Genomic DNA, 266262 nt, shown 5'->3' with positions numbered 1-266262 from the left:
GCCCCCCTGAACGTGCCAGTCCTGGGAGAGTGAGTAGGGCCAGAGCTGGCGGCCGGGGCCCGAGGGAAACTTCCTCCACGTCGGCTCGCGGGACTGGGATCGGAGCGGACCGGCCCGGGGAGCAGCTGTCGGTACCCGAGAGCTACGGGCCATTTCATCGGGCCCGTGTACTGAGCACCAGCTGAGTGCTGGGCACTGTCTAAAACGCCTGGGAGAGTTTGGCAGACGTAAGATGCACTAGAGAAGCAGTGTGGCTCAGAGGGAGGAGCCTGGTCTGGGGAGTCAGAGGTCATGGGTTCAAATCCTGGCTCTGCCAATTAGCTGTGTGACAGGGCAAATCACTTTATTTCTCTGTGCCTCAGTTACCTCATCTGGAAAATGGGGATTAAGACGGTGAGCCCCAAGTGGGACAACCTGATCATCTTGTATAATAATAATAATGATAGGATTTAGTAAGCGCTTACTATGTGCAAAGCACTGTTCTAAGCGCTGGGGAGGTTGCAAGGTGATCAGGTTGTCCCACGGGGGGCTCACAGTCTTGATCCCCATTTTACAGGTATCCTCCCCAGCGCTTAGAACAGTGCTTGGCGTATAGTAAGCGCTTAACAAATGCCATCATTATCATTCTCCGCCCTTGAGGAGTTCACACTACACAGGGGAAGGCAGACCAATAGTTCGTTTCTGTTACCCCTTGTTCCTGCCCCACTGGAGCCAGGAATCTGGGCTGTTGGGATCTTGTGGCAGAGTCGGTTTGCCCCGGGAATCCAATTCTGGGAAGATTCTGCCTTTCAGCCCCAACGGCCGAGGCCAGTTCCCTTCTCTCAACTATTCTGGGAAGATTCTGCCTTTCAGCCCCAACGGCCGAGGCCAGTTCCCTTCTCTCAACTAAGGGGAGGGCGTGATCGGAGTTCTCTGGTTACCTTGGACTCAACCTGCAGCAGGAAAGGTTGAACTTGGCCGTGGGCTTGACCTGTGAGGCGCTCCTCGCTCAGTGGGGAGCTGATGGTCATTTTTTTTTTATGAAGTTCAACACATTTTACTGCATCAACAGGGCTGAGTTCAGCAAAGGCAGCAGGGCCTGGGCCGTGTGTCGTGCCGCGCGGTCCTTTTTCAGAAAAGAGAAGCACAGGGTAGGATCTCTAGCGGGTGTTGGCATTTCTTTTCGGACGGCTTCTCCCCACCCATGGGACTGTCCCTATATGTTGCCAACTTGTACTTCCCAAGCGCTTAGTACAGTGCTCTGCACACAGTAAGCGCTCAATAAATACTATTGGTTGATAATGGAGAGACCCCAGCTGTAGTCCACTTTCAGACTTGGGAGGGAGGTGGATTTGATTCAGTGCAGCACTGTGTAGTGAATAGAGCACAAACCTGTCGGAAGGTCGTGGGTTCTAATCCCGGCTCCGCCACTTGTCTGCTATGTGGCCTTGGGCAAGCCGTGTCACTTCTCTGGGCCTCCGTTACCTCATCAGTAAAATGGGGGTTGACTGAGCCTTGTGCGGGAGAGGGACTGTGTCCAACCCCATCGCTTGTCTCCACCCCAGCGCTTAGAACAGTGCCTGGTACAAAGTAAGTGCGTAAATACTATGATTATTATTCAGTGTCTCACGTCAGGTAAGGGGGTTGGATGTACAGTGTGGCCCCATCCACTTCCCTAGATTCTTTACATTTTTTCCAGGCTAAAACATTTCATTTCCTAGAATAGAACTCACCTCACACTCCAACACACTTTTCTGGGGTTGCTTAGCAATTAGTTTGCTGCTCCTTTTCCAACTGTTTACACTTATGTGCCTGAATCCGGCCCTGTCCAGAGCTTGGGTTCTGCGCTTTGAAATGGATGTGGAGAAACTGGAGACGGGCCAGAGAAGAGCAAGAAGGATGCCGAAAGGAAAGGACGATCATTCCGAAGAATCCCGGCTCTAGGAGTTGGAGTGTTTAGAGAAGAGGAGGCGGAGGAGAGTGTTGCCTGTTAGTCTGGGAGTGGGTTTACGGGGAGGTCACTGACCATCTGTCCTCCCATGTCCCTGCTGAGAAAACGGGAGAATCGGGTAAAAATCTCAGAGGAGAGATTATGGTGGGATGAATGGGGAATCGTGCAGAAATGACAGCAGCTTGAGTGGGGTTGGACTCAAGGAAGGGCTTCGCAGAGGACAGAAGAGCATGGGGCTAGAAACTGCTCCCGAGAAGGGGTGGTCTCCCTCCCCCACGATCTTTAAGGAAAGAGCAGTCAGTATGTGCCCTGGCTCCGTTAAACCACCCTTGTTCCCGTAAATGGGACTGGACTAGATGATCCCTCAGCCCCAGGGGGCAGATTCCTTATGTCCTGGTTCAGTTGGGGCCCTGGGTCTGTAATAATAATTGTGCTGTACTAGGTGATGGGATGGATACAAGCAAATTGGATCGGACACAATTTCCGTCCCACACGGGGCTCACGCTCTTAATCCCGATTTTATAGATGAGGTAAGTGAGACACAGAGAAGTGAAATGACGTGTCCAAGGTCACACGGGAGACAAGTGGATTAGAAGCCAGGTCCTTTCGACTCCCAGGCCAGTACTCTGCAGGGAAAAATAGGATTTCTTCTCCAGCTCTCTGGCCAGTTGTTTATCTCCTCTGCCCAATTGAGCATGGCTGTAGCACGGCACAGCCAAGGGCCTTGGGAGTGCGGGCAGACTGCCTTAAGCCCAGTGGGCAGAGTACCCCCTAACACACACACACAGGACGAGAGCCTGCCTCTGGCTGGGCCTGAGGCTGGTTTTCGAGGAATGGGAATAGGCAGCGGGAGAAATTGATGCTTGCCAAGTTTACGGTGGTGCAAGGCTCTCAGGGCACTTTAGGGACTTCAGAGCAAAAATAAACTTTGGGGAGCGGAGCCCGGCGGTGACGCGGGGGAGTGGGGAGGAGCCACGCCTCTGGTTCCAACCCCAGCCTGACCGGGCAGGTCACTAGTGGAGACCCCAGCCAGTCAGGAGATGCTTTTCTTAGTCTCCCTGGGGAAGGTTTTAAATTTAGTCTTGAAGTAGGGGCCTCGGTAGGGTTCTGCTGTGCCAGGCCCAGCTGTCGACCCCTCTGCCCGGCTGCCTTGGCGGAGGGCAGGGCCAAGGCGGAAGGAGGCGGGTGTTGGGCCTGTAATGGCAGGAGCCTAGAGAAGGGTGGACACTACAGCGTGGTGTGCCCGGTGAGGGATTAGTGGGAAAATTGGGGGTGTTCACAGGGTCACAGCACTAGGCCAAATCAGGGCCGGAGGGGGAGGATGGGGCAGTGATAGCCAACGTGTGGTTTGGGACTATCCATGCCCCCATCCTCACTCGAGGGACCCTGAATAATCGAGATTTCGCTTCCCTTCTCCATCTCCCTCCCCACCCCATCCGCGTGCTCTCCTGGAATTCCCTGTAGCCGCGGGATGGGAAGGCAGGGAGGGAAGAGGGGGGCGGAGCCGTGGCCAGAACACCACCCGGGAGTCATCCCAACGACAAGGGAGGTTCTCTAATAAACTAAAATAGGCTGCAGAGCTAGGGAAACATTCTCCCCCGTCCTCTTTCCCACAGAAGCAAACACTGCCGGATCCCAACCTTCCCAAAGCCGCAAGATTCCAGAGGCTTCCCGGGAAAGCGCTTCCGGCCGCCCACAGAGACGCGCCTGTTTCCCTTGTGTCCCATGTTCTGCCCAACCGGCTTCTCCCCTGGGGGACCCCCTCTCCCTAACTCTCGCCTCTCCCGGCCCCCTCCCCTACTCCCCCGTCCCTTCCTCCCATGGCCCCGCGCCGAGCACAGCGTCTACGTGTGTGTGTTGCCGAATTGTACTTTCCAAGAGCACAGTGCTCTGCACACAGTAAGCGCTCAATGCATATAATTGAATGAAAGAAAGAGAACTGTCTCATCAGATTGGCAGCCCCTCGAGGGCAGGGACCTTGTCTCCCCCTCCACCGCAATCCTCGTCCTCAGTGATTGTCGAGGGCACAATTTACTCTAAAAAAAAAGCCCCCTCCTTCAACAGTGGATGTTGTGTTCAGGAAACTCTGAAAACTGTTTGACCTCCCCGCAGGTTTCTCTCCATCCCTGTGATAAGGCTGGGGCCATTCCCTCCTCCTGAGAGGTAACCGTGACGACTGTGAGCCCACTGTTGGGTAGGGACCGTCTCTATATGTTGCCAACCTGTACTTCCCAAGCGCTTAGTATAGTGCTCTGCACACAGTAAGCGCTCAATAAATACGATTGATTGATTGATTGACGTGAACTGGGCTGCCTGATGCCTGGAGCCAGGTGGAGAAGGTTTTGGTTTCAAGGCAGCCTTTTTAGCCCTGGGACTCCCCCTTTGGCATCGCGCCGTCTGTCGCGCAGTTTCCTAAATTTGATTTACAAGTCGGGGCACCAAGTTTCTGAAAGGCTCACTTTTGTGTGGGTGCTGAGGTCCTGTGAGGTAATAATAATAACAATATTAGCATTTATTAAGCACTCACTATGTGCAAAGCACTGTTCTAAGCGCTGGGGAGGTTATAAGGTGATCAGGTTGTGCCATGGGGATCTCACAGTTTTCATCCCCATTTTACAGATGAGGGAACTGAGGCCCAGAGAAATGAAGAGACTTGCCCAAAGTCACACAGCTGACAAGTGGCGAAGCTGGGATTTGAATCCGTGACCTCTGACTCCAAAGCCCGTGCTCTTTCCACTGTGTACTGCTACTTCTGCTGCTGCTGATGCCCCTGATGTCTCCCCTCAGCAAGTAAGTCGCTTAGAACAGTGTTCAGCACTTAGAACAGTGCTGGCACATAGTAAGTGCTTAACAAATACCACTATTATTATTATTATTATTATTATTATTATTATTATTATTATTATCTCCGAGTTCTTCGTCTGGGCTCACTTGGTAACAATGTCAACTAGGTAACTTGGCTGGGGCACGTCCTGCTAGAGCTGCGCATCTTAAAGGCCAATGACTGTTTTGATCATTAGTTAATCAAAAACGAATAATAATGCTATTTATCGAGTGCTTACTATGCGCCGAGCACCGTACTAAGCTCTTGGAAGACTACAATAGAATTAGCAGACACTTTCCCTGCCCATAAACAGCTTATAGTCTAGAGGGGAAGACAGACGTTATTAATAATTTATCATATATAATTGCACGTAACGTCCTGATGTTCCAAGACGCGATGGTTATTTTCTTAGTGAAAGTTTTTTTTTTTTCCATTTGCCTTGGAAGTCCGGATGTACTGCTCGCCAGTTGTGGTTTGCTGAGAAGCTGAGGAGCGAAGGGAAGGCAATTTGGGGGGGCACCTTTTCTAGTTCCTTTCCCCATTCGGTGTGAGCAGGATGCCCCTAAAGAAGGCTGTTCAGCAAATCAAGGCTTTCGCTGAGCGACGCTGCTGCTTCTTCAGTCCCCGAGCGACCAATATCAGGGACCATCTACTTGCAGAGGCTTTTTTTGAGTTTAATAATAATAATAATAATGACGGCATTTGTTAAGCGCTTACTATGTGCAGAACACTGTTCTAAGCGCTGGGGGGGATGCAAGGTGATCAGGTTGTCCCATGGGGGGCTCACAGTCTTAATCCCCATTTTACAGATGAGGAAACTGAGGCTCAGAGAAGTTAAGTGACTTGCCCAAGGTCACTCAGATGACAATTGGCAGAGCCGGGATTTGAACCCATGACCTCTGACTCCCAAGCCCGGGCTCTTTCCATTGAGCCACGCTGCTTCTCCTGTTTAAGCACCCTGCCGTCAGAATTGAATTGTTTTTCATTAGTGACTGTGAGCCCACTGTTGGGTAGGGACTGTCTCTATATGTTGCCAACTTGTACTTCCCAAGCGCTTAGTACAGTGCTCTGCACAAAGTAAGCGCTCAGTAAATACGATTGATTGATTGATAGTGGTGATGGTTTGCACTTGGCCATCTAAACCCCCTCTTCCCTGGTGCCCCCAGAGAAGCAGCATGGCAGAGTGGCTAGATGCCGGGCCTGGGAGCCGGAAGGTCATGAGTTCTAATCCCGGCTCTGCCACTTGTCTGCTGCGTGACCTTGGGCAAGTCGCTTGACTTCTCTGGGCCTCAGTTCCCTCATCTGTAAAATGGGGATTGAGACTGAGAGCCCACTGTTGGGTAGGGACTGTCTCTATATGTTGCCAACTTGTACTTCCCAAGCGCTTAGTACAGTGCTCTGCACATAGTGAGCGCTCAATAAATACGATTGATGATGATGATGATGACAGGGACTGGGTCCAACTCGATTTGCTTGTATCCGCCCCGGCGCTTAGTACAATGCCTGGCACATGGTCAGCGCTTAACAAATACCATCATTACTGTCAGTATTAAGTCAACAGCGAGGCTTGGCGAGGGTGTGGTTGCGGGCTGCGGTGGTGGTGATGGCCAAACCCCTCCGATTCTCTCCGTTGCCCTCATCCCGTCCCCAGATCCCTCAGACCCAAGTTTGTGGCCCCAAACTTTCTCGACAGCTCCTCGAAGTCCCAAAGGAGGCCCGGCGAGAGCCACCGCAGCAGAAGCGCGTTAAGGGAGGCGGGGTCTCTCAAGGGCTGTTTGAGCATCCTCCCCTTCTCTCCTCTTCCCCCCCCCCCCAGCCCCCGATTCTTGTCCTCCTTTCCTCCGTCCCTCCAGCCTGAGCTGTGGGGGCTGGCTGGCTCCTCGCACCTGGCCCACCCACCGTGGCCTCCACCGCAGAGTTTGGGGTAAATGACCCGGGCGTCGAGGGCAAACCGGACCGAGGAGAGGCTTTCCGCCTTTCCCACGGGAAGCTGAGTAGCTGGGAACACCAGCAGGGCCCGAGGGGATCGGACAGATCCTTGGACCAAAGCCACGCTGGGTCCCTGAGGGAGGGTCCGGAGTGTGGGATGGTTTATGCTGGGTCACTGGGGGACAGTCAGGAGTATTTAGCACTGTACTGGGCGCTTGGGAAGTCCAAGTTGGCAACATCTAGAGACGGTCCCTGCCCAACAGTGGGCTCACAGTCTAGAAGGGATGTGACTCGTCCGTGTTCACGCGGCGGACGTCTGAGGGAGCCGGGATTGTCAGCTGTGTGACTTTGGGCGAGTCACTTCACTTCTCTGGGCCTCAGTTCCCTCATCTGTAAAATGGGGATGAAGACTGTGAGCCCCCCGTGGGACAACCTGATCACCTTGTAATCTCCCCAGCGCTTAGAACGGTGCTTTGCACATAGTAAGCGCTTAATAAATGCCATCATCATCATCATCATTATTATTATTATTGGATGGTCCGTACTGAGTCACTGGGGGAAGAGTCAGGGGTGTTGGATGGTCCGTGCTGGGTCACTGGGAGAGAGTCAGGAATGGAGAGAGGGGAGAGTCGGGAGTGTGGGATGGTCCACGCTGGGTCACTGGAGGAGAGTCAGGGGTGGGGAGAGTCAGGGGGATCGGATGGTCCATGCTCAGTCACCGGGGGAGAGTCAGGGGTGGAGAGAGGAGGGTCAGGGGGGTTGAATGGCCCGAACTGGGTCACTGGGGGGAGAGTCAGGAGGGTTGGATGGTCCATGCCGGTTCACTGGGGAAGAGTCAGGGATGGAGAGGCGAGGGTCAGGGGTGTTGGACGGTCCACCCCTCACCATGCGGGTGGGTGTCCAGCTCCCACTGCTGCCGTGTGCGACGGAGTGCTGGGCTGGACGGTCCTGGGACACCCCCCGCGCCCCCCCACGCCCCCACTTTCACCCGGCTGGCCAGCCCCACATTCCTGGCCTGAGGCGGGCTGTGGTGAGGTCGCTCCAGCTGCAGTCAATTCCCACACATCTGGCGGCGGAGGAGGGGGGCGGGGGCCGCAGTCCATCGCCAAGGCCACCCCAGGCGGCCTCTGCGGCCTCACGGGAGACTGGGGGTCGAGGAAGCCCGGGCGGGGTCTCCCCCACCCTCCGGCATCAGTCCTGACCAACCGCTTCGAGGGTCTCGACCCGTCCTGTCTCTCCCCCAGCGCCCACCCCTCGCTCCTACCGCTCTTAGGTCTCTCAGCCCCTCGCCTCTCCCACTCCCAGTCCCTCATTCCCAGCTCTACCGGCATTCCCTGCTCTCCAGACTCCTAGCACCCCCTCCTCAGCGCCCCCGGCCTGGAATTCTTTTCCTTTTTAGCTCCCAAACCTTCTCTCGGCCTCTTGAAAACCAGCTTCCCCCAGGAGGTCTTCCTTGCTCGACCCATCTTCCCATCGGGTCAACTCTCAGCCCCCTCGCCACCATTCTTGGCTTTATTTATTTGTTACGGATTTATGAATCCACCTCGGTTTACTTTTTCTATCGCCCTCTCACTTGTAAATATTTTGTATTCATACTTTAAGGCCCCGTTAGACCGTAAACTCGTTGAGACTGTGCTTGTCATCTGCCTGTCCCCAAGCCCAGTAGGTGCCCAGTACAGCTTTCTGCACACATTTTCTATGGCATTTATTAAGCGCTTTCTATATGCCAGGCACTTCTAGACTGTAAGCCCACTGTTGGGTAGGGACCGTCTCTATATGTTGCCAACTTGTACTACCCAAGCGCTTAGTACAGTGCTCTGCACACAGTAAGTGCTCAATAAATACGATTGAATGAATGAACTAAGCGCTGGGGTAGATACAAGCTAATCAGGTTGGACACAGTCCGTGTCCCACATAGGGCTCACAGTCTCAATCCCCATTTTACCAGATGAGGTAACTGAGGCACAGAGAAGTTAAGCATCTTAGGTAATAATAATAATAATAATGTTGGTGTTTGTTAAGCGCTTACTATGTGCAAAGCACTGTTCTAAGCGCTGGGGTAGATACAAGGTAATCAGGTTGTCCCACGTGGGGCTCACAGTCTTCATCCCCATTTTCCAGGTGAGGGAACTGAGGCCCAGAGAAGTGAAGTGACTTGCCCAAAGTCACACAGCTGACACGTGGCGGAGCCGGGATTTGAACCCACGATCTCTGACTCCAAAGCCCGGGCTCTTTCCACTGAGCCACGCTGGTGCTTGGAACAGGGCTTCGGACACACAACTCATCCACTTCGGTGCCCTGCATGCAGTGGACACCCAGTAAATACTGGTGAGTGAATCAATCGTATTTATTGAGCACTTACTGTGTGCAGAGCACTGCACTAAGCGCTTGGGAGAGTATAATACAAAAGAGTTAATAGACACATTCCCTGCCTACAGTGAGTGAATGAGTGAAAAGCCATGAAAATAATAATAATGATGCTGGCATTTATTAAGCGCTTACTATGTGCAAAGCACTGTTCTAAGCGCTGGGGAGGTTACAAGGTGATCAGGTGTCCCACGTGAGGCTCACAGTCTTCATCCCCATTTTCCAGATGAGGCAACTGAGGCCCAGAGAAGTGAAGTGACTTGCCCAAAGTCACACAGCTGAGCAGAGGACTGGGAGGATGAGTCTTGTTCTGGATACTGGGACCGCGGCCTCGGCCTCTGCCCTCGCCTCCCCCATCACTCAGCTCAGGACTGGTCCAGTCAGCTTCAATTTGAAGTGGGCACTCCCTCATAATAATAATAATAATAATAATAATGGCATTTGTTAAGCACTTACTAAGTGCAAAGCACTGTTCTAAGCGCTGAGGAGGATACAGGGTGATCAGGTTGTCCCACGTGGGGCTCACAGTCTCAATCCCCATTTTCCAGACGAGGTAACTGAGGCCCAGGGAAGTTAAGTGACTTGCCCAAAGTCACACAGTTGACAAGCGGCGGAGCCGGGATTTGAACCCAAGCCCGTTGACTCCCAAGCCCGGGCTCTTTCCACTGAGCCACGCTGCTTCTCATGTCCAGCACGGCCCAGGAGAAAGACCATGGGATAGGCCTGCTGGGTGTCCTCGGTCAAGTCAGGCAACCTCTCTGACCCCAGGGTCCTCCTCATCAGTCAGAAAGGGATAAGATTCCTGCTCGCCCTCCTTTTTAGATGGGGAGCCCCGAATAGGACCGGGGCTGCGTACAACCCGATTATTTCGGATCTATCCCGACGCTTAGCACACAGTCATTATCATCAGAGAAGCAGCGTGGCCAAAAGTTTAGAAAACGGCCTGGGAGTCTAATCCCGGCTCTGCCACTTGTCTTCTGTGTGACCTTGGGCAAGTCACTCGACCTCTCTGTGCCTCAGTTACCTCATCAGTAAAATGGAGATTAATAATAATAATAATAATAATAATGGCATTTATTAAGCGCTTACTATGTGCAAAGCACTGCTCTAAGCGCTGGGGAGGTTGCAAGGTGATCAGGTTGTTCCATGTGGGACACGGACCGTGTCCATGTGATTAGCTTGTACCTACCCCAGTGCTTAGTACAGTGCCTGGCACACAGTAAGCGCTTAACAACTGCCATTATTATTAATAATCATAATTATTATTATAATTCTAGCCCAGCAGATGCCCTTATAATAGTTTTGACTCCTTCAGTTAGGAAGGTGCACGCCGGCTGCTAGGCAACAGGGGCCACTGAAGATCCATTCTCAAGTCTTGCCCCGACGGGGAGGATGGAGGAGGGTGTTTTTTCCTCTAGAAATTATTCTCTGTAGCAGATCTCTTTGTGAGATGCCCCGGGTTTGCTGTTCTCTACTTTCGGGGCCCAACTCCCCCCGAGGGAACGCTGTTGCCAACTTGTACTTCCCAAGCGCTTAGTACAGTGCTCTGCACACAGTAAGCACTCAATAAATACGATTGATTGATTGATTGATTGACCCATTCCCAGAGCTTCCAGAAATGGTGTAGTGGATAAAGCACGGGCCTGGGTTCTAATCCCAGCTCTGCCACTGGTATGCTGTGTCACCCTGGACAAGTCACTTCAACTCTCTGGGCCTCAGTTCTCTCATCTGTAAAATGGGGGTGGAGACTGTGAGCCCCACGTGGGACAGGGACTGTGTCCAACTCGGTTTGCTTGTCTCCAGCGCTTAGTACAGAGCCTGGCACATAGTTAGGATTTAAATACCGTAATTATGAAGTGTAAGTCCCGGCAGGGTCTGGAGTTACAGACTGAAGTCCGCGTCCAGCCCGATTATTTTGTATCCACCCTCAGCGCTTAGAACGGTGCCTGGCACATAGTAAGCGCTGAACAAATACCAAAGTTATTATTGTTATTATTCCAAACTGGTCCTACAGACCTGCCCTTGGTTCTAATCCCAGCTCCGCCACTGGTATGCTGTGTCACCCTGGACAAGTCATTTCAACTCTCTGGGCCTCAGTTCTGTCATCTGTAAAATGGGGGTGGAGACCGTGAGCCCCACGTGGGACAGGGACTGTGTCCAACTCGGTTTGCTTGTCTCCACTCCAGCGCTTAGTACAGAGGCTGGCACATAGTTAGGACTTAAATACCGTAATTATTAAGTGTAAGTCCCGGCGGGGTCTGGAGCGACAGACTGAAGTCCGCGTCCAACCCGATTATCTTGTATCCACCCTCAGCGCTTAGAACCGTGCCTGGCACATAGTAAGCACTGAACAAATACCGCAGTTATTATTTTTATTATTCCAAACTGGTCCTCCAGACCTGCCCTTGCTCCCCAAGCAGGAGGCTTTTGGATGATTCGGGAGCTCGGGGGGCCGGGGAAGGGGGGATTTTCCTGTCTCCCGGCGTCAGGCCTCAGGCGTCAGGCCTCAACATCGGCTCTGAGTAGTCCAGCCGTGTCCGCTTTTCCCTCCAAGGCCCGCATCGCTCCGATAAGGGCGTCTGGTCTGGAGAGCGGCCCACGGGCATCGGCCTCTCGCTGGAGATAACGGGAAAGCCAGACAGACAGCAGGCCCGGGAGACGGGCTGGGTGGGAGGCGGGAAATCGGACTGCGCCAGGTACGGAGGCTCCTGCAGGGCCTGGGAATTGGAATCTGCCTGGATCCCATCTCCCTTCCCACGCCACCCAGACCGGCCCCCCCTCCTCACCGAAAAGGCCACCACCACCTCCTCCGGGAGGCCTTCGCCGATCGCCTGTATAGATGTATATATGTTTGTACATATTTATTACTCTATTTTACTTGTGCATATCTATTCCATTTATTTTATTTTGTTAGTATGTTTGGTTTTGTTCTCTGTCTCTCCCTTTTAGACTGTGAGCCCACTGTTGGGTAAGGACTGTCTCTATGTGTTGCCAACTTGTACTTCCCAAGGGCTTAGTTCAGTGCTCTGCACACAGTAAGCGCTCAATAAATATGATCGATTGATTGATTGATCGCCCCGCAGTCTTGCCATCCGGAGGACGCCTCAGCCCTGGGCACATTGCGGGGATTGATTGATTCATGGCTCTATTGTTTCGCCACCCCGACTTTGACCGTGTCTATCATCTTCCCTCCTACCCCTTTAACCAGGCCGGCTCCATCCGTTTGACCAGCTTGGCTGTCCCAGTGGACGGTCCGCTCCCCAATGGCAGGGATGCTGCCTTTTTGACTCCCTCTCCGTGTGTCTCCAGGCTCGGACAGCCGCTCCCCCCCCCCAAAACCCTTCCCCATCCTCACCCCCGAGTCACTCGTCGCCTTGGCGACCGGGTCTTCCCAAGCCCAGCTCGCCCAGGCTGCGGCCCGGGGTCCGTGCCGCCTCCAGACACCCATCGTACTCTCTGAATGCTGTGCGTCCATCACAGCGCTCATTAGTCATAACAACAACCGTGGTATTTGTGAAGCGCTTACTGTGTGCCGAGCACCGCTCTAAACGCTTGGGGTAGATACAAGACAGCCAGGATGTCCCGCGTGGGGCTCACAGTCTTCATCCCCATTTTCCAGAGGAGGGAACTGAGGCCTAGAGAATAATAATAATAATAATAGTTTTGGTATTTGCTAAGCGCTTACTACGTGCCAAGCGCTGTTCTAAGCGCTGGGGGAAATGCGAGGTCATGAGGTTGTCCTGCATGGGGCTCACAGTCGTCATGCCCGTCTTATTCATTCATTCGATCATATTTATTGAGCGCAAACTGTGTGCAGAGCACTGTACCAAGCGCCTGGGAAGTACAAGTTGGCAACATATAGAGACGGTCCCTGCCCACAGAGGAGGTCACCGAGGCCCAGAAATCGTGAGGTTGCCCTGCATGGGGCTCACAGTCGTCATGCCCGTTTTATTCACTCATTCATTCATTCGATCGTATGTATTGAGCGCTTACTGTGTGCAGAGCACTGTACTAAGCGCTTGGGAAGTACAAGTTGGCAACATATAGAGACGGTCCCTGCCCACAGAGGAGGTCACCGAGGCCCAGAAATCGTGAGGTTGCCCTGCATGGGACTCACGGTCGTCATGCCCGTTTTATTCATTCGATCGCATTTATTGAGCGCTTACTGTGTGCGGAGCACTGTACTGAGCGCTTGGGAAGTACGAGTTGGCAACACATAGAGACGGTCCCTGCCCACAGAGGAGGTCGCCGAGGCCCAGAGAGGCGAAGCGACTTGCGCCAAGCTGACGAGTGGCGGAGCCGGGATCAGAGCCCCCCGAGCCCGCGCTCTTTTTCCACCGAGCCCCGCTGCTTCTCTGGAAGTGGAGTCGCCCAAGGTCTCTCGGTGGGATTCGACGCCCCCCCACCACCCACCCACCCACCCTCTGACCTCCAAGCCCGGGCCCTCGCCACGTAGGCCGCGCCGCTCCTCCTTCAACCCCGTCGGCTGTTGGGCGAGGGTTGGAGGGAGCGGGCGAGGCGCCCGGACTCCCGGGGGTCCCGGAGAAGGGGCCGTCGGGGGTGGGATGGGGGGGTCCCTCAGGCTTTGAGCTGCCGCCGCCGGAGCCCGTAGCGCCGGGCGCAGGAGGAGGAGGCCGGTCCCGCCAGCAGTAGAAGCAGCAGCGCCAGGAGGAGCAGCGCCAGGAGCAGAGCCAGTGCCAGCAGGAGCTGCCAGGCGTCCGGGCCGTCCGGGCCGTCCTGGCAGTCGTCGGGGCGCAGCTGGCACACCCGCACCTCCTCCCGGCCGGCCGGGCCCCGCGGGAGGCGGCAGGTGAGGCTGGCGGGCTCCGGGAGCAGCGCGCTGCGGCCGCGCACCAGGGCGGCCAGCCAGGCGTTCCCGCAGCAGCTCAGCGGGTTCCCGGCCAGGTCGAGGGTCCGCAGGGTCCGGGCCAAGGCGGCCACGTCGGCGGCCCGCAGGTGGCTGAAGCTGTTGTTCCGCAGGTCGAGCACCCGCAGGGAGCCGCCGGCCGGCCAGCGGGGCAGCCGGCTCAGCCGGTTGGCGGCCAGGCTCAGGCGCTCCAGGTGCGGGAAGAGGGCCAGGGGCACGGCCAGGGCCGCCAGCGCGTTGCCCCGCAGGTGCAGGGCGCGCAGCCACGGCTCCAGCCCGTCCAAGGCCCGCGCCCCGAGCCGCAGCCCCGGGTTGCCGGACAGGTCGAGGGCGGCCAGCGGCGAGCCCCGGAAGGCGCCGTCGGGGAGGCGGCCCAGCCCGTTCTCCGCCAGGTCCAGGTGGCGGAGGGAGGCCAGGCCGGACAGGGCGGCGCAGCCCCCGCCCACGGGCCCCGGCCCCGGCCCCGGCCCCGGCCCGGGCTCGCACACGCTGACCCTGTTGCCCCTCAGGTCCAGCAGCCGCACGGCGGCCAGGCCGGCCCAGGTGGCCGGGGGCAGCGCCTCCAGCGCGTTGCGCTGCAGGAGCAGCTGGCGCAGGCGGGCCAGGCCGCGGGCCCCGGCGCTGAACCGGCGCAGGGCGTTGTGGCTGAGGTCCAGCACCTCCAGGGCGGCCAGCCCCGGGCCCCGCGCGGGGCCCGAGAAGGCCCGCAGGCAGTTGCGGCTCAGGTTCAGCACCCGCAGGGACGCCAGCGGCTCCAGGAACCCGGCGGGCACCGCCTCCACCTCGTTGGAGCTCAGGTCCAGGTGCTGCAGCCGGCCCAGGGCCCTCGACGGCCACTCGCCGCCCTCGGGGCCGTCGGCCGGGCCCAGGCGGATGAGGTTGTTGGCCAGGCTCAGGTAGGTCAGCTGGTTGGCCGGGGGCAGCCGCGGGAAGCGCAGCAGGCGGTTCTCCCGCAGGTCCAGCCAGCTGAGACGGAACTGGCCGGGCCCGGGACTGGGGTCGGGGTCCAGGTGGCCGGAGTCCGGGTCGTCGGGGGAGGCCAGGTGGCCGGAGTCCGGGCCGTCGGGGGAGTCCCGGTGGCCGGAGTCCGGGTCGTCGGGGGAGTCCAGGTGGCCGGAGTCCTGGCCGTCGGGGGAGTCCGGGCCGCCGGGGGAGTCCAGGTGGCCGGAGTCCGGGCCGCCGCGGGAGTCCAGGTGGCCGGAGTCCGGGCCGCCGGGGGAGTCCAGGTGGCCGGAGTCCGGGCCGTCGGGGGAGTCCCGGCCGCCGGGGGGGTCCGGGCCTTCGGCCACCTGGAAGCTCTCGATGCTGTTGCGGCTCAGGTCCAGCCGCCGCAGCGGGCGCAGGCTGAAGTCGGAGATGCAGGTGATGGAGTTGGTGGAGAGGTTGAGGACCGACAGGCGGCTCAGCCCGTCCAGCGCCCCGTCCTCGATGTCCAGGACCACGTTGCTGTGCAGGTCCAGCTCCTCCAGGGCCGGGCAGCCGCGGAACATGCGCGCCGACAGGCGGGTGAGGCTGTTCTCGGCCAGGGACAGGGAGCGCAGCGCCGGGGCGGCGCGCAGGAAGGCCTCGGCCAGGCCGTCGAACAGGCGGTTGGCCGACAGGTCCAGCCTGGCCACCCGCGGCAGGAGGCCCAGCCCGGAGGGGCCGGGCGGGGCCAGGAGGTCCAGCCGGTTGCGGGCCAGGTTCAGGTGGGTCAGCTGGGGCAGGCGGGCGAACAGCCCGGCCTCGATGGCGCTGATCCGGTTGGCGCTGGCGTCCAGGTGGCGCAGCGCCGCGTAGAAGGCCAGGGGCTGCTCCGTCAGCCTAAGGAGCCGGTTCCCCGACAGGTCGATCTTGCGCACGTCGGGGTGGAGGGTGGCGGGCACCTGCTCCAGACCCCGGGAGGGGCACAGGGCGTCCAGCTGGGCCTGCGGAGGGCCGAGACGGGGCCGGTCAGAGGGCCCGGGGACCCCCCCCTCCCTCGCGGTCCTGCCCGCAATTCACTCAATCAATCAATCAATCCATCAATCAGTCGTATTTATCGAGCGCTTACTATACTGTACTAAGCGCTTGGGAAGTACAAAAGTTGGCGACATATAGAGACGGTCCCTGCCCAGCAGTGGGCTCACAGTCTAAAAGGGGGAGACAGAGAACAAAACCAAACGTACTAACGAAATAAAATAAATAGCATAGATATGTACAAGGAAAATAGAGTAATAAATATGTACAAACTTATATACATCTATACAGGTGCTGTGGGGAAGGGAAGGAGGTAAGATGGGGGATGGAGAGGGGGCGAGGGGGAGAGGAAGGAGGGGGCTCAGTCTGGGAAGGCCTCCTGGAGGAGGTGAGCTCTCAGCAGGGCCTTGAAGGGAGGAAGGGAGCGAGCTTGGCTCAATCAATCAATCGTATGTATTGAGCGCTTACTATGTGCAGAGCACTGTACTAAGCGCTTGGGAAGTACAAAAGTTGGCGACATATAGAGACGGTCCCTACCCAACAGTGGGCTCACAGTTCCCCCACTTCCCGCTCCCGCCGGGCGCCCAGGCCGTCTCTTTTCATACCAATAATAACGACGGCATTTATTAAGCGCTCGCTGTGTGCCGAGCACTGTTCTAAGCGCCGGGTAGGTCACGCGGTGATCAGGTTGTCCCACGGGGGGCTCACAGCCTTCGTCCCCGTTTCCCAGAGGAGGGAGCTGAGGCCCAGAGACGTTAAGTGACTCGCCCCAAGTCCCGCAGCTGACAATGGGCGGAGTCGGGATTTGAACCCACGACCTCCGACTCCCAAGCCCGGGCTCCTTCCACCGAGCCGCGCTTTTCCGTTACTCCCGCCCGCCCGGGGAGGATTAGAGGATCCGCCGTGCAGGGTGGGGAGGGAGCGGGGGAGCTTCAGGGTGGCGCGGGGAAGGTCAGGTTTAAGAATCGGGTCCGCCTCTCCATCCCCCCCATCGTACCTCCTTCCCTTCCCCACAGCACCTGTATATATGTATATATGTTTGTACATATTTATTACTCTCTTTATTTATTTATTTTACTTGTACATATCTATTCTATTTATTTTATTTTGTTAGTACGTTTGGTTTTGTTCTCTGTCTCCCCCTTTTAGACTGCGAGCCCACTGTTGGGTAGGGACTGTCTCTATATGTTGCCAGCTTGTACTTCCCAAGCGCTTAGTCCAGTGCTCTGCACACAGTAAGCGCTCAATAAATACGATTGATTGATTGATTGATTGATGCAGGCCGGGACCTCGAGAGAGGTGGCGAGGGCGGGGGGAACCGCACAGGGATGGCGCATCTCCTCCAAGAAGCCTTCCCAGACTGAGCCCCACTTTTCCTCATCTCCCACTCCCTTCCGCCTCCCCCTGACTCTCTCCCTCTGCTCGTCCCCCCTCTCCCCGCCCCACGGTCCTCACGTATCTATCTGTCATTTTATTTATTTGCCTCGAGGCCTGTTTACTTGTATCGATATCTGTCTCCCCCACCTCTGGACTGTGAGCTCGTTGTGGGCAGGGACTGTCTCTCTTTTCTTCTGTAGTGTGCTATCCAAGGGCGCAGTCCGGTGCTCGGCGCACAGTAAGCGCTCAGTAAATACGACTGAAGGCATGAATGAATCGTGGGCCACACGGGCCGGGATCAGAGGACCGGGACACAGGGATCGGGCGGGATGGGGCTGGGCGGGTGTCCCGGGGCGGAAGGATGTGAGGAAGCCGGGGGAAGCGCGTGGTTGACATTGTTGCCGTCCCGGTTTCCTAAAGAAGCCGCAGCAGGAGAAGGGGGTGGTCACCCTGCTGGAGACCCCCGCCCTGGTTGCAGTAGAGGGAACTAGGGGTGGGGAGGGGGCGTCGCTGGGGTCTGAACTGCGCCAGCGGGACACACAGACACACAGACACACACACACACACACACACACATACACTCTTTGGGGGTGGGTGGGGGCAACCTAGGATCTCGGGCTGTCGACGTTTGGGCCAGGCCTGTGGAAGGAGTGGCCCGGAATGCCCTCCCTCCACCCATCCACCAAGCTAGCTCTCTTCCTCCCTTCAAAGCCCTACTGAGAGCTCACCTCCTCCAAGAGGCCTTCCCAGACTGAGCCCCCTTTTTCCTCTCCTCCTCCCCATCCCCCCACCCTACCTCCTTCCCCTCCCCACAGCACCTGTATGTATGGATGTACAGATTTATTACTCTATTTTACTTGTACACACTTACTATTCTATTTATTTTGTTAATAATGTGCATCTAGCTTTACTTCTATTTATTCTGATGACTTGACACCCGTCCTCTTGTTTTGTTTCGTTGTCTGTCTCCCCCTTCTAGACTGTGAGCCCACTGTTGGGTAGGGACCGTCTCTATATGTTGCCAACTTGTACTTCCCAAGCGCTTAGTACAGTGCTCTGCACACAGTAAGCGCTCAATAAATACGATTAAATGAATGAAATGAAAAGGAGTCCCAGGGCTGGAGTGGGTGGTGGGAGTAATAATAATAATAGTATTTGTTAAGCGCTTACTATGTGCCAAGCACTGTTCTGAGCGCTGGGGTAGATGCAAGGTCAACAGGTGGTCCGGACGTGGGGCTCACAGTTTAATCCCCATTTTACAGAGGAGGGAACTGGGGCACAGAGAAGTGAAGCGACTTGCCTAAGGTCACACAGCAGACACGCGGCCGAGTCGGCATTAGAACCCACGTCCTTTGACTCCCAAGCCCGTGCTTCTGCCTCTAAGCCACGCTGCTTCTCGTAGGGGAGGGGACAGAGCAAGACCCCCTCCCCCCTCGCGGGAAGACCCTTACCATGTCACAGGGAGACTCCTCCAGGGGCCGGAAGGTGCAGATTCCTCCCTCGGCCGCGAGCAGGACTAAAAGGAGGCAGAGGTTCATGGTTCTGGGAGGGACGAGGCAGTGAGATGGACGATTAGACTGGAGGAAGTCTCCTCCTGCCCCCCGCCCTCCGCCCCATCAACCACAGCTCGAGCCGCCTCCTCCAGGTAGCCCTTCTGGCTTGCCCCACTCTGCCCCTCCAAGCACATCGTTTTGGACAGCTCGATTTGGGCTGTCAGGGTGTCTGTCCGGACCGGGGCTTCTCCAGTTGGGTGGCTGTGTCCTCACACTGTAAGCGCTCAGTAAATACGATGAAATGAAAGGAATGAATGTCCCGCCTCCCCCCCCCCCACCCCCCAGACAGGGGGGTCCGAGTCTGTTGCTCATCACAGACCCCCCAAGGCTCGGCTCGGCCCCGTGGGACCACACAACAGACCTCGGCGCCATCACAAAGGTCATCAAATGCCAACCGCGTTCATCTCCCCCAAGAGACCTTCCCTGATTAATCCCCGCCTTCCCCGTCCCGCTAGCCCTCAGCATCTTCGGTATTTCCCGGATTTTTTTTTTAACGTCTATCTATTATTCATACCTACTCGTACACACTATAAAGTACTGTATTTTTTTCCCATTTGTGTCCGTTTGTCTCCCTCGTTGGATCGACAGCTCTTCCAGAGTAGAGGCCACACAGCTTCTGCCTGCCCCCAACAGACGCCCAGTCCAACACCCGGAATTCAGTGGGCATCCATTCCAGCACCCAGTTGGCACCAGTCTAGCACCCGGCATTCAGTCAGGGCCCGATCCCAAGCCCAGTACACGGTAGCCCTTGGCAGTCAATGGGTGCCAAGCATTCACCCATGTGCTCTGCACAGAGTAAGCGCTCAGTAAATACGATTGATGATTCAATAAGAGCCCAGCCCAGCACTTGGCAAAGAGTGGGCGTCCAGTCTAGCTCCGGGCACATAGTGGGCTCTGTCAGTGCCATGATACCGCACTGACCCTGGGGCTGATCCGGGCCCAGCAGGACCCCATCTGATCCCAGATGCCGGAGAGAGTCTTGATCCTGTAGTTGTTGCTCCTCAGGAAAGGAGGCCCTGAGGGAAGCCGTCCCCCGGATCCGGTTTTGGGGGTGCCCCGAGGCTCTGCCAGGGGCGGGCTACAGGCCGTGCCAATCCCGGTCCCCTGCCAGGAGCAGGCGGGACGCGGGGAGGGAAAGGCCGGGATGCGTCAGGCCCGGGAGGCCGGGAGAGGTTGTGGGGATGGGGCAAGGCCGAACTGTCTCTAAATGTTGCCAATTTGTACTTCCCAAGCGCTTAGTACAGTGCTCTGCGCATAGTAAGCGCTCAATAAATATGATTGATTGATTGAAGGGGCTCAGTCCCGAGCCCCGAGGAGCGGGACCCGGTTATTTATTGTCCTCCGGCCTCCCCATCCCATTGTTCGGCGGGATTCAGGAGGAGTGGACACTTCCTTTGGCAGAGTCCAGGCCGGCCGGACGGCCGGGGAGGGGGGACTTCCAGGAAACGGCCACGTCAGGCCCTCGGGGGGCACAACGCCTGCACCGGGGGGGGGGGGAGTCGGCACCCCGAGCTCCCCTCAGCCCCCCGACCCTCTCCTCCCTCCCTGCTCACAAGGAAAGGCCAGGAGCAGGGAAGATTGTCGAAAGAAAGCGCTTAGTACAGTGCTCTGCACACAGTAAGCGCTCAATAAATACGATTGAATGAATGAATGAAAGAGCCCGGCTTGGAGAAGCCTGAGTAATCCGTATTTATGGGTCAGTGAATGGGAACTTGGACGTGAGCGGGGATGAGTGTGCCTGCACACCACATGTGGGGGTCGGGGTATATCTGGGCGCACCAGCGTGTGGTGTGTGTGTGTGTGTGTGTGTGTGTGTGTGTGTGTGTGTGTGTGTGTCTGGATCGGCCTCTTTGGGAACAACTGGGTGTGTAGGGGAATGTGCGGGCTGGGAGGTGGGCGTCTCTGGGTGCGGGACACTAATTTGGGAGCAATTTGCTTTGGGAAACTGGCAGGTTTGGGACAACCCAGGGGTGAGGCTGTGACTTTGGCCTGTTCTGGAGAAGCAGCGTGGCTCAGTGGAAAGAGCCCGGGCTTTGGAGTCAGAGGTCGTGGGTTCAAATTCCGGCACCACCAACTGTCAGCTGTGTGACTTTGGGCAAGTCACTTCACTTCTGTGGGCCTCAGTTACCTCATCTTTAAAATGGGGATGAAGACTGTGAGCCCCCCCTGAGACAACCTGATCACCTTGTAACCTCCCCTGAGCTTAGAACAGTGCTTTGCACATAGTAAGCGCTTAATAAATGCTATTATCATTATTATTATTATTATTCTGCTGGGCAGGGATCAGCACCGGGCTCAAGGCTGGGTCACAGCCTTGACATGTTGGGCCCAAGAGTCGGGGCAGCCGGGAGTTCTGGACTGTGAGGCCCTCTTCCTCATCAGCGCTTAGAACGGTGTCTGGCACATAGTAAGAGCTTAGTAAATACCGTCATTATTATTATTATTATCCGGGTCGGGGGCCTGTGAGGACCCTCCCCACACAGCTGCTCCGAGGGTCCTCATTAGCAGCCTGGCCTATTGGATAAAGCCAGGGCCCGGCAGTCAGGTCATGGGTTCTAATCCCAACTCTGCCACTTGTTGGCTGTGTGACTTTGGGCAAGTCACTTCACTTCTCTGGGCCTGTTCCCTCATCTTTAAAGTGGGGATTGAGACTGTGAGCCCCCCCGTGGGACAACCTGATCACCTTGTAACTTCTCCAGCGCTTAGAACAGTGCTTTGCACATAGTAAGCGCTTAATAAATGCTATCGTCATTATTATTATCTGCTTGCATCCACCCCTGCGCTTAAGAACAGTGACTGGCACATAGCGTTTAACCAATACCACGACGGTGATTAAATACCGCACTTATTAGACCCCTGCGGTCTGACTGCCTGCGCGGGTCTGTCTGGGTGTCTGTGTATCTATCTCTGCCTGGTCTGCCGGTCTGTCTTGCTTTCGGCATGCTTGGGGGTCCGGCTGCCTCAGTGTTTCGGAGGTGCCAATGGGCAGGGTGCCTCTGCAGGTGGAGGGCTTGCCCTCTCTCCAGTCCAAGTCCGCGGAGGCCCCTCGGTTCCCCCGCCTCGAGGACCCCCTCCCCACCCCCCGGCCTCCTCGGTGGGCCTCTAGGGAAACGGCAGCAGAGGGGGAGTGTGCTGACCTCCCCACGGATCCCTCGGTGGGCCAGGGAAGCCACGGAGGAGTTGGCCTGTCTGCAGTCCGGCCCCTGTGGGGGTAGTTTCTGGGGTCCGGCTCCCGGGACTCCGAGCCCAGGTACATATTTATTACTCTATTTATTTATTTTGCTTGTACATATCTATTCTATTTATTTTATTTTGTTAGTCTGTTTGGTTTTGTTCTCTGTCTCCCCCTTTGAGACTGTGAGCCCGCTGTTGGGTAGGGACTGTCTCTATATGTTGCCAACTTGGACTTCCCAAGCGCTTAGTCCAGTGCTCTGCACACAGTAAGCGCTCAATAAATACGATTGATTGATTGATGATTGATTGATTGAGACCCCTGCTCCTTTGGCAGAGCCGAGATGGGGGTCGTGGGTGCCGGGGGAGGGCAGGGCGGGTGAACCCGCGCACGGACGGGGGTTGGAGCTTCCCTTTACCTTGTCCTTCTGGGGTCCGGTGCTGAGGGGTCATTTTCCCCGGCAGCCAGCCCGTCTGGCCTCTCCGTCCCTTCCCGTCCGTCCCGTCCGGGCAGTGGACTGGGAGGGGAAACCGGGACATGTGGAGAGAAATATCCCGCTCTCCTTATTTGGACCCGGCCGGCCTAAGGTTAAATTAGGCACTTTGCTGGGCTGCCCCCCCCTCCACCAACCTCTTCTCAATCAATCAATCAATCAATCAATCAATCAGTATTCTCCCCAGCGCTTAGAACAGTGCTTTGCACATAGTAAGCGCTTAAGAAATACCAAAATTATTATTATTATACAAGGTAATCAGGTTGTCCCACGTAGGGCTCAGTGTCTTAATCCCCATTTTACAGCTGAGGTGCCTGAGGCGCGGAGAATAATAATAATAATGATGGTATTTGTTAAGGGCTTACTATGTGCCAGGCACTGTACTAAGCGCTGGGGTGGATACAAGCAAATCAAGTTGGACACAGTCCCTGTCCCATCTGGGGCTCACAGTCTGAATCCCCATTTTACAGATGAGGTAACTGTTGTTGTCCGTCTCCCCCTTCTAGACTGTGAGCCCGTTGCTGGGTAGGGACCATCTCTGTATGTTGCTGACTTGGACTTCCCAAGCGCTTAGTCCAGTGCTCTGCACACAGTAAGCGCTCAATAAATACGATTGAATGAATGAATGAATGGTATTTATTGAGCGCTTACTGTGTGCAGAGCACTGGACTAAGCGCTTGGGAAGTACAAGTTGGCAACATCTTTTAGACTGTGAGCCCACTGTTGGGTAGGGCCTGTCTGTATATGTTGCCAATTTGTACTTCCCAAGCGCTTAGTACAGTGCTCTGCACATAGTAAGCGCTCAACAAATACGATTGATGAAATAGAGACGGTCCCTACCCAACAGTGGGCTCACAGTCTAAAAGGGGGAGACAGGGAACAAACCCAAACATGCTAACAAAATAAAATAAATAGAATAGATATGTGCAAGTAAAATAAATAAGTAAATAGAGTAATAAATATGTACAAACATATCTCACCCCCCCACCCCCCCACCCCCGCCCACCTCACCGGGCTTGGGGCCACGCGGGGTCCTAGCGCCTGCCTCGCTCCAAGAATCCGTGTCCGGCCGGACAGGGGGGAAGGGGAGGGAGACCCCCCAACTCCGGGCCGGGTTTTAAATAGCAAAACCCGGTCCTCCTCCTCGCCCCCCGCGGCCCCGGCCCGGGCCAGGAAAAAACAGGGCGAGGAGGGGGCGGCTCCGAGGAGGAAGCGTTTCCCGCCAGGGAAAGGGACTTGGGAAAATCCTGGGGACCGGGAGCCGTGGCCTGGGCGTGGGAGGGCCCAGCTGGGGGTGGACTGGGGGTGGGGAGCACATGCTCCCACATCCCCTCTACTCCCACCACCAAGAATCATAATAATAACGGCATTTATTAAGCGCTCACTATGTGCAAAGCACTGTTCTAAGGGCTGGGGAGGTTACAATCAATCAATCAATCAATCAATCGTATTTATTGAGCGCTTACTGTGTGCAGAGCACTGTACTCAGCGCTTGGGAAGTACAAGTTGGCAACATATAGAGACGGTCCCTACCCAACAGTGGGCTCACAGTCTAAAAGGTTATTACAAGATTATTAGGTTGTCCCACGGGGGGCTCACAGTCTTCATCCCCATTTTACGGATGAGGTCACCGAGGCCCGGAGAAGTCTTTCTACTTGTCCGTCCCCCGACACTCTGCACGCAGTAATCCAGCAGTGGTATTTATGGAGCGCTTACTGGGCACAGAGCGCTGTACTGGGCGCTTGGGAGAGGGCACTACCTAAGTCTACATGTTTTGTTTGGTTGTCTGTCTCCCCCTTCTAGACTGTGGGCCCGTTGTTGGGTAGGGACCGTCCCTACATATTGCCGACTTGGACTTCCCAAGCGCTTAGTACAGTGCTCTGCACACAGTAAGCGCTCAATAAATACGACTGAATGAATGAATGGAGTCTATATGTTTTGTTTGGTTGTCTGTCTCCCCCTTCTAGACTGTGGGCCCGTTGTTGGGTAGGGACCGTCTCTATATGTTACCGACTTGGACTTCCCAAGCGCTTAGTACAGCGCTCTGCACGCAGTAAGCGCTCAATAAATACGATTGAATGAATGAATGAACTGTTGGTAGGCCCTCCAGGGGTTTACAGGCTCGCGGTGAGCTCTCTGCCCACCGTAGGCACCCAGGACAGCGCTCTGCACCCCGTGGGCGTCCAGTACTGCGTTCTGCACATCCTAGGCCCTCGCTCCTCTTGAATCCTGACCTCCTCTATCCGGGAGACACCGACAAAGGTCTGGGTCCATCTCCCTGCCCCTGGGCCCAGTTTAAGGTGCCAATGCCTCAGCGCCCTCCCTCCTCCCCTTCCCCCTTCGCTGAACTCCTGGGAGGGGCCGTCCGGGGTCGGCTTCCCGGATCTGTGGAGGGGGTCTTCCCCCCACCCTCCCCCGACCCCACGGAAATAAGTGCGTGGGGCTCTGGGGGCGGGGTTGCCGGCTTCGGGATGAGAGAGGCTGCGGTTACACCGCACAGTTTCTTCTCAATCAACACCGTCTTGGGGCTCCCAGGCTGAGACTGAACAGCCAGCGAAGCGTGGCCGAGCCGGGAGGCAGCCGTCGGGGGTGAAGGGGCAGGGGCTGGATAAATGTTGGGGCCCCCCAGGAAGCGTTGAGGAGGGGACCACCCCTCACGCTACCTATTTCTGTGTGGGAGGAGGCCTGGAGGGGCACAGAACTCTTCACCCTAACCCCAGGCCACCACCCAACCGGGCAGAGGTGTGTGGATGTTGGGGGGGGGGGGGGTCTTCATGCCCCCAAAATTGTAAAAATAACAATAATGATGGTATTTGTTAGGCGCTTACTATGTGCCGAGCACTGCTCTAAGCGCTGGAGTAAATACAAGATAATCAGTTGTCCCACGTGGGGCTCACAGTCTTCATCCCCATTTTACCAGTGAGGTAACTGAGACCCAGAGAAGCGAAGTGGCTTGCCCAAGGTCACCAAACGGACAAGTGGCGGAGCCGGGATTAGAAACCACGTCCTCTGACCCCCAAGCCCGTGCTCTTTCCACTAAGCCACACCGCCCCTCCTAATTAATGAATTGCAATAACGAATAGATGATTATAGGATTTTACCCTGATGGCGCAGGGTTTATTGTTACCATTACTATTATTAATAATACTATCGGAGTTGGCAAAATAGTAATTGTGATGTTTGTCATTTCCTTCCTCCTGTTGCTTCCTACTCCCCGTTCCTCTTTTGGCCCGTGCCCCATGTAAGGATGGAGAGGGGGTCATCCTCAGTGAGGACCCCAGGACGGGCCCCGGCTGCTCTCGGACCCCAGGAAATGCAGGGCTTGAACATTACTCTATTTATTTATTTATTTTATTTGTACATATTTATTCTATTTTATTTTGTTAATATGTTTTGTTTTGTTGTCTGTTTCCCCCTTCTAGACTGTGAGCCCGCTGTCTGGTAGGGACTGTCTTTCTTTGTTGCCGACTTGGACTTCTCAAGCGCTTAGCACAGTGCTCTGCACACAGTAAGCGCTCAATAAATACAATTGAATGAATGAATGAATGAATCCCCGATCCCTGGTCCTCTCCCAAACCCTGACCCCCAACTTCTCTCCCCCACCGAGCGTCTCCCAAAGCCACCTATCACCCCTTTCCCGCCTATCACCCCTCTCCGATTTCTAGAGAATGAAAGGGAGGCCGGTAGAGAACTCTGGTTTGGTATAACTCTGCCCTTGGGGATCCCCAGTTCTCACTCCCACAACCTGAGACCCTCATGAACCCCCTGGGGGCCAGCAGAGAAAGCTGGGGACAGAGCTGGGATTTCCCAATGGTTGCGAGGGTCTAAATTTAGTCCTTCGGACAAAGTGGGGATTCCCCCCTTCATCCCCACCCTCTCCAGGCCAGCACCAGAGCAAGACTAGCTGGACTCCTCTGGCCCAACTCAGAGCCATCAGGATGGCAGGCCGGCCCCAGATAACCCCTGGTGATCCCTGCCTCCCTTGGTCGAACCTCCCGTGGCTCTACGGGGAGGGCCCGGGCCTGAGCCCCTTCCCTGAATCCTGTCCTATTAGACACGGTGGGTGGTCTCTGATCACCGAAACTACCCACTTAGGACCGACCCAAAGGGAATTGGCCCAGTGCTGCAGTAGGAGCGATTCAGGTTAGACTTAAATCCTTTCTGACCGGCAGAATCACCAGATCCTTAAACAGATCGTCTAAGGAAGGTTGTGGGACTGCCCTGCTTGGAGATAAAGTGCAATAAGGCCTAGTAGGAGTTACAAGACCCAGACTCTAATTTCAGCTCTGCCACTGGCCTGTGCAAGACCCTGGGCCAGTTCCTTAACTTCTCTGTGCTGTTTTCCTCATCTATCAAATGAAAACTCTGAAAAATCTGTTCTCTCGCCTACTTAGATTCCGTACCCCATGTTGGATAGGGACTTTTCTCTGGCCTTATTATCTTGACTCTACCCCAGTGTTTAGAAGAGGGGCATGTAAGGGCTTAATAAGAATAATGAAGGTATTTGTTAAGCACTTACTATGTGTCAAGCACTGTTCTAAGCGCTGGGGTAAATACAAGGTAATCAAGTTGTCCCACGTGGGGCATTCAGTCTTAATCCCCGTTTTACAGATGAGGTAGTTGAGGCACAGAGAAGCGAAGTGACTTGCCCCAGGTCACGCAGCAGACAAATGGAGGACCTGGTATTAGAACCCTCATCTTCGGATTCCCAAGCCCATGCTCTTCCCACTAGGCCATGCTGCTTAAAAAATACTATTATTATGATTATTATGAATACTAGTAGTAGCAAAGGATTGGACCAGATAATCTCTCCAGGTCTCCTCCTCCAGAGGCCGGACCCAAGCACGGGTCGATATGCCCAAGCATCAGGAAGCTGGCTGGGCAGGGTGACTTCCCATCCTTCCTCTCCATCCCAGCATCTCCAGGGGCCCTGCAACCCCTCCCAGCCCTCCCAGAACTGAACACGTTCAGACTGCAAACAGAAGGAGGAGGGGTCATCTTGTCCAGCCTCCTGCCTCCGAGCAAGGTCACGCCTCCACCAGGCCGGAAGCAGGAGTCACAGTGGTCAAGCAGGCGGGTGGACAGAGGGGTGGGGAAGGGTGGCAGTGAGTAGGATGAACTTTCTCCCAGGAGGTGAATTTGTCTGGGAAAAATGTTTCACGGATCGGTCTGGCTTTGGAATGGGATTTTTTTTTTTCATTTTGTTTGCTCTGACCTGGGCGGGCCCTGGGCAGCCTTGAAGACCACGTTGTCCCCACCCTCCTGGACCACCACCATTATTACCCACGGCCCCAGGAGGCCCGGGAGAGGCTGATTGACGGACTTGTGGATCCGGGCCTAGGAGCCAGGGTGTCCGGGTGCCCATTCCCAGTGCGGGCCTGGGAGAAGTACAAGTCCATGCAGGGGACGGGGAGCGGAGATCGGGAGGAAGGGAGAAGAAAATGGGGGAGTGGAGGCAACCCTACAGTGGCAGTGGGAGCCTCGGGAGCCCCCCACTCCACCCCGAGGAGTTGCTGAGGGCGACGGAGGGCGAAGTCCCGACTTGAAGAGGGAACTCCACGGAGACAGGGGGATGGCCTGTCTCACCTCTGTTAAGGATGTCTCTCCATCCCGCCCCAGACCCACGGACTCGGGCGCTTCGAGGATCCTCGGACACGAGGGTGCTGCACTGTGGCTCCGAGTATTTATGCCCAAAGACCCAACGGTGTGTCCTTAAAGGGCAGACCCCCGGTGGTCGCCGCCCTGAGGTTTGGCTTGGCCACGCCAAAGCTGGCGAGCAGCAGCCCGAAGGGAAATCGGATGAGCGTGGGAAGGGAGAAGCAGCGGCTCTGAGAAGCTAACGTTATCTCTCCCCGGCTTTTGTTCTGAACCATTTCTCGCACACCCGGTGACTCAGGCCGGCGAAGGCCCCACCCGTCCCACCCACCCGCAGACGCTCGCTCGTGGGCTGGGGTCGGGGCAGGGGGGCCTGGACCTTCCCCAGGCTTCCAGACGACTGTCTCTTCAATTGATCCGTGGCCCCAGCCAGGCACAGCAGGGGCCGAGGGTGGAGGGGCTCTGGGAAGGGACAGAGTGGGGAGGAGGAGGAGGAGGAGAAGGAGGAAGAGGAGAAGGAGGAGAAGGAGGAGGAGGAGGAGAAGACAAGGCCCCTACCCTCAAGAGGCTGCCAATCTGACGGGGAAGACGGAACCACACATGGACTGAATCCAGTCACACCCAGGCACTTAAACGGGAAAACGGCTCTCGTGACCCTTCAACCCCGAGAGAGATTCTGACGACCATTATGGCCTACTGGCTAAAGCGTGGGCCTGAGAGTCAGAAGGATCTGGGTTCTAATTCTCCCTCCACCACTGGTCAGCTGTATAACCTTGAGCAAGTCACTTCTCTGTGCCTCAGTTACCTCATCTGTAAAATGGGGATTAATAATAGTAATAACGGTAGTATTTGTTAAGCGCTGACTATGTGCCAAGCACTGTTCTAAGTGCTGTGTGAGCCACATATGGGACATGGATTGGGTTCAACCTAATTAGCTTTTACGTACCCCAGCGATTAGTATAATGACTAGCTCAACGTAAGCGCTTAACAAATGCCTTAAAAAACAAAAACACCGAAAAAAAAGGAGCAACCCCTTAACACTCAATAGCTCTGCCGGCACTAGCCATTAGGTTCAGGGCGGGAGGAATTCCCCACTATTACCTGGTGGCTTTTGGCATTTCTCAAAGCCGGGACCAGAGAGGGCAAACACTTGGCCTGAGATCACACAGCAGAGCCTGGGGAGCAGGGAAGGAAACTGAAGCAGAGATAAAAATGGGATCAGGGGCCGAGTCGGATGGCAACGTAGGACTTCCCCGCGCCCCAGCCCCAGTTCTCTCAGCTGAGCAACGACCTCGGGCGGGTCATAGTAAGCGGTCAGAGACGAGTCAACCATCTGTAGAGCACCGGTCCCGACAAAGGCCAAAGCGCTTTCTTTCCCAAAGGGGCAGCCGGAAATACAGAAGACTCCCCCAGGGCTCACGGTTGCGCCTGGACTGGGGGGTGACCCACCCCGGTCCCCCAGGGGAGCCGTGGGGATGGGGGAGCCCAGCTCTGCCCCAAGAACCCCTTCCCCCTACACCCAGCTGGCCCGGGAGACCCATCTCACGTTCGCCGTGTGGCCTCAGGGGCCACGCTCCCCCTCTCTGGTCCTGGGGATCCCCTCGACCCCCATCCATACTCCTCCTCCTCCTCCTCCTCCTTGAGAGCGGGTCGCTGAGTCCCGGAGGGGGCGTCCTCGGCCGGGGCGGGGGCGGTTAGCCGGTAGTGAGAGGGGGGCGAAGGGGGCTTCTAACACCTCTTCCTCACCCTGACCCTCAAGGTTGATCGAAAAGGCTCTGAAGCCCCGGGTGATGGGAACGTCCGAGGGTCCAGGCCGAGTGGGCTCCCTCCGTGCCCACCCCTTGCTCCTTCCATCCTACCCCCGCCGCCTCCCTCAGGGCCCAGGACCCACCTGACGGCCTACCGAGCCTCGGAGGACTCCCGCCTCCTGTTCTTCCTCCTCCTCCTTCTCCTTCTTCTCCTCCTTCTCCTTCTCCTTCTTCTCCTCTTCCTCCTCTTCCTCCTCCTGCTCCTGCTCCGGCCGGGTCCGGGAGGAGGGCGAGTCTGGGGCCGTGGGAGCCGAGATGCAGGCCTGCTGGCGAGGCGCGCTCAGCTCGGGAGAGGGAGAAGAGCCCAATCCGGGGGGAAGAGGAAAAACTTAATGAAAACCTCCCGACAGCCTCCCCCGGGCCCAGAGCAGACCAGAGCCCGGCCCCTCCCAGCGGCCCAGCCAGACTTCCAAACCGGGCTCTCCCCCGCCTCTTGTCTCCTCTGCCTGTCTCTGTCTCTCCCCGCCCCTCATCTCTGCCTATCTCTACCCCTGTGTCTCATCTCAGTCTCTGTCTGTCCCCGCCGCTCATCTCGGCCGGCCTGTCTTTCCCCCACCTCTCATCTGTCTGCCTCTGTCTCACCCAGGCTCTCTCGGTCTTTGTCTGTCTCTGTTTCTCTTACTCTTTTTTCTGAATCTGTCTCTTATCCTTTGTCTTTTTTGGTCTTTCCTTCTTCTCTTGGCTGCCTCTTAGTTTCTGTCTCTCTGCCTCTGTCAGTTTCTGTCTCTTTCTATGTCTCTCTCTGTTCACCTTTGCTTCTCGGACCCACCTCCTAACTCTGTCTCTGTTTCTGCCACTCCTTCTCTAACTCTGTCCGGTCCCCATCCATGTTGGACACCAGATTTGGCCTGGCTGGCTGGTCTTTCTCCTCCCTCTTTTCCCTTCTCCTCTCTACCCGTCGACCCATCGATTCTCTCTATGTGTTCCTCTGGGCGGTGACGAGGAGAGGAGAATGTGTGAGTGGGAATCTAGGGTTACAGAATGCTGGGGTGAAGTTCTGGGGGTGCTGAGAACTAGAGAGGGGAGAGCTCTAGAGAGGCTGAGAGCTGGGAGGCCCGAATGTTAGGGGCCAAAGGAGGAGAAGAGGAGCGTTGATCGCTGGGAGAGCTCTAGGGAAACTGAGGCCTGGGAAGCCTGAGCATTAGGGAGGCAGAGGGTTGGGGGCTAGGGGCAGGGGGGCCGGAATACTGCTAGGGAAAGTCCAGGGAGGCCGGTCGCTAGCGGGGCAGAGCGCAGCGGGGGAAAACTCTAGGGGGAAGCGCTGGGATGGGTGAGGGAAGTTGGGGAGTGCTGAGTATTGCTAGGTTAAGGTTATTATTCGCTGACTTCTGGGAACTGTGCTAGTCCAGGCTCCCTGGTTGCCGGTCATTGGGTGGGGGAGGGATGGGGGCTTCTGAGAGAGAACAGGATGATAATAATAATAGTATTTGTTCAGAATTTACTATGTGCCAGGCACTGTACTAAGCCCTGGAGTGGATACAAACAAATAGAGCTGGACACAATCCCTGTCCCATGTGGGGCTCACAGTCTCTCTCCCCATTTCACAGATGAGGTAACTGAGGCACAGAGAAGTGAAGTGACTTGCCCAGGGTCACACAGCAGACAAGTGGCCGAGCCAGTATTAACAGGGGTGAGGTCACAGGCCTTTCTCAAAGAACTGGCCTTCAGGCCCCAGCGACCCCAGGACACTTCACGCCTCCAGCTCCCAGGTTTCTTTTGGTTTATGCACTCCCTCCCTCCTGGGGCCTCCGGGCTGGGTCTAGGGTCTAGGTTTGACGGTTGGGTATCTCTCCCCCCTCCCCCATCTCCACCCGACTCCCGTCACTTCCTCAGAAGCAGGTTGGAGTTTTGGGAAAAAACCCAAGTCCATAACTTTCCCCGTTCCTGGAGGATTAATCCGTGGGCGGTGCAAAGGGGAAGGGCGGGAGGGGTGAGAAGGGGGGCCGGAGCATGGGCTGAGTCCGAGGGCCGGAGGCGGGACTCAAGCGATGGTCACGGTCCTGGCCACTAGATGATCTTCAGAGAAGCAGCGTGGCTTAGTGGAAAAGAGCCCGGGTTTGGGAGTCAGAGGTCGTGGGTTCTAATCCCGCCTCCGCCACTTGTCAGCTGTGTGACTTTGGGCAAGTCACTTAACTTCTCTGTACCTCAGTTACCTCATCTGTAAAATGGGGATTAAGACTGTGAGCCCCACGTGGGACAACCTGATTACCTTGTATCCACCTTGGCACCTGGAACAGTGCTTGGCACATAGTAAGCGCTTAGCAACAAACCCCCACCATCTTCCAGCTGTTTCCTCTAGGCCCGAATTAAGCAGGATCTTCCAGGTTCCCAACTCTGGAGGCCGGGGCAGGGGGGAGGCTGAGTGGGGGTGTGGATGGCCCTGGGGACTAGGAGGTGGGTGGGTGGGGGACATTTGGGGATACGTGGTACAGGGCGTGGGGGCAAGGGGAAAGGCACGCCATGTGGCCCTTTGGGACCCATCAGTATCAATTTAGGGGCAGAGTGACCAGGGTCATTTCAGCTTTCCCACCCTGCGCCCCACCGTCCGCCATGCTTCTTGGGTTATCAGGACCCTCTCCCACACCGCTCCCCTAGACCACCTCCTGCCCCTCCTTCAAAGCCCCCTAAAATGACCTCTTCTCCAGGAGGCCTTTCCTGATTGATCCCCACCTTCTTGGTTATGGAGTCCTTTCAGCATCCTGTTATAATTCGTGTCCATTAATTTATATTATTCTCTTAAACTGACGCACAGCTGTGGTCTGTTCACTGACTTACGCCTTCTGCCTCCCCGGCTGGACTGAACGTTCCTGGAGGGCAGGGCCCAGGCCTTTTATTTCTAGACTGTGAGCCCGTTGTTTGGTAGGGACCGTCTGTATATGTTGCCAAGCGCTTAGTACAGTGCTCTGCACACAGTAAGCGCTCACTAAATAGATTGAATGAATGAATGTATAGTCCCACCACACAGTAGACATCTGGTATGATTTAGTAGGGTGTCCAGTACAGCGCCCGGCCCACAGTGAACTCTGGCGACCCTGTTTCCGGGGCATGGGGCTTTCCTGGCTTCACGCTGGCAGGCCCCTCGGGGAGGGATGCCAAGGCTTCAGGGCCTGCCCGTCTCTTTTTGGCATGTCCCCGGTCTGGGCTCCTCGCTGTGTGTGTGGGAGGGATGCTCTGTTTGCTGTCTCCCACGCCACCCTCGTGCTGCGAACACGCCGGGTGGCTGCGGGCATGGAGTTTCGGAAGGGAGGGAAAAAGGGAGGGAAAAAAGGGAGGGAAAAGAGGGAGGGAAAAAAGGGTGGGAAAAAAGGGTGGGATGAGCCGGTGTTTGCCAGGCTCCTCAGGCATCCCCTGGTGGCCCCTCATCCTCGCTCAGCTGAGCCGTCGCAGTCCCCCCCTCTCCGCCCCCCGCAGCAGCTCTGTTGGGCTGCAGAAACCTTCGAAGCCACATTTATTTGCTTTCCCATTTCATCATCATCGAAGCAGCGTGGCCTAGTGGCAGGAGCACAGGCTTGGGAGTCAGAGGCCGTGGGTTCGAATCCCGGCTCTGCCGCGTGTCTGCTGGGTGACCATGAGCAAGTCATTTCACTTCTCTGGGCCTCAGTGGCCATATCTGTAAAATGGGGATGGAGACTGCGAGCCTCACGTGGGACAACCTGATGACCTTGTACCTACCCCAGCACTTAGAACAGTGCTCAGCCCGTAGTAAGCACTTAACAAATACCATCATTATTATTAGACCCCCGAGAGTCCCTGGCCCAGCTGGGTGAACCGATTTTCAATTTCTCCACGATCCTCTCCTCTCCTGTGGGGAGGGATCTGCACTTGGGGAGACGATCTGGAGGAAGACAAGAGACCCTGATTCAGGTCCCGGCTGTGCAGAGGGCCTTAGACAGAGAAATAATGTTAAATAATAATAATGATATGTGTTAAGCCACTGGCCTGTCGTGTGATGGTGGGCGAGTCTCTGGCCCTTCCTGGTGTCCTGAATCTCCCTCTGAAAAGAGGGCTCAGGGAATTTCCACCATGGGTGGGTTCCTGAAAGGCCACATCGGTTCTTCCCACTGCCCATCTGCCCACAGGCGTCCTACTCCCACGAGAGACCAAGTGTTGTGCTGGGTACCTATTATGTGCAGAGTGCTGAGCTGAGTGCCTAGTTCGTGCAAAGCGTTGGACCAGGAGCCTACTGTATGCAGAGTGCTGTGCTGCGTTCTTGGGAGAGGATGAGAAAATAAAGACCCAGGCCCTGCCCTTGAGAAGTCTACAATCTAATAGAGGGGTCGGGCAGATGACCGACTAACAGACATCATGGAGACGTGGCTACAACTGATACAGGAACAGCCAGGATGAGATGTGGCCTCAGTGGGAGTAAACGGACAGACACAGAAGGGCAGCGGGGGGAGGAGGGCTTGATGGGCAGGGGTCAGTCAGGCCTCTCAGGAGGTGGTGAAGGAGGAGGGAGGCATTCACGCCCTGGCTTTCTCAGATGGGACTGCTGTCAGAGATCCGCCTATTTCTCCAGCAGCCAAGTATGTAGCACAATACATGGCATCCAGGAGGCAGTCAGTCAGTGCCAATGCCCACCGCTTCACCTACTAGCTGGATGGTGTAGTACTGGACTCTCCTCCCCACCGGCTCCTCCCTCCTGGAATCTCTGGGGGAAAGGAGACTTAATGGAGGTGGGGGCAAACTGCCTTCTGGTGCCAACCCCTCCCCTCCCCGTGGAGAGCGAGGACCCCCCCAGAACCCCCCCGGGGTCCGCCTTCAGGGCCTGCCCGCCGTGCCCTCGAGGCTTCGGGGTCGTCCGGGGCACCCCCTCACAGTCTGGAAGGTGGATCGGATTTCCTTGTTCACCAGGTCCTGCCAGGGCTCTCTGCAAGGGAGGGGAGGCAGCATGGGAAGGGGGAACTGGAGAGGGGCGCGAGGGCGAGGGGGGCGCTGACCCACCCCCCGTGAACTGAGCCCTTAGCTCTCCAGCTGGCAAGCAGGCCGGATCTGCCCTCAGCCCACCCCTTGGTTCAGAATTCTGGTCCCGAGGGGCTCCAGGGCTAGGCCAGGCTGGGGCTATGGCTTTTCGGTCTCAATTAGGTTTCCGATGAGGGGAGCCTGGAATAGCCTCCCTGCTGGCCTCCCTGCCTCCAGCCTTCCCCCTAGGGTTGGCCTGGCACGCTGCTGCTGGATCCCTGAAACCTTTCAGAGCTCCCTCTCCCCGCAAATCCCAGGGGGCTTCCCATTGCATGTCACATCACCCAGAGACTCCAGTCTCTCCACTTCCAGGGACTCCCGACCAGCTTCCTCCTATCTGTCCACTCTCCCATCCTGCTCCTCCTTAGCTCACACTCTTCACTCCTCCCACATTAATGTCCTTGTGGTCCCTTTCTCTCGAGTCTTTGTCTCCATCCTCTCACTTCTGCGCTCCCCTCCTTCCCGGAATGCCCACATCCCATGTTTCACCAACCTGGGACCCTCCCTTTCTTCAAAGCTTCCTAAAAGCCTTCTCCTCCTTTCCTGGTCGATTCCCATCTTCTCATTCAGCTACCCCTCAGGTAGCATTTGAGAATGTATTTGTTTATTTATTTATGGATTCAAGTCTACTTATGTCCAACTATGCCTACTGTCTCTATTCTCTTCTTCTGAATCACAGTTTCTCTGTTCCTCCAGGAATGTCTGCTGTCTCCCCTACTAGATTGTACATCCTGCAGGACAAGGATGCTTTTTACTTCTGTCTATTCCCTCAGCACTCAGGATGGGATTCTGTACACAGTACGCTCCTAATACAGCACTTGGCCAGTCAGTCAGTCATATTTATTGAGCGCTTACTGTGGGCACAGCACTGTACTAAGCGATTGGGGGAGTACAACAGAACATTATGACAAACATTCCTTGTCCACCATAAGCCACAGTCTACTCTGCCCAGAAAAGGTGCCCAGTACGGCACTCTGCACAGAGTAGTCAATACAGCACCCTGCACAGTAGAGACCCAGAACAGCTCTCAGTGCACAATAAGCGTCCAGTGCAGTCTTTATACCCTGAACTAACCCAGGCAGGTCTTCTTGCTCCATGGAGGCACCCTGCCAACATGATGCCCGGGGCTGCTGTTTCAGTGGACCCAGAAAAACTCTGCTCCTGGATGGGCTTACGCTTAGTTCAACAAAGCCCAAATGTCCTTACACTACTGTGGTCTGGGTCCCCCCAGGGTGGGGGGTTGGGGGGACGGACTTACCCTGGTTTGATGTCCAGGGGAGGGGGCAGTGGCTTCTGGAAGCCTTTCTTCCCCACCAACCAGTAGGTCTCCTCCACTCCTTTGCCCTGAAAGAGACACAAATCCATCGCTGCCCATCCGTCCCAGCCGGAGCGAATGTGGTTTCGACGAGGTGAAGAGGCAGGGGAGGGAGACGGGCGGCTGGGTCAGAGCCAGGGAGCAATGTCTGAAGTCACAGACTGTGAGATCCTCCTGGCCAAGGGTCACATCTTTTACTGCTCTTGTTTGTTTGTCTTCAAGTGTTTCTACAAGGATCATATCAACAGTAGTAGTATTGGAATCCAGGTCTTTCTGACTCCCAAGCCCCTGCTCTAGCCACTAAGCCATGCTGCTTCTTCTGTCTGCACAAGTCCCAGAAATGGAGATGGCAGAGAGGAGCCTCAGTGAAGTGGGGCAAAGGGGGACAGGCCATCCCTGCCTGCTTTGACCCCTGGTTTGGCCCGGTCTGGTCCCTCTGGGTCGCCCAGGGATAAGAAGAAGGGCAGCCAGTAAGTTACCCTTGCTTGGCCATCCCGGCCTGGCTCACCTTGAGTTCGGTCTGGCCCCTGACGGCAATCTCGAAGCCTTCGCCCAGGCGGAGCAGGGTCCGCATGGTGCTTTGGTTGATGTGGATCCGGTAAGCTGGTTGGGCCGGCAGAGGAGTGAGGCCGGATGGTGGGCTCTCCTTCTCTTCCGCCCCCCGCCCCGGGCTGGGGTCACCGTGGGGTCCCCTGTGGCATGGTCAGCCACTGGGGATGTAGTGGGGAAAGGGGCAGCCCACTCACGCAGCCCCGTGGACTCCATGCGGGATGCGGTGTTCACGGTGTCCCCAAACAGGCAGTAGCGCGGCATGATAAGGCCCACGACGCCCGCGACACAGGGCCCTGGAACCCCAAATTTCTGCCCTGAGTCCAGCCCTCTCCCCCACCTACACCCCACCACCCCCACCATGGTGAGCAGGGCCTTGGAGCAGGGCCTCCATGCAGCTTCTTGCCCCTCTCCAGGCTGGTCTCCATGGGGCTGGGGAGGGCCAGAGGTCACTGGGGTCACTGTGACCAGGTAAGCCTCTCTCTCTCTCTCTCTTTCTCCCTGTCCCAGGCCTGACCAGCCTCCACCGGGCTTCCCGCCCTCTCCCCAGCCCCTCCACGCCCACCCGAGTGCAGGCCAGCCCGGATGCGAACAGGCACTCCGGGCATGTGACGCATCCTGAAGGAGCCCACGGAGCTGAGGATTTCCAGTGCCATGTTGGCGATCTCGGCCGCATGCCTCTCCCCGTTGCGCTGGGGCAGCCCCGAGACCACCATGTAGGCATCGCCAATGGTCTCCACCTGCAGCAAGAGCCAGGGGGTGGCAGAGAGGGCAGAGGGGCGGCTGAGAGGTGGGTGAGGAGAAGGGAGGGCAGGGGTCGGTCCCAGGCTGGAGCTAGGTGGAGACAGATGAAGTCCTGGGCTGGATGAGCCGGGGGATGATTGGGATGAGGTGGATGCCACTGAGGAATTAACAGATTTGGGCTGTAGTGACCCTCGGGGTCCCAAAACCCTCCATCTCTCTGTATCGAGTAGTCGGTGCAGGGGGTGGGGGGGTGCTCCTCACCTTGTAGACGTCGTGGCTGCCCAGGACGGCATCGAATAGCGTGTAGAGGTCATTGAGCAGGTTGACCACCTCGATGGGCGCGCTGAGGGCTGAGATGGTGGTGAAGCCCACTATGTCACTGAAGTAGATGGTCACGTGGTCAAAGTACTCGGGCTCGACCGCCACCCCGGCTTTCAGAGCATCTGCCACAGACCTAGAGCCACAGGCCAGGTTGAGGGCCTTCTGCTTCCCCGGCCGCTGTCTGACATCACGGGGGCTGCTGACACAGACTCTTGAGGTCACTGGGGTCACTGTGACCGGGGAAGCCTCTGTCTCTCTCTCTCTCTCTCTCTCTCTCCCCCTCTCCCTCTCTCCCCTCCTCTCCCCTCCTCAAAAGTACAGTGCTCTGCACATAGTAAGCGCTCAATAAATACGATTGATTGATTGATTGATTAAGGGCCCACCGCCCACCTTTGGGAAACCATTGCCTTACTTCGGGTGGTTACTGCCTGTCGACTGAGGGCTGCTGCATGCCTTTGGGGGCTACCAGCTAACTCTTGGGCGGCTGCCGCCCGACTTTGGGCAAGCACTGCCCGATTTGGGGAGGCCACTACCTAGCTTTGGGTGACCACTGCCTGATTTTGGGAGACTGCTGCCTGGCTTTGGGGTGGTCACTGTCCAGCTTGGGGGCACTGCCTGACTCCTGGGGAGCCGTCCTGTTTTCTTTTGGCCCTGCGGCCGGGGCTAGGCAGCAGGGATTTGGGGTGGGAGGGCTCACTGGGGCAGCATCTGGGCCAGAAGCTTCTCCATCTTCTGCTTCTCCCTCTCCAGCTCCTCCGTGCGCTCCCGCACTAGATCCTCCAGCTGGCCAGAATACCGCTCCAGCGTGCCCAGCACCGACTCCACGGACATCATCTTCCTCCCTCTCTGGATGCTTTTAAACTGCAAGAGTCAGGGAGAGGTAGAGCACTGTTCCCACATTGAGGGAGCGCCTCCCAAGAGCACTGTCCCCAGGGCGAGGCAGAGCACCATCCCCAGAGTGTTATCCCCCAGAACACTATCCCCAAAGGGAAGAACGATCCCTGCCCTCGAAGATTTTCCAGGTTTGAGAGAGATGGTCGACACGCATCAGTGAATTCTCATCATTTTGTGAGTGGAAATGAATGATAAGCCCTGGAGGAGAATGAATCCATTATAAATAAACACTTACAGCTGGATTCACGAACTGGAAGGGTCGGGGAAATCATTCCCGGAAGGCCTCCTGGACTTTCCAGGAGGGTTTGAAGGTGGGGAGGGGCTGGACTGGTCAAGCGGATGGGGAAGGCGCCCGCGGCATCAGTAACCCCAGATACCCTCGGTTAAATCATCCCTCCCCCTCCATCCTCTGGGCTCCTGCCCCATCGGCCTGGGCCTCAGGACCCCAGGGACCCCAGGACCTGGCTGAGGATCTCATCCAGGGCAGGTCTCTGCTCAGGTGCCTCCGCCCAACACTGCTGCATCAGCTGGATGCAATCCGGGGGCCCGAGTTCGGGGGGTACCGTGGGCCGGCACAGGGGAGGGGGCGCCTCCACTTTCTGGAGGATTTCTGTAGTGGAGAAATGGGACCCCCGGTAAGTTCAGCTCCTCAGTCTTTCCTGAGCCACCACCTGCCATGAAAACTGTTTCTGCTCCCCTCTCCTCCCCTGACTCTCTCCCAGTGACCCAGCACGGACCATCCAACACCCCCGACTCTCTCCCATCCATCCCTGACTCGCCCCCAGTGACCCAGCATGGACCACCTTGTTCGGTGCGTCCCTCCAGTAGCTGCCCGGGCTGACAGAGGAAGGAGGAGGGGAAGGGATGTTGTCTGCAATGCTGGGAGCAGGGGAAGGAGCTGGGGGGGACACCTCCTTACCTTCAGCCGACAGCCCCGAGCCACAGAAGGGTGGTCCCCGCACCAACACCTCCTGCATGATGATGGCTAAGCTGTACACGTCCCCCTTCAGGGTGGCACGCCTGGCCTGCTGGGCATCCCTCAGGAGCTCAGGGGCTGTCCACAGCAGCTCTGGGAAGAGAAGCCCTCTCCCTCAGCCTGGCCACCCCGGCTCAGGGCCTGCATCTCCCCTGTGCGGGCCAGGGTGGGCCTGGCAGGAGACTACCAGCGGCCTCTGCTCCCTCGCCAATTCTCAGGGAGGGTTTCTGGGGCTTGAAGTCCCAGCAGCTGCAGGACCTCTGGAGTCTGAGCCAGACAGTGGCAGTGGGAGTGAGGGGGAGAGGAACAGACGCTAGGTAACATCTTTGGGATAATAATAATAAAATAATGGTATTTGTTAAGTGTTTACTATGTACCAAGCACTGTTCTAAGCACTGAGATAGACACAAGATAATCAGGTTGTCCCACGAGGGGCTCACCGTCTTAATCCCCATTTTACAGATGAGGTAACTGAGGCACAGAGAAGTTAAATGACTTGCCCAAGGTCACACAGCAGACAAATGGCGGAGTTGTGATTAGAGCCCATGTCCTCTGACTCCCAAGCACGTGCTCTTTCCACTCAGGCACGCTCTGCCGGGAGACAGGGGGGTTGGGGGCTGCATCAGAGGGACCATGGCCAGGGTCAGGGTCTCCATGGCAACACCGCCCATCCTTCCGGAGTCCGTGGACCATATTTCTGACTGGAGTAGACTTTCAACCCCCTGATTCTTCCCTCTCCACCCCTGACTCTTCCCTAGTGACCCAGCATGGACCATCCAACCCCCTTGACTCTCCCCTCTCCATCCCTACCTCTCCCTCCACCTGCGACCCAGTATTGACACAGTCCACGATCTCTCTAGCCCCCTCAACCCTGTCTCCCACTTCCTGCACATACCCTCCGATGGGGGCGGGGGCCGGGAGGCTCTCTGAGTCTCCAGGAAGGCATCAAATCCGTAGTCGGTGACCTTGAGCACGAAGCGCCCGTCCAGCACGCAGTTCCGAGACTTGAGGCGTCCGTGGGGGAAGCCGCGGTGATGGAGGTAGCGGATGCCCTGTGTCGATCCGGAGGGAAAACATCGAGCCGTGCCAGGAATATGAGGTTACCCCGGCGAAGCCCCTCCCATAACATTCCTCTACCTTTCTCATCCGCGTCAGTACCATCTACCATGTGCAGAGCACTGTGCTGGGTGCCTACTCTGTGAAGGACGCCATACTGTGTGCTAACTATGTGCAGGGCGCTGTACTGGGTGCCAACTGTGTGCAGAGCACTGTACTGGTCACTAGCTGTGGGTAGGCCACCATACTGGGTGCCATCTGTATGCAGGGTGCTGTACTGGGTGTCAACTGTGACAGTCTTCTAGACTGCGAGCCCACTGTTGGGTAGGGACCGTCTCTATATGTTGCCAACTTGTACTTCCCAAGCGCTTAGTACAGTGCTCTGCACACAGTAAGCGCTCAATAAACACGATTGAATGAATGAATGAATGAACTGTGTGACTGTTTCGCATGCCTAGTATTGTGCCGTGCACAGGGTAGGCGTCCAACCTGTCCCATCTGCCTCACTGATCTTCAGTTATTTATTACCGGGCAGATCAGCACATGTTTGGGAGGGAGAATGGGCTTCTTGTTGCCCGTGGCCCAGAACCCCTCCTGGACCTCCCGGCCTGTCGGGCTTCTCCCAGGCCGCAGTACTCTAGGAACCCAGGCCGCCCCCATCCAGGTCTCCTGACCTGGATGAGATCCAGCAGGAGAGACGCTTTGAAGGCCCAGTCAAGCCGCACGTTGCGGTTCCGCAGCAGATCCTCCAAGCTACCGCGGGAGCCGAACCCCATCACGACGGCCGGGACCCCACAGCCCGAAAAGAAGCCCAGGCATCGGTTGACGTTCTCGTGGCGCAGCTTCAGCATCTGTCCGGGAGGGAGCCCGTGGTTTGCCCTGAGATCACTCCCCCGACCCCCAAATCCGCTCCCCCTAACCCCCGGTCCCCGGGCCTACCTCCCTCAGGAAGCTGGTGGACTCCGGGAGGAGCTCCAGGGAAGAGCCAGGCTCCAGTTTCTTCAGCCACACCCAGTCTCCCTGTCCACACAAGAGCGACATGGACACACACACACACACACACACACACACACACACACACACTTTCTCCATACGCAGAAGTCCCTGCCTCTTACATGGGCTCACATGAGCTAATAGAAACCAGATAACCACAATGCAAATCTGACTGAGAGTGAAAAATCCACATACATACACACATGCACAGTTTCTTAAAAATAATAATAATAATAGCATTTATTAAGCGCTTACTATGTGCAAAGCACTGTTCTAAGTGCTGGGGAGGTTACAAGGTGATCAGGTTGTCCCATGGGGGGCTCACAGTCTTCACCCCCATTTTACAGATGAACTGAGGCCCAGAGAAGTTAAGTGATTTGCCCAAAGTCACACAGCTGACAATTGGCAGAGCCGGGATTTGAACCCATCAACTGTGACTCCAAAGCCCGGGCTCTTTCCACTGAGCTACGCTGCTTCTTCTTCATACGCAGAAGTCCCTGCCTCTCACATGGGCTGATAGAAACCAGATAACCACAATGCAAATCCGATTGAGAGTGTAAAATTCCCCATGTGTGTCCTGTCTCCCTCATCAGACTACCAACATGTGAGTGTGTATAGGGGGGAGTCGGACGTTTGTGTCCTTTCTCCCCCATCAGAGCAGTAGCCCCTTGAAAGCTGGAACTGTGTCTTCCCCTCCCTGTTTCTTTCCTAGCACCCCAGTGTGTGTGTGTGTCTGTATGCCTGTGTGAGTGTGTGTCCAACTTGTACTTCCCAAGCGCTTAGTACAGTGCTCCGCACACAGTAAGCGCTCAATAAATACGATTGAATGAATGAATGAATGAATGTAAGAAGGGAAGTCACCCAGAAAAACATCTCCCTCACCCCCAGCCTGGTCCTGGGGCTCAGCATCTAACAACAATGGCAGCATCTCTTCTGTCCTACTGCCAATCAGTCTTCCCTGATATCCCGAATCCATCAGTAGCTGCCCAGCCGTTGTCTCAGGAGAGGCAGGCCAATAGGCTTTGTACCAGCCCATTCCACGGCCAGGAACTGGGCAGAGCAGGAGCAGACTCCAGCACTTCCTGCTACAATCCCCGTTACCCCACTGTCCTTTGCTACAAAGGCAGAGCAGGTACCGGTCACAACTAGCATCTGGGCCCTTCAGCTGCCCCCTCCGGGGTCTCGCTCTTTATCCCACAGTGGCTCGAGAGGCAAAAATCACCCCTGGCTTCCAAGTCAGGTGGCAGGTGGGACTTCTGTTTGGTCTGATGAGGATGAGCCCTAAACGTTTCAGGAGTCCCTGGCATTTCACTGGTTCTGTTTGCACCGTTGCCTCCTCTGAGAGGTGAGTACTTTATTCTCCTTCCACCCTGGAAAAGCGTGTTCACTCGACACCGATTCTGTCTTGGTCTGAAGGCAGATTCAGTGTACCGTGAGGGGCATCAGTGAGGGGTGTGTGGCGGTCAGTGGGATTCTGTGAAAATGGGACTATCGGGGATTATACTCAAGTGCTTTCCTGAACCCGGCACTCACAGCCCAAGGATCGGGTCCTGCCTGTCCCACCAGCCTCCCCCCCACCAGCCTACCCTGAACAACGCCGTATCGGGGGTCTCCGGGCCAGCCTGGACACTTCTCCCGGACAGTGACCACGCTCTAGACTTCAAGCTCTTCCCGTCCGAGACACTTCTGGTCTCACTTAGGCTGTCTGGGTTCAACCTCTGGGAGAACAACAGACCGGAGGAGCTCTCGCCTCCCAGGACCCTCCCGCATGATCTCAGACAGATTCAATATAAGGAGACCCTTCCCCTAGGCTGGGAATTGGGTAGGAAAGTAGGCCACCTCCTCCACCCCAGGAGTCTGGAAGATAAGTCCAGAGGGTCTAAATGGCAGGGTCGGAGCCCAAGGACATCCCCCAGCTCGTAGGTATCTCCCCTCCCCTTCACCTTCTCCCATCCCCTTCCCTCCTCCCACCCCTCCTTCCTGATCCCTTGGGGCTGTGCTCTCCCACCTCTCCCTTCTCCTGGGGAGACTAGGCCCCCACCCCTTTCTCTCCCCACCTTGACACTCCACCCTTACCCTTTGGCTCAGTTTGGGGTCGATAAATGTGAGATCGTCCAGGGTCAACACCATCTTGTTGGATCCACGTGCCAGCCGGACCCGCAGAACGCAGTGTCTGGGAGAGGAGCAGCGCCTCAGCAAGGGGGCTTGGGTTCCTTCCAGCCCCCTTCCTTGCCTTCCCACCCCAGATTCCAGGGAAATAGGGGGCACGGAGACAGTGCCCACTATGCCAGGAAGAGGGGTTACAGGCTGTTCTTGGCAGGCAGAAGGAGGGGTGTCTGGGTGTCAGCCAGGCTCCTGGACATTTATTGTTGAGAGTCTGCCTACCTCCGGGTGTCCAGAACTGGAAGTTTTCCTGGACTACTCACCCCCTGGGTAGGGGGATGGGGCAGGGGGCATGCAGAGCGCCAGCCTGAACCACAAAGGAGGAGGCAGTTGTACTCTCTCAAGTGCTTGTATTGTGCCCTCCCAAGTTCTTAATACAATGCTCTGTATACAGTGAGTGCTCAATAAATATTACTGATTGATCGAGGCAGTTAGGAAATCATTGCCATGGGGATCTATGGACCAAATCTGGGGTCAGTTCAGTGCTAACACCAGGGCCTGGAGGATGCTGGGCTGGGAAGCTTGGTGTGAGAGCTGATAATTCAAGTCGCTTCCCTCAAGCCTGCACTTGGGTCCTGTCCCCAGGTTGCCCCACCCACAGGTACCAACCTCTACACCCACTCCTGTTCCCGCCCCCAGCCCTCGCCCCATTGCTTCCAAGGACAGCCAAGACACCTAGCTTCAACCTGGCCCTATGGAACCAAGCATGGCTCACCTGACCAGGCACCCACCGGCCAATCCGCAGAGCCCCAGAAGGGCCAGGAGCCCCACGGCCAAGGTCACGGTCCATGGCTTCACACCTGGTGTGAAGATGAAAGCACAGTCATAAGAGGACCAGCAGCCCATCCCCGGCTACAAACCCCACTGTGCCAGCTGGCACCCTCCTCCACCTCTTGAAATCTCCAGACCTGAAATTGATAGGGCCACTCAATCCCTCTGCATGGACAGTTTCCTCTCCTGATTATTCATTTCCCACTTAGTAGTCATTATTCTCTTTACTGAGTTCCTTGTTAGATTAGAGCCGGGTTTCCGGCCACCACTTTGGCTATGGTTTTTGGGCCCTTCGCCAGTCCCCTTCCTGAGCACCGTAACTATACACCATTGCAAACGATCAACTATCGAACCATCACAGAGGCAACGAGGCCACTACCTGAGCCCTGTAACTACTTGAATTCTCTCACTATAAAAAAGCGTGCAGATATAGACAGATGTCCAGTTTGCATAAGGACTGGTGGAGGTCTAGGCTCATCGTAGTTTTATGGTCTCACCTTGGGTGCAGAGAGTGTTTGGATGAAACCAACATCTGGAGTCTGGGGTAGGCGGACCCCCTTTGGGAAAGTGGATGGTTCTGCCCAAGGCCTGCACAGATGGGCCTGACGGGTCCAGCACGTGGGTGGCGAAGAGCTGATCTCCCCGGCCATCTGTGTCCAGGACCACATAGGTAGCCCGGCCGACTCCCTTCTCGTCTGTGCGGATCCTCCGGCTGAAGCCAGCCACGTCCAGGGAGCCGAGGAGCTGGACCAGGCCGGGCCCGGCCAGGGGGACTCCCAGATGAGGGGCACGGTGCAGGGCGTAGGCCAGCAGGTAAACAGAGTCATAGATGGTGCCGAACAACGGGGAGACCTGGAAGCACAGCGGGAGGTGGGCGACCCCATATGCCACTATCTGTGGCCAGGTGGATGGGCTGAGGGTCAGGGGTCTCCCGAGGGTACTTGTAGTCCTGGCTCAATCCCAGAGCTCCTCATTGGTTTCCTGAAGGTTTCTCTCTCTCCTTTTTAATAGTATTTGCTACTACTCCTACTAATAGTAATAATAATAATAATGAACTGTGGTATTTGTTAAACTCTTAGTATGTGCCAGGCACTGTACTAAGTGTTGGGGTAGATACAAACTAATCAGATTGGATGCAGTCCCTGATCCACGTGGGGCTCGCAGTCTTAATCCCCATTTTACAGATGAGGGAACTGAGGCATAGAGAAGTTAAATGACTTACCCAAGGTCACACATCAGACAAGTGGCAGAGGCAGAATTAGAATCCACGTCCTCTGACTTCGAAGCCCCTGTTCTATCCACTAGGCCATGCTGCTTCTGTCCTTCAAACCTAACTTCCCTCTGCCTCCCACTTCAGCCTTCCCACCTCTCATTTCTTCACCCAGCCTCTTCACCCGAACTCCTCGCCCTTTGATTCCCCATCTGCGTTCCCACCTCCAGCCTTCCACTCAGCCTCTCCACCCCCGGCCCCCTCAGACTCTCGAAGCCAAGTAGCTGAGTCTCACTCTGACGACTGGACTGTGGAGACCACCTCACCTCCTCTCTGTGTCCCTGCTCCAGCTCTCAGTAGTGTGTGTGTGTACATATGTGCATGTATCCTGTCTCCCTATCAGACTGGCAGCTCCTAGAGGGCAGGGACCATGGCTTCTCTCGCCTCCACTGCTTCTCAACCATTTCATTGTATATTGACAGTGAGCTGGGGGCAGGGAAGTGTGGGGAATGGGGTCATCCATCACTGCTCCTCGAGATGTCTATAGTAAAGGTTTGGAGGCAGCCAAGATAATAATAATAATGAAGGTATTTGTTAAATGCTTACTATGTGCGAAGCACTGTTCTGCACTCGGGGGGACACAAGGTGATCAGGTTGTCCCACGTAGGGCTCACAGTCTTAATCTCCATTTTACAGATAGATAACTGAAGCACAGAGAAGTTAGGTGACTTGCCCAAAGTCACACAGCTGACAAATGGTGGAGCTGGGATTAGACCCCATAATAATAATTATAATAATGATGACATTTATTAAGCGCTTACTATGTGCAAAGCACTGTTCTAAGCGCTGGGGAGGTTACAAGGTGATCAGGTTGTCCCACGGGGGGCTCACAGTCTTAATCCTCATTTTCCAGATGAGGTCACTGAGGCACAGAGAAGTTAAGTGACTTGCCCAAAGTCACACAGCTGACAATTGGTGGAGCCGGGATTTGAACCCATGACCTCTGACTCCCAAGCCTGGGCTCTTTCCACTGAGCCATGCTGCTTCTCTATTGGACGCTATTGTTTTATATGAGGCTTTTGGATTATCCAAGGTTTCAATCATCCGTGCTCTCACTGGACAAGGAAGCGCAGACAATCGACTGTGAGCCCACTGTTGGGTAGGGACCGTCTCTATATGTTGCCAACTTGTACTTCCCAAGCGCTTAGTACAGTGCTCTGCACACAGTAAGAGCTCAATAAATATGATTGATTGAATGAATGAATGAATTGAGCATGGCTATTGGGCTCTCTGGAATCGGGTCTGCACCCTGTGAAGGCTGGACGAACCCCGAGCTAATTTCTCACCCTTCTCCTCTTTCTCTCCCTGCCCCTCCTATTCAACACAGCCCCCACGTCAACCCGTCCACCGGAACCAGACGGTCTTCACTAACTTGCTCGGGGTCCAAATCGGCAGTGATTTCCCCCCTTGCCCGGGAAGCCGCAAGGGCTTCATGGAAGGGTTCTTTTCCGGACTCCAGGCTGATGGTCAGCACCGCGTCGTACGCCCTCCGGAGCTGGGAATCCCGTCGCAGTGCAGGAAAGGAGCGGTTTTGGTAAGGGAGGCTGTAGAGCAGGGCGTCATAGGGCACGAAAACCAGCCTTCCGTCCGTCAGTCCTGCCGCGTGGGCCGCGGTCAGGAAGGAGGCCTGGTCTTCACCTCCGGCAGCCAGCGCTGAGTGCATGCACAGCACCACCACTGGAAGCAGAGTGGTGGAAGTGAGTCAGGCCTGGGGCAGAAAAAACCATTCCAGAGACTCTGTGGGTGGTCTCCTGGGGTACTGCGGAGGGTGTGGTGGGGAATCCCACGTGGAATCCCACGTCCTGTGGTGGAGGGGCAAGGCAGGGAATCTTGAGTGTTGCCAACTTGTACTTCCCAAGCGCTTAGTACAGTGCTCTGCACACAGTCAGTGTTCAATAAATACAATTGATGATGATTATGATGATGAGTGGGGTCCTGGTGAGACTCTCTGCTCTTCTGGCTGAGATGAGTTTCAACCTGGATCTTGATATTCCTTGGCCCACTGCCTTGGGCCCCTCCACCCTCAAGCCAGGTCATGGAGTCGGGGATGGAGAAGGGAGAGTCAGTGGGTGTTGGATGGTCCTTGCCGGGTGACTGGGTGAGAGTCAGAGATGGAGAGAGGAAAGTCGGAGGATTGGATGGTCCGTACGGATCACTAGGGAAGAATCAGGGATGGAGGGGGGAGAGTCAGAGGTGTGGAATGGTCCCTTCCACTAGCTCCTGGATCTGGACAACTCTCCTGAAGGACTGCCTAGGGTCGGACACAGATACACGCAGGGATGGACCGTCTTGCCTGGGCGTGGGGGAAGGTGGGCCACTCACCTTTCAGTCTGTCTGCTCCTTTGAGCCGCTGCACAGTCTTGCTGACTCCCTGCCCGTTGGGCCCCAGGGAGGCCTCCAAGACCCCTGGGATGCCCTGGGTCCTGAAGGCGGCGGCCAGCTGGCGGCCGGTGTCCACCCACATGTCATGGTGTGAGGAGACGATGGCAGCGTGAGCCCACCCGAAGTGCCCCATGAAGGTCAGCAGGACGGTCCCAGCCGGGGGCAGGGTTGGCACCAGGGCCCCGAGGCCCGAGGTCTGGGTGGAGTCCTCCAGGCTGCACGCCCAGGACAGGAGGGGCACGCCCCAGGTCTGCCCGAGCAACGCCGCTGCCTTGCAGTAACCGGGCACAGCTGGACCCACAAACGCGGCAACCTGGCTCCTGCGGGCAGCAAAGGTCGCCAGGGCCTGGGGCGTCTGGCAGGCCTCGGGGACAACCTCATAAGTCATCTGGAAGCCCCACCTCGGGGACAGGTCCTGGCTGACCCGCTCCAGAGCCAGCTGGGCTGCCACTCCAGGGAAGACCATGGCCAGGACAGGATCGCACTCCCACGGCCCCAGTATGCCCACCGTGAAGGGCGCGGCTGCCGTCGGGCAGAGGGATGGTCCTGGACTCCACAGGAGCCCCCACAGGAGCAGGGACATGGACAAGGCCCAAGGAGCAGTGGAAGGCCGGAGTGGAAACCATTGGTCAGGGCGGGGGGCCCCGGAACCCGTGCCAGCCTGGCCCGGAGCAGAGGGCACGACGGCCCGGCTCAGGGGGTTGCAGCGGTGTCGCCTCCTCTGCTCTCCTGGAGTCAAACAGAGACAGAATCAGGGCTGAAGGCGATCTTACTCCACCCTAACAATAATTGTGCTATTTGTTAAGCGTTTACTATGTGCCAGTTATCATACTAAGCACTGGGGTGGCTACAAGTAAATCAGGTTGTCCCACGTGGGACTCACAGTCTCAATCCCCACTTCACAGATGAGGTAATTGAGGCCCAGAGAAGTGACGTGGCTTGCCCAAGGTCACCCTGAAGATAAGTGGCAGAGCCAGGATTAGAACCCCAGCTGGACGGCTGGGGCGGGGTCGGACTCCCGGGGCACCGAGTTGCTAAGGAGCACAATTTGGATTTTCCGCCCCAGCTCCAGAGTCGTTCATGCCTGAGATTGAGTCCCTGGGGCCGCAGAAAGAGCAAATCTGGCCACCGTAGGGAGTCAGGGATAAACAGGAGGGGAAGAGGAAAGGGAGAGGGCAGAACTCCCAGACTATTTGGGCTCCCAGCCTGGTTCCTGGCCTCCCAGATCCTTGGCCTGAGGATGAGGAGGGGCAGTGTAGACGATGGCCTCTAAATGACGACCCCCAGGTCAGTCCAGCCTACCCAACAGCTGGGGACGCTGGCTCCCACTGCGGGGCTAGGACCTTGGAGGAACCTTGTGCTAGTCACCCCCTTGAACACCCGCCCTCAAGTTTAATAATAATAATCATGATGGCATTTATTAAGCGCTTACTCTGTGCAAAGCACTGTCCTAAGCGCTGGGGAGGTTACAAGGTGATCAGGTTGTCCCACGTGGGGCTCACGGTCTTAATCCCCATTTTACAGATGAGGTAACTGAGGCCCAGAGAAGTTAAGTGACTTGCCCAAAGTCACACAGGTGACAATTGGCGGAGCCGGCATTTGAACCCATGACCTCTGACTCCAAAGCCCGGGCTCTTTCCATTGAGCCATGCTGCTTCTTCTGTTTAGGGATTAGTTTAGGGACAAGTTTAGGGATGGACCATCCGACCCCCCGACTCTCCCCTTTCCATCCCAGGCTCTCTCCCAGTGACTCAACCCAGACCAACCAACACCTCTGATCCTCCTCCCTCCATCCTGGACTCTCCCCAAGTGACCCAGTACAAACCATCCAACACCCCTGACTCTCCTCCCTCCATCTCTCAATCAGCCCCAGTGACCCAGCTCGGACCCCTTCCTATGGATCTGCCCAAACCCCCCTGAACTTGCTGTGGCTTCCAGTTTCTCCAGGAGATGTGAACCAGGTCACGAAAGTCCCGCGGCTTTCCCACTGCTCATCCGGACCCCGGTGGTCAGCACCTGCTAACTTGTTAGCAACTAATATGTTGCTAACTTGTACTTCCCAAGCGCTTAGTACAGTGCTCTGCACACAGTAAGCATTCAATAAATACGATTGAATGAATGAATGGCCACAGCCAAACTACATCACCCCTCCATCATCCTGAAAACTACCCCCTGAGCCCCTTGAGTCTCCGCTGCGAGGCCCAGAGAGGTTAGGTAACCTACCTGCCTGGGCTCAGCATGGGGAGCCCCGGGTCTTCTGCCTCCCTGAGAGGGTCCTTTATTAATGGTAATAATTAATAATTATTACTAATTAATAATATCTGTGGTATTTGTTAAGTGCTTACTGTGTGCCGGGCACTGTACTAAGAGCAGGGGCGCATACAAACAAATTGGGGTGACACAGTCTCACACCCCATTTTACAGATGAGGGAAATGAGGCCCAGAGAAGTGAAATGACTTGTCCAAGGTCACCCAGCAGATGCGTGGCGGAGTCGGGGTTAGGACCCATGACCTTCTGGCTCTCAGGTCAGTGATCTATCCACTAGGCCAGCCTGGGACTCACCTTCCATGAGGGGCCGCCTCCGTGTTTCTACCTCTGTCCGCCTTCAAATTGCGGGTCGGCCGGTCCTGCCAGGGGTCACTCCTGGGTTTTGGGCCCCCAAGGTCCGGTGGTGATGGACTCCGGCAGCGCGCTGCCACGCAGCTTCCCGCTTCCTCCGAGCCCCGCTGTCCCCTCTGAGAAGGCCATCCAGCCAGCAGCACAGCAAAGCGCCCCCCACATCCCCTGGGAGCCCCCCACCCTCCTCCCCGCCCCGCCTCACCCACCCTACCCGCTCCCTTTCCTTCCCTCCTCCTTCAGTTCTCACCCCCACACACCTGGGGATCACCCACCTTTACGACGCCCCCCAGCCCCCTCCCCACGTTGGGAACTGAAAGGGAAGCCAGGTGGAAGGCAGGGGCAACTGGGAAATTGGGGTTTTCTTCCCAATAACAATAATAATATTTATTAAGCGCTTACTATGTGCAAAGCTCTGTTCTAAGCGCTGGAGAGCTTACAAGGCGATCAAGTTGTCCCACGCGGGGCTCACAGTCTTCATCCCCATTTTACAGATGAGGTAACTGAGGCCCAGAGAAGTGAAGTACCTTGTCCAAAGTCCCACAGCTGACAATTAGAGGAGTTGGGATTTGAACCCATGACCTCTGATTCCAAAGCCTGGGCTCTTTCCACTGAGCCATGCTGCTTCTCCAGTATGGCATAATGAATAGAGCATGAGCCATGGAGTCAGAGGGCGTGGGTTCTAATCCTCCCTCCGCCACTTGGTCTGCTGTGTAACCTTAAGTAAATTGCTTAACTTCTCTGTGCCTCAGTTCCCTCATCTGTAAAATGGGGATTAAGACTGTGAGCCCCTTGTGATTACCTTGTATCTACCCCAGCGCTTTGAACAGTCTATGTATGTTTGTATGTATTTATTACTCTATTTATTTATTTTATTTGTACATATTTATTCTATTTATTTTATTTTGTTAATATGTTTTGTTTTGTTCTCTGTCTCCCCCTTCTAGACTGTGAGCCTACTGTTGGGTAGGGACTGTCCCTATATGTTGCCAACTTGTACTTCCCAAGCGCTTAGTACAGTGCTCTGCACACAGTAAGCGCTCAATAAATACGATTGAATGAATGAATGAATGAACAGTGCTTGGCACATAGTAAGCGCTTAACAAATACCATAGTTCTTGTATATTGTTATTAGAAGGTCATGGGTATATCATCATCATCATCAATCGTATTTATTGAGTGCTTACTGTGTGCAGAGCACTGTACTAAGTGCTTGGGAAGTCCAAGTTGGCAACATATAGAGACAGTCCCTACCCAACAGTGGGCTCACAGTCTAAAAGGGGGAGGCAGAGAACAAAACCAAACATACTAACAAAATAAAATAAATAGAATAGATATGGCCAAGTAAAATAAATAAATAAAAAGAGTAATAACTATGTACAAACATATATACAGGTGCTGTGGGGAAGGGAAGGAGGTAAGATGGGGGATGGAGAGGGGGACGAGGGGGAGAGGAAGGAAGGGGCTTAGTCTGGGAAGGCCTCCTGGAGGAGGTGAGCTCTCAGTAGGGCCTTGAAGGGAGGAAGATTGATAGCTGTTTAACATTGATAGCTGTTTACTTGTACTGATGTCTGTCTCCCCCTGTTTAAATAGCGAGCCCATTGTGGGCAGGGATTGTCTCTCTTTATTGCTGTATTGTACTTTCCAGGCGCTTAGTCCAGTGCTCTGCACACAGTCAGCGCTCAATAAATACGATCGAATGAGTAAAACAGTGCTTTGCACGTAGTAAGCGCTTAATAAATGCCATTATTAAAAGCAGCCCGGCTGGAGGGTGCTGAGGGCGACGGGCAGGGTCAGCCAACAGATGGCGCGCTGGCCCCAGAAATCAGCAGGCTCATTCATAGGTTCGCGCTTTGCTATGTACTGAGCACCTCCTACATGCAGAGCGCCCTTCTGGCCGCTTGGGGGACGAACAAAAGAAGTAAAAAAAAAAAATGCGGTCCCACTGAGAGGTTGACAGTTTGAGTGGGTGTTGGCTGGTCCGTGCTGCGTCTCTGCAGTGTGGCTTAGTGGAAAGAGCACAGGCTCTGGAGTCAGAGGCCCTGGGTTCAAATCCCGCCTCCGCCAACTGTCAGCTGTGTGACTTTGGGCAAGTCTTCTCTGGGCCTCAGCTACCTCATCTGTAAAATGGGGGTGAAGACTGTGAGCCCCCCGTGGGACCGCTTGGTCACCTTGTAACCTCCCCAGCGCTTAGAACAGTGCTTTGCACGTAGTGAGTGCTTAATAAATGCCATCACTATTATCATCATCATCAATCGTATTTATTGAGCACTTACTATGTCCAGAGCACTGGACTAAGTGCTTGGGAAGTACAAATTGGCAACATATAGAGACAGTCCCTACCCAACAGTGGGCTCACAGTCTAAAAGGGGGAGACAGAGAACAAAACCAAACATACTAACAAAATAAAATAAATAGAATAGATATGTACAAATAAAATAAATAAACAGAGTAATAAATATGTGCAAACATATATACAGGTGCTGTGGGGAAGGGAAGGAGGTAAGACGGGGGGATGGAGAGGGGGACGAGGGGGAGAGGAAGGAAGGGGCTCAGTCTGGGAAGGCCTCCTGGAGGAGGTGAGCTCTCAGCAGGGCCTTGAAGGGAGGAAGAGAGCTAGCTTGGCGGATGGGCAGAGGGAGGGCATTCCAGGCCCAGGGGATGACGGGGGTAATTATTATTATTACTGGGGGAGAGTCAGAGATGGAGAGGGGAGAGTCAGGGGTGTTGGATGGTCCATCCCTGACCGTGAGGGTGGTGGTGTCCTGGAGAGACAGCTGTACACGGGAGACCCTTGGTGCTGACCTCGTAGCAATTAGCTCGGGGAGGGCATCATTAGAGAAGAGAGAACTAGAGAAGAACCTGTTGTGTTATCTGCCAGGAGCCGCAGTGCGACCTAAAGGGCCCTGAACTTTGGCGTCTCTTTCAGGACAAAGATCGATTGACGCCTCCCCCAGGTAAACGCCCCCACCCTCACGAAGTCCCTTCCAATCTGGCCTTCTCACCCTCTATCTCAACAGGCTCTGATGTACCGGATCATCGGGGTTTTTTTTAATGGTATTTATTAAGCGCTTACTGTGTGCCAAGCACCGTACTAAACTCCAGGGTAGGTGCAAGCTAATCAGGTTCCAGATGAGGCTCACGGTCCTAATCCCCATTGTACAGATGAGGTAAACGAGGCACAGAGAAGCGAAGTGGCTCGCCCTAGGTCACACAGCAGACAAGTGGCAGATGCAGGATTAGAACTCAGGTCCTTCTGATTTCCAACCTCAAGCTCTATCCATTCGGCCACACTGCTTCCCTAAGTGGGTTGACATCTGCTGCTCCCTCTGACAACTTTAAATCTGGTCAGGGGGTCCAGCTAGACCCCTGACCCCCATATCGCTGGCAGAGTGAATGGGTGGGATGGGCATGACCAGGGATCTCATTTGGAGACCTGGGTCTGCTCCTTGCCCGCTGTGCATCCTTGACAAGTCATTTACTCTCTCTGTGTCTCGGAGTTCAGGCCCATTCCCAAAACTCGGTTCCACTGGCCAGCTGCAGCTGGACGGCAGCTGAATGAATAGTCCAGTGGAGTGACTGTGGATGTGGATATCATCCCCCTGACCCCCAGCCCCCCACCCCTCGACCCCCCGGCCCCACCAGCTCCGAGTCTAATGATTCACTCTGCTCCTGCTGGCCTCTGGGCCCCGCGGGGCGGCCCGAGGAATCTCAGGGCGTTTCCACGCCAGAGCCGGGGACCAGGGGCTGGGATGGAAACTGAGTCGAGTTGAGATCACTGAACATTCAGTCCCCTGAGGCCTCCCGCCCAGTTCTGTTCCATAATCTGGATTTGGGGAAGGGACAAGTGGGAGGGAGGTTGGATCCCTTCTGACTGATTTTGGATCCTGTGGCTGCGGCCGAGTCGAGGGGACAGTTGGTTTGCTCCCTGCAGGGGGCTGATCTCCCCGGGGGAAGCGGGAAGATTGGGGGTGATAGAAGGTGGACTAACCTCTCTGGATCTCAGTTTTCTCCTCTGTAAAATGGGAATGATAGCCCCTACTTCTCCCCGCGTCGCAGGGAGGCAGTGAGGATAAAACGGGATAATTGACGTGAACACAAAACTGTATAAACTCAGATTTCTCAGAACTCACACCAGCCTAAGGCACACAAACACCCTCGAGTGGGGCGTGGGTCCCCGGCTGAGGGGTGGCTCTGTGTTCTGGGGAGCCCCTGAATACCTCTGTTCACAGAGCGAGCAGGAGACTCTTGATCTTAGGGTCAAGGGTTTGAGCCCCATGTTGGGCATGAATCTTTTTAGGTGCACATCTGTAATTTATTGATATTAATGTCTGCCTCACCCTCTAGCCTGTGAGCCTGTTGTGGGCAGGGAATATCTATGTTTGTTGTTATATTGTACTCTCCCAAGCACTTAGTACTGAGCTCTGCACCACAGTAAGTGCTCAATAAATACGACCGATTGGCTGACGGGTCTCCTGACAAAAGGGATTAGCACCCAGATCCCAGGCAGCCTAGATCCCTGGTCTGGCCCTCAGTGAAGCAGCCACCCTTGTCCTGGAAATGCTGCAACAACTTCTAGGTGATTGGCCCCTGCTCCATGCCCCCTCCCCTGTCCCTGCTCCCTGGAGCTGGGCAGGGGTGAATTTTCCGATTCCATCCCCCATGAGCCCATTCCTCCGGGCACTGACTCAGCAGGGTGAGTCGGGTTTGTGGACAATCCAGCTGGGAGATCCACCCGAGGTGGATGATTAACCAGTGACCCCAGCGCCCTCTCCATGGGGACATCCAGCAAGGTCGGCCTTGGCTGGGGCCCCATGCCCTTTCTGGGAGGGGTGTCTGTCCTCAGTGCCACTTCCCCGGTGTCAACCACTCCCTGGCCCAGTCCAGGACTCTGGCACAGAGAGGAGCAAGTCAGACCTTGAATCCATGATGCACATTCGTGTCCTGGGTGGTGGTGCGAACAGGTGAGTGATGGGTAGGTGATCTTGGGGTGGTCTCTGTGCTCTCCTCAGCAGCATCCTGCTGCCTTTCCTCTGACCGTCTCGCAGATTCTCAGGCCCCCGTCTACTGAACCCCTCCATACACCAACTTCTCCCCATGGGGCATCACATTTTCAGTATGTGGGGATGCAGAGGGTAAACTCTGCTCTGTCTGGAACCAGTCACCCCGGCCCATCCTCTCCGGCCCTGGTTATCTCCCTGGGAAGGAGAGAGTCAGGAAGGGAGGGAGGGACAGAGGGCATTAAGACAGACAGACAGGCAGGGGGTCCAGCCTCTGCTCAGACTCTGAAACCATTGTCACCCTGCCCGGCCCCGGCAGCCAACAGCCCCAACGTGGTGCCAGCTCCTGTACCCCGGGTCTTCGCTGGAATTAAGTGGCGGCAGGGAAATGTTTCTCTGTGCAGCCCGGTGGGCCAGCCAGGGCTCCTTCTGCCACCTGAGTCAAAGGTAAGATCGTTCCCAGGGCACAAGCCAAGGTCTGGACACAATGTGGAAGACACGCTTATAGCAGACAGGCAGTGGAGCTGGTGGGATGGGGGAAACAGAGGTTCCACACAGTGTCTGGAAGTGCTGCTCACCAGAGGGCTCAGCCTCAAGCCCCCCAAGAGACCCTTGCTGTAGCCTCTGCCCAGTAGCTTCTTCCTCTTTGTGCCACCCAAATAACCACTTCCGCACATATCTGCTGCAGCTGTCCCAATCGATCAATCGATCATATTTATTGAGCGTTTACTATGTACAGAGCACCATACTAAGCTCCTGGAAGAGTAGACTATAACCTAGTTGGTAGACATGCTCCCTTCTCCCTTCAAAGCCTTACTGAAGGCTCGACTCCTCCAAGAAACTTTCCCTGACTAAACCCCCTTTCCTCTTCTCCCACTCCCTTCTGTGTCACCCTGACTTGCTCCCTTTATTCATCTCCCTTCCTAGCCTCACAGCAGTTAGGTACCCATCTGTAATTTATTTATTTATATTGGTGTCTGTTTCCCCCTCTGGACTGTAAGCTCGTGGGCAGGAAATGCATCTGTTATATTGTTGGGTTGTCCTCTCCCAAGCACTTAGTACGGTGCTCTGCACACGGTAAGTGCTCAATAAATACAACTGACTGACTGACTGACTATCCACTATGAGCTGACAGTCTAGAGAGGGAGACAGATGTTAAGATTAAAAAAATGACTGATATGGACATAAGTACTGTGGGGCTGCGGGAGGGTTGAATAAAGAGTGCAAATCCAAGTGTAAGGGTTGTGACCCAGAAAGGAGTGTCTCCTCCCACCGTCGGTGACCAGGGAGGGGGTCTCTGCCCTAAGACTCCCCTGAGACTCCCTTTAAGGCCTGTCAGAAGCAGGCAGTGGCCAGGAGACCCAGCTCCAGGACTCTGTTTTGATCTCTTACGAGATATCCTTTGAGGGAGGGGGATGCAGGGGGGCAACAGGGTCCCTAGACAGGGAGAGGGAAGGTCCTCAGAGGACACAGAGAGCCCTTACAGTGGGATGGGGAGCTGCGGGAGTAGATGAAGGGGTGCACCGTGCCGAGTGAGGCAGAACGGAGCAGGAGTCAGTCTCCTTGGGAGGTAGTTTAATCCTCTAAGTAAAGGTAATGTGTTTCATAAAACCTGCAGTGACTGGTTTGCTTCTCAGGGAGGACAACAACACACACACACACACACATACACACTCACACCCCTCTCTCCCTCTGGCCCCGCCTCCTCCCTCCAGGGCCCTTGAAAGGGCGGTGAGAAAGGGGGTTTGGGGAGGGGCGAGGGTGAGAAGAGCTGGGAAATGGGATCTTCGTCAAACTCTAATAACGAACTTATCCAGCAAAGACGGGTGTGTAACAATGCACCTTCCGCTCTGGCCTCTGTGGTCCTGTTGAGCAATTTTGCTGCCGGTTCATGAAAGGATAACTTTTTCGGAAATAATTTGCCTACTCGGGAGAAAAATATGTTTAATTAGGAGACAGGGAAGCTCGTTGTCCTCAGCCCAGCGCCTAGACGACTCCTTCGGTTGTGGGGGGAATTTGAAGAGGAGTTAAACTTTTTTTAAAAAACCAAAGAGGAAGATAACGATAGCTCTTACTTTGTAGGTCACTTCATAAAATCATTTCCAGAGGTCTTTCACATCATTTGCCTCATTTTATCTTCGCACCACCCCTGGATGGTGGGGAGAGACAGGGAATATCATTCCCGTTTTACAGAGGAGGACACTGAAGCCCTGAGAGGCTAGTTGATTTGACCCAGGTCACAGAGCAAGGCAATCAATATGTTTGTTAAGCACCTGGGGGATGCAGGGCACTGTCTGCACGGTTGCAGGGGGGCGGGGGCAGAGATGGAACTGAAACCCAGGTCTCCAGTCTCTGGACTCCCAGCCTCGTGCTCCTTTCCAACAGACACTGCTGCTTGCCTTGTCCTGAAATTCGGGGGGCATTCGTTCGGTCAATCCTATTTATTGAGCGTTTATTGTGTGCAGAGCACTTTACTAGGCGCTTGGAAAGTACATTCATTCATTCATTCATTCAATCGTATTTATTGAGTGCTTACTGTGTGCAGAGCACTGTACTAAGCACTTGGGAAGTACAAGTTGGCAACATATAGAGACAGTCCTTAAGTTACAGATATGTACATAAGTGCTGTGGGGCTGGGAGGGGGGATGGATAAAGGGAGTAAGTCAGGGCAATACAGAAGGGAGTGGGAGAAGAGGAAAGGGGGGCTTAATCAGGGAAGGCCTCATGGAAGAGATGTGCCCTCACTAAGGCTTTGAAGGGGGGAGAGTAATTGTCCGTCAGATTTGAGGAGGGAGAGTATTCCAGGCCAGAGGCAGAGACCTGAGCGAAGGGCCGGGGGTGAGATGGATGAGCTCGAGACACAGTGAGAAGGTTGGAATTAGATGAGCGAACTGTGCAGGCTTGGTTGTAGTAGGAGAGTAGTGAGGTGATGTAGGAGGAGGCAAGGTGATTGAGAGCTTTAAAACCATCGGTGACGAGTTTTTGTTTGAGTGCCCCAGTGCCTGTGGTTGCAAATCCGAGACAGACCCAGGAAAGGATCTTCTGCTGCAGTGGGAAGGACTTGAGTGAGACCCAAGGAATTTCCCAGCAGCCAGAGACTCATGACTTCTGCCATGCTGCGGCCTCCCTCCAAACCCCCGGGATCAATTAATCAATCAATCGTATTTATTGAGCGCTTACTATGTGCAGGGCACTGTACTAGGGAGAGACAATATACCAGAGTTGGCAGACAAGTTCTCTGCCCACAGTGAGCTTACAGTATAGACAGGGAGACAGACAGTAATATAAATAAATAAATTATGGGTATGTACATAAGTGTCGTGGGGCCGAGGGAGGGGGGAATAAAAGGTGCAAATCTAAGAGCAAGGGCGACACAGAGGGAGTGGGAGAATCCTGATTGAGACCCAGGGCTCCCTGTGGACTGATGGGAAGGGGACCCCAAGGTCCTAGGCAGAGAAGGATCTTCAGTGTTCCCAGATCAGCTGCTGCCACTGGTACTCCTCACCCTGAAAATCAGTTCAAACCCCGGGACCTTCCTCTCTGTCCTGGAATTTCTGCTTGGCTCCGGGCGCCCTGCCCTGGCCCTCTGCCCTCCAGCCTCTGCCCTGTGCTGGCTCCAGACTCGAGGCCCCGGGGTTTGGCCTGCCTCAGTGACCTTCGGCTCCAGAGATGAGGAACAATGAGGTCCTCGAGTCCCTCTGGGCGGTGCTTCTGCTGGCTGGGGTGGGGTGGGGGTGACTGGGGAGGAGAGGCGAGGCCATGACCGGACAATCGTGTCTCTGCCACTGCTGTCTGGGGAAGGCATACCCTGACTTGTCTACTGCCTAAGCCTCCTTTAATAATAATAATGATGGTATTTGTTAAGTGCTTACTGTATGCGAAGCACTGTTCTAAGCGCTGAATAATGCTGACATTTGTTAAACACTTACTATGTGCCCAGCACTGTTGGAAGTGCTGGGGTAGATACAAGGTAATTAGGTTGTCCCATGTGGAGCTCACAGTCTCCTTTGCAGACCTCCCTGTCTCTAACCCCTTCCATCTCCAGTCCCCACTTCTCTCTGCTGCTTGGGCCATTGTTCTTAAACATCATTTTATGCCAGCCTCCCAACTCCTCAAAAACCTCCAACAGCCATCCATTCCTCTCTGCTTCAAGCAGAAACTCCTGATCATTGCTTTTTCAGGGATTCAATCAACTCTCTCCCCACTATCCTATACACACAGACATACATAAATTCATATGTACATATCCATACATACAGATGTAGTCATGCATTCATTCATTCAATCATATTTATTGAGCGCTTACTGTGTGCAGAGCACTGTATTAAGCGCTTAATGTGCACACACATATTCAGACACACATGAATATCCACTCAAACAGATTCACACCCATAGATAATGATATCCATACACTACACGCAGATAAACCAGGGTAGGAGAAAAATCTATATGAAGTTGTCTTTTGTATTAGAAGAAGACGGCACTGATGGGGAAGTTGAGCTTGCATGACTGAAAAGGTCAGTGTGGGCTCCACAGTCCTGGACATACTGGGCACACAAAAAGGTTTTTTATGGTACTTGTCAAGCACTTATTATGTGTCAAGCATGGTTCTAAGTGCTGGGGTGGATACAAGTTAATCAGATCAGACACAGTCTCTGTCCCACACTGGGGCTCACAGTCTAAATAGGAGGGAGAACGGGTCCCCATTTTGCAGTTGAGGAAAATGAGGCACAAAGATGTGAAATAATTTGCTCAAGGTCACCCAGCAGACAAGTGATGGAGCCAGGATTAGAACCCGGGTCCTCTGACTCTCAGGCCCGTGCTTTATTCACTAGGTCACGCTGCTTCCTGGTTGTCCCTTGTTGACCCTTGTTGTTGTTCTTAGTGTTTACAGACCCTGGTGCTGTTTCCTCTCCTGTCTCCTTATCTCTCTTTTCACAGGAAACCTTTGCTCAGGGAGAGCTATTCCCTTGTTACTAGCAGAAACCATGCAGGCCTGTCTTATTATTTTTATGGCATTCGTTAAGTATTATGTGCCAGACACTATACTAAGACTGGAGTAGATACAAGTTAATCAGGTTGGATATGGTCCCCATCCCACAAGGCGCTCGCAGTTGCAATCCCCATTTTACAGCTGAAGGAACTGAGGCACAGAGAAATGAAGTGACTTGCCCAAGGTCACACAGCAGAAAAGTGGAGGAGCCAGGATTAGAACCCAGGTCCTTCTGACTCCCAAGCCTGTGCTCTCTCCGCTAGGCCACGGCAGCAATTGACTCCCACTTTTCAGCTAGTGCGCAGCTTTGTCTGAGACTTTATTCGACCCTATCCTGTTCCTCTGTCCATCTTGCTTTTTGGTCTCCCAATTTTCAATTCTCCATCCAGCAGCTGTTTGGGTCTCTTGCCGCGGCTCATTCTCTTCACAAGCGCCTTTGGCATAGCTGTGTTAAGGGGAGCAGATCTTCAATGATAAAAAACTGACCATGATCCAGAACTTCAGGCACATCTCCTCCAAGAGGCCTTCCCTGACTAAGCCCTCATTTCCTCTTCTCCCACTCCCTTCTGCGTCATCCTGATTTGCTCACCCTCTCCTCAGCCCCAGGGGCTGAGATTATGTCCATGTCCATAATTTATTTATTTATATAAATGTCTGTCTCCCCCTCTAGACTGAAAGCTCGTTATGGGCAGGTAACATGTCGACCCACTCTGCTATGTCTCTCAAGCGCTTAGTACAGTCTTCTGCGTACTATGAGTGCTCAGTAAATACCATTGATTGACTGTTTGTGAGGTGGAAAATCTCTGGCTAAACATTAAAAAAAAAACCCAGGCACAAAGCTGAGGAATTCCCCGGCCTCCTGACCAGCCCTGAGCCCCCGAATCGCCCACTCTCGGAGGGGATCGGGAGGACCCTTCCCCCTCTCTCAGCATCCCTTCCACACTGTGCTTTGTCGGGACAATGGTCCTGTTTCCAATTGGGGAAAACTCTGCCTGCTTTTCCAGTCTGGGCCGTGCCCCCTCCCTCCCCCATCCTCTGCCGGTTGCCCCTTCCCTCTTCTGGCCCACCCTTGTGGGACCTTATCTGAGGCCCTGGGGACGGGTGAGGATGGAGGGTTGCCTCTGGGACCCCCGAAATGGGGACCTGGATCCTGGTACATCGGTGGGTTCTGCAGGTCACAGGGAGGTTGGCATTGGCTGGGATGTGTGCCCTTTCGGGTCGGTCCCTTTCCTTTTCCCGAATTTAGGCGGGGGGGGGGGAGGAGGAGGCGCCTACTAATTAACGATGCCACGACTCACCCCTTGATTCGTGGCTCAGTGGAAAGAGCCCGGGCTTGAGAGTCAGAGGTCATGAGTTCTAATTCTGGCTTGGTCACTTGTCAGCTTTGTGACTTTAGGTAAGTCACTTAACTTCTCTGTGCCTCGGTTCCCTCATCTGTCAAATGGGGATTCATTCATTCATTCAATCGTATTTATTAAGCGCTTACTGTATGCAGAGCACTGTACTAAGTGCTTGGGAAGTACAAGTTGGCAACATATAGAGACGGTCCCTACCCAACAGTGGGCTCACAGGGGATGAAGACTGTGAGCCCCACGTGGGACAACCTGATTACCTTGTATCTCCCCCAGCGCTTAGAACCGTGCTTGGCACATAGTAAGAGCTTAACTTGTTTTGTCTGTCTAGTTGTTTTGTTTTGCTGTCTGTCTCCCCCGTCTAGACTTTGGGCCCGTTATTGGTGGGGACCGTCTCTATAGGTTGCAGACTTGTACTTCCCAAGCGCTTAGTCCAGTGCTCTGCACACAGTAAGCGCTCAGTAAATACGATGGAATGAATGAATGAACAAATACCATCATCATCATTCCCCTCTCTCACTCCCTGCCACGTGTTCCCCACCCAGGGCGGGGACGAGGGTCGGGGGGCGCGGGGGGAGGGAACCGGTGCCTGGATGGGGGGGGGGGGGGGGGGGGGGGAGGACTTTGTAGACGCTCCCTAGGGCTCGCCCAGCGGGGAGGGGAGAGGGAATTAGGCACTTTTGAGACGCTTCCTGGAGGGGCTTGGAGCGGCCCCGCAGCAAATGCCTTGGCCGCGCCGCCCGGGGGAGGGCGGAGGCGGGAGGAGGAGGAGGGAAGGAGGGGGAGGAAGAGGAGGGAAGGAGGAGGACGAGGAGGAGGGCTGGAAGAGGAGAAGGGAAGGAGGAGGAGGAGAAGAAGGGAAGGAGGAGGAAGAGGAGGGCTGGAGGAGGAGGAGGGAAGGAGGAGGAAGGGAAGGAGGAGGACGAGGAGGAGGAGGGCTGGAGGAGGAGGAGAAAGGAAAGAGGAGACGGGTAGGAGGAGGAGGAGGAAGAGGAGGGCTGGTGGAGGAGGACGAGAAGGGGAGGAGGAGGAGGAGAAGGGAAGGAGGAGGAGCAGTAGGGGAAAAGAAGGAGGAGGAGGAGACGAGAAGGAGGAGGAGGAGAAGGGAAGAGGAAGAGGGCTGGAGGAGGAGGAGGAGGAGGAAGAGGAGGAGGAGAAGGGAAGGTGGAGGAGGAGGAGGGGAAAGGAAGGAGGAGTAGGAGACGGGAAGGAGGAGGAGGGGAAGAGGAGGAGGAGGAGGCCCAGCCTTCGTCTGCACCCCTTCCACTGTCGGCCGCCGCCGCCTCCGTGGTCAGCATCGGGCAGGGAGTGGGAGGGCCGGGAGCAGGACCATGCCCAGTGCCCTGCCCAGGACCGTGCCCAGGACCGTGCCCAGGACCGTGCCCAGGGCCGGCCGGGCAAGCCGGCCATCGGACTGAGCTGGAGCCCGAGGAGCAGCAGCAGATTAGAAGGCCGGGAGGAGGAAGGTTGGTGTGGGGGGGGCAGGGGGGACCGGGGGGCTTTCCCGCCAGGGGCCTTGCCCCCAGATGGAGGGCCTGGTGGGCAGGGGGGGGCCCTGGGCCCGCCCCTGGCAGGCCCCTCCGTGCTTGGCCTGGGGCAGCTGCCTGGCCTCCCCTGCCCCCCGGCCCCCGGGTCCGGCCGGGCCAACTTTCCTGCCCCCCTTCCCGCTCGGGGGGGCTGGGCAACCCGGCTGTCGGGGGGCGATCCTGCCCCCCGGCCTGGGCCGAGGGCGGGGCGGCTTCAACTTTTCCTCGCTCCGTGGCAGCGGTTTCCCTTCTGGAGGCCGGGGGGAGGGGGGGGCCGCACAGTTAGGGACAAAGGAGGGGGCTACTCTGGGTGTGTGTATGTGGGTTGGGAGTTTTGGAGAAACTGAGTAGAAGAGCCAACGTGCATGTGTTGAGGGTTCCTGTGGGCAAGCACGCGTGGGCCCACAATTGTGCGTGCCCACGTGTGTAGGTATGTGGCAGGAGTCCCCTCTCCCCTAGGGTGTCCCCAAACACATCTGCCATCCCACCTCTTGTGACCTCCCCCCCACCTTTAGTTCTCTCTTCCTTCCCCATTCCATCCCCCTCTCCCCCTCTCCCACCCTTTCACCCCCCAGCCAAGTGTAAGTAGAGGCGGGGGAGGGGAGTTAGCTGAGATGGCCCGGGGGGGCTTTTGAGGACTTGGAGGGGCGGAGGGGAGGGGTGTTGCAGTGGATAATAATAATAATAATGGCATTTATTAAGCGCTTATTATGTGCAAAGCACAGTTCTAAGCGCTGGGGAGGTTACAAGGTGATCAGGTTGTCCCACGGGGGGCTCACAGTCTTGATTCCCATTTTACTGATGAGGGAACTGAGGCACAGAGAAGTTAAGTGACTTGCCCACAGTCACACAGCTGACAATTGGCAGAGCCGGGACTTAATAATAATGGCGGCATTTATTAAGCACTTACTATGTGCAAAGCACTGTTCTAAGCGCTGGGGAGGTTACAAGGTGCTCAGGTTGTCCCACGGGGGGCTCACAGTCTTGATTCCCATTTTACTGATGAGGGAACTGAGGCACAGAGAAGTTAAGTGACTTGCCCACAGTCACACAGCTGACAACTGGCAGAGCCGGGACTTAATAATAATAATAATGGCGGCATTTATTAAGCACTTACTATGTGCAAAGCACTGTTCTAAGCGCCGGGGAGGTTACAAGGTGATCAGGTTGTCCCACGGGGGGCTCACAGTCTTGATTCCCATTTTACTGGTGAGGGAACTGAGGCCCAGAGAAGTTAAGTGACTTGCCCAAAGTCACACAGCTGACAATTGGCGGAGCCGGGATTTGAACCCATGACCTCTGACTCCAAAGCCCGTGCTCTTTCTACTGTGCCACGCTGCTTCTCTTTGGATGGATCCAACTTTGCTGATCCGCTTTTCTTGTTTTGGTGGGGGTGCGGGTTGCCACGGGCTATCTAATGATCGACCCCTCGAGGGTGTCTCAAACACCCTCCTTCCTCAGCACCTCCCTCGCGAATGTGGGGGTGAGATCTGGGTTGACCCCCCCATCGTTAGAAGAACCCTTACAATCTTACGATTGAATGAATGAATTAATCCGGGCTGTTTAACTTTTGATGTGTGTGTGTGTACACACTCACACGGTCACATTATCCGCAGGTCCGGAACAGAGAAGAGCTGTGATTGGAAAGGCTGAGGCCGTGGCCGTGACTGGCTTCGTGGCTAGGTCTGTGGCAAGCTTTGTGGCTTGAACGGGAGGCGGGCAGAGAGCAGGAGGTGCCGTGGGGATTTCCCGTCTGGAAACCGTCTGGCTGACACCGGATGGGGCGGCTGCATCTGGACTATCCCCCCGATAACTCCAGTGGGGGAAGGGCAGCTGGGTCTCCCGCCAGCCTCCAGCCAGCATCTGGTCCGCAGCCTGCCCGTCTACCTCCCGCCTCCCACTACGATAAACCCAAAGCTCCCCTAAATCCACACCGCCGGTGCCAACCCTAAGAGTTCGATGTCAAAGGGCGTCCACAGAGCCATCGCTGCAGGCGACGTTCCTCTTGCTTTGGGAAGAGATAGACAGGCCCATCACGGACTGATCCGCTGGACCGTACCAGGCCAAATTGAAGGTGGTCCAGGCTGGGTCACTGGGAGAGAGTCAGGGATGAAGAAGGGAGAGTTGAGGGTATTGGGTGCATTAAGACTGTGAGCCCCATGCGGGTCGGAGAGTGTGTCCAACCCAATTTGCTTGTATCCACTTAGTACAATGCCTGACACATAGTAAACACTAAACATACCACAATTATTATTCATTCTGAATCACTGGGGGATTCAGGGATGGAGAGGGGAGAGTCAGGAATGTTGGGTGGTCCGTGCTGGGTCACTGGGGGAGTCAGGGATGGAGAAGGGAGAGTTGGAGGAGTTGGGTGGTCCATGCTGGGTCACTGGGGGAGTCAGGGATGGAGAAGGGAGAATTGGAGGAGTTGGGTGGTCTATGCTGGGTCACTGGGAGAGTCAGGAATGTTGGATGGTCCATCCCTAGCCACCAGGGCAACCAGCATGTGGTTCTTTTCAGCCTCCTGGGCCCACTGCTGTAGACTGAATCTGGGGCTGGATAGGCCAGCAGGCTGACCCAGGGACTAACCCACTGATGAGACAGCGGGGTATCAATTCGTGTTTGGAAGCAGCACATCCGATCAACTTTACATAACTGGATGAAAGATTCGGGTTGGGGATAGAGAGGGTCTAACCTTTCACCTCCAAGCAAGCCAGCCCCCCGAACTCCTCAGACTCCCAAATCCCATATTCATCGATTATCCACCCATTTCCATCCTTGTTCTATCTGGAAACAGGCACTGACCATGCCTGAGGTCATCCCAGGCTCCCCGTCCCCCACCCCTCCGCTCCTCTTCCCCTCTGAGACCTTGTGTTCCCAGCATGGAGCTGTCACGTGCTGCCTGGTGTCTTCTGGGGGAAAACTCGCCCATCCCTGGGTTGGGATCGAGAGGAAGAGTACAAGAAGGTTAGAGAAGCAGCATGGCTCAGTGGAAAGAGCACGGGCTTTGGAGTCAGAGGTCATGGGTTCAAATCCCAGCTCCGCCAATTGTCAGCTGTGTGACTTTGGGCAAGTCACTTAACTTCGCTGTGCCTCAGTTACCTTATCTGGAAAATGGGGATGAAGACTGTGAGCCCCCCGTGGGACAACTTGATCACCTTGTAATCTTCCCAGCGCTTAGAACTGTGCTTTGCACATAGTAAGCGCTTAATAAATGCCATCATTTTTTTTTTTTTTTACAAGGGAACCTGCCTGCTGAGATAGGGGGAGGTAGCAGTGGGTGAGATACATGTCTGTGTGTTTGTGTATCCAATCTGGGCCGGTCACTGGCTGAAATCTGCCTTGAATCTACTTCTCCATCCCCTGGTGGCAGTCACCCTGTCCCCTCTCACTCGGCCGCTAGCAAGCTGGCCCTCCCCGTGAAGTTCTGACTAAGCCAGTGGCATCTTTCTAGGTACCCAGAACCCCCGGGGAAGGAAGACGGGGAATTCCAGACTGGTTTTGTCGCCCACCTCTGCCCTGTCAGCCCAGAAGGCCCAGATGGATGGTCCTGGCCCTCTCCCAGGCTTGCAACCACAGGGACACGCTGGCGTTTATGTCGGGAAGCTGATAGCCTCAGTTGCATAGCCACTAGGCTGACCAGCCGGGATCGAGGGTGACGCCTAACATTCTTTCCTGCTGCTTCTGCTTCCTGTCCCGCCAGACAGCCAAGGGCCAGACAGCCGAGGGCTGAGCCGAGCGTGCGAGCGGGGCCGTCTGCAGCCTCCCCAGGAATCCCCTGGACTTGGCCAGTGCACGGGACCCTGCTGGGGATTCTCCAGTGGGATACGCTGCCTGAGGCAGGTGCAAAGTGCAATCCTAAAAGGGGGTGGGGGGTGGAGGGGGAGGGAAGAGAAGAGAGAGAAAGAAAGAAAGAAAGAAAGAAAGAAAGAAAGAAAGGAAAGAAAGAGAAAGAAAAAGAAAGAAAGAAAAAGAAAGAAAGAAGGAAGGAAGAAAAGAAAAAGAAAGAAAGGAAAGGAAGGAAGGAAGAAAAAAGGAAAGAAAGGAAAGAAAGAAAAAAAAAGAAAGAAAGAAAAGAAAGAGTGAGTTTTCCTCTGGAGGTGACTGCTGAGTCTTACTTCTCCCCCCTTCTCCTTTCTTCTCCCTCCTTTCTCTCTCTCTCTCTCTCTCTCTCTCTTTTCTCTCTCTCTCTCTCTCTCTCTCTCTCTCTCTTTTTCCAGGTAATTGGAGGAAGTGGTAAGGCCCGTCCCAGTCCCATGGGGTTTAGATTTCACTGCCCTTGGCAGAGTCCTTGCCAGCAATGAGTTGGTGATGTAAGGCAAGGGGCCCAAGGGGCAGTTGGCCTTGCACTCTCTCTCTCTCTCTCTCCCTCCCCCCTCCAGGGCCACCCAGGCCCCCCTAACAGGGGGGCAGCTGGGGGACAGACCCCCAAAACGCATCTTGGGGACACAGGGCCCCCAGCCTTCCTCACCCTCTGACTCCACATAATAATAATAATGATGGTAATTATTAAGCGCTTACTATGTGCCAAGCACTGTTCTAAGCGCTGGGGTAAATGCAAGGTAATCAGGTTGTCCCGTGTAGGGCTCACAGTCTTACTCCCCATTTTACAGATGAGGGAACTGAGGCACAGAGAAGTGAAGTGACTTGCCGAAAGTCACACAGCTGTCAAGTGGCAGAGCCAGGATTAGAACCCACGACCTCTGACTCCCAAGCCCTTGCTCTTTCTACTAAGCCACGCTGCGTCTCCGTCCCTCCATCTCTCCCACCTCCTTCCTCCCCATCTCCTCTATTTCGCCTTCTCACTACTTCTTCCCCTGTGTTTTTACTCTCTCCTTATGGAAGGGCCCCTTTTCCAGCAGACCAGTTATTTATTCAGGGAAAGTCCAAGGATAATGATGGGGCCGGCTGAGGAGCCGGACACGATGAGGTGTTTTTTTCCACCTCTTCCTTCCCTGCTGTTGCTCCTCTAACTCTGAGGTGTGTGGTCATTGGTGGGTGGACAACATGGGGGCCGGTCTACCGTCCGTTGGCCCTGGACCCGGCTCCTCCAGGGCAGGGGTCCTTGCCTCTGTCATCTGTCTTTCCGCCAGGCATCCAACACAGAGGCTTATGGGCAGTGGATGCTTTGTACAGCAGGCTGCGGGCAGTGGACGCCCAGTACAGTGGCCTGCAGGCAGTGGGCACCCATTACAGTGGTCTGAGGCTGGTGAGTACCCAGTGCAGTGGCTTGCTGGCAATGGGCACCAGGTACAGAAGGAAACTCAGTCCCCCGGCCCTCCCATCACTGTAGGTGCGCGTGGGAGTGCTGGGTGTTGGAAGGTCTTGGGTTTCTGAGCCGGATTCAGCGCCGGGAAGGTGATATCCCGGATCCTCCTCCTCGGCCTGTGTATGTGATGAACTTTCCCACTCTGTTTCCAGCCTGGGAGCCCCAGGTGGGCGCTCCCACCCTTCCCCAGGGCCTCTCTTCTCTGGCTCCTGGCTCCCCACCAAGCTGCAGCTGCAGAGGGCTGCTGAGAGCCAGATGCAGACCAGGGGCATTTTGGTGGGATGGAGGGTGCGGGCCGGAACAGGAACCTGGGAAAGGCTTGAGGTTTCCCCTCTCGGAGTCTCTGCCCCCCTCGGCATGTCAAGCGGCTTGGCGTCCCACCCTCTGGAACTGCTGTTGGTGCCTGGAGATCCTGGGAGGGACGTGTCCCCCATGGGCTGGGGGCAGCAGTAGGGGAGGGGTGGGAGGAGGGCGGGATTCCCACCCCTTAACAACGTTCCTGAGGGTTTGGTAATGGGATATGGCTGAAGACAAGGGGAGAGGCAGCTTGCATAACCTGAAATTGAAACGGCCCCCCAGGGAGCCGGGCAGAGAGGATAGGGGTGGGGCCCGGGGGTGCTGATAAGTAGGCTGTCCAAGCGCTGAGCTCGTCAGCCTGCTGTGGCCATCCCGCCTGCTCGGACGGGCACAGAAGTAGGTGAGAGTCTCAAGAGAGCCCCTGTCCCCTTCCCATCTCCCGCCTTCCCCCTTCCTCATCCCTCCTTTCCTCCCTCTCTCCCCTCTTCCTCCACTTCCCCTCACCCCCAGGTCCCCAGAGCCCCGGTCAAAGTTCATTCAATCATATTTATTGAGCACTTACTGTGTGCAGAGCACTGTACTGAGCGCTTGGGAAGTACAAGTTGGCAACATAGAGAGACGGTCCCTACCCAACAACAGGCTCGCAGTCTAGAAGGGGGAACCTTGTCAGTCTGGGGACAGCAGCGTTGTGGGGTACCAGCCAGTTAGCAGAGTTGGTGGGGTTTCCCCAGTCGTGGGAGGGGTGGTTCCCAGCCGACTGTTGAGGAATGACCCGTCGACTGACTGATGTGGAAGTTAGGGTCCCAGTCGGCTGGCGACGGGTGGCGGCAGGAATTTCAACTGGTAGTTTTGGAACTGTGAGGGTCTTGGGTCTGAGCCGGTCCTTTTTGGGGCCGGGGAGGGGGGTCCAGTGAAGGTTTCTGGAGGGAAAGGAACAAGAGCGAGAGGAGCGGGGCGTCTAAGGAAATGGTCCCCGGGCAAGGCCTAGGTGTGGGTGTGGAATGGTTAGGGTGGTCAACAACACCAGCTAGAACCCTATGTTCTCTGTCCCCACTCTCTTATCCCCCGACCCCTGAGCTGGATCTTCTCCACCTAGCCGCCCCGCACCTATGACCCCTGGCTTCAATTTGGCCAGAATTGGTGAGAACCCAGTTCGACCTGGACCAAGGAAGGGGGGTGGGTGGGTGGAGAGAGAAGGAGGAGGGACCCAGCACGGGGGTCACAGTCACAGAACACGTTGAGCAATTAACACTACTGTGTGTTTGCTCATTGGAGGCATGGGAGAGTTAGGGGAAGATGCCCCTATGGACAAAGAACAACAGGGACACTTACCACTGAATGTTTGCCCTGATGAAACATGGGGCAAAGGCAGGATGAATGCAGACTGGGGTCTTTGAGGGTCGGAATGAGGGACCCCACCAGGGCGGTGACTGCCATACCTGGGCTTGCTAGGTGGGGGCTGATTGGCCAGAGAGTCAGTCAGTCGTATTTATTGAGCACTTGTGCGGAGCACTGTACTAAGCGTTTGGAAGAGTACAATATAACAGACATATTCTTTGCCCACAACGATCATACTGTCTAGAGGGGAAGAGAGAGAAGTCTCCAATCACTGGGCAGAACCCAAGTGCCCACACAGGGGAGTGGAATTGGGAGCGGGGGCTTGAGTCTGGGGACAGAGTGACCCTTGGGCTTTCTTGTTCACCCAGTGGCCCGCGGGGCCTCAGAAACGTTGCATCCACCCGGCTGCTGAGACCAAATCTGCCCCCTTTCCCCCCCCCCCTCCTCTTTCCTGCCTCCCGGCCCTCACACGGTTCCAAGATCCGTGCATCCTCCAGCCCATCCGGCCACGGGGCTCAGACTGATCCAAGGAAGCTGGTCGGGTCTAGTGGGCATGCCAGCCCCGGTGGGGCGAGGGTGGAGGGGTTGCGGGAACCTGGGCTCTGACCGGGTGCCGGAGAATGGGACTCTCCCTCCGTGCCCCCTCCTTCGGCCTGCTCAGGGGTGGGCAGGCTGAGCCCTTCCTACTCTCCTTGTCTTGCAGGTCCACGATGCCGTGGCCCATCTGGCTCGCTCTGCTGCCACTGCTGCTCTTGCTGCTGTCGCCGCCCGGGGTCGGGGCCGGGGCGGGAGCCGGGGCTGGGCGGTCCTGCTTCCCCAGGTGCCGGTGCCAAGTGGAGACTTTCGGCCTCTTCGACAGCTTCAGCCTGACCCAGGTGGACTGCAGTGGCGTGGGCGCCCACATCGTCCCCGTGCCCATCCCACTGGACACCACCTACCTGGACCTGTCCTCCAACCAGCTGCAGGCCATCAACCAGTCGGTGTTGGCCGGGCCCGGCTACACCACGCTGGTCAGCCTGGACCTGAGCCACAATCGGCTCACCCACCTGGCCCCGGCCACTTTTGCCCGCCTGCGCTACCTGGAGGCCCTGGACCTGAGTCATAACGCCCTGGAGGCTCTCCCGGACGAGGCCTTCGCCCGCTCCCCCCTGGGAGACCTGGACCTGAGCCACAATGCCCTGACCGAGGTGTCCGTGGGTGCCTTCTCCTCTCCCTGGGGCCAGGGTCGGCCGCTGCACGTCGACCTGTCCCATAACCGCATCTCTCATGTCTCCTGGCCCGCAGACCGGCCCGTCCCCAACCTCCGGGGCCTGAACCTTTCCGGAAACCTCTTGCATGTCGTTCCGGACCTGCGGGGCCTCCCGCTGCGCTTCCTGAGCCTGGATGGGAACCCGGTGGCCTCGGTCCCGGGTGGCGCCTTTGCAGGGCTGACGGACCTGGTCCACCTGTCTCTCGGCCGCCTGCGGGCCTCCACGGGGCTGACTACCCACGGCTTCGGGCCCCTGCCCAGCCTACAGGTCCTCGACCTATCCGGCAACCCTGGGCTCCGGGCACTCAGCGCCGAGGCCTTCCGAGGCCTGGACTCCCTGCAGGAGCTGGATCTGTCCGGGACGGGTGTGGCCACGCTGCCCGACGCCTTGTTGGACCGCCTGCCGGCCATCCGGAGCATCATGCTGGCCGCGGGGGTCCGCTGCCTCAAGGTGGTCCGCGAGAGCCAGTACCACCGGCAGCAGGAGGCAGCGGGGCTGATCAGAAAGGAGATCTTGTCCTGCCAAGAGAGGGCTGGGGACGCTGCCAATGCCCCCGTGCCCTATGCCTTGTGACCGTCCTTGGGGCGGTGAGGACAGCAGACACCTGCCCCACTGATGGGCTGCGCCCAAATCATGTTTCTCCCTGGCCAACCTGGGTGGGAGGTTGCTGCTTCTCCCCGGGGACAGTGGGGGTCTGTAAGCTGGTGGCTAAGGAAGTCACGCTCCCAACTACTCCCACAGATCCCTACATCCCCCCTTATCCCTGCAAGCTTAGGGGAGTTGCGGTAGGGCCCGGGTCCCGTGGCCATCTTTGAAACCAGCCCTGGAAAGTCCCCAGATCAGTTTGGGAACCGGGGACCAAAAGGACCGACACCTAGCCTCGACCCTGGCCCTTCTGGGGCTTCCTGTTCCTTCCCACCCATTCAGTATTTTCCCAGAAGTGCCTTCTGGATGTGGCCGGGGAGGAATCTGCTGCTCGAAGTTCTCACCTTTGTGGGAGGCTGGAGTGGGGTCCGTGGATCATGGTTGGGTCTCCCACTGGGAGAGTTGAAGGGGTCTCGGGCTTGACTCCCTAGAAGATGGGTGGATGAGGCTCAGTGCAGGCTGGAGAGGAACTATCCTTCTCTCACAGGATGCCAGAGCCTTTACCCCCACCTGATGCTGGGATCCGGTCCGCATGCTGTGGACTGAGCTCTGTCACTGGAGTGATTTTTTCCCCCCACAGCCCTGAACACGCCTGGTCAGAGCTGAGCAGGCTTGTTCCAAGCCTTAAAATGGCTTCGCACCAGTGTGGGGGGCTCCTGGGCACTGATGACATGTGAGGCAAAGTCTTGTTTCCTGGAAAACTCCAGAAGATGAGGCAAGGGCATCTAGACTGTAAGCTCCTCATGGGCAGGAACATGTCATGTCTCTCCACTCTGTTATACTCCCAAACAGTACAGTGCTCTGCCCACAGTATGTGCTCAATAAATACGATTGATATGAGTTAAAAGAAGATCTGTTCTCCGGAAAGCTTTAGAAACTGACGTCTCCAAAGAGCCCCTTACGTGGCTGGTCCTCTGGACAACTCTCTGGCCTCCTGCCCGCGTAGATTCTGCTCACCCAATGTAGCAAAACAGCTTCAGTTTTACTGGCCAGGGAGCCTCACTTCCCATACTAGGGGCTTCCTCCAGATCACTCAGCGTGTTTGAGCGACGTGCCCTAGTAGGCAACCAGCCCTGCCTCTTAACCTCTCCGGCACGCTCGACTAACCGGCAGCACCCCCCATTCCCCGCAGGTGCTGGATAACAGCTTTTGCTGGAATTGCTTCTTGCTCAGGAGCATTGGCGATCATCCCCAGCTCTCCCCTGCCCATGGTAGCCACCAGATCGGTGGGGCTGGCATGAGCGGATGCAGGCAAGGTGTGGCACAGACCCTTGCCAGCTTGCTGTCAGGGAAGGGGAAATGGAAATACCCAACATCACTTCCTGTGCCTCTGGAGAGAGCAGGGATGCCATCTTTCCTGAGACTAGGAGGCCACTGTTCAGCCAGAGAAGGGGCGGCCTTGAGGATCACGTTTCTTATGTCCAGGTCTAAGGTCTGTTTCTGGGCAGGGTGGGGGGTTCTCTGGAATGGATTGTCCTGCCCCTGTTCATCCCAAAGACAACAGGGTCACAGTGGGACATGGAAAGTGCCCATCTGGACCAAGAGGGTAGAGAGGAGAGAAAGTCTGGGTGGGTGGGGGCAGGACTGCATACCCCTCGAAGGGTCTTAGGGCAAGGATTGGGTTGGTTTATATTCCAGGACCCAGGCCTGAGAATAGGAGGAAAAGCAATCATGACTAAACTTGCAGATTTTCACTGAAACTTGTGCTCCACTGCCCCAGCCACCCTGGGCTTGCTGATGGTCAAGAGGGAAGCTAGAGAGCTGGGGTCCCCACAATGGCAGCAGCCACGCAGGATACCTCTGTCAGTCCCACTGTGAGCCCACTGTTGGGTAGGGACTGTCTCTATATGTTGCCAATTTGTACTTCCCAAGCGCTTAGTACAGTGCTCTGCACATAGTAAGCGCTCAATAAATACGATTGATGATGATGAGTCCCTTTCTGACCCCTCCGCTTGTGGCTGACTCAGTCCGGGCCCTGGTTGTTGTGGCCCGATGATCTCTAGCCCTTGTGTGCCATGTTGGCAGCAGATAAATGATCGGTCCAAGGTCACACAGCAGACTTGTGGCAGTGCTAGGACTAGAATCCTTGTCTTACCTCTAGGTCACGCTGCCTGTTTGCCCCATTTTACAGGTGGGAAATTGAGGCCTAGGGAGACTGTGACTTGCAGGAGGTCACACAGCAGACTTGTAGCAGAGCTAGGACTAGAATCCGGGTCTTACCTTTAGGCAACGCTGCCTGTTTGCCCCATTTTACAGGTGGGAAATTGAGGCCCAGGGAGATTGTGACTTGCTGGAGGTCACCCAGCAGGCCAGGGGCAGAGCCGGCACCCCCTGGCCACCCCCACAACCGCTTAACCGTGATATCCAGCAGCTCCAATCCTGCTCTTCGTGTGACTTGGTTGTCCGGGGCACCGGCTTCTCGGGGCACCTGCGGGGTGGGGTGCGGTTGTAGCCGACCCCGGGGTGGGATGGCTGGGGGAAACGGCTGGGGAAAGCGAGTGGGTCGCTAACTGGACACGTCCACTTTTTGACTCTCATCTGTAAAATGGGGATGAAGACTGTGAGCCCCATGTGGAAAAACCTCATCACCTTGTATCTCCCCAGTGCTTAGAACAGTGCTTTGTACATAGTAAGCGCTTAACAAATGCCATCATCATCATCATCATCATTATTATAAGGGCATAGTACAGTGCTCTGCACACAGTAAGCGCTCTTCTAGACTGTGAGCCCGTTGTTGGGTAGGGACCGTCTCTATATGTTGCCGACTTGTACTTCCCAAGTGCTTAGTACAGTGCTCTGCACACAGTAAGCGCTCAATAGAAGCAGCGTGGCTCAGTGGAAAGAGCCCGGGCTTTGGAGTCAGAGGTCATGGGTTCAAATCCCGACTCCGCCACATGTCTGCTGTGTGACCTTGGGCAAGTCACTTAACTCCTCTGAGCCTCAGTTACCTCATCTGTAAAATGGGGATTAAGACCGTGAGCCCCACGAGGGACAATTTGATCACCTTGTATTCCCCCCCAGAGCTCAGAACAGTGCTCTGCACATAGTAAGTGCCTAACAAATGCCGTTATTAAGCGTGGCTCAGTGGAAAGAGCACGGGCTTTGGAGTCAGAGGACATGGGTTCAAACCCCGGCTCTGCCAATTGTCAGCTGTGTGACTTTGGGCAAGTCACTCCACTTCTCTGGGCCTCAGTTACCCCCTCTGTAAAATGGGGATTAAGACTGTGCGCCTCACGTGGGACAACCTGATCAACTTGTATCTACCCCAGCGCTTAGAACAGTGCTTTGCGCATAGTGAGCGCTTAACAAATACCAACATTATTATTATTAATAAATACGACTGAATGAATGAATGAATGAATGAATGAATGAATGAATGAATGCTGGTCCAGGACTGCCCACCAGAGGGCGCTGGGCGCCTCGGCCGGCCGGGGCGCTCAGTTCAGTCCCAGGTGACTGTGCTGCCGCCCCCTTGTGGCCACGGGCGAGTTCTCCTCGGCCTTGCCGGTCACTCGGGACGCCACACTGGTTCTTTCCGTTCTCATCATCATCATCATCAATCGTATTTATTGAGCGCTTACTGTGTGCAGAGCACTGTACTAAGCGCTTGGGAAGTACAAGTTGGCAACATAGAGAGTATCAGATATCAGAGTTCTGATCCCAGCTCTGTCCCTGGCCTGCTAGCTGAGTGGAAAGTGGAGTCAGAGGTCCTAGAGAAGTAGCGGGGCTCAGTGGAAAGAGCCCGGGCTTTGGAGTCCGAGGTCATGGGTTCGAATCCCGACTCCGCGACTTGTCAGCTGGGTGACTATGGTTAAGTCACTTCACTTCTCTGGGCCTCAGTTCCCTCATCTGGAAAATGGGGGTTAAGACTGTGAGCCCCCCATGGGACAACCTGATCAGCTTGTAACCTCCCCAGCGCTTAGAACAGTGCTTTGCACATAGTAAGCGCTTAATAAATGCCGCCATTGTTATTATTATTAAGTCCTGGCTCCGCCAATTGTCAGCTGTGTGACTGTGGGCAGGTCACTTCACTTCTCTGGGCCTCAGTTCCCTCATCTGGAAAATGGGGATGAAGACTGTGAGCCCCCAGGGGACAACCTGATCACCTTGTAACCTCCCCAGTGCTTAGAACAGTGCTTTGCACATAGTAAGCGCTTAATAAATGCCACTATTATTATTATTGTTATTATTATCTCTGGGCCTCAGTTTCCTCATCTGTAAAATATCAATCAATCAATCGTATTTATTGAGCGCTTACTGTGTGCAGAGCACTGTACTAAGCGCTTGGGAAGTACAAGTTTGCAACATATAGAGACAGTCCCTACCCAACAGTGGGCTCACAGTCTAGAAGGGGGAGACAGAGAACAAAACCAAACATACTAACAAAATAAAATAAATAGAATAGTACAAGTAAAATAAATACATAAATAAATAGAGTAATAAACATGTACAAACATATGTAAAATAAGGATGACATATCTGCTCTCTAAGACTGTGAGCCCTAAATGGGGTAGGGACTATGGCTGTTCTGAAAACCATCTCAACCTTGGTGCTCAGCACATCAATCAATCACTCAATCAATCATATTTATTGAGTGCTTACTGTGTGCAGAGCACTGTACTAAGCGCTTGGGAACTACAAGTTGGCAACATATAGAGACGGTCCCTACCCAACAGTGGGCTCACATAGTAAGTGCTCAGTAAAAGCCAGCCTTATGATTATTATTGCTCTTCACGATTAGCAGCCGGGCATCCCCGAGTCCAGAACCCTAGAGAGCCTTGTGATCCTAGAGTCTAGAACCCCTAAAGGATTGCCCCAGAAGACGGAATCCTAGAGCTCACATGAATCCAGCTAATTTCCCACCTAAGCAGAATAGGTGACCGATGGAGAAACTGAGGAAAGGGCTTAGAAGCCGGGAGCCTCCCTTCATCATCATCATCATCAATCGTATTTATTGAGCGCTTACTATGTGCAGAGCACTGTACTAAACGCTTGGGAAGTACAAATTGGCAACATATAGAGACAGTCCCTACCCAACAGTGGGCTCACAGTCTAAAAGGGGGAGACAGAGAACAAAACCAAACACACTAACAAAATAAAATAAATAGAATAGATATGTACAAGTAAAATAAATAAATAAATAGAGTAATAAATATGTACAAACATATATACATATACACAGGTGCTGTGGGGAAGGGAAGGAGGTAAGATGGGGGGGATGGACAGGGGGACGAGGGGGAGAGGAAGGAAGGGGCTCAGTCTGGGAAGGCCTCCTGGAGGAGGTGAGCTCACAGTCGTCCCTTCTCTCCTTCTACAGCCCACCCCACACCCTCCGCTCCTCTGCCGCAAATCTCCTCACCGTTAGGCCTCGTTCTCGCCTGTCCTGCCATCGACCCCCGGCCCACGTCATCCCCCGGGCCCGGAATGCCCTCCCTCTGCCCATCCGCCAAACTAGCTCTCTTCCTCCCTTCAAGGCCCTACTGAGAGCTCACCTCCTCCAGGAGGCCTTCCCAGACTGAGCCTCTTCCTTCCTCTCCCCCTCCTCCCCCTCTCCACCCCCCCGTCTTACCTCCTTCCCTTCCCCACAGCACCTGTATATATGGATATATGTTTGTACATATTTATTACTCTATTTATTTATTTATTTATTTATTTATTTATTTATTTATTTATTTATTTATTTATTTTTCTTGTACATATCTATTCTATTTATTTTGTTAGTATGTTTGGTTTTGTTCTCTTTCTCCCCCTTTTAGACTGTGAGCCCACTGTTGGGTAGGGCCTGTCTCTATATGTTGCCAACTTGTGCTTCCCAAGCGCTTAGTGCAGTGCTCTGCACACAGTAAGCGCTCAATAAATACGATTGATTGATTGATTGAGCCCAGATTCTCGAGGCCGTTCTTCCTGATGGGTGTGCCTGGGAAGACTAGGGCATTCCCGGCCCATTCTTGTGTCATGGGCACTTCCTGGCCCCTGTGTGCCCCTTCCCTTCATCTGTGTCTGTACCAATCAATCAATCGTATTTATTGAGCGCTTACTGTGTGCAGAGCACTGGACTAAGCGCTTGGGAAGTACAAGTTGGCAATATAACATACCACCCTCGGGACCCCACCACCCCCACTTCTTATCTGGGTCTGCATTGGGTCTCCATCACCCCCCACCCCCTTACTCGACCGTCTCCATATCTGCACTGTACGGGGACCCTCCTCTCCCTCCCCGCTGCTTATCCCTGCCTGCACTATGCTGCCGGCGGGTACCAACCGCCCCCCCTGCCCACTTCCCCCGGGGGCCGGCGGTGCCAATCGCAGCCACATCTCGTCGGCCTCTCTGGGGACAGACCCCCTGTGCCAGGAGATACGGGCCCCGCCGCCGGTTTTGTGGCCGGTGCCAACAGTCAGCAACAGGAAAGCATGCAGCTTGGTGGGACTCGGCCGTGTGTACCCTGCTGACACTGCCCAAGCAGGTGGGAATTGGGGGCACCGGCCTATAGAAGCAGTGTGGCTCAGTGGAAGGAGCCTGGGCTTTGGAGTCAGAGGTCATGAGTTTGAATCCCGGCTCCGCCACATGTCTGCTGTGTGATCTTGGGCAAATCACCTAACTTCTCTGAGCCTCAGTTACCTCATCTGCAAAATGGTGATGAAGACTGTGAACCCCACGTGGGACAACTTGATCACCTTGTATCCCCCCTCAGCGCTTAGAACATTGCTCTGCACATAGTAAGCACTTCACAAATGCCATTATTATTATTATTATTATTATTATTATTATTATTATTATTATTATTATTATTATTATTATTCCACTGGCCAGCATTGTCGGGAGGAGGGCATCTCTCAGGAGCTGACGGTCCCTCCCGTTTTCATCCCTGTGACGTGGCCTAGGGGAGAGGGCATGGGGCTGGCAGACTTGGGTTTTAGCCCAAGGCTGTGCAGCTCAACTGCCGAGGGATCTTGTGCAAGTCACTGAACTTCTCTGAGCCTCAGTTTCCCCTTCTGTAAAGCGGGGATGCAATCTACTTCTTAGATTGTTAGCCCCTCCTGGGACAGAGACTGGTCCAGATCTGATTCCCATGAAACTAGTGGCCCTAAGTGTTGGCCCAGAGTAAGAACTTTAATAAAATCTGTCATTAATTAAGAGGAGCTGCAAAAGAGAAGCAGCGTGGCTCAGTGGAAAGAGCACGGGCTTTGGAGTCAGAGGTAATGGGTTCAAGGCCCGCCTCCGCCAATTGTCAGTTGTGTGACTTTGGGCAAGCCAATTCTCTGTGCTTCAGTTACCTCATCTGTAAAATGGGAATTAAGACTGTGAGCCCCCGTGGGACAACCTGATCACCTTGTATCCTCCCCAGTGCTTAGAACAGTGCTTTGCACATAGTAAGTGCTTATTAAATGCCATTATTATTATTATTATGGGTCTCTGAGGCCCAGGCTGAGACTGGATGGCCTCCAAATGCCACCCCCATTTGGGGTGAGGGTACCTGGTGAAGAGTATTTAGGACTTCCAGTGTTTCAGGAGGAGTCCTCCAATTTCCCAAGACGTCCCCATGCCCAGTGTTGTTTGACAGGGTCGGGGCAGGATTTCTTAGCCCTCCCAGTACACCCTCAGCTCCTGTAACCCAAATTGCACCTCTTAAAGGAGCCAACAACCCCTCACCCTGGCTCTCCAGGGTGACCTCTGGCTTGCTGTGTGATATTTGACAGGCCTCTCAACCCCTCTGTGCCAGCTGCTGAGCCAGTCTTGTGCGAGTTCGGCTGGAACTTCCCCCTCGGAGGCTCAGCGTGGCCAGTTGCATAAGCAGACGCTTCCCTGGGGTTTCCAGGTGGGGCTGTTGCCCAACGGCTACCACAGGCACGCTTCCTGGGCCAGTAAAGATTTTCCAGAAACCCAAACTGGCTGAAGGCCTCTAGGATGGCTTCCTGCGGGTGGTGAGTGGCCCTGGAGCCCCCGGCACCTCCAGGCATGGAAGGCACCAAAAGGGAGTCTCTATATGTTGCCGATTTGTACTTCCCAAGCGCTTAGTACAGTGCTCTGCACACAGTAAGCGCTTAATAAATATGATTGAATGAATGAATGAATGAATGAAAGGGAGGACGGCCAGAGCAGGGGCTCGGAAAGTACCCTGACTGACATAATAAACATCCATGGTAACCGACCGATTTAATGCCGGAATCCAGTGCCCCTGGATGCATCCGAGCTGGAGAGCGGCTGTCCCTGAAACCTGCAATTCACTGATTGATTGATTGAAAGCCTCCTATGCAAAACATAGCCTCGGGCTGAGATGATTCAATTAAAAACTGAGCAGGCCAGACCGGTTTGCAGGACACTGTTACACAGAACTCGGGGAAGAACAGAGAATGGCAATATCGTACCATCAGGCCCCTAAGCGGCACCGAATACTGGGCCTTGGCTCACAAAGGGTCAGCGGGGCCTAGTGGAAAAAGCGCAGGCCTGAGAGTCATAGGACCTGGATGCTAATCCTGACTCTGCCACTTCACTTCTCTGTGCCTCAGTTTCCTCATCTGTAAAATGGAAATTCAATACCTCTTCTGTCTCCTACGCGGACTGTGAGCCCCCTGTGGGACAGGGGCTGGGTCCAACCTGATTATCTTGTTTCTACTTCAGGGCTTAGTACAGTGCTTGACAAGTGGTAAAAGCCTAACAAATAGAAAAAAAATTAGAGGGAAAAATGAGGAATGTTGTATAAATCGATGTTGGGTCATTGGGGGGTGGGGGGAGGAGAAAGGGATAGAGAGGGGAGACTGGGAGGTTCTGGAAAATCATTACTGGGTCCCTGGGAGAGAGTCTGGGGTGTTGGTTGGTCTGTACTGGGTCACTGAGGGAAAATCAGAGATGGAGAGGGGAGACTCAGGGGTGCTGGAAAATCATTGCTGGGTCATGGGGGGAGAGTCAGGGATGAAGAGGATGGGTCAGTCAGGGAGGTTGGAGAGTCCAACCCTAACCATGAGTGTTCATCACAGTTTCTCCCAGCATCCTGGTGCCCCGTTGGAGACCAATTGATTTCTCGATTGATTCCATGATGGGCTGGGAAGGCTGTGGGTCTGACCCAGCAGTGACAGCCCTTATGATGAGATGTCTTTTTTACCCTACTGGCATTTATTAAATGCTTACTCTGTGCAAAGGACTGTGTTGAGCATTGGGGTAAATACAAGATGATCAAATTCAGACCTGGATCCACTAGGTTGTAAACTCCTTCAGGGCAGGTATTGTTCACTGACTCTATTGTACTCTCCCAAATGTTTAGTACAGTGCTCTGCACACAATAAGCGCTCAGTAAATACCACTGACTGATCACAAGGAACTCAAAATCTGTTGGAGGACTGCACCTATCCAAAGTATATTACATAAATACTATTAGAAGAACTTAGTTTATACCAATGTAAATGGTCAGTTCCCCTACAAGGCAGGGGTTTTGTTTTCAGAGAAACCTGTACTCCCTCTAGACTGCCAGCTCATTGTGGGCATTCATTCAGTTGTATCTAATGAGCGCTTACTGTGTGCACAGCACTGTACTAAGTGCTTGGGAAGTACAAGTTGGCGACATATAGAGACGGTCCCTACCCAACAACGGGCTCACAGTCTAGAAGGGGGAGGCAGACAACAAAACAAAACATGTGGACAGGTGTCAAGTCATCAGAATAAACAGAAATAAAGCTAGATGTACATTGTTAATAAAACAGAAGAGTAAATATGTACCAGTAAAATAGAGTAAGCATTCATTCATTCATTTGTATTTATTGAGCACTTACTGTGCAGAGCACTGTACTAAGTGCTTGGGAAGTACAAGTTGGCAACATATAGAGACGATCCCTACCCAACAGCGGGCTCACAGTCTAGAAGGGGGAGACAGACAACAAAATAAAATAAATAGAATAAATATGTACAAGTAAAATAGAGTAATAAATATGTACACAAACGTATATACATATATACAGGTGCTGTGGGGAGGGGAAGGAGGTAAGGCGGGGGGGATGGGGAGGGGGAGGAATCTCTTTACTGTTATATTGAACTCTCCTAAGCACTTAGTACAGTGCTTTGCACCCAGTAGATGCTCAATAAATATGATTGAATGAATGAAAGGAGAACTTGCTCCATGGTTTGCGTGCCTTGATCGACGCCTCAGGCCAGCACACAACCGATTCTTCCAAAACCACGTCACGAACTATTCATTCATTCATTCATTCAATCGTACTTATTGAGCGCTTACTGTGTGCAGAACACTGTACTAAGCGCTTGGGGAGTACAAGTTGGCAACATATAAAGATGGTCCCTACCCAACAGTGGGCTCACAGTCTAGAAGGGGGAGACAGACAACAAGACAAAACATATTTACAAAATAAAATAAATAGAATAAATATGTACAAACAAAATAAATCAATAGAGTAATAAATCCGTACAAACATATATATACAGGTGGTGTGGGGAGGGGAAGGAGGCAGACACATCCAGACACATGTGGTGGGAAAAACGTTCCCTGATCCCACCGTCACATCCTGGTCAAAATGTGTGGTGAAAATGCACGTTATGGGAAAACTGGCCACGCAGACAGCAATAAATCTGTCGACTCTTCGGGTGTGGGACCCCTCCCTGGGCCTGAGACCCCCCCCACCCCCTGACCAGGCCAATAGTGTTTGTTTCTCCCCTCTTGGCTAGGCCTGGTCACCCCAACATTCCCTTCTAGTAACAACGTGCCTCAGTGGAAAGAGCATGGGCTTTGGAGTCAGAGGTCACGGGTTCGAATCCCGACTCCGCCGCATGTTTGCTGTGTGACTTTGGGCAAGTCACTTCACTTCCCTGAGCCTCAGTTACCTCATCTGTAAAATGGGGATGAAGACTGTGAGCCCCACGTGGGACAACTTGATCACCTTGTATCCCCCCAGCCCTAGAACAGTGCTTTGCACATAGTAATTGCTTTCCCCTCCCCACAGCACTTGTATATACGTATATATGTTTGTACGTATTTATTACTCTATTTATTTTACTTGTACATATTTATTCTATTTATTTTATTTTGTGAATATGTTTTGTTTTGTTGTCCGTCTCCCCCTTCTAGACTGTGAGCCCGCTGTTGGGTAGGGACCGTCTCTATACATCGCCAACTTGTACTTCCCAAGCGTTTAGTACAGTGCTCTGCACACAGCAAGCGCTCAATAAATACGATTGAATGAATGAATGAATGAATGAATGAATGAATAACCCAACCGGACCCTTGTCGCCCCTCCCCAGTGCGCAGGTCCGGCCCCGCCCCCTTGTTCACCCCAGCGCGCATGTCAGGCCCCGCCCCCTGTTCTCCCCTCCCACTACGCAGGTCAGACCCCGCCCCTTTGTTCTCCATGCCCAGTGCGCATGTCCGGCCCCGCCTCTTTGTTCTCCACGCCCACTGCTCAGGTCAGGCCCCGCCCCCTGGCTCTCCCCCCCCCCATGCGCAGGTCCGGCCCCTCCCCTTCGTTCTCCCCTCCCAGTGCGCAGGTCCGGCCCCGCCCCTTTGCTCTTCCCTCCCAGTGCGCAGGTCAGGCCCCGCCCCTCTGCTCTGCCCGCCCAGTACGCAGGTCAGGCCCCGCCCCTCTGCTCTGCCCGCCCAGTACGCTGGCCCGGCCCCGCCCCTCTGCTCTCCCCGCCCGGTGCGCAGAACCGGCCCCGCCCCTTTGCTCTCCCCTCCAATGCGCAGGTCCGGCCCCGCCCCTTTACTCTCTCCTCCAATGCGCGGGTCCGGCCCCGCCCCTCTGTTCTCCCCTCCCAGTGCGCAGGCCCGGCCCCGCCCTTTTGTTCTCCCCTCCCAGTGCGCAGGTCCGGCCCCAACCCTTTGCTCTCCCCTCCAATGCGCGGGTCCGGCCCCGCCCCTTTACTCTCCCCCTCCAATGCGCGGGTCCGGCCCCGCCACTTTGTTCTCCTCTCCCAGTGCGCAGGCCCGGCCCCGCCCCTCTGCCATCCCGCCCAGTGCGCAGGCGTGACCCCGCCCCTTTGTTCTCCCCTCCCAGTGCGCAGGCCCGGCCCCGCCCCTCTGCCATCCCGCCCAGTGCGCAGGCGTGACCCCGCCCCTTTGTTCTCCCACCCAATGTGCAGACGCATCCCCGCCCCTTTGCCCTCCCACCCAATGTGCAGGCGCAGCCCCGCCCCTTTGTTCTCCCCTCCAATGCGCAGGCCCGGCCCCGCCCCTTTGTTCTCCCCTCCCAGTGCGCAGGCCCGGCCCCGCCCCTCTGCCATCCCGCCCAGTGCGCAGGCGTGACCCCGCCCCTTTACTCTCCCACCCAATGTGCAGGCGCATCCCCGCCCCTTTGCCCTCCCACCCAATGTGCAGGTGCAGCCCCGCCCCTTTGTTCTCCCCTCCAATGCGCAGGCCCGGCCCCGCCCCTTTGTTCTCCCCTCCCAGTGCGCAGGCCCGGCCCCGCCCCTCTGTTCTCCCCTCCCAGGGCGCAGGTCCGGCCCCGCCCCTTTGTTGTCCCCTCCCAGTGCGCAGGCCCGGCCCCGCCCCTCTGCCATCCCGCCCAGTGCGCAGGCGTGACCCCGCCCCTTTGCTCTCCCACCCAATGTGCAGGCGCAGCCCCGCCCCTTTGTTCTCCCCTCCAATGCGCAGGTCCGCCCCCCCCGTCGCCCCTCCCAGTGCGCAGGCCCGGCCCCGCCCCTCTGTTCTCCCCTCCCAGTGCGCAGGCCCGGCCCCGCCCCTCTGCCATCCCGCCCAGTGCGCAGGCGTGACCCCGCCCCTTTGCTCTCCCACCCAATGTGCAGGCGCAGCCCCGCCCCTTTGCTCTCCCCTCCAATGCGCAGGTCCGCCCCCCCGTCGCCCCTCCCAGTGCGCAGGCCCGGCCCCGCCCCTCTGTTCTCCCCTCCCAGTGCGCAGGCCCGGCCCCGCCCCTCTGCCATCCCGCCCAGTGCGCAGGCGTGACCCCGCCCCTTTGCTCGCCCACCCAATGTGCAGGCGCAGCCCCTCGCCTTTGCTCTCCCCTCCAATGCGCAGGTCCGCCCCCCCGTCGCCCCTCCCAGTGCGCAGGCCCGGCCCCGCCCCTCTGTTCTCCCCTCCCAGGGCGCAGGCCCGGCCCCGCCCCTCTGCCATCCCGCCCAGTGCGCAGGCGTGACCCCGCCCCTTTGCCCGCCCACCCAATGTGCAGGCGCAGCCCCGCCCCTTTGCTCTCCCCTCCAATGCGCAGGTCCGGCCCCCCCCTTGGTCGCCCCGCCCAGTGCGCAGGCCCGGCCCCGCCCCTCTGCTCTCCCCTTCCAATGCGCAGGTCCGGGCCCGCCCCTCTGCCCTCCCCGCCCAGTGCGCAGGCGCGGCCCCGCCCCTTGGCTCTCCCTCCTCCACCGCGCATGCTCGGCCCCGCCCCCGCCGCCCTCCCCCTGAGGGGAGGCCGGGCCCGGCCGGCCCGGCCCCGCCCCGCCCCGCCCCGCGCGGTTCCCTCCCTCAGTCCGTCAGTCGGTCCGTCCGGTCCCCGGGGCGTGAGGAGCGGCGTTGGCGGCCCATCGCGATGGCCCCGGCCGCGGACCGAGCCGGCTACTGGGGCCCCACCACGTCCACCCTGGACTGGTGTGAGGAGAACTACGCCGTGTCCTTCTACATCGCCGAGTTCTGTGAGTGTCGGAAGGGCCCGGGCCCTCGGGCCGAGCGGACACCCTTTCCCGGCATGCCCCGGGGCGGGAGGGGGGGTTGCCCCCCCCCTCCCCCCCAGTGGGCACCTCCTCCCGCCGGCCCTCCTGCTTTGCTTGCTTTTTGAAAATGGCATTTATAAGAATAAGGGTGATAGCATTTAGTAAGCGACTACTCTGTGCAGAGCACTGTTCTGATAATAATAATGGCATTTATTAAGCACTTAGTATGTGCAAAGCACTGTTGTGATAATAATAATAATGGTAATGATGATGGCATTTATTAAGCGCCTACTATGTGCAAAGCACTGTTGGGATAATAATAATAATGATGATAATGATGGCATTTATTAAGCGCCTACTATGTGCAAAGCACTGTTGTAATAATAATAATAATAATGGCATTTATTAAGCGCCTACTATGTGCAAAGCACTGTTCTAATAATAACAATAATGGTGGCATTTATTAAGCACCTAGTATGTGCAAAGCACTGTTGTGATAATAATAATAATGATAATGATGATGGCATTTATTAAGCGCCTACTATGTGCAAAGCACTGTTGTGATAATAATAATAATGATGATAATGATGGCATTTATTAAGCGCCTACTATGTGCAAAGCACTGTTGTAATAATAATAATAATAATGGCATTTATTAAGCGCCTACTATGTGCAAAGCACTGTTCTAATAATAACAATAATGGTGGCATTTATTAAGCACCTAGTATGTGCAAAGCACTGTTGTGATAATAATAATAATGATAATGATGATGGCATTTATTAAGCGCCTACTATGTGCAAAGCACTGTTGGGATAATAATAATAATGATAATAATGATGGCATTTATTAAGCGCCTACTATGTGCAAAGCACTGTTGTGATAATAATAATAATGATAATAATGATGGCATTTATTAAGCGCCTACTATGTGCAAAGCACTGTTCTAATAATAACAATAATGGTGGCATTTATTAAGCACCTAGTATGTGCAAAGCACTGTTGTGATAATAATAATAATGATAATGATGATGGCATTTATTAAGCGCCTACTATGTGCAAAGCACTGTTGTGATAATAATAATAATGATGATAATGATGGCATTTATTAAGCGCCTACTATGTGCAAAGCACTGTTGTAATAATAATAATAATAATGGCATTTATTAAGCGCCTACTATGTGCAAAGCACTGTTCTAATAATAACAATAATGGTGGCATTTATTAAGCACCTAGTATGTGCAAAGCACTGTTGTGATAATAATAATAATGATAATGATGATGGCATTTATTAAGCGCCTACTATGTGCAAAGCACTGTTGGGATAATAATAATAATGATAATAATGATGGCATTTATTAAGCGCCTACTATGTGCAAAGCACTGTTGTGATAATAATAATAATGATAATAATGATGGCATTTATTAAGCGCCTACTATGTGCAAAGCACTGTTGTAATAATAATAATAATAATGGCATTTATTAAGCGCCTACTATGTGCAAAGCACTGTTCTAATAATAACAATAATGGTGACATTTATTAAGCACCTAGTATGTGCAAAGCACTGTTCTAATAATAATAATAATAATAATGATGATGGCATTTATTAAGCACTTAGTATGTGCAAAGCACTGTTCTAATAATAATACTAATGTTATCTATTAAGCGCCTACTACGTGCAAAGCACTGTTCTAATAATAATAATAATGATGGCATTTATTAAGTGCCTACTGTGTGCAAAGCACTGTTCTAATAATAATAATAATAATAATGGCATTTATTAAGCGCCTACTATGTGCAAAGCACTGTTCTAATAATAATGATGATGGCATTTATTAAGCGCCTACTATGTGCAAAGCACTGTTCTAATAATAATAATAATAAGGTTGGCATTTATTAAACACCTATGTGCAAAGCACTGTTATAATAATAATAATAATTATGGCATTTATTAAGCACTTAGTATGTGCAAAGCACTGTTCTAATAATAATAATAATAATAATGAAGGCATTTCTTAAGCACTTACTATGTGCAAAGCACTGTTCTAATAATAATAATAATAATGATGGCATTTCTTAAGCACTTACTATGTGCAAAGCGCTGTTCTAAGCACCGGGGAGGTTGCAAGGTGATCAGGTTGTCCCACGGGGGGCTCACAGTCTTCATCCCCATTTGACAGATGAGGGAACTGAGGCATAGAGAAGTAAAGTGACTTGCCCAAAGTCACACAGCTAAGTGGCGGAGCTGGGATTTGAACCTGTGACCTCTGACTCCAAAGCCCGAGCTCTTTTCCACTGAGCCACGCTGCTTCTAAGCGCTGGGGAGGTTACAAGGTGATGAGGTTGTCCCACGGGGGGGCTCACAGTCTTCATCCCCGTTTCACAGATGAGGGAACTGAGGCCCAGAGAAGTGAAGTGACTTGCCCAAAGTCACCCAGCTGACAATTGGCGGAGCCGGGATTTGAACCCATGACCTCTGACTCCAAAGCCCGGGCTCTTTCCACTGAGCCAAATGCTGGGGAGGTTACGGGGTGACCACGTTCATTCATTCATTCATTCAGTCGTATTTAGTCCCCTTCTAGACTGTGAGCCCGCTGTTGGGTAGGGACTGTCTCTATATGTTGCCAACTTGGACTTCCCAAGCGCTTAGTACAGTGCTGTGCACACAGTAAGCGCTCAATAAATACGATTGATTGATTGATTGATTGAGTGCCTACTGTGTGCAGAGCACTGGACTAAGTGCTTGGGAAGTCCAAGTTGGCAACATAGAGAGACGGTCCCTACCCAACAGCGGGCTCACAGTCTAGAAGGGGGAGACAGACAACAAAACATATTAACAAAATAAAATAAATAGAATAAATATGTGCAAATAAAATAAATAGAGTAATAAATACGTACAAACATATATACAGGTGCTGTGGGGAGGGGAAGGAGGTAAGGTGGGGAGGGGGAGGAGGGGGAGAGGAAGGAGGGGGCTGAGTGTGGGAAGGCCTCCTGGAGGAGGTGAGCTCTCAGTACGGCTTTGAAGGGAGGAAGAGAGCTAGCTTGGCGGATGTGCGGAGGGAAAACAGTTTAATTGTCTCATATTAATTTTATTTGAGTGAATACAGTCATAAGAAGACCCTCACCCTGCTTCCCCCCTCCCGCCCCCTCCTCAGTGGGCACCTGCTTCTGCCGGCCCTCCTGCTTTCTTTGGTTTTTTAAAATGGCATTTATGAAGCGCTTACCATGTGCAAAGCACCGTTCCAAGCGCTGGGGAGGTTACAGGGTGACCAGGTTGTCCCATGGGGGGCTCACAAGTCTTCATCCCCATTTGACGGATGAGGGAACTGAGGCCCAGAGAAGTGACTTGCCCAAAGTCACCCAGCTGACAGTTGGCGGAACTGGGATTCGAACCCATGACCTCTGACTCCAAAGCCTGGGCTCTTTCCACTGAGCCACGTTGGGCCTGGCCCCTGCCCACCGCCTCCCAGATGCTGAGAGCCCCAGAAACAACCCCCTCGCCCCCCGGCCCTCCCCAGCTCAGTCATTCATTCATTCCATCGTATTTACTGAGCGCCTGATGTGTTCAGGGCACTGTACTAGGCGCTTATTCTGACGGATTTGACGCCTCTCTACCTGTTTTGTTGTCCGTCTCCCCCTTCTAGACCGTGAGCCTGTTGTTGGGTTGGGACCGTCTCTCTAAGTTGCCGACTTGTACTTCCTGAGTGCTTAGTAGTAATAATAATAGTGATGGCATTTATTAAGCGCTTACTATGTGCAAAGCGCTGTTCTAAGTGCTGGGGAGGTTGCAAGGTGATCAGGTTGTCCCACGGCGGGCTCACAGTCTTAATCCCCATTTTACAGATGAGGGAACTGAGGCCCAGAGAAGTTAAGTGACTTGCCCAAAGTCACACAGCTGCACCCAGTAAGGGCTCAGTAAATATGATTGAATGAATGAAAGGGGGGGAGTTGGAATTCGAACCCACGACCTCGGACTCCCAAGTCCGGGCTCTTCCCACTGAGCCACGCTGCTTCTCCTCCAGACTGTGAGCCCGTTGTTGGGTAGGGACGGTCTCTATATGTTGCCGACTTCCCAAGAGCTTAGTCCAGTGCTCTGCACGCTGTAAGCGCTCAATAAATACGATTGAATGAATATATGTTGCCGACTTGTACTTCCCAATGAGCTTAGTCCAGTGCTCTGCACACTGTAAGCACTCAATAAATGCGAATAAATGAATTGAATTCAGCAACAGAGACAATCCCTGCCCACAGTGGGCTCAGTCATGGGCACCAGGGATTCAGCCATCTGAGCCCTCCCACCGTGCCCCACCAGGGCACAGGTTAGGACTCCCCCCCCCCTCATTCATTGTTGTATTTATTGAACGCTTACTGTGTTCAGAGCACTGTACGAAGCGCTTGGGAAGTACAAATCGGCAACATATAGAGGCGGTCCCTGCAGCCTACCTTCACCGCTCACCCGGCCCCACTAATAATAATAATTGTTATGCGTCTGCTATGTGTGTAAGCGTTGGGGTGGCTACAGGTACAGGACACTACAGACTAGTTAAGGCCATCGGCCTCCAGCGACCAGCGCCTGTGAGCTGACGGGGGCCGGAGGGAGAGGCAGAGAGTCTCAAGCAGCGGAGTACGAGCGGTCAGCCTTGCCACGTGGGCTTGAAGTCAGCGGGCACATGGTGGGCAAGAGGGACGTGGAGCCAGACGGAGCGGTCGAGTCTGGCCAGTGGCAGCCCAGAAATGGGAAATGGCCTTTGTCTGCGGACTGTCTCAACGGGGAAGTGGGCGGAGGCCCCGGAGGATTTTGACCCCGGAGTCCGTGGGACTGAGATCGGAATGGAGACGGGAGGGGGCTGGTTCCCGGTTCGTGGTGGACGGAGGGGGTGTTAGCTGGACCAAGTGGCAGCTCCTACTTCAGTGCCAAGGGGTGAGCCCTGGGAACGACCACGGCCGGAGTTTCGGAGGTCCATCCTGCCCTCCTGTCCAGCGCGCCTGTCGGGGAGAGGTTCGGCAGAGATGAGCACCTGGGGACCACCCCAGCGTAAACCTTGAGTTCTGGATGTGGCCTGGGGCCGTACATGAATTTTAATGCCGTAGAAACAAACCCCTGCCGTGGTCCTCATTCTCACTCCTGGCAGCGCATGGGCTACGTTGGCTGGGTCTGGTTTCTGAAAAGGTCCGGGAGCTGTTGGGGGAGTGAGTTGGAGGTCTATTCTATTTATTTTGTTAATATGTTTTGCTTTGTTCCCTGTCTCCCCCTTCTAGACTGTGAGCCCACTGTTGGGTGGGACCGTCTCTTTATGTTGCCAACTTGTACTTCCCAAGCGCTTAGTACAGTGCTCTGCACTCAGTAAGCGCTCAATAAATGCAACTGATTGAGGTGGCTTGTGGGGTTTTGGAGGCTTACAGGGAATCTAGCCCTACAACCTTATGAACGTATTTTTATTCTGGTTGCTTCCCCTACCTGTAACTCAGTCCCACGCTTAGAGTGACAACTCCTTAATAGTAATAATAGGGCAGGGATCCTGTGTGCCAACTCTGTTGTATTACGCAAGCTCTTAGTTCGGTGCTCTGCACAGACCCATGCTGTCCCACTTCATGGCCCCCACAGTTCTCCCCTGCGAGGCCGTTTCACAAACAGGGCGGTCCAGCGGAAGGGCTGATATCTCTGTCCGGTGGGGCACAGAAACTGAGCTTGCGGAAAACCAGACAGCCGTGACCAGAGATAGATGGCTCGCCACCGCGGGTCCCCAGGCTCCCGAACTGGGGTGTGTGTGCGTTACCAGTCTAAGGCTGGGGAGTGGCTCCTCCTTCACTATTAAATGGTGTCTTATGTTGTGTTTGTCCAGGTCTGCAGGTGAATCGGGGGTCTGGGTAGCAGGGACCCCGCTCGCTCTCTTCTGCTCTCCTCTACTTCCCGTTTGCTCTCCTGTACTTCCCCCTTTTCCACCCTGCTCCTCCTCTCTCCCCTCTGCTCCCACTCCTCCTCCCCACGATTCCCCTCATTTCTCCCATGCGAGCCGGCCAGGACCCTCTGGACCCGTTGGGCCTCATTCATTCATTCATTCATTCAGTTGTATTTATTGAGTCCTTACAGTGTGCCGAGCAGTGTACTAAGCACTTGGGAAGTACAAGTCGGCAACATGCTCCCTGCCCTGCCCTTCTCTGTTGAAGCACAGTGGGGTGAGGGAAGGTCGAGGATATGGCGGGGTCGGTTTTCCTCATCGATCAATCAGCCGTATTTACTGAGCACTTGTGGTGTGCAGAACACTGTACTAAGCACTTGTGAGGGTACAATTTAGCAGAGTCACCTGTCTCTACAACTCAACCCGCTGTGAATGTTTTAGGACTGTATTTGAATCGTCTTGTCTGCTCTCAGTGGCCCAGTGCCTACGATGGCACCCTCCCATGCCACCGGTGGGCCAGATGCTCTACTGGGCACCTCCATCCTCCGGATGCCATATTGGGCGTCTTCCAGGTGCCTTACGGTTAAATAGGAAAGCAAGCCACGTGCAACAACCAGGTCTTGGCCTCATTGAGCCTACAACCCACCAGGGACACCGGGTGGATGTAAATTGTTTACATCAGGTGGAAGCGGGAGGAAATTGAGCAACCACTGGGAATATTTAGGAAAGGGAGGAAGTGGAGTAGGGCCCCGCGGTGCTGAGCGGGGACTTTTGGAGGAGACTAGGCGGAAGGAGACAGGGAAGGCCTCCTGGAGGAGGTGGGGTTTAAACGGTGGGGAAGTGGCCGCAGGTTTGGGGGATCCGGGCTGGGGGAAGGGTGTGGGCAGTTGGTCGGAGGCCGGGGCGAAGGGTTTGGTACGGTCTGCGGGGCTGCCTCTGGTCTAACTCCTAGTACAGGATCTCCCGGATGACCCCCAGAAATGTGGATGTGCAGGCCAAGTGTCCTGAACACTTTGTTCCTTCATGACCTCTTTTATTTGGAGGTTTCAAAGAGCTGTGTGAGCAGGAGTTGCCATTAAACCTGCCCATCTATCCTGCCTGAGGCTAAATGATAGCCTCAATAGATTGTCTCGGGAGAAAACCGTCCCCGCCAATATACACTATTTCCTGGGCCCCGACTCCACTCCCTGGACCAGGGGCAGTAAGCAGGGTGGCCTAGTGGATTGAGCACGGGCCTGAGAGGCAGCAGGACCTGGGTTCTAATCTCGCCACGTGTCTGCTGTGTGACCTTGAGCAAATCACTTAGCTTCTCTGTGCCTCAGTTCATGTTAACTCAGTTGTAAAATGGGGATTGCGACTGTGCGCTCCATGTGGGACATGGACTGCGTCCAACCTGACTAGCTTGTGTCTGCCCCAGTGCTCAGTACAGTGCCTGGCATATAGTAAGTGCTTAATATTCATTCATTCAATCGTATTTATTGAGTGCTTCCTGTGTGCAGAGCGCTGTACTAAGTGCTTAGGAAGTACAAGTTGCAACATATAGAGACAGTCCCTACCCAACAGCGGGCTCACAGTCTAGAAGGGGGAGGCAGATGACAAAACATATTAACAAAATAAAATAAATAGAATAGTAAATATTTACAAGTAAAATAAATACAGTAATAAATCTGTACAAACATATATACAGGTGCTATGGGGAGGGGAAGGAGGTAGGGTGGGGGGGATGGAGAGGGAGAGAGGAATACAGTCCTGTTACCCCCTGTAAAAAAAAAAAAAGTCCCCAATGATTCAGGACCCCCTTAACTTATATGCTTATGTGCTTAACTTGCTTAACTTGCCCAAGCCATACAGCAGACCAAAGGCAGAGCCGGGCCAGGAAACTGGCTCCCTTGACTCCCTCTGGATCACGCCACTGCCTTGCACAGGAGTGAGCGTCATTAGCTTTTATGCCAGCCCGTGGTTCCGGGACATTTCCTCCTCCTGTAACTGGAAATTGTGTGTGTGTGTGTGTGTCTGGCTCTTGCTAAATTATCAGCTCCCCGAGAGCAGGAATCCTTTCCCCTGTCTAGCACACTCTCCTCAGCACCCTGCACCCCTCGGCACCCAGGCAGTGCTCTTGATGGAGGAGGTAGTAACTGTTGCGTTCGCCTTCCCCTCTCTCCCCAACCCTGAGGTTGTGTTCCGTGCTCCCCTCCCCATAACCGGGGGCTTTGCGGGACTCCCCACTCCCCAGGGTGATCCCTGAGGGCAGATAGGACGCGCCCACGGCCACAGACGGGTCCCAGGGCCACTGATGCCACTTCCCGGCGTTCCAGCCTCTCCCCCGTCTCCTCAGCTCCACTCGGAAGCCGCCAACGGGCTCCCCCCTCCTCACCCCCTGGACCTGACAGTTCGCTGAGACGATTGCAGTCAGTGCTTTTCCTCCTCCCCAGTGGACTTTCTGACAACTCCTTCCTGTCGATACCCTGCCATGGTGGGCTTCCCGTTCAGTCTTCAGAACATTGACTTGTGGCCTTCACGCCCATCTCCCTCCGGAGGCAGAGAGAGCCCCCTTTCTCCCTCCAGGCCCCGCTCCCGAATCCCGATCTGAAACTATGCACTGGATCAGCTCTTGGGATCCCCCGGCACGAAGCCAACCTACCCTGGAGCGGTGGGATTGCAGGGGGCTTTGAAGATCGTCAGTGGAAATTCTCGTGCTCCGGCTGGCAAGCACTATCTGCTTAATCCTGCCCACCTCCTGTCGTCGGTCCCTGCGGCCTCCTATGCCTCTCGGCCGCTGTCATTCACTGGTTGCCTTTTTCATGGGTGTCGTGTCCCCGGGGTGAGGCTCCAGACCAAACCGCAGCGCTCTCCACCCTGCTCCATGGCTGCGACACCCGCCCATTCATTCATTCATTCAATCATATTTGTTGAGCACTTGCTGTGCGCAAAACACTGTACTAAGCGCTTGGGTGAGTACAGTATAACAATGGACAAATTCCCCGCTCACAATGAGGTTACAGTCCAGAGGTGGGGGAGACAGACATTAGTGTGAATCAATCGATAAATAAATTACAGATACGAACATAAGTGCTGCGGGGCTGGGAGGGGGGATGAATAAAGGGGAGCAAGTCAGGGTGATGTAGAAGGGAGTGGGAGAAGAGGACAGGAGGGTGCAGGGAAGGCCTCTTGGGAGAAATGTGCCTTCATTAAGGCTTTGAAGGTCGGGAGAGTCATTGTTGGATATGGGGGGTGGGCGTTCCAGGCCAGAGGCAGGACTTGGGCCAGTGGTTGGTGTTGAGATAGATGAAATCGAGGTGCAGTGAGTAGATTGGCGTTAGAGGAGCAAAGTGCACAGGCTGGGCTGTAGTAGGAGAGCAGCAAAGTGAGATGGGACTGGGCAAGGTGATTGAGTGCTTTAAAACCTACGGGAAGAAGTTCTGTGTGATAATAATAATAATGATGGCATTTATTAAGCGCTTACTATGTGCAAAGTACCGTTCTAAGCGCTGGGGAGGTTACAAAGTGATCCGGAGGGGCTCACAGTCTTAATCCCCATTTTCCAGATGAGGGAACTGAGGCCCAGAGAAGTGAAGTGACTTGCCCACAGTCACACAGCTGACAACTGGCGGAGCCGGGATTTGAACCCCTGACCTCTGACTCCAAAGCCCGCGCTCTTTCCACTGAACCACGGTGCTTCTCATGCTGCAGAGGTGGATGGGCAACCACTGGAAGTTCTTGAGGAGGGGGGAAGCCTGGCCTGAATGTTTTTGTAGGAAAATGTTCCAGGCAGGAGACTGAAGTCTGGACTGGAGTGGAGAGAGACAAGAGACAGGAGACAGGGAGGTCAGCAAGGAGGCTTATACAGGTGGGATAAGATAAGTGGTTGGCCCATTGTGGATCCCAGATAAGCACCCAATAGTGAGGGCATATCTACAGCCTCAGCAGGAAGAGTCATCCACACCTTGTTGCCAAAGCCTGGGTGGCCCTGCCCCTTGAGACCTGTAGAGTTGCCCTGAGGGTCCCCAAGATCTCTGCTGCTCTCCTCCTCCTCCCTGCATGGCGAGCACTGCCACCTTTTAGACTGTGAGCCCACTGTTGGGTAGGGACTGTCTCTATATGTTGCCAATTTGTACTTCCCAAGCGCTTAGTACAGTGCTGTGCACATAGTAAGCGCTCAATAAATACGATTGATTGATTGATTAGGTGCCTCTTGCAAGCACAGCGTTGGTGCTAGGTGCTCAGGAACATATAGCAGATGTCCAAGTTGCAGAGCTCGGCCTCAGTAATAATAATTGTGGCATTTTTAAAGGACTTACCAGGTGTCAAGCACTGTACTAAGCGCTGGGGGTAGCTACAAGGTAATCAGGTCCCACATAGGGCAAACAGCCGGAGTATTGAATCCCCATTTTGCAGATGAGTGAACCGAGGCACAGAGAAGGGAAGTGACTTGCCCAAGGTCACCCAGCTGCCGAGTGGCAGAGCTGGGATTGGAAGAGAGGTCCTTCCGACTCCTAGGTCTGGGCTCTTTCCACTAAGCCACGCTGCTTCTCAGGTGCTCACAGTCTAATGGGGGAGACCAGAGGTACGAATAGAGCAGTACGGAAGAGTTAAGAGAGAGGGAATAAATAAAAATGGCTCCGTTGATCACTAGCAGATGATCTGGAGGGCTCAGGCAGGTAGTGGGCGGCTCCACTGCCGAAACGCTTTCATCTGCTCCCGTCCACTCCGCTCGGGGTGAAGTCAGGTGATGGCCTCTTTGACGCTCAGCTGTGTGGCCTCCGCTGGGCGCGACTGAGACGGATCAGTGTAGAAAGTCTGCGTGTCGCCCGGGCGCGGGATTCCCAATCCGGGTTCCCTGTGGCAGTGGGCACCGGAGCCCCAGTGTCACAATGTTCTCATGCAGCCGTCGCCTGGGGCGGGAATACGCGTGCAGCCAAGGAGCAGGCGGTGATGCTGACCTCTGGAGCGCAGCAGTTTAGGGGAAAGGTTGCAGATTGGCACAATTTGGCGGGGGCTGATTCACAGCCCCAGGAGACGAGAAAGCCAGCCAAACGGTGAGGAATCGGCAGTGGGCCGCTGGTCTGATCAGCCCAGAATCGCCCAACGACTTTCTTTATATGAGAAAAGAAAGAGCGTTTTCTTCCAGCAGAACAAAACAGAGCAGCTTGTCACTGGACTGGGCAGGGGTGGGCTTACCTCCTCTCATGCCCCCTCTCCCACCCCCCTCTCCCGCTGTCCCATCCCTCGCTCTTCCCCGAGAGCCCCCGACCCACCACTTGAACCTCCTCCTCCTCATCATCAATCGTATTTATTGAGCGCTTACTGTGTGCAGAGCACTGTACTAAGCGCTTGGGAAGTCCAAGTTGGCAACATATAGAGACGGTCCCCACCCAACAGCCGGCTCACAGTCTAGAAGGGGGAGACAGACAACAAAACAAAACATATTAACAAAATAACAGGGAAGGAGTACTGGGAACAGCAGCTGAGAAACTCGCCTCTAAGCTAGTTTGTGGTGTAAAGAGTGCCACAAAAATAAACGCATAGATCAATACATAAACATCTGAAGAAATCAAGCAAAGAGTAGTGGAGTGATGAATAAATATCCAGGTAGATTCATTCATTCAATCGTATTTATTGAGCACTTACTGTGTGCAGAGCACTGTACTAAGTGCTTGGCAAGTACAAGTCGGCAACATATGGAGACGGGCCCTACACAACAATGGGCTCACGGTCTAGAAGGGGGAGACAGGTAACAAAACAGACTATGTAGACAGGTGTCAAAATGGTCAGAACAAATAGAATCAAAGCTATATGCACATATGTAGATAGATTAAAAAAAAGCACCCAGTTCTGCTGACTGTTTGCTGCGTGATCTTGGGCAAGTCACTTCTTGTATTTCAGTTCTCCTGTACTCCCTCCTGCTTAGACTGTGAGCCCCAGGCGGGACAGGCACTGTGTCCAACCTGACTGACTTGTATCTACCCCGACGCTTAGATTGGTGCTTTGATGCTTAGTAAGCTCTTAACAAAATACCATAAAACAAAGAAACCTCCCCCTGTCACGGGGGTTGTCCGATGGGGCTTTTCCCCGTGATCCTGGCAGCCTCTTTCCAGCTGAGGATCTAGCCCTCTCCTCGTGAATTATAAACCCAGTTCGTGGTGAGTTGTCTAAACTCCGACAACACCGGGCGGTGGCACCTCACGGACCAGCCTCTCGGCCCGCGGAGATCTGGCTACCGGAGCGAAGCGTCCAGCGGCGATCAGCCCCCTCCCACTTCCGACCGGATCCCCCGAAGCGGTTTAGGACCGGTGAACTGGCCCCCTTCGCGGCGGACGTTCTAGTCCCTGGGGAGTGTTTGAGCCGAGGGACCCGCACGGAGGACGGAAACTAGAGTGACTCATCAGGAACCGAGCGAGTGCTTCCTTCGATAGTACCGGCCACAGCAAAGGCCTCAGCCGGAGCCACGGGTCGCCGGCTCCCCGTGGTCGGGCCGAGCAAGGGAGAAGGAGGGAGCCAGGGGGCCTGGACAGGATGCCAAGAGGGGCAGGCGTGTGGCCCCTGTTAATGGCCTGGCTGCTGACCGCTCACCATTAGGAGCTGGCAAAGGGCCTTCCTTTCCAATTCACCCAGACTGATTCGTTCTCAGGCTGCTCCCCAGGCCCCCGACTATCTAAATGCCAAAGGACCCAGGCCGCTTGGCCTCTAAAGGCCTTGGCTTGCCCGAATCTGAATTGGCATCATTGTCCATCAGAGTGACCCAGGGTGGGCTACTGGACTGCGGAGGGGAGGGGCGATGACAGTCAAGACGGTGTGGATGGCTCAATGCAGGCCGTCCCCATTGCTGCCAACCCAACTGTGGTACACTGTGGTGGTCGGGCTGACCTTTCCCCTCCTCGCCACCCGTCTCTGAGCAGTGCAGGTCACCCATCTGTCCGGGACCGGGAGAGGTGCCCAGCTATATTTCACGGGCGCAAGTTTGTGAAATGCTCTCTCGATGGCGCGCCCGCTCACGATGCCACTCTGCTAGCATCCAGGAAGACTTCATGGTAGCCACATGCCTATGCTAGAGTGGAAGCTCCTTGCGGGTGGCAGACATGGCCTTCTGTACTTTCCAAGGTCTTACAGTCATGCATTCAGTAGGCACTCAGTGACATCACCCTGAACCACTGTCAGGGCATTTGAGAGGTGCTCAGTAAGTACCACGATCACGGTGTTCAGAAGGCGCTGAAGTAGCAAGGTGAGACTTCTGTCCTGGAGATCAGTTTTATGTCTTCAAGTTTAGCAGGTCTCATAGAAAAAAACCAGCCTCTAGGTGCCCTTTTTGGTGCCCAACCTAGGGCCCTTTTTGGTGCCCACCCCAGGGCCCATCGTGGGCCCACTGGTTCAGCCCTGAATTTCGTCCCCTTCCACACCTGCAGCCGCCTCCACCCTTGCAGCCTCCGACTCCTCTCCCTGTAGTTGGTTCCCGCGCACAAACTGAGGTTACGGTTGGTCTTACCTTGGGGCTGACCAACCAGGGCCGGAGGGTGATTGGGACGGTGCCTAACTCCCTCTTAGTCCAGCCCTGGGCCCCAGGAGGTTCAATTGGCAGAGTCTTCTTCAATGGGAGCTACTTAGAAATGAGGAAAGAGGGGGAGGGGATGGACTCAACATGTAAGTTTCCACTGGTAACTTCCCTCCCCAGCCACCCCACCAGAAATCCTCTCCTTCCCCCACCTTCCTGACCTCTTCCTTAGGAAGGCTCTCAAACAAAAGGGAAATGAAAATACCAGCCCCTTGCCTGGGGCCTGAGACCTAGAGCAATCCAAGAGCTGGGAGGCCCCTCCGGTTGCTGGAGTGGGCATGTTGGCTCTCTTCGCCCCTTTCATTCCCAGGACAACTCAGACCAAGCCAGCCAAGGAAACCACTGTGGAGCTGGCACAATATCCAGCTCCCAAAAGCTCACAGTCTGAGTCGGAGGGAGTAGGATTTAATCCCCATTTTGCAGATGAGGAAACTGAAGCACAGAGAAGTTCGGTGACTTTCCCAAGGTCACACGGCAGACATGCGGCAGAGCCAGGATTAGGACCCAGGTCTTCTGACTCCTAGGCCTGTGCTTTTTCTATTTGGCCCCACTGCACACAGGTGGCTAGTACAGTGCTCCGCAGGCAGGTGGCATTTAGGACAGTGGTTTACCTGAGGGCTGGTCAGCTGGGAGTTCGTATGCCAGGCCGTCTGAAGTGTTTTCTGTAAGGTAGAGTGTCAGCGTTGGGGACTGAGAGTAAAGTGTGGCCCCATGGTCTCTCAGGAAGTCCTCCCTGCCACGCCCGGAGATGGCATCTCTTGGAATTGAGCCATTGCATCCTCCCCCTAATGGGCCCTGGCTGCTGCTTTGTGGATGCTGTCTGCCCGGGGTGGGGGTGGGCACGGAGGTGAGGGCTACCGTGGGCAGGCGGGCAGGCCCCTGGGTGCCCTTTTTCTGGAAGGAAATTGGCCACTCCTAAGTAACCGGCTGCCAAAGGGCCTGGACAAGCCCTAGAGCGGTAATGCCGAATTAAAGCCCTGGAGGGAATTCTGGGATTTGGGAAGGGGAAGCTGGAGGGGAATCGGGGGACAACGGCTTTTATGGGAGCAGAGGAGCAGGAGTGGAGCCGGCAGGTCCCGTGGGAATGGTGGGGTGAGGGGGGAGCCTGGCTCAGAGGCATCTTCCTGCTGCCCCTCCCCTCCTCCCACCTCACCCCTCTTCTCTGTAAGCAGCTCTCTCCCAGTTTGGTCCAGTCAGATCACAGGGATGCCTTCCACCTTCCCTGGGGTCTTACCGGAAGGCCCGGCCCCTGAAATTGTCACCTGGGAGTTCGGGCTCAGTCTCTCTGTCTGGAGGCAGGATTGAGCTGGAATTTGGACAAGTGAAAGTGACGTTCAGTTACGGCTCTGAATTCCCAGGGGCTTATCAGCAGCGGTCGAGGAGCCATGGATAGAGGATAGTTGGCTCGGATATAATAGGCTTGGATGGAATTGACTCGGCCGTGGTCCCTGCCCTACCCAGGGCTCCCCGTCCAAGAGGGAGAGAGAGCCGGGATCCTATCCCCATTTAACAGTTGAGGAAATCGAGGCCCAATAGGTTGTGACCTGTCCAGGGTCACATAAGAAAGCTAGAATTTGAACCCAGGCCTCCTGTCCTGCCCCACTATGGTCCTCGAGCTACACTGTGAGCTCATTGTGGACAGGGATTGTCTCTCTCTATTGCTGTATTGTACTTCCCCAAGTGCTTAGTACAGTGCTCTGCACACAGTAAGAGCTCAGTAAATACGGGTGACTGAATGAGAATGGTAATTGCGGCGACGTAGTCTTGGTCCTGCTCATTGGCGTCTTGGATGAGACGTGTTGGATGGTCTGTGCTGGGTCACTCCGGGAGAGTCAGGGAATTGCATGGTCCCTGCTGGGTCACTGGGGGAGAGTCGGGGATGGGAAGGGGAGAGTCAGGGGAGTGGAATGGTTGGACCGTGCCGGAGAGTCAGGGATGGAGAGGGGTTAGTCTAAGTGTTGGATGGTCTATGCCGGTCTCTGAGGGAGAGTTGGGAGATGGAGAGGGGAAAATCTGGGATGCTGCCGGGTCCATGCTGGATCACTTGGGGATAGTTAGGGGGATGGAGAGGGGAGAGTCAGGGGTGTGGGATGCTTCGTGCTGGGACACGGTGGGGAACGGCAGGCTTGGAGAGGGCAGAGTCAGGGATGTTGGACAGTCCGTCCCCAACCACAAAGGCAATTTTGGTACTTGTCATTTTGGTAACTGTTAAGCATTTACTTAGTGCCTAGCACTGGGGTAGATAAAAGTTAATCATATTGAACACAATTCCTGTCCCACACAGTCTAAGTCGGAGGGAGTGGGATTTAATCCCCCTTTTAAAGATGGGGTAACTGAGGTACAGAGAAGTTAAATGACTTGCCTGCAGTGAACAAGTGGTGGACCCTAGATGAGAACCCGGGTCCTGTGTCTCTCAGGCCCGGTCTCTTTTCACCCAGCCCTGCTGCCTCCCGGGCGATCCGGACCTTCAGTCTGTCTCCCCAGCGAGGGTTGGAAGTGGGTGGACAGAGAGCAGAGTTTCGACCCCGCCTGGGTGTCTCCTCCCAACTGCAGTGTTGATGCCTCGATGGAGGCCCTGGGCGGGGTTGACCCAGCTGGGCTGGCTCTGGTCTAAACTTGTCTTTGGTTTCTCCCCCAGGGAACACTGTGAGCAACTTAATCATGATCCTCCCGCCCCTGTACGGAGTCGTCCAGACCTTCAACGATGGCCTCGAGAAGCGCTACTTAGCAGCCTACTTAGGTGTCACAGGTACGTGGAGGTGGGTGGCCACCGGGCTGTTGGTGGTGTTTATCATTTGTAATACCCTGTGCTGGGAAAAACTGCACAATTCGATGTGGTCTTTGGCCCTCAAGTGGTTTGGTCAATCAGTCCATTGAATTTATTGAGCACTTACTGTGTGCAGAGCACTGTACTAAGCGCTTGGGAGAATACGGTATGGCAATAAAGTTATATTCCCTGCCCACAGTGAGCGTACGGTCTAGAGGGGGAGATAGACATTAAGGTAAATAAATAAATTACAGATATGTACATAAGTGCTGTGGCTGGAAGTGGGGGATAAATAAAGGGAGCAAGTCAGGATAACACAGAAGGGAGTAGGGAGGGGGTCTGGTGGAAAAAGATACTTTTGGAAGGCTGAAATCCTCTAAGTAAAAAAAGAACACGAGATAAAGCTTTCGGTCCAGTGGCGGAGGTGACCCGGAAAGGCCGCGGAGGCCCAGAGCCCAGGCCATCCGGAGTCTTTGGTCATCTGTGGTCTTTGGTCATTTTTAGACTGTGAGCCCACTGTTGGGTAGGGACTGTCTCTATGTGATGCCAATTTGTACTTCCCAAGCGCTTAGTACAGTGCTCTGCACATAGTAAGCGCTCAATAAATACGATTGATTGATTGATTGATTGATCTGTGGGGTTCGGGATACCCAAGGGGAGGCCACAGCAAAGATGGGTGGGGGCCACAGGGAGGGAAGAGGGGTGCTTCCTCCTCACAGGCGGCTGTTCTGCCAGGGGCGCGGGCCCAGGGGTGGTCTCTGCACAGTTGGACTGGACGGTCAGGGCCTGGGGTGGTCTTTTCAAAGACGGGTTGGGCGATCAGGGCCTGGGGTGGTCCTCTCCCCCTCTCCCTCATCTCTCCTGTCTCTGACTGGTCTTGTCTCTATTTCAGTGGTGGGCCTGGGATCCTGGTGCTTCCACATGACTCTGCAGTACGAGATGCAGGTCAGTACCCTCTGTTGCCCCGGAGATGCATTGGTGCCCGGGTGATGAGAAGAAGTGGCCTGGGAGTTAGAAGGACCTGTGTTCTAATCCTGGCTCCCCCACTTTGCTGTGTGATCTTGGCAGGTCATTTCACTTCTTTTTGCCTTAGTTATCTCATATGTAAAGTAGCTGTTACGTTACTTTATAAGTTCATGAGCCCTATGTGGGACAGGGGCTATGTTCACCCCAGTGATCTTGTATCTACCCCAGCGCTTAGAACAGTGTCTGGCACATAGTAAGCGTTTAACAAATACCATTATTATTATTGTTGTTATTAGACCATCCTGACCCAGGAGAGGTCACTCTTAGAGGGGAGCTTGCTGGTCAGCCCTGGGCAGCTGTGGGAGTTGGCATCCAGCTGGTTTAGGAGAAGTGAGCAGCGGGTTAGCAAATGGGGGAGTGGGTGAGGGTCATCCAGTGCTCGGAGACAAAGCCGGTCATTCTGTCATCCTGTGTCCTAGGCAATCCCGTGACCCTCGTTTGCTCCTCTTTCTACCTCATTTGTCTACGTCCCCGAGGGCCTGTGACCTGCTCCCACCTGAGGGGCAGCCCCAGCATTGCACCAGGGCCTCATTAGCAGCAGCATGACTGAGTGGAAAGAGCATGGGCCTGGGCGCTAGAGACTTGGGTTCCAATCTTGGCTTGCCACTTGCTTGCACCCGCACCCTCCGGTCCTCTGCCGCCGCTAACCTCCTCAATGTACCTTGTTCTCGCCCGTCCCGCCGTCGACCCCAGGCCCACGTCATCCCCCTGGCCTGGAATGCTCTCCCTCCGCACATCCACCAAACTAGCTCTCTTCCTCCCTTCAAAGCCCTACTGAGAGCTCGCCTCCTCCAGGAGCCCTTCCCAGACTGAGCCCCCTTTTTCCTCTCCTCCTCCCCTTCCCCTCAGGCTTACCTCCTTCTCCTCCCCACAACACCTGTATATATGTTTGTACAGATTTATCACTCTATTTATTTTACTTGTACATATTTACTCTTCTATTTATTTTGTTAATGATGTGCATTTAGCTTTAATTCTATTTGTTCTGACGACTTGACACCTGTTTTGTTTTGTTGTCTGTCTCCCCCTTCTAGACTGTGAGCCCATTGTTGGGTAGGGACCGTCTGTATATGTTGCCAACTTGTACTTCCCAAGCACTTAGTCCAGTGCTCTGCACACAGTAAGCGCTCAATAAATATGATTGAATGAATGAATGAATGCCTGCTGTATAGCCTGGGGCAAGTTACTTCACTCCTCTGGGCCTCATTCATTCAATCGTATTTATTGAGCGCTTACTGTGTGCAGAGCACTGTACTAAGCGCTTGGGAAGTACAAGTTGGCAACATATAGAGACGGTCCCTACCCAACAGCGGGCTCACAGTCTAGAAGACCTCAGTTTCCTCAACAGCAAAATAAGAATTCAATACCTCCTACATAGACTGGGAGCCCCAAGTAGGTCAGAGACTGTGTCCCACCTGATTAACTTGTATTTACCCTAGCACTTCAAACAATACTTGACAAGTAGTAAATTGTCAACAAATACCATAAACAAATATATACGTCTGCTGCCAAGTTGCCTGATTCATCCTGTTTTGCCCCCACAACAGCCCCGGAAGGCCAGAGGCAGCTAATTGTTCTCCCCATTTTGCAGAGGGGGAAACTGAGACTCAGAGAGGTTCAGTGACTTGCCCGAAGATGCACACCTGAGTTCTCCTAATTTCCATTCTCAGGCTGCCGCCTTTCAGTGACCCAACGTGAGCCATCCAACCCCCCTGACTCTCCCCTCTTCATCCCTGACTCTCCCCCAGTGACCCAACAAAGACCATCCCACACCCCTGACTCTCCCCTCTCCGTTCCTGACTCTCCCCCAGTGACCCATCCTACTTGTCTTCTGCTTGTCTATGGGTCTGTGTAAACCCCTCATAAATCTATACCCATTTCCCCCTGCACATCTTCCTGCGGGAACACATTTCCCTGCGCCCCCCGAGCCCCCAAAGAGAAGAAATGCTCATTCGTTTGGGAGGCTGAGGTTTCCAGGTGCGGGGCTCGGAGGAGGGAACATTTTTGAACCACACAGCAGTTGCTTTGCAATTGTTCAAGAAGATGTTTGGTCAATTTTGGGGGAGAGGGTGATGCTTCCAGCTACTGGCCCTGCCGCCTGAACAGTCGGAAACAAGTTGGACTATTTGAGCAATTGGTTTTTTGCAAGCGCGTTAGTTTCCCTTTCGTTAATTGGGCACCGGCCCCCGTCTACCCCCGGTTTCCCCTGGCCCTGCGAGGTTGATGCTTCACCTCCTCCAGGGCTGCCCACTGCCAATCTATCCCGTGGATCAGCTGCCCCCGGCCTCCCTCCCCTCAAGGATCGAGAATCGTTTTCAGTGGGGAGCCTGAAGCCAGAGCCCATGGGCAGCTTGGGTGCATAGGGCCGGCCGGGAATTCCGGCCACCCTGTACTGGCACTGCCACGCAGAATGTCTCCCACCCGCTCCCTCTTGCTCACCGTGACTACAGAGTAATGGGAAGCAGTGTGGTGTAGTGGAAAGGACATGGACCTGTAGAGTCAGAGGACCTGCATTCTAATGCCGGCTCCACCACTTTTGCTTCCTGTGTGCCCTTGGGCAAGTCACTTAACTTCTCTCTGCCTCAGTTTCCTCATCTGTCAAATAGGGATTAAATATCCGTTCTCCCGCCTACTTAAACCGTGAACCCCATCTGGGACAGGGAATGTGTCTGACCTGAGTAATATGCATCTGCCCCAGAGCTTAGTACAGTGCTTGGCACATAGTAAGTGCTTAACAAATGCCACTAAATTAAAAAAAAGCTATTCGAGGTCAGGAAGCAGGTCTAACTCACTTGGTTCTACGTGTGTGTGTGTGTGTGTTTTTCTTTTAATGGTATTTGTTAAGCACTTATTCTTAATGATTAATGGGGATTAAGACTGTGAGCCCCCCGTGGGACAACCTGATCACCTTGTAACCTCCCCAGCGCTTAGAACAGTGCTTTGCACGTAGTAAACGCTTAATAAATGCCATTATAATTATAATTCTTATTATTATTGAGCTAGGCACTACACTAAGTGTTGGGGTAGGTAAGAGATAATCAGGTTGGGCACAGTCCACGTCCAACGTGGAGCTCACAGTCTTCCTCCCGATTTTACAGATGAGGTAACTGAGACAGAGAAGCGAAGCGACTTGCCCAGGATCACACAGCAGACAAGTGGCAGAGCTGGGATCAGAATCCAGGTGGTTCCAGGCTCCTGCTCCATCCACTAGGCCGCTTTCCTTTGCGGCCCCGGGCACCTAGTCTTGTGCCCTGCTCACAGCAGGCACTCGATAAGTGTTCTCGCCCAGTGGATCAGTCCCATGGAGTTCACCACGGCCGAATGGCTCAGGCCTCCAGGCCCTCTCCCAGCTGACTCTCGCCAGCTCCCGGCGGACCCTGGGCTCTTGGCGGAAATCATTCTGACCCCCAAACCACCCTGAATCCCAAGGGCGGGCAGGGAGCGGAGACCTGGAAACTGTCAGAGGCTGGTGGAGCCTCACTGGGTGACAGCGGACTGGCACCCTTCCCTTTGGCCGGGGAGGGATAAGCGGAGAGCCCGGCTCTGGTTGGAGACCCTCTCTCCCCCCCCGCCATGCACCCAGTTCTTTCTCCCTCCCCTCTTCAAGCTTTTCCCTGAGCTGGGGATGTTGAGACTTTTAACGTTTAAAATTTACTCCAGTGCTTAGCATGGTGGTTGACACAGATTAAGCACTGAATAAATACCGTTTGGTTTTTATTATGAACTCGGTCAATTCCATTCTGGGAACGGCTTAGTGGATATCACGGAGGACTGACGGTCGGCCCTGGAGTTTTAATAATAGTAATTTTGGTGGTAGTTAAGCAGTCACTAAGTGCCAAGTACTGTACTGAGCGGTGGGGTCAGACACAGTCCTGTCCCAAATGGGGCTTGCATCTAAGAAGGTGGGAGAACGGGTATCGAATCTCCATTTTTTCGTACGAGGAAACTAAGGAAAGTTAAATGACTTGCTCAGGTTCATTCATTCATTCAGTCGTATTTATTGAGCACTTACTGTGTGCAGAGCACCGTACTAAGCGCTTGGGAAGTACAAGTTGGCAACATATAGAGACAGTCCCTACCCAACAACGGGCTCACAGCCTAGAAGGAGGAGACAGACAACAAAACAAAACATGTGGACAGGTGTCAAAGTCGTCAGAACAAATAGAATTAAAGCTATATGCACAGAATAAATAGAATAGTAAATATGTACAAGTAAAATAGAGTAATAAGTCTGTACAAATATCTATACAAGTGCTGTGGAAAGGGGAAGGAGGGGTGGGGGGAATGGGGAGGAGGAGAGGCAAAAGGGGGCTCAGTCTGGGAAGGCCTCTTGGAGGAGGCGAGCTCTCAGTAGGGCTTTGAAGGGAGGAAGAGAGCTAGCTTGGTGGCTGTGCAGAGGGAGGGCATTCCAGGCCAGGGGGAGGACGTGGGCCGGGGGTCGACGGCGGGACGGGCGAGAACGAGGTACAGTGAGGAGGTTAGCGACAGAGGAGTGGAGGGTGCGGGCTGGGCTGGAGAAGGAGAGAAGGGAGGTGAGGTAGGAGGGGGTGAGGTGATGGACAGCCTTGAAGCCCAGGGTGAGGAGTTTCTGCCTGATACGTAGGTTGACTGGTAGCCAAGGGAGATTTTTGAGGAGGGGAGTAACATGCCCAGAGCGTTTCTGCACAAAGATGATCTGGGCAGCAGCGTGAAGTATAGACTGAAGTGGGGAGAGACAGGAGGATGGGAGATCAGAGAGGAGGCTGATGCAGCAATACAGTTGGGATAGGATGAGAGATTGAACCAGCGAGGTAGCGGTTTGGATGGAGAGGAAAGGGCGGATCTTGGCGATGTTGCGGAGGTGAGACCGGCAGGATTTGGTGACGGATTGGATGTGAGGGGTGAGTGAGAGAGCAGAGTCGAGGATCACACCAAGGTTACAGGCTTGTGAGAGAGGAAGGATGGTAGTGCCGTCCACAGTGACAGGGAGGGCAGGGTTTGGGAGGGAAGATAGGAGTTCAGTCTTGGACATATTGAGTTCACCCAGCAGACAAGTGGTGGAGCTGGGATTAGAACCCAGATCCCCCGACTCCTAATCCAGTGCTCTTTCCACTGGGCCTCGCCACTTCACAATTGTTTTGGCAGTTGTGGGGCTAATCAGCAGCTGGACACCTACTCTCACTGGGACCAACCTACTGGGCTGATTCTGAATCCAGGTTCGAAGTCAACTCAGCCCAGGCTTGGAGTCGGAGGATCTGGGTTCTAATCCCAGCTCTGTCAGTTACCTGTTGTGTCACCTGGGGCAAGTCACTTTGCTTCTCTGTGCCTCAGTTTCATCATTTGTAAGACGGAGATGCAGTCCCCGTTCTCCCTCTTACTTAGAATGTGAGCCCCATGTAGGACAGGGACTGTGTCTGATCTGACTTAATTTACATTTACCCGGTGCTTGGAACATTGCTCGACACTTAAGCGCTTAACAAATGTAATAGTAGTAGTAATAACAAGGTTAAAGAGCTTGGGGGGTTGTGGCTTAGAGCCCCTAATGTGCCCCTTCTCCCGGCCCCACCTGTCACCTGCCAATCTAGGGTTGGGCGGGGAGATGGGATTTTCCTCGACCACAGGCATGGGCCCTTGGAGTCTTGCGTTCAAAGTTTGCCACCATCCTCTGCCTTTTTAGCTCTTGGACGAACTGCCCATGATCTACAGCTGCTGCGTCTTCGTCTACTGCATGTGAGTACCGCTCCCTTCCCACCGGCCTACCTGATTAGCCACTGATTCCTGCCTCAAAGAGTCCATAGCTACAGCGGATTCGCCCATTCATTCATTCATTCATCCATCCATTCATTCAATCGTATTTATTGAGCGCTTTCTGTGTGCAGAGCACTGGACTAAGAGCTTGGGAAGTACAAGTTGGCAACGTATAGAGACGGTCCCTACCCAACAGTGGGCTCACAGTCTACAAGGGGGAGACAGAGAACAAAACAGCATATTAGCAAAATAAAATAATTTGAATAAATCTGTACAAGTAAAATAGAGTAATAAATACGTACAAACATATATACATATATACAGGTGCTGTGGGGAGGGGAAGGAGGTAAGCAGCGTGGCTCAGTGAAAAGAGCACGGGCTTTGGAGTCAGAGGTCATGGGTTCAAATTCCAGCTCCACCAGTTGTCAGCTGTGTGACTTTGGGCAAGTCACTCCACTTGTCTGTGCCTCAGTGACCTCATCTGTAAAATGGGGATTAAGACTGTGAGCCCCCCGTGGGGCAACCTGATCACCTTGTAACCTCCCCAGCGCTTAGAACAGTGCTTTGCACATAGTAAGCGCTTAATAAATGCCATTATTATTATTATTAAGGTGGGGGGGATGGGGAGAGGAAGGAGGGGGCTCAGTGTGGGAAGGCCTCCTGGAGGAGGTGAGCTCTCAGTAGGGCTTTGAAGGGAGGAAGAGAGCGAGCTTGGCGGATGGGCAGAGGGAGGGCATTCCAGGCTAGGGGGATGACGTGGGCTGGGGGTCGACGGCGGGACGGGTGAGAACGAGGCCTAACGGTGAGGAGGTTAGTGGCAGAGGAGCGGAGGGTGCGGGCTGGGCTGGAGAAGGAGAGAAGGGAGGTGAGGTAGGAGGGGGCGAGGGGATGGATGGACAGCCTTGAAGCCCAGGGTGAGGAGTCTTTGCCTGATGCGTCGGTTGATTGGTAGCCACTGGCGACTTTTGAGGAGATGCAATAGAGCAGGCCAGGGAGAGGGCCGTGCGGCCTGGCTCTGCCTCCCTGGGAGCTGGTTGGCTGGTTTTCAAACCCGTCCCCAGCCGGAAGAGGGCGTTGTGGGCCAAGGTAATCTTTTAATGGTATTTGTTAAGCGCTTACTACGTCCCAGGCACCGTACTAAGCGCTAGGGTTGATACAAGCCGGTCAGGTTGGACGCGGTCCCTGTCCCATATGGGGCTCACAGTCTTAATCCCCATTTTACAGATGAGGCACAGAGAGTGCTTTGCACACAGGAAGTGCTCAATAATTATGGTATTTGGTAAGTGCTTACTATGTGCCAAGCACTGTTCTAAGCGCTGGGGTAGCTATAAGGTGATCAAGCGCTTAGTACAGTGCTCTGCACATAGTAAGCGCTCAATAAATACGATTGATTGGTCCCCCTCCTTCCTCTAAAACCCCCTCCTCTCCGTCCCTCCTACCTCTCCCCCTCCTCTCCCTGCCCACCCCACCGCCTTACCTCCTTCCCCTCCCCACAGCACCTGTATATATCTATATATGTTTGTACATATTTATTACTCTATTTTATTTGTACAGATTTATTCTATTTATTTTATTTTGTTAATATGTTTTGTTTTGTTGTTTGTCTCCCCCTTTTAGACTGTGAGCCCGCTGTTGGGTAGGGACCGTCTCTGTATGTTGCCAACTTGGACTTCCCAAGCGCTTAGTCCAGTGCTCTGCACATAGTAAGCGCTCAATAAATACGATTGAATGAATGAATCCCCCTCCTTCCTCTAAAACTCCCTCCTCCCCCTCCTTCCTCTAAAACTCCCTCCTCCCCCTCCCTCCCTCCTCTCCCCCTCCTCCCCCTTCCCATCCCTCCACCTTACCTTCTTCCCCTCCCCACAGCACCTGTATATATGGATATATGTTTGTACGTATTTATTACTCCATTTATTTATTTTATTTGTACAGATTTATTCTATTTATTTTATTTTGTTAATATGTTTTGTTTTTGTCGCCTGTCTCCCCCTTCTAGACTGTGAGCCCGCTGTTGGGTAGGGACCATCTCTATATGTTGCCAACTTGTACTTCCCAAGCGCTTAGTCCAGTGCTCTGCACACAGTAAGCGCTCAATAAATACGATTGAATGAATGAATGAATGAATGAATGAATCAGGTTGTCCCACATGAGGCTCACCGTCTCAACCCCCATTTTACAGATGAGGTCACTGAGGCCCAGAGAAGTGAAGTGACTTGCCCAGGGTCACACAGCAGACAAGTGGCAGAGGCGGGATTAGAACCCACGACCTCTGACTCCCAAGCCCGTTCTTCTCCACGAGGCCTTGCTGCTTCTGCTGAATACGATTGAATGAATGAATGCTACGACTTAACCAAGGTCACACAGCAGACAAGTGACGGAGCTTGGATTAGAACCCAGATCCTTCTGGCTCCAGGCCTGGGCTCTATCCACAAGGCCCTGCCGCTTCTCTAAACGTCGGTATTTGCTGAAGTTCTGGCCACTCTTGGCTTTTGGCTCCAGAGACGGCGAGCCTGCTCTGTCCACTCCCATTCATTCATTCATTCAGTCGTATTTATTGAGCTCTTAACTGTGTGCAGAGCACTGTACTGAGCGCTTGGGAAGTACAAGTTGGCTCCCAATTCTCCACCCAGTCCCCCGGAGAGATTTCTCTCCGCGTATTCTGACAGCAGGGAGCTGGGGCCAGGAAACTGGCTCCCCCGGGCACCTTGGGGGTTTGGGGAAGCTGAGTCTCAGAGTCTCCATATTATTCAGAGTTTTCTAGACTGTGAGCCCACTGTTGGGTAGGGACTGTCTCTATATGTTGCCAGCTTGTACTTCCCAAGCGCTTAGTACAGTGCTCTGCACACAGTAAGCGCTCAATAAATACGATTGATTGATTGATTGATTTTAAGGATTCTGCTTTGTTAGAAGCCCAAGTTCCAAGAAACTGGAATCTGGTTTCAAATTGAAGCAAAAAACCCCTGACCCGCCCACTAGCACAGCTCCTTCTAGGAATGGGTCAGATGTTGTGGCGTCCTTGGGAATTGTCAGTCTTATTTATAGTACCTGGGAGAGAACAATATAACATCACAGACGCATTCCCTGCTCATGACGGGCTTATAGTCTAGAGGGGGAGACAGACATTAATATAAGTAAATGAAATTATGGATATGTACATAAGTGCTGTGGGGCTGGGAGGGAGGATGAATAAAGGGAGCAAGTCAGGGTGATGCAGAGGGAGTGGGAAAAGAGGAAAGGAGGGCTTAGTCAGGGAAGGTCCCTTAGAGGAGAAGTTGGAACTCCAGGGCCTGGTGGTCTTGGCCACAAGCGAGGGGGGCTGATGGAAGGGACCCTTCCCCAGCTGTTAGACTGTGAGCCCACTGTTGGGTAGGGACTGTCTGTATGTGTTGCCAATTTGTACTTCCCAAGCGCTTAGTACAGTGCTCTGCACATAGTAAGCGCTCAATTAATACGATTGATTGATTGATTGGGCAGAAACCTCCCGAAATCCTGAGCTGGCGAGAACCCCAGGGCTCCCCATCCCCAGCTCCAAACGGTTTCAGGGCCAGCCGGCCGGCATCAACCTCCTTCAGATTTCAGCCCCGGGGGAGGTGGGCAGCAGTCCCAAAGCTGCCATCACCGACCTCCTTCAAGCCACTGTCCTCCCCTTGTCTCCAGGTACGAGTGTTTCAAGGTCAAGAATTCAGTCAATTACCCGCTGATCTTCCTGCTGGTCCTGTTCAGCTTGATAGTGACCGTGGTAAGTGCCGCTCCGGGCCGGAGCTGGAGATGGAGAGACGAGGCCGCGGCCTTGCTCCGGAGGATATCTGAGGGGGCGGATCTGGAACCCTCCGTCCAAGGCCCGACCTTTAGCTGGAATGTGAGGGAATGGGCGCCGGAGCCGGGGGCAGGGGAACAGGGAAGCTTTTTCCTCTGGACGTCATCCCGTGTCCTGTGGCCCCCAGCAGAGCTGTGGCAACTGTACGGCCCAGAGGGGCGGTGGAACCAAAGGGGCGTCTCAACCAGAGTTGGGGAAAGGGAGGAGGTTGGCTGGAGTCTTGGGAACTGGACTGGACTAACCTCTGTTCTTTTCACCTCTTTACAGGTCTACCTGAGATGGAAAGAGCCTGTATTTCACCAGGTAAGCCCCGGTCCCCCCTGGGAGATTAGACTCCCCCGTTGGTTGCCCCGATTTTCGCCGGTTCCCGGTGCTCTTGCGGTGTCTACACTGGCCGAGGGGCTAGGGAAGGGGAATAATAATAATAATGACGGAATTTGTTAAGTTTTTAGACTGTGAGCCCACTGTTGGGTAGGGACTGTCTCTATATGTTGCCAACTTGTACTTCCCAAGTGCTTAGTACAGTGCTCTGCACACAGTAAGCGCTCAATAAATACGATTGATTGATTAAGCGCTTACTATGTGCCAAGCACTGTTCTAAGCACTGGGGGGATACAAGGCAATCAAGGTTGTCCCACGTGGGGCTCACCATCTTCATCCCCGTTTTACAGATGAGGGAACTGAGGCACAGAGAAGTGAAGTGACTTGCCCAAAGTCACACGGCTGAGAAGTGGCAGAGTCGGGATTAGAACCCATGACCCCTGACTCCCAAGCCCGGGCTCTTTCCACTGAGCCACGCGAAAAGATCTGGGGTTTGACCATGTGGAAGGTGGGCCTCGGGGCGGGTGGGAAGAGCCCCGTTTTCCATGCGCTAGGATCCATGAAGGTGGCGGGCTCAGGAAGGGCCAACAAGGATAAGAGCTGGTGGCACAGGGCCAGGTGGAGATCCCCTTGCCTGGGGTCAGGACTGGACACATAATAATAATAATAATAAGAATAATAATAATAATAATAATAATAATAATAATATTAATAATAATAATGGCATTTATTAAGCGCTTACTATGTGCAAAGCACTGTTCTAAGCGCTGGCACATGCATTTGTAGATTGATAGAACCCTCTTGGGGCAGTGCACTGTAATAATAATAATGATGGCGTTTATTAAGCGCTTACTATGTGCAAAGCACTGTTCTAAGCGCTGGGGCGGTTACAAGGTGATCAGGTTGTCCCACGGGGGGCTCACAGTCTTCCACCCCATTTTACAGATGAGGTAACTGAGGCCCAGAGAAGTTATGTGATTTGCCCAAAGTCACACAGCTGGCAATTGGCGGAGCCGGGATTTGAACCCATGACCTCTGACTCCAAAGCCCGGGCTCTTTTCCACTGGGCCACGCTGCTCCTCTACTGCTTCTGGACTGGGAAGCAACGTGGCGTAGTGGAAAGAGCACAAGCCTGGGTTCTAATTCCGGCTCCACCACTTGCTGCAAGTGTCTTAACTTCTCTGTGCTTCAGTGCCCTCATTTGTAAAATGGGGATTAAATACTAGTCCTTCCTACCTTGACTGTGAGCCCCATGTGGGACAGGAACTGTGTCCAACCTGATTATCTTGTATTAGTTCAGTTCTTGGCACGTAGTAGGCGCTTAACAAATACCATCATCACTGTCAGTATTATTATTATTATTATTTTGCACTTGGAAAGTTCAGGTAAGCAAGCATTCCCTGCTCAGAAAGAACTGACTTTTAGACTGTGAGCCCACTCTTTTAGACTGTGAGCCCACTGTTGGGTAGGGACTGTCTCTATATGTTGCCAACTTGTACTTCCCAAGCGCTTAGTACAGTGCTCTGCACACAGTAAGCGCTCAATAAATACGATTGATTGATTGATTGAGACAGTAATGGGCGAGAAGGACCAACATTTTTACAAAGGATAATCAAAAGGAATAATTGAATGTACAACTGGAAAAATTCTGAGGATGGGCCCTCCCAAGCGCTGAGTACAGTGTTCTGCACACAGTGAGCGCTCAATAAAGTCCTTTGATTGATTGATTGATGGGCACGAGGAAGCAATGGGATGGGGATCAGAGCCAGTCTCCCCATTTCCCCTTCTCAGCTGCGGTCTGGGCTTTTGCTGCTTTGTCATCATCAGTCGTATTTATTGAGCGCTTACTGCGTGCAGAGCACTGTGCTAAGCGCGACTCCCGTCCACACCCCGGCCCTGGCTCCTCCCCAAAGTGCTCGGAGGACCGGGGCCTCGGAGGCCTATCAGACGCTTGGGTGAGGCGGAACTTGGGCCCTTCCCGGGAAACTGGAAAGAGCAAGTCTGACAGGAAAATGCCAGGTGGGGAGGGGAGGAGAAGAGTGAAGCCCGTCGAGGGTGCCAATGCTGTCCCTTCTCCCCTCTCCTGCAGGTCATGTACGGCGTGCTGGTCGCCAGCTTAGTGCTGCGCTCCGTCTACATCGTCACCTGGTAAGAACCGGCCGACTGGCGGGGCCTCACGGCCAGATGTGGAGAGCCTGATCCCACCGAGAGCCCGGCAGGCCGGTAGCCCGGCCGTCGGGCCGTAGGGCACTCTTCGGAAAACTTCCATCAATCAGTCAATCAATCAATCGTATTTATTGAGCGCTTACTGTGTGCAGAGCACTGTACTAAGCACTTGGGAAGTCCAAGTTGGCAACACGTAGAGACGGTCCCTACCCCACAGCGAGCTCACAGTCTAAAAGTCAGTTCTTTCTGAGCAGGGAATGCTTGCTTATCTGAACTTTCCAAGTGCAAAATAATAATAATAATACTGACAGTGATGATGGTATTTGTTAAGTGCCTACTATGTGCCAAGAACGGAACTAAGCAATACAAGATAATCAGGTTGGACACAGTTCCTGTCTAGGAGGGGGTGACAGAGAACAAAACCAAGCATATTAACAAAATAAAATAAATAGAATAGATATGGACAAATTAAATAGAGCAGTAAATACGTACAAACATATATACAGGTGCTGTGGGGAAGGGAAGGGGGTAAGGCGGGAGGGATGGAGGGGGGAGGAGGGAAGGCCTCCTGGAGGAGGTGAGCTCTCAGTAGGGCCTTGAAGGGAGGAAGAGAGCGAGCTTGGCGGATGTGGGGAGGTGGGGGCATTCCAGGCCAGGGGGTGTATGGCGGATGTGTAGCGGGTCAAAAGCGAGTAAAATGGAGGAGCTGGATGTTCCCCAATACTGCAGGTGCGAGATCCAATTTTTCTTCACAAAACCGAGTAACTAAGCAGAAGCCGTCATGAGGGAAAAATGAAAGGGTTCTGCTGAAGCGGTAGCAAGCCGAGACTAGATGGCTCCATCTTCACGCCTCCTAAAGATGACTTCTTCCCTTGTCATCGGCAGTCAGTGCCTGCCGATGACAAAGGAATTCCATCGACAGAGCAGTGCCCGGATCACTGTCTGACTTGGGAAGATTCAGGATGGGACCGGGCAGAAGGGATCTGCCTGGCTTGGTGGAGCAAAATTCGGGGCGGCGAGCCAACGGGCTTCGGGGAGGGCGTTCAGCAGGAGGGGCAGCAGTCTCCGCACCAACTAGTCCAGGCCCCGGCATCCAGCGCGTTGGCAAATGGGTGTTTTGGCCGGTGCTGCTACACATGCAGGCCCACACTCCTCTTAGCTCCCCAACAGCCCTCTCCTTCCCCACCGCCCAACTCATCGGCCGTGTCTCCTGTGCCTGCTTTTGCCGAGCTTGGGAGCAAGGGGACCCCCAGTCTGAGTGATCGATCTCCCCACCAGTGCCCCGCGGCAGCCCGTCTGATGTCGCCACTGCCGGGGCACTAGAGGAGCATCCGCTTCTCCTTCCGTCAGTACCTGGAGGTGGAGGAATTATTTTTCGGTTTCCTTCCCTCCCACAGGGTGTACCCTTGGCTCCGGGGGCTAGGCTACACGTCCTTGGGAATCTTCTTACTGGGTTTCCTCCTCTGGAACATAGACAACATCTTCTGTGAATTCCTGAGGTGAGAACCCACCCGCTGCCGCCAGATGCCCCATCCGCTCGGTGTTGACTGAGTGCCCCCTTTGGATGGAGCACCAGGGAGAGGGCGGTGGAATTAGGAGACGTGATTCCAGCCCTTCGTTGAGTTTACGGTCCGACAACCTGGACTCTCCGAGGCCCCCGCGCCCTGCTAGGACTCACCACCAAACTCTGACTTCTGGCCTGTCATTCATTCATTCGCTCAGTTGTATTTATTGAGCGCTTACCGTGTACTTAGTACTCTGTTTCGCAAGTACTGAGTGCTTGGGAAAGTACAGTACAACAATTAACAGTCACAGTCCCTGCCCACAACGAGCTCACGGTCCAGAGGGGAGACAGACATCAGTACGGAGCTGAGATGGGTGCGTGAGAAGGATGAGCGCTTCTAATCCCGGCTCCGCCGTTTGTCTTCTGTGTGACTTTGTGCAAGTCACTTCACTCCTCTGTGCCTCATTGTTCCCTCATCTGGAAAACGGAGGTGATAATAACAATAATAATGACATTTGTTAAGCGCTTACTATGTGCAGAGCACTGTTCTAAGCGCTGTGGGGGGATACAAGGTGATCAGGTTGTCCTATGTGGGGCTCACAGTCTTAATCCCCATTTTACAGATGAGGTAACCGAGGCTCAGAGAAGTCAAGTGACTTGTCCAAGGTCACACAGCAGACATGTGGCGGAGTAGGGATTCGAACCCATGACCTCTGACTCCAAAGCCCGGGCTCTTTCCACTGAGCCATGCTGCTGTGAGCCCTTTGTGGGCAGGGACCATGTCCAAACATGATTAATGTGTATCAACTCCAGCGCTTAGGACAGTGCCTGGCACCTAGTAAGCGCTTAACTAAATTCCATAATTATGAGGGTGTATGAAGTGGGGGCAAGCAGGACAGAACTCCAAGTGGCTTGCTGTGACCCTGGACTTCGCTTTGAGCTGGGGAAGCCGTGAGGCCTGGTGGAAAGGTCCTGGATCTGCCCCGGATTCAAATCCTGGCTCTGCCTCAGGCCTGCTGTGTGGCCTGGGTGGGTCACTGAGCCTCTCTGGGCCTGTTTCCTCCCATGTTAAATGGGGAGAATAATCCCAGCCTCTCCCTTCCTCTTGGAATGGTGTGAGGCCAGAATGAGATTCCCGGTGAGAAATCGACATAGGATAATAAAAAGCCCCCAACAAAATTAGGGTGTTAGCACTGGATGAATCACATATCCTTTCTTCAGTTTCCACTTTCTCGTCTGGGAGATGCTGTTTGCAGAAAGAGAGAGAGAGAGAGAGAGAGAGAGAGAGAGAGATATGCACCTGGGGCATCTGAGGCAGGAGTATTTTTTCTTTTTTTATGGTATTTGTTAAGCGCTTACTATGTGCCAGTCACTGTATTATGTGCTGGACGAGATACAAGGTAATTACGTTGGACATAGTCCATAATGTTGGTATTTTTGAAGCGCTTACTGTGTGCCAAGCACAGTTCTAAGCGCCCGGGGGGATACAAGGTAATCACAGTTGTCCCACGTGGGGCTCACAATCTTAATCCCCATTTTACAGGTGAGGGAACTGAGGTCCAGAGAAGTTAAGTGGCTTGCCCAAAGTCACACAGCTGACAAGTGGCGGAGCCGGGATTAGAACCCGCGATCTCTGACTCCCAAGCCTGGGCTCTTTCCACTGAGCCACGCCGCTTCTCCATGTCCCACGTGGGGCTCCCGGTCTTAATCCCCATTTTATAGATGGGGCAACTGAGGAACAGAGAAGCGAAGTGACTTGCCCAGGGTCACACAGCTGACAAGTGGCGGAGCTGGGATTAGAACGCAGGTCCTTCTGACTCCGAGGCCCGTGCTCTATCCACGGGGCGACACCGCTTCTCTCTCACCAGGAAATCCCAATTCCCATCAGATCAGGCCCCCTCCATCTGCCCGATAGGTCCCCTCCTTGGCCAGCGGAGAAGGTCGAAGCGGTCAGTCCATTAATCAGTGATATTTATTGAGTGCTTACCGTGTGCAGAGCACTGTGCTAAGCCTTAGAGAAATCCACTTCTCTGGAAGCTGTCCAGTACAGTGCCTCCCCTTTCCACATCCCTGAGGGTAGGGAAAGGGCGGGCAGGGAGCCAGACCTGAAAAGGTGGGCCGGGGTAGTCGCTGGGTGCCTAGGGACAAGGGCCGGCGTGCCCAGCAAACGGTGGGCACCCAGGGCACCACCGCACCTCCCCCTCCTCCGGGGTTGGCGGAGGTGGGCGCGGGGTCCCGCCCCCCGGGTTGACGGGCCGTCTCCTTTCTCGACAGGACCCTGCGGGCGTCCATGCCGCCGGTGGTGGGGGCTGTGACCCAGCTGCACGCCTGGTGGCATATCCTCACTGGCCTCGGCTCCTACCTGCACATCCTATTCAGGTACCGCGCGTGAGCCCCCCAAGGGCGGTGCTGGGGACGGGACGGGAGGGTGTGGGAAACCCGGGCTTCCTGAGGGTGCTGCTCCGGGCGGGACTCGACAGCCCGTTTTCCTTCCATTTCAGTTTATACACAAGGACTCTTTACCTGAGATACAGGCCTAAAGTCAAGGTGAGTGAAGACCCGATCCGACCCGGCCGCACCTTCCTGCCGCGTTGGCCATCCGTTCGTTCATTCGATCGTGTTTATTGAGCGCTTACTGTGTGCAGAGCACTGTACAAATGGCTTGGCAAGTTGGCAACATATAGAGACGGTCCCTGCCCAACAACGGGCTCCCGGTCTAGGGCTCTGACCCCAGTGGGAGAGCAGGGAGGGGAAAGACACAAACCAGTCACCGCCGCCCCAGCCTCTGGGCACCTGGAGACCAAGTGGCAGCCGGTCCTCATGTGTAGATGCTGCCAGGGTGAGGGCCGGGCACTGGTGGGCAGAGAGGGTCCCCAGTCCTGGCGATCCTGATTAGAAACCTGCCTTGGGAGGGGTAGTCATCCATTTGCTTGGAGGCAGGGGTCTGGACCTGATGACCCCATGACCTTTGGGGCTCTGGACCCAGGGTTTCTTGGTTCCTGAGAGCTAGGGTCAGGTTTCCTCTTCCGGCTGCTGAGGGGGAACTCTCTCTCTTCTTTCTTCTCCGTTGCTGCCCCCAGTTTATTTTGGGGATCTGGCCTGTGATCCTGGTTGAGTCTCCCAAGAAACACTGACGGTGGGCGGCCCAGCGGAGAAGATGGGGGACCCCCTGCCGTCAGCCCGGACGCTGAGGGGGGACCTCCGCTCTTCCAGCCAGTGAGATCACGGCGCTGTCTGGGGCGGCCAGAGGACGGGCCCGGGACCTCCATCGCGCTGCCCCCGGGCCGGTCCTGAGGGATGGGCAGCCCCTACGGCAGGGAGGGGCTGGGGGCTGCCCCTATATACCTGTGGGATCCTTTGCCCCTTTTAGAGGCAGAAGGTCCAGTGTCCTAGTATCCGCTGGCACGTGGGAGACTGAGGTGGCCAAAATTGGGGGTGGGGGTGGGGGGGGAAGGGCGCCGGGGACGGCCCCTGCGGCTTGACTCTGCTCGGCCATCTTCAGAGGTGGGAGGCCCTGGGTGTGTGGAGCGTGGTCTCTGACTGAAATGGATATTCGATTGGGTGGTCGGTGCTACTGGCTGGGGCGGGGATGAGCTATTGTTAGGGGGTTGACCCCGAAGCAGGGACGCAGGGGCGTGGGTCCCACCCGCCAACTCGATACTACCACTACTCCCCGGGACCCGTCGAACTGCGGGATGTACTGTGTGGTCCCGTGGGCTCTGTGCCCCCTAGTTCCAGAGGCTCCACGCTGGGGACTGTGTGCCGCCTGGTACCGTGGGCTCTCTATCACTGGCTCTGCTGAGGGCTCCGTGCCACCTGGTGCTGGGGACTTTGTGCTGCCAGCTCCGTGATGGTAAACAATGTGGCTTTGCCTGGCGCATCCTTTCCCTGGAAAGTTGGGCGGAGGCCACCGAGTGACATTCTTCCCGGTTCTTGTGCCCACATTCATCACACAGGGCCTTGCCAGCTGCCGTGCCCTGTGACCCTGGCCCACCGCGCTCAGCCTCGAGCTCACCCAGCTCGAGCCTGCCCCGCGCCCCTCCCTCCCGTTGGTCTGTCTTCCTGTAGCTTCCTCAAGTTCCCCTGCATGGCATCACACTGCTGTGGAATTGTGCCATACCTGCAACCCCCAGGGTGTGATGGGGATGTCAGGAGAACTTCCGGGTGAGGCGGAGGGTGCGGCGGACCCTGGCACCGTGGCACTGAAGGAAGTTGAGCACTGCTCTGGGGAACCCTTGAAGCAGGCCGACCAAACCACTTCAGGTGATTCTCAGGTCATCACCCCAAGTTCGCGCCCCTCCCCTTCTCCCATTGTGACTTAAGGAATGGGATCCCCCGGCCTTGCAGGGCATCTACACTACAAGGTCCGGACTGCCAAGGGACCTAAACTGAGAACAGACCGAGCGAGCCCCGGCCAGTCGCGGGCAGTCAGAGTAGTAGCGACGAAGAGAGTAGCTGGGGATCGTGCCGGCTCAGTGCCAATCCTGGATGGCCGTTTCCTAAAATGGCCCCTGGTAATCCAAGACTCCTCAGGCCACCCCAAGGACTTGAAGTCGACCCGCCTGGGGCACTCAGCTGGGTCGTGGGTTTGAGAGTCCCAACCAGTGCTCCTTCTCTGCATCGCCTCCGCAGGCCACGGTTGCCCCGGCCACCTCGGATGGGCCCCTGTGCTCCCCAAATAAAACTTTTGGAAATTGGGTAAACCAGCCGGTTGATTGATTGACCAACAGATCGATTGATTTTGGTGCTAGCCGTCCATTCCTGGGCCGGGTGGCACGTGTGTCTGTAGACAGCCTGCGACGTTGGGATCTGGATTCCTCCTCATCCGTTTTGGCCTTTTCCACGGCCCCGGTTTCCACACGGGGGTCAGGCTCCATTTCCCCCGTGTCCATCTGTCCGTGGTCCTGCCCCCACTCCTCACCCTCCGTAATCCGTCACTCCTGAAGCTCCCAGAAAGGGCATGGTGTGGGGGCGTTTGTGTGTGTGTGTGTCTGTTAGGGCTCCTCCCTGGCCATCCCCTGGGAGAAGCAGGAGATTTGATGGGCAGGTTGGAGATTTGTGAGATTTGTGGCCACGAGGCACCATCCAACCACGTTTGGCCACATCCAGGTGCCATTCAGCAGTGTTACTGGCCCTGCACGCGCCCTGACCTCAGGCTTCTAGACTCCCTGGGCTCTCCCAGGGAAGCTGCTTCCCAATGGGGTACGACAAGAGGGAGGAAGCCCACCTCCCCCCTTCTCTCCTCCCCTTGACCCCCATCCCACCTCCACCAGGCTGCAGCAGCTAAAGGTGGACAGGACAGAGAAGGGGGGCCTGGTCACCATCAGCCTCCCGGCTCTCCCCCCGTCTCAACACGGTAGAGAGATGCTACGTGGCGGAAGATCTAACTTGCGCCTGCAAAACCTTGATTAGCCCAGACTTCCAGAAGGCCCTGGAGTCCAGACATTCGCTCATTCATTCAATCATATTTATTGAGCGCTCACCGTGTGCAGAGCACTGTACCAAGCGCTTGGGAAGTACAAGTCGGCAACATTTAGAGACGGTCCCTACCAACAGCGGGCTCACGGTCTAGAAGGGGGAGACAGACAACAAAACAAAACGTGGACAGGTGTCTAGTCGTCAGAACAAGTAGAATTAAAGCTAAATGCACATCATTAACAAAATCAATAGAATAGTAAATATGTACAAGTAAAATAGTCATAATTCTGTACTAACATATATACAGGTGCTGTGGGGTATCACAAGTGTTTGCGGTGACCATGAGGTGCAGGATCAAACCCACTGCTGAAAAGTCCTGACCTGAACTGTGAATAATGTTTGTGATTGTGTGCTATTGCTTTGTGACAGAGCCCGACAACTCTTGCTTAGGGGACAGGCAGTTGGCGGGGGGTGTTGGGAAGGGGGAGTGTGAACTGTTGGAAAGAGAGAGGGGCTCGGCCAAGGGATGTTTGTGTGGCCAGTGATGTTTTGGGGAGTGAGGGGTTCATCTCTGCCTCCTGACGCCGACCGGGCCTCCTTGTGGGCTGAGAATGTGTCCATTATATTGTTCTATTGCACGTTCCCCAGTGCTTATTACAGTGCTCTGCACGCAGTAAGAGATCGTAAATACATTCGACTGACCGACTCCCTTTTTTTTTTTAATGGCATTTATTAAGCGCTTACTATGTGCAAGGCACTGTTCTAAGCGCTGGGGGGACACAAGGTGATCAGGTTGTCCCGCAGGGGGCTCACAGTCTTCATCCCCATTTTACAGATGAGGTTAACTGAGGCCCAGAGAAGTGAAGTGACTTGCCCAAAGGCACCCAGCTGACAAGTGGCAGAGCCAGGATTCGAACCCCTGACCTCTGACTCCAAAGTCTGTGCTCAGGGTGAGCCCAGGCAAGGTGATGGGGCAGGCCGGTGGACTTTCCACCTAATTCGGTTCGTGGCACTCAGTAAATTTCACGATGGTTACTAGGCAGGAGAATCGATTAATCAGGAGTATTTAGTAAGCACTTACTGTGTACCGAGCACTCTGTTAGGCATTGGGGAGACTATACTAGAATAAGTGAACACCATCGCTGTCCTCAGGGAGCTTACGAGGGAACGGGGCAGCCACTGCGGGTGTTGGAGGAGTGGGGAGACATAGAGTGGTATTTTTGCTTTGTTCGCTGCTTCTGGACGTATCCTTACTGTCATCCCTAACAGAGTACCGGGCATCTGTTGAATGCAAAGCACTGCCCTGGACATCTACTGGGTGCAGAGAGCTGTCCTGCCCCCCCCCCCCCCCCCCCCCCCCCCGTGTAAAGGTGCTGTCCTAGAGGCTTAACTTGGCGTGGAGTGCTGTCCTGGGTGTCCAACACCACAAAGCTGGTTACTATTTTGGTCTGGCTCCTCGCCTCCAGGGAGGCAGGGTCCATTGCTCTGGTACAGGAGGCCGCATTGTTGGGGCTGGCGACCTGTCCTGCTGTCTCTGCCACCTGGGACTGGCTGGGCAATATTTTTCACAGGCAGATCCTCCTGCCCTGCCCACCTGCCCCTCCTTCCCTCCGTCCCTCCTACCCTCCCTCCCTTTCCCCCCTCTCCTTCCTCCTTCCTTCTACTGCTCGCTCCCTCCCTCGCTGTCCTGCGTCCCTTTTCCTTTTTCCTAGTCTCGGGTGCCATGCAGAGAGCCAGCCCGGGGACGCAGACAGAGCTGCAGCTTCCGGCAAGGTGTCCGACGGCTCCGTGAGTAAAATCCTTGGCCACGGTGGAAGGCCGCTCACCCTGCAGCTCAGAAGTCAAGGAGGCGCCGGCGTCCCCCACCCCGAGGGCTCCCCCACGTCAGGGTAGGGGGCCAAAATCGGGTCCGGTAGGGGTGGAGGCTGTGGATTGGAAGGTTTTGGGGAGGGGCTCCCCAGCTTTCTGCACCTCAAGAAGGTCTAGGGTCCTGGTTCTTGGGTAATGAGCCCAGAAATCCCTGGAGTGGGGTGGTGGAAGGGGTAGGATGGCGGGGAGGGGAGGAAGAGACCAGGTCTTTAGACCACACGGTCTCTAGATTCAAGCTCGTGCTCTATCTCGCTATGGGGAGGGAGAAAGAGAAGATTCCTTTTGGGACGGCCAGGCTGATGAGCTCTAACTTGCTCGCTCCCTGCCTTCTCTGCCTTTTCCTCTCTCCCCCTTGTCCTGCCCCACTCTCTCTTCACACCCGGGCCGGCAGACAGACGAGTGAACGGTTGTGATGTGTGAAGGGGATGCCTTGCGAGGAAGTGATCCCTGCACATGGATCAGAGGCCCCCCTGGTCTCCCCTCTCGCCCCTTCCCCAAATCCGGAGAAGTGGGGCAAAGAGGCGCCGCTCGCCTCCTCCTTGAGGGCGATTTTACAGGAGTGGGTCCGGGCCTGCCCCCTCCCCGTCGACGGGCAGGGCTGTGTTTTCGGGTCTGTCGGGAGGTGGCCGCCGCCGACCCAGAGGGCAAAAACCGAGTGGGTTCTGGGGCCGCCACCCACCGTATCCCCAGCCTCACATCAGTGGCCCGGTCTGTGGGCGAGGGGTGAAGGAGGGCCGCCCCCCCAGGGTGGGGGGCTCTGACTTGCCCCCGGCCTGGCTCGACCGCTCCCCGAGCCCCATGTCTCTCTTGCAGCGGCCGATGGCCCGGTGCAGGATCCCGAGGCGGCAGGGTCGCCCTCTCCTGCTCTTGCCCGCGACGCTGATCGTCCTGGGGCTGCGTCTGTGGCTCCCGGCGGGCCCCACGGGGCCACCGCCTCCCTCCGCGCCCGGCCCGCCCTCGACGGCGGCCGCAGCCCCGCCGTCCCCGTCCCCGGTGCCCCCGTGCCTGCCCAACGCCTCGGCCGCCGGGCTCCCCGGCTTCTCCGCCCTGCCGGCGCGGATGCGGGACTTCCTGCTCTTCCAGCACTGCCGCCGCTTCCCGCTGCTTCACGACGCCCCCGCTGCCTGCCGCGGCCCGGCCGGCGTGTTCCTGCTGCTGGCCGTCAAGTCTTGGCCCGCGCACTACGAGCGGCGCCAGCTGGTCCGGCGCACGTGGGGGCAGCGCCGCCGCCACGCAGGGGCCCCCGTGGCGCGGCTCTTCCTGCTGGGCACCCCGCCGCCCTCCGAAGAGGCGGCCAACCTGGAGCGGCTGGTGGCCCTGGAGGCGCGCGACCACGGCGACGTCCTGCAGTGGGGCTTCCAAGATACCTTCGTCAACCTGAGCCTCAAGCACACGCTGTTCCTCGACTGGCAGGCGGCCCGCTGCCCCGGGGCCCGCTTCGTGCTCAGCGCCGACGACGACATCTTCGTGCACACGGCCAACGTGGTGCGCTACCTGCGGGACCAACCGTCCGACCGCCACCTGTTCGTGGGGCAGCCCATGGTGGGCTCGCCGCCCGTGCGAGAGCCGGCCAGCAAGTACTTCGTGCCCGAGATCCTGTTCCCCGGGGACTCCTACCCGCCGTACTGCAGCGGCGGCGGCTTCCTGCTGAGCGCCTTCACCGTCCGCGCCTTCCGCCGGGCCGCCCGCTCCGTGCTGCCCTTCCCCATCGACGACGCCTTCGTGGGCATGTGCCTGGAGCGGGCCGGGCTGGCGCCCAGCGGCCACGAGGGCATCCGCCCGTACGGCCTGGACCAGCTGGGGGCCCCGGGGCGGCGCTCCTTCGACCCTTGCCTGTATCGCGAGGTACTCCTGGTGCACCGCTTCCGGCCCTACGAGATGCTCCTCATGTGGGAGGCGCTGCACGACCCGCACCTCCGCTGCTACAAGAAGCAACAGGTCCGCCCGACGGGCGGCGGGGGCGGGCCCCGGTGACGCGGCCCCTGCCGTCGCCCGCTCCACCAGTCCACCCCATTGCCCCTCTACCGGGAGCGGTGGCCCCTGGGGACACGGTGACACCCCTTCCCCTTAAAGAGGCTTCTTGGGGGCTGGGGGCAAGTGACCCCACCCTCCCCGGGTCCATTTCCCACCTCTCCCTGGCAGTAGTGGGAGACCGTGACCGTTGTAGGGCTGGGTGGTGGTGGGAGGGAGCCTGTAGGATGCGGGGAGAGAGGGAGACCTCTCCCAGCTCTGCCCTTAAATCTCAGGGTCGAGGGGGCATCTGGGGTTGAATAATTCAACTCTGCCTCCAAGCCTGTGTCAAGCGGTCCCAGTGTCCCGATCGTAGGTCCCCGATCCCTCCTCCATCCCTCTCCCCGATCCCTCCAGCTCCCCCGCCACACCCTCCATAGTCATCTTTCACATTAGGACACACTTGCCGCCTCGTTTTTTGGTGCTGGATGGGCCCGTCTTTCCCTTTCTGCCTCTGGTTTTCCCCCCCGATGGTCACGGAGCCTCGTCTGGAGGAGAGGAAGCCGTCTCCTGGCGGGCCCGTCCACGACAGTGGGAGCCCCCCCACCCCACTGCTACATCACATTGTTTGAAACCGGGGTCCACCTTTATCTGTTCACCACCCTCCCAGTTTCCCGCATCCCGTCCGGCGGAGCGGTGTGTCTCCGACCGTTGCCTCGGACTTGCTGAGCCGATTGCTTCAGGCCTCATCGGCCATCTCAGCCTACCGTCTGTTAGCCAGTGCGGTCTGTAAACTCCTGTAGGTCCGGGACGTGCCTTCCGTGGTAAATCCAGTTATCTCAGCCACACGGCAGCCCGGCAGGCTTTCGACTTGGGGTGGGGTTTGACACTTTATCGGTGCCCCACACCATTTCGCCATCTGCTCACTGCTACGCTGGCCCTTTTTATTGTTTCCTCCTACTGTACTTAGTCCATCAGGGCTCTGTTGGCTAGCGTGCCACCTGGGTAGCAGAACTCAGGGATTGCTGTAAAATCCGTGTATCCAATGAAAATCTAGGGTTGGGTTTCCCGTGGGGGCTGGTTGAAGACCTCATTTTTTTTTCTTCAGATTTACCGTCAGTCCATCGTGCTGTGCCAGATTTACAGAACCATCAGTCAATATTGAATCGTATGTATTGAGTGCTTACTGTGTGCAGAGCACTATACTACGTCCTTGGGAGACTGCTGCACACATTCCCTCCCCACAGCGAGTTTACAGGCTGGGGCGGCGGGGGCAGGCGTTAATATAAATAAATTACGGATATATGCCGTGGCGCTGAGGGAGGGCTGAATATAGGGAGCAAATCCAAGCTCAAGGGCTGTGCGGAAGGGAGTGGGAGAGGAAGAAATGAGGGCTTAGCGAAAGCCTCTTGGAGGCAATATGGCTTTGAAGGTGAGGAGAGTAATTGTCGGTCGGATATGAAGAGGAAGGCGTTCCAGGGCAGAGGCGGAACGTGGGTGAGAGGTTGACAGTGAGATAGACGAGACGGAGGTACAGTGAGTAGGTCGGCAATAGGGGAGCGCGAAGTATATGGGTTGGATTGTAGTAGCAGAGCAGCAAGGTGATTGAGTACTTTAAATTGGTCATTCTGGGGCTGCCTTGTTGAGTGTGTTCCCCCAGGATACAGTCATCCATGGGGAAAAAGTCCCGGACCCCCCAGTACTGACGATAATACTTCTGGTTGTGGTATTAAATGGCTACTGTGGTCCGAGCACTGTGCTGAGTGCCGGGGCAGATGCGGGCTAATCAGATCAGACGTCGGCCCTACCCCACGTGGGGCTCTCAGCCTCATGGGCGGGGAAGACAGGTATCGAATCCCCATTTGACAGATGAGGAAATTGAGGCGCAGAGAAGTCCGGCGACTCGTCCAATAGGCAAGTGAGCGCGGAGAAGTGAAGTGACTTGTCCGGGGTCACCCCTCAGGGACGTGATGGTGTTGGGATTAGAACCCAGGTCGACTGACTGTCAGCCCCGTGCTCCGTCACATTGGTTCCCGAAGGCTTCCTCGAAGGCTACAGTGATAGTTGAAGCATTTGAATTGGTCAGACCCTTCCCCGGGCTTGCCCTAACCACTCTCCATCTTCCCACAGCTCCCTGAGCTCAGAGAAGGCCGCCGGGGAGTGACGCACACACACACACAAACATACACAAACCCACCCCACAACCCAGAGGGCCCATTCTGATCCTAACCTTAACCCATCTTTTGACCGTAGCCCTGACCCCGATCCTCTTCAAATGAGAAACAGTATGCCTTAGTGGATAGAGTACGGGCCTGGGTTCTAAACCTGGCTTCGCTGTTTGTCCGCTGCGTGACTTAGGGCAAGTCACGTAACTTCTCTGTGCCTCAGTGCCCTCATCAGTACAGTGGGGATTTAGACTGTCGGCCCCATGTGGGATAGGGACTGTATCCAACCTGATTATCTTGCATCTATCCTAGCATTTAGGACAGTGCCGGACACGTAGTAAGCACGTAACAAATGTTATTATTAGCATTATCTCACAACACCCCGAGGATCCGGTCTGGCTCCAGGAATGAGAGAGGGGACAGTCATAACCGCCCTGACTGGTCAGACCCTGGATGTTTTCCCGGGTTTGTTGATTTCTCCACACTTCCCCATCTTGGAGTGGTGGGAAATCCCTGCCACACCACCCATCCAGGCCAGGCTGTCGGATGCATCGGGGCAGGGCGTGGATTGAGCGTGTACAAGCGCTTAGTACAGTGCTCTGCACACTGTAAGCGCTCAATAAATGCGATTGAATGAATGAATGAATTGAGGGACGGTGTCACTGAGCCCTTCGCTCCCACTCCCTCCGGCCACCGTCCATCCCCCCTTCACCTGCTTATCAAGATGGGGAACGGGAGGCGTCGTAGAGAAGCAGCGTGGCTCAGTGGAAAGAGCGCGGGCTTGGGAGTCAGAGGTCATGGGTTCGAATCCTTCCTCCCCCACATGTCTGCTGGGTGACCTTGGGCAAGTCACTTCACTTCTCTGGGCCTCAGTTCCCTCATCTGGAAAATGGGGATTAAGACTGTGAGGCCCCCCATGGGACAACCTCATCTCCCTGTGTTCCCCCCCAGCACTTAGAACAGTGCTTTGCACATAGTAAGCGCTTAACAAATACCAACATTATTATTAGTATTATTAGTGGCTGGAGCCCGGGTTTTGGAGTCAGAGGTCATGGGTTCAAGTCCTGGCTCCACCAATTGTCAGCTGGGTGACTTTGGACAAGTCACTTAACTTCTCTGGGCCTCAGTTCCCTCATCTGTCAAATGGGGATGAAGACTGTGAGCCCCCCGTGGGACAACCCAATCACCTTGTCACCTCCCCAGCGCTTAGAACAGTGCTTTGCACATAGTAAGCACTTAATAAATGCTATCCAAAAAAAAAAAGGACCTGGGTTCTAATCCCAGCTCTGCCACATGTCTGCTGTGTGACCTTGCGCAAGTCACCTCACTTCTCGGGGCCTCAGTGACCTCATCTGTAAAATGGGGATTAAGATTGTGAGCCCCGTAGGGGATAGGGACTATGTCCAACCCGATTAGCTTGTATCTACCACAGTGCTTGGCACATAGTAAGCACTTAACAAGTACCATAATAATTATTATTATCTGAGGCTCTGTGGGTGGAGGTGAGCACGAGGGGCTGGAGTCCACAACTCAGGTCAGAAGGGGAAACAAATGTAAAACACTGGGCAAGTCATTGACCCTATAGATTCCTGCAAACTTGTTTTGTTGTCTGTCACCCGCTTTTAGACTGTGAGCCTTTTGTTGGGTAGGGATTGTCTCTATCTGTTCCCGAATTGTACTTTTCAAGCGCTTAGTACAGCGCTCTGCACACAGTAAGCGCTCAATAAATACGATTGAATGAATGAATGAATGAAGGGTCGCAAAACACCAGTCCTAATAATAATTGTGGTATTTGTTAAGCACTTTCAGCGCTTAAAACAGTGCTTGGCACGTAGTAAGCGCTTAATAAATGCCATTATTATTATTATTACGCCCCAGGCACTGTACAAAGTGCAGGGCTGGAGAGAGAAATACTAGCAAATCGGGTTGGACACAGTCCCTGTCCCACAACGGGCTCGCAGTCTTGATCTCTGTTTTACAGATGAGGTGACTGAGGCTTAGAGAAGTGAAGTGACTTGCACACACTCACACAGCAGACAAGTAGCAGCAGAATTAGAACCCACGACCTTCTGTGCTCTATCCCTTGGCCATGCTGCTACTGCCCCAGGGCTCCAACCACGAGGGCACTGCTGTGGGTGGGGGAGATGCCGGACTCCTCCCTTGGAGGCAGAGGGTGAGCTCTGCTAACGTTATCGTATTCTCCCAAGTGTTTAGCACAGCGCACTGCTCATAGTAAGCGCTCAAGAAATAACCACGGATTATTTGATTGACCAGGGAGTTGGAGAATCTCTGCCCTGAAGGAGAGATGGGTTGGATTTGGACTCCATACGTGTCTGTCCAGGGGCAGGGGAGTGGGTGAGATGACCTTTCGCCGGCACTTGCGGTCCAGGAGGCGGGAACGTTGTGGAAAGAATAAAGAGAGTCAGGGCAGTTTTCCAGACTATGGAGTGGCCTCCTCTTCCTTCCCTTCGGGCTCCACCGCAGCTGCCCGGGATCTCAGCTGCTGATGAAGGTGAAACCCTGTGGCTGGAGGGTGGGGAATGCCAGGTGGGAACGTAGCCTGAACCTTCTGGATGAATCACCTGGGGTGGGCCTGTTGGGGAAAACCAGGATAACGGGGCGGCCGGGGGTGAATTGGGCTTGGATTCGCAGGCTGGATTTCCGGGGATTTGGAGCGTGGAGGTGTCCGGCCACCGTCCCACACGTGGCCGCCCACCCACCCGGGACCACGTCGACGAAGTACGGCCCTTCTGAAATCCTTGAGGGGGAAGGCCGCCCAACCGGGGCCCGGGTTGCGGGAAAGGGAAGGAAGGGCCGGAGAAGAGGCGCTGCGATGGACAGCGCAGCCCCCCTTCCCGCCTGGCCCAGACGACACCAGACGTAGAGACAGTGGGGTTCAGATGTCGGGAGACCCTCAGACTGGATGCACCCTGAGGACAGGAGCCTGGGCTAAGGGGTCGTTGCATCCCTGACCCTGAGCAAGCTCTTCCCGGGCCCCAGACAGCTAGGTGAGGTGGGAGGAGAATGGATGGTGGCAGAGGCCCCCAACGGGGGCTATTTGGGGAGCAGGAAGGAGATCATCATCAATCGTATTTATTGAGCGCTTACTGTGTGCAGAGCTCTGTACTAAGCGCTTGGGAAGTCCAAGTTGGCAACATATAGGGACAGTCCCTACCCAACAGCGGGCTCACAGTCGAAAAGGAGATGAGCAAAGGCTGGGGGACAGAGGCGATGCCGTAAGGTTGCCGTGAAGCGAAGGCCCCGGCCAAGTGCTGCCGCCCGATCCGGGCCGGGCGTCCGGAGGCAGGAGACAGATATTAATATATATAAATTACAGATATGGACGTGACTGGAGAGAGATGGGCTGCCACTGGAGGTGTCTGAGGAGAGGGGAGCCGTGGACTGAACCGTTTTTAGAAAAGTGAGCTGGACAGGAGGGAGAAGCGTGGGCTGTGGAAGAGAGAGACAGGAGGCAGGGAGGCCAGTCAAGGTGGGATGTGATAAGACCACGGATCAGCGAGGTGGCGGTTCGGATGGAGAGGAAGGTATGGATTCTACAGGTGGTGTGAAAGTAGAACGGATGGAATTTGGGAATAGACCGTGGGTCGAATGAGAGGTGAGTCAAGGATAATGCCAAAGTTACAGGCTTGGGAGACAGAGAGGATAGTGGCGGTGTTTGCAGTTATGGGGCAGTCAGCAAGAGAACAATCGATCAGTCAATCAATCGTATTTATTGAGCGCTTACTGTGTGCAGAGCACTGTACTAAGCGCTTGGGAAGTCCAAGTTGGCAACCTATAGAGACGGTCCCTACCCAACAGCGGGCTCACAGTCTAGAAGAGTAGACAGGGTCTAGTGTGGGAAGATGAGGAGTTCTGTTTGGGACGTGTTAAGTTTGAGGTGTCAGGGAGCCATCCAAGTAGGGATGTCCTGAAGGCAGGAAGAAATGCAAGACTGCAGGGAAGGAGACAGATTGGATCTGGGAGAAGTAGATTTGGGAATCCATGGGAGAGAATAATAATAATAATGGTGTTTAAGTAAGCGCTATGTGTCAAGCACTGTTCTAAGTGCTGGGGTAGATACAAGGTGATCAGTTTGTCCCACATGGGGCTCACAGTCTTACTCCCCATTTTACAGATGAGGTAACTGAGGCACAGAGAAGTGAAGTGGCAGACAAGCAGTGGAGCCGGGATTAGAACCCACGTCCTCCTACTCGAGGCCTGGACTCTTTCCACTAAGCCACGCTGCTTCTCTAGTGACTTCTCGACTTCAATCAATACGATTGATTGATTGATTCTCCAAGGGAGTGCAAGTAGATGGAGAATAGGAGGGGGGACCCAAAACTGAGCCCTGAGGGACTCCCACAGTTAATCAATCGTATTTTTTGAGCGCTTACTGTGTGCAGGGCACTGTACTAAGCGCTTGGGAAGTCCAAGTTGGCAACATATAGAGACGGTCCCTGCCCAACAGTGGGCTCACAGTCTAGAAGAGTAGACAGGGTCTAGTGTGGGAAGATGAGGAGTTCTGTTTGGGACGTGTTAAGTTTGAGGTGTCAGGGAGCCATCCAAGTAGGGATGTCCTGAAGGCAGGAAGAAATGCAAGACTGCAGGGAAGGAGACAGAATGGATCTGGGAGAAGTAGATTTGGGAATCAGCCGCAAAGAGTTGGTAGTTAAATCCATGGGAGAGAATAATAATAATAATGGTGTTTAAGTAAGTGCTTACTATGTGTCAAGCACTGTTCTAAGTGCTGGGGTAGATACAAGGTGATCAGGTTGTCCCACATGGGGCTCACAGTCTTACTCCCCATTTTACAGATGAAGTAACTGAGGCACAGAGAAGTGAAGTGGCAGACAATAATAATAATAATAATGGCATTTATTAAGTGCTTACTATGTGCAAAGCACTGTTCTAAGCGCTGGGGAGGTCACAAGGTGATCAGGTTGTCCCACGGGGGGCTCACAGTCTTAATCCCCATTTTACAGATGAGGTAACTGAGGCACAGAGAAGTGAGGTGACTTGCCCAAAGTCACACAGCTGACAATTGGCGGAGCCGGGATTTGAACCCATGACCTCTGACTCCAAAGCCCATGCTCTACAATAATAATAATAATAATAATGATGATGGTATTTGTTAAGCGCTTACTATGTGCAAAGCACTGTTCTAAGCGCTGGGGGGATACAAAGAGATCAGGTTGTCCCACATGGGGCTCACAATCTTAATCCCCATTTTACAGATGAGGGAACTGAGGCACAGAGGCGTGAAGTGACTTGCCCAAAGTCACCCAGCTGACAAGTGGTGGAGCCGGGATTTGAACCCATGACCTCTGACTCCAAAGCCCGGGCTCATTCCACTGAGCCATGCCGCTTCTACAAGCGGTGGAGCCAGGATTAGAACCCACGTCCTCCGACTCGAAGCCTGGACGCTTTCCGCTCAGCCACGCTGCTTCTCTTAGTGACTTCTCCAAGGGAGTGCATGTAGATGGAGAATAGAAGGGGGGACCCAAAACGGAGCCCTGAGGGACTCGCACAGTTAATCAATCAATCAGTCGTATTTATTGAGCGCTTACTGTGTGCAGAGCACTGTACTAAGCGCTTGGGAAGTACAAGTTGGCAACATCTAGAGACGGTCCCTGCCCAACAGTGGGCTCACAGAAGATGAAAGGCAGGGGGGAGCCCGTGAAAGAGACTGAGGAAGAGCAGGAGAGAACCCCGACAGTGAAGCCGAGGTTAGAGAGTGTTTCCAGAGAGGATTAGGATGCAGTAGAATCAATCAATCAATCGTATTTATTGAGCGCTTACTGTGTGCAGAGCACTGTACTAAGCGCTTGGGAAGTACAAGTTGGCAACGTAGAAGCCGTTGGTTTGGGTAAAAAGGGGATCATAAGCGCTTAGTACAGTGCTCTGCACATAGTAAGCGCTCAATAAATACGATTGATGATGATTCGTGACCTTAGAGAAGCAGCGTGGCTCAGTGGGAAAGAGCCCGGGCTTTAGGGTCATGGGTTCAAATCCTGCCACCACCACTTAGCTATGTGACTTCGGGCAAATAAATCACTTCTCTGTGCCCCAGTGACCGCCTCTGTAAAATGGGGATTAAAACCGTGAGCCCCCCGTGGGGCAACCTGATTCATTCAATCGTGTTTATGGAGCGCTCACTGTGTGCAGAGCACTGGACTAAGCGCTTGGGAAGGCCAAGTTGGCAACCTATAGAGACGGTCCCTGCCCAACAGCGGGCTCACAGTCTAGAAGGGGGAGGCAAAGAACAAAACAGCGTGGCTCAGTGAAAAGAACACTGGCTCTGGAGTCAGAGGTCATGGGTTCAAATCCCAGGTCTGCAAATTGTCAGCTGTGTGACTTTGGGCAAGTCACTTCTCTGAGCCTCAGTTCCCTTGTCTGCAAAATGGGGATTAAGACTGTGAGCCCCACAGGGGACAACCTGATCACCTTGTAACCTCCCCAGCGCTTAGAACAGTGCTTGGCACATAGCGCTTAGTAAATGCCATCATCATTACCTTAGTAATAATAATAATAGTAATAATAATAATGGCATTTATTAAGCGCTTAATAAATGCCATCATCATTACCTTAGTCATAATAATAATAGTAATAATAATAATGGCATTTATTAAGCGCTTACTTAATAAATGCCATCATCATTACCTTAGTAATAATAATAACAGTAATAATAATAATGGCATTTATTAAGCGCTTACTTAATAAATGCCATCATCATTACCTTAGTAATAATAATAATAGTAATAATAATAATGGCATTTATTAAGCGCTTACTATGTGCAAAGCACTATTCTAAGCGCTGGGGAGGTTACAAGGTGATCAGGTTGTCCCACGGGGGGCTCACGGTCTCAGTCCCCATTTTACAGAGGAGGGAACTGAGGCCCAGAGAAGTCAAGTGGCTTGCCCCAGGTCACACACAGCAGACAGGTGGAGGAGCCGGGAGCCAGGATTAGAACCCACGACCTTCTGACTCCCAGGCCTGAGCTTTATAATAATAATAATGGCATTTATTAAGCGCTTACTATGTGCAAAGCACTGTTCTAAGCGCTGGGGAGGTTACAAGGTGATCAGGTGGAGTGCAGGGAGTCATGGAGGTAAGTCTTGCCGGCCCCAAGATCCCAGGGCTAATCATTCCCAAGCGCTTAGTACAGTGCTCTGCACATAGTAAGCACTCAATAAATATGATTGAATGAATGAATGTACTGAGCACACAGCACTGTACTGAGTGCTTGGAGGACTACAATGGAAGGAAGGTACTCATTTTTGGCTCTTAAGAAGCTCATCATCATCATCATCAATTGTATTTATTGAGCGCTTACTATGTGCAGAGCACTGTACTAAGCGCTTGGGAAGTACAAATTGGCAACATATAGAGACAGTCCCTACCCAACAGTGGGCTCACAGTCTAAAAGGGGAAGACAGAGAACAAAACCAAACATACTAACAAAATAAAATAAATAGAATAGATATGTACAAGTAAAATAAATAAATAGAGTAATAAATATGTACAAACATATATACAGGAAGACTTAAATTATTTACAGAATGGGAACAGGAGCAAGAACGGGGGCAGACCAGGCCGTAGAGACAATAAATCAGGGCGGAAGAGCTAGAGCCCGGGCTTTGGAGTCAGAGGTCATGGGTTCGAGTCCCGGCTCCTCCACATGTCTGCTGCGTGACCGTGGGCAAGTCACTTAACTTCTCGGAGCCTCAGTTACCTCATCTGTAAACTGGGGATGATGACTGTAAGCCCCACGTGGGACAACCTGATCACCTTGTGTGTCCCCCCCAGCGCTTAGAATAGTGCTTTGCACATAGTAAGCGCTTACCAAATGCCATTATTATTATTATTATTATTATTATTATTATTATTATTATTAAATATCTAGATACACTCTGTCGGTGTTCTGTCCGCAGAGTTGTTCAGAGGCATTGGAGCCTGCTGCCAAGCACTTTATGAAGAGAAGCAGGCGGTTAATAATGGGATTTATTAAGCACTTACTATGTGCAAAGCGCTGTTCTAGGCGCTGGGGAGGTTACAAGGTGATCAGGTTGTCCCACGGGGGGCTCACAGTCTTCACCCCCATTTTACAGATGAGGGAACTGAGGCCCAGAGAAGTGACATCTTACATAAGTTCTTCACGGAAGTAGAAAGCCTGCCACCCTTCAGCAGAACAAGCTTCCGCAGAGAGTCAGAATCATACTCTAATTTCTTTTCTTTTAATGGTATTTGTTAAACATTTACTAAACATTTACTATGTGCCCAGTATGTAGGAAGCTGGGGGAAGGTTCAAGATAATTGGGTTGGGCGCAGTTCTTGTCGCCCCACAGGGCTCAGAGATAAGGAAACAGGCGCAGAAGTCCAAAACCCAACACGCACAGGCCTGGAAATCAGAAGGACCCCACAGCACCTGTATATATGTATATATGTTTGTACATATTTGTTACTCTATTTATTTTACTTGTACATATCTATTCTATTTATTTCATTTTGTTAGGATGTTCGGTTTCGTTCTCTGTCTCCCCCTTTTCGACTGGGAGCCCACGGTTGGGTAGGGACTGTCTCTGTATGTTGCCAATTTGGACTTCCCAAGCACTTAGTACAGTGCTCTGCACATAGTAAGCGCTCAATAAATACGACTGATGATGATGATGATGGTAATTGGGTTGGGCACAGTTCCTGTCCCCCACAGGGCTCAGAGATAAGGAAACAGGCGCAGAAGTCCAAAACCCAACACGCACAGGCCTGGAAATCAGAAGGACCCCACAGCACCTGTATATATGTATATATGTTTGTACATATTTGTTACTCTATTTATTTTACTTGTACATATCTATTCTATTTATTTTATTTTGTTAGGATGTTTGGTTTTGTTCTCTGTCTCCCCCTTTTCGACTGGGAGCCCACTGTTGGGTAGGGACTGTCTCTATATGTTGCCAATTTGGACTTCCCAAGCACTTAGTACAGTGCTCTGCGCATAGTAAAAGCTCAATAAATACGATTGATGATGATGATGATGATGGTAATTGGGTTGGGCGCAGTTCCTGTCCCCCACAGGGCTCACAGATAAGGAAACAGGTGCAGAAGTCCAAAACCCAACACGCACAGGCCTGGAAATCAGAAGGACCCCACAGCACCTGTATATATGTATATATGTTTGTACATATTTGTTACTCTATCTATTTATTTTACTTGTACATATCTATTCGATTTATTTTATTTTGTTAGGATGTTTGGTTTTGTTCTCTGTCTCCCCCTTTTCGACTGTGAGCCCACTGTTGGGTAGGGACTGTCTGTATATAATGATGGCATTTATTAAGCGCTTACTATGTGCAAAGCACTGTTCTAAGCGCCGGGGAGGTTACAAGGTGATCAGGTTGTCCCACGTGGGGCTCACAGTCTCAATCCCCATTTTACAGATGAGGTAACTAGGCACAGAGAAGTTAAGTGACTTGCCCAAAGTCATGCAGTTGACATTGGCGGAGCTGGGGTTTGAACCCATGACCTCTGACTCCAAAGCCCGGGCTCTTCTCCACTGAGCCACGCTACTTCTATATGTTGCCAACTTGTACTTCCCAAGCGCTTAGTACAGTGCTCTGCACACAGTAAGCGCTCAATAAATACGATTGATGATGATGATGACTTGTTTTGTTTTCAATCAATCGTATTTATTGAGCGCTTACTGTGTGCAGTGCACTGGGCTAGGTATACTGATACTGATGAAGACTGAGCCCCTCCCCGGTGGGACAACCTGATCACCTTGTAATAATAATAATAATAATAATAATAATAATAATAATAATAATAATGATGATGTTGGTATTTGTGAAGTGCTTACTATGTGCCAAGCATTGTTCTAAGCGCTGGGGTAGATACAAGGTCATCAGGTTGTCCCACGTGGGGCTCACAGTCTTCATCCTCATTTTCCAGATGAGGGAACTGAGGCCCAGAGAAGTGAAGTGACATGCCCAAGGTCACACAGCCGACAAGTGGCGGAGCCGGGATTTGAACCCACGACCTCTGACTCCAAAGCCCGGGCTCTTTCCACTGAGCCACGCTGCTCTCCAGCGTGGCTCTCCATCATCACCATCATCATCATCAATCGTATTTATTGAGCGCTTACTGTGTGCAGAGCACTGTACTAAGCGCTTGGGAAGTACAAGTTGGCAACGTATAGAGACGGTCCCTACCCAACAGTGGGCTCACAGTCTAAAAGGGGGAGACAGAGAACAAAACCAAATATACTAACAAAATAAAATAAATAGAATAGAGATGTACAAGCAAAATAAATAAATAAATAGAGTAATAAGCCTCTCCAGCGCTTAGAACAGTGCTTTGCATATAGCAAGTGCTAATAAATGCCGTTATTATTATTATTAATAATAATGATGGCATTTGTTAAGCGCTTACTATGTGCAAAGCACTGTTCTAAGCACTGGGGGGGATACAAGGTGATCAGGTTGTCCCGCGTGGGGCTCACAGTCATCATCCCCATTTTACAGATGAGGTAACTGAGGCTCCGAGAAGTTAAGTGACTTGCCCAAGGTCACATAGCAGACATGTGGTGGAGTCGGGATTCGAACCCATGACCTCTGACTCCAGAGCCCGTGCTCTTTCCACTGAGCCACGCTGCTTCTCTAATAGAAGCATATATTATTATAATCTCATATATTATTATTATTTATCATTATTATTATTTCCCCTCCTCGCCCCCGCCTCTCTCCGCCCTCGAGACCCACCCTGGGCATCCTAAAGGCCGAGTGCGCATGCGCAGAGCTCCAACCGCCCCCCCCCTTCCCTCCCTCCGAAGCCAAGCCGGAGGCGGCGCCCTGATTGGTCGGCGGGTCCGCCCTGATTGGCCGGCGGGCCGCGGAGGGGCGGGGCCTGCGGGGCGGGAGCGGCCGGAGCGCTGCGCCCAGCGCCAGTCTCTCCTGGCCGCAGCGGCCGGCGCAGCGCCAGCCCCCCCTGGCGGCCGCCCGCCCGCCCGTCTGCCGCCCCCCGGCGGGGACAGCGAGCGCCCCCTGAGCCCGGAGCAGGTAAGGGCCCGCCCTGCCCGGCTCCTCCTCGGTAGCCCTAGGTGGGCGTTTGGTGGCCAGGAAAGGCCCCCCCACCTCGCGGTCGGCGGGAGGAGCAGCGGGGGGCCGCAGTGGGAATCTGGGAGCTGTTCTGCTGGGGGCTGGCTAGGCCCATCCTACAACCCTCACTCTCTCCCACTGACCCAATACAGACCATCCCACACCCCTGGCTCTCCCCCAGTGATCCAGCAGGGACCGTCCCACACCCCGACTCTCCCCTCTCCGTTCCTCACTCGCCCCCAGTGACCCAGCAAAGACCATCCCACCCCCCTGATTCTCCCCTCTCCGTCCCTGACTCTCCCCCAGTGACCCAACAAAGACCATCCAACCCCCCCTGACTCTCCCCTCTCCGTTCCTCACTCGCCCCCAGTGACCCAGCAAAGACCATCCACCCCCCCGACTCTCCCCTCTCCGTTCCTGACTCTCCCCCAGTGACCCAGCAAAGACCATCCCACCCCCCTGACTCTCCCTTCTCCGTCCCTGACTCTCCCCCAGTGACCCAGCAAAGACCATCCCACCCCCTGACTCTCCCCTCTCCGTTCCTCACTTGCCCCCAGTGACCCAGCAAAGACCATCCCACCCCCGACTCTCCCCTCTCCATTCCTCACTCGCCCCCAGTGACCCATCAAAGACCATCCCACCCCCTTGACTCTCCCCTCTCCGTCCCTGACTCTCCCCCAGTGACCCAGCAAAGACCATCCAACCCCCCTGACTCTCCCCTCTCTGTTCCTCACTCTCCCCCAGTGACCCAGCAAAGACCATCCCACCCCCCGACTCTCCCCTCTGAGTTCCTGACTCTCCCCCAGTGACCCAGCAAAGACCATCCACCCCCCCCCGACTCTCCCCTCTCCATCCCTGACTCTCCCCCAGTGACCCAGCAGGGACCATCCCACACCCCGACTCTCCCCTCTCTGTTCCTCACTCTCCCCCAGTGACCCAGCAAAGACCATCCAACCCCCCGACTCTCCCCTCACCGTTCCTCACTCGCCCCCAGTGACCCAGCAAAGACCATCCAACCCCCCTGACCCTCCCCTCTCCGTCCCTGACTCTCCCCCAGTGATCCAGCAAAGACCATCCCACCCCCTGACTCTCCCCTCTCCATCCCTGACTCTCCCCCAGTGACCCAGCAAAGACCATCCAACCCGCCTGACTCTCCCCTCTCTGTTCCTCACTCTCCCCCAGTGACCCAGCAAAGACCATCCCACCCCCTGACTCTCCCCCAGTGACCCAGTAAAGACCCATCCCACCACCCTGACTCTCCCTTCTCCATTCCTGACTCTCCCCCAGTGACCCAGCAAAGACCATACCACCCCCCTGACTCTCCCCTCTCCGTTCCTGACTCTCCCCATGACCGAAAGACCACCCACCCCCCTGACTCTCCCCTCTCTGTCCCTGACTCTCCCCCAGTGACCCAGCAAAGACCATACAACCCCCCGACTCTCCCCTCTCCGTGCCTCACTCGCCCCCAATAACCCAGCAAAGGCCGCCTAATTCCCCCCCAATGCCCCTGTCTGACCATCCAACACCCTGACTCTCCCTTCTTCAACCCTGACTGTCTCCGAGTGACCCAGCCCGGATTCTCATCCATGAATATGGCCCAACCCTTCTGGACCTGCTGGTGTTTTCAGCTGCCTTTCAGGATAGGATTCTCTCGTGCTTATCCTGCGCCGGGGGAAGAAAGGTTTCCTTTTTGGTTTGGGTCTGCCGCCTTCAGCCCGCAATGGGGGCTCCTTGCCCGGAAAGGAGTGGGATTCGGGAACAGCGATTCCATGTTCCCCCTGCCCACCCTAAATTAGTCAGTCAGTGGTTGAAACCACCAGGTGAGAACATGAACAGGGCATGGAAGCCAAATTTCTAATGTTCCAAACTTCACCTGACAAAAGCCCAAGTGTCTGGGGAACTGTATAGCTCCAAAGGGAAGCCTCCTTCCAGTCCCCATTTTCTCCTAGCTGTTGATAATAATAACAAAGAGGCTGCTGTGTGGCGTAGTGGAAAGATTCCGGGCTTGGGAGCCAGAGGTCGTGGGTTCTAGTCCCGGCTCCGCCACTGATCAGCTGTGTGACTTTAGGCAGGTCACTTGACTTCTCTGGGCCTCAGTTACCTCATCTGTAAAATGGGGATGAAGACTGTGAGCCCCACGTGGGACAACCTGATCACCTTGTAACCTCCCCAGCGCTTAGAACAGTGCTTTGCACATAGTAAGCGCTTAATAAATGCCATTATTTATTCTCTGTGCCTCAGTTACCTCATCTGTAAAACGGGGATTAAGAATGTGAGCCCCACGTGACCCAACCTGATGACCTTGTATCTACCTTGGTGCTTAGAACAGTGCTTGGCACATAGTAAGCACTTAAAATGCCAACATTATTATTATTATTACTATGTGCCGAGCACCGTCCCGACCACTGAGTAGATACAGTTGAAATAGAGCGGACACAATCCCTGCCCCACACAGGGCTTACAGTCTTAAGCGTGAGAGACAACAGAGAAGCTAAGTACTTGCCCAAGGTCACACATCAGGCAGGTGGCAGATGAGAACCCTGGTCCTATTATTTATTTATTTTACTTGTACATATCTATTCTATTTATTTTATTTTGTTAGTATGTTTGGTTTTGTTCTCTGTCTCCCCCTTTTAGACTGTGAGCCCACTGTTGGGTAGGGACTGTATATGTTGCCAACTTGGACTTCCCAAGCGCTTAGTACAGTGCTCTGCACACTGTAAGCGCTCAATAAATACGATTGATTGATTGATTGATTGGTCCTCTGATTCCCAGGCCCGTGCCCTTTCCACTAGGCCCTGCTGCTTCTCCCAAACTTCCTTCCTTCAGGAGCTTCTCAGACTGTGAGCCCACTGTTGGGTAGGGACCGTCTCTATATGTTGCCAGCTTGTACTTCCCAAGCGCTTAGTACAGTGCTCTGCACACAGTAAGCGCTCAATAAATACGATTGATTGATTCTCAGGGCGGGCAGGAATCTCTCTCAGGTCCATCTCATTTCTTCCCTGGCCCCCTGACCAGCCGGCAGACGTTTGGACAGACAGGCCAATTTGTACTTCCCAAGCGCTTAGTACAGTGCTCTGCACATAGTAAGTGCTCAATAAATACGATTGATGATTGATGATGATGATGACAGGCAGTCTCAGTGAAGTGCATCTAGCTTTATTTCTATTTATTCTGATGACTTGACACCTGTCCACCTGTTTTGTTTTGTTGTCCGTCTCCCCCTTCTCGACTGTGAGCCCGTTGTTGGGTAGGGACCGTCTCTATATGTTGCCGACTTGGACTTCCCAAGTGCTTAGTACAGTGCTCTGCACACAGTAAGCGCCCAGTAAATACAATTGATTGATTGATTGATTAGTACAGTGCTCAGCACGCAGTAAGCGCTCAATAAACACGAATGAATGAATGAATAGGGATCAATCCCCCCTCCTCCTTCTTAAAGAGCCCGGGCTTTGGAGGCAGAGGTCATGGGTTCGAACCCCGACTCCACCAATTGTCAGCTGGGTGACTTTGGGCAAGTCGCTTCACTTCTCTGGGCCCCAGTTACCTCATCTGTAAAATGGGGATTCGGACTGTGAGCCCCCCTAGGGACAACCTGATCACCTTGTAACCTCCCCAGCGCTTAGAACAGCGCTTTGCACGTAGTAAGCGCTTCATAAATGCCATCATTATTATTGGCTCAGTGGAAAAGAGCACAGGCTTTGGTGTCAGAGGTCGTGGGTTCAAATCCCGGCTCCGCCACTTAGCTGTGTGACTTTGGGCAAGTCGCTTCACTTCTCTGGGCCTCAGTTACCTCATCTGTGAAACGGGGATTAAGATTGTGAGCCCCCCTAGGGACAGCCTGATCACCTTGTAACCTCCCCAGCACTTAGAACAGCGCTTTGCACATAGTAAGCGCTTAACAAATGCTATTATTATTATTATTATTATTATTATTATTATTATTATTATTATTATTATTATTATTATTATTCCCTCCCCCCTCGGAGCAACCTGTAGCAGTAATGGAAGCCCCTTACTGGATCTAGCCTGCAGTCCTCCTACTACTGCGAGTTTCCCATCTGAAGGAAAGAAATGAAGATTGTTCCGCACCAGGAAGTAGATTCTGTTGGACTGAATCCTTGGGTGGGGCACACAAGGGGTTATAAAGTTTAAATTTAGACTGATCTCCCCCAAAGTCAATAACACACCCTCTTCCCTGCCTGGGAGCTTTAGAGTTAGGGGAGGGGAGACCAGGCCTACCTTTGAGCAAGTCACTTCACTTCCCCAGGCCTCAGTTACCTCATCTGTAAAACGGGTGAAGACTGTGAGCCCCTTGGGGGACGGGGATTGGGTCCAACCCGCTTTGCTTGTATCCACCCCAGCGCTTAGTACAGTGCCTGGCACATAGTAAGTGCTTAACAAATACCATCATTATTATTAGTAGTAGTACTCATCCAGGGGCCCAGTAGGTAGATGCCCATAGAGGCCGAGGGCACCCTCTCCCTAAGTGGGAAGGTGGGTGGGTGGGGGGGTCAATTAATCAATCAATCAATCAATCATATTTATTGAGCGCTTACTGTGTGCAGAGCACTGTACTAAGCGCTTGGGAAGTACACATATCTATTCTATTTATTTTATTTTGTTAATATGTTTGGTTTTTATTTTTTATTTTATTTTATTTTATTTTATTTTTATTTTTTGGTTAATATGGTTATATTGGTTATATTTGGTTAATATGTTTGTCTCCCCCTTTTAGACTGTGAGCCCAATGTTGGGTAGGGACTGTCTCTATATGTTGCCAATTTGTACTTCCCAAGCGCTTAGTACAGTGCTCTGCACATAGTAAGCACTCAATAAATATGATTGATTGATTGATTGGTTTTTTTCTCTGTCTCCCCCTTTTAGACTGTGAGCCCACTGTTGGGTAGGGACTGTCTCTATATGTTACTTGTACATATCTATTCTATGTATTTTATTTTGTTAATATGTTTGGTTTTGTTCTCTGTCTCCCCCCTTTTAGACTGTGAGCCCACTGTTGGGTAGGGACTGTCTCTATATGTTGCCAATTTGTACTTCCCAAGCGCTTAGTCCAGTGCTCTGCACACAGTAAGCGCTCAATAAATACGATTGATGATGATGATAGAGACAGGCCCTACCCAACAGCGGGCTCACAGTCTAAAAGGGGGAGACAGAGAACAAAACCAAATCTACTAACAAAATAAAATAAATAGAATGGATATGTACAAGTAAAATAAATAGAGTAATAAATATGTACAAACATATATACATATATATAGGTGCTGTGGGGAAGGGAAGGAGGTAAGATGGGGGGATGGAGAGGGGGAGGAGGGGGAGAGGGTCAATCAGGGAAAGCCCCTGGAGGAAGGGAGGAATGCGGATTGGCAGGTTGGAGGTGGGAAGATTGGGAAGAAAGGCCAACGGAAGGATTGCCCACTCTTCTAGTAATAATGGCGGGATTTGTTAAGCGCTTACTATGTGCCAAGCACTGTTCTAAGCGCTGGGGTAGACACAAGGTAATCAGGTGGTCCACATGGGGCTCACGGTCTTAATCCCCATTTTCCAGATGAGGTAACGGAGACACAGAGAAGTTAAGGGGCCTGCCCAAAGTCACACAGCTGTCAAGTGGCGGAGTCTTCCCCGCCCCCTCCCCTCCCTAAACGGCTCCTCCGTGAGTTCAGCTCTGAGCTCAGGGTGGCAGTGGGATCAATCGTATTTATTGAGCACTTACTGTGTGCAGAGCACTGTACTAAGCGCTTGGGAAGTACAAGTTGGCAACATAGACGGTCCCTACCCAACAGTGGGCTCACAGTCTAAAAGTGGGATGGGGGAAGCCCAGTCCATTCATGCTTGGGAAGCAGCATGGTTTAGTGGAAGGAGCCTGGGCTTGGGAGTCCGAGGTCATGGGTTCAAATTCCGCCTCTGCCATTTGTCAGCTGTGTGACTTTGGGCAAATCACTTCACTTCTCTGGGCCTCAGTTCCCTCATCCGTAAAATGGGGATGAAGACTGTGAGCTCCCCTATGGGAGAACCTGATCACCTTGTAACCTCCCCAGCGCTTAGAACAGTGCTTTGCACATAGTAAGCGCTTAATAAATGCCATTAAAAAAAAAACAAAACTTCTCTGTGCTTCAGTTACCCTATCTGTAAAATAGGGATTGAGACTCTGAGCCCCATTCGGGACAGGGACTGTGTCCAACCCGATTTGCTCGTCTCCACCCCAACGCTTAGTACAGTGCCTGGCACATAGTAAACGCTTAACTAATACTACGGGTATTCTTAATAATAATGATGGCATTTGATAAGCGCTTACTAAGTGCCAAGCACTGTTCTAAGCACTGGGGGTATCCAAAGTAATCAGATTGCCCACATGGGGCTCACAGTCTTCATCCCTATTTTACAGGTGATGTAACCGAGGCCCAGAGAAGTGAAGTGACTTGCCCAAAGTCACCCAGCTAAGTGGCGGAGGCGGGATTAGAACCCACGACCTCTGACTTCCAAGCCCGGGCTCTTTCCCCTGAGCTCCGCTGCTTCTCCAAGCATGATTATCCAGCCCCCTGCTCCGGGGCAGAGAGGACGGTGAACTTCTCCCAAGTTCCCCTACTGTGATGGGAATTTGGCTCCTGCCTTAATGTCCAGGGGCATCCTTCCAAGTGCCACTGATCTTTGGGAAGGAAATTCCTGTCTCCCCGGGGCTGGACGGTTGAAAGCAAGGGTCCGTGGGGAATGAGACACCCAGATGGTTAAGGGTATATATACACACACACACACACACATATATATATATACATATGTATACATATGTATATATGTGTATATGTATATATATATATGCATATATGCATATATATGTATATATACATGTGTATATGTGTGTGTATATATGCGTGTGTGTGTGTGTGTGTGTGTATATATATATATATATATATATATATATATATATATAGGTACACATACCTGTATATATATGTATGTGTGTATATACACACACATATACATATATATATACACATATGTACATATGTATATATATATATATATGTATATATACATATGTATATATGTGTGTATATATGTGTGTGTGTATATATATATATATATAGATAGATAGATAGGTATATATATATATATATAGGTATACATACCTGTATGTGTGTGTGTGTGTGTGTGTGTGTGTGTGTGTGTATCACAGTCTTTTAGACTGTGAGCCCCTTTTAGACTGTGAGCCCACTGTTGGGTAGGGACTGTCTCTATATGTTGCCAATTTGTACTTCCCAAGCGCTTAGTACAGTGCTCTGCACATAGTAAGCGCTCAATAAATACGATTGATGATGATATATATACGTACATACATATATACAGGTATATATACCGGTATATATACCTGTATATATGTATATATGTTTGTACATATTTATTACTCTATTTATCTTACATGTACATATCTATTCTATTTATTTTATTTTGCTAGTATGTTTGGTTTCGTTCTCTGTCTCCCCCTTCTAGACCGTGAGCCCGCTGTTGGGTAGGGACCGTCTCTATGTGTTGCCGACTTGTACTTCCCAAGCACTTAGTCCAGCACTCTGCACACAGTAAGCGCTCAATAAATACGATTGATTGATTGATTGATTGATTAAGGAATGGTGATTGGGCTGGCTTGGGGCCGAGGGGCTGTGTTTGCAAACAGTATTAGTGTGACCACCTTCCCTCCCACTGCATCTCCACTGGGCAGAACCTGGGGCAGTGGCCACTACAGCCTTGGCGGGACTGCTCCCTCCGCCCCACTAACCTCCCGACAGGCTGGGAAGGAACCCGTGCCCCCACTTCACAGACTGGCCATGAAGTCGGGCAGAGGCCCGGCTTTGATAAGTCTTCCCAGCCCCCATCCCTTCCCCGGCGGGCTGGGAGCGGCAGGACCGGGATGTCGGCCCGCTTCCGCTTGACCGTCACCATCAGTGAGTGGGTGAGGGGTTGAATTAGGCCCTTGTGCCTGGGCCCTGGGGGCGTCTCCCCCATGGGACGTGGTTATGAGGAAGGGTTTTGGCGGGAGGGTGCATCCCCTTCTTTGGCTGCCATTCAGGCGCTTAGTACAGTGCTCTGCACACAGTAAGCGCTCAATAAATACGATTGAGTGAAACCCTCCGGATCCTAATCCCTGCTCTGGCCCTACGACTAGGGTGGCGGGAGTCTGGGGCGTGGGGAGAGGGGGTGGGGGAGACATGGGGGCCGTGGGGGAGGTGGTGAGCTGTGGAAGCGTCTCTCCCACCTCCTAGGAAGTCTCCAAGTAACCCTGTAATTCATCATCAATCGTATTTATTGAGGAGGAGGATTGTCAATCAATCAATCAATCATATTTATTGAGCACTTACTCTGTGCAGAGCACTGTACTAAGCGCTTGGGAAGTCCAAATTGGCAACATATAGAGACAGTCCCTACCCAACAGTGGGCTCACAGTCTAAAAGGGGGAGACAGAGAACAAAACCAAACATACTAACAAAATAAAATAAATAGAATAGATATGTACAAGTAAAATAAATAAATAAATAAATAGAGTAACAAATATGTACAAACATATATACAGGTAATTGCAGTTCATGTCACCCCCTCGGTGTCCCTTGTTTCTTCCGGGTTTTTTGGGGCCCCTGGGCTTGCCCTTCCCTATTTGCTCTTACTTGAAACCAGTCTTTTTGTTCATTTTTTGCCGTCCAGGTTCCCCAGGGGACTGTCCATTCCCCGGTGGAAGGGGGGAGGAGAGAGGGGCAGGGACAGGGAAGGATGATGAAGAAATTGATCCCTCTCCTCTCTATCCTTGCTCGGCCTGGGAATTTCAGGGCTTTTGAGGTAAAGAGGGCAGAGCCTGGAGACTGGGGAGCGGAGGAGGCTGTAGGGGTGATGAACTGGGCGGGGGCTCTGGGCACTCCCCTCTCCCGCCAGTTCTGTGTCTGATGGGCTGTGTGCCCGCGGATGGGTGACTCTCCCTTTCTGGACTGTGTGCTTTTCCCACTAGGCCACACTGCTCCTATTCCTCGTCCAATAGCAACTCACCAGAATCTCAAAGTTGTGGACCCATGTCAAAAAAAATTATAAAAAGATCATTTTTGTTGAATTTGCAAAGTCCACTTCTGAAGTAGGAATGTGAAAAACACCTCTTGCTTCTGGTCACCCCATAGGGAAAGTATCTATCAGGTACTTCAGTGTGACTTTAAGCAAGAGCATGGGCCTGGGATTCAGAGGACCTGGGTTCTAAGCACTTAACAAATACCATCTTTATTATTAATCCTAACTCTGCCGCGTGCCTGCTGTGTGACCTTGGGCAAGTCACTTAACTTCTCTGTGTCTCAGTTTCTTCAATTGTATTCTTCTCACGGAGCCTCCATCCTGCCTATCTCAATGCTGACCCCTAAGCCGTATCCTACCTCAGGCCTGGAACAGACAGTTACCCTGAACAACGGAGGCTCTGAGGGTCAGGGCTCCGAGGTGCTGGAGGAGGGGCTGCTCCCCATCAGTCAATCAATCGATCAATCGTATTTATTGAGCGCTTACTGTGTACTCCTGAGGCTACTGGGTGGCTAGTCTCCCCACCCTGTTTGGAAAGTGGTGGGCAGTGTGGCTGGGCTGATTGCACGGTAGCCGTGGTCAGGGGAGGAAAATGCTGCAACACTGGGGGAGCTCGGAGTCGATCTCAGACCCAAGTGCGGCCTGGGGGCCGTTTCACTGAACATCCTGAACTGTTCAGTGAGGGGGGCCCCGGGGGCAGGCCGAAACAACAACGATAGAATTTATTAATAATAATAATCATGGCATTTGTTAAGCGCTTACTACGTGCAAAGCACTGTTCTAAGCGCTGGGGGGGATACAGTGTGATCAAGTTGTCCACGTAGGGCTCACGGTCTTAATCCCCATTTTTACAGATGGGGTAACTGAGGCTCAGAGAAGTTAAGTGACTTGCCCAAGGTCACACAGCAGACTTGTGGTGGAGTCGGGATTCGAACCCACGACCTCTGACTCCAAAGCCCGGGCTCTTCCCACTGAGCCACGCTGCTTCTCTATTAAGCGGTTACTATGTGCAAAGCACCGTTCTAAGCACTGGGGAGGTTAACAAGGTGATGAGGTTGTCCCACGGGGGGGCTCACAGTCTTCATCCCCAGTTTACAGATGAGGGAACTGAGGCCCAGAGAAGTGAAGTGACTCGCCTGAAGTTGCACAGCTGATAAGCGCTTAGAACAGTGCTTTGCACATAGTAAGCACTCAATAAATACGAATGAATGAATGAATGAATGATAAGTGGCGGAGCCAGGATGCGAACCCCTGACCTCCGACTCCAAAGCCCGGGCTGTTTCCACTGAGCCACGCTGCTTCTCCAAGGGTCCTGTCATCATCATCAGTCGTATTTACTGAGCGCTTACTGTGTGCAGAGCACTGTACTAAGCGCTGTCCAAGGCCGAAAGGTTGTGGAGGTCCCGGGATGAGCGGCTCAGCGTTACTCCCATCACTAGGGACAGAGTCCGGGGCTGGGGGAGCAATGGGGTTGGCCGTGGGGGATTACCTTGGGGGCAACTCTGGGGGTGACCATGGGGTTGTCGCTCAGAGGACTGACCGTGGAGGATGCTGACCGCCGAGCCGTGGCTTGGAGTAGATGGTCCATGTTCTCTGGCAGTCAGAATGTCCCCCTCCCCCAGTGAAGTGGGGAGGAAGCTGCCCGGCGAGGTGGACGGGCGGTGGTTGTAGGTGTGACCCATCCGTCTGGGTTTGTGGCTTTGGCAACCGACTAAGGGCCCCGGGGCCGATTGCCCATCTGTGACTCAGGAATCAGGTGGATGCAGGCCACTGCTGCTCGGCCGCTCCTTCCCCTTGCCCCGGGGTGAAGGTTGTTGACTCTTCCCACGCAGGCACGGAGATGGGGGGTGGACACTGCCTACTTTCTCGGTTTGGAGGGAAAATTTCTCCCCGTCACCCCGTCACAGCCTCAGCTTTTTATCTATAGCTCCAGCAAGGGTCCCGCTGTCCCGGTTCCCTTTTCTCTCTGCCTCCTGGTCTCAGCTACACTTTGGACACCTAGTCCAGTCGGCTCCCGGGCCGCCGCCCTGCCCCCAGTTGACACCCAGTCGGCTGCCTTGCTGAAGAAGAAGATGGGGACAGGGATGATGGTGATGAGGTCTTGACCGGACTGGATCCCTGAGTTGCCCGTATCTTTTTTTTTATATATAGCATTTTATTAAGCGCTTACTATGTGCAAAGCACTGTTCTAAGCGCAGGGGAGGTTGCAAGGTGATCAGGTTGTCCTGCGGGGGGCTCACAGTCTTCATCCCCATTTTCCAGATGAGGGAACTGAGGCCCAGAGAAGTGAAGTGACTTGCCCGAAGTCACCCAGCTGACAATTGGCGGAGCCGGGGTTTTAACCCATTACCTCTGACTCCAAAGCCCGGGCTCTTTCCACTGAGCCACGCTGCTTCTCTTGGCCCTTTCTACATCGATCAATCAATCGTATTTATTGAGCGCTTACTGTGTGCAGAGCATCATCGTCATCAATCGTACTTATTGAGCGCTTACTATGTGCAGAGCACTGTACTAAGCGCTTGGGAAGTACAAATTGGCAACATATAGAGACAGTCCCTACCCAACAGTGGGCTCACAGTCTAAAAGGGGGAGACAGAGAACAAGACCAAACATACTAACAAAATAAAATAAATAGGATAGATATGTACAAGTAAAATAAATAAATAAATAGAGTAGTAAATATGTACAAACATATATACATATATACAGGTGCTGTGGGGAAGGGAAGGAGGTAAGATGGGGGGATGGAGAGGGGGACGAGGGGGAGAGGAAGGAAGGGGCTCAGTCTGGGAAGGCCTCCTGGAAGTGCTCCTACAGAGCACTGTAGTAAGCGCTTGGGAAGTCCAAGTTGGCAACATATAGAGACAGTCCCTACCCAACAGTGGGCTCACAGTCGAGCAGCGGGACATTTGCCCGACTACGGGTCTTTCCCCAGTCTAAAATAGCCTCCTCCCTGAACCTCTCCAGAGGCTGGGAGGTCTTCTGATTTTGTGTTCCCAAGTGCCCAGTACAGTGCCCAGCCCACAGTAGATGCCCAGTGAGGTTCCGGACGGACTGATAGGTCCCCAGATCGGCGTTCCATGAATCCTGACGAGGAGGAGCCCAGGTTCTGGCTCAGCAGCTCTCCGGGTGACCCCGAGGGCTCAGAGGAAGCAGAGGCTCTGGAGTCCGAACGAGGTCCCCGCGTGGAGCCTCGTCGAGCCCGGCCCGTCTCCGTGTTTCAGCCGTCCCGGGCTCGCGGAGGGCGATGTTCTCCGCCGTGAAGCCGTACGAGGGCCAGCGGTACGCCCCGCTCAAGAGGGACTGTCTGCGGAAGAAGGTGCTGTTTGAGGACCCCCAGTTCCCGGCCAGCGATGAGTCCCTCTACTACAAGGCGTCCCGGATGCAGGGCATCAAGTGGAAACGCCCCAAGGTACACTGGGGACCCTCGCTCGCTCCCTCCCTGCGCTGGGGGTGGTGGGGGGGTCTCTACCCCACTCTGTTCTTCCTGGTCCTCTGTCTCCCAAAAGACGGTCCGAGCGGCGTCCACTGTCCCTTCTGGGTTCAGCCCCGGCCTCAGTGGCCGCAGGACACTGGGACGAACTATGCGCTGGTTACCATTATGGTTATGGACGGACTATTCAACACCCCCTCCTCTCCTTTTCTCCATCCCTACTCGCCAGTGGTCCAGCGTGAACCTCCCCGCACCCCCCGACTCTCCCCTCTCCATGGCTCTCCCCTAGTGACCCAGCTCAGAGGCCCTTACTACAGTGCTTTGCGCAGAGTGCTGGGGACGTTACAAGGTGATGAGGTTGTCCCACACGGGCTCGCATTCTTCATCCCCATTTTACAGATGAGGTAACTGAGGATCAGAGAAGCGAAATGACTTGCCCAAGGTCGCACAGCAGGCATGTGGCTCCCAGACTGAGCCCCTTCCTTCCTCTCCCCCTCGTCCCCGTCTCCATCCCCCCATCTTACCTCCTTCCCTTCCCCACAGCACCTGTATATATGTATATATGTTTGTACATATTTATTACTCTATTTATTTTACTTGTACAAATCTATTCTATTTATTTTATTTTGTTAGTATGTTTGGTTTTGTTCTCTGTCTCCCCCTTTTAGACTGTGAGCCCACTGTTGGGTAGGGGCTGTCTCTATAGGTTGCCAATTTGTACTTCCGAAGTGCTTAGTACAGTGCTCTGCACATAGTAAGCACTCAATAAATACAATTGATGATGATGATGATACCTATTGTATTTATTTTATTTTGTTAGTATGTTTGGTTTTGTTCTCTGTCTCCCCCCTTTTAGACTGTGAGCCCACTGTTGGGTAGGGACTGTCTCTAGATGTTGCCAATTTGTACTTCCCAAGCTCTTAGTACAGTGCTCTGCACATAGTAAGCGCTCAATAAATACGATTGATGATGATGATGTGGCGGAGCCGGGATTCAAACCCACGACCTCTGATTTTACTTGTACATATTTATTCTATTTATTTTATTTTGTCAATATGTTTTGTTTTGTTGGCAGTCTCCCCCTTCTAGACTGTGAGCCCGCTGTTGGGTAGGGACCGTCTCTATATGTTGCCAACTTGGACTTCCCAAGCGCTTAATACAGTGCTCTGCACACAGTAAGCACTCAATAAATACACAGTAAGCGCTCAATAAATACGATTGATGATGATGATGATGAATAAATACGATTGAATGAATGAATGCGCAGAGTAAGTGCTCAGTAAATACAATTGAATGAATGGGTCTGTCCAAACCCTTGTGGACACTTAGTCACGCAGTACACACTGTGGACCTTAGTAAGCGCTTACTACAGTGCTCTGCACACAGTAAGCGCTCAATAAATACGATTGAATGACTGAATGGACCTGCCTGTTTTTCCACCTTCACGGCTCCCTGTCGGAAGAGATTCCAGCACTCACCTCCTTTGGGGGAAGATCGTATTTATTGAGCACTTATTGTGTGCAGCGTTCACAGTGCAGAGTGGCTCAGTGGAAAGAGCCCGGGCTTTGGAGACAGAGGTCTTGGGTTCAAATCCAGGCTCCACCACTTGTCAGCTGGGTGACTTTGGACAAGTCACTTAACTTCTCTGCGCCTCAGTTCCCTCATCTGTAAAATGGGGATTAAGACCGTGAGCCCCCCGGGGGACAACCTGATCACCTTGTAACCCCCCCCAGCACTTAGAACAGCGCTTTGCACATAGTAAGTGCTTAATAAACGCTATTATTATTATTATTAGTTGCTTGAATTCACCCCAGCGCTTAGTACAGTGCCTGGCGCATAGTAAGCGCTTAATAAATGCTATTATTATTATTATTATTATTTGCTTGAATTCACCCCAGCGCTTAGTACAGTGCCTGGCACATAGTAAGCGCTTAATAAATACCATCATTATTGTTATTACAACTGCTAAGTGCTTGGGAGAGTACAATGAAACAATAGAATAGAGTTGGTAGACCCCCTTCCCTACCCACAAGGAACTTATAGTCAGTCAATCAATCAATCGTATTTATTGAGCGCTTACTGTGTGCAAAGCACTGTACTAAGCGCTTGGGAAGTACAAGTTGGCAACATCTAGAGACAGTCCCTACCCAACAGTGGGCTCACAGTCTAAAAGGGGGAGACAGAGAACAAAGCCAAACATACTAACAAAATAAAATAAATAGAATAGATATGTACAAGTAAAATAAATAAATAGAGTAATAAATATGTACAAACATATATCCATATATACAGGTGCTGTGGGGAAGGGAAGGAGGTAAGATGGGGGGATGGAGAGGGGGACAAGGGGGAGAGGAAGGAAGGGGCTCAGTCTGGGAAGGCCTCCTGGAGGAGGTGAGCTCTCAGCAGGGCCTTGAAGGGAGGAAGAGAGCGAGCTTGGCGGATGGGCAGAGGGATTGGGGGCATTCCAGGCCCGGGGGAGGACGTCGGCCGGGGGTCGATGGTGGAACAGGCGAGAATGAGGTACGGGGAGGAGATTAGCGGCGGAGGAGTGGAGGGTGCGGGCTGGGCTGGAGAAGGACAGAAGGGAGGTGAGGTAGGAGGGGGCCAGGGGATGGATGGACAGCCTTGAAGCCCAGGGTGAGGAGTTTCTGCCTGATGCACAGATTGATTGGTAGCCACTGGAGATTTTTGAGGAGGGGAGTAACATGCCCAGAGCGTTTCTGGACAAAGACAATCCGGGCAGCAGCATGAAGTATGGATTGAAGTGGAGAGAGACGCGAGGATGGGAGATCAGAGAGAAGGCTGATGCAGTAGTCCAGACGGGATAGGATGAGAGCTTGAACGAGCAGGGTAGCGGTATGGATGGAAAGGAAAGGGCGGATCTTGGCAATGTTGCGGAGCTGAGACCGGCAGGTTTTGGTGACGGCTTGGATGTGAGGGGTGAATGAGAGAGCGGAGTCGAGGATGACACCAAGGTTGCGGGCTTGTGAGACGGGAAGGATGGTAGTGTCGTCAACAGAGATGGGAAAGTCAGGGAGAGGGCAGGGTTTGGGAGGGAAGACAAGGAGTTCAGTCTTGGACATGTTGAGCTTTAGGTGGCGGGCAGACATCCAGATGGAGATGTCCTGAAGGCAGGAGGAGATGCGAGCCTGAAGAGAGGGGGAGAGAGCAGGGGCAGAGATGGAGATCTGGGCGTCATCTGCGTAGAGATGATAGTTGAAGCCGTGGGAGTGAATGAGGTCACCAAGGGAGTGCGTGTAGATCGAGAACAGAAGGGGACCAAGCACTGAATCTTGGGGAACCCCCACAGCAAGGGGATGGGAGGGGGAGGAGGAGCCAGTCTAGAGGTGTTTTGTTGTTAGTTTTGAACCTGTCGCCTTTCTGATTTGGGGACCTCTGACCCCTTTTGTAGCCAGCCCTCTGACATCAGCCCAGTCCCTTCCCCCTCTCCGGGCCCTCCGAGCTTGGAGTGGGGGCCGGCTGGGATGAAAGGGGGCTTTTGTAATCACTGGCCGATCCTCCCCATCCTTGGGACGGGCTGGGGGTGGGGCCGTGGATGGTTCGGGGGCTGGTCCAGAACCGGCTGGGGCAGGGTGATGCCCGCAGGCCTGGGTGGAGAGCGGGCTGCTCCGGAGTCAGTGGAGAGATCCGTCTGACTTGGTCCCCTCTGGGCTCCCTCTTTCCCCCTCCCAGGGTCCCTCCTCCCCAGAAGGACCGTCCCATTCCCGTCGTCCCCACGGGCACCATTCCCCCGGTGCCCCTGGCTCCCCCCCCTTTTTTTTTTATAATCGCATTTATTAAGCACTTACTATGTGCAAAGCCCTGTTCTAAGCGCTGGGGAGGTTACAAGGTGATCAGGTTGTCCCACGGGGGGCTCACAGTCTCCATCCCCATTTTACGGATGAGGGAACTGAGGCCCGGAGAAGTCAGGCGACTTGCCCGAAGTCACCCAGCTGACAAGTGGCGGAGCTGGGATTTGAACCCATGACCTCTGACTCCAAAGCCCGGCCCCTTTCCACTGAGCCATGATGCTGCTTCCCTTCTGCCCCACACTCGCTGGGCCCCTGTTTTCCCTGTGTCCCCACCTGCCCCGTTCCCTCCGTTGTGCCCGCTGTGCCCTCTCCTGCCCCACAGTTGCTGTTCCTTTGGCTTCCCTGTACCCCCCTGCCCCACATCTTCACCTATTCATTCACTCATTCATTCAATCATATTTATTGAGCGCTTACTGTGTGCAGAGCACTGGACTAAGCGCTTGGGAAGTACAAGTTACACCGACCCAGCACTCGCTGTGCCCTGTGACTGCGATGCCAACAGTGTCTTCCGTCTCCACCCAAGGCACAGGGTTCTGGGACATAGACTTTTAGACTGTGAGCCCACTGTTGGGTAGGGACTGTCTCTATATGTTGCCATCTTGTACTTCCCAAGCACTTAGTACAGTGCTGTGCACACAGTAAGCGCTCAATAAATACGATTGATTGATTGATTGGGAGGGGGACCTATGGGTGAATTGTCTGCCTTCCTTTAATAATAATAATGATGGTATTTGTTAAGCGCTTACTATGTGCAAAGCACTGTTCTAAGCGCTGGGGGGATACAAGGTGATCAGGTTGTCCCACATGGGGCTCACGGCCTTAATCCCCATTTTCCAGATGAGGGAACTGAGGCCCAGAGAAGTGAAGTGAGAAGCAGCGTGGCTCAGTGGAAAGAGCCCGGGCTTTGGAATCAGAGGTGGTGGGTTCAAATCCCGGCTCCGCCACTTATCAGCTGTGTGACTTTGGGCAAGTCACTGCACTTCTCTGGGCCTCAGTTCCCTCATCTGGAAAATGGGGATAAAGACTGTGAGCCCCACGTGGGACAACCGGATCACCTTGTGACCTCCCCAGCGCTTAGAACAGTGCTTTGCACATAGTAAGCGCTTAATAAATGCCACCATCATCATCATTCTCTGGGCCTCAGTTCCCTCATCTGGAAAATGAGGATAAAGACTGTGAGCCCCATGTGGGACAACCTGATCACCTTGTGACCTCCCCAGCACTTAGAACAGTGCTTTGCACGTAGTAGGCACTTAATAAATGCCATTATTATTATTATTATTATAGACGAAATAGAAATAAAGCTAGGTGCATATCATTGACAAAATAGAATAGTAAATATGTACAAAAATAAATAGAGTAATAAATCTGTCCAGACATATATACAGGTGCTGTGGGGAGGGGAAGGAGGTAGGGCGGGGGGGATGGGGAGGGGGAGAGGAAAGAGGGGGCTCAGTGTGGGAAGGCCTCCTGGAGGAGGTGTGAGCTCAGTAGGGCTTTGAGGCAGGATTTGGCCATTTGAGGCCATTCCAGGCCACCTTGCCCCCTGCCCCTTCTAGACTGTGAGCCCACTGTTGGGCAGGGACTGTCTCTATATGTTGCCGACTTGTACTTCCCAAGCGCTTAGTACTGTGCTCTGCACACAGTAAGCGCTCAATAAATACGATTGATTGATTGATTGCCCCTTCCCCCCTTTTCCCCGACAGACCCGGCTTCCAGAACTTCCACGAGAGGCCGGAAACCGCCCCCCCACCCCTAAAAACACTGGTGTATCTGATATGTTCACCCATCCTCCTCAACTCCCTACAGCTCCCCTAAACCTTTCTCATTCATTCATTCATTCAGTCATATGTATTGAGCACTTACTGGGTGCAGAGCACTGTACTAAACGCTTGGGAAGTCCAAATTGGCAACATCTAGAGACAGTCCCTACCCAACAGCGGGCTCACCGTCTAGAAGGGGGAGACGGACAACAAAACAAAACATATTCACCAAATAAAATAAATAGAATCAATATGTACGAATAAAATGAATAAATAAGTAGAGTAATAAATACGTACAAAACAAAACATATTCACAAAATAAAATAAATAGAATCAATATGTACGAATAAAATGAATAAATAGAGTAATAAATACGTACACCTCCCTGCTCAGAATACAAGGGAAGCAGCTTAGCCTAGTGGGTAGGACATGGACTTGAGAGTCAGGAGGACTTGGGTTCTAGTCCTGGCTCTGCCACTTGTCTGCTGTGTGACCTTGGGCAAGTCACTGAACTTCTCTGTGCCCGCGTTCCCTCATCTGTATGCATATATCCCTTGTATGTATATATGTTTGTACATATTTATTACTCTATTTATTTTACTTGTACATATCTATTCTATTTATTTTATTTTGTTAGTATGTTTGGTTTTGTTCTCTGTCTCCCCCTTTTAGACTGTGAGCCCACTGTTGGGTAGGGACTGTCTCTATATGTTGCCAATTTGTACTTCCCAAGCGCTTAGTACAGTGCTCTGCACACAGTAAGCGCTCAATAAATACGATTGATGATGATGATGATCTGTAAAATATGGGGATTAAGACTGTGAACCCCCTATGGGACATGGACTGTGTCCAACCTGATTACCTAGGAGAAGCAGCGTGGCTCAGTGGAAAGAGCCCGGGCTTTGGAGTCAGAGGTTGTGGGTTCAAATCGCGGCTCTGCCAACTGTCAGCTTAAGAAGTCACTTAACGTCTCTGGGCCTCAGTTCCCTCATCTTTCAAATGGGGATTAAAACTGTGAGCCCCCCGTGGGACAACCTGATCGCCTTGTAACCTCCCCAGCGCCTAGAACAGTGCTTTGCACATAGTAAGCGCTTAACAATACCATCATCATTACTATTAGTAGTAGTAGTAGTAGTACGTAACCCCGCGCTTAGAATAGTGCCTGTCACATAATAACCTGATCACCTTGTGACCTCCCCAGCGCTTGGAACAGTGCTTTTCACAAAGTAAGCGCTTAATAAATGTCATTATTATTATAAGCGCTTAACAAATGCCATAAAAAAATTTAAAAGGTGGGGGCTTCCCAGTAGTTTTGGGGGCCTCCTTGGTTGTGGGCCCTGGGACCCTTCTATTCATTCATTCATTCATTCATTCATTCAATCGTACTTATTGAGCGCTTACTGCGTGCTAAGCGCTTGGGAAGTCCAAGTTGGCAACATATAGAGATGGTCCCTACCCAACAGTGGGCTCACAGGCTAGAAGGGGGGGACAGACAACAAAACAAAACATATTTTATTCCACCTGCCCCTCTGCTCCTCCACTCCTCACTGTCACCTAGGCACCTTGAGACTAGGAATGGGTTGAAACTACTTCCATGTGGGACTGTGGGGTTCCCCTTCCACAGCCCCCCGCATCTCCCGCCAAGGATGGGGGAACCCCCGGGCCTCTGTAGTGCCCGCCATTGGGGAGGGCTGCTCATGCAATCAGTCAATCAATCGTATTTACGGAGCGCTTACGGTGTGCAGAGCACTGTACAAAGCGCTTGGGAAGTACACGCTCCGCCCAATTCCCAGCACAAGTCCCAGCTCCGCCAATTGTCAGCTGTGTGACTTTGGACAAGTCACTTCTCTTCTCTGTGCCTCAGTTACCTCATCTGTAAAATGGGGATTAAGATTGTGAGCCCTCCGGGGGACAACCTGATCACCTTGTAACCTCCTCAGCGCTTAGAACAGTGCTTTGCACATAGTAAGCGCTTAATAAATGCCATCATCATCATTATTATTATTATTACAAGTACATGCAGGGCCCCAAGACTGACCCGGCTGTTTTGGACGTCCCATAGGTTCCACCGATCTCCACCGTCAGTCAATCATATTTATTGAGCACATACTGTGTGCGGAGCACCGCAGTAAGCGTTTGGGAGAGTAAAATGTGGTTAACAGACACATGCCCTGCCCACATTGAGCTTACAGTCCAGAAGGGAAGATAGGCATTAATGCAAGTAAATAAAATACAGATATGGACGTAAGCGTTGTGGGTCTGCAGATGATGGGGAGTTGGTGAGGCTCTTCCCACTCCCCCGTTTTCCGGTCTTGCCTTCAGTCAAGACAAAGACACCTCTGCCATGGCTTCCACCCCCTCCCCTGGCCCAAGGCTCAAGCGAATAGAGGCAGGCAGCTTCTTCGTCTTCTAATCAGCTTCCTTAACCCCATCCACAGGCTCGCTGCCGCTAAGTGAATCCTGAATCTCCCATCTGCTAGGAAAGAAGTGGTTCTCAGAATGGAGGAGTGGAGGATGAGGGAGGGAGGGGAAGGAGGGACAGGAGAGGTGGAGGGGAGGAGGACAGGAGGGAGAAGGATGGGGAGAACTGAGGAGAGATGGCGAGGAAGGTGGAGGGAGGAGCTGGGAGAAGGACTGGGAAAACAGGGGAAGGATGAGGGGGAGGACGGAGGAAGGAGCTGGAAAAAGGGGAAGGATGGAAAAAACGGGAGAGATGGGATGAGAGGTGGAGGGAGGAGTCGGGGAAAAGGGAGGTGGGGAGTGGGGTGGAAGGAGAAGGATGGAGAGAATGGGGATGTGAGGAAGGATGAAGAATTATTTATTTCTAGACTGTGAGCCGGCTGTTGGGTAGGGACCGTCTCTATATGTTTTACTTGTACATATCTATTCTATTTATTTTATTTTGTTAATATGTTTGGTTTTGTTCCCTGTCTCCCCCTTCTAGACTGTGAGCCCAGTGTTGGGTAGGGACTGTCTCTATATGTTGCCAACTTGGACTTCCCAAGCGCTTAGTACAGTGCTCTGCACACAGGAAGCGCTCAGTAAATATGATTGATTGACGATGGCGAGAATGGGGATGTGAGGATGGACGATGGAGAGAAGAGAGGAGTAGGGGGAGATGGAGAGGAGGAGGGAAGAGGAAGGGAGAAGGGAGGCGGAGGGCCCGGATTCTGATCCGTTGGGTAGGGACCGTCTCTAGATGTTGCCAAATTGTACTTCCCAAGCGCTTAGTACAGTGCTCTGCACACAGTAAGCGCTCAATAAATACGAATGAATGAATGAATGAGTGGAAAGGAGAGAGAGGAGCTGCTCCCTCTGAGGAGGGGGCGATGGAAGGAGCGGTCTCTTCTCTCTCGGTCGGCCAGGGACCAGGGTTTGGGCAGCTGGTTTCCAGCGGAACGAGCCCGCAGCTCAGGTTCGTTCCCCGGCCCGGCCTCCACTTGCAGGCCCAAGGCGGCCCAGCGCTGATCGTGTACACATCCCCCGGGTCTCGGCAGAGACGGTCCGGTCAGCCGGCCGGTGGCAGTGCCAGGGCCGAGCCGCCGGGTCCGGCCTGAGGAAGTCAGGACCGGGTTTGGAAGATCTGGAGAAAATCAGAAAAGCTCCGCATCCTCACCGGAATGGAGTGGACCTCCCCCTGTGTGCAGGGAGCTGTGCTGGACTCCCATACCGGCTACATGCAGTGGTGTCTTTCACTACGATGGACAGTGTACATGTGCCAAAGCCCAAGTTTCCAGCCTTTTCCGGGCCCAGCAGAGGGACAGCCCCGTCACTGAAATGAAACGTTGGCGTCGCAAACCCAAGGCAGGCCGACCCACTCTTCCCTTTCTTTGCTCACAATCGGAGCGGGAGACGCTCCTGCCAGGCGCCCGGAATGAGTCTGCTGAGAGCGTGTGAGGAGGCGATGCCCAGGGATCTGAAGGGAACGGCTCCATATTCCCATTTGCCAAGTTCTTCGTGCCCGCCCCCACCACGCTCCCAGCCGCCCACCACCCCCAGGCTGCCGGTATGACACCGCCTCAGGAGCGGTCTGTTATATAGAGAAGCAGCATGGCTCAGTGGAGAGAGCCTGGGCTTTGGAGTCCGAGGTCATGGGTTCAAATCCCGGCTCCGCCAGTTGTCAGCTGTGTGACTTTGGGCAAGTCACTTCACTTCTCTGGGACTCAGTTCCCTCATCTGGAAAATGGGGATTGACTGTGAGGCCCACGTGGGACAACCTGATCACCTTGTATCCCCCCAGTGCTTAGAACAGTGCTTTGCGCATAGTAAGCACTTAACAAATACCATCATTATTATTAGATTGTACTCTCAATCAATCAATCAATCAATTGTATTTATTGAGCGCTTACTGTGTGCCGAGCACTGTACTAAGCGCTTGGGAAGTCCAAGTTGGCAACATATAGAGACAGTCCCTACTCAACAGTGGGCTCACAATCAATCAATCAATCGTATTTATTGAGCGCTTACTGTGTGCAGAGCACTGTACTAAGCGCTTGGGAAGTACAAGTTGGCAACATATAAAGACGGTCCCTACCCAACAGTGGGCTCCCAGTCTAGAAGGGGGAGACAGAGAACAAAACCAAACATATTAACAAAATAAAATAAATAGAATAGATATGTACAAGTAAAATAAATAGAGTAATAAATATGTACAAACATATATACATATCATCATCATCAATCGTATTTATTGAGCGCTTACTGTGTGCAGAGCACTGTACTAAGTGCTTGGGAAGTACAAGTTGGCAACATATAGAGACAGTCCCTACCCAACAGTGGGCTCACAGTCTAAAAGGGGGAGGCAGAGAACAAAACCAAACATACTAACAAAATAAAATAAATAGAATAGATATGTACAAGTAAAATAGAGTAATAAATATGTACAAACATATATACATATCATCATCATCATCATCAATCATATTTGAGTGCTTACTGTGTGCAGAGCACTGTACTAAGCGCTTGGGAAGTACAAGTTGGCAACATATAGAGACAGTCCCTACCCAACAGTGGGCTCACAGTCTGGAAGGGGGAGACAGAGAACAAAACCAAACATATTAACAAAATAAAATAAATAGAATAGATATGTACAAGTAAAATAAATAGAGTAATAAATATGTACAAACATATATACATATCATCATCATCATCAATCGTATTTATTGAGCGCTTACTGTGTGCCGAGCACTGTACTAAGCACTTGGGAAGTACAAGTGGGCAACACATGGAGACGGGCCCTACCCAACAGCGGGCTCACAGTCTAAAAGGGGGAGACAGAGAACAAAACCAAACATACTAACAAAATAAAATAAATAGAATAGATATGTACAAGTAAAATAAATAAATTTATAAAGGAGTAAATAAATAAGGGGGAGACAGAGAACAAAACCAAACATATTAACAAAATAAAATAAATAGACTAGATATGTACAAGTAAAATAAATAAATTTATAAAAGAGTAAATAAATAAGGGGGAGCCAGAGAACAAAACCAAACATATTAACAAAATAAAATAAATAGAATAGATATGTACAAGTTAAATAAATAAATTTATAAAAGAGTAAATAAATAAGGGGGAGACAGAGAACAAAACCAAACATATTAATAAAATAAATAGAATAGATATGTACAAGTTAAATAAATAAATTTATAAAAGAGTAAATAAATAAGGGGGAGACAGAGAACAAAACCAAACATATTAACAAAATAAAATAGACTAGATATGTACAAGTAAAATAAATAAATTTATAAAAGAGTAAATAAATAAGGGGGAGACAGAGAACAAAACCAAACATATTAATAAAATCAATAGAATAGATATGTACAAGTAAAATAAATAAATTTATAAAAGAGGAAATAAATAAGGGGGAGACAAAGAACAAAACCAAACATATTAATAAAATAAATAGAATAGATATGTACAAGTTAAATAAATAAATAAATAAAAGAGTAAATAAATAAGGGGGAGACAGAGAACAAAACCGAACATATTAATAAAATAAATAGAATAGATATGTACAAGTAAAATAAATAAATTTATAAAATATTAAATAAATAAGGGGGAGACAGAGAACAAAACCAAACATATTAACAAAATCAATAGAATAGATATGTACAAGTAAAATAAATAATTAAATAAATAAAAGAGTAAGAAATATGTACATATATACATATATACAGGAGGACGAAGGAAGGTGCTCTCCCAAGTGCTTAGTGCAGTGCCCTGCACACAGTAAGCACTCGATCAATCCAGTTGACCGCCTGGCTGCGAGCCCACCGTTGGGTAGGGACCGTCTCTAGATGTTGCCAGCTTGGACTTCCCAAGCGCTTAGTACACAGTAATCGCTCAATAAATGCGACTGATTGATTGACACGATGACCAGCGAATGTAGGATCAACAGAGGGTGGGTGGCCCTTGTCTAGACGGGGCCCGCTTAACCCCGTCCATCTCTTCGGCGCAGGAGATCTGTGACGACCCCCATCTCTTCGTGGACGGCATCAGCTCCCACGACCTGCACCAGGGGCAGGTGGGCAACTGCTGGTTCGTGGCCGCCTGCTCCTCCCTGGCCTCCCGGGAGACCCTCTGGCAGAAGGTAAGGCCGCGGTTCCGGGCCGAGCTTACGACGACCTCGCATCCTTCCCCGACTAAGCCCTCGTTTTCCCAGTCCCGTCACCATTCCGCGTTGTCCTTCCCTTAGATCAATCAATCAATCAATCAGTGGTATTTACTGTCTCCCCCTTCCAGACTGTGAGCCCACTGTTGGGTAGGGACCGTCTCTATATGATGTCAACTTGGACTTCCCAAGCGCTCTGCGCACAGTAAGCGCTCAATAAATACGATTGATTGATTGATTGATTGATTTACTGAACACTTACGATGTGCAGAGTGCTATTCTGAGCACTTGGGCGAGTCCAGTACAACAGAATTTAGACTGTGAGCCCACTCTTTTAGACTGGGAGCCCACTGTTGGGTAGGGACTGTCTCTATGTGTTGCCAATTTGTACTTCCCAAGCGCTTAGTACAGTGCTCTGCACATAGTAAGCGCTCAATAAATACGATTGATTGATTGAATTAGAAGAAACATTCCCTGCCCCTCCCCATCCCCCCCACCCTACCTCCTTCCCCTCCCCACAGCACCTGTATCTATGTTTGTACAGATTTATTACTCTATTTATTTTACTTTTACATATTTGCTATTCTATTTCTTTTATTTTGTTAATATGTTTTGTTTTGTTGTCTGTCTCCCCCTTTTAGACTGTGAGCCCACTGTTGGGTAGGGACCGTCTCTATATGTTGCCAACTTGTACTTCCCAAGTGCTTAGTACTGTGCTCTGCACACAGTAAGCGCTCAATAAATACGATTGAATGAATGAATGCAGAGCACTGCACTAAGCGCTTGGGAAGTAAAATGGGGATTAAGATTGTGAGCCCCACCGTGGGACAATGATAATAATAATAATAATAATAATAATGGCATTTATTAAGCGCTTACTATGTGCAAAGCACTGTTCTAAGCACTGGGGAGGTTACGAGGTGATCAGGTTGTCCCACGGGGGGCTCACAGTTTTTATCCCCATTTTCCAGATGAGGGAACTGAGGCCCAGAGAAGTGAAGTGACTCGCCCAAAGTCACCCAGCTGACAGTTGGTGGAGCCGGGGCTTGAACCCATGACCTCCGACTCCAAAGCCCGGGCTCTTTCCCCCTTTTAGACTGTGAGCCCACTGTTGGGTAGGGACTGTCTCTAGATGTTGCCAACTTGTACTTCCCAAGCGCTTAGTACAGTGCTCTGCACACGGTAAACGCTCAATAAATGCGATTGATTGATTTCCACTGAGCCACGCTGCTTCTCTGATCACCTCATAACCTCCTCAGCGCTTAGAACAGTGCTTTGCACGGAGTAAGCGCTTAATAAATGCCATTATTATTATGTAAGCACTTAATAAATACCATTATTATTATTATTATTATTAATATTAACAAATTTCATTAAAAACAAAAGTGGAAGGTGGAGGATTGTCGCTAATTCTCCGTGCTCCTGGAGCCCTCTCGGGGCAGAATTTGGAAATGCTGCAGAAGGAGGTGGAGAGATTGTGTCATTGTGTTGGCTGTGTTTGTGTGTCCGTCTCTTCCTTGGGGGTACTGGGGTCCCTCCCCGGTGCGGGCGCCAGGCTGGAGGGGGCGGAGGGGTGGGGGGGGGGGTGTCTTCCTACCTTCTTTCCTTTCTTCCTTCCCTTCCTTCCCTTCCTTCCTTCCTTCCCTTCCCTTTCCTCCCTTCCCTTTCCTCCCTTCCCTTTCCTCCCTTTCCTTCCTTCCCTTTCCTTCCTTCCCTTTTCTTCCTTCCTTCCCTTTCCTTCCTTCCTTCCTTCCTTCCTTCCTTCCTTCCTTCCTTCCTTCCTTCCTTCCTTCCTTCCTTCCCTCCCCCTCCTTCCTCTCCCCCTCCTCCCCCCTCCATCCCCCCGCCTTGCCTCCTTCCCTTCCCCACAGCACCTGTATATATGTTTGTACAGATTTATTACTCTATTTATTCATTTTACTTGTACACTTCTATTTATTTTGTTTTGTTGGTGTGTTTGGTTTTGTTCTCTGTCTCCCCCTTCTAGACTGTGAGCCCACTGTTGGGTAGAGACTGTCTCTATATGTTGCCAACTTGTACTTCCCAAGCGCTTAGTCCAGTGCTCTGCACACAGTAAGCGCTCAATAAATACAATTGATTGATTGATTGATTGCACTGTCCTGCCTGCCTGCCGTGAGCAGAACTCTGTTCTAGACGCTTGCTTAGGAACACTTGTTCCTCACTCTGTCCTAGAACACTCTGTTCTAGGACACTTGCTTCCCCCTTTTAGACTGTGAGCCCACTGTTGGCTAGGGACTGTCTCTATATGTTGCCAACTTGGACTTCCCAAGCGCTTAGTACAGTGCTCTGCACACAGTAAGCGCTCAATAAATACGATTGATTGATTGATTGATTGGGAACATACGACAGACATAAAAGGTTGCAGCCGAGGCGCTCCCGTGTAATGGGAAGACAGACACAAATTGCCAAACGGGCATCAGGTCAAAGAGCAAGTTCATAGATATTAGAAACTAAAGGAAGCAGCTAAATTAATCAGTCATCAACCAGTCGGTGCCCACCTGAGCGCCGAAGGTTGGCCTGACATAGATCTCCGTCTCCATTCCCAAGCGCTTAGTACAGTGCTGTGCACACAGTAAGCGCTCAATAAATACGATTGAATTGAATGAATGAATGAATCTCCATAGATCCCCTCTCCATCCCCCGTCTTACCTCCTTCCCTTCCCCACAGCACCTGTATATATGTATATATGTCTGTACATATTTATTACTCTATATATTTATTTATTTTACTTGTACATATCTATTCTATTTATTTTATTTGGTTGATATGTTTGTTTTTGTTCTCTGTCTCCCCCTTCTAGACTGTGAGCCCGCTGTTGGGTAGGGACCGTCTCTATATGTTGTCGACTTGGACTTCCCAAGCGCTTAGTACAGTGCTCTGCACACAGTAAGCGCTCAGTAAATACGACTGAATTGAATGAATGACTGAATCTCCATAGATCCCCTCTCCATCCCCCCGTCTTACCTCCTTCCCTTCCCCACAGCACCAGTATATATGAATATATGTCTGTACATATTTATTACTCTATTTATTTTTTTTACTTGGACATATCTATTGTATTTATTTTGTTAATATGTTTGGTTTTGTTCTCTGCCTCCCCCTTCTAGACTGTGAGCCCACTGTTGGGTAGGGACTGTCTCTATATGTTGCCAACTTGGACTTCCCAAGCGCTTAGTACAGTGCTCTGCACACAGTGAGCGCTGAATAAATACAATTGATTGATAGAGATTAGTGACAGAAACTAAAGTAAGCAGCTAAATTAATCAGTCATCAACCAGTCGATGCCCACCTGAGCGCTGAAGGTTGGCCTGAGTAGGCGGGTGGGGAGGTTAATCAAACCAGGCTTACTGGAGGAGGGGGCTTCTTAGGGGTCTCTAAAACATGGGAAGGAAGTGGTTGGTCAGATTTTTAGACTGTGAGCCCACTGTTGGGTAGGGACTGTCTCTATGTGTTGCCAATTTGTACTTCCCAAGCGCTTAGTACAGTGCTCTGCACACAGTAAGCGCTCAATAAATACGATTGATGATGACGATGATGATTTGATGGGGAGGGGTCCAGGCAGGTGGAGGGGCGTGAGCATAAAGGAGGAGTGAGGGATGGAGAGATCAGGCGGGGAGGAACAAGGAGCAAACTTGGTTCCTGGTTTGAATCTTGGAGGGTGGAGGAGGATGAGTCTGAGGGGACTGCCATGGGAATTGAGGCCTTGGGGGTCTCTAAGTAATAATAATAATAATAACGATGGCATTTGTTCATTTATTCATTCATTCAATCGTATTTATTGAGCGCTTACTGTGTGCAGAGCACTGTACTAAGCGCTTGGGAGGTACAAGTTGGCAACATATAGAGATGGTCCCTACACAACAGTGGGCTCACAGTCTAGAAGGGCAGGGGGGGGTTAAGTGCTTACTATGTGCAAAGCACTGTTCTAAGCGCCGGGGGTGGGGGGGGGGGATACAAGGTGATCACATTGTCCCACATGGGGCTCACAGTCTTAATCCCCATTTTGCAGATGGGGTAACTGAGGCCCAGAGAAGTGAAGTGACTTGCCCAAGGTCACACAGCAGACATGTGGGGGAGCCATGACCTCTGACTCCCAAGCTCGGGCTCTTTCCACTGAGCCATGCTGCAGGCTCTGTGGTCGTAGAGGTCAATCAGTCCTACTTATTGAGCGCTTACTGTCTCCTAGACTGTGAGCCCACTGTTGGGTAGGGACTGTCTCTGTATGTTGCCGACTTGTACTTCCCAAGCGCTTAGTACAGTGCTCTGCACACAGTAAGCGCTCAATAAATACGATTGATTGATTACGGTATGCAGAGCACTGTAGTTAGCACTTGGGAGAGGACTATGCAACAATAAAACAGACACATTATTTGCCCACGACGAGCTTACGGTCTAGAGGGGGAGACCGATGTTAATATAAATATATAAATTACAGATATGTCCATAAGTCCTGGGGGGCTGGGTAGGGGTGAGTAAAGGGAGCGAGTCAGGATGATGCAGAAGGGAATTGGAGGGAAAAAATGAGGGCTTAGTCGGGTTACTTGTACATATCTATTCTATTTATTTTATTTTGTTAGTATGTTTGGTTTTGTTCTTTGTCTCCCCCTTTTAGACTGTGAGCCCACTGTTGGGTAGGGACTGTCTCTATGTGTTGCCAACTTGTACTTCCCAAGCGCTTAGTCCAGTGCTCTGCACACAGTAAGCGCTCAAGAAATACGACTGATGATGGTGATGATATCTATTCTATTTATTTTATTTTGTTAGTATGTTTGGTTTTGTTCTCTGTCTCCTCCTTTTAGACTGTGAGCCCACTGTTGTCTCTATATGTTGCCAACTTGGACTTCCCAAGCGCTTAGTCCAGTACTCTGCACACAGTAAGCGCTCAATAAATACGATTGATTGATTGATTGATTGAGAGTCCCCTTGAGGGGCGGAGGGACTCTCAGCTCTGAGCCGTTGGCCTGTTGTCTTGCCGTGGGAGCAGCCCAAAGCCCCGGGTTTGGCCTCGAGTGGGGCCTCGGTGGAGTGGGGCCCCCGCGGGAGACCTGCCGCTTCCCGGAATATCAGTGAGCACTTTGGCCGAGGTGTCCGGAGCGGTCAGCGTCCCTGCGGGGCTGCACGGGAAGCTGTTTCCCTGCCCCTACCAGATGCGGCTGGGCTGGCTGACTAATGGCCCGTCCGGGGAGCGCTGGAGACCTCCAGGGAGCCCGCGGGGAGCACTGGGGAGGGGAGGAGAGCCATTAGAGAGAAACTCATTATGGCAGCCCCCTCCCGCTCAGCTTCTGCTGTTTGTTGTCTCTCCAAGCAGCGGGCCTCTGGGGCCCCTCACACCCACATCTCCCTTCTCCCCCTCTGCCACTCAGCTCCCCCCTCCTCTCACCGAAAAATCCCATTCCTCCCACCCTCCCCAGCTCAGCTTTCCCCCTCCCCTCCCCGTGTCCCCCCTACTTCCACACTCCCTAGCTCAGATCAATCAATCAATCAATCGTATTTATTGAGCGCTTACTGTGTGCAGAGCACTGTACTAAGCACTTGGGAAGTGGGCTCACAGTCACCCTCCTGCTGCTCTCCACTCTGGCCCAGAAATCCTCCACCCTCTCTTACGGTAATAATAATAATGGTATTAAGCGCTTACTATGTGCAAAGCCCTGTTCTAAGCGCTGGGGAGGTTACAAGGTGATCAGGTTGTCCCACGGGGGGCTCAGAGTTTTAATCCCCGTTTTACAGATGAGGTCACTAAGGCACAGAGAAGTGAAGTGACTTGCCCAAAGTCACACAGCTGACAGGTGGCGGAGGGGGAATTTGAACCCATGACTTCTGACTCCAAAGCCCGGGCTCTTTCCACTGAGCCACACTGCTTCTCTTATCCTCCCCAGCTCTGTTCATCCCTTCCTCCCACCAAAAGTTCCCATTCCTACCACTCTTTCCTCTTCCAGCTGACCCTCTTCTCCCGCCCAACTCCATCTTGCCCTCTCCCGTGCAGATCTTCTTGATCTCAGCTCTCCTGTCTCCAACCCCTCACTCATATCCTTCCCCTGGAACTGTCTCCCCATAAAACGTGCCAAGCCACCACCCGTCCCACCTTCTCAGCTTCCTAAAAAGCCATTTCTTCAACTCAGCTTCTTCCCTCCCCACCCGGGATCTAGTCCCGGCTCTGCGCTGGCCTGCTGTGCAACCTTGGGCAAGTGACTTAATCTCTCTGGGCCTCAGTATCCTTCTCCGGAAAATGGGGGTTAAGATCCCCGTTCTCCATTCCTATGAGACTCACGTGGGACAGGGACCGTGTCCGATCTGATTGTCTTGGATTCACTCCAGTGACTGGCACATGGTAAGTGCTGGATAAATACAGCACTTGGGGGTGTGAAGTAATGTGTGAGTGAAGAGTGAAAGATTTCCACGGAGGGTTTGGTCGTGTTGCAAGTGTATCAACGGGGTCAGGACTGGCATTCCGTAGAGTTTTGCTTCGAACCGGCTTTTACCGGAAGACTTTTTGGAGGACGGGGAAATGCTTGGGGTGTAGGGTGGTCCGTGCTGGGGCACGGAAGGGAAAGTCAGGAGTGGAGAGAGGAGAGTCGGGGGAGTTAGGTGGTCTGTGCTGGGTCACTGGGGGAGAAGTCAGGGATGGAGAGGGAAGAGTCGGGGTGTGGGATGGTCTGCTCTGGGTCACTGGGGGAGAGCTAGTGATGGAGAGGGGGGAATCGGGGGTTTTGTACAGTCAGTACTGGATCACCGGGGGACAGTCAGGGATGGAGAGGGGAGAGTCAGGGGTGTTAGATGGTCTGTCCCTAACCCTGAGGGTGGGGTCCACGAGGGCCACCGCTGACCCAAGAGCCACAGTTGCAGGGTGGTCCCGGGTGAACACCCCGAGTTTCCATCCAAACAAACCCGTTGCCCGTGTGTTTCCACGACGACCTGACATCAGCAGTCTCCTCCCTCGGGTTCCCCAGCTTTGCCGCTCAGCCCTGGGCTCACCGCAAATGAGGCACGAGGGACCCCCCTCCCCCCCACTCCCCCCGCAACGTTTTGCATCAGTGACTCCTTCTCTGGCCGCGCTGGAGAGAGGCGGGGAGGAGGGGCCCCTTTTAACGGAGCGGCGGCCCGCCCCGTCCCCAGAACCGCTCCAGCGGCCGCGAGGTGAGGCGGCGGAGGGCGAGGGTGAGTCGGAGACTACCGATGGCCGGTCAGGGCCCTGCCCAGCTGGAGCTGACGCTCACCCCGGACCCCGACCTGACCACCGTCATGCGCCTGCGTGCGGAGGGCCTGCGCCAGCGGAACGAGAAACGGCAGGACGGAGAACGCCTCCTGCGACCGGCCGAGTCCGTCTACCGGCTGGACTTCAGGCGTCAGCAGGGCCTGCAGTTCGCGCGCTGGCACGTGCGGCTGGGCCAGCCGGGCCAGGTGACCATCACGGGCACCTCGCAGAACTGGACCCCTGACCTCACCCACCTCATGACCCGCCAGCTGCTGGAGCCGGCCGCCATCTTCTGGAGGCAGGACGGCTCCGACCAGCTGGAGTGGAACGAGGCGGACGCCCAGGAGTTCGGCGAGCGGTTGTCCGAGCTGGCCCGGGTCCGCAGGGTCATGTATTTCCTCGTCACGTTCGCCGACGGCCTAGAGCCGGCCCAGTTCAACGCCTCCGTGTTCTTCGACCTGATCTGAGCCCCCTGGCCCCTCGTCCCCGCAACGGCCCTCGGCTCCCCTGGCCTGAGCCCCCGGCTGGTCCTGGCCCTCAGTTGGGGGCTTCGGGGTTGGGTGGGTCTCTCGGGGGCTCAGCCGATCACGGCTAACTGGCTAGCACCCTCCCTCTCCCCTCCCTGCCTCTGCCTTGGCCGTGGGGAGCCCTGGGCGGGACGCCCAGTGCACAGCGAGAGTTGGTTGTCAGCAGGATCCGCCGTAGTGGGGAGTGGGCATCTAGGGATCGGTCGGACACCCCTTTTCCCCCCAACAGCGGACTATTCGCCCGCAGCCCTTCTTGTGGTTCCGTGCGGAAGCGACAGAGCTGGCCGGTGTCCTCAGGATGAGCGCTCCCGAAATGGGGCCCAGGGTGGGCTCACTTTCCTTCCAGGGGCCCCAAGACCCTGCACACTGGGGTTGGAGAGGCAGGGAAGAGTCCCCGGAGCTTGCCGTGCCCCCACCCCGTAGGTATCAGAAGATGCGTCCGGATCGGGGGAGGCCGGACGGGGGTACAGCTGCGTCGATAACCTTTCGTCCTCCGACTCTAGTTCGCCTTAAACTGACACGTGTATATGCATATTTATATTCATAAAGATATACTCTAGAGATGTGTACTCCGCCTTGCGTTCATGTGGGTATGTGTGTATCCTGCGCTTACAGTAAACAGAGAGTGTGGGTTCAGGCCTTCCTAGAGACAGGGGGCTGGACTAGTTGGAGAATGGTTATCAGGTTTATAGAAATTCATCTCAGCTCAGGGGACAGGGAAGCAAAGCAATCTCTCTTCAGGTCGAGAATCTCGGCCTCTGAGAGTCGCTCCCCGTGTCCGCCCTGCAGCGCATCCCCATAGCTGCCCCGGGACACAGACATTAAAATAAATTATGGATGGATACGTACGTAAGTGAGCTCCACGTGGGACAACCTGATTACCTTGTATCTCCCCCCAGCACTGTTCTAATAGCACATAGTAATGGCACATAGTAATAGTATAGTAATAGTATAACACATAGTAATGGCGCATGTGTTCTAATGGCACATAGTAAGCGCTTAACAAACACAATCATTAATTAATTAATAAGTAATGTGGGGCTGAGGGACCATCCAACACCCCTGACTCTCCCCCTCCTTTCCTTACTCTCTTCCAGTGACTCAGCTCAGACCATCCAACACCCCTGACTTTCTCCTCTCCATCCCGGACTCTCCTTTAGTGTTGCCACCCTGACTCTCTCCTCTCAATCCCCGATTCTCCCCCAGTGCTCCGGCACAGACCATCCATCACCCCTGGTTCAGCCTTCCCCATCCCTGCTGTCCCTTAGTGGTCCAGCACGGACCATCCAAACTCCCTGATTCCCCTCAGTGACTCCGCCGGACGCCCGTCCATCGATCTGTCCAAATCCATCCGGTCTGATCGGTGTTTCCAGTCGCAGGGTCCCTGTGGAGACGAATTCCCAGTGGTTGCCCCACTCTGGGAAGAAGTGCTTCCTGCTGTTTGTTCTGAGCCCTCCCCTTCTCCCGTTCCCGAGTTCTCCCTGTTCCTCCCGGCCTGTAGGATCCCGAGCCTCCCTCCACGGAAGCCGCCCCAGCCCGGGGCCTGGATTGTAGCTGCCACAGAGCTGCGTTTTCCATGACGTAGCCACAGCCCGGAGTCTCCCGGGCCCCTCCCTCTCCCCCCTCTACCCTCCTCCTCCTCCAGGCCCATTACCCTGGCTCACATTCCCAGGGAATTGCACTGCATGTGAGGACCAGTCTCGCTCTCCTCCGATGGCCCCGCACTTCCCCTTACCACGTGCAGGTCCCTTCGCGACTCCTCCAGAAAGCCTTCCCTGACTTGTCCCCAGTGAATCCCCCTGCAGCTGGACACCGCTGTCCCCAAGCAGACAAACCTGGGGCCCCTGAAGGGGCCGGTGTCCAGATAATAATAATAATAATGATGGCATTTATTAAGCACTTACTATGTGCAAAGCACTGTTCTAAGCGCTGGGGAAGTTACAAGGTGATCAGGTTGTCCCACGGGGGGCTCACGGTCTTCATCCCCATTTTACGGATGAGGGAACTGAGGCCCAGAGAAGTGAAGTGACTTGCCCAAAGTCACCCAGCTGACAAGTGGCGGAGTCGGGATTTGAACCCGTGACCTCTGACTCCAAAGCCCGGGCTCTTTCCACTGAGCCACGCTGCTTCTCTGTCCAAAACCAGATGTGAGGGCATTGGGGCCTGGGCAAAGGATTCCAGCTGTGGGGGGAGTGGGGGCCAATGGCAGAGCTAGGATCAGAACCCAGGCTTCCTAATACTATTAAAACGAATAATAATAATAATAATAACAATAATTGTGTCATTAAGCACTGACCATGGGCCAGGCGCTCTTCTAAGAGGTAGGGTAGATACAAGGTAATCAGGTTAGATACAATCCCTGTCCCGCATGGGGCTTGCAGCCTTAATCCCCATTTTACAGACAAGGGAACTGAGGCACAGAGAAGTTGAGTGACTTGCCTGAGGTCACACAGCAGACCGCTGACGGAGCTGGGATTAGAATCCAGGTCTTTCTGATTCCCAGGCCCATTCTCTATTGCAAGCTCATTGTGGGCAAGGAATGCGTCTGTTTATTTTTCTGTTCTACTCTCCCAAGCTCGTAATATGGAGCTCTGCACACAGTAAACGCTCAATAGATATGATTGAATGAGTAAGTAGGCCACCGTGCTGATTTATCTATTAGGATCCTTTCTGCTGTGGATAATAATAATAATAATGATGGCGTTTATTAAGCGCTTACTATGTGCAAAGCACTGTTCTAAGCGCTGGATTAAAATCTCATGTATATGATGGTTGTGCCACTGCTGCTGTCACTGAAATCATTAAGTCGGTGCCTCCCCATCTCCGCCCTCCCATCCCATTGCTCCCGCGCCCCTCCCCTCAAGGTGATTCCGGACTGGAAGGAGCAGGAGTGGAGCCCCGAGAAGCCGGAAAACTACGCGGGCATCTTCCACTTCCACTTCTGGCGATTCGGCGACTGGGTGGACGTGGTGATTGACGACCGGCTGCCCACCGTCCACAACCAGCTCATCTACTGCCACTCCAACTCGACCAACGAGTTCTGGTGTGCCCTGGTGGAAAAGGCTTATGCCAAGTAAGTGCCCGGGTGGGCTCTGGGGATGGGAGGGGCATGGTGGGGGCAGGAGCGGGTCAGGGGTCCGACTTCGAGCTGTTCATTCATTCATTCAGTCGTATTTATTGAGCGCTTACTATGTGCAGAGCACTGTACTAAGCGCTTGGGAAGTACAAGTTGGCAACATATAGAGATGGTCCCTACCCAACAGCGGGCTCACAGTCTAGAAGGGGGAGACAGACAACAAAAACGAAGCGTATTAACAAAATAAAATAAATAGAATAGCAAGTGCTTAGCAAATACCGTACAAAAACAGACTTTCTCTCCTCCTCCTTCAGGAGAAATGTGGTTCTGTGGCATGAGACGGTGGAGGTCAGAAATCCATGGTATAATTTCAAAGCAAACGCAGACTATAGGCTCGGATCATTTTCCTAGCAGTTATTTGTCACGGTCACACATCTGTGGCTGCGTCAGAACTTGTGAGAACAAAACTTTCTGCTTGTGTCTGCTGCTTTCCTCCAGTAGCCTTGGGAAACCAATGAAGATCTGTAGGATAGATATCATCTGGAAGCCTGACTATTAGAACGGTCTCATTAGTTAACGAGTTCCATTTCACTATCTGATGATCATCATGTGCAGAAGCAGCTAGCTGTTGCACCTAGGGCGGCGGGGCCACTCTCGAAAGTATTCCGGGGGACGGTGCCTGCGACGTTGAAGATACTGTCAGCATTGGTATTTTATTTACCTAGAGCCTGCTGCGTGAAGATCGTTGTATTGGACACCTACTGTGTGCAGGCGGCTGTGCCGAACGCTGCCGTGGGCAGAGTGCTCTACTGGACAGCTGCTCCTGGACCCCCACCCTAGGCAGAACTCTGTCCTGAGTGCTTGGAGATAATAATAATAACTGTGGTATTTGTTACATGTTAACTACGTGTCAGGGACTGTGGTGGATACCCTATGCTAGAGGTTGACTACTGTCCCTGCCCTTGGGGAACTTACAGTGTAGCGAGGATGCAGGCGTTCAGAGTGAGTACAGCGTGTCTAGGTCGGGATTAACAGATTTCTCAGCAGCAGCGGACGCAAGCGAGAAAGGGAGAAGGGGTGGGGAGGCCAGCCGAAGCCCCCGGGAGCTCCCAGACGCTGGCCAAACACCCCCCGACCCCCCTCCTCCGCAGGCTGGCGGGCTGCTACGAGGCCCTGGACGGGGGCAACACCGCGGACGCGCTGGTGGACTTCACGGGTGGCGTGTCTGAACCCATCGACCTGACCGAGGGCGACTTTGCCCGCGACGAAGCCAAGAGGAACTTGCTGTTCGAGCGCGTCCTGAAAGTCCACCAACGGGGGGGGCCTCATCAGCGCATCCATCAAGGTGAGGAAACGAGCTCTGCTCCCTGTCCCTACCCGTCCGGAGTCCAGGGGTGGGCCTGGGGGAGGAGACCCAGGGTCAGCACCGTCGGGCGCTCCCGCACCCCGAGGCCACTTAGATCACCTTGTGGACAGGAAATTTGTCGGTTGCATTGTTGAATCCTACTCTCCTGAGTGCTTAGTAGAGTGCTCTGCTCACAATAAGTGCTCAATAAATGCGATTGACTGACTTTGGAATCGAGCCACGCCTGTTCCCAGGCCCTGCTGGAGATAGGAACGGGGAAGAATGGCAGCTCCCCATTCTACTATGTCAGTTAGTCAGTCAGTCGTGTTTACTGCATGCTCACAGCGTGCAGAGCACTGGACTAAGTGCTTGGGAAGGTACAATGTAACATTAAATAGACATATTTCCTGCCCATATCAGCTTTCAGTCTAGAGAGAGAGACAGTCTTTTGGACTGTGAGCCCACTGTTGGGTAGGGACTGTCTCTATATGTTGCCAATTTGTACTTCCCAAGCACTTAGTACAGTGCTCTGCACATAGTAAGCGCTCAATAAATACGATTGATGATGATGATGACAGTGTTATAAATAAAAATTACAGATGTGTACATAAGTGCTGAGGGGCTGGGAGGAGGAATGAATAAAGGGAGCAAGTCAGGGTGACATAGAGGGGAGTGGGAGAAGAGGAAAGGAGGGCTTAGGGAAGGCTTCTTGGAGGCGATGTGCCTTCAGTAAGGGTTTGAAGATGGGGAGAGTAATTGTCGGATATGTGGAGGGCGTTCCAGGCCAGAGGCAGGACATGGGTGAGAGGTTTGCGGTGAGACAGATGCGATTGGGGTACAGCGAGAAGGTTATTTGCCCGGACTGAGTCCCATTATCATGGGACCCCACCCCTGACCCCGGACGCTGGTTTTGTGCCCCAGGCTGTGACCGCAGAGGACATGGAGGCCCGGCTGGCCTGCGGACTGGTGAAGGGCCACGCCTATGCCATCACCGACGTGCGGAAAGTCCGGCTGGGCCACGGCCTGCTGTCCTTCTTCAAGTCGGAGAAGCTGGACATGATCCGGCTGCGCAATCCTTGGGGGGAGAGGGAGTGGAACGGTCCCTGGAGCGACACGTGAGCCCGCGGGGGGTTGGATACAGGGGGATGGATGCAGGGGTTGGACCCAGGGCGGGGTGGATATCAGGGGGTGGATACAGGGTCCTGCAGCGGGGTTAAGCTGGGGGATGGGATGGAGATGAGGGGATGAGGGGGAGAGAATGAAAACGGCCCTTGGGTGGAGCTGGGCAGACCTGCATGCTGACTGATTGATTCTCTCACATTTTGAGCAGAAACACACAAATGCCTATACGTACAGAAATGCACAAACACATTCGAAAAAACCCCACGCAGACAGATACCCACAAAAGCAGTTATACAGTGCTCAAATGCACACCACTAAGAACTCCTATTTGTATTGTCCTGCCTTGCAAATAAACCCATCAGGCTTCCAGCCCGCTCCCTGTGGCGAGGGATACGGCGGAGCCCCGACGAAGGATCAGGATCGGCAGGTTTTCCGTGGAGCACTCCTCCCCCCACAAACCCCGCTCCCGCTCCCCTGCCCCTCCACCTGATAGAGTTAGTAAAGGGCCTGTGAGCCCCCCACCTGCCCTTCTCCCGGCTTCACCTTGCGTGCTTCCCTTCCCGCCTTTTCCCGCCCAGCTCCGAGGAGTGGCAGAAAGTGAGCAAGAGTGAGAGGGAGAAGCTGGGAGTGACGGTGCAGGACGATGGGGAATTCTGGTGAGTTTAGGATCTGGTCAAGATCCCATAGGAGGTGGGGGGAGCCCGGCGGGAGCAGGAGGGAGTCTGGTGGGACACGGGGAGGGGAGAGGAGGCGGAAGTGCGAGATAGGGTGGCAATGCCACGAGAGCCCTGACCCTCCTCTCTTCTTGGAAGTGACTCCATAAACGGGCAACAGTTCCTGTCCCTCAGGGTGCCGGAGGTTCCTTCGTGACCCCAGGGCGATCTCAGCGTCCCTTTCCCCCGTCCTCTCCCAGTGTCCCTGGGCATTTGCTCTCCTAGCTCTGACTGGGCCTAGAGAAGTCACACAGCCTGTCTGGGCCACAGCATTAATTGTGATAATTACCCCCCGGCATCTTGGCCCCCGGCAACCATCCTGGGCTAGTCCCAAGCGTGTCTCGAGGCAGGGCGTTGGCCTGAAAGACCCCCCAGGTGTCACTGACCCCCTCCGCTCCCCAGGATGACGTTCGAAGACGTCTGCAGATACTTCACCGACATCATCAAGTGTCGCCTCATCAACACATCCTACCTGAGCATCCACAAGACGTGGGAGGAGGCGAAGCTGAGGGGGGCCTGGACCCGCAGCGATGACCCCCTGAAGAACCGCAGCGGTGGTTGCATCAACCACAAGGGCACCTTCCTCCAGAACCCTCAGGTCAGTCCGACCCCCGCCCTCGCTGATCAGTGGGAAGGGGCTGCTGGAACTGCCCAGAGAGGTCAGGTTCCCTGCCTAGGGCCCTACAGCAGGCCGGACCTGTTCCTATGTGTCTCCTCCCCATCCCTTCAGGCCCTGCCTGACTTCCCCCTCTCCCCTAGTTGCAGCTCTCACCCTGCTCTACATTCATTCATTCATTCAGTCATATTTATTGAGCGCTTACTGTGCGCAGAGCACTGGACTAAGCGCCTGGGAAGTACAAGTCGGCAGCATAAAGAGACGGTCCCTACCCAACAACGGGCTCACAGTCTAGAAGGGGGAGACGGACAACAAAACAGAACATGGAGACAGGTGTCAAAACCGTGAGAATAAATAGGATTATAGCTATATGCGCATCATTAATAAAATAGAGTAGTAAATATGTACAGGTAAGATAAATAGAGTAATAAATATGTGCAAATCTATACAAGTGCTGTGGGGAGGGGAGGGAGGTAGGGTGGGGGGGGCGATGGGGAGGAGGAGAGGAAAAGGGGGGCTCTATCTGGGAAGGCCTCCTGAAGGAGGTGAGCTCTCAGTAGGGCTAATTCTCACTTCTGCCCAGCACTTAGTTCAGTGCTTTGAATACAGTAAGCACCTCTACACTACTACAATCAATCAATCAATCAATCAATCAATCATATTTATTGAGCGCTTACTGTGTGCAGAGCACTGTACTAAGCGCTTGGGAAGTCCAAGTTGGCAACATATAGAGACAGTCCCTACCCAACAATGGGCTCACAGTCTAGAAGGGGGAGACAGAGAACAAAACAAAACATATTAACAAAATAAAATAAATAGAATAGATATGTACAAGTAAAATAAATAAATGAATAGAGTAATAAATATGTACAAACATATATACATATATACAGGTGCTGTGGGGAAGGGAAGGAGGTAAGACGGGGGGATGGAGAGGGGGACAACACTCCCCACCTCTCGTACCACTTCAACACTTCCCCTGTGCTGTGGCAACATTCATTCAGTTATATTTATTGAGCACTTACTGTGTGCAGAGCACCGTACTAAGTGCTTGGGGGAGAGTACAATGCAACAATAAACAGACTTTCCCTGCCCACAACGAGCTTACAGTCTCCCACATGCTGCAACGCTCCCCCTGCACTGTGGCAGTACCCTCCCTGTGCCCTGCAGCGTTCCCTGAAACCCCCCCACGACCACTGCAACACCCCCCTAACACCACTGCAACCTTCCTCGTCCCCACAGTACGTGTTCGACGTGAAGAAGAAGCCGGAAGACGAGGTGCTCATCTGCATCCAGCAGAAGCCCAAGCGGACGAGTCGTCGGGAGGGCAGGGGCGAGAACCTGGCCATCGGCTTCGACATCTTCAAGGTGAGAGGGCCGGGGACTCCGCCTGCCGGTGGTGGTGGCGGCGGAGGTCCCTTCCCCCTGGGAAGACCCGGCTTCAAGGTCCAGATGCCCACGCGTGGGGTTTGGATTCATACCAGGGGGTACAGGGCAGGGATGAGTAGGAGAAGGATCCAGGAGGGTCTGGAAAGATCCATGAGGGAACAGTCTGGGCTGGGTCACTGGGGAGAGGCAGGGATGAAGAAGGAAGAGTCGAGTGTTGGATGATCCATGCTGGGTCACTGGGGGGGAGAGTCAGGGATGGAGAGGGAAGAGTGAGGGGTGTTGGATGGCCACGAGAAGCAGCGTGGCTCAGTGGGAAGAGCCCAGGCTTTGGAGCCAGAGGTCATGGGTTCAAATCCTGCCTCTGTGTGACTTTGGGCAAGTCACTTCACTTCTCTGGGCCTCCATTACCTCATCTGTAAAATGGGGATTAAGACTGGGAGCCCCACGAGGGACAACCTGATCACCTTGTACCCTCCCCAGTGCTTTGCACATAATAATAATAATGGCATTTATTAAGCGCTTACTATGTACAGGGCACTGTTTTAAGCGCTGGGGAGATTACAAGGTGATCAAGGTGTCCCACGGGGGGCTCACAGTCTTAATCCCCATTTTACAGATGAGGGAACTGAGGCACAGAGAAGCTAAGTGACTTGCCCAAAGTCACACAGCTAACAGTTGGCAGAGCCGGGGTTTGAACCCATGACCTCTGACTCCAAAGCCGGGGTTCTTTCCATTGAGCCACGCTGCTTCTCCAAGCGCTTAACAAATGCCATTATTATTATTATTATTATTATTATTTTGGGTCGCTAGGGGAGAGTCAGTGGTGTCGGTTGATCCATCTGTAATCATCTAGGAGGGCAACTAGTACCCAATTCCGCTGGGAGTCCTGGCCTGGGCAGGCCCTGGGGCTTGCCCCTAGTCGGGGGTTTGCTGGGGGCGTCCCACGAGCATCCCGCCGCCTCCGCCCCCGCCCAGGTGGAGCTGAACCGGCAGTACCGCATGCACTCGCTGCAGCAGAAGGTGTCCAGCTCCATCTACATCAACTCCCGCAGCGTCTTCCTGAGGACGGACCAGAGGGAGGGCCGCTACGTCATCATCCCCACCACCTTCGAGCCCGGCCACACCGGGGACTTCCTGCTCCGCGTGTTCACAGACGTGCCGGCCGACTGCAGGTACTGGGTCCCGGGCCGGCCCCCAGGCCCACGGTACCGGACCATCTCCAGAACGGTCATCCAGCTGGGGGGGGGTCATCATCATCATCAATCGTATTTATTGAGCGCTTACTGTGTGCAGAGCACTGTACTAAGCGCTTGGGAAGTACAAGTTGGCAACATATAGAGACAGTCCCTACCCAACAGTGGGCTCACAGTCTAAAAGAATCCAATCCCCGCTGCCTGTGAGGGGCTGGGCCATAGGGGAGAATTTGAGCCACTTTTGGCTCCCTTAGTTATTTCACTACGTAGTCATCCTCGGCCAAGTGCCAAGCACCGCACCAAGGACCGTGAGGAGCCAAGGTGATCAGATCGGACACGGTCCTCATCCCACAAGGGGCTCACTGTCTTGTGGGGAAGGGCAGAAACCGAACAGGAAAAATCAATTCTGAATGTCAGGAGTGCTGTGGAAACGTTTTAACTCATTCCTAATCCCTGTCCCCCTTCCCACCCACTAATCTGCAAATGTGGGATGGTTCATGCTGGATCCCTGGGGAAGAGTCAGGGATGGAGGGGTGAGAGCCTTGGGGGTGTAGACTAGTCTGTGTTGGGTCACTGGGGGAGAGTCAGGGGGTTGGATGGTCAGTTCTGGGTCACTGGGGGAGAGTTAGCTATGGAGAGGGGAGAGTCAGGGGTGTTGGAGAGTTAGGGTCATTGGAAGAGAGTTAGGGTCCAATGCTGGGTCATTGGAAGAGAGTCGGAGATGGAGAAGGGATAGTCAAGGGGTTAATAATTAATGATAATTATCATCATCATCATCATCATCATCAATCGTATTTATTGAGTGCTTACTATGTGCAGAGCACTGTACTAAGCGCTTGGGAAGTACAAATTGGCAACATTTAGAGACAGTCCCTACCCAACAGTGGGCTCACAGTCTAAAAGGGGGAAACAGAGAACAAAACCAAACATACTAACAAAATAAAATAAATAGGATAGATATGTACAAGTAAAATAAATAGAGTAATAAATATGTACAAACATATATACATATATACAGGTGTTGTGGGGAAGGGAAGGAGGTAAGATGGGGGGATGGAGGGGGGACAAGGGGGAGAGGAAGGAAGGGGCTCAGTCTGGGAAGGCCTCCTGGAGGAGGTGAGCTCTCAGCAGGGCCTTGAAGGGAGGAAGAGAGTTACTCGTTAAGTGCTTACTGTGTGCCAAGCACTCTTCTAAGTGCTGGGGTTGAAAGAAGTTAGGCAGGTCTGTGCTGGGTTACTTGGGGAGAGTCAGAGATGGAGAGGAGAGAGTCGGGGGGTTGGATGGTCTGTGCCGGGTTGGAGAAGGGAGAGTCAGGGGGGTTGGATGGTCCATGCTGGGTCACTGGGGGAGAGTTACGGGCGTGGGCTGGTCCACCTTGTAATCGTGGAGGTGGGTGTCTAGGAGAACAACCAGCACGGGGCTCATCCAAGCACCCCAGAGGTCCCAGTGGTTGGAGAAGTGTCAGGGCCGGGTCAGGCTGCAGCGCTGATCAGGCTGGGGGCAGCGGAGGGCGTCTCTCACATCCTCCCTCTCCCCTGGCTGCAGAGAGCTGACGCTGGACGAGCCCCCGCGCAGCTGCTGGAGTGGGATGTGTGGCTACCCCCAGCTGGTCACCCAGGTCCACGTCATCTCTGCCGACGGCTTGAAGGACGCCGTGAACGGTAGGTCTGGCCCCCGGGGAGGCGCGGCGGCCCTGAGCGGGCCCCAGGGCCCCGTGCTTTGGGAGTGCTGGCCGGCCCCCGATCACCTCAGCCCAGGCCCCTTTACGTGGGCCAGATCACTAAGGGTGCACTCTGTTCGCGCCCCCAGGCGCAAATATCGGGGCCCCTTCCTCTCCGGGGGTTGTGGTGTTGCCAATTTGTACTTCCCAAGCGCTTAGTACAGTGCTCTGCACATAGGAAGCGCTCAATAAATACGATTGATTGTGGTGGACAGAGTTTTTGTGGGCTGTGGAAGTGATGCTTTAGTTCTCCGTGAGAGAAGCAGCGTGGCTCAGTGGAAAGAGCCCGGGCTTTGGAGTCAGAGGTCATGGGTTCGAATCCCGGCTCCACCAACTGTCAGCTGTGTGACTTTGGGCAAGTCACTTCACTTCTCTGCGCCTCAGTTACCTCTTCTGTAAAATGGGGATTAAGACTTTGAGCCCCACGTGGGACAACCTGATCACCTTGTAACCTCCCCAGCGCTTAGAACGGTGCTTTGCACATAGTAAGTGCTTAATAAATGCCATTATTATTATATTATTATTATGTGGGACCCGCCTCTGGACCTTGCCTGGCCTGGAAGTCCTGATTTAAGGGCCCTCGGCTGCTCACTGGGCCCTTTGGCGTTTCAAGCTGGCACCGCCTTCCCCGCTGCCGCCCTCCCTGCACCGTACCCGGGAGCCCCTCTGAGCCCCCAATTCCTCCTCCCACCCCGCCCCCTCTTCAGGTGCCGACTCGTACGTGATCATCAAGTGTGAAGGCAGCAAGGTTCGTTCCGCTGTGCAGAAAGGAACCTCGAAACCAGAGTTTGACATGAAAGGAGTCTTCTACCGCAAGAAGCCGGGGCAGCCCATCTTGGTGCAGGTGAGCGGCGGAACACCTCTGCACACCCGTACGAGAACACACACCCCCTTAATGTGTGCTTACAACCGTGCCTATACACTCACGCCTTCACACAAACACACTCATGCACGCACACCTACTTATCAATCAATCAATCGTATTTATTGAGCGCTTACTGTGTGCAGAGCACTGTACTAAGCACTTGGGAAGTACAAGTTGGCAACATATAGAGACAGTCCCTACCCAGCAGTGGGCTCACAGTCTAAATACCGTAAACATTGTACAACTGCTCTGTGGAGTGAGCAGTCAACAAAGCTTGTTGAAAAAATAATCAAATTAATTGACATCTAGGGGATGACAGATGTACTCCCACACTGACCCATGCCTATATACACACTTGCTACGCAGCAGCGTGGCTCAGTGGAAAGAGCCCGGGCTTGGGAGTCAGAGGTCACCGGTTCAAATCCCAGCTCTGCCAATTGTCAGCTGTGTGACTTTGGGCAAGTCACTTCACTTCTCTGGGCCTCAGTTCCCTCATCTGTAAAATGGGGATTAAGACTGTGAGCCCCCCGTGGGACAACCTGACCACCTTGTGTCCTCCCCAGTGCTTAGAACAGTGCTTTGCACATAGGAAGCACTGAACAAATACCAAAATTATTATTATTACGTGCATATACATGCCTGTTTGCTCACACGCATGCCTTCGTCCACAAACCCATACACCCCTGCTCGCACTCTTGGCGAGTGGCAGTTTAGGGGATAATAGGGGAGAGTGTGTGTCCACGTCCACCCCATCCCTTGGGGTTTGCCGGGGTGAATCAGGGAAGGTTTCCCGAAGTAGGCGGCTGCTCTCTTGGTGCGGTGGGCCCTGGCGGGCAGAGCGGGGCCCAAGTAGCCGATTCCCTCGCTCGTTCGCCTTGCAGATCTGGAACCACAATGTCTTGAGTGATGAGTTCCTGGGCCAGGTGGCCCTGACTGGGGACCCTGGGGGACCCCGGTCCCTGCACACCCTCCACCTCCAGGACCGGAGCAGCAAACCTGCCAGTGAACGCCCAGGCACCGTCACCCTGGGACTGCAGACCAGTGCCACCCTGACGGACATCTAGCGCCTCTCCCCTGTCCAGCCTCCTCTGGTCCCCCGGTCCCTGCCCCGTGACTCCCGACCCCCATGATTCCCTGCCCAGGGTACCACAGGGCGGGAGGGGGACAGTTCCCAGTGGAATTTGTGCATAAGAGGACCTTCCCCCAAATCCAGTGACCACATTTGCCCTCTAGCTTCCAGGGGATTTGAACCCCAGGATGGTTCCCGGAAGAAAAAGGGATAGGCCAGGGGGTGGGCAGGGTTTCCTTATGCTCACAGCCTCATTCTGAGCTTTTACGCTGTCCCTCACGCTGCCTGGCTCCTTCTGGGTGTGCCAAGGGGGTGGCGAGCGAGCATCTGGGGGGTCACCGTTGTCTCGGCGGGCTGTGACTTTGCCGGCGAGCTGGTTTCGGTTGGACCGGCGCTGCTGTGGTTTCATCTGCGATTCATCCCCGGCCCAAATGGGTTCGGTGGGGTGGGTTGACTGCACCTCTCAGACCACCGGCCGGCCCTGACGGCCCACTGCCCGCTCCCTCTCTCACCCACTCCTGGCCCCTGCCGGCGGGCATCCCAACGGATGCCGGAGTTCAGGGCCACATCTTGGGTCGTCAGGCAACCACCGCCTAGGGATGGATGGGACCGCTGCCCTGACTTGAACCGAAGCCAGGGTTCCCTCGCAGCCCTGGGCCCCTTCCTACAGATCAGTAAACCAACAGTATTTACTGGGCCCTGGAGTATGGGACACAGGAGGACCTCGGGCAAGACAGTTAACCTCTCTGTGCCTCAGTGTCTTCACCTGTAAAATGGGACCAATGACCTGATTTATCAAGTGCCGCATAAGGGCACAAATCTAGAATTCTATCCATCATTAAGCGCGTACATGTACACCCGGATCCGCCTCGCTTTCTACTTTCCTCCCCTGCTTGGCCAGGCCCTCCGGGTCCCATCACCTGCACTTAGCGCTGCGACTGAATATTTGTAGTCCTGGCTGGGAAGACTCCACCCCAGGGCTGAGCTTGGCCATACTGGGGTTCTGGGACACCAGGAGGTGCGTCTCCACCCCTCTATTTCGGCACCTAGTCCTTCGTTGCAGCCAATCCAGAGACCTGGTCCCAGCCCCCCTCCCTGTAGTCCTCTTTCCCCACCCCCAGGTTGGGATCCGGGGTGGGGAGGGGTGGCATCCAGAGTCCAGGATGTGCCCCTGCCCCGCCTCCACTGGAGAAGCAGCCAGAATCCTGCAGCCTCTGCCCCCTTCCCAGTTGTACAGCTGAGAAACCGAGGCCCAGAGAGGTTTAGCGACTTGCTCAAGATCGCACAGTGGGCCGATTGGCTGGGGTCTGGGAGAAGTCCCCTTGTCTTGATGTTCAGTTCATTAGGTGGCCTAGCTCAAATCGAAAACTTCTAGGGGTCCCCCTCAGTGTTTGGAGCGGGGCTGAGGGGGAGTGGATTGAGGGTCTGGCGGGGAGCTTGAGTTCCCAGGGAATGAGGCGGTAAGGCAGGAATGCGTCATGGGCACAGGGTGGTGTTGTTGGGTTATGTTTTCCATTGGGAACCGGCATATCCCCGGATGGCGGGCACTGCCGGATTAGCAAGGCGCGTGCTAGGACAGGGAGGGAAGATTGGGGTCCCTTCCCGCCTATTCGGGATGGTCTACGTGGAGGCGGGAAGCTGGATGTTATGACCTCTCCAGGGCTGCTTTCAGGCCCTGGGAGCCCCGACTCAGGACTACTACGAGCCGCATCAGCCTCCCTGGGTCTCTGTTTCCCCAACTGTTAACGGGAGGGAGCCCAATCTCCCCGCGGCCCTTTGGGCCGGACAAAGGGCAGTTACATCGGCGCTGACCATCTCCAAGTCAGCTATGGGGTGATCACAATCTTCCGACCCTAGCGCTGGGTGGGACGCAGAGAGGTCAGCCAGTCCAGCCCCCTGCCTCCAGACACGCTCAGGCTTTCGGTGTCTACCCTATGTTGTATCTACCCCAGTTCTTTGTACAGTGTTGGACACCTATTAAGTGCTTAACAAATATTACAATAATGCTACTACTAATTATTACTGTTACTGTTATTATTGTTATCCCCCGCAAGGCAGGCCCATTGTGTTCATTCTTTCTTGAGTGACCCTCGGACCGGTCGTTTCCATCCCGCCCTGGGCCTGGGGTCCATGTGAAGGAGAAGACCCTCCTCGCCGTCACAGGAGCTTTTAGGCTGGGGCTTTAGGAGTCGGTGATGTGAAGGGAGGGTGTGAGAAGGGTCCGTCCTGCTCACGTGGGATCAGGGCAGCAACCAAGTCGGGTGGAAAGCGGGACGGACAGAGAGCGGGACAGGGCCGGGCTGGGTCAGAAACCCCTAACTTGGGGTCTTTCCTGTTCCTCCCTGAAGCTCTTGGGTCTGGTCGGAGATTTGGGGCAGCGAGGTCGGAGTCCAGCCCCGACAGCTAGTAGTGGTTCAGGGTGGGGGAAATGGCTTCAGCCTCACACCTGGGTGCGGGGATATTGTCCCCCTGCCCGTTGACCCGATGTCCCCGGTGGGGTAGTGAAGCAGGAGCTTCTGGCCTTCCCCTAGTCAAGTTCACCCTCCTCATCCTCCCTCCTCCCTGCACCTGACGCCGGAGTAGATCTGACCCTCTGACGACCTACAGGCTCCTCCCTCCTCTCCCCCCCACCCTGCTAAGAAGGATCAGGGAGGAGGAAGATCCTGGTGCAGAGAGAGAGCAGAGGGGAGAGAGCTTGGCTAGAGGCAGCTGGAAATCCAGCCCTCATGCCCTCCGACCCCTCCCTGGGGACAGCTGAGGGGGACAGCTGGGTGTCTGGCCCATCAAGGTAAGAGGCTGGGGCTCTGGACTCTGGATTCTAGGCTTCTGGAACTCTTGGGTTGGGATTTTGGATTCTAGGCTCTGGGCTTTGGCTTCTGGACCCTGGAGCTGTGGGATTGGGATTTTTGGATTGCGAGCCCACTGTTGGGTAGGGACTGTCTCTATATGTTGCCAACTTGTACTTCCCAAGCGCTTAGTACAGTGCTCTGCACACAGTAAGCGCTCAATAAATACGATTGATTGATTGATTGGATTGTAGACTCTGAGGATCTGGGCTCTGGGACTGAGAGTCTGGGTTCTAGGCCCTGAGGCTTTGGATTCTGGCCTCTGAGCTCTGGGCCTGTACCCTCAGACTGCATGGAGCCGTGATTAAACGTCCGCTCCAAAGCCTCTTAGCGGGGCTTGTCCTAGAGGGGGTCCAGGAAGGGGGAAATCAGAGAAGTCCCTACAGGGGGTGGGAAAAGGATGGAAAAGGATGGTTTTCCCCAGGACCCACGGTGCTGCTGTACCAACATCCTACTTCAGCAAGGGACTTTGGGGTATCCAAAATCACCCTTCCCTCCCTTGGGCTGACCAGACTCCCTCCACCACCCTTTCTTCAGTAAACGAGGCAGAAAGGGACCAGGCCCCAGGGGCAGGGGGGAGGCATGTATGAGCAAGCCCTCAGTTACACCCCAGAAATGGCCAGAGCACTGCTTCTCACATCTGGGATCTCATTCCTCCCCGGAGTCAGGGGATGATCTGAAGAGGACTGTTCAGAAGAAAAACTGAGAGTCAGAGAGGTTAAACAGTTGGACCGAGGTCACACAGCAGGTTGGGGGATGGAGTCAGGACTCTCTTTTTTTTTTCAATGATTGATTAATAGTATTTATTAAGCGCTTACTGTGTGCACAGCACTGTACCAAGCGCTTGGGAAAGTACAACCATCAAAAGTGGCATTTCCTGCCCACAACGAGCTTGCAGTCTAGAGAGTGGATGTCCGTCCGATCGGAAACCGTCAGTTCCAGTCAGAGTCACGGGATGACTGAGACAAGAAGTCCAGCCCAAATGGCTTCGGGGGCTTTCGGCCCCTTGCAATGGGCTTCTTCACAGCTTAGGGTCCCCACCACCTCACCGAAAACCAACCGCGCAAAAGACTTAAACTCTAAAAGGATATATTGGTATTCAGTGGTATTTGCTAAGCACTTACTATGTGCTACACTTTGTACTAATCTCTGGAGTAGATACAAGATAATCAGGTTGGAGAAAGTTCCTGTCCCACATTGGGCTCTCAGTCTTAATCCCATTCACAGATAATAATAATAATAATAATGGCATTTATTAAGCCATTATTCTATTCTACTCTATTTATTTATTTATTTTACTTGTACATAGCTATTCTATTTATTTTATTTTGTTAGTATATTTGGTTTTGTTCTCTGTCTCCCCCTTTTAGACTGTGAGCCCACTGTTGGGCAGGGACTGTCTCTATATGTTGCCAATTTGTACTTCCCAAGCGTTTAGTACAGTGCTCTGCACATAGTAAGCGCTCAATAAATACGATTGATGATGATGATGATGATTAAGCGCTTACTATGTGCGAAGCACTGTTCTAAGCGCTGGGGAAGTTACAAGGTGATCAGATTGCCCCACAGGGGGCTCACAGACTTAATCCCCATTTTGCAGATGAGGTAACTGAGGCCCAGAGAAGTGAAGTGACTTGCCCAAAGTCGCACAGCTGACAGTTGGCGGAGCTGGGATTTGAACCCATGACCTCGGACTCCAAAGCCCGGGCTCTTTCCACTGAGCCAGATGAGGTCACCGAGGCATGGAGAAGTGAAGTGACTTGCCCAGGGTCACTCAGCAGGCAAGCATTGGAGCCAGAATTAGAATCCAGGTCCTCTGACACCCAGGACAGAGCTTATTGTACTAGGCCACGCTGCTTCTCTCGCCCTGGGCTCCTGATGGCCGAGCTTCTTCAACTAAATTGGCTTAGCGGCAGAACTCCTGCTGAGGGGGAAATCAAGTCAGTAATTCGGTCAGTCAGTCGTATTTATCGAGTGCTTACTGTGTGCAGAGCACTGTACTCGGCGCTTGGGGGAATACAGTGTGACAGGCACATCCCCTGCCCAGGTCCAGCTAAGGGGGCAGGCCCCGGGTGGGGGCCCTGCCTGTGCCTTTGTGCCGTCTGAATTTAGGGACTGTCTCTATATGTTGCCGACTTGTACTTCCCAAGCGCTTAGTACAGTGCTCTGCACACAGTAAGCGCTCAATAAACACAATTGATTGATTGATTGATCTTCCTGGAGGAGGAGACTGGGGAAGAAACCCTGGAGATTTAGCTGGAGACAGAGATCAGCTCTCTTTCTCCCTTCAAGGCCCTACTGAGAGCTCACCTCCTCCAGGAGGCCTTCCCAGACTGAGCCCCTTCCTTCCTCTCCCCCTCATCCCCCTCTCCATCCCTCCCATCTTACCTCCTTCCCTTCCCCACAGCACCTGTATATATGTTTGTACATATTTGTTACTCATTTATTTATTTTACTTGTACATATCTATTCTATTTATTTTATTTTGTTAGTATGTTAGGTTTTGTTCTCTGTCTCCCCCTTTTAGACTGTGAGCCTGCTGTTGGGTAGGGACCGTCTCTAGATGTTGCCAACTTGGACTTCCCAAGCGCTTAGTACAGCGCTCTGCACACAGTAAGCGCTCAATAAATACGATTGATGATGATGATGATGATGATGATCCCTCCCTTTGCAGGTGGTTCCCTGCCCCGCACCAATGGGTGGTGGGCCGGTTGGAGAGAAAATCGGGCCCTCCCCAATTCAGTGGGCGGCCATGGCTAGGGAGTAGGGAGGGGATGGAAGCGGCCTGGCCTAGTGGGAAGAACCAGGGCCTAAGAGTCAGGGGACCTGGGTTCTAATTCTGACCCATTCAGTCATTCATTTATTGAGCGCTTACCGTGTGCAGGGCACTGTACTAAGCGCTTGGGAAGTCCAAGTTGGTAACGTCTAGAGACGGTCCCTACCCAACAGTGGGCTCATGGTCTAGAAGGGGGAGACAGAGAACAAAACCAAACAGACTAACAAAATAAAATAAATAGAATAAATATGTACAAATAAATAGAGTAATAAATACATACAAACATATATACAGGTGCTGTGGGGAGGGGAAGGAGGTAAGACAGGGCGGATGGAGAGGGGGAGGAGGGGGAGAGGAAGGAGGGGGCTCAGGCGTTGCCTGCTGTTTATTTTGGGCAAAGCACTTAACTTCTCTATGCCTCAGTTCCCTCATCTGCGGAATGGGGATTCAATACTCTCCCTCCTATTTAGACTCTGAGTCCCGTTGGGACCTGATTATCTTGTAGCTACCCCAGCACCTAGTATAATGTGTGGTACTCAGTAAGGACTTAACAGTATGACAATTATCATTAATTATTATTCTGGGCAAGATGGTGCTGGCTTAATAATAGTAATAATAATGATGGTATTTGTTAAGCGCTTACTACGTGCAAAGCACTGTTCTAAGCGCTGGGGAGGTACATGAGAAGCGGCGTGGCTCAGTGGAAAGAGCACGGGCTTGGGAGTCAGAGGTCATGGATTCGAATCCCGCCTCCCCCACGTCTGCTGTGTGACCTTGGGCAAGTCACTTAACTTCTCTGTGCCTCAATTCCCTCATCTGTAAAATGGGGATTAAGCCTGTGAGCCCCACATGGGACAACCTCATCTCCTTGTATTCCCCCCGGCGCTTAGAACAGTGCTTTGCACATCGTAAGCGCTTAACAAATACCAACATTATTAAGGGTGATCAGGTTGTCCCACGGGGGGCTCACAGTCTTAATCCCCAGTTTACAGATGAGGTAACTGAGGCCCAGAGAAGTTAAGTGACTTGCCCAAAGTCACACAGAGGCATTGCCCTTCTCCCCTACACCCTCTCCCCCATCCTTTTTCCTATTTTCCTCTGCCAGCCTGTTGCCACCCCCCTCCCGACACCCTCTCGCGCGTGTGACCCAGGCCAAAGCCACCATGAATGGGGCCATTATTCCCAGGCGCAGGGTCTTAGACGAGAGGGGATCGGTTTCTTCCCCAGCCTAGGTTGGATCCTACCAACCCCGGGGCCCCGGGGTTCAGGGACACCGGGAAGCGGGCCCCATGGAAACCAGGCCACGGGCCGAAATGAGGAAATGTAATAGTCCGCCCTTTTGTCTTCCCTTTGTGTTCGGTTTCTCATGGGAATCAGCACGGGGCCCAGGCGGGAACTGGTCAGGGGGAGACAGGCAAGCAGGAGAGGGGGTTCGGAGAGAGGGGGGATGGTTTGGGATGACCCTGGGAAGGCCAAATGGGGCACTGATAACCAATCCAGTTAGATTGGAGGTGGGATGGGAGTGCGGCGGGGAGGAGAGGCGGCATGGAGCTCTGGAGGGTTTTCTCCAGGCCAGCGGTCCGAACGCGGGCCAGGAATGGCGGGGATGACAGGTGAGTGTGAACACACCGGGGGAGGGACAGAGGGAGGGGAAGACGTGGTTCCTGAACTCAAGGGGCTACCAGATTGAAAGGGAGTGGGGGGTGGAGGGGGTCAGGAAAAACACGCACACATGCACGCTCACATACACACTATGCGGGCTGCTGGGAAAAAGACGGGAGAAAAGACGTGGTCCCTGTCCTCCACAGCTGCCGATCTGGTTGGGACACAGTATGGACAGGCACGCACGCACACAAATATACACACACACACGCCCACCCCTCTCTCAGAGCAATCCTCAAAGCCAGAGATGTTCCTGACCAGGGTGGGAGGCCAGGGGCTAGCTGGGAAAGCTTCCCGGTAGAGGGGGCAGAGATGTGATGCCCGATTCCCTGTCCACAGCAGGACCGGTGGGAGCTGTCGGCTGCTGATGTGTGGAGCGGGGAAAGATGGTCATCCTCCAGCAGGTCAGTGTCCTGGGGATTCCCAGCCTGGGGCAGCAGGGAGTAGCAGCCCTCAGCTAGGACTACCAGTGGGACTATCATCATCATCATCGATTGTATTTATTGAGCGCTTACTATGTGCAGAGCACTGTACTAAGCGCTTGGGAAGTACAAATTGGCAACATATAGAGACAGTCCCTACCCAACAGTGGGCTCACAGTCTAAAATGACTATCAGTGGTGTGTGGATATTCCCAAAGCTCCTCCACCTCAGTGACTTCAGTTTACCTCCACAATGACCTTGGGAGGTAGGGAGGGACATGGATCACGTGGATCCACCGTGGTTCAGTGGAAAGAGCACGGGCTTTGGAGTCAGAGGTCATGGGTTCAAATCCCAGCTCTGCCAATTATCAACTGTGTGTGGGCAAGTCACTTCTCTGGGCCTCAGTTCCCTCATCTGTAAGTGGGGATTAAGACTGTGAGCCCCCTGTGGGACAACCTGATCACCTTGTATCCCCCCAGTGCTTAGAACAGTGCTTTGCACGTAGTAAGTGCTTAACAAATACCATTATTATTATTATATCACTCTCCCCACTTTTCAGAAAAAGTCACTTAACTTCTCTGGGCCTCAGTTTCCTGAACTGTAAAATAGGGATTCAGTACCTGCTCTCCTTCCTACTTCATCATCATCATCATCAATCGTATTTATTGAGCGCTTACTGTGTGCAGAGCACTGTACTGAGCACTTGGGAAGTACAAGTTGGCAACATATAGAGATAGTCCCTACCCAACAGTGGGCTCACAGTCTAAAAAATTATGAGTCCCACGTGAGACAGGAAGTGTGTCCGACCTGATGATGATGATCATCATCATCATCAATCGTATTTATTGAGCGCTTACTATGTGCAGAGCACTGTACTAAGCGCTTGGGAAGTACAAATTGGCAACATATAAAGACAGTCCCTACCCAACAGTGGGCTCACAGTCTAAAAGGGGAAGACGGAGAACAAAACCAAACATACTAACAAAATAAAATAAATAGAATAGCTATGTACAAGTAAAATAAATAAATAAATAGAGTAATAAATATGTAAAAACATATATACATATATACAGGAGGGTTTATATGATCTTTATCTACCCCAGTGCCTAGTACCCTGCTTGTGACATAATAAGAGCTTAACCAACACCAAAATTATTATTAAGGTCCAGAGAGGTTATGCGATTAACCCAAGGTTACACAGCAGGCCAGGGGCAAACCCGGGACTCAAACCCAGGTTCCCTGATGCTGAGTCCTGTATTCTTTCTACTAAGCCATGCTGCTTCTCTTACTGCACACCATAAGCACCCAGTAGAGTGTTCTGCATGCAGTAGGCATCCAATACAGGACTCTGTATGGCCCAAAATAGGTGCTCAGTACAGCACTATTTCCACAGTCGACAATCAGTACAGTGCTGGTGCCCAGACCAAACTGGGGATGGAGCAAGGCATTTTGTTTTTGAGGGAAGGCTGGAAGTGGGCAGGGTTGGCATGGGAGGAGGTGGAGGCTTGGAGGGTTAGCGCTTAGTCCGGTGCTCTGCACACAGTAGGTGCTCAATAAATACGATTGAATGAATGAATGAAGGGCGATGAGGCAAAGGCAGGAATGGACACCCCCAGTGCTGAAGCTCTTTGGGGTGGGGGGCTGCCTGGGACAACACAGTGGAGACCTCCAACCAGCGAACCTTTCAGGAGGAGGGGAGGAGATGGGATCCCAGGGCATCGGTGCTCTCCCTTTCCCGGGGCCCCGGAGGCTGGCTGGGATGACCGATGGGGTTGAACTTTCCCAGTGGCACGTTCCGGCCGAAGGAGCCGACCAGCCCATCCTAACGATGGCAGGCGGCAGCGCCGGGGTCAGCCGAGCGTGAATGGCGGCTGGCGAAAGGCGAAAGCGATGAGTCGGCTCCCCCCCGCACCCCATTCCTTCCAGTTCATTTAACTGGGATGTGACCCTCGCCAGCCCTGTGCCTGGATGTGGGATGTGGGATGTGGGAGTGAGCAAAACCCCCCTGCTCTTCAGGAAGTGACCAGCCTGGTTGTTATAAGATCACCGTGGCCTAGGGTAGACCTTCCCAGACGCCTTAGCGAGCCGACCGGCCGGGTCTCGGGAAGTTGCGTGAGTCTCGGGGTCTGCGTTCGGCAGAGCAGCGAGCTACTCCGAACCGTCAAGAGGACGGGCTTGGGAGTCAGAGGACGTGGGTTCTAATCCCACTGCTCCACTTGTCCGCTGTGTGACCTTGGGCAAGTCACTTAACTTCTCTGGGCCTCAGTTACCTCATCTGTAAAGTGGGGATTCAGACTGTGAGCCCCACGTGAAACGACCTGCTTACCTTGTTTCTACCCCAGTACTTAGAACAGTTCTTGGCACACAGCAAGAGCTTAACAAATACCATTATTATTATTATTTATTATTATTATTATTTCCTTGTCCAAGGCCCTCCGCGCCGTTGCGCGCCGATGACCAGCAGGGGGCGCTCGGCGGCGGCCATCGGAGGCCTTTGGGCCCTGCTCAACCCTGGCACCTATTCATTCATTCATTCATTCATTCATTCATTCATTCATTCATTCAATCGTATTTATTGAGCGCTTACTGTGTGCAGAGCACTGTACTAAGCGCTCGGGAAGCACAAGTTGGCAACATATAGAGACGGTCCCTACCCAACAGCGGGCTCAGCCCCAGCAGACCTAAAAAGAGGGAAATCAGACAGGGAGCTGGGGGGAAAATCAGGCTGCGGGCCTCGGGGACGCAAACCTAGCCCTCAGGGAGTTTGCAGTCCAGTCGGGAGCGAGACAGAAAAAAAGGGATGCAAGGTGGAAAAGAGCCCGCAACTCTAGACTCCAGGGGAAAAAGGAATCGGTAACATGGAGACAGGGCAGACTGCCAGCAAGGCTAGGCCCGCAGATCCCCAGACAAGCCGTCCTGATCGAGGGCCTCCGTGTCGGAGGATTAAAAGCCTGGGGAGACGTGGGTGCTAGCGGATTTCCGTGGGACGGGAATTCCAGGCTGGGGGGGAAGCGTGTGGGCAGTGGGTGGGAGTCGGGAGCTCCCGGAGAAGCAGACAGTTTCTTGTCCCAGGCCCTGGTTGGTATCTGTGTTCCCGGGGAGCCTGGGTTTCACTGGAGCTGAATTATTTAATGATTGTGGCGGGGCCCTGCCCTGGTAGGGGCAGCTAGGGAGAAAGAGAGCTTCTTCCCTGGCCTTACTGGGGCGGATAGGCTCAAAAAGGAGGCGGTGGATGCATTGTCCGAGTGATGGAAATCCAGCCCAAAGGTCCTGGAAAAGAGGCAGTCGTCTAAGTTTGGTTTAAGGTCCACTGGCTGATTTGCTTGAGTCAGCCAGCGGTGTTCCCGAACTCCTGTCGTGGCCCAGGCACTGTGCCACGGGCTGAGGAGGAAGACACGATCCCAGCCCTCCGGGAATTTATGCTCTCCCGGAATTGCTTTAGTCCCCCGACGGTTTTGCGAACATAAGACCCTGCGCAATGCTAGGGAAGCAGCGTGGCTCAGTGGAAAGACCCCTGGCTTTGGAGTCAGAGGTCGTGGGTTCAAATCCCAGCTCTGCCAATTGTCAGCTGTGTGACTATGGGCAAGTCACTTCACTTCTCTGTGCCTCAGTTACCTCATCTGGAAAATGGGGATGAAGACTGTGAGCCCTCCGTGGGACAAACTGACCACCTTGTAACCTCCCCAGTGCTTAGAACAGTGCTTTGCACATAGTAAGCTCTTAATAAATGCCATTATTATTATTATTATTATTATTATTATTATTATTATTATTATTATCCGTTCCTCGAGCCAGAAACAGTTCAGAGAATAAGGGGATCCATGCTGGATCACTCGGGGAAGAGTCAGGGAAGTTAGATGGTCCTTGCTTGGCCACTGTTGGGGGATCAGGGGGTTGAATGGTCCCTAAACATAAAGGGGACCATTACAGGGCTCCTCCCAGCCCCTTGGTGGTCCTGTCAGAGGCAGAGCCCCGGGATGGACCCCAGGGGATGGCACTTGGGTCCTGAGGGTCTGCTGAGGCCTCAAAAATCACATCTGCTTGCTTCTCCATGCTGGGCAGTAGGTAGATTGTGCTGCAGAAGCAGCGTGACTTAGTGGAAAGAGCCCGGGTTTGGGAGTCAGAGGTCGTGGGTTCTAATCCCGCCAACGCCACTTGTCTGCTGTATGACCTTGGGCAAGTCACTTCACTTCTCTGGGCCTCAGTTCCCTTAGCTGTAAAATGGGGATAGAGACTGTGAGCCCCACGTGGGACAACCTGATTACTTAGAAGCGCTTAGAACGGGTGCTTGGCACAGAGTAAGTGCTTCACAAATACCGTCATTATTATTGTTAGTAGTAGTAGTAACAATAAGGAGGAGACCGAGGCTCCGAGTGGTCGGGCCCACGTGTGACCTCGGGTGTCACGTGCCCCCCGGGGGCTACCGGCTCCACATGGGGAAGCGGATGGGTTTCCCGGGCTCGGTCGGGATGGGGGCAGCATGTGCGGGTCCATGAGGGGCTCCCTCAGCCTGGAGCGGGATCACAAGGGCCCCCGGCCCTGCGGCCGGGGTTAATCCCATTACCGCTGGATGGTGAGGGCGATGAACCCTCTTAAACGTTAACCAAGGGGCGGTTCTCAGACCTCGGGCCAGGCCGTGGACGCCCCGGGCATTTAAAATTCAGTTGCTATGGGTGTCCGCGGCCCGGAGCGAGCAGGCAGATGGCGCCCGGGGCCGAACTGGACTGGGCGGCGAAGGCATTAGGTTAATTACGGGCCCGGGGGTGGGCCCGGGGGATGGTCCTCGAGGGTGTCAGCCTGGTGCCGAGACACGAGTGACCAGCCTCTCGCCCGTGGCGTCCGGCTCGGAGCCCCTGGTCAGAGAGGGTCGCTCTGGGGCACTCGCCTTTCGAGGAAGAGCTGCCCAGGAGCACTCGCCCGCGGAGCGGGAAGCTGCAGGAAGGCCTTCGTCCAAGGAGGGAAGCTGCCCAGGGGCACTTGCCCGCAGAAGAGGGGCTGCCTTTGCTGCCCAGGTGAGGTCTGCGGGGCCGCCTCCGTCATGCACCAGCTCCGGCCCGTTGGAGTTCAGGGCCGGAGGGCCCCGCCTCCGCCCCCCGAGAAAGATCCCGGAAAGTGGGCCTTGGTCCGGAACGTCAACCAGGCCCTGAAGCCTCACACCATCATGCCGGTGAGGGGGAGAGGGTCAGAAGGGTCAGACCGGGGGGATGGGGGAAGTGCAGCGGAAGGGTCTGAGGGTTGACAGAAGTGAGGACTTTTGGATTTGGACAACAGTAAGGGGGCTTTGCTGGTGGCCTCCCCTAGCTGGATAGCCTGCCTGCCCCCCGACTTTGAAGTTTCACTGAAGGAGTGAAGTTCCCCCCTCCCAAGCCTTCACCTGGGGCAAAGGGTGTACATCAGACTGGGTGCCTGCAACCAGCGCCTGCCCACTCTGCCCTTTTAGACTGAATGCCCTCCCTCTGCCCCTCCGCCAAGCTAGCTCACTTCCTCCCTTCAAGGCCCTGCTGAGAGCTCACCTCCTCCAGGAGGCCTTCCCAGACTGAGCCCCTTCCTTCCTCTCCCCCTCGTCCCCCTCTCCATCCCCCCATCTTACCTCTTTCCCTTCCCTACAGCACCTGTATATATGTATATATGGTTGTACATATTTATTACTCTATTTATTTATTTATTTATTTTACTTGTACATATCTATCCTATTTATTTTATTTTGTTGGTATGTTTGGTTTTGTTCTCTGTCTCCCCCTTTTAGACTGTGAGCCCACTGTTGGGTAGGGACTGTCTCTATGTGTTGCCAATTTGTACTTCCCAAGCGCTTAGTACAGTGCTCTGCGCATAGTAAGCGCTCAATAAATACGATTGATGATGATGATGATGATGATGATGATGATGATGATGTGAGCCCACTGTTGGGTAGGGACTGTCTCTATATGTTGCCAACTTGTACTTCCCAAGCGCTTAGTACAGTGCTCTGCACACAGTAAGCGCTCAATAAATACGATGGATGATGATGATGATGATGATGACAGAGAAGGGTCCAGAGGCCCAGAGAGGTTGTGATTTTCCCCAGGTCGCACAGCTGACTGCGGCAGAGCTGGTTGTGCCGTAAGACACTGGGTTGGTGACGGAGGGGGCCCCCGGGGCTGGGGGGCAGGGGAGTGGCAGGTGGGTTGGACCTTGTTGGCTAACAAGGCAGAGAAACCTGATTTGGGGGTGTCCGGCCCCCTGTTAAACCTCTTGAATTTGGTCAGGGGTCTGGGGGGACTGGGCCTACTGCCTCCTCCGCCCCCTTGTCGTGGCACCTCTGGGTTTCTGACTGGGGGCAGGGATGTGTTGGAGGGTGGGGTGAGTGACAGAGGAGCTGACCTTTGACCTCACAGATAGCAGGGTGGGGGGCCCCTGGCTGAAAACCTCTGGAGAAAACCTACTGGCCGATCAGGCCACTGTCTCCCATCAATTGGCTAGAACACAAAGCCCACCCACAGTCAACATGGAAATCAGTGTTCACATTCTATGTACAGGTGTGTACATTGAAATCAATTAATCGTGAGCGCTTACTGTGTGAGGAGCACTGTACTAAGTGCTTTGGAGAGTACGATGTAACAATATAACTGACACATTCCCCGCCCACAATGAGCTTACAGTGTAAAGTCAGGACCTCTGCCCTCCCGTCTCCATGAACAAGTGGGATGTCGGACCCCCATCCTATAAGATGGATAGGGACGTCAGAACTTCTGCTATTCCACCTGGATATATATGGGAAAGTCAGGCCCTCTACCCTCCCATGAGTGTGGACAAGAATAATAATGATAACTGTGGTATTTGTTAAGGGCTTACTATGTGCCAAGCACTGTACTAAGTGCTGGGGTAGGAACATCATCATCATCAATCGTATTTATTGAGCGCTCACTGTGTGCAGAGCACTGTACTAAGCGCTTGGGAAGTACAAGTTGGCAACATACAGAGACAGTCCCTACCCAACAGTGGGCTCACAGTCTAAAAGAAACAAGATCATCAGGTGCCACTTGGGGCTCACAGTCCGAGTAGGAGGGAGAACATGTATCGAATTCCCATTTTGAGAAGGAAACTGAGGCCCAGAGAAGTTAAGTGACTTGCTCAAGGTCACACAGCCGGCAAGTGGCAGAGCTGGGAATAAGCTGCAGGTCCTCTGATTCCCAGGCCCAGGCGCTTTCCACTAGGCCATACTACGTCTTGTCGGAAATTTGGGCCCTCCGCCCTGCCGCACGGATGTACACGGGTAATTCAGATCCTCCGTTCCTCTTCCACACGTGTGTACACAGGAAATTCAGTCCTGCTGCCTTCCCGCATGCGTGCACACAGGAAAGAAGGACCCCACCACCTCCCACATTTTCCGGTGCCTGTATTCCTTCCCTCAAGCCTTCACTGCGATGAAACTATTCTATCCTACGGAAGGCGATGAAACTATTCTCTCCTACACTGTCCAGGGGAGGCAGGGGAGGCGGGATTCCAATTCCCTGCTCTCCTGAGGAAGAAGTGGAGGCCCAGAGAGGTTAATTGACCTTCCCGAGGTTACCCAGCAGGCCAGGCTGTGGACTCAAACCGAGGACCGACACCGGGGCCCGAGCTCTTGCTGTCAGCCTGTCAGTTGTTTTCTAATTCATTCATTCATTCATTCAATCGTATTTATTGAGCGCTTACTGTGTGCAGAGCACTGTACTAAGCGCTTGGGAAGTACAACTTGGCAACATATAGAGACGGTCCCTACCCAACAGTGGGCTCACAGTCTAGGAGGGGGAGACAGAGAACAAAACAAAACATATTAACAAAATAAAATAAATATGTACAAATAAAATAGAGTAATAGATACGTACAAATATATATACAGGTGCTGTGGGGAGGGGAAGGAGGTAAGATGGGGGGATTCATTCAATCGTATTTATTGAGCGCTTACTGTGTGCAGAGCACTGTACTAAGCGCTTGGGAAGTCCAAGTTGGCAACATGTCGAGACGGTCATTCATTCATTCAATCGTATTTATTGAGCGCTTACTGTGTGCAGAGCACTGTACTAAGCGCTTGGGAAATCCAAGTTGGCAACACGTAGAGACGCTGCCCATGATCTAATCCTAGCAAGGGCTCAGCAGTGTTTACTTGGGTTAAGTGAACCGGGGCCGTGGGGTCGGAAGGGGCGAGGGGTGCTTCCCTGAAAAAAGGACCTCGGAATGCCGGGCCGAGGCAGGGCAGCTCTTACGGACCCTTCCCTGGCTTTGTGGGAAGCCCTTCCCTGCTCCTTCCCTGGCCCGGGGGTGCCATCCTCTGCCTCTTCTCTGTCACGGGGGTGTCGTCCTGTTGGTGGCATTTGACCCGCTCTGTTCCCCATGCTGATTTTTATTTCTAAGGTATTTTATTTTTAAGGTATCTATTAAGCACTTCCTACGTTCCAATCAATCCATCAATCAATCAATCGTATTTATTGAGCTCTTACTGTGTGCAGAGCACTGCACTAAGCGCTTGGGAAGTACAAGTTGGCAACATATAGAGACAGTCCCTACCCAACAGTGGGCTCACAGTCTAGAAGGAGGAGACAGAGAACAAAACCAAACATACTGACAAAATAAAATAAATAGAATAGATATGTACAAGTAAAATAAATAAATAAATAGAGTAATCATCATCATCATCATCATCAATCATATTTATTGAGCGCTTACTATGTGCAGAGCACTGTACTAAGCGCTTGGGAAGTACAAATTGGCAACATATAGAGCCAGTCCCTACCCAACAGTGGGCTCACAGTCTAGAAGGGGGAGACGGAGAACAAAACCAAACATACTAACAAAATAAAATAAATAGAATAGATATGGACAAGTAAAATAAATAAATAAATAAATAGAGTAATAAGTATGTACAAACATATATACATATATACAGGTGCTGTGGGGAAGGGAAGGAGGTAAGGCAGGGGGGGTGGAGAGAGGGACGAGGTGGAGAGGAAGGAAGGGGCTCAGTCTGGGAAGGCCTCCTGGAGGAGGTGAGCTCTCAGTAGGGCCTAGAAGGGAGGAAGAGAGCTAGCTCGGCGGATGGGCAGAGGGAGGGCTTTCCAGGCCTGGGGGATGACGTGGGCCAGGGGTCCGGGGGTCGATGGCGTTCCAGGCACTCTTTTAAGCACTGGGGTAGATACAAGATTGGTCGGACACAGTCCCTGTCCCACATAGGACTGCTGTCCTAATCCCTATTTTACAGATGAGACAACTGAGGCCCAGAGAACCGAGGCCCAAGGTCACACAGAGACAAGTGACAGTGACAAGCGGCAGAGCCGGAATTAGAACCCGGGTTCTTCCAACTCCCATGCCTGTGCTCTATGCACTAGGCCACGCTGCTTCTCTGTCCTTTCTGCTCCTCTGAGGGTAGGTGTCCCCCTCCCCACCAGCTCTGCAAGATTGTGAGCCCACTGTTGGGTAGGGACTGTCTCTATATGTTGCCAACTTGTACTTCCCAAGCGCTTAGTACAGTGCTCTGCACACCGTAGGCGCTCAATAAATACCATTGATTGATTGAATGGGCAGGGCTCAGGCTAGCTGAGCACCAGACAGGAAGAAGCGGGTGCTCAGCTGGATCCCACGCAGAATTTCCTAACTTTCTGTCCTGGAGAGGTGGTGGTTGGGGCCAGGGTGTGGAGAGAGAGAGAAAGATATCAAATATCACATAACTTATGTACAGATCTTTAAATTATATATTATAAGCGATTTATATTGATGTCTGCCTCCTCCTCTATACTGTATGCTCATCGTCAGGGAACGTTGTATTGTACTTCCCAAGCGCTTCGTACAGTGCTCTGCACATAGTAAGTGCTCAATAAATACCACTGATTGATTGATTGAATGGGCAATCTCAGAAGTCAGTTTGAGAGCCCGCCTGGCCTGGCTTGCGCCTGTGGGGGAAAGGTTGAAGGAAGTTTTGTTTCACTGGACCGGATCACGGCCTGACCCCAGACTCTGTTGGGAAGCCCCACGTCCCTCCCCTGGCCCCCCGAGCGAGCCCGCTTCGTCCTGTCTTGGCCCTCCCCCGCCCCTCTGAGCTCTCTCTCCACCTGCCCTTCGCCCACAGGGAGATTACGTCTGGATGGACCTGCAAACCGGGCTGGAGTTTGACGTCCCCATTGGTGCCGTGGTCAAGCTCTGTGACTCCGGCCAGATCCAGGTGGTGGACGATGAAGGCAACGTACGTGAGGCGGGGGGCTCTCTGTCTGTCCGTTCTATCTGTCTCCCTGTATGTGAGAGGGGCTCCGTCTCTCTGTCCGTCCCTGTGGCTGTCTCCCTGTATGTGAGGGCGTGCTATCTGTCCCTGTGGCTCTGTCCCTTTTTGGGAGTCAGGCTCTCTGCCTGTCTGACTGTCCCCATGGCTCTCTCCCTGTACGTAAGGGGGGCTCTGTCCGTCTGTCAGCCCCATGGCTGTCTTCCTGTACATGAGGAGGCTCTGTCCGTCTGCCTGTCCATTCATTCATTCATTCAGTTGTATTTATTGAGCGCTTACCACGTCATCCCCCGGGCCTGGAATGCCCTCCCTCTGCCCATCCGCCAAGCTAGCTCTCTTCCTCCCTTCAAGGCCCTACTGAGAGCTCACCTCCTCCAGGAGGCCTTCCCACACTCAGCCCCTTCCTTCCTCTCCCCCTCGCCCCCCCTCCATCCCCCCCATCTTACCTCCTTCCCTTCCCCACAGCACCTGTATATATGTTTATATGTTTGTACATATTTATTACTCTATTTATTTTACTTGTACATATCTATTCTATTTTATTTTGTTAGTATGTTTGGTTTTGTTCTCTGTCTCCCCCTTTTAGACTGTGAGCCCACTGTTGGGTAGGGACTGTCTCTATATGTTGCCAATTTGTACTTCCCAAGCGCTTAGTCCAGTGCTCTGCACACAGTAAGCGCTCAATAAATACGATTGATGATGATGATGATGATGATGGTGTGCAGAGCACTGTACTAACCGCTTGGGAAGTACAAGTTGGCATCCCCTTGGCTCTCTCCCGAAACCACTGGCTGAGGCGGGCCCAGGGAAGAGGCAGGAGGGAAGGATGGAGTTACCCTGGAGAATGTCTGAGAGTCCTTCTCAAACTTGATCCAGCATAGCCTCGGGGAAGGAACAGGAATCTGGGAGCGGGGATCTGGGAACCGGAGGCCCCTCTTCCGGTCCGCCTCTGGGTCCGGCCTGCTGGGTGACCTCGATTGATCGGTCAATCAAAGGTATTTACTGAGCGCTTTCTAGGTGCAGAGCACTGGGCTAAGTGCTAAGGAGAGGACAGTACAACTGAGTGGGTAGACATGTCCCCTTCCCACAAGGTGCTCACAGGCTACAGGTGGAGACAGACATTAATAATAATAATAATAATGGCATTTATTAAGCACTTACTACGTGCAAAGCACTGTTCTAAGCGCTGGGAAGGTTACAGGGTGATCAGGTTGTCCCACGTGGGGCTCACAGTCTTAAAAAAGATTGTCTTTTATTGTCTATTTAATCTACCTTACATAGGTTAACTGGACGTGAAAATAGACCACAGCCCACTCATTTTAACCTCTCTGGGCCTCGGGGATAAAATGGGCAGGATCTTGCCTTCCTCCAAGACACACTGTTGAATTTATTGTTCTTATTCCTGAGTTTGGGGCTGTGAAGTCGCCCACTGCAGATCTCTGCCCCCCACCAACAGCCTTGTCCCCCGTATGACAGCAAACTGCAAATCACCAATCCCTGCAAGCCCTGCCCCGGGAGGTCCAGCCTCCCAACCCTGCGGCAGAGTGGGCAGGAAGGATGGGGCGGACGGGGCAGGAAGAGGTGGGAGGTGTGAGTCCCATACAGACAGCAAGGGACGGTCCACTTCCCCTAGCGCTAACCTTCTCACTCTCCCTCCATCTCGTCTATTTTCAACATCATCATCATCAATTGTATTTATTGATCGCTTACTATGTGCAGAGCACTGTACTAAGTGCTTGGGAAGTACAAATTGGCAACATATAGAGACAGTCCCTACCCAACAGTGGGCTCACAGTCTAAAAGGGGGAGACAGAGAACAAAACCAAACGTACTAACAAAATAAAATAAATAGAATAGATATGTACAAATAAAATAAATAAATAAATAGAGTAATAAATATGTACAAACATATATACATATATACAGGTGCTGTAGGGAAGGGAAGGAGATAAGGTGGAGGGGATGAAGAGGGGGACGAGGGGGAGAGGAAGGAAGGGGCTCAGTGTGGGAAGGCCTCCTGGAGGAGGTGAGCTCTCAGCAGGGCCTTGAAGGGAGGAAGAGAGCTAGCTTGGCGGATGGGCAGAGGGAGGGCATTCCAGGCCCGGGGGATGACGTGGGCCGGGGGTCGATGGCGGGACAGGCGAGAGCGAGGTGCGGTGAGGAGATCAGCGGTGGAGGAGCGGAGGGTGCGGGCTGGGCTGGAGAAGGAGAGAAGGGAGGTGAAGTAGGAGGGGGCGAGGTGATGGAGAGCCTTGAAGCCCAGGGTGAGGAGTTTCTGCCTGATGCGCAGATTGATTGGTAGCCACTGGAGATTTTTGAGGAGGGGAGTAATATGCCCAGAGCTTTTCTGGACAAAGATAATCCGGGCAGCAGCATGAAGTATGGATTGAAGTGGAGAGAGACACGAGGATGGGAGATCAGAGAGAAGGCCGATGCAGTAGTCCAGACGGGATAGGATGAGAGCTTGAAGGAGCAGGGTAGCGGTTGGGATGGAGGGGAAAGGGCGGATCTTGGCAATGTTGTGGAGCTCGGACCGGCAGGTCTATTTTGCTGCCGACCTCTCACCCTCGTTCTGCCTCTGGCCTGAAACGCCCTCCCTCTTCATATCTGAAAACAATTCCTCTCCCCTCCTTCAAAGCCTTATTGAAGGCACATCTCCAAGAGGCTTTTCCTGACTAAGCCCTCCTTTCCTCTTCTCCCTCTCCCTTCTGAGTTGCCTTGACTCGTTCCCTTTATTCATCCCCCTCCCGGCCCCATAGCTCTTATGTACGTATGTGTAGTTGTATTTATTTCTACTGACGTCTATGTCCCCCTCTGGACTGCAAGCTCATTGTGGGCAGGGAATCATCATCATCATCATCAATCGTATTTATTGAGTGCTTACTATGTGCAGAGCACTGTACTAAGCGCTTGGGAAGTACAAATTGGCAACATATAGAGACAGTCCCTACCCAACAGTGGGCTCACAGTCTAAAAGGGGAGACAGAGAACAAAACCAAACATACTAACAAAATAAAATAAATAGGATAGATATGTACAAGTAAAATAAATAAATAAATAAATAGAGTAATAAATATGTACAACCATATATACATATATGCAGGTGCTGTGGGGAAGGGAATGTATCTGTTAATATTGGTTTTTTTTTTAAATGGTATTTGTCAAGCGCTTACTATGGTAATATTGTTTTTTTTAAAATGGTATTTGTTAAGCGCTTACTATGAGCAAAGCACTGTTCTAAGCACTGGGGGATACAAGGTGATCAGGTTGTCCCACGTGGGGCTCACAGTCTTCATCCCCATTTTACAGATGAGGGAACTGAGGCACAGAGCAGTGAAGTGACTTGCCCAAAGTCACACAGCTGACAATTGGCGGAGCCGGGATTTGAACCCATGACCTCTGACTCCAAAGCCCGGGCTCTTTCCACTGAGCCACGCTGCTTCTATATTGTTATACTTTACTCTCCCAAATGCTTAGTACAGTGCTCTTCACACAATAAGCACTCAATAAATACGGTTGACTGACTGACTGTGAGCCCGCTGTTGGGTAGGGACCGTCTCTATATGTTGCCAACTTGTACTTCCCAAGCGCTTAGTACAGTGCTCTGCACACAATAAGCACTCAATAAATACGGTTGACTGACTGACTGTGAGCCCGCTGTTGGGTAGGGACCATCTCTATATGTTGCCAACTTGTACTTCCCAAGCGCTTAGCACAGTGCTCTGCACACAATAAGCACTCAATAAACACGGTTGACTGACTGACTGTGAGCCCGCTGTTGGGTAGGGACCGTCTCTGGAGAAGCAGTGTGGCTCAGTGGAAAAGAGCCCGGGCTTTGGAGTCAGAGGTCATGGGTTCAAATCCCGGCTCCGCCAATTGTCAGCTGTGTGACTTTGGGCAAGTCACTTCACTTCTCTGGGCCTCAGTTCCCTCATCTGTAAAATGGGGATGAAGACTGTGAGCCCCACGTGGGACAACCTCATGACCTTGTATCCCCCCAGTGCTTAGAACAGTGCTTTGCACATAGTAAGTGCTTAATAAATGCCATCATTATTATTATTATTATATGTTGCCAACTTGTACTTCCCAAGCGCTTAGTACGGTGCTCTGCACACAATAAGCACTCAATAAATACGGTTGACTGACTGTGAGCCCGCTGTTGGGTAGGGACCATCTCTATATGTTGCCAACTTGGACTTCCCAAGCGCTTAGCACAGTGCTCAATAAATACGATTGAATGAATGAATGAATGAATGACTGGGCCAGACCGCAGGGACTGGCCTCTCAGGGTGGGATTTACCCTGCACACAGTAAGTGCTCAATAAATACGCGTGACTGATTGATTGATTAATTGGGGCTCGCGGGCGGGTGTGGATGGTGGCATTTTGAGGTAGTTGCCAGGGAGTGGGCCAGGAGCGGTCTTGGGAAGACCTCTCCCGTGAGAAGCAGCGTGGCTCAGTGGAAAGAGCCCGGGCTTTGGAGTCAGAGGTCATGGGTTCGAATCCCGGCTCCACCACTTGTCAGCTGTGTGACTTTGGGCAAATCACTTAACTTCTCTGGGCTTCAGTTCTCTCAACTGTAAAATGGGGATAAAGACTGTGAGCCCCCCGTGGGACAGCCTGATCGCCTTGTAACCTCCCCAGCGCTTAGAACAGTGCTTTGCACATAGTAAGCGCTTAATAAATGCTATCATTATTATTATTATTATTATGGGGGCTGGTCTCAGGGAATCCGCACATTTTTGCCATTGCTGCCGGGTCTGCCTCCCGGGATCCCGTGTCCGACAATCCTCCCTGCTGGCCTCCCTCTGGCCCCTCTCAAACTAATCTGGGCCAGCCACAGTCATCATCATCATCATCAATCGTATTTATTGAGCGCTTACTATGTGCAGAGCACTGTACTAAGCACTTGGGAAGTACAAATTGGCAACATATAGAGACAGTCCCTACCCAACAGTGGGCTCCCAGTCGAGGGGCGGGAGTTGGTAGGGGGTTCGGAGAGGCCCACTCGAGGCCTCTCGGCCCCTGGGGCGGTTTCTCCCCCCCCCACCATCCGGCCTCAGGGCTTGGATGAGGTGGATGGAGGGGGCCGACCCTCAGCTTCTTCCTGGAGTGGAGGGAAGAGATGTCCCTTTTTGGTCCCGGCGCGCAGAGAGCGTGGCTCAGTGGAAAGAGCCCGGGCTTTGGAGTCAAAGGTCACGGGTTCAAATCCCGGCTCTGCCAACTGTCAGCTGTGTGACTTTGGACAAGTCACTTCACTTCCCTGGGCCTCAGTCACCTCCTCTGTAAAATGGGGTTAAAACTGGGAGCCCCACGTGGGACAACCTGATCACCTTGTAACCTCCCCAGTGCTTAGAACAGTGCTTTGCACGTAGTAAGTGCTTAACAAATACCATTATTATTATTATTAGAGAGATGGAGAGGGGACAGCCCCTGAGGCTGGGCTGGGACGGAAAGGACACGGCCCCCGAGGGTGGGGCGAGGGGCGACCCCGGCCGGAGGCCTTATAAGTCTCCATCCTCCCCCAGGACCATTGGATCTCCCCGCACAGCGCCGGCCACATCAAGCCCATGCACCCCACCTCCGTCCACGGCGTGGAGGACATGATCCGCCTGGGGGACCTGAACGAGGCTGGGATCCTGCGGAATTTGCTCATCCGCTACCGGGACCATGCTATCTACGTGAGTGCCCCGGCCTCGGCCCTGCACAGAGGGTGCCCCTGTGAATCGTTGGGGAGGAGAAGGAGGGTGAGGAGGAAGACGAGGAGGAGGACTGTCAATCAATCACTCACTCAATCAATCAATCAATCGTATTTATTGAGCGCTTACGGTGTGCAGAGCACTGTACTAAGCGCTTGGGAAGTCCAAGTCGGCAACATATAGAGACAGTCCCTACCCAACAGTGGGCTCACAGTCTAGAAGGGGGAGACAGAGAACGAAACCAAACATATTAACAAAATAAAATAAATAGGCTCGAGGGCAGGGATCAGCTCTTCCAACAATATTGGACTCTCCTAAGTGTTTAATAGTACTAATATTGGCATTTATTAAGCGCTTACTATGTGCAAAGCACTGTTCTAGGTGCTGGGGAGGTTACAAGGTCATCAGGTTGTCCCATAGGGGGTTCACAGTCATTCATTCATTCATTCAGTCGTACTTATTCAGCGCCCACTGTGTGCAGAGCACTGTACTAAGTAAGCGCTTGGGAAGTACAAGTTGGCAACATATAGAGACGGTCCCTACCCAACATTGGGCTCACAGTCTGTGAGCCCCCCATGGGACAACCTGATCACCTGGCTCACAATCTTCATCCCCATTTCACAGATGAGGTAACTGAGGCCCAGAGAAGTGCCCAAAGTCACCGAGCTGACAAGTGGCGGAGCCGGGATTTGAACCCATGACCTCTGACTCCAAAGCCCAGGCTCTTTCCACTGAGCCACGCTGCTTCTCTAGTACAGAGTTTAGTACAGACTGGGCTGGCCTTCCAGCACCACATGCTCGTGGGCATTGGCCGGGCATAGGCTCGGTGCCAGGCACGTGTGAGGAGGACACCGGGGCTTAGAGTTACTAACCTCAGTCATGGGGTGAGGGGAGAGGAAGGGAAGGAGGATGGCCCAGGGTGCTGGAGAGGGGAGGGGGGTGGGGGTGGGCTCCGTGAGGAGGATGGGGCAGGGCTGCTGGAGGGTGCAGCTGTCTAGCTCTGAGAAGCCCATCAAGTTTTCATGAGACTGGAGGACGACCCTGCCTGCTTCCGCGCCGTCGCGCTGGAGCGGCTAAATAGTTAATGGCCCCAGCTTGGCTCAGCGGTGTCAGCTGTCGGGGGTCCAGCGGCCGGAGCCCCCCTGCCCCCCACCCCCAGTGTTGGTGTCAGCCAGCCCCTGGAGTCTTTCCTGAACAAAGGTCCGGGGCTGGGCACGTGACAGGGGGCTGGGAGCAGAACACCCCACCTTTTCACCCTAAACCATCTGCGTGCCCCTGTGGGGGAAGTGGAGTCCCTCTCCCCGCTGTCCTGCCTGTCCCCACCTGCTCCCCTGGGGTCCTTGGCAGTGTGTGTTTGTGTGTCTGTAGGGGCCGGGGCTGGGGGGATCTGCCAGGCCTAGGGATTGGTGGACGGTGCCCCCCTTGCCCCTCTAACCTCTTCTTCCTCTCGGCTGTTCCCACCCAAAGACCAACTGCGGAGGGCGGGTAAGTGGACCAGTGCCCCCCGCAGCTGGGGATGCCGCCGTTGCCTGGGCCCCTTCCGCCCTCCCACCAGGCCGAAAGCGGGGCGTCCCTGCTCCGAGCTAGCGCACCCCTCGCCTGTGCGCCACTGCTGTGCACCGGTGCGACCCCTGCCCATGCCCGCTTTTCCGTCTGCTGCTGCTCTCAGATGTGCCCCCTCCCCAGTGGCTGCTTCCAGATGTTCCCCCTGCCCGCGCCTTATCCTGGCTGCTCCCAGATGTACCCCCCTACCCGGCTGTGGGTGCTAGGGTGGCAGAAAGAGCCTGGGGAGCTGGCAGTGAAGGGGAGGGTGCTCAGGGCTGGTGGCTGTCACTGCGCATGTGTTCTGTGGGGCCCCTGGGGTGGGCAGTGGGGCAGAACACAGAGTATTCGGTTGGGATCTGGGGGCGGCATGGCCTCCTGGATTCTCATGCTGAGCCGTGGGATCCGGCAGAGAGACAGCTGAGCCAAGAACACCCTCTGCGCCCCCCTACTTCCCACTGGGCCCCCCCATCCCCTCACCAGCCCAGACAGTCAGGGTCCTGGCCAGTTGGCATCTGGCCTGGTGGTGTTTGCCCCTCACTGTGAGGGACCCCCAACCCCCAGACTGGCACCGATGGCAGCCCGAGGTGGGGAAGGGGCCCTGCCCCTGGGACCCTGCGTCCACACACCCGCCATGTCTCCCCAGACATACACGGGCTCCATTCTGGTGGCAGTGAACCCGTACCAGCTGCTGCCCATCTACGCTCCGGAGCAGATCCACCAGTACACCAACAAGAAGATCGGGGAGATGCCGCCCCACATCTTCGCCATCGCCGATAACTGCTACTTCAACATGAAGCGCAATAACCGTGACCAGTGCTGCATTATCAGGTGGGGCACCTGCGGTCCGTCAGCGGGGCCTAACGTTTGTGGGGGCCGCGGGAGAGGACCGTAGTCTGTATGTGGTGGGGGGAAGCGTTGGCGGGGTTAAGGGGTGCTCAGAAGTCAGAGGTCATGAGCCTCCCCCAGCCTCACTGCGGTCTCCGCCCGCCCCCGGCCCTACTGGCAGCGGGGAGTCCGGGGCGGGGAAGACGGAGAGCACCAAGCTGATCCTACAGTTCCTGGCGGCTGTCAGCGGGCAGCACTCATGGATCGAGCAACAAGTCCTGGAAGCCAACCCCATCCTGGAAGGTGGGTCCGCTGCGGGTGGCCCGCCGGGAGCGCGGCAGTCCGCTGCCCTCCCCATCCTCAAAACTCTCTTGAAATCACATCTCCTCCGGGAGGTCTTCCCTGAGTCCCGTCTCATCTCCCCACCCTATTCCCTCCGGTACTAATACCATAATGAGAAGCAGCGTGGCTCGGTGGAAAGAGCGCGGGCTTTGGAGTCAGAGGTCGTGGGTTCAAATCCCGGCTCCACCGATTGTCAGCTGTGTGACTGTTTGGGCAAGTCACTTCACTTCTCTGCACCTCAGTTACTTCATCTGTAAAATGGGGATTAGGACTGTGACCCCCTGTGGGACAACCGGGTCACTTTGTAACCTCCCCAACGCTTAGAACAGTGCTTTGCACATAGTAAGCGTTTAATAAATGCCATCATTATCATTATTATTATAATTCATACTTCCACTTCAGCACGTCCACAGTCCCTAAGCACTCGAAGACTCACTCCGCCAGCCCCGGCTTCCAAATCTTTATAGTCCGTTCCTTCCCTCTACTTTTGATGTATTCTCATGTCACGTTTGCCCTACCTCACCCCCAGACTTTAAGCTCCCTGAGAGCAGGAATTCTGTCTACTAACTCTACTGTATTCTCTCCACTGCTCAATACAGTGAAAAAATCGATACTATTGATTGACTCTATCCCTTCCACGCCCTCGGGTTTAGTGCGTCAGCCTGGCCTGATTGGCAGCTGGCACTGCCCCGAGGGTGGGTGGAGGACACCCCCTCCCCGGGCCCTGCACCGGCCGGATTGGCCCAGAACAGGTGCCCTTGGGCCACGCCGCTGCTGACCTCCCGCAGCTTTCGGGAATGCCAAGACCATCCGCAACGACAACTCCAGCCGGTTTGGGAAGTACATCGACATCCACTTCAGCAAGCGCGGGGCCATCGAGGGGGCCAAGATCGAGCAGTACCTCTTGGAGAAGTCCCGCGTCTGCCGCCAGGTCGGTGGGGTCTGGCGGGGAGGGGTCCCGACTGCGGGGCGGAGAGGAGGCTCAGACTGTGTCCTCATGACCGCAGGCTCCGGATGAGAGGAACTACCACGTGTTCTACTGCCTGCTCCAAGGGGTGACGGCGGAGCAGCGGAAGAAACTGGGGCTGGGCAAGGCCTCAGACTACAACTACCTGGCAATGGTGAGGGCACGGGCAAGATACGGGCTGTGAGGGGGCGAGGGCATTTCTCAGGTAGCATCATGCCTTACCGAAGCCACATATCTTCCAAGAGGCCTTCCCTGACTAAGCCCTCCTTTCCTCTTCTCCCACTCCCTTCTGGGTCACCCTGACTTGCTGCCTTTATTCATCCCCCCTCCCAGCTCCGTGGCCCTTATGTACCCATCTGTAATTTATTTATTTAGATTAATATCTGTCTCTTTCTAGACTGTAAACTCCTTGTGGGTTGGGAATGTGTCCGTTTATTGTTCTAGTACACTCTCCCAAGTGTTTAGTACAGTGCTGTCCACACTCAATAAATACAATTGAGTGTATTTGTGTACAATACAATTGTAAGCACTCAATAACTACAATTGACTGTCTGAGTGTAGGACACCAGGGTGGGCACCTGTGCTGTATGCTGGGCACCCTGTTTGTGGGTGGAAAGGAGATCTTTGGGTGGGGTGCTGTGCTAGGTGCTCTGTCTGGGTGGTCACCCCCGCCCCCCCCCCGCCCCAGCACATCCCCCTTTCATTCATTCATTTAATCATGTTCATTGAGGGCTTTCTGTGTGCAGAGCACTGTACTAAGCGCTTAAGAGAGCACAGTATAACACTAAATGGACACATTCCCCGCTTACAATGAGCTTACAGTCTTTCCGTGTCTGTCCAGGGTAACACAACCACCTGCGATGGCCGGGACGACAGCAAAGAGTATGCCAACATCCGCTCAGCCATGAAGGTACTGATGTTCACCGACACCGAGAACTGGGAGATCTCCAAGTTGCTGGCCGCCATCCTGCACATGGGCAACCTGCGGTATGAAGGTGAGGCCACTGGGCCGGCTCTGGGCCACCTCCTGCTATTCCTGGCCCGGGTGGGGCCGTGCCACCATGCCCCCCGTCCGTGCCCCCTTCCCCGCTTTAGTCACACCCTTTTGGCTCTCATTCACTATCCCTGGGAGGTAGCAGTGATTCTCCCCGTTGTACAGAGGAAGAAACTGAGGCAGAGAGAGGGTGAAGTGACTTGTCCGAGGTTACATCGAGGAGATGTGGGACAGAGCTGCGGCTTGAACCTGAGTCTTCTGACGCGCAGACCACTAAACCCTTCCGAGGTTGCTTCTCTACTGTTTTACTCGCTGAGAGATTTAGTCACCTGAGCGTGAAGCTATTTGACAGAGGCTGGTAATCGGCTGGGTTTTATCAGTAGTCCCTGTCCAGAGTCGTCTTCACAGTTGTTTGTCCTAGCAGCATTTATTGAGCTCCCCCTGAGTGCAGTGCACTGTACTCAGCATTTGGGAAGTTCAGAAAAGACAAGGGAGACATTCTCTGCCCAAAAGGAGCTTGCTCTGTAATGGGAAAGTCAGGCATGAAAATATTTGCAGAGGAACCACAGGACGTGAAAGTACTATTGAATAACCGATATAGAAATGTGCCAAGGTGTAAATAAGCGCTGGAGATGGCTGGTGGGTTTGTACAATTTGGGGTGCTGAGAGCTAATCTGGACACTGGATGTGAGGCACACTGTGGGCTATCATCAGGTTTGGGAAAGGAGGGTGCCCAGGCCAGAGGAATCAGAGGAGGTGGGAGAGGAGCGAGGTTCCGTGAAAAGGTTGGATTGAGATGAGCAAAGAGAGCGAGCTGGGGAGTAGCAGGTGAGGAGAGCCGATATGGAAAGTGGGGTTGGTTGGTTGAGAACCTTGAAGCCGAGTGTGTTTGCGATGCAGAGGGCCATGGGGAGGCAGTGGGAGATGTGAGCCGAGCGATGCTTCAGGAAGATGATCCGGGTAGCGGCAGCGGGGAGTCTGGATTGGAAGGGGGAGAGGCTGGAGGCAGGGAGACCAGCGAGGAGGCTGTTCTGATCATTTGACCAGAGCTTGGCCCGTTGGGGTGAGGAGAGGGTGAATCTGGGAGTCGTTGTGGAGGAAGAGCGAGCAGGATTAGGCAGTAGATTGAGTGGGAGAATTGAAAGGCAGCGAGGACCCCAGGGGATCCCCCCCAACCTCCGAGGCCTACCCCCACCACAGACCCCGGAAATCCCCCCCCCCAACAGCTCGTGTGTTTGATAACCTGGATGCCTGTGAGGTCGTCTTCTCCCCGTCACTGGCCACAGCGGCGGCCCTGCTGGAGGTCAGTAAAGGCTGGTGGGCCACAGGGCTTGGGGAGAAAGCCCGGGGTCTCCTGGGGTCTCCTTGGTTTCGGAAAATACGGTCCCCAGCCGCACATCAATCAATCAATCAATCAATCAATCAATCGTATTTATTGAGCGCTTACTGTGTGCAGAGCACTGTACTAAGCGCTTGGGAAGTACAAGTTGGCAACATGTAGAGACAATCCCTACCCAACAGTGGGCTCACAGTCTAAAAGACTGTGACCCATCGCTGGGTGGGGTCAGGGCTGGGGAATCCACGCCTGTTTCTCTGTGGGCCTCCAGGTCAACCCTCAGGCCCTGATGAACTGCCTCACCAGCCGGACCATCATCACCCGGGGGGAGACCGTGTCGACTCCCCTGAGCATGGAACAAGCCCTGGATGTCAGAGATGCATTCGTTAAGGTCGGCCTTGTGCCCACGACATCGCTCGCTGTCTGCCCGGGTGGGATGACTCCCCCATTTTCTCAGCTGCTGGGTCCGAGGCTGGCTGGGGCCTACTTTCCGGTCTTCTCTACCAGGCCCTCCCCACTGGTCCTCCCCACTGGCCTTCCCCCACCCCTCCCTGACCCTCCTCTCAGCTCTCTCCCCTCCCGCCCGCCCTCAGCCAAGCCCCAGCACCGTGTGACTACCCGCAGGGCATTTACGGACGCCTGTTCGTGTGGATCGTGGACAAGATCAACGCGGCCATTTACCGCCCCCCGCCCCAAGGGGCCAAGAACACCCGCAGATCCATCGGACTGTTGGACATCTTTGGGTTTGAAAACTTCACTGTCAACAGGTACTCACCTGCCCTGCTCTACATGCCTCCTGGTCTTTTTCCCTGTCCCTCCTCCTCCAGTGCTCCCCGCCCCCAAAGTCCCCTGCAAATCCATCATCATCATCATCAATCGTATTTATTGAGCGCTTACTATGTGCAGAGCACTGTACTAAGTGCTTGGGAAGTACAAATTGGCAACATATAGAGACAGTCCCTACCCGGCAGCCCTGAGTGCCACTCTGGCACATCCCCTCACTCTGCCCCGCCCCTGCCCTTCTCAACTGGCAGCTCCCAGCACATCCTACCCAGACATTGCTCCACCCCCGACCATCCCGATGGCCCCGCTATGGCCCCTGCCCAGCTCCTTTGGCCCGTCCTCTCCATGGAGACCACACCTGTGTGAGGGCAGGGCAGCGTTTTGAGCCCATTGGTTTTACTTACGTTGCCCGGTTTCGGTTTTGCCCGTCACCTGGCTTCCCTCAGCCACTCGTGGTCCCGACGCTCCTGGGTTCCCGCGTCGTGGGGGTGGGCCTCCCTCTGAAACCTCCCGTCCCCACCCAGTTTCGAGCAGCTGTGCATCAACTTTGCCAATGAGCACCTGCAGCAGTTCTTCGTGCGCCACGTGTTTAAACTGGAGCAGGAGGAGTACAACCTGGAGGACATCGACTGGCTGCACATCGAGTTCACCGACAACCAGGACGCGCTGGACATGATCGCCAACAGACCCATGAACATCATCTCGCTCATCGACGAGGAGAGCAAGTTCCCCAAGGTTGGGGCTGGGTGGGACCCTGCGGGTGGGGGGGGGTCTAGGGTTGGGAAGGGGCTGGGGGGCCAACGTCCGTGCCAACCGCTGCAGGGCACAGATTCAACCATGCTGCACAAGCTGAACTCCCAGCACAGGCTGAACCCCAGCTACGTCTCCCCCCGGAACAACCACCAGACCCAGTTTGGCATCAACCACTTCGCCGGCGTGGTCTACTACGAAACGCAAGGTGCCCAGAGGGGTGGCCCTACCTGGATCTAGACTGTCAGCTTGTTGTGGGCAGGGAATACGCCTGTTTATATTGTTATATTATACCTCCAAAACACTTAGTACAGTGCTCTGCACACAGTAAGTGCTCAGTAAATACAGATGACGACTCCCAGTGGGAGAGGGGCAAGGTTTAGGCCCCTATTGGGAGGGCACCAATATCAGAGTCAGCATACGGATTGGGCACCCCCACGTCCACAGCGCTGCACTAAGCGCTTAGGAGAATATAATCGAGCAGTGGCCTCGATCCCTGCCCTCAAGGAAACCCACCCGCCGGCCCTTGGCGGGCTGCCCACTCTGTGCCCTCCAGGGTTCCTGGAAAAAAACCGGGACACTCTGCACGGAGACATCATTCAGCTGGTCCACTCGTCCAAAAACAAGTTCATCAAGCAGATCTTCCAGGCCGACGTGGCCATGGTAAAGGGGGCGGGGGGAGGCGGAGGGCAGGGGAGAGGCAAGGCTGGGGGAAAGGACGAACCACGGACTGGGGAGTAAATGAGGTGTTTCCCCCCTGCACCCTCTGCCCCTTGAGCCCAGGCGGCGTCCAGGCCGAGCCGCACACCCCAGCTTAGCTCCCTCGGCCCACCCAGCTTCTGGTTCGCCCAGCGCTCGGCTTGCCCAGTCCGGGGCTCTGTCTCCATCAGCAGCGCCTAGGTGTTGTTGGGGAGAACCTAGCCTTGCTCCGGCTCAGACTCCAACCCCGCTCTCCCTCTGCCCCTGACTCTTCACTTCAAGAGTCAATCCATACTTCATGCTGCTGCCCGGGTTGTCTTTGTCCAGAAACGCTCTGGGCATGTTACTCCCCTCCTCAAAAATCTCCAATGGCTACCAATCAATCTGCACATCAGGCAGAAACTCCTCACCCTGGGCTTCAAGGCTGTCCATCACCTCACCCCCTCCTACCTCAACTCCTTTCTCTCCTTCTGCAGCCCAGCCCGCACCCTCCGCTCCTCTGCCGCTAATCTCCTCACCGTACCTTGTTCTCGCCTGTCCCGCCATCGACCCCCGGGCCTGAAATGCCCTCCCTCTGCCCATCCGCCAAGCTAGCTCTCTTCCTCCCTTCAAGGCCCTACTGAGAGCTCACCTCCTCCAGGAGGCCTTCCCACACTGAGCCCCTTCCTTCCTCTCCCCCTCGTCCTCCCTCCATCCCCCCCATCTTACCTCCTTCCCTTCTCCACAGCACCTGTATATATGTATATGTTTGTACATATTTGTTACTCTATTTATTTATTTATTTTACTTGTATATATCTATTCTATTTATTTTATTTTGTTAGTATGTTTGGTTTTGTTCTCTGTCTCCCCCTTTTAGACTGTGAGCCCACTGTTGGGTAGGGACTGTCTCTATATGTTGCCAACTTGGACTTCCCAAGCGCTTAGCCCAGTGCTCTGCACACAGTAAGCGCTCAATAAATACGATTGATTGATTGATTGATTGACTCTGGTTCCGGCTCCAGCTCTGCCCCAGCTGCCCTGGCTCTTTCTCTGTCTCTGCAGTTCCTCTGTGGCTATGCTTCCGGCTCCCTGGGCCCCACGTCAGCTCCTTCTGTGAAGGTAAACCCCGGCCTGAGGGCTGCCTGCCCATAGATCCATCCTGCTTTGTTGAGGTGGGCCGGTCGGGTGGCGGGGGGACCCTGCCGGGATATGTATGTGTGTATGTATGTTTGTTGTGGGGGGCCGGGGGGCCCGATGGGCCGAATGGAGTACAAAGCACACTGAAGTGCCCAATGTGGTTTGGGGGGGGGGTAGGACCAATGATCCTTGGCCTGTGACCTCTGGCCCTTTCACTTCTCACTCTACAGACCTGCTTTGGGCCAGTCATTCATTCGTTCAATCATTTATTGAGCGCTAACTGTGTGCAGAGCGCTGTACTAAGCACCTGGGAGAATGCAGTTTAACAATAGACACATTCCCTGCCCACAGCTAGCGTACAGTCTAATAATAATAATGATGGCATTTAATTAAGTGCTTACTATGTGCAAAGCACTGTTCTAAGCGCTGAGGAGGTTACAAGGTGATCAGGTGGTCCCACGGGGGGCTCACAGTCTTAATTCCCATTTTCCAGATGGGGTGACTGAGGCCCAGAGAAGTGAAGTGACTTGTCCAAAGTCACACAGCTGACAATTGGCACCTCTGACTCCAAAGCCCGTGCTCTTTTCCACTGAGCCACGCTGCATCTAGAGGGGGGAGAGTCCTCACCCCTCTTGATCTATGGGTGAACAGCCAGTCGTAACTTCAGGACGTGAGCCAAAGTTCACCGATGCCTTGTTCAGAGTCCACTGAAAGCTCCTGCATGTGGAGTGGTGTACTGGACGCCAACTGTGTGTGGAGCGCTGTCGTAAGAGCGTGGAAGCACGCCGCGGATGCCATGATCCTTGCCCTCGTGGAAATTATAAGCTAATGGTGTTGGGGCAGGGCTGCCGACAGAATCTCCACATACAGTGGGAGCAGGAGGAGAAACAGCGTGGCTCAGTGGAAAAGAGCACGGGCTTTGGAGTCAGAGGTCACAGGTTCAAATCCCGGCTCCACCAATTGTCAGCTGGGTGACTTTGGGCAAGTCACTTAACTTCTCTGTGCCTCAGTTCCCTCATCTGTCAAATGGGGATGAAGACTGTGAGCCCCCTGTGGGGCAACCTGATCACCTTGTAACCTCCCCAGTGCTTAGAACAGTGCTTTGCACATAGTAAGCGCTTAATAAATGCCTTAAAAAAAAACAGGCAGAACTGATGAGGCTGCCAGTCCCCAATGTGGATTCCTTTTCTCCTCCTCTTCCTCTCCTGCCCCTAGTTTCTCTGCGGCTACGCGTCTGGCTCTCTGGGTCCCTCGTCGGCTCCTTCCGCTAAGGTAAAAGGGTCCGTCTGTCTGTCTTCGAGAGTGGTGGGTCTCAGGAGGGGCCGTGATGTTCGCGCCCCTGGCCGAGGCCCCACGGGGGTAGGGCTCGGAGGTCTGGGTCGTTCTGGGACCAGGAATGGTGAGGTGGCTTCCCTGTGCCAAGCAGAATCTGGGCTCTGAGTTCTGGAAATCCTGTCCATCCATTCCCCCCTCCAGTCTCACCCCCACGGGTGCTGGGAGGTAGGCTGCCGGGGTCCAGGTCTCAGGAGCGGGTGGCCTGAGCGGTAATAATAATAATAATAATAGCATTTTTATTAAGCGCTTACTAAGTGTAAAGCACTGTTTCAAGTGCTGGGGAGGTTGCAAGGTGATCAGGTTGTCCCACGGGGGGGCTCACAGTCTTCATACCCATTTTGCAGGTGAGGTAAGTGAGGCACAAAGAAGTTAAGTGACTTGCCCAAAGTCACACAGCTGACAGTTGGCAGAGCCGGGATTTAAACCCATGAACCCTGACTCCAAAGCCCGGGCTCTTACCACTAAGCCACGCTGCTTCAATCTGCTAATCACCTTGTATACTCCTCAGCGCTTAGAACAGTGCTTTGCACATAGTAAGCGCTTAACAAATGCCATCATCATTATTATTATTATTATTCATTCATTCAGTCGTATTTATTGAATGTGCAGAGCACTGTGCTAAGCACTTGGGAAGTACAAATCGGCAACATATGGAGACGGTCCCTATCCAACAATGGGCTCACAGGCTAGAAGGGGGAATAACGATGGCATTTATTAAGCGCTTACTATGTGCAAAGCACTGTTCTAAGCCCTAGGGAGGTTACAAGGTGATCAGGTTGGCCCACGGGGGGGCTCAGTCTTCATCCCCATTTGACAGATGAGGTAACTGAGGCCCAGAGAAGTGAAGTGACTTGCCCAAAGTCACCCAGCTGACAAATGGTAGAGCTGGCATTTGAACCCATGACCTCTGACTCCAAAGCCCGGGCTCTTTCCACTGAGCCACGCTGCTACTAGGGTCCCCCACCTCCCCAGGGCCAACCGATTTCTGCCCCGGAGAAAAGGAAAGCGGGGCAGTTGGTACCGCGGGCTTCGGGGCAGGCAGGCGGGTGGACCCCTTTCCTTCCAGGGATCTCAGGTCCACCTAGACCCTGTCCCCTTTCAGTCGCAGGGCTTGGGGGGAGCACATTCTGGGGGTCAGAGAGACCCCACCCACAGAAGGTGGGACAGTCCAGGGACCTGGTGGCCCCAGGGCCCAGGAGCATTTGGAAGAGGGAGGCAGTGGGGAGAGATGGGGGGATTTTAATTCCAGAAAATTCTCCCAGAAAGCAGTGCCCCCCGGACCCAGAGCCCCTTTCCTGTGACCCCTCACCCCTCTCTGCGACCCCTTCCATGCTCCCTGGATCCCTGTAACACCCTGTGACACCCCAGTCAGCAGGGGCTGCAGGAAACGGGGAGGAGAAAAACATTTCCCAACCTCCTGTCCTCTCTCCACTTCCTGCGGCCTTCCCACTGACCCCCTCCCTCCCTCCGTCCATCTCTCTTCCTCCCACTCTCTTTTTCCCTCTCTCCCCCCGTCCCTGCCCCGGCTCCCGGCCCCACGAAACGACGCCGGCAGGGAGCCGAGACCAGGAAGCGCTCACCGACCCTCAGCTGCCAGTTCAAGCGGTCCCTGGAGCTGCTCATGCGGACCCTGAGCGCCTGCCAGCCCTTCTTCGTCCGCTGCATCAAGCCCAATGAGTTCAAGAAGCCCATGGTGAGGGGAAGCTGGGGGCTGGTGGGTGGGAGATTCCCTGCTCTTGAGTTGGCCACGAGTTGGGGGAAGGACCCCCTTTCTGCCTTAAGTCCACACTGGCCATTCGCTCCTTGTCCATCCCTGGATGGAAGGATAATGTCCCTGGACCCATTACACAGCCGGGAAACTGAGTCTAGGAGCCGGGGAGGTGCCAGTGAGGTAGGGACAGCGGCTTTCAAATCCCCACCCTGAGCCCCATCCAGTAGGGCCCCAGCTGGAGGCTTTCAGCCTGGCCTAGCTGCCCCAAAGGACATGTGGCTTCCTTAGCCAACACGGGGTAGTGCACATGGGCCCAGCTGGAAAGGTGTTGAATGTCGGGCAGGATAAAATCCAAACTTCCGGGATCTTGGAAATGTTCAGCGACCGTGCCCTCTCCTGAGCAAGGTCCCATCACGATTCGGGTTGGATGAACCTGGACAAGTTGCAGTCCCCACCTTGCGGGGCCTGGATTCCGGGACCCCTCAGACCCCGGGATCCCAAGGCCCCAGGAGATGCCCATGTTGGATGGCGGCGGCGGGTCGGGGGGAGACTGGTGTCTGGGGAGGGGCCCTGGCCCATCAATAATAATAATAATAATAATGACATTTATTAAGCGCTTGCTATGTGCAAAGCACTGTTCTAAGCGCTGGGGAGGTTGCAGGGTGATCAGGTTGTCCCACGGGGAGGCTTACAGTCTTAATCCCCATTTTACAGATGAGGTAACTGAGGCAAAGAGAAGTTAAGTGACTTGCCCAAGGTCACACAGCTGACAATTGGCGGAGTGGGGATTTGAACTCTTGACCTCTGACTCCAAAGCCAGGGCTCTTTCCACTGAGCCACGCTGCTTCTCTGGGCGGCAGATGGTGATTATGGTGATGGTTAATTCATTCATTCAATCGTATTTATTGAGGGCTTACTGTGTGCAGAGCACTGTACTAAGCGTTTGGGAAGTACAAGTCGGCAACATATAGAGAAGGAGAAGCAGTGTGGCTCAGTGGAAAGAGCCCGGGCTTTGGAGGTCATGGGTTCTAATCCCAGCTCCGCCAATTGTCAGCTGTGTGACTTTGGGCAAGTCACTTCACTTCTCTGTGCCTCAGTTCCCTCATCTGTAAAATGGGGATTAAGACTGGGAGCCCCCCGTGGGACAACCTGATCACTTTGTACCTCCCCAGCGCTTAGAATAGTGCTTTGCACATAGTAAGCGCTTAATAACTGAGTCCCTCCCTTCCTCCCCCCCATCCCCCTCTCCATCCCCCCCGTCTTACCTCCTTCCCTTCCCCACAGCACCTGTATATATGGATATATGTTTGTACATATTTATTACTCTATTTATTCATTTATTTATTTTACTTGTACATATCTATTCTATTTTATTTTGTTGATATGTTTGGTTTTGTTCTCTGTCTCCCCCTTCTAGACTGTGAGCCAACTGTTGGGTAGGGACTGTCTCTATGTGTTGCCAACATGTACTTCCCAAGCGCTTAGTCCCGTGCTCTGCACACAGTAAGCGCTCAACAAATACGATTGATTGACTGATTAATAAATGTCATTAGAGACGGTCCCTACCCAACAATGGGCTCACAGTCTGGAAGGAGGAGTTAATGAAGTGTTAATGAAGGAGGAGTTAATGACGTGTTAATGAAATTAATTAATTAATTAATTAATGAAGTTAATGGAGTTAATGAAGTGCCCACTTACTGCCCCCGGAGAGGTGTCCACGGCCCAATTCTGACCCCGAGGGGCAGGGAGGACACTGATTTTCAGCCAGGCGAGGGGCCCGGCCCCACCGCAGCCCACGCCGCACCCCCCACAACCACCCCGCAAGGCAGGAAATGGATTGCTGATGAACTGAGTTGGGGAGGAAGTCCTGTGCTGGAGAGAGAGAGGAAATGGGACAGCAGGAAGGGCCAATCCTTGGAAAGTTTCAAAGACTACCCCCACCACCTCCCAGCAGGAAACTTTCTCTTCCAGCCCAGAGGGAGTGAGGCTGATGTCCACCTGGACAGGGATTGGGTCCTGTCAAGAGAGAGACAGAGAGTGGCAGTGGGAAAAGTAGTTTCCCCAAAGTCCTTTCTCGTCATGCATCCCATCATCATCATCATCAACCGTATTTATTGAGCGCTTACTATGTGCAGAGCACTGTACTAAGCGCTTGGAAAGTACAAATTGGCAACGTATAGAGACAGTCCCTTCCCAACAGTGGGCTCACAGTCTAAAAGGGGGGTGAGTCCCATCTCACCCTCGCAACGTCTCCGAGGCTGAGACTACTCTCTCCATTTTCCAGAGAAGGAATTTGAGGCCCACAGGGGTTAAGTGACTTGGGCAAGGTCACTCAGCCGATCTGGGGCAGAGCTGGGACCCAGCCCCAGCTCTTCCCACTAGGGAACACTGTTTGTGTGTGAGAGAGAGAGACACACACACAAACACACACACACACTGTCTTTTGGGGTGTCAGCTGGGGAACAGAATGGTTGGAGAAGCAGCATGGCTCAGTGACAAGAGCACGGGCTTTGGATAAATTTATTTATTTATTTTATTTGTACATATTTATTCTGATTATTTTATTTTGTTACTATGTTTTGTTTTGTTCTCTGTCTCCCCCTCCTAGACTGTGAGCCCACTGTTGGGTAGGGACCGTCTCTATATGTTGCCAACTTGGACTTCCCAAGCGCTTAGTACAGTGCTCTGCACACAGTAAGCACTCTATAAATACGATTGAATGAATGAATGAATGAGTCAGAGGTCATGGGTTCAGATCCCAGCTCCACCACTTGTCAGCTGTGTGGCTTTGGGCAAGTCACTTAACTTCTCCATGCCTCAGTTACCTCATCTGTAAAATGGGGATGAAGACTGTGAGCCCCCCGTGGGACAACCTCATCAATCCATCAATCGTATTTATTGAGCGCTTACTGTGTGCAGAGCACTGTACTAAGCGCCTGGGAAGTGCAAGTTGGCAACATATAGAGACAGTCCCTCATCACCTTGTAACCTCCCCAGCGCTTAGAACAGTGCTCTGTACATAGTAAGTGTTTAATAAATGCCATTATTATTATTATTATTGGAGGAGGTGAGGGGCAGGAGGAAGAGCAGGAGGGTCAGGGCTACCTGGCTGCAGAAAAGGGAGTCTTTATGGAGCCTGGCTTAGCTGTGATAGTTGAGGTGATAATGCCGTAGCGACCGCAGGGATGGTGGGGCAGGGTGGGCAATAAGAACCGCCGGGGCCCCTGGAAGTCAGGGTCATCTCAGTGTCATCCCAATAGCCCACCCAGCCTGGCATTATGCCTCCAGTAGACTGTGAGCCCACTGTTGGGTAGGGACTGTCTCTATACGTTGCCAACTTGTACTTCCCAAGCGCTTAGTACAGTGCTCTGCACACAGTAAGCGCTCAATAAATACGATTGATGATGATGATGATGACACCAGGCCTCCCAGCACTCCTGGGTCTTTTCCCACCCCTGTTGGAAGGCTGGGGCCTGGCCAGCTTGGGGCTGAGGTCCATGGGCTAGCCCTCCCTCAGCCACTGGACAGAGGGGAAGTCATGGCTCAGGCCCTAAGGCTAGTCTGAACCAGGGGAAATAGGGTTTTTTTTAAAAAAATTATGGTATTTGTTAAGCACTTAAAATATTTCAAACATTGTTCTAAGTGCTGGGGTAGCTACAAGTTAATTAGGTTGGACATAGTTCCCATCCCACAGGGTGCTCAGTCTAGGAAGGAGGGAGAAGAGGCAAACTAAGACACAGAAAAGTTAAGTGACTTGCCCGAGGTCACTCAGCAAGCAGTTGACAGAGCCAGGATTAGACCCAGGTTCTCTGAGACCCAGCTCCGTGCTCTTTCCGCTAGGCCATGCTGCTTCATTTGGGATGAAGATGGCCCAGAGATGCCTCTGTGGAACTGAGAGCTAGGAAAAAGGGCCTCCATCCCGCAGTGCCTCTCAGTATCCCAGGCATGGGCAGCCGGGAGTGGACTATTGGCGAGGGACAAGTTGCTGACCACCATTTTAATCCAGACCGTTTTCCTCCTTCATTAGTTGTGTCTGTGGCCTCTGACTAGGCCCCAGCTTGACTTCAGACTGTCCCCTGACCTGGGGTTCAGGAATCGCCCCGATCCCAGCAACGTCTCCATGGGGGTCAGGGATGTGGGAGAGGGGTGGGGCCCGGGGCCCTGACTGCCATCTGGCCCCGTGCAGCTGTTCGACCGTCAGCTGTGCGTGCGGCAGCTGCGCTACTCGGGGATGATGGAGACCATCCGGATCCGCCGGGCGGGGTACCCAATCCGCTACACCTTCGTTCAGTTTGTGGACCGCTACCGCGTACTCCTGCCTGGCGTGCAACCGGCTTACAAACAGGTACCGTCCCCACACCCGCGGGGGCCCGATTGGTCCGAGGGACGTGGGCCGGACAGCCTGGTTGGCAGAGAGGGGGGCAGGGGACGAGCGAGGGATGGCAGCATAACTGTCGCCCCTCCCCAGGGGGACCTGCGCGGCACCTGCGAACGCATTGCCAGAGCCGTGCTGGGCCGATGTGATGATTGGCAGATTGGCAAAACCAAGATATTTCTGAAGGTAAAGGGGCCTCTGGGTGACGGGGTGGGGGGAACTCCTGGCTTCACAGGGACTTATCGGGCAGAACGGAGGTTGGGGTGGATCAGCCCGGAGCATCTGACACCCTGACTTTCCCCTGGTGACCCGGTGCGGACTAAACCCCCCGGCTGTGCCCTCTCCATCCCTTGCTCTCTGCCAGTGACCCAGAAGGGACATTCAGTCGCGGGTCTGTGCCTCTGGTGCCCTTGGCTGCAAAGCTCCCTGGGGAAGAATTGAGCAGGAGCCTGGAAAGGGAGTGGGGGAATGGCGAGGGCAGGATGGGGGTGGCTGTTGACTGTTCCCCATCTGGGCTCCTGATTCACTCAGGGGGTCCAAGACCACATCACCTGGACAGTTAGACTGTAAGTTCTTTGTGAGTAGGGAAAGTGTCTATTGTTAAAATGTACTCTCCCAAGCACTTACTACAGTGCTCTGCACACGGTAAGTGCTCAATAAGTACGATTGACTGACTGACTCTCAAGAGGTCTCCTCCTCCCCCACTTGTCCAAGGGTTTGGAGGGCAGGAGCTGAATCGCCACCCCCTCACTAGACCCCTAAGTGCTGCAGCCTGGTAGGTGAGGGGGCCCCATGACCCAGGTGTGTCTCTGGCCAGGACCACCATGACATGCTGCTGGAGATCGAGAGGGACAAGGCCATCATGGACCGGGTCATCCTCATCCAGAAAGTGATCCGGGGCTTCCGCGACAGGTATCCGGGCTGGGCCTTCCCTCATTCCAAGGTGTGCACTGAGGGCCTCCTACATACTGAATGCCGTACTGAGCACCTCCTGTGTGCTCAACGCTGTACTGAGTGCTGGAGAACGGTACATAAAGACTCAGTTCCAGTCCTCTGGACGGAGAATCTCTGGGAGCGTGGGGCACGGCAAGCAGAGCAAACCCTCGGTGGCCCCGCTCCCGCCGGGCTCTGGGGGACGGGTGGTCGAAGCATTGTCCTGGAACCCACTGCCAACCCTTCTTAGGTCCAATTTCCTGAAGCTGCGAAGGGCTGCGACGGTCATCCAGAGAAACTGGCGGGGCCACCGCTGCCGGAGGGACTACAGGGCGGTGAGTGTGTCCGCAGCTGACCCCGTCCCTCCCTCCGCCGCTCGACTGGACAATTGGGCGGTGGGAGGGCGGCCGCCCCACAGCCGCTCAATCCAGGCAGCCGTGGAGAGGGCAGGGGGTGGGCCCCGGGGAGCTCCGCTGAGCCCCCTCCATCTCCGTAGATGCGTGTTGGATTCCTGAGGCTCCAGGCCCTCTCCCGAGCCCGCCAGCTGCACCGGCAGTACCGCGTCGCCCGCGAGCGCATCATCGAGTTCCAGGCGCGGTGCCGCGGCTTCCTGGTGCGGCGGGCCTTCCGCCACCGGCTGTGGGCCGTCCTCACCGTGCAGGCGTATGCCCGTGGCATGATCGCCAGGAGGCTGCACCAGCGCCTGAAGGGGGAAGTGAGTGTGGGCAGGCCTGCTTGCCCACTTGCGGGTTTATGGGACGGGGCACGTGCGGGCTGGGCGTGGACCTCAGGGGCCCACCAATCAATCTGTACTGTGTGCAGAGCACAGTACTAAGCGCTTGGGAAGTACAAGTTGGCAACATATAGAGACAGTCCCTACCCAACAGTGGGCTCACAGTCTAGAAGGGGGAGTTGCCCGGGGGTGGATCCTGCGGGTGATTGATGTCCCCTGAGGTGACCATGTGGCCGGTGGGCAATGATGGGCAGAGGGTGTGCGGGTGCTCCTTCCGTTCATTCATTTAGTCAGCACTTACTGTGTGCTAAACACTGTTCTAAGGGCTCGGGGGAGCACAAATAACAGCAGACACATTCCCTGCCCACGACGAGCTTTCAGTCTAGAGGGGGAGGCGGACATTAATATGAATAAATGAATTACAGATATGGACATACGCTCCTTGGGGTCCGTAGATTGGAAAGACACCCCCGCTAGGCCCAACCCGGGGTGGGGTGACCTACTCTGGAGGATCAGCAGCATGGTTGGGAAAGGCGGATGATCCGGGGATCATTTTGGGGCCTGGTGGAGAACTTTCTGTTTCCCTGGGGCGGTGCCGCGGGCCCCGCACCCCACCTCCCTGCCCCGTGCTCAGTATCACCGTCGGCTGGAGGCCGAGAGGCTGCGGCGGGCGGAGGAAGAGCGTCTCAGGAAGGAGATGAGTGCCAAGAAGGCCAAGGAAGAGGCGGAGAAGAAACACCAGGTCAGCTGCTCCACAAGGGGCCCCACCCCCTGCAGTCATCTCCTAAATTAAGCGCTTAGTACAGTGCTCTGCACACAGTAAGCGCTTAGTAAATGCGATTGAATGAATGAATCTCATCCAGCCCCCTGCCTCTGGAGACCCAGCTCCTCCTACCTAAGCCATCCCTGAGGGTGCACTGGGGTCACCAATCATGTAGCAGTCCCACACTTACCTGAGCTATGGCTTCAACAATAATAATACTAATAATACTAATAATAATGGCATCTGTTAAGTGCTTACTATGTGCCAAGCACTGTTCTGAGCCCTGAGGTAGATACAAAGTAATCAGCCTGTGTCGCATGGGGCTTACAGTCTCAATCCCCATTTGGCAGATGAGGTAACTGAGGCACAAAGAAGTCAAGTGGCTTGCCCAAAGTCACACAACTGATCAGTGGTGGAGCCGGGATTAGAACCCACGACCTCTGACTCCCAAGCCTGGGCTCTTTCCACTGAGCCACGCTGCTTCAAGGCGGTGCAACCTTATTGTCGGGGAGCTGTTCCTCACTAGCGTCTTCTGTATTTGCATTGGGGCGGAGGGAGGAGTTGGGCTGAAGGAGATGCCTGTCTTGAAGCAGTGTGGATCAGTGGAAAGAGCCCGGGCTTTGGAGTCAGAGGTCATGGGTTCAAACCCCAGCTCCGCCAATTGTCAGCTGTGTGACTTTGGGCAAGTCACTTAACTTCTCTGGGCCTCAGTTACCTCATCTGTAAAATGGGGATGATGACTGTGAGTCCCCCGAGGGACAACCTGATCACCTTGTAATCTCCCCAGCGCTTAGAACAGTGCTTTGCACATAGTAAGTGCTTAATAAATGCCATTATTATTATTATTATTTGAATCACACCCTCTGGCCAGTTGCTGGGGGTGAGCGGCAGGTCTTCAGGCCCCAGGGTCAGCCCCCCGATCCCAGCACTGTTCAGTGGGGCAGCTTTCAGTAGGACCCTCGGTGGTCTCACCGTCTCCTCGGCCTGGGCCCCAGCACATTTCCCCAGAGCGAGGGGTAGGTCCGGCGGGGTTCTGCAGGGTGGACGCCCTTGAATCCCGCCTCTTGCCCACCTCCTCCAGATGATAGTGTGTCTCAGCCAGGTCAGAGGCGGCACAGCTCCACGCCAGGAGGTGCCCGGTCACCTGGTGGGACTCCCAAATCCCAGCAGCCCCATGGTGACGGTCTCCCACCCAGACAGGAGGTTCAGACCCTGCCCGCAGATGGGGTCCTCAGTCAGGTCTTGCCCTTCGCCAGTCCCACCTGAGTCCCCATGGCTCCTCTTGCTGCCTCCTGTCCCCAAGGTGCGCCTGGCCCAGCTGGCCCGCGAGGATGCGGAGAGGGAGGCCAAGGAGAAGGAGGAGGCGCGGAGGAAAAAGGAGCTCCTGGAACGGATGGAGAAGGCCCGGAACGAGCCCGTCAGCGACTCAGAGATGGTGGACAAAGTGTTTGGCTTCCTCGGAGCCACGGCCTCGCTCCCCGGCCAGGAGGGGCAGGCGCCCAGCGGCTTTGAGGTACCCAGGGGCCGCGTGAGGGGAGGGGAGAGACGTCGTGAGCCCCCCTGGGTGGGGCAGTTCTCTCCCCAGACTGAGGGAGGGTTTACAGAACCTGGGCGGGGAATTCCTGTTCCCCAGTTCCCTCCTCTTGCCCCCGCTCCCAGAGCGAGGGACCCCCTCCGCCCCCCAGCCAACTGCAGCTGGAGCATGTTAGGTTCAGGACAAACCAACACTTTCTTCCCCAGCATGGGGAATTGTGCAATCGGAAACACTGGCAGGTCTTAGAGGAGATTGGGCTGGAAGGGGGTCTGTTGCTGTGTCCTAGGGGGAGTGTCAGGAATGGTCCGTGCTGGGTCACTGGGGGAAGAGTTAGGGATGGAGAGGGGAGAGTCAGGGATGTGGACCGGTCCAACCATCCCTAACCGTGAGGTGGACCTCCAGGAGGACAACCAACCCTTGGATCTTCCCAATATCATCATCATCATCATCAATCGTATTTATTGAGCACTTACTATGTGCAGAGCACTGTACTAAGCACTTGGGAAGTACAAATTGGCAACATATAGAGACAGTCCCTACCCAACAGTGGGCTCACATAGTTCTGTCAGAGTCCTGGGCTGGACAGGCGTGGGGCAGATCTGTGGGGTTCGCTCAGGGGCTGGGTGTTCTGCCATTCACTGCCCAATTTTTGAATATCCATCTATGTCAGGGGAAGGGTTCCTTGATCCAAGAGCTCATGGTCACGAGGGTGGGGTCTGAATCAGTCCATAGCAGCCGTTGGTCCAACCAGGCCCTGGGCCTTGTGGAAACCAGGAAAAGTGTTTGAGAAGAGAGATTTCACTCCCTGTTGTGGCCGAGGCCTGGAGCCCAGACCGCATCTCTTCTTTGGACTTCTCTGGTCTTATGGGGGTTGGATGGGGGGTCCTTTCTTTGCTGGAGAGAGAAAGAAAGGCACTCGGGGTCTGCTCAGTCAAGCATTCTCCCTCATCCCTGACCTGCTGTCCACCCGGGTCATGGGGAGGGTCACCCAGGCGGCCGACCCCCTTCCCTGCACTGCCTCCTCCTCCCAAACATGGAGCATCAGACCTTCACACCCAGCAGAGAGCTCAGAGCTGGAGGTTAGAGACCGGACTCCAGATTCTGTAGGCTGCCTGTCTGGGAAGCGGGACACGGTGGGTACCCACCGTGTCCCCCCTCCCGACCCGGCCAGTGACCCGGGCCTCTTCGCCCGGCAGGACCTGGAGCGGCTGCAGAAGGAGATGGTGGTAGAAGACCTGGACGCCGCCCTGCCCCTGCCCGAGGAGGACGAGGAAGACCTGTCGGAGTACAAGTTCGCCAAGTACGCGGCCACCTACTTCCAGGGCACCAGCACGTACAGCTACGTCCGGCGGCCCCTCAAGCAGCCCCTGCTGTACCATGAGGATGAGGGGGACCAGCTGGTGAGGAGCCGGGGGAAGGGCGGAGAGCGGGAGGTGGGGTGCGGGCGTGCAGAGCCCTGCACGCACGTGCGCCGTCTGGGGCCGACGGGAGCCCCCCAGACTGCTCCTGTTCCCTCAGGCGGCCCTGGCGGTCTGGATCACGGTCCTGCGCTTCATGGGGGACCTCCCGGAGCCCAGGTACCACACGGCCATGAGCGATGGCAGTGAGAAGATCCCCGTGATGACCAAGATCTATGAGACGCTGGGTAAGAAGACCTACAAGAGGGAGCTCCAGGTGCTGCAAGGAGAGGGAGAGGTGAGTCCCACAGAAGAGCGTCCCCAGTCACCTCCTCCCCAGAGATCCCGCAGCGGCCGCTTGACTACAGCCCAGTAGAGGGTTGCCGGGTGGTGGGGGCTGGGGATGAGGGCTTTGGTGCAGGCTAAGTTGTGGGGGTAGGAGATCTGGTTTCTTCTAGGCAAGTCCCAGAAGAGGTTAAGGCCTCCCTTTCCACCCTCGGGAGCAGCCCAGCCTAGGGACCAGCACCTGCCACCTGTCCCCACCACCCATCCTCTAACATGGGAACCCTTGTCCGCCCACCTCCCCACCCCGCCCTGCCCCACGACAGGCCGGGCATCCAGATGTGCACAGGAAGAGCAGCGTGCGACACAAGCTAGTCTCCCTGACGCTGAAGAAGAAGTCAAAGCTGACCGAAGAGGTGAGAGATCCCGTTCCTGCCATTAACCAGCTGGCCCGGAGGAGGCAAGGAGGCTGGGGGCTGAGGTGGCTGAGGGGGTCACGTCATCAGGGAAGGCCGCATGGAGGAGGAGACTGGGAATGGCGTGACCAGAAAGGAGAGATCGATGAGAGAAGGCCTCTTGGAGGAGGGAATTTTTTAGGAAGCTTTGATGGAAGGGAGGGTGGGGAATAGGTGTGAGGGAAGGGTTGGGGATGGGAGAGTTGAGGGTAAGGACAGTGAAAATGTTTGTTTAGAAGAAGCCGAGAGGTCCAGCTGGGGTGGTGTGGGATTGAGGAACGGGAGAGAGAGTGAGGGTAGACATCCAGGGTGGTCAGCTGATGAGGAGCAGGTCCCCAAACTTCCTGCAAGCCCATCGAATTGGCTCCCGGAGTTCCCCATGAACTTCCGAGCCCCAGTGGAAGGTTTCGTGCCTCCCCACGTCCTGGGAGCCGTTCTACCCTGGCAGCAGGGTCTTCTGGCCCCCGTCCTCTGGACCTCCAGATTCCCAGCCCCAAGGACCAAGCGCTCAGCCCGCCGCGGGGTCTGCCCCCAGTCTGCCCCTCTCCCCTATCGTCTGGGCCGCAGGTGACCAAGAGGCTGCACGACGGGGAGTCTACGGTGCAAGGAAACAGCATGCTGGAGAACCGGCCCACCTCCAACCTGGAGAAGCTGCACTTCATCATCGGCAACGGCATCCTGCGCCCGGCCCTGCGGTGAGGCGGGCGCGGAGCCCGGGTGGGCACAGAGCCCAAACGGGGGTGCGGGAGGATACGTCTGCTCCGCCCACAGCCTCTTCCTGGGTCATTCGGGGAAAGTCAGGGCGGTTGGATGCTCCGTGCTGGGTCCCTGGGGAGAATCAGGGAGGAAGTTCTCAGGTTGCCCCAGCCAGACACCTCTGCTCTGGACTTGCCTGAGTGTACATAAAGACAGCTGAAGAGGCCCTCCCCAGGGCAGGATTAGGAACCAGATTTCCAGTGCCCCCCACCCTGCTGCTCGATCAGTCCTGGGCCTTTCCCAGCTCTGTCCTCATCTCCCCCCACAGAGATGAAATCTACTGCCAGATCAGCAAGCAGCTCACCCAGAACCCCTCCAAGAGCAGCTATACCCGCGGCTGGATCCTCCTGTCCCTCTGCGTCGGCTGCTTTGCCCCCTCCAAAAAGTTTGTCAAGGTGGAGACCCGCTACAGCGGCCGGGTCACCACGGGGAGGGGGCCACAACCAGCACCCAGGGAGCCCAGGGAAGGGGGCTCGCACACAATGTGGTGCTTGGCCATTCCATCTGACCTGGGTTTCCATCCCGGCTGTCCCTGCCCGCAACCTGAGCCTGCCCCCTAACCACTACACCCCGGGCCCCGTCCCCTGTTCCCAGTCCCCTCACTTGTCCCTCTTGCTCCCCGCCCCGTATGGGCAGTTTTTGAGGAATTTCATCAGCGTGGGCCCCCCGGGCTATGCTCCATACTGTGAGGAGAGGCTAAGGCGAACCTTCGTGAACGGGACACGAACACAGCCTCCCAGCTGGCTCGAACTCCAGGTACTGTGCCCCCCAGCCCCCTTCGTGTCCTCTCTGGCCCACCAAACCACCCAACCCAGTCCCACATCCCCCATCTCCTGCTCCTCACCAAGGTGTCTCTTTACCGTGCCCTCCCAGGCCACCAAGTCCAAAAAGCCCATCCTGCTCCCGGTGACGTTCATGGATGGGACAACCAAGACGCTGCTGACCGACTCGGCTACCACGGCCAAGGAGCTGTGCAGCTCCCTGGCCGACAAGATCAGCCTGAAGGACTGCTTTGGGTTTTCGCTCTATATCGCGCTTTTCGATAAGGTTTGGAGCTGGGGGTTGGGGGCCGGGGATGGGACTTCAGGCAGGGTGAATGGTGGGGGCAGAGAGACTATTCAGAGTAAACAGATCAAAAGCACCCGGTTTGGGAGCATTCCCCACCCTACTCGGAAGCTCTTGGATGTGGTTGGAGACCAGGGAAAGCGAGTTTGGAATCTAGCCCAGGAGTGGTGGGGAAACATTGACTTCTCCCGACAGCTGGATCCAGGGATACCGGGCCCATCACCCCCACAGCTGGCCTCTGGAGGAGCCAGGGGTGTTGGATGATCCAGGCTGGGTCCCTGGGGGAGAGTTTTTGATGGATAGGGGTGAGTCAGGATTTTTTGAATGGCCCATCCCCAAAAGTGAAGACGGAGGACCAGGAGGGTAGCCAGCGCACCATTCCTCCCGGAGTCCTGGGCTGGATGGGCCACGTGGGCTCACCCAGGATGACCCTGCCCAGGCTCTGATGTGCTCATAGTCATATGCTATTGGAACCCGGTCTCTCTGCAGAGTGAGCTAGGACCGTAACCCCAAGGCCACCATGCTCTGAAGTGGCACCTCCCACTCTGGAGCTGAGGCCACTGCTCCCATGTCCCAGGGACTTGAGAGGTCCCAAAGAATTGAGGTTGGGTCCTTTGGTCCAGAAAGACTTTGGAAAGCTTGGTTCTAAGAGCTTGGAGCTTGGAGCATATTCATTCAATTGTATTTATTGAGCGCTTTACTGTGTGCAGAGCACTGTACTATGAATATGGTACTAGGGGAGTTCTCCACGCACATGCTCCATTTCCACGACTTGAAGCCCCAGTCCTAGCCAAGGCCATAAGCTGCCATCCAGTCCGACCAGTTGGTGCCTTGACCCTTCCTGTCTGGCCGGCCAGGTGTCCTCACTGGGCAGCGGGAGCGACCACGTCATGGACGCCGTATCCCAGTGTGAGCAGTACGCCAAGGAGCAGGGGGCCCAGGAGCGCAACGCCCCGTGGCGGCTCTTCTTCCGCAAGGAGATCTTCACCCCCTGGCACAACCCCTGCGAGGACACAGTAGCCACCAACCTCATCTACCAGCAGGTTGTGCGTGGTGTCAAGTTTGGGGAGTATCGCTGCGACAAGGTGAGGGGTCTCTACATCCGGGCTGCCGCAGGGGTGGGGGAGACCCTACTGTGGGGTCATGCTGGGTGACAGGTGGGGACTGGAAGAAGAACAGGATTCAGAGTCCCTCACGGCCCAACTGGGTGGCACGTGGGTTCCAGGGTACCCCATCCCTCATTCCCCATCCAACTGTGTGCCCCTGCTTTGTGGAGAGGCAGGCAGGAAGTCCCTCATCTGGCATCCTTTGTGCCAGGCTGGCAGGAAGAGGGTCAGTGGTCCCCTTCCAGAGGTCCCTGCCAGTCCAAAGGGCTGTGGCATCCAGGGGAAGGAGAGGTGGGAGGCTATGCCTGGGGCTGGTGGGATGGGAATGATAGCCACAGGGTGGACCTCGGTCTAGTGGCTGAAGTGCCACTGGTCAGACAGCTCATTATGGCTCTTGACAGCCTGGGGCCGGACAATACTGATGCCATGAGAAAATGCTGGTACCTGAGCTTACCCCCAGCTCTGCTGGCAGAGTAATGTGGAATCCTCAAGGCAGGAGGATGGACTAGATGATGCCGGGGTCCTCCAGCTCCCTCTCTCAGTTTGAGGATGGACTGGGAGGGTCAGCACTGCAGACTGGACAGCCTCAGGCTGAGAGGGGGCAGGTTGGGGTTTACAGAATCAATCAATCAATCAATTGTATTTATTGAGCTCTTACTATGTGCAGAGCACTGTACTAAGCGCTTGGGAAGTACAAATTGGCAGCACATACAGTCAGTCCCTACCCAACAGTGGGCTCACAGTCTAAAAAGGAGAGACAGAGAACAGAACCAAACATACCAACAAAATAAAATAAATAGGATAGAAATGTACAAGTAAAATAAATAAATAAATAAATAAATAAATAAATAGAGTAATAAATATGTACAACCATATATACATATATACAGGTGCTGTGGGGAAGGGAAGGAGGTAAGATGGGGGGATGGAGAGGGGGACGAGGGGGAGAGGAAGGAAGGGGCTCAGTCTGGGAAGGCCTCCTGGAGGAGGTGAGCTCTCAGCAGGGCCTTGAAGGGAGGAAGAGAGCTAGCTTGGCGGAGGGGCAGAGGGAGGGCATTCCAGGCCCGGGGGATGACGTGGGCCGGGAGTCGACGGCAGGACAGGCGAGAACGAGGTACAGTGAGGAGATTAGCGGTGGAGGAGCGGAGGGTGCGGGCTGGGCAGTAGAAGGAGAGAAGGGAGGTGAGGTAGGAGGGGGCAAGGTGATGGGCAGCCTTGAAGCCCAGGGTGAGGAGTTTCTGCCTGATGCGCAGATTGATTGGTAGCCACTGGAGATTTTTGAGGAGGGGAGTAATATGCCCAGAGTGTTTCTGGACAAAGATAATCCGGGCAGCAGCATGAAGTATGGATTGAAATGGAGAGAGACACGAGGATGGGAGATCAGAGAGAAGGCTGGTGCAGTAGTCCAGACGGGACTACAGAACCAGGAAGGAGGTGGAAATGGAATTGCTCTTCCCCAAATCTCAGCTCCCCACCCCAAGGTTGGGGGTGAGCACTGGGCATCTGTTCCCACAGGGAGTTGGGGAGCCAGAAACACGAGCAGTCCCCTCTGGACAGATCCCCAGATGGACGTCTGAACTGGGTCACTGGGGGGAGAGTCAGAGCGGGGAGATAGAAGTGTTCGATGATCTGTACTGGGTCACTGGGGATGAGTCAGGGATGGAGAGGAGAGAGTTTTGAGGGTTGGATGGTCCATGCTGGGTCACTGGGGGAGCGTCAGGGATGGCGAAGGGAGAGATGGGGGGTTAGGTGGTCTATCCCTAACCATTAGATTGGGAGAGCAGGAGGGTGACCAGCAGACAGTTCCTCCCAGCATCCTGGTGCTACTGTCAGACAGAGTCCTGGGTCTGATGAACCGAAGTAAGTTGTGAGAGACTATCCAAAGTTGGATAGTTTGGGCTACACTCCCCGCAACTGAGCCAGGGAAAGGTCAGCTGGGATCCCCTTCCACAACAGAGACTCCCTGCTGGGCACGGAGATGAGGGGGCACGGTGTTGGTCTCCCTAGGCTCAGCCTGGCTCTGAGCCCCTATCCCACCGCAGGAGGATGACCTGGCTGAGCTGGCGTCCCAGCAGTACTTTGTGGACTACGGGTCGGAGATGATTCTCGAACGGCTCCTGAACCTGGTGCCCTCCTACATCCCCGACCGGGAGATCACGCCCCTCAGGTCCTTGGAGAAATGGGCCCAGTTGGCCATCGCAGCGCACAAGAAGGCAGGCGGGGATGGGGATGGGCCTGGGGTGGGGTTTGCGGGCTTGCTGACCATCCCTGGGCTGTGTTCCCCCTCCTAACCCCTCCTCTGGGCCCCCGAGGGGTGCTGGAGAGGTCGGGCTGAGGGTGGGATAGTAATCAGGAGCCTGCCCTATCCCTCCTACTTGTGTGGCTTCCTCTCTAGGCTTCCAAGTCTCTCCTCTTCCTCCTATCCTGGAATGTTACCCTGCCTCAAGGCAGGAGGCTGGGTTGGAAGAACTCTTCCCGTGATTCTTACCTGGATTCTTCAGGTTGGGTGGGAAGAGCAAGAGAAGCCTGGAGGGCCTGGCCAACCTGCTCAGGAGGAACAGAGCCCCGTACATCAGGCAGTTAGTCGGTATTTATCAAGTGCTTACTGTGTGCAGAGCACTATTCTAAGGGCTTGGGAGAATGGGTTCAAATCCCAACTCTGCCACTTGTCGGCTGTGTGAACTTGGGCAAGTCACTTAACTTCTCTGTGCCTCAGTTACCTCATCTGTAAAATGGGGATTAAGACCGTGAGCCCCACGTGGGACAACGTGATCACCTATTATCCCCCCCAGGGCTTAGAACAGTGCTTTGCACATAGTAAGCGCTTAACGTTTAAGCGCTTCTAGACTGTGAGCCCACTGTTGGGTAGGGACCGTCTCTATATGTTGCCAACTTTTACTTCCCACGTGCTTAGTACAGTGCTCTGCACACAGTAAGTGCTCAATAAATGAGATTGAATGAATGAATGAACAGACACATTCCCTGCCCACAACGAGCTTGCAGTCTAGAAGGGGAGACAGACATTAATATAAATGAATAAAATTACAGATATGTACATATGTGCTGGGGACTGGGAGGGGGTGGATACAGGGAGCAGTCAGGGTGATGCGGAAGGGAGTTGAAGAAAAGGAATAGAGGGCTTAGTCAGGGAAGGCCTCTGTGACATCCAGCCTCTTGTGCTTGACTGGAGATGTGGCCCTGGGACTGGTCTGAGGGGTCAGAGGCTCGTACGTGGCCGTAGACGTGACCTCAGGGCTGTTCTGGGGAGTCAGAGCCCCATTTTATGGCTGGAGAGAAGCAGTGCAGTCTAGCGGAAAGACCACGTGCTTGGGAGTCAGAGGACGTGGGTTTTAATCCCGGCACTGCCATGTGTCTGCTGTGTGACCTTTGGCAAAATCACTTAAATTCTCTGGGCCTCGTTTACCTCATCTGTAAAATGGAGATTAAGAATGTGAGCCCCATATGGGATAGGGACTGTGTCCAACCTATCTCGTATCCACCCCAGCACTTAGAACAGTGCCTGGAGCATAGTAAGTGCTTAACAAATACCACAATTATTATTATTATTATTACTATGGTAGACAAGGCCTCGGGGCTGGAGTCAGATCCCCATGTGAGGCTAAAGACGTGGCCCTCGGGCCAGTCTCGGCTCACAATAAGGGAGTAAAACAAAGGGCAGAACCCAAGTGGCATTAACCACAAGAACCTCAAGAGCACTCAAGATGGTCATTCCTATCTGCTGTCTGCTCCTATTCCACCCCCAGCCCACACTCGACTCCTAGTCGTCCTCTGATTACTGGGTGGGGCTGCCCGGAGAAGGAAAGGGGTGTCCCTACCCGTGGCTTGTGGGACCCCTGCATCCACTCCATGCCCGGTCCTGGGCGAGACCATCTGGCAAAGTTTGCCCTCTGACACCCACCCCTCACCCGCTCCCCACAGGGCATTTACGCCCAGAGGAGGACCGACTCTCAGAAGGTCAAGGAGGACGTGGTGAACTTTGCTCGTTTCAAGTGGCCCCTGCTCTTTTCTCGGTTTTACGAAGCCTTTAAATTCTCAGGTACGGACCTCCCTCATCTGTCCAGTTCCTGAGCTGGGTACCTGGGCTCGGGGCCTCCAACAGAGGCAGGGAAGCCCATGCTCTCTGCCCCAACCCGGCCCTTGGGGACCCAGAGCCAGGGGGAGATCTGGGCTCACCGGGGCTCGGTTGGCCAGGATGCGGCCGTGGTCAGCTGTCAGAGGAGAAAGTCAGGGCTGTTGTAAAACCTGGAGGTTTGGGTGGATCCACGGATGAGCGTCCACGATGAATCTCTAGATGAGAGTCAGAGGGTGGGTGGTCTGTGCCGGTTCACTGGGGGAGAGTCAGGGGTGGATCACTGGGGAAGAGTTAGGGATGGAGGGGGGAAGAGTCGAGGTGTTGGATGGGCTGTCCCTAACCATGAAGTTGGGTGACCAGGAAGGTGACCGTCACTCGGTACCTCCCGACATCCTGGTGCTCCACCCCCTCCTCGCCTTCCCCATCCAGGGCCCAACCTGCCCAAAAATGATGTCATTGTGGCCGTCAACTGGACGGGCGTCTACTTCGTGGATGAGCAGGAGCAGGTTCTGCTGGAGCTGTCCTTTCCCGAGATCACGGCCGTGTCCAGCAGCAAGTATGGGCCGGGGCTGGCGGGAGGCCAGGAGGCCTCAAGGGTTGGGGGGCTTGGAATCGGCCTCTCAGCAACCCAAATTTGGCACCTCTGTCCACTTGGGATGTTGGGGCCGGGGTCACGTGAGGGGGTGGACAGGAAGGGCTGTGGGTTGGGGTGAGTGGGAGGGGCTTGAGAGGGATAACGTGGAGCAGAGGTCAGCATCGGAGGGAAGGGGTGGTTGTGGGGCAGGGGTCAGCACCTGGCCACCCCCTGATGCAGGGGGGGGAAGCTGCCCGGCCAGAGCTTCACCCTGGCCACCATCAAAGGGGAAGAGTACACCTTCACCTCCAACAACGCCGAGGACATCCGTGACCTCGTGGTGACTTTCCTGGAAGGGCTGAGGAAGAGGTCAAAGTACGTGGTCGCCCTCCAAGACAACCCCAACCCCGGTAAGTGCAAGCGCCTCTGGCTCACCTGGTCTCTCCCGCCCCCTCCTAAACTCCCAGTGAGACCCTCCCCTAAGCCCCCCACCGCCTGTGGGACCACCAGGCCAGGAGCAGCTCTTTCCCAGGCGGGATCCTGTCCAGCCCAGACGTTTTCAGAGAGGGGCACTAGGATGCTCTATGGGATCATGTGCCGGCCACTCTCCTGGACACTCCCCTTCAAGGTTAGGGACAGTCTTTTAGACTGTGAGCCCACTGTTGGGTAGGGACTGTCTCTATATGTTGCCAACTTGTACTTCCCAAGTGCTTAGTACAGTGCTCTGCACACAGTAAGCGCTCAATAAATACGATTGATTGATTGACAGACTAATCAGTCGGTGATAGCTTGCTGTGTGCTGAGCACCGTATAGATTCGCTTAGGAGAGAACAGTACGGTAGGGTTGATAGACACGTTCTCTGCCCCCAAGGAGCTTTTTTGTGGTATTTGTTAAGCACTTATAATGTGCCAAGCACTGTACTAAGCACTGAGATAGAAACAGGCTAATCAGGTTGGACATAGTCTTGTCCCACATGAGGTAATTGAGGCGCAGAGAATAATAATAATAATGACAGCATTTATTAAACGCTTACTACGTGCCAAGCACTGTTCTAAGCGCTGGGGAGGTTACAAGGTGATCAGGTTGTCCCACGTGGGGCTCACAGTCTTCATCCCCATTTTACAGATGAGGTAACGGGCACAGGGAAGTTAAGTGACTTGCCCAAAGTCCCACATTTGACACTTGACAGAGCTGGGATTTGAACCCGTGGCCTCTGACTCCAAAAATAATAATAATGATGATGGCATTTGTTAAGTGCTTACTATGTACAAAGCACTGTTCTAAGCACTGGGGAGGTTAGAAGGTGATCAGGTTGTCCCACGGGGGGCTAAAGTCTTCATCCCCATTTTGCAGATGAGGGAACTGAGGCACAGAGAAGTGAAGTGACTTGCCCAAAGTCACACAGCTGACGATTGGCAGAGCTGGGCAAAGCCTGTGCTCTTTCCACTGAGCCACACTGGTTAGGGTTAGAGAAGTGCAGTGACTTGCCCAAGGTCACACAGCAGACATGTGGCAGAGCTGGGATTAGAACCCAGGTCCTTCTGACCCCCATGCCTATGCTCTGTCCTAAGCAATACTACTTGTCTATCTTACAGTCTGTAGGAGATAGACGGGGAAATGGACAGAACAAGGTTATATAGGAATAGGTACATACTGCTGTGGAGCTGGGGATGGAGTGAATAATAATAATAATAATAATGATGGCATTTACTAAGCGCTTACTATGAGCAAAGCACTGTTCTAAGCGCTGGGGGATACAAGGTGATCAAGTTGTCCAACGTGGGGCTCACAGTCTTCATCCCCATTTTACAGATGAGAGAACTGAGGCCCAGAGAAGTGAAGTGACTTGCCCAAAGACCCACAGCTGAGAATTGGCAGAGCCGGGATTTGAACCCGTGACCTCTGACTCCAAAGCCCATGTTCTTTTCCACTGAGCTACGCTGCAAATGCTGAGGGGTACGGACCCAAATGCGTAGATAACAGAAGCAGCATCACCTTGTAGTTAGAGCAAAGGCCTGGGAATCAGAAGGACCTGGGTTCTAATCCTGGCTCCACCGCTTGTCTGTTGTGTGAGCTCGGGCAAGTCACTGAACTTCTCTGAGCCTCAGTGATCTCGTCTGTAAAATGGGGATTAAGACTGTGGTCCCCACGTGGGACATGGACAGATGATAAATTTGCATCTACCCCAGTGCTTAATAAGGTGTCTGGCCGTATTAAGTCACCTAGTAATCCCCTAGTAAGTCACCTAGTAATTGCTTAACAAATACCATAAAAAAGAGAGAGGGTGAAGAGGAGAAATGAGGGCCAGAAAGGCCTCTTAGAGGATGTGTGATGTGTATAGGGCTTCGAAGGTGGTGGTCTGTTGGGATACGTTCTCCCTCAGCATATTTACTATTCTATTTATTTTATTTTGTTCATATGTTTTGTTTTGTTGTCTGTCTCCCCCTTCTAGACTGTGAGCCCACTGTTGGGTAGGGCCTGTCTCTATATGTTGCCAACTTGGACTTCCCAAGAGCTTAGTACTGTGCTCTGCACACAGTAAGCGCTCAATAAATACGATTGAATGAATGAAAGAGGGAGAATATGGGCAAAGGCCCTGCAGTGAGAGCATCCAACCCCCCTGATTCTCCTCTCCCCATTCCTGACTCTCCCCCTGTGACCCAGCCCACCCCCTCTGCCCTTTTCCCTCTCCACCCCCCAAATTCGGGGAGCCTGATAGAGCCTATCAGCGTCCTTGGCTGGGGAACCACTTGGTTTATGTAAAAGGTCGAATTGTGTTAGGTGGCCCACAGGATTTTTGGTGAAAATCAAGGTAGGGAGATGCCTTTTCCCAGCTTGCCCCTTTTCCCTTTCTGCCTCAAAGATAGGGTAGAGGTGGGACAGCAGGAAACCTGGGGTTACACCGTCCCCCGGCCCTGGACTGATAATCTCAGCACGCCATAGGGCCTCAAAACAGGGACAGTCTGAGCATTTGTATTAAAAAAGAGCAGCTGAGGTCAGGGCAGAGTTTGCCGACTTGTGTAGCCCAATCCATCTCCTTCCTGGGACTCCCCGTTGACAGATTTTTTTAGAAAGGCCCTGGGCAACTCACGAAATTCCAGGGATATCCCTGCTAAACTGGTAGTCTTGCAGATTATACGGAGTATAATTGGAATTATACGGATCAGCCGATCCAGGCCTCCACCGAGGGCCAGAGGGGCCCAAATGGGCCCAGGCCCCTGAGGGTCAGAAGTCAGGGAGGACTTCCTGCTGTGCCAGGAGAGACTGGGAGAGACACTTCCCTGGAGGCTGGGAGAAAACCCGGATGTTTCTTTCCCATCCCGGGGGAGGTAGTGTCAGCACCAGCGGGCTGGCAGGGATGGGTGGGTCAGGGTTTCCTGATGTTGTGGCCAGTGGAACTCTGGGCCCCAGCAGGTCTTGCCCAAGCGGACACGTCTGTGTCCTCTCCCACCTCTTCGCTCGTCTCCCAGGCGGCGACGAGTCCGGCTTCCTTGGCTTCGCCAAAGGAGACCTCATCGTCCTGGATCAGGACACCGGTGAGCAGGTCATGACCTCGGGCTGGGCCAATGGTGTCAACGAGCGGACCAGGCAGAGAGGGGACTTCCCCACCGACTGCGTGTACGTCATGCCCACGGTCACCAGGCCGCCAGCGGAGATCGTGGTACGTGGAGGGCCCCGGGTCGGTGACACTGTGGCAGAATCCCACCCCCTGGGCAGCCGGGCAGGTTGGCACTATCTCCGGCCCCGGGGCAAGGGGAACCCTGTAGCCTCAGCGTTCCTCCCTTCCCTCTTCTCCACACCACAGCCCCCTTTCACGCTCCACCTTCCCCTACTCCCAGACTGCAGCAATGGCGGGAGCAGATGATGGGAGCCAGCAGCTCCTGGGCTCCTCAAGGCTTGGAATCTCTAGACTGTAAGCTCATTGTGGGCAGCTAATGTGTCTGTTTATTGTTATACCGCACTCTCCCAAGCGCCTAGTACAGCGTTCTGCACACAGTTAACGCTCAATAAATACAACTGAATGGACAGAATGAATGGAACACCTGTTCTGCATTGCTGCCATTCATACTGGCCTTCCAGGGTTCCCTCTGGTCCACCATTATGGCCATCACATGAGAGGGGTGTGAGTGGCCTCCCCATCTCTGCACTCTTCAGTTTCACGCCTTTCAGGGAGAGGCAAGGGTAGCCAAATGTCTGCTTTCCCCAGGCCCTGGTCACTATGACCCCCGCTCAGCGGCAGGATGTCGTTAGAATGTCCCAGCAGGCCGCGGTGGAGCCAGAGGTCAAAGTGAAGCCTTACACACTGGAGGAGTTCTCTTACGATTACTTCAGGTACATCTCGAGGCCGGCGGGATCCTGGGGCCCGGGGGGGATGAAGGGAGAGAGGGGAAGATGGGAGAAAAACCAGGTGGGAGGAGAGGGATCAGACCACCACCAAGCAGACCGGGGTCGACGCAGGCTCAGGGAAGGGATGGAGATCAGCGGCTGTATCTTGGGATCCCTGCACCCCCCTTCCCTGAAGGTGGTCCCAGCCAATCCAGGGTCTGATATTGCCTAACCCACCATATCGGAGGGTGAGCGATGTCTCCGATCAGCCCCACTCTGGTCCAGCCCAGAATGTGGTCTCTGATGTTTGCGAGGACGGTGAACTGGTCCCCCTCCCGGCCCTAAGGTCAGAAAGGAGATGCTTCCGTGAGGGGGCAGGCAGGATGGGGGCCGGAGAGGGAGGGGATGGTGTGGACCAGAGACTAGCAGAAGCGGCAAGAGCAGCATTCGTTGAATATGTTGAGCACCGTGCTAGTCACCCACTGTGTGCAAGGCCCTGGACCTGAGCGTCCAGTGGGTCCAGGGGCCTGTTCTGTGCTAGGTGCTAGGGAAGTGACAGAAGTGAGAGAGGTAGGTGGCCCCTGCCTGTCCTCGGGGAGCCGGCAGTCGCACGGGAGAGGACCAAGGACAAACGGTCCCACCTGCCCGGGCTCCTGCCCCCGGGCACCCTCTCCCCCAGGCCGCCGCCCAAGCACACCCTCAGTCGGGTCATGATCACCAAGAACCGCGGCAAGGACAGGCTGTGGAGCCACTCGAGGGAGCCCCTCAAGCAGGCGCTGCTGCGGAAGCTGGCTGGGAACGAGGAACTGTCGCAGGAAGCCTGCATGGCCTTCATCGATATCCCTCCGAGCAGGCCGCGGGGCGTGCCCGGCTCCCGGTTCCGTTCCAGGAAACTCAGAATCGATGGGGTCAGGGGGGGCCCCGGGGTGGGCTCCGGGACAGTTAGAGCTTCCTTGACCGCGCCGCACCCATGCTCAAGTACATGGGGGACCACCCCTCCAAGAGATCTCGCTCTGTCAACGAGCTCACAGACCAGATCTTCGAAGGGGCCCTGAAGGCGGAGCCCCTGAAAGACGAGATCTACGTTCAGATCCTCAAGCAGCTGACCGACAACCACATCAGGTAGGAGCCTGCCCCTCCGAGGTCCTCAGCTCCTATGCCTTTTACCGGTAGTGGAGCCGATCGGGGGGATTCAGAGGTACCGAGCACTGGGATGGACAAGTCCTTGTAAGAGAGAGAAGGGCGGGGATCTGTACAGAGGAGGAAACAGGCCCAGAGAGGGTAGGTGATATGCCCAAGGTAACACAGCAGATGGGATCAGAGTGGAAACTGGTATTCGGGTCTCCTGACTCCCAGACTTAGGCTTTCTCCTCCAGGCCATCCACATTTGGTTCATTCATTCATTCATTCATTCAATCGTATTTATTGAGCGCTTACTGTGTACAGAGCACTGTACTAAGCACTTGAGAAGTATAAGTTGGCAACAAGTTGGCAAGTTGGTTGAGCCAGTCAGTCAGTCACTCAGTTAATCGTATTTATTGAACACTTGCTGTTTGCAGAGAACCCTAGTAAGCACTTGGGAGTGTATCATATAACAATAAACAGAGAATCCCTGCCCACAGTGAGCCTACAGTCTAGAAGGACTGCAGTGGGGGCTGAGTCTGAGGAGGGTTGAGCCAGTCAGTCAGTCACTCTGTCAATCGTATTTATTGAACACTTGCTGTTTGCAGAGAACCCTAGTAAGCACTTGGGAGTGTATCGTATAACAATAAACAGAGAATCCCTGCCCACAGTGAGCCTACAGTCTAGAAGGACTGCAGTGGGGGCTGAGTCTGAGGGGAGTTGAGCCAGTCAGTCAGTCACTCTGTCAGTCGTATTAATTGAACACTTGCTGTTGGCAGAGAACCGTAGTAAGCACTTGGGAGTGTATCATATAACAGTAAGCAGAGACTCCCTGCCCACAGTGAGCCTACAGTCTAGAAGGACTGCAATGGGGGATGAGTCTGAGGGGGGTTGAGCCAGTCAGTCAGTCACTCAGTCAATCGTATTTATTGAACACTTGCTATTTGCAGAGAACTGTAGTAAGCACTTGGAAGTGTATCATATAACAATAAACAGAGAATCGCTGCCCACAGTGAGCCTACAGTCTAGAAGGACTGCGGTGGGGGCTGAGTCTGAGGGGGGTTGAGCCAGTCAGTCACTCACTCTGTCAGTGGTATTAATTGAACACTTGCTGTTGGCAGAGAACCGTAGTAAGCACTTGGGAGTGTATCGTATAACAATAAACAGAGAATCCCTGCCCACAGTGAGCCTACAGTCTAGAAGGACTGCAGTGGGGGCTGAGTCTGAGGGGGGTTGAGCCAGTCAGTCAGTCACTCTGTCAGTCGTATTAATTGAACACTTGCTGTTGGCAGAGAACCGTAGTAAGCACTTGGGAGTGTATCATATAACAGTAAGCAGAGACTCCCTGCCCACAGTGAGCCTACAGTCTAGAAGGACTGCAATGGGGGATGAGTCTGAGGGGGGTTGAGCCAGTCAGTCAGTCACTCAGTCAATCGTATTTATTGAACACTTGCTATTTGCAGAGAACTGTAGTAAGCACTTGGAAGTGTATCATATAACAATAAACAGAGAATTGCTGCCCACAGTGAGCCTACAGTCTAGAAGGACTGCGGTGGGGGCTGAGTCTGAGGGGGGTTGAGCCAGTCAGTCAGTCACTCAGTCAATCATATTTATTGAACACTTGCTGTTGGCAGAGAACCGTAGTAAGCACTTGGGAGTGTATCATATAACACTCATATGATGTGATGAGATATGATGTGGCTGAGAAGCAGCGTGGCTCAGTGGAAAGAGCATGGGCTTTGGAGTCAGCGGTCATGGGTTCAAATCCCAGCTCCTCCAATTGTCAGCTGTGTGACTTTGGGCAAGTCACTTAACTTCTCTGGGCCTCAGTGACCTCATCTGTAAAATGGGGATTGAGACTGTGAGCCCCACGTGGGACAACCTGATCACGTTGTATCCTCCCCAGCGCTTAGAACAGTGCTTTGCACACAGTAAGCGCTTAATAAATGCCATCATTAATTAATTAATTAATATAACAGTAAGCAGAGAATCCCTGCCCACAGTGAGCTTACAGTCTAGAAGGCCTGCGGCGGGGGCTGAGTCTGAGAGGGGGCCCCATGGGCCAGCGGGCCCCCGTTTGAGCAGAGTGGGTCCGGCCCGCCCCCAGGTACAGCGAAGACAAGGGCTGGGAGCTCCTGTGGCTGTGCACTGGCCTCTTCCCGCCGAGCAACGTCCTGCTGCCGCACGTCCAGCGCTTCCTGCAGTCACAACGGCACCAGCCGCTCTCCACCGACTGCTTGCAGCGGCTCCAGAAGGCCTTGAGGTGCGGCTGGCCCCGTCCTGTTCCCCGCCCCGTCCGACCCCCCGGCCCTCGGCATCCCGGCTGGAATGCTGTTGCCTTTCAGGAATGGGTCCCGGAAATACCCGCCCCATCTGGTGGAGGTGGAAGCCATTCAACACAAGACGACCCAGATCTTCCACAAAGTTTACTTCCCCGATGACACGGACGAGGTGGGGCGGCGGTTCTGGGAGCTGGGGAAACTCAATAAATACGACTGAATGAATGAATGAATGAATGAATGAATGAATGAAGGGCGAAGGGCCAACAGGTGTGGCCCCGGTATGTGTGTCTCGTGTGTCCATATGCACGTGTCCCACGTGTCCATGAGTCAGCCTTCCTCACAGCTGTGGTTCCTCCTGCCACTGGAGCCGCCCTGCCACACCGCCGCTGCCCCCCAAAGCTACTTAATAATAATAATGATGGTATTTGTTAAGCGCTTACTATGTGCAAAGCACTGTTCTAAGCGCTGGGGAGGTTACAAGATGATCAGGTTGGCCCACAGGGGGCTCACAGATTTAATCCCCATTTTACAGATGAGGTAACTGAGGCACTGAGAAGTTAAGAGACTTGCCCAAAATCACACAACTGACAGTTGGCAGAGCTGGGATTTGAACCCCTGACCTCTGACTCCAAAGCCCGCGCTCTTTCCACTGAGCCACGCTGCTTCTCATCCGTCTGAGTTCTTTCTGTTGGCAGGGATTTGATCTTCCTCTCACAGAGCCCCAGAGCTGGGATCTTGCGGGGGCGAGGGACCGGTGGCAGCCAACGAGCCTGGTGCCCTCTGCCCGAAGGACATAGACACTCTGGGTCAGGAGGGGAGGGGAGGGGTCCGGCGACACAGGGACCACAGGATTTGGGGATGAGAGCAAGGTGGGAATGGGGTCAGGGGGCAGCCCCTTCCTCAGCCCAGACCCTCACCCCCTCCTTCCCCAGGCATTCGAGGTGGAGTCCAGCACCAAAGCGAAGGATTTCTGTCAGAGTATTTCCACCAGGCTGCTCCTCAAGTCCCCGGACGGATTCAGCCTCTTCGTCAAAATCTCTGACAAGGTTCGTCAGGACCCCTAAACCTCGCCTTTCCAGCCCCCTGTCACCGAGGAACCACCAACTTCTTCCACACTGGAGTGTCAGGGGAGTGCCCAGCCCTGTCCTTACCATGAGGGGAACAAGTTACAGAATAGACAACCTCTCTGGGGGGGGGTCTTAGTTGGCCCTTGTGAGCTCTTCCTATCCGTCTCCTGGGTGTTTCTGAGTCTCTCTTGCTACCTCTGAATCCATCTTGGCCTCAGAGTTGGGAGGAGGGGGCGGATGTGTGTGTGTGCGCGTGGCTGTCTCTGTCTGCATTTGTGTATTTCTTCCTCTGTGATTCTTTTTATGGTATTTGTGAAATGCTTACTATGTGCCGGGCACCGAACTGATCACTGGGGTGGATACAAGCTAGTCGGGTTGGACACAGTCCCTGTCCCACATGAGGCTCACAGTCCTTATCCTCATTTTACAGATGAGGTAACAGAGGCACAGAGAAGTGCCCCAAATCACCCAGCAGACATGTGTCGGAGCTAGGATTAGAACCCAGGTCCTTCTGACTCCCATGCCTGTCCTGTATCCACTAGGCCACGCTGCTTCTGTGTCTGTGTGTCGCTCCATCCCTGTCAACACCCCTGGTTTACAGGGGGTCAGTGGTGGTACCCCCTGAGCCCAGGTTGTGCCGTGCAGGTGATCAGCGTTCCGGAGGGAGATTTCTTCTTTGACTTTGTCCGACACCTGACGGACTGGATCAAGAAAGCAAGACCTGTGAAAGAAGGTAACGGGGCAGGGCCTTCCAGGGTTCTCCCTCAGCCCGGGCCACTGTCATATGATGGCAACCCCAGTGATGACACCTGGGGGTTCATTCATTCAATCGTATTTATTGAGTGCTTACTGTGTGCGGAGCACGGTACTAAGCGCTTGGGAAGTACAAGTTGGCAACATCTAGAGACGGTCCCTACCCAACAGCGGGCTCACAGTCTAGAAGACTGTGACGTGACTGTGTCTAGAAGACAAAGACGTTGTCTTTGGTCCATTGGGGGTCATGCAGGGAGAGTCAGAGATGGAGAGGGAAGAGTCGGGGGTGTTGGATGGGCCTTGCTGTTGGAATGCTGAACAGACGGGCAACGACCGAACCTAGGAAGGCTTCCTGGGTGAGGGAGGCGGGTCCTCGGGGAGTCTGGATTGACAGGCTGGCTGATGGGGCGAAGGAAGCCATCCCGCTCCAACCTACCGCGTGTCTTTTCAGGGATCGTGCCGTCGCTGACCTACCAGGTGTTCTTCATGAAGAAGCTGTGGACGAACACCGTCCCAGGGAAGGACCCCATGGCTGACTCCATCTTCCACTACTACCAGGTGGGCCGAGGCCGCTCCCCGACTCGGGTCCGCCCCCACCCCAGTGCACGACGGCCCATCCGTAGCCGAAAGCCTGAGCCCCAGAGAGCACCATGAGGTTCCTCGGGAGGGATCCGGTACCTTCTCTCCCCCTCATTCCTGCTCCCTCCTCACCCCCCTGATGCGTTGACCCTGCAGGAGCTCCCCAAGTACCTGCGGGGCTACCACCGTTGCACGCGGGAAGAGGTGCTGAGCCTGGGAGCCCTGATCTACAGGGTCAAGTTCGAAGATGACAAGTCCTATTTCCCCAGCATCCCCAAGCTGCTCAGGGAGCTGGTGCCCCAAGACCTGATCTCCCAGCTCTCCCCGGATGACTGGAAACGGGTAACCGCTGCTCACCCACAGGCCGTGCCCTGCTGCATCGCCATGGGGCCACGGGGGGACAGGGCAGTCTGCTGGGGTAAAACCCCCAGGACAGGGTTGGAAAAAAGGGCAGGCGTTCTCCCTACAGAAGAAATCTGCCGCAGATTCATTCATTCATTCATTCAATCGTATTTATTGAGCGCTTACTGTGTGCAGAGCACTGTACTAAGCGCTTGGGAAGTACAAGTTGGCAACATATAGAGGCGGTCCCTACCCAAGAGCGGGCTCCCAGTCTAGAAGGCGGGCTCACATAGAGAAGCAGTGTGACCTGTTGGTGGGAATCAGAGGACCTAGGTCCTGGCTCTGCCACTTGTCAGCTGGGTGACCATGGGCAAGTCTATTAACTACTCTGTGCCTCAGTTTCCTCATCTGTAAAACGGGGATTAAGTCCTCCTTTGACTGGGAGCCCCATGTGAACAGGGACTGTGTCCAACCTATCTCGTATTTACTACAGTGCTTGGCACCCAGTAACCACTTCATAAACACCACCATTATTGTAATCCACCGTCATGTCATTGCGGCCTGCGTGTCACTGTGGCATTTAGGATGGGCTATTGGTACCTCCCCACTTGGGGGCTGAGCCCACCCTCTTCTTGGCTTCCCAATGCCCTGCCCACCTAAGCTGGGGAAAGATGGGGGCCTCCAGGGCTGGTTCCTCCTTGCTTCTGACCAGAAGGAAGCAATCAGGCCTGGAGGGGCAGTTGAGGAGAGGGGTTGTACCCTGTTGGGGGGCAGTACCACTCTTTTGTGCTGCCAGCAACGGTCCACCCAGATGCCTGGTGGGTCCGAAGTAGAGGAGGTGGCAGGGATCTTTCTGGGCAACCAGACTGGCAAGCAGGCAGGAAGTCACTAGGCACTGGCAGGAGCTGCAGCACCATAATGTCAGGGCACTGCCCGGCTGTGGGGCAGGGCGGACAGGGGATGGGCTGGGAAACCGGGCAGTCTTGAGGATTTGGTGGAGGTGGGCGTCCCTGGGCTCCTCCCTGCCTGAGAACCCTGGTGGTGTTTCTGTCAGGAGCCTCCGTTTCCCCCACTCTCATCTCTGGGGTTTGAGGGGAAAGAGTGGGCCTGGAGGTGGGGGGGGGCGGATGACAGTGGAGGAAAGCAGATCGGGTCGGGGGTGCCGATCAGTGGGTTGGGACACAGTCGAGGTGGTCTCCGTGCACACTGTTTCCCCACAGTCCATCGTGGCCTATTTCAACAAGCACGCGGGCAAGTCCAAGGAGGAGGCCAAGCTGGCTTTCCTCAGGCTCATCTTCAAGTGGCCCACGTTTGGCTCGGCCTTCTTTGAGGTCAAGGTATGTGCCCAGTGGGGACGGGGGGGTGAGGGGGACGTGGGGGAACATAGATGGTGACGGCAGGGGAGATTCTCATCTTGATCCCTGAGCTGCTTGGTAGTCAACTGACTGATCGATCCACCTGTGCTGGCTACCTCTCTCGGGCCCCGAAGCCTGGCGGCTGTGCTGACCCGGGGCTCCCTGCCCACCCATACCCTCGTCCAGTCGGGCAGGTGGCCAGGCAGGTCAGAAAAAAGGCTGCTTTTTTCTGTATCAGCAAACCACCGAGCCCAACTTCCCCGAGATCCTGCTGATCGCAATCAACAAGCACGGCGTCAGCCTCATTGACCCCAGGTCCAAGGTAACGGCCAGTCAGGTGGGCGTCGGTCCTCACCACCCCCGTCCCACCCCCAGCCTCCATCCTTCGCTCGGACCAGCTTGCTACCCCTCCGATGATCTCCTGTCCCAGCGCTTGACCTGTTTCCCCACCCAAATACCCACCTTAACCCAGGAATAATAACTGTGATATTTGTTAAGCGCTGACTATGTGTCAGGCACTGTACTAAGGAGTGGATACAAGCAAATTAGGTTGGACACAGTCCCTCTCCCATGGCAGGCTCACAGTCTCAATCCCCATTTTACAGATGAGGGAATTGAGGCACAGAGAAGTAAGGTCAAAGAGCAGAAAAGTGGTGAGGCTGGGATTAGAACTCACGACCTTCTGACTCACAGTCCCGTGATTTCTCAGCTCCGCCTCGCTGCTGCCCCACCTCCCCCCAGGGCCAACTCACCCCTCTCTTCCTTGACCACCTTTTGCAGGCTGTTCTCACCCCCTTCTTCTCCCCTGCCACCAGGACGTCCTCACCACCCACCCCTTCACCAAGATCTCAAACTGGAGCAGCGGCAACACGTATTTCCACATCACCATTGGGAACCTGGTCCGAGGGAGCAAGCTGCTCTGTGAGACTTCCCTGGTAAGAGACTGGGGCCGGGACCGCCCCCTTTCCTTCCCCGAGGTGGTTTGCCGCCGACCTCAATGGGGGTGGGGGGAGATAATATCAATAATAGTATTTATTAAATGCTTGCTTACTGTATGCAGAGCACAGTGCTAAGCGGTGGGAGAGAACACGCAGGTGTGAATTAGATATGATCCCTGTCCCTTGGTGGGGAAGACCCGAGGGACATTCAGGCAGTGCCCGGGATGCCCCGCCTCGGTAGACACTTCCCTCACGCCCCTCCGTGCAGGGCTACAAGATGGATGACCTGTTGACATCCTACATCAGCCAGATGCTGACAGCCATGAGCAAGCAGCGGAGCGGGAAGGGCAGCAAGTGAACCCGGGGCCGGGCCCCTGCTCCTCCGCCAGCTGCGGCCCGTCGGGTACCCCTGCAGCTGGGGCTGGGCCTGCCGGGGGTGGGTGAGGCCCCGCGGACCCCCGGCCCCTGACTCTGACCCCGACTCCCCATCCAGCGAGGAAGACTATCTGTGACCCTGAGGTGGAGAGGCCGCATCCCACGGTGGGGGAGGGACTCGTGGTGAAGCCCCCTGTGGTCCTCCCCTGCCCCCACTCCCACAGAGGGATGCAAAGAAACAAGTGCATTTAAATGGGGTCTCTGTGCTGTACGAGTCGTGGCGTCAAGATTCCCCCCACCCCGTTTCCAGTAAGTGGTGAATCCTCTTTCTGAGAGCCAGAGTGGGCTTTGGGTGGCTGCTTGGCCAGAAGGGTGGGTCTCTCCTGAACCCCTTCCCTCCCAGGTGGGTGGCCCCAGCGATTCCTGCCCCAGGTGCATCCAGAACCCGCCTTTATTCAAGCTGGGAGGGGGCAAACGGGGGTTTTCACAGGCAACGGAGAGGGAGCAGGAGGCTCAAATCCTCCCTCACCCCCCACGGTGCCCGCTTCAGGGGGCCCGAGATGGTGAATCCTCAAAGCAGGGATCCTGACTACAGCATCCTGAGGCTGGGCTGCTTCCTCCTCCTCCTGGATTCTGGCCGCGCTTCCCACCCGGGGAGGGGGCCGAGGTGGCTCCCAGGCATCTGGGGTAGAGAGCAGCCCGGGGCCCGGCCGAAGACCCAGTAGGAGTTGGAGGCGCGGGGGCAGAGGGGGCGGAAATCCAGTGGGGGTGGAGGAGCGGGGAATCTTCGGCCCTTGGCTCCATTGCAGGCTTCGAACAGGCCTGTCCCGTCATCTGTGCAGACCCTACCCCCATCTAGGAGCCCCCCCACCCCCGCAAAGCCCCTTCAGGCTGACACTGACCCACGTGGGCGAGCAGGGTCAGCCGCTTACGACTTGCTGCTGGGGGCCGTTTGGCTGACCTCGAAGGATGAGGTGGACGAGCAGGCCAGGGGGGCCACTCTGGTTCTGGAGTTTCCTTCCAGGATCGAGGAGGAGGAGGATGAGGAGGTGTTGCTGACTCCTGGGGGAGTCAGACCATGAACTGGGGGTCCGATCCCAATGTCCCCCTACCCATCTCCTGGGGAGGGGGCCGGCACAACCCAACTCCTCCTGGTCCAGCCCAGTCATTCCCCCGCAGGCCGAATACTTGCCAAGGCATTGTTCCTCAGTGCAGAACACTAAACTCCTCTCTCTCCACCTGGAACCCCAAGAAAGAAAGCTGGGGTCCAGTCCCAAATAATAATTATGATCATTGTTAAGTGCTTACTCTGGGCCAGGCACTGGACTAAGCGCTGGGGTGGTTACGAGCAAATCAGGTTGGACGCAATCCCTGTCCCACGTGGGGATCACAGTCTCGATCCCCATTTAACAGATGAGGTAACTGGGGCACAGTGAAGTGACTTGTCCAAGGTCACAGAAGACAATAATAATAATAATAATGGCATTTGTTAAGCGCTTACTATGTGCAAAGCACTGTTCTAAGCGCTGGGGGGATACAAGTTGATCAGGTTGTCCCACGTGGGGCTCACAGTCTTGATCCCCATTTTACAGATGAGGTAACTGAGGCTCAGAGAAGTTAAGTGACTTGCCCAAGGCCACACAGCAGACATGTGGAGGAGCCGGGATTCAAACCCATGACCTCTGACTCCAAAGCCCGTGCTCTTTCCACTGAGCCACGCTGCGGAGCCGGGATAAGAACCCGTGACCTTTTGACTCCGAGGCCTGTGCCGTGTCCACAAGGCCGTGCTGCTTCTCTTAGCCAGCGGGCCGGACTCGGGGCAGGGAGTGGGAGTCCAGTAGAGTGCCTTCCGGCAGGGCGGGGAGGGGGAGGCTGCAGCCAAAGCAAATGAGACCACCAGAATTCTGCCACGGGGGAAAGGAGCACCTGAGGTGACGGGTGGGCAAGGGGGCGGCCGGCAGCACTCACGAGTGGAAAGCGAAGACCAGCAGGATGAGGGCCGCGGACAAGACGTCGGTCAGAATCCACATGTGCCGATATTCCTCTGGGGTCTAAGGTAAAGACGCAGCTCAGGGTGCCCAGCGGCACCCTCCCCCCACCCCCGACCCCCATCTCTGGGGCCAAAAACTTGGGGGCTGGGGAGAGGGAGACAGAGATGGTGAGAAACTGACATCAAGACAGAGCACCATGAGACGGCAGGAAACAGGTCAAGACACGAGTGAGTCCGAGGGAGCCTGAGGCAGAGTGGACGGGGGGGAAGAGTTGAAAGAGTCCGGGGGCTCTGGTGGGGTTTGGGGGTGGCAGAGAGGGGGCCGGCTGACCATGAGGAAGAGTGGGCGGTGAAGGGCCTTAAGGTGATGCACGGTGTTGGTGGTGACCGAGTGAGCTCCCGCGCACCAGGCCAGAGAGAAGAGCCACGGCTCGCTGACCACATATACGTTGGTGGTGATGTTGGCGGCCGCATACATCCTGCGGGTGGGGGGGAGGGGGCAGGAGAAATGAGGGGGAAAGCCCACTCATCATCCCAAGACATCCCTGGCATCTGCAGGGAACCCCGGGGAGAACGAGCCACTGGAACAGTGGGAGGGACAAAGGTCAGACTTCAAGAACTTTCCTCTCTATAAGGTGTGTCTCCAGCCCTTAGACGGGTGTTTAGGGGAGCTCAGGGGTAGGAACGGTTTGAGGGCCACGTGACCATTTGGGAAAGGGCAGAGGGATTGCCAGGATGACGACCCCCCATGGTATCTAACTACCCCTAGATTCTACCTTCTCCCAAGGGATTGGGTTAAGCATTTACTACACTGTACTAAGGAGGCTCTCAAATGTCATCACTACTCCACTCCACCCTCCCCTAGAAGAGGAGACAGCATGGCTAGTGGAAAGAGCGTAGGCCTGGGTCCATGGGCCTGCTCTGTCCTAGGTCGATGGCAGGGGCCCCCCAATGCTCATTCAGAGCTGACCGGGATTCCAGCAGCCCCTGGGGCTGGATGCAGGGGGAGGAGACCCTTCCCGCCGCACCCACGGGATGAGGTAGAGGAGGGGCAGCGGTTCCAGGAAGGGGATTTAGGAGGACCAGCTGGGAACCTGGGAAGACCCGGGAGGCGGGAGACAGGGAGGGGCTTCCAGTCACTGCTGTGGGCACGCCGAGGGCAAACGACAGCACCTTGTGGACTGGCCATCACCTACTGGATGGTATCGCGGGCCATGTCCGTGTAGGGCAGGTTCAGTCCCGTGATGTTGTTCCGCAGGAGGTCCGGCACCGAAGCCTGGTGGCGCGTGACGTGCTGGAACCCAGGGGCGGTCTGCTGGACGTTCGATCGCTGTGCGTCTGGGAGCCAGAGGACCTGGGGCGGGAGAGGAGGGGAAAGGGCGTTGGGTGCTTCTGGCTGGGGTGCTGGCAGAAGGAAGGGACTGGGATGGTCCGCCCCTAACCCTGAGGTGGGCATTCAGGAGGACCCAGCATCCTGATGCCGCTATTGGCGACAGTCTCGGGCTGGCTGGGCGGTGGAGCTGATGGCCGGTACCAGATGGGGTTTGATTCTCGACTCGTTGACGATGGCATCCAACGCCCTGCTGATCCACGAGCTCGTGTAGGGGTGGGGATTCGGCGGGCGGTAGAGGTCAAAAATCACTAGTTTGTTGGCTCGGTCCGCCAGCCGCAGGAAGTCGCTGAATTTGAAGACGGACTGGTTCGCGGCCTGAGCTCGGTCGGCGCCCGACAGGGAGCCCATGTCCACGTAAGGCTTGTCCTGAAAACAGACGGACGGACGGACCTTGAGACACGGTCCACGGGACACAAGGACGGATGAGGTCATTGACAAGCAGCATGGCATAGCAGAGCACGTGCCCGGGAGTCAGAAGGTTGTGGGTTCTAATCCTGGCTCCCCCTTGTCTGTTATATGACTTTGGGTAGGTCACTTTACTTCTCCGTGCTTCAGTCACCTCATCTGTAAAATGGGGGTTGAGAGTGGGAGTCCCATGTGGGACAAGGACTGTGTCCAATCCCATTTGCTTGTATCTGCCACAGCGCTTAGTACAGTACCTGGCACATAGTAAGTGCTTAACAAATACCACAATTACTATTCCTTCACTTTGGGTTTCTGAGCAAGAGGACGGGGGCCGGAGTTGCAGAGCCAGCATCTCCCCAACCCAACATATCCTCCGCACGTGGGTGCCCCCCACCCCCCAGCCACCTCCAGCAGCCAGGCTGGGGAGGGGGCTTCTACTATCTGTTCTAGGGATGAGGAAACACTGGGCTCCCGGTTGGGAATATGTTCAGTGGAGTCAGAAAACCTGGGTTCGAGGCCCAGCTCTACCACCGGCCTGCTGTGCGAGCTCAGGTGAATCAGTCATTCATTCAGTCATTTTCTGAGCGCTTACCGTGTGCAGAGCACTGTACTAAGTGCTTGGAAAGTACAATTCAGAATCACAGAACCTCTCTGCACCTCCGTTTCCCCAACGGCGAAATGGGGAGAATAATCCCACCTTCCCAGAGTCCGGGGTGAAGGTGCAATCACTGCTGGGAAAGGGGATTGGCCGCTAGATTCAAGGGAGAGGCCACGTTACTTGGGAGACTCCCCACCCCGAGCCTCCTTCTCCCCCCACCCCCCAAGGCCGCTGGCCAGCTTGGCTTCCCATACCCGGAGGAACCACCGGCCTGCATTGAGGACCTCCAGCTCGGACCAGGAGAACATGGAGGAATGGACGTTGGACTTGTTGGGGTGGACTTGCTGGACATTAGTCGTTCTGCGCAAAGTGTGGTCATGCATGAGATACGGGACCCCGTCGTAACTGGGGAGGGAGGGAGGAGACCGATGTGAGAGGCGCTATCCCGTCAGAGCTGGGGGCAGCTCCTACTTGTAGCAGTCCAGGGGCACGGGATGCTTTAGACCCCCAACCCCCCTGTTCTACCCTCCCTCGGGGATGGGAGGAGCACAGAGACTGTGGGGGACACCCAGGCTGACCACTCCGCTCCGATCCCCTCTTCCTTTCATTAATTCATTCGATCGTATTTATCGAGTGCTTATTGTGTGCAGAGCACTGTGCTAAGTGCTTGGGAGAGTACAATATAATAAACAGACACATTCCCTGCCCACAACGAGCTTACAGTCCTGCTCCCTCTTGGCCCCACAAAGTCCCTCAGTCCACTTCCAGATCTGACCAAGGTCACCTCGTCCAACTTCACCTCTGGGTAAGTCACTGAGTCCCTTTCCCTGATGATCGCCGGACACGGAAGCGCTACCCACTGCCCCACAGTCCCCACCACTAGTCTCATTCAATCATTCATTCATTCAGTTGTATTTATTGAGCGCTTACTGTGCGCAGAACACTGTACTAAGCGCTTGGGAAGTACAAGTTGGCAACATATAGAGACGGTCCCTACCCAACAGTGGGCTCCCAGTCTAGAAAGGGCTCACAGTCTCCACCAACCCATCCGGGGTATTTATTGAATTCTTGCTGTGTGCAGAGAACCGTACTAAGTGCTTGGGAGAGTACAATATGGTTGGTAGACACAGTCTCTGCCTTCAGGGAGCTTACAGTCTAATGAGGAAGGTAGACCTTAAAATAATTTACAGGTAGGGGAGTATATAAGTGCCGTGGGGGTGACAGGATGTGTGTGTGTTTGTGAGAGAGAGATGGAGAGAAAGGGAGTTCCAAAGTGTTTTGGGGGTGGAAGTAAGTGCATTGGAGAGTCTCTGTCCACTGTGGGTAGTGTGAGTCGACCCGTCTGTGGGAATTTAGGGGCTGCGGCAGTTGCAGCAGAAAAGAGGAGCGGTGTGGCCTAGTGGAAAGAGCCTGAGCACGGAAGTCAGGAACACTGACTTCAAAGCCCTACTGAGAGCTGAGGCCCGGCTGTGTGAGGACAAAAAGTCCTCACCCTGGGCTTCCAGGCTGTCCATCACCTCGCCCCCTCCTACCTCACCTCCCTTCTCCCCTTCTCCAGCCCCGCCCGCACCCTCCGCTCCTCTGCCGCTAAATCTCCTCACCGTGCCTCGTTCTCGCCCGTCCCACCGTCGACCCCCAGCCCACGTCCTACCCCTGGCCTGGAATGCCCTCCCTCCGCACATCCGCCAAGCTAGCTCTCTTCCTCCCTTCAAAGCCCTACTGAGAGCTCACCTCCTCCAGGAGGCCTTCCCAGACTGAGCCCCCTCCTTCCTCTCCCCCTCCTCCCCATCCCCCCGCCTTACCTCCTTCCCCTCCCCACAGCACCTGTATATATGTATATATGTTTGTACGGATTTATTACGCTATTAATTAATTTATTTTATTTGTACATATTTATTCTATTTATTTTATTTTGTTAATATGTTTTGTTTTGTTGTCTGTCTCCCCCTTCTAGACTATGAGCCCACTGCTGGGTAGGGACCGTCTCTATATGTTGCCAACTTGGACTTCCCAAGTGCTTACTACAGTGTTCTGCACACAGTAAGCGCTCAATAAATACGACTGAATGCATGAATGAATGGGTTCTAATCCCAGCTCTGACACTTGCCTGCAGTGTGTGACCTTGGGCCAGTTGCTTAGCTTCCCTGTGCCTCAGTTTCCTCACATGTAAAGTGGGGATTCAATATCCATTCTCCCTCCTACCTAGACTGTGAGCCCCATGAGGCACAGGGGCTGTGTCCAACCTGCTTTTCTTGGGTTTACCCCAGTGCTCAGTACAGTGCTTGGCCCATGGCAAGCACTTGAGAAAAAGCACGATTATTACAGAAGACGTCGTCCTGTGTCTGTCTCCCCCTCCAGACCGTAAGCTCATTGTAAGCAGGGAAAGTCTACCAACTCTGTTGTTTTGTACTCTCCCAAGCGCTTAGTACAGTGAAGCAGCGTGGCTCAATGGAAAGACCCTGGACTTTGGAGTCAGAGGTCGTGGGTTCAAATCCCGGCTCTGCCAACAGCCAGCTGTGTGACTTTGGGCAAGTCACTTAACTTCTCTGGGCCTCAGTTACCTCATCTGTAAAATGGGGATTAAGACTGTGAGCCCCCCGTGGGACAACCTGATTACCTTGTAACCTCCCCAGCGCTTAGAACAGTGCTTTGCACATAGTAAGCACTTAAAAAGGCTATCATTATTATTATTATTACAGTGCTTTGCACCCAGTAAGTGCTCAATAAATACAATCGATTGATCGAGAGGCAGCAATAAGGATAGTAAGATGAAAACGGGGTGGAAAAGAATCCCTCCGGCTCTGTGGTCTCAGCCCAGCCTTCTCCTCTTAAATTCCCTTTCATTCATTCAGTCGTATTTATTGAGTGCTTACTGTGTGCAGAGCACTGTACTAAGCGCTTGGGAAGGCATTCGTGCCCTGCAGCCTGGCTTCAGCTCTTCCTCCCTTGCCCACCCTATCTTCCTCCGGGTTGAACCCCGCTAGAGCCCCTGGGAGGGTAAATGCCCGAGGTTGCCCCGTCCTGATCCCCGGGCGGGAGTGGGGCCACCCCCTTACCTGATGGTGACATCAGTCTCCAGTCCCTCGGCCCCGTGGTCAATGGCTTTCTCGAAAGCCATCTTGGTGTTCTCGGGCGCCAGCTTCGTGGGACGGGGTAGCGGGGAGTCAGAGGGGGCACCAAAGGCAGGTCAGCACTGGACCAGAGACCCCTCCTCCAGGCCGGAGGGTCCAGAGGAAGGGCAGGAAGGAGGGGGCTTCGGGACTGTATCCTCCCCCATGCCACCCCTGGACCCCTTAGCCCTGTGCCCCTCTGGACGAGGTGGTTGGGGACGCAGATATAGGCCGTACTCTCGCCCCCCTCCCCTTTCTGGGTTCCCTTCAGCGGGGCTGTGGCCAAGCAAACCTGGTGGGGGGTGGGTGGGAGGGCCTCTTCCCCCCCCCCCCCCATCTTCCGCACCTACCATTGGGGCCCCCCGATGCCCAATCAGAGCTGGCCGGGGTCCCAGAGCCCCCCGGGGCTGGATGCAGGGGGAGGAGACCCCCAGCGGGACCAGGTAGAGGAAGAACAGCAGCGCCAGGAAGGGGATGAGGAGGACCAGCTGGGAGCCTGGGAAAAATAATAATAATACTAGCCAAGCACTGTACTAAGCACTGTGTGGACACAGGCAAATCGGATGGGACACAGTCCCTGTCCCATTTGAGGCCCACGGTCTTAATCCCCATTTTACGGATGAGGTAACTGAGGCCCGGAGCAGTGAAGCGTCTTGCCCAAGGCCCCACAGCGGATAAGTGGAGGAGCTGGATTAGAAGCCATCAATCAATCAATCGTATTTATTGAGCGCTTACTGTGTGCAGAGCACTGTACTAAGCGCTTGGGAAGTACAAGTTGGCAACATATAGAGACAGTCCCTACCCAACAGTGGGCTCACAGTCTAAAAGACATGACTTTCCAACTCCCAGGCCTGCGCTCTATCAAGTAAACCATGCTGCTTCTCTACAGGAGGGTGGTTGCCACAGCTGGTGGGGAGATAGGGGGTTCCAGACTCCCCCCACCCCCTCCCGAATCCGTTCCAGCCGTGGAGGTGGCTGAGTGGGAAGGTCGGTGTCTAGTCGGGAGGTCGGGATCCCAGGAGATCCTGGCAACCGCAGGCTCCCGATGGGGTCAGAGTCTAACGGGGACCCAACCGGGGGGTCGTGGTACCTCTGTTCTTCAGGCGGGTGTAGTGGAGCGCCACGGGCCAGGACAGGAATACCATGACGGCGATGGCCCCCAGGTGCAGGTAAGGCGCAGTCACCTGCAAGGAGGCCCGAGAGGCGCAGAGGAGAGGCCGGTCTCTCCATCCCCTCCCCCTGAGCACCCAGGATAACCCCCCCCCACCACCACCACCATCCCCACCCGAGCAAACCTGGAGGGACAACAGGGTTGTGATCCAATTTTCCTTCCAGAGTTTGCAAATGACCACAATCCAGGCCAGGGACACGCCCAGCAACACCACTATCACCATCTGGGGAGAACCACGGGGGCGTTTCTGTGGGGCTGGCAGGGTCCCGCGGGGAAAAACTCCCTCACTGAAAGGAGGTATCTGCCCCACTCTACTCCAGCCCTCCTCCCAAATCCTGGGTATAGCCAGCCACCTCCTCCCAGAGGCCCTCCCTAAATCCAGCACTGCCCATTGCCGGCAGGAAGAACTCAAATTCTCCAGCTGTAGCTACTGCAGTCTGCTGCAGAGCTGATCCCCAGCCCACCCAGACTGGTGGGGAGGGGTCATCTTAGACTATGAGCCCCCTGAAGGACAGGGACCATGTCTAAATCCCTCCAACTTTTACAGTATTTGTTAAGCGCTTACTATATGCCAGGCAGGGTACTAAGTGCTGGGGTAGATACAAGCTAATCAGGTTCATTCAGTCAATCGAATTTATTGAGCCCTTACTGTGTGCAGAGCACTGTGCTAAGCGCATGGAAAGTACAATTTGGCAACAGATAGAGACTGTCCCTACCCAACAGTGGGCTCACAGTCTAGAAGGGGGAGACAGTCAACCAAAAAAAAAAGTAGGCATCAATAGCATCAAAACATAAATAGAATAATATATATATCATTAATAAAATAAATAGAATATGTACAAATATACACAAGTGCTGTGGGGCAGGGGAGGGGGTAGAGCAGAGGGAGGGAGTAGGGGTGATGGGGGGGGAGGTGGGACAGAGGAAAAAAGGGGGGCTCAGCCTGGGAAGGCCTCCTGGAGGAGGTGAGCCCTCAGTAGGGCTTTGAAGAGGGGAAGAGAGCTATAATTAGAGAAGCAGCGCGGCTCAGTGGAAAAGAGCACGAGCTTTGGAGTCAGAGGTCATGGGTTCAAATTCCGGCTCCACCTACTGTCAGCTGTGTGACTTTGGGCAAGTCACTTAACTTCTCTGGGTCTCAGTTCCCTCATCTGTAAACTGGGGATGAAGACTGTGAGCCCCCCGTGGGACAGCCTGATCACCTTGTAACCTCCCCAGCGCTTAGAACAGTGCTTTGCACATAGTAAGCGCTTAATAAATGCCATCATTATTATTATTATTAAGTGACTTGCACAGTGGATAAGTGGCACAGCAGAATTAGAACCTGGTTCCTCCGCGTCCCAGGCCAGTGCTCTTTCCATTAGACCACGCTGTTTCTCCTGTATATTCATCATCATCAATCGTATTTATTGAGCACTTACTATGTGCAGAGCAATGTACTAAGCACTTGGGAAGTATCTATCTAAATCTATCTATTTATTTATTCTATTTTATTTTGTTAGTATGTTTGGCTTTGTTCTCTGTCTCCCCCTTTTAGACTGTGAGCCCACTGTTGGGTAGGGACTGTCTCTATATGTTGCCAATTTGTATTTCCCAAACGCTTAGTACAGTGCTCTGCACATAGTAAGCGCTCAATAAATACGATTGATGATGATGAAGTACAAATTGGCAACATATAGAGACAGTCCCTACCCAACAGTGGGCTCACAGTCTAAAAGGGGGAGACAGAGAACAAAACCAAACATACTAACAAAATAAAATAAATAGAATAGATATATATTTGTATATTCTCGTACAGCGCTCTGCACACAGCAGGCGCTCAATTAATACTAGCACTACTATCCGTACAACCAGGGCATACCTTGTGGCCACGATGCAGGTACAGCTGCTGGCCCTCGGACAGCAAGCACACAGCCAGGATCTGGGGCGGCAAGCAGGGGCACGTCGGGCCCTCGACGGCCTCGGGTGCGATCGTCGGCGTCCCCCCCGCCTCCCCTCCTCTGGGGCGGGGGGCCGTGACTCCCCTCATCACCCCAGGCCCGCTGGCCTCCGCCGCTCAGCCGGTGGTGTTGGAGGAAACGTCCTTCTGGCCTCCCTCCCTTCTCAGCTACAGCAAACTTCGGCCCTGCCCACCTTCAGAGCCCCAGCCACCTCCTCCCAGAGGCCTTCCCTGACTGACTCCATCTTCCGGGCCTCATCACCCCCTCAGCACTCAACTGCATCAACCACAATCACGATCAGTCTAGCGCTTTTATATTTCCAAAGCACCGTCACATCAATTATCTCATTTTTATCCTCAAGACACCCCTGGGAGGTAAGGAAAGGCAAGTACTAGTAGCAGAGAAGCATCGTGGCCTGGTGGATAGAGCACAGGCCTGGGAATCAGAGGAGCTGGGTTCTAATCCTGACTGTGCCGCTTATCTGCTGTGAGACTTTGGGCAACTCACTTCACTTCTCTGTGTCTGTTACCTTATCTGTAAAATGGGGATTAAGACTGTGAACCCGTGGGACAGGGATTCACTCATTCAATCGTATTTATTGAGCACTTACTGTGTGCAGAGCACTGTACTGAGCGCTTGGGAAATACAAGTTGGCAACATATAGAGACGGTCCCTACCCAACAACGGGCTCACAGTCTAGAAGGGGGAGACAGACAACAAAACAAATTAGCGAACAAAAACCTGATTATCTTGTATCTACCCCTGCGCTGAGAACAGTGTTCAACACCTAGTAAGCGCTTAAATACCATTATTATTATTATCGTTATTATGTGGGACATGGATGGTGTCCAACCTAACTTGTATCTGCCCCAGTGCTTAGTAGAGTGCCTGGAACAGACTAAGTGATTAACAAATACCATTTTTAAAAATCCCCATTTTACAGAGGCCCAAAAAGGTGAAGTGATTTGAGCCAGGACTGGGATTAGAAACTGCACCTCCTCAATCTCAGCCCCAGCCCCCGACACTGCCTCCCTTCTTGGGATTCAGCTGATAGTTGTTGAGTTGCTTGTGATTAACACTTGCACCTGTTCTTTCACTCTTTCCTATCAGATTCAGCAATCTATTTCTACCAACTCCCCATTTGGCCTCAAGACTCTTCACGGCCAAGAGTGCGTTTTTCGCTTCTGTTTCAGACCACGCTCAAAGGTGCCAGGAGCAGCCGTGGGCTGGTTGGCCTCCTGGAACCCCAGAGGGGCACGGGTGAGGAACCCAGGCCCGAGGGAGGGGGGAAACGATTCTCACCACCAGCCCCGAAAGGTAGGTGACCATGACCGAGGCCAAGACCAGCAGCGCGAGGGACCAGAAGAACCAGCGGCCCACTTTCGTGTACGTGAACCTGAAACGTCACCACGGCTGTCAGGGCCACAGAGCCATGACTGCTGATGCCATCCCCACTGGGGCCACCCAACCTGATGCCGCCCAGCCCCGACTGTTGGTTCCAACGCCACCGAAGCCACAGCTGAGGCACCACGGCCACCGGCGTCAGGACCGCCTGGTGGGGCTCGGGTCTTCACGCCCCCCTCTCCGCCTCCCCAAGCGCAGTCACATCAGTGATCTCTGCTTTCCTTCATCGCACCCCTGGGAGGCCAAGGAGAGGCAAATATTCTCATTCCCATTTTACAGAGGAAGAAACTGAGGCCCACAGGAGTAAAGTGGCTGGCCCAACTCATCCTGCAGGGCAGGGCCGGGTCATTCCCACCAGGGCCCAGTTCCCGGTCTCCCACTCCAGTCTGTCATGCTCTCTCCCGAGAGTCCACCCCCGTGCTCCGGGGGCTCCGGACCCCCTCTGGCCTCCGCCCTGCCAAACCCCGAGAGGGGTGGAGGGTGGCAGGCGGGCATACCAGTCGAAGTTGTTGTAGTCGTTCTTGGCCTGCGCCCACGAGTAGAGGAAGAACAGAGACAGGCTGAAGGCCGCAAGCACGATGGGCAGAAACAGGCACTCATTCTGGGGAACGGGAGGGAGTCCTGTTGGGCCTTTGTCCAGGGGCTGGGCTGCCCACCCAGGGGGGACTGCCCACTGTGGGGTAGGGACCGTCTCTATATGTTGCCAACTTGTACTTCCCAAGCGCTTAGTACAGTGCTCTGCACACAGTAAGCGCTCAATAAATACGATTGATTGATTGGCCGTGTGAAGCTCAGAAGGCTGGAAGGGAAGCTGGGCATGGGGCAGCCTCTTGGGTGTCTGGACTACAAGTCCCAGAATGCCACGAGGCCCAAGCTGAGCACGGACTGAGCATGCTCCAGGCCTGACTGGGCCCTCTGAGCCATAACAGTGAGGGAGGGTCACTGATGGGTTGAACTGGGAAAGCCTCCCCCCAGATTTTGGGCTTTTGGGTTTTTTTTTTTTTAACCTACTAACAGGGCCACAAGTGAAGTCCCTTTTCTCCCTGCCCACCCTCCAACTGGGCCCAGCCCAGACCTTCTTACAGCAGCAGACCCCTGGCCTGGCCCTGGCCCCCTGGGCCCGCCTCCATTGGCAGCTGTAGAGGCCGATCAGGATGGAGATGAAGGACCGGTGGCTGTAGCGGTGCCTCAGCTGTGAACCCACTGCCTTCAGCCTCTCCAGTTTCATGAAGTTGGGGGACCTGCGACTCCCCTGTGGCTGCCACCTTCGCGTCCCTCTGGGGGGATACGGTCAGCAGGCCAGACCTCCTCCTGGGGAGAGATGGTCAGCAGTCCAAGCATCCCCCTCCTCTTCCTGGAGAGACACAGTCAGCGGTCCTCGCCCTCCCTCTTCCACGTGAGGTGGCATAGCCAACTGTCCAGCCCTCCCTTCCCAGGACGTTGGCCTGTTGGCCAGAAGGACTTGGGCAAGCACCCAGTACCAAGATGGTGACTTCGGGGACCCGGGCTACCTGGCTGGACTGGAAATCGGCCTCTTGCCTTCAGGATTCCCCGAGTTTGCCCAAGTTCTGTTTTGGTGGGCTGGTCTGGAAGAAAAAGAATTGGGGAGAGGGATGAGTAATCTCAACTGCTCAGAAGCAGCGGACTACTCCAGAAACTTCAGAAAAGTGCTCTCCTGGGATGGGGGGAGACCGATGGAACCCAGGAGCCACGGACGAAAGCCTGAGGGAATGGGGTCCAGGAAAGATGAAAAGGATTGAAACCTTCGAGAAACTTTAAAGAAGGTAAGGTCAGCGTGATGATGGTATTAAGTGTTTCCTCAGGACTGTAAGCTCTTTGTGGATGGGGAACGTGTCTACCAGTTCTATTGTTTTAGCCTCTCCCAGGTGCTTAGTACAGTGCTCAGTATACAGTGAGCACTCAGTAAGTCATTAATGGTGTATACTCAACACTACTATGTCGAGAGTAATAGTAGTGATGGTTTTTCTTCTGCTCTTACTGCGTGCCAAGCGCTGTTCTAGATACAGGGTTATCAGGGTGTCCCACGTGGGGCTCACAGTCTTAATCCTCATTTTCCAGAT

General features: G+C 54.2%; 9 protein-coding genes across 9 annotated transcripts; 6 read left to right on the top strand and 3 right to left on the bottom strand.

Annotated features, from left to right (window-relative positions):
• Positions 1-13508: 13508 nt before the first annotated feature.
• On the bottom strand, positions 13509-30488 carry LRRC32 (leucine rich repeat containing 32). Its single transcript, XM_038761938.1, has 3 exons — positions 29937-30488; positions 18684-18774; positions 13509-15824 (listed from the first exon to the last, which is right to left on the bottom strand). The coding sequence occupies exons 2-3, from the start codon at positions 18768-18770 to the stop codon at positions 13629-13631; spliced, it is 2283 nt and encodes a 760-aa protein (XP_038617866.1). The 5' UTR covers positions 18771-18774; positions 29937-30488; the 3' UTR covers positions 13509-13628.
• A 4124-nt stretch (positions 30489-34612) lies between these two features.
• Positions 34613-50819, bottom strand: LOC119941311 (guanylate cyclase D-like). Its single transcript, XM_038761681.1, has 19 exons — positions 50813-50819; positions 48190-48978; positions 47240-47544; positions 45095-45449; positions 44542-44626; positions 43740-43836; positions 43250-43381; positions 41610-41690; positions 41345-41521; positions 40510-40666; positions 39558-39707; positions 39100-39248; positions 38442-38605; positions 37685-37877; positions 37245-37419; positions 36877-36975; positions 36639-36733; positions 36074-36159; positions 34613-34723 (listed from the first exon to the last, which is right to left on the bottom strand). Exons 1-19 carry the CDS (start codon positions 50817-50819, stop codon positions 34615-34617), a joined length of 3405 nt encoding a protein of 1134 aa, XP_038617609.1. The 3' UTR covers positions 34613-34614.
• Positions 50820-63494: 12675 nt separating this feature from the next.
• On the top strand, positions 63495-73456 carry TSKU (tsukushi, small leucine rich proteoglycan). The gene is made up of 2 exons (XM_038761827.1): positions 63495-63677; positions 71345-73456. Exon 2 carries the CDS (start codon positions 71352-71354, stop codon positions 72462-72464), a length of 1113 nt encoding a protein of 370 aa, XP_038617755.1. The 5' UTR covers positions 63495-63677; positions 71345-71351; the 3' UTR covers positions 72465-73456.
• A 12500-nt stretch (positions 73457-85956) lies between these two features.
• On the top strand, positions 85957-120337 carry ACER3 (alkaline ceramidase 3). The gene is made up of 11 exons (XM_038761803.1): positions 85957-86114; positions 102220-102330; positions 103241-103293; positions 109031-109083; positions 112759-112840; positions 113186-113221; positions 115329-115387; positions 116803-116904; positions 119184-119288; positions 119411-119456; positions 119990-120337. Exons 1-11 carry the CDS (start codon positions 86012-86014, stop codon positions 120041-120043), a joined length of 804 nt encoding a protein of 267 aa, XP_038617731.1. The 5' UTR covers positions 85957-86011; the 3' UTR covers positions 120044-120337.
• A 22-nt stretch (positions 120338-120359) lies between these two features.
• B3GNT6 (UDP-GlcNAc:betaGal beta-1,3-N-acetylglucosaminyltransferase 6) lies at positions 120360-127383 on the top strand. Its single transcript, XM_038761802.1, has 3 exons — positions 120360-121172; positions 124040-124216; positions 125010-127383. Exon 3 carries the CDS (start codon positions 125016-125018, stop codon positions 126168-126170), a length of 1155 nt encoding a protein of 384 aa, XP_038617730.1. The 5' UTR covers positions 120360-121172; positions 124040-124216; positions 125010-125015; the 3' UTR covers positions 126171-127383.
• An 11939-nt stretch (positions 127384-139322) lies between these two features.
• On the top strand, positions 139323-186946 carry CAPN5 (calpain 5). Its single transcript, XM_038762115.1, is given in 14 exon segments — positions 139323-139363; positions 151684-151871; positions 163929-164060; positions 174687-174895; positions 176050-176215; positions 176217-176243; positions 177165-177358; positions 177944-178021; positions 178481-178676; positions 179937-180062; positions 181059-181255; positions 182822-182937; positions 183704-183840; positions 184743-186946. Coding segments are annotated over 13 exon segments (1926 nt in total). The 5' UTR covers positions 139323-139363; positions 151684-151706; the 3' UTR covers positions 184926-186946.
• LOC119941588 (olfactory marker protein) lies at positions 171277-172023 on the top strand. The gene has a single exon (XM_038762116.1). The coding sequence runs from the start codon at positions 171277-171279 to the stop codon at positions 171760-171762; it is 486 nt and encodes a 161-aa protein (XP_038618044.1). The 3' UTR covers positions 171763-172023.
• Positions 186947-197649: 10703 nt separating the features above from the next.
• MYO7A (myosin VIIA) lies at positions 197650-252426 on the top strand. Its single transcript, XM_038761817.1, has 50 exons — positions 197650-197803; positions 202718-202831; positions 208392-208544; positions 210751-210935; positions 211114-211235; positions 212063-212205; positions 212282-212395; positions 213083-213236; positions 214462-214538; positions 214843-214962; positions 215196-215338; positions 215879-216089; positions 216177-216312; positions 216661-216767; positions 217847-217903; positions 219137-219193; positions 220812-220949; positions 225154-225312; positions 225436-225528; positions 226160-226254; positions 226526-226610; positions 226772-226990; positions 227643-227750; positions 229075-229284; positions 230502-230705; positions 230824-231000; positions 231311-231400; positions 232007-232134; positions 232464-232590; positions 232832-232951; positions 233069-233242; positions 234118-234345; positions 236409-236579; positions 238306-238423; positions 238889-239015; positions 239274-239443; positions 242505-242695; positions 243242-243366; positions 244040-244197; positions 244329-244482; positions 246590-246745; positions 246828-246933; positions 247697-247810; positions 248477-248564; positions 249036-249142; positions 249320-249505; positions 250726-250842; positions 251099-251182; positions 251676-251795; positions 252067-252426. The coding sequence occupies exons 1-50, from the start codon at positions 197675-197677 to the stop codon at positions 252154-252156; spliced, it is 6759 nt and encodes a 2252-aa protein (XP_038617745.1). The 5' UTR covers positions 197650-197674; the 3' UTR covers positions 252157-252426.
• Positions 252427-252523: 97 nt separating this feature from the next.
• On the bottom strand, positions 252524-265753 carry GDPD4 (glycerophosphodiester phosphodiesterase domain containing 4). Its single transcript, XM_038762054.1, has 16 exons — positions 265693-265753; positions 265257-265492; positions 264679-264782; positions 264080-264173; positions 262699-262758; positions 260965-261063; positions 260760-260853; positions 260020-260165; positions 259616-259698; positions 256814-256964; positions 255698-255922; positions 255360-255517; positions 254495-254642; positions 254142-254224; positions 253366-253412; positions 252524-253235 (listed from the first exon to the last, which is right to left on the bottom strand). Exons 2-16 carry the CDS (start codon positions 265407-265409, stop codon positions 253102-253104), a joined length of 1779 nt encoding a protein of 592 aa, XP_038617982.1. The 5' UTR covers positions 265410-265492; positions 265693-265753; the 3' UTR covers positions 252524-253101.
• Between the last annotated feature and the right edge of the window lie 509 nt (positions 265754-266262).

Source organism: Tachyglossus aculeatus, chromosome 20 (genome assembly GCF_015852505.1).
Source record: "Tachyglossus aculeatus isolate mTacAcu1 chromosome 20, mTacAcu1.pri, whole genome shotgun sequence".
Taxonomy (NCBI): Eukaryota; Metazoa; Chordata; class Mammalia; order Monotremata; family Tachyglossidae; genus Tachyglossus; species Tachyglossus aculeatus.
The sequence above is the reverse complement of the archived record's forward strand: the minus strand, read 5'-3'. Positions and strand labels throughout refer to the sequence as shown.

Bases quoted from the DNA above. Each gene is read 5' to 3' on its own strand.
- LRRC32 (XM_038761938.1), bottom strand. From the start codon at position 18,770: ATGAACCTCTGCCTCCTTTTAGTCCTGCTCGCGGCCGAGGGAGGAATC. The intron at 15,825-18,683 runs GTAAGGGTCTTC...GGCCCTCCGCAG, and splicing joins AGGAGTCTCCCTGTGACATG to GCCCAGCTGGACGCCCTGTG.
- LOC119941311 (XM_038761681.1), bottom strand. The intron at 40,667-41,344 runs GTCAGGAGACCT...GGATCGACACAG, and splicing joins TCCTGCTGGATCTCATCCAG to GGCATCCGCTACCTCCATCA. The intron at 39,708-40,509 runs GTATGTGCAGGA...TTCTCTTCCCAG, and splicing joins GCCCCCGCCCCCATCGGAGG to AGCTGCTGTGGACAGCCCCT.
- TSKU (XM_038761827.1), top strand. From the start codon at position 71,352: ATGCCGTGGCCCATCTGGCTCGCTCTGCTGCCACTGCTGCTCTTGCTG.
- ACER3 (XM_038761803.1), top strand. From the start codon at position 86,012: ATGGCCCCGGCCGCGGACCGAGCCGGCTACTGGGGCCCCACCACGTCC. The intron at 86,115-102,219 runs GTGAGTGTCGGA...TTTCTCCCCCAG, and splicing joins CTTCTACATCGCCGAGTTCT to GGAACACTGTGAGCAACTTA. The intron at 116,905-119,183 runs GTGAGAACCCAC...CTTTCTCGACAG, and splicing joins ATCTTCTGTGAATTCCTGAG to GACCCTGCGGGCGTCCATGC.
- B3GNT6 (XM_038761802.1), top strand. From the start codon at position 125,016: ATGGCCCGGTGCAGGATCCCGAGGCGGCAGGGTCGCCCTCTCCTGCTC.
- LOC119941588 (XM_038762116.1), top strand. From the start codon at position 171,277: ATGGCCGGTCAGGGCCCTGCCCAGCTGGAGCTGACGCTCACCCCGGAC.
- MYO7A (XM_038761817.1), top strand. From the start codon at position 197,675: ATGCACCAGCTCCGGCCCGTTGGAGTTCAGGGCCGGAGGGCCCCGCCT. The intron at 216,090-216,176 runs GTTGGGGCTGGG...CAACCGCTGCAG, and splicing joins AGGAGAGCAAGTTCCCCAAG to GGCACAGATTCAACCATGCT. The intron at 229,285-230,501 runs GTACCCAGGGGC...TTCGCCCGGCAG, and splicing joins AGGCGCCCAGCGGCTTTGAG to GACCTGGAGCGGCTGCAGAA.
- GDPD4 (XM_038762054.1), bottom strand. From the start codon at position 265,409: ATGAAACTGGAGAGGCTGAAGGCAGTGGGTTCACAGCTGAGGCACCGC. The intron at 264,783-265,256 runs GTCTGGGCTGGG...CCCGTTCCCCAG, and splicing joins GGGTCTGCTGCTGTAAGAAG to AATGAGTGCCTGTTTCTGCC. The intron at 254,643-255,359 runs GTAGGTGATGGC...CCCCACCCGCAG, and splicing joins ATGGCCCGCGATACCATCCA to GATGTATGCGGCCGCCAACA.